The sequence below is a fragment of the Hemitrygon akajei genome, chromosome 3, assembly GCF_048418815.1.
Source record: "Hemitrygon akajei chromosome 3, sHemAka1.3, whole genome shotgun sequence".
In the NCBI taxonomy this organism is placed as follows: Eukaryota; Metazoa; Chordata; class Chondrichthyes; order Myliobatiformes; family Dasyatidae; genus Hemitrygon; species Hemitrygon akajei.
The window spans coordinates 65,936,419-66,200,775 of record NC_133126.1 but is presented as its reverse complement, the minus strand read 5'-3'; the positions used below and the strand labels follow the sequence as shown (position 1 = coordinate 66,200,775).

At 39.6% G+C, this 264,357-nt stretch overlaps 4 protein-coding genes and 1 long non-coding RNA gene across 16 annotated transcripts; 1 reads left to right on the top strand and 4 right to left on the bottom strand.

Moving 5' to 3' along the window:
- Positions 1-17,260: 17,260 nt before the first annotated feature.
- LOC140723363 (uncharacterized) lies at positions 17,261-29,786 on the bottom strand. Of its 2 annotated transcripts, XR_012097874.1 has the most exons (3): positions 29,729-29,782; positions 21,262-21,383; positions 17,261-17,393 (listed from the first exon to the last, which is right to left on the bottom strand). It is a non-coding gene; the product is annotated as an uncharacterized lncRNA (long non-coding RNA). The 2 variants fall into 2 exon arrangements; XR_012097873.1 differs by lacking the exon at positions 21,262-21,383 and having other exon boundaries at positions 29,729-29,786.
- Positions 29,787-38,247: 8,461 nt separating this feature from the next.
- heatr5a (HEAT repeat containing 5a) lies at positions 38,248-160,829 on the bottom strand. 8 transcript variants are annotated; one of them, XM_073040057.1, is made up of 38 exons: positions 160,526-160,824; positions 157,509-157,571; positions 147,514-147,725; positions 139,498-139,709; positions 133,443-133,551; positions 133,036-133,185; positions 130,605-130,776; positions 128,801-128,958; positions 128,110-128,359; positions 124,649-124,804; positions 122,491-122,741; positions 121,372-121,483; positions 120,258-120,410; positions 118,986-119,085; positions 113,515-113,624; positions 105,073-105,236; positions 95,166-95,341; positions 94,649-94,754; positions 89,689-89,879; positions 86,980-87,139; positions 82,824-83,013; positions 81,265-81,434; positions 80,002-80,028; positions 74,929-75,070; positions 74,135-74,314; positions 73,181-73,420; positions 72,850-73,031; positions 71,112-71,180; positions 65,711-65,890; positions 63,386-63,620; positions 59,701-59,949; positions 55,241-55,368; positions 54,285-54,432; positions 52,135-52,407; positions 46,705-46,929; positions 44,207-44,358; positions 42,285-42,498; positions 38,248-39,513 (listed from the first exon to the last, which is right to left on the bottom strand). In XM_073040057.1, the coding sequence occupies exons 3-38, from the start codon at positions 147,637-147,639 to the stop codon at positions 39,200-39,202; spliced, it is 6,174 nt and encodes a 2,057-aa protein (XP_072896158.1). In that variant the 5' UTR covers positions 147,640-147,725; positions 157,509-157,571; positions 160,526-160,824; the 3' UTR covers positions 38,248-39,199. The 8 variants fall into 8 exon arrangements, 7 of the variants coding, with proteins under 7 accessions (XP_072896158.1, XP_072896159.1, XP_072896156.1 ...); XM_073040058.1 differs by lacking the exon at positions 160,526-160,824 and adding an exon at positions 160,151-160,405; XM_073040055.1 differs by lacking the exon at positions 157,509-157,571.
- Positions 160,830-168,831: 8,002 nt separating this feature from the next.
- Positions 168,832-172,567, bottom strand: dtd2 (D-aminoacyl-tRNA deacylase 2). The gene is made up of 3 exons (XM_073040054.1): positions 172,425-172,567; positions 172,174-172,243; positions 168,832-171,018 (listed from the first exon to the last, which is right to left on the bottom strand). Exons 1-3 carry the CDS (start codon positions 172,512-172,514, stop codon positions 170,693-170,695), a joined length of 486 nt encoding a protein of 161 aa, XP_072896155.1. The 5' UTR covers positions 172,515-172,567; the 3' UTR covers positions 168,832-170,692.
- An 11,313-nt stretch (positions 172,568-183,880) lies between these two features.
- Positions 183,881-195,374, bottom strand: LOC140725073 (uncharacterized). The gene is made up of 2 exons (XM_073040053.1): positions 194,846-195,374; positions 183,881-188,542 (listed from the first exon to the last, which is right to left on the bottom strand). The coding sequence occupies exons 1-2, from the start codon at positions 195,372-195,374 to the stop codon at positions 188,196-188,198; spliced, it is 876 nt and encodes a 291-aa protein (XP_072896154.1). The 3' UTR covers positions 183,881-188,195.
- Positions 195,375-195,607: 233 nt separating this feature from the next.
- Positions 195,608-255,113, top strand: nubpl (nucleotide binding protein-like). 4 transcript variants are annotated; one of them, XM_073040050.1, is made up of 12 exons: positions 195,608-195,696; positions 200,201-200,366; positions 203,658-203,805; positions 204,569-204,603; positions 208,671-208,755; positions 226,510-226,549; positions 226,682-226,772; positions 228,049-228,142; positions 236,083-236,168; positions 243,095-243,215; positions 243,383-243,465; positions 254,097-255,113. In XM_073040050.1, exons 2-12 carry the CDS (start codon positions 200,283-200,285, stop codon positions 254,157-254,159), a joined length of 930 nt encoding a protein of 309 aa, XP_072896151.1. In that variant the 5' UTR covers positions 195,608-195,696; positions 200,201-200,282; the 3' UTR covers positions 254,160-255,113. The 4 variants fall into 4 exon arrangements, with proteins under 4 accessions (XP_072896151.1, XP_072896153.1, XP_072896150.1 ...); XM_073040049.1 differs by lacking the exon at positions 195,608-195,696 and adding an exon at positions 195,807-195,937; XM_073040052.1 differs by lacking the exon at positions 200,201-200,366 and having other exon boundaries at positions 195,616-195,696.
- The last annotated feature ends 9,244 nt before the right edge of the window (positions 255,114-264,357 follow it).

Sequence of the window (264,357 nt, the reverse complement as noted above, 5' to 3'; positions counted from 1 at the left end):
AAATGTGCCATCTTTAACTTTATGCCTTTTGTAAATCAGGTCATATTTTACTCACTTAGCTATTCACAGTAACAGAAATTTTGACCGGGGTGCCCAAACTTTTGCATGCCGCTGTAAGTAATGCTGTAATACCAAATACTGTGCATGTAAAGATATACTTTGATTTTCAAGGATGCATCAATACCAGAGAAATATCAAAAAAACAAAAATATGACAATCTTCACCCATACTACAGAAAATGTGGTGGGTTTTAATTGTTTATTGTTCAATCTGACAAATTTCTTACTAGAAATAACGAATGCTGCTTTCAGAACCAGGTTTCACCCAAACAAAGATGAGAAGGAATTTCTCCCTTCAGATCGTAAATATTTTGCATTTTGTACTCCAGATTACTATGGATCATGGATGAATGAAACAAATGTTTTCTTATAGTCAAAAGTTTGTATTAAAAATGGTGACAAAAACTCTAAAGGCAACTTGGCCTCTTCCAGCTACTGTTTTTGTAGCATTGTTGGAAAAGAAAAAAAATAATGGTCATCTGCAACTAAAACTGAGAGCTCCCTGTGAGTTTAAAATAACCGCATGGCAAGTTAGACCACTTCAAAGAATAGTTATGGCTATCACAGATAGGCCTCCATCTACAAAAAAAAAACAGAAAATATTTCATCTGTTACTTTCAATAGTCAGGAAAATGATGAGGTGATCCCTTCAATTTTCTGATCAAGCAGCACCTGCCCACCAATAAACTGCTTATTGAAGATCATTACAGCATCATTCAAAGTATTCAACATCAAATATTTAAAAAATCATGGTACAGTTAACACAGGAAGTTATGAGGAAGCTACTTTATGCAAAAAAGTGGTGGATACAGCCTTGTTCATACAGGAAAAGCCCTCCCTGCCATAGAGCAGAAAGTACTAACACAAGAAAGCATCATCCATCATCAAGGACCCCCACCATCCAAGCCATGGTCTGTTTGCTACTACCAACAGGCAGGAGGTACAGGGAGACCCATGCCACCAAGTTAAGGAACAGTTATCATTCAATAACCATCAGGCTTTTGAACTTCACTCACCTCTACACTGAACTGATTCCAGTGTCTATGGACTTACTTTCAAGTATTCTACAACTCATATTCTTGATATTATTTATTTACTTGTTTATTAATTATTATTGGGTTTTTTTGTATCCACACTGTTTCTCTTTTGGACATTGGTTGTTTGTCAGATTTTATTTGTGTGTAGTTTCTCATTGATTCTACTGAGAATGCCTGCAAGAAAATGAATCTCAGGGTAGTATATGTGACATATACTTACCTGGAGCTATGAACTAGACAGCCTTCCTAAAGAAAGAATTACAAATGCAAAATCCTTTTGAGGCTGGATGGTATGTTGCTCTATTCATCTGCTTGACCCTAATCCTTATTAAAAATTCCTTCCATTGTCCTTTGTCCATCATCCATGTGTACCTCCATGGATCATGAGAGTATTCTCACTTTTGAAATTGTTGCTTGAGATGTATAAATATCCATAGAAATTCCTTGTATCTATTTTGAATGCACATCTACTATGATAATAATCATTTTTCCCATAAACTGATATGTGATATCTATATATATTCTTGCCCATAGATTTTTGAAACACATCAGTGTTGACATTATTTCGGCATACTCTTCAATGACTGTATTGTGTTCAGTTTTGATCACCTACCTGCAGGAAAAATGTAAACAAGGTTGAAAGAGTCCAGAGAAAATTTACTAGGATATTGCCTGGGTCTGGAGGATTTGAGTTATATGGAAAGATTGAACAGGTTAGGACTGTATTCCTTAGAATGTAGAAGATTGAGAGGAGATAGAGGTATACAAAATCATGAGGGGTATATGTAGGGTTAATGCAAGCAGGCTTTGTCCACTGAGTTTGCTTGGGAACATGAAGGAAAATTTCTTCACTCATAGGGTGGTGAGAGTGTGGAACGAGCTGCCAGCACAAGTGGTGCACGTGAGCACGATTTCAGCATTTGGATGGTAGTGCTACAGTCCTGATGCATGGTGATGGGAGAAGGCCGTTTAAATGCTTTGGGCATGGACTAGATGGGCCAATGGGCCTGTTTCTGTGCTGTACTTCTCTATTGCGAGAGTGGGAAGGCAGGGAGATCTCCAGTGTCCCTGATGACTACAACTGTGAGAAGTGCATCCAGCTGCAGCTTCTAACAATCCATGTTAAAGAGTTGGAGCTGGAATTGGATAAACTCTGAAATCTTTGGGAAACTGAAAGGATGATAGATAGGACATATAGAGAAGTAGTTACATCTAAGGTACAGAATACAGGAAAGTGGGTCACAGTCAGGAAGGGGAAAGTGGTTAAGGAGCCAGTGCAAAGTACCCCTGTGGCCATCTCTCTCAACAACAGGTATGCCACTTTGGATACTGTGGGGTGGGGGGATGACTAGCAGAGGAAAGTCACAGAGGTCTGGTCTCTGGCACTGAGTCTGGTTCTTTGACCCAGAAGGGAAGGGGGAGAAGAAGTGTGCTGTGTTAATGGGGGATTCATTAGTTAAGGGAACAGAAAGGAGGTTCCCGGATGGCATTTGCCTCCTGGGTACCAGGGTCTAGGCCATCTCAGATTGAGTCCTCAAGTGGGAGGGTGAACAACGAGGGCAGGATGAGCAACGAGGTTCTGCATAGGGAGTTCTTGAAATTAGGTGTTAAGTTAAAGGGCAGGATCTCCACGGTTGGGATCTCAGGATTGCTACCTATGCTACATGCTAGTGAGGTCAGAAGTAGGAAGATTATGCAGTTTAATACATGGCCAAGGAGATGGTGTAAGACGGAGGGCATGATTTTTGGATCAATGGGCTCTCTTCCATTGAGGGTGGGACATGTACAGAAGGGCTAGATTTCATCTGAACTGGAAGGGGATTAATATTCTAGCAGAATAGTTTGTTAGTGCTGCAAGGTGGGGTTTAAACTAGAGTTGCAGGGGGATGGGAACCAGAGTCCCAGAATAGTTAGTGGAGAGGTTGTAGAGACAAATGTTGGTAAGACCTCATACAAAGTCAGGAATCAAAAGATTGAGCACAGTGCGACAAATGTCCTGAGTGTGTACATTTCAATGCAAGAAATATCATAGGAAAGACAGACAAGCTCAGGGCATGGATCAACACCTGGAGTTATGACATTGCAGCCATTATTGGTTGCAAGAGGAGCAGGACTGGTGGCTCAATATTCAGGGATTCTGTTGTTTTAGACATGATAGAGTGGGAGGGATTAAAAGAGGAGGGGTGGCATTACTAGTCAGTGAAAATGTCACTGCAGTGCTCCGTCGGGACGGGGTGGATAGCTCATCTACTGAGATGTTATTGGTGGAACTGAGGAAAAATAAAGGTGTGACCATATTGGTGGGGCTGTATTACAGACCACCCAACAGTCCTAGAGATTTAGAACAAATTTGTAAAGAGATGACAGACTGTCTGGGAATCCCATATCGTAAAAGGACTAGATGGGATAGAGTTTGTCAAATGTGTTCAGGAAAGTTCATCAGTACCTAGAAGTCCCATCAAGAGAGTGTGCAAAACTGGATCTGCTATCAGGGAATGAGACAGGGTAGGTGACAGAAGTTTGTGTAGGGAACACTTTGCATCCTGTGACTACAATGCCATTTGGTTCGAAGGAAATATGCAAAAAGATAGCTCTGGTCCGTGGGTTGAGGTTCTAAGTAAGGCCAATTTTGATGGTATCAGAAATAATCTGGTAAATGTGGATTGGGACAGGCTGTTTTCTGGCAGAGGTGTACTTGGTAAATGGAAGGCCTTCAAAAGCAAAATTTTGAGAGTACAATGCTTGTGTGTGCCTTTCAGAATAAAAAAAGGTAAAGATAACAAGTGTAGGGAACCTTGGTTTTCAAAAGATATTGAGGCCCTGGTTAAGAGAATAAAGGAGATGCAAGGCAGGTAGGAACAAATGAGGTGCTTATGGAATATAAGAAATGCAAGAGAACATTTAAGAAATCAGGAGGGCTAAAAGAAGGTATGAAGTTGCCCTAGCAGACAAGATGAAGGAGAATCCTAAGGGATTCTACAGGTATGTTAAGAGCAAACAGATTGCAAGGGACAAAATTCTCTTAATTTGAGATGCTCCTGGGATCTTTAATGCAATGGCTTTAGAATAACTGCCCTTCTGTGGTGGAACACCAGTTCTAGATCCCTAAAGATCTCTGGGTGTTAACTTGAAACCCTCTCTGATATGATAAAGTAATATGGTATGTCATCTATACATTCTCCTTCCTATCAGAGGAGATTTACATGAATATTGCCTGGATTGGAGAGTATGCCTTATGAGAACAGGGTTGAGTGAACTTGGCCTTTTCTCCTTGAAGTTACGGAGGATGAGAGGTGACCTGAAAGAGATGTATAAGATGATGAGAGGCATTGATCGTGTGGATAACCGGAGGCTTTTTCCCAGGGCTGAAATGGCTAACATGAGGGGACATAATTTTAAGATGCTTGGAAGTAGGTACAAAGGGAATGTCAGAGGTAAATTTTTCTCACAGAGAGTGGTGGATACATGGAATGCACTGTCAGTGACAGGTAGATGTGGATACAACAGGGTCTTTTAAGAGACTCATAGATAGCTACATGAAGCTTAGAAAAATAGAGGGCTATACAGCAGAGAAATTCTTGGCAGTTTCTGGAGTAGGTTACATGGTCGGCACAACATTGTGGGCCGAAGGGCCTGTAATGTGCTGTAGCTTTCTATGTTCTATGTACTTTTGCAAGAAGTTGATCACATAATGGGAGAAGTTTGTTGGTTCATGTCTGAAGTGTAAGTCATGTATTGCAGCCATGAAACAATCTCATCAGTGCCGATATTTCATAGTGGTTCACCAAATGGCAGTTGACTTAGCATGAATATATGCTGATTGGATGCCCATACATTCCTGAATGTGTTTGCACATGGACAATGTTAATTCCCATATATGCACTCCTCCAGCTGTCATCCAAGGTTGTTCTTGACGTCACACAAAGTATTCTGCAGAGGTTTGTGAATGATAAAAAATGCACATTTCTTGTCATAGAGGTGCTTGTAAAAATTGTCAGACTGTAAATAGAAGCTAAACCTTGTATATTTATATTTTGATCTGCTTTCAAAAATTACTTCAATGTAAAACCATTTCTTTATCTCAATACAATCAGACAAAATGAAATACCAGGTGATAATTCATCAGAAAACAAGAACAGCAGAAATTACTTCAACTCTTATTCATGAATTTCCACTTTGTCTCGTGAATCAACTATTCATGCAGAAGTCCTGACACTTTACTTAAAAAAGGGAGGAAACCACTTTAATAATTGAAGTCCCAAGTAGGCTTGTCACATATGATATTATTCTTCAGGGTGAGTCATAGCTTAAATTCTTCATAGTTACTGGTCGGTTACAGTTGATACAACAGTTTCCTTATGATCTTGATGCATTTGTTTGGACCAGATGCAACCAGTCTTATTTATCAACTATTTTGAACCATTTCATATACAGTGGATTCCAGTTAATTGGTCCTTCAGTTAATCAGGGCAGCCGCTTATTTGAAACTAAATAAAATGTAATGAAGAAAATAGCCAGGATTTCCTCCGTTTATTTAGGACACTGTACTGCTTAATTGGAATAGTAGAATGAAACAGAATCAGTTTTAATATACCAACGTGTTAGAAATATTTTGTTTTGCACAAAATATATTGCAATCCATACTAATAAACTACAATAAATTAATATAAAAATAAATTAATTAAGTTGTGCAAAAAGAGAGGAGGGAAATGAAAGTGTTCATAGGTTCGTTGTCCATTCAGAAATCAGAGGGCAGAGGGGAAGCTTTTCCTGAAATGTTGAGTGTGTGCCTTCAGGCTTCTGTACCTCTTCCTTGATGGTAGCAATGAGAGGATATGTCCTGGGTAATGGAGGTCCTTAGTGATGGATGCCACCTTTTGAAAATGTTCTGGCTGCTGGGGAGGGTAGTGCCTATGCTGGAGCAGACTGTGTGTACAATTTCGGTAGTGTTTTCTGATACTGTGCAGTGGCTCCTCCATACCAGAAGGTCAGAATTCAGAATCCAGAATCCAGTCAGAATTTTCTCCAGTTTAGCTATCCAGTTAGAAACACTTTTTGAACGGTTTCTAACTAGCATTAGTCACACATACTTGTGTGGCCGTTAGACGCTGCAGCGTGCTGACAGCAAACAGTTTTTAAATAGCTTCAGTTGCACGTGTTTGTGTTCAAAAGGCAGTGATTTTTGTCACTGATAGTTGGCAAGAAATGAGCAGCAAGACAATTTAGAATTGTTTTGCTCACTGCAGTTTCAAGCATTTAGGCTTAGAGATGCCAGAAACAGCCAGGTGTGAAAAATGAACAATTTCACTACTACAAAGAATTTGAAAGTATTGACAATCATCTTGAATGTTACAATGAAAATGCAGATTTGGAGGATGCAATCATTGAAAGCATTGTATGAAAGCAGTCCAATATCTGGTGTCTATGCTAATTTTGTTCATTTGCAGTCAATTAAAAGAACACAGCAGCATGTTCGTTGTCAATCTGACAATGACAGTAAAACTGTGTGAGAATTTTAAAAGTGGAAAACCTGTTGTACAGGGACAGTTGCACGCTTTAGACCTCAGAAGTCCGGATGCAGTGGTATGAGTAGTCGACACAAACTGGGGGATTCCTTGGTTACAGTGGATAACCATGACTTCAGTGCCTCATCATGCCCTCCCACTCTTCACGAAGCATTACAGAACTGCCTTCTCCACTGTTAGATCTCATTCACCCAAACCGCTAGAGCTGACTTCACATATCAGGACAGGCATGTCCCTATTTCACTGGGGTATAAGGCCTGCTGGCTACCTTCACCTGGTTCAGCCTGCCTGTTGAAATTATGTATCCTGGTGTGGCTGCTGTCACATCCAAACAGCTACTTGGAGCCACAGGTGAGAGCAGAATTTTCGGTGGGGACCAAAGTTGAGTGAGCTGCCCCAGAATGGACACAAAAAGCCCCCTGACCAAAGACGTTATCCCTCTGGTAGAAGCATCTTGCTATTTCATTATCTTCACAGATCCTCCTGATTCCTAGTTTTCTTCTTCCTATATCTTCTAAAACTGTCAAACACCCAATAACCATATAACAATTACAGCACGGAAATAGGCCATCTCGGCCCTTCTAGTCCATGCCGAATGCTTACTCTCACCTAGTCCCACTGACCTGCACTCAGCCCGCAACCCTCCATTCCTTTCCTGTCCATATACCTATCCAATTTTACTTTAAATGACAATATCGAACCTGCCTCTACCACTTCTACTGGAAGCTCATTCCACACAGCTATCACTCTGAGTAAAGAAATTCCCCCTCATGTTACCCCTAAACTTTTGCCCACAACTCTCAACTCATGTCCTCTTGTTTGAATCTCCCCTATTCTCAATGGAAAAAGCCTATCCACGTCAACTCTATCTATTACCCTCATAATTTTAAATACCTCTATCAAGTACCCCCTCAACTTTCTATGCTCCAAAGAATAAAGACTTAACTTGTTCAACCTGTAGTGTTCTCGCACAGGTGTAAAAACTCTGAACTAAACACCAAGTATAAACCGGAGTCAATGAGGTGCGGTCCCAGTAAGATTAACCGTTTACTGTTCACTCTTCCACATTAACGTATGGTGAAGACTGTTGATAAAACAATACAAAATATATACAGTATTTGTTTCCTTCTTGGCATCACATTTACATCATAAATACTTGCAAAAATAAAACTACAACAAATTATATTACATTAAAGTACAACATACAGTCAGAATCTACCTACGCCATCAACTGCTTTAAATACACTTCAACACAAACTATCCGCAACTCTTTAAATAACAAAGACCATAAACTTTATCAACCGTCATTACTTTTAACAGAATCAGCGTTAACATTTTTACGTCAACATATCGATTATCTTATGAACTTACGGCGTTGCTTCTATGATATTTCTAGTGCGTAGAAAGAAACTTTTCTCGCACTGATCCTGCACACACAAGCCCCCTCCTTCCCGTTTCTTCAAACCGGTATTTTCCCACAGGACGCAGCGAAACCGGGTGTGACGTCATCGCATGCCGCGATATATCACAGACAACGAATTTACTTTCAACAACCTTAACATTAACTAGAAAAAGATTACAAACGAATTACTAAAGCGAAAATATAATAAACTAAACGAATGCCTTAAGGGCAACACACAACCTTTCTCTGTAACTTAGGTGCTGAAACCCAGGTAATATTATAGTAAATCTTTCCTGTACTCTCTCTATTTTGTTGACATCTTTCCTGTAATTCAGTGACCAGAACTGTACACAATATTCCAAATTTGGCCTTAACAATGCCTTGTACAATTTTAACATTACATCCCAACTCCTATACTCAATGCTCTGATTTATAAAGGCCAGCATACCAAAAGCTTTCTTCACTACCCTATCCACATGAGATTCCACCTTCAGGGAACTAAGCACCATTATTCCTAGATCATTCTGTCCTACTGCATTCTTCAATGCCCTACCATTTACCATGTATGTCCTATTTTGATTATTCCTACCAAAATGTAGCACCTCACACTTATCAGCATTAAACACCATCTGCCATCTTTCAGCCCACTCTTCTAACTGGCCTAAATCTCTCTGCAAGCTTTGAAAACCTACTTCATTATCCACAATGCCACCTATCTTAGTATCATCTGCATACTTACTAATCCAATTTACCACCCCATCATTCAGATCATTAATGTATATAACAAACAACTTTGGACCCAGTACAGATCCCTGAGGCACACCACTAGTCACCGGCCTCCAACCTGACAAACAGTTATCCACCACTATTCTCCGGGATCTCCCATCCAGCCACTGTTGAATCCATTTTACTACTTTAATATTAATACCTAGCAATTGAACCTTCCTAACTAACCTTCCGTGTGGAAACTTCTCAAAGGCCTTACTGAAGTCCATATAGACAATATCCACTGCTTTACCCTTGTCAACTTTCCTAGTAATCTCTTCAAAAAATTCAACACTCAACCTGTCGAACGCCAACTTCTCGAAAGCAAGAGTCGCTTTTACATTCATGGGGATAAGTCTGGTAAATTCCTAGCCAATCAGCTGAGGCGTTCCAAAGCCAAACAACATATTACAAAGATCCGGAAGGAGAACAGAGACTTTACATTGGATCATTTAGAAATTAATGATGCATTTAAAAAATTTTATTCTCGGCTTTATTCCTCTGAATCTCTGAATGACAATATCTCTGTTGATCAATTTTTACAGAATCTGAATATCCCCTCACTCTCATCTGATTTCAAAGCCAAACTCAATGCGCCTATATCATCAGAAGAAATATCTTTTGCAATTTCTGCACTGTCCTCAGGAAAATCTCCTGGACCTGATGGGTTCCCTGTAGAATTTTATAAATCATTTTCTCCACTTCTTTCTCCTCAGTTACTTTCAGTATTATCTGACTCGTTTAATTACGGCAAATTGCCACCCTCTTTCAATGAGGCATCTATTATTCTTCTTTTTAAAAAGGGCAAAGACCCAACAGAGTGTTCCTCGTACAGGCCGATCTCTCTGCTCAATGTTGATGTAAAGATCTTAGCTAAAGTGTTGGCTCATAGATTAGAAACCATTATTCCCTCCATTATCTCTGGTGATCAAACAGGCTTTATTAAAAACCGTCTCCCTTTTTTTAACATTCGGCATCTATTTAATATTTTATACTCAGCTCCAACTGAGACTCCTGAATGTGTTATTTCCCTCGATGCGGAGAAAGCATTTGATCGTATAGAGTGGAACTACCTTTTTGCAGTCTTAGAAAAATTTGACCTCGGCCAAAGTTTCATCTCTTGGATCCAATTGCTGTACCTGTGTCCTACTGCTTCTGTTTTAACTAATTTTCAGAAATCCCAAGTATTTAATCTCAAACGTGGCACCCGTCAGGGATGCCCCTTGTCCCTTTCTCTTTGAATTGGCTATAGAACCTCTGGCGATAGCATTTCGAAACTGTCCTGAATTGACCGGGATTTGGAGAGGGGGTGTTGAGCATAAAGTTTCTCTCTATGCTGATGACTTATTACTCTTTCTCTCAAATCCGTCTACATCCTTACCTCTAATGTTTTCACTTCTTGACCAGTTTAGCCAGATCTCTGGCTATAAACTTAATTTACATAAGAGTGAACTTTTCCCAATTAATAAAGAAGCACAAGAACTAATATTTCGTGATCTCCCTTTTAAAGTAGTCCATAATCAATTTACTTATCTTGGAATTACAGTCACAAGGAAGTTTATAGATCTCTTTCGTGAAAACTTTGTCAACCTTTCATATGCTATAAAACAGAGTCTGGTACAATGGTCACTTCTATGTCTTTGGTAGGTTGTATTAATGTTGTTAAAATGTATGTTCTCCCCAAATTTTTATACTTATTTCAATCTATCCCAATTTTTATTCCTAAATCTTTTTTTGATTCCTTAGACTCTATTATTTTGTCATATCTGTGGCAGAATAAGCGCTCTAGAATTAACAAAATCCACCTCCAAAAAACTAAAAAAGAGGGTGGCATGGCTTTACCTAACTTTCGCTTATATTATTGGGCAGCTAATATACGTTGTGCTACCTTCTGGTCTTTCTTCCACAGCCAACCCGAGTGCCCTAACTGGGTGGCAATGAAGTTGAGCTCCACTAAAGAATTATCTATCTCTGCACTTCTTGGCTCTGCACTCCCTAGCAGTCTGCCCAGATCAATAGCTAATCCTCTTGTTAGACACATTTTGCGTATATGGGCTCAGTTTAGGAAATGCTATGGTTTCCAGGGGTTTTCCGTTTCTAGCCCTGTCGCACATAATCACCTTTTTTTACCTACTACGTATAATTCAGCATTCCATGTTTGGTACAGGAAGGGCATTAGACATTTTGAAGATAATTTCATTGATAATCGCTTCGCTTCTTTTCAGCAGCTCTCTGTTAAGTTCAACCTGCCTAACACTCACTTTTTCAGATATCTCCAAATCCGACACTTTATTGCTCCTTTAATTCCTAACTTTCCTGAAATGCCTGCAAAAAATGCTATGGACCTATTTCTTTCCATTAATCCACTAGGTAAAGGTTTAATATCAATTATCTGAGATAAACTAGCAGCCTTACGATGGGCCCCTGTGGATAAAATTAAAATGGCCTGGGAGCAGGATTTAAATATCTCCTTATCCGAGGAGAGCTGGGACTCAGTTCTCAAATCGGTTAACTCAACCTCCCTTTGTGCTCGCCATTGCCTTTTACAGTTTAAGATTGTTCATAGAGCCCATATGTCTAAATCTAAACTATCTCGATTCTACCCTGGCATTAGCCTGCTCTGTGATAAATGCAAGAGGGGTGTGGCCTCTCTCATCCTTATGTACTGGCTCTGTCCTAGCTTGGAGAAATTCTGGAAAGATGTCTTCACTACATTATCGGGTATTCTGAATCAGCACCTAGAACCAAACCCCTTAATTGCTCTGTTCGGTTTTTGGGGCAAGACAGATTTATGTCTGGGTCTGACCAAATGCCGAATACTATCCTTTGCCTCTCTCCTGGCTAGACGCTTGATCCTCCTTAGATGGAGAGATGTTGCCCCGCCCACTCATGCGCAATGGCTTAACGACGTTATGGCCTGCTTGGACCTCGAAAAAATTCATTATTCAGTTCTTAATTCGGATCTAAAGTTCCATAAGGTCTGGGGACCTTTTATCGAGTACTTTCATAACCTTCCTCTTGACTAGGGTTTTTTTTTCTTCTTTTCGGTCCCTTGCTTTCAGCTCCCTTTTTTTACTGGTAGTAGGCATTATTATCCTCTGTTGCTAAGTGTATTCACAGTCTGGGAGTTTGACTGTCCGGACTTATACTCTCTATATAGTGTTGTGGTCGGTCTGGAGTTGTTGTTTTTTTTCTTGTGTTGTGGGGCTTGGGGAGGACACTAAGCTTACTTGTCTTTAATTTAGGTGCTTTTTTGTTAAATTCTCTTCCTTTGTAGCATATTGATATTGTATGCTTAATTTTGCACTGTATTAATGCTCCTCATTGGGATTTGGGGTTTATAATTTGTAAAATGTTTTGAAAAACTAATAAAAAAATGTAAAAAAAAATTCAATAAGATTTGTCAAACATGACCTTCCACGCACAAATCCATGTTGACTGTTCCTAATCAGACCCTGTCTATCCAGATAATTATATATACCACCTCTAAGAATACTTTCCATTAACTTACCAACCACCGATGTCAAACTGACGGGCCTATAATTGCTAGGTTTACTCTTAGAACCCTTTTTAAACAATGGAACAACATGAGCAATATGCCAATCCTCCAGCACCATCCCCGTTTCTAATGACATCTGAAATATTTCTGTCAGAGCCCCTGCTATTTCTACACTAACTTCCCTCAAGGTCCTAGGGAACATCCTGTCAGGACCTGGAGATTTAACCACTTTTATATTCCTTAAAAGCACCAGTACTTCCTCTTTAATTGTCATAGTTTCCATAACTTCCCTACTTGTTTCCCTTACCTTACACAATTCAATATCCTTCTCCTTAGTGAATACCGAAGAAAAGAAATTGTTCAAAATCTCCCCCATCTCTTTTGGCTCCACACATAGCTGTCCACTCTGATTATCTAAGGGACCAATTTTATCCCTCACAATCTTTTGCTATTAATATAACTGTAGAAACCCTTTGGATTTATTTTCACCTTACTTGCCAAGGCAACCTCGTATCTTCTTCTAGCTTTTCTAATTTCTTTCTTAAGATCCTTTTTACATTCTTTATATTCCTTGAGTACCTCATTTACTCCATGCTGCCTATATTTATTGTAGATGTCTCTCTTTTTCCGAACCAAGTTTCCAATAACCCTTGAAAACCATGGTCTCTCAAACTGTTAACCTTTCCTTTCAGCCTAACTGGAACATAAAGATTCTGTACCCTCAAAATTTCACCTTTAAATGACCTCCATTTCTCTATTACATCCTTCCCCTAAAACAAATTGTCCCAATCCACTCCTTCCAAATCCTTTTGCATCTCCTTTCTCCAATCAAAAATCTCAACCCTGGGTCCAGTCCTATCCTTCTCCATAATTATATTGAAGCTAATGGCATTGTGATCACTGGACCCGAAGCGCTCCCCAACACATACCTCCGTCACGTGACCTATCTCATTCCCTAACAGGAGATCCAACACTGCCCCTTCTCTAGTTGGTACCTCTATGTATTGTTGCAAAAAAATTATCCTGCACACATTTTACAAACTCCAAACCTTCCAGCCCTTTTACAGTATGGGCTTCCCAGTCTATGTGTGGAAAATTAAAATCTCCCACAATTACAACCCTGTGCTTACTACAAGTATCTTCTATCTCCTTACAAATTTGCTCCACCAATTCTCGCTCCCAATTAGGTGGTCTATAATACACCCCTGTAAGTGTTACTACACTTTTCCCATTCCTCAATTCCACCCAAATAGCCTCCCTAGATGAGCCCTCTAATCTATCCTGCCAGAACGCCGCTGTAATATTTTCTCTGACAAGCAATGCAACACCTCCCCCTCTTGCCCCTTTGATTCTATCACACCTGAAGCAATAAAATCCAGGAATATTTAGTTGCCAATCACAGTGTACAGAAAAAAAAACAAATCATGCCAGTAACATCCAGAACTGAAGTTTGCAAAAGTGAATCCACATCCACTAAACCATTCATCACTGCAGCTGATTAAGGAGCCCATTAGTTGCAGCCCACAGTCTCAGTTCATTGCAGAAAAGAGTAAAAATTTGCAGAGTAGCCAGCTGAACTGGCTCGTCACTTGCCTTCAGCCCTGACACATAGACTTTTTCAATCTGGCCCAGTGCTTAAATCGTCCTAACCTTGGGCTGTTCTTTGCTCTCAGACCTAGACCCTACTGCTTTGATATACTCTTGGGCCCAACCATTGCTGCCTTGGTACACTTTCGGGCCAGGGTCCTGCCATCTCAATTCATCCCTCTGTTGAAATCGATCAAACTAAGGGCCATCCCTTGCTCTCGGGCCTGGGCCCTGCTGCCTTGACTCTGTGTTGCCTCCACTCACCTCACCTTGGTTCTGCTGCATTGAATAACCTCCAACTCTTTGCCAGCAATGGCCAAAAGTTGTCTCCTTCCCCACTCTTGGGCCCAGACCCTGCCGCCTCAATTTGACCTGAACACATCATGCCACAATCATCCTACATCTTCAAACGTGAGTTCACAGCACAAAAATACCAGGTCATATAGGCGGTTCAAAAACTCAACTCTGAAAGGGAAGTTACAGGCTATTGATCACAGTGATTGTATCGAAGAAAAAGTGTAATAAATACAGTAATTTATAATTTTGTTTGCTACCAGCAAGTAGTCACTGTGCTTCAGCAATATCATCTCAAACAGGACAAAACAGGTATTTCAGGTTTATGATCCTTCAGAGTCTGTACAAATTAGAAATCAAATCTATTTTAGTTTGTAGAGAAGGAAAGGAGTGGAGAGAACATTGGAAAAGTCTGTGATGGAGTCAATTCAAGAGAGACTGAATGAATTAACTGTGGCTGTGCACTGGTTTGTTAATTGTAGATTATTCACATTTAAGAAATCTATATAGGAGATGGATGAGTGCAGGAAAGAAAAATGCTGATGCTGAGTCACACAATACATTGTTTTTTTTAATTACATGATTACATGTGGCATTCTCCTTCAGGTGAATTTTTGCTGTCATGGCTCGAATTCTTCAAAGTTCATCATAAATCCCCTTGGGTACTTGCCAGGTACAGATAATGTAACGATCTTCTGATGCTCTTGAGCTCTCCTAATTAACTTACACCAGTGTCAGCCAGTTCGAGCTATCCTAAAACAATCACAACCAGGAGCTTTGCTTCATTTCTCATGAACTTCATATGTACCTTGATTGTTTTCTCGGTGTAGGTGTAAAAGATGGTGAATGATGAGTCAAGTTTCAGCCTACCATCTGGCCAATGACACTTTCATTCCTGTTCATAAAATTACCAATACTGCACTAGAGTAAATTTCCATGAAGACATTTTGTCATTCATAAAAATGTTCTAAACTGACATGATAACTATACAATCTATTCAACTTCACTAGCTCTTTGGACCTAGTTCACGTGTATGATGTCTTTTTGGTTGCCAGATTTTGCCATGTTTTCGCTGTAACTTTGTGCAAACTAGCAAACTATTCAGACATAACCTTTGAAACTGCAATTATGGTAAACAAGATTGCTCAACGTTGCCTGCTGCAACATCTACCTCTCAACTAATTTCTGTCCTTCATCCCGATAATACCATAGATCCAGACTGTAAATTGTTAGTACACTGATCTTTCTGGGTTTCAATACAAAACTTTTGCTTGTATGAGAGTAAGCTACATTGCCAGGACAACATAAAACACCAGCTTGAAAATCAGACTTGCAGCCTCCCTTGGGTACACACGTGGCCAATATATTAAAAACCTCTCCTCACTTGCACAATACTTGCAAAATTCAGCAAATAGCCTTCAATCCACAAGTTTCATGTGGATCTTGGTTCTAATTGCTTGTACCGATGAATTTGGGTGCTGTTCAACACATTTAACTCATTCTTCTAACGTTTGCAAGGAGCCCCAGAATAATATTTTCCTCTTTGTCTTGTCAGTTACAGATGAGAGCAATACTTCTCTGATGTTATTTACAGCAATGATGTTCCATCCTTTCCAAATATTCAAGCTAGATTTCAGTCTAACTCTTTAAATAGCCAAAAGTACCAAATGCAGTGATCCCGTCTTGATGACTTAAAACAACCAAAAGAAGCGCAAATTCAAGTTGCTCTCAGTAAACCATACTGCTCCATAAAATCTCACAAAAGGCATCGCCTATTCCTTAAGCCATCATAGTGAGTGTTTATTCACGGTTGCTACCAATAATCATAACATATAGTTCAAAACATTGAGCAGAATTGCTGTAAATTTAAAAGTTTCGCATGTGGAGCTCTGTTGAAAAGCTATATTTATTTTGTCTCCTTATCCACTGGAGACTGTTGCCAATAATCGAATTACAAAATGAAGTTTCCTAATGTAGGCCTTCAAGTGCCTTTGCAACACAGCCTAATCACATTGATCCAATTTGGATTTCAACAGAACCATGTGGTGGCTAACCACACTACAGTCCTCTGAACAAAAGAGCCATCCAAGAGGCATGGTCAAAATGTCAGTTTTTTGACAATAAGGTGACGTGACAGAATGTGGGATCAATGATCCCTAGCAAATAGCAATAAAGGAGAAGCTCTCCCCAGGCTGATTTAATACCATCCGCAAAGGAGGGTAGTTGGAATCCAACCAGTGTCATCCAGAAGTTCCTCAGCCTCTCTATTATCAGCTGCTTTATCCCTTCTACTAGTAAAATCAGAAGTGAGATTATTATCCACTGATTGCACAATGACCAGTTCCACTCACAGCTGCTCAAAATATAACAGACAAGGCCTGCATGCCATAACACCTGGATAGCTTTCAAACCAAAGATGTTAATGTTGTTAACAAACAAGTTGCAGTAAATTACCATTTTAAAGAGATTATCTAACCATCCACCTACATATAACAGCATATCCACTGCTAAATTCCACACCATCACCATCTTGAATATGAAGTGACCATTAACTCAAAACCCAACTGGACCAGCCACATAAATACTCTGACCACAAGGGCAAAGCAGAAGTGGGTATCCTGTTGACTCGATTCCTGACTTTCCACCACCCTACAAGGTGCAAGTTGGGAATGAGAAAAAATTGTTTCCAGTTGCACGAATGAATGCTTCTCCAACAATCAACCTTGACAATTAACATGAAATAACCACTTAACTGATTTGTCATCCTCTACAATAACAAAAAAGACTACAAAAAGTGGCTCAGCTCATCAGAGGAAAAGCCTTCTCCCACCATTGAGCACATCTTCAAGGAGCATCGCCACAAGAAGTCATCATCATCATCGAGGATCCCCACCATCCAGGCCAAACTCTCTTCGTGCTGCTACAATCAGGAAGGAGGCACAGGAGCCTTCAGTCTCACACTACCAGGTTCAGGAACAGTTAATATCTTTCAACCATCAAGCTCCTGAACCAGTGTGGACATCTTCACTTACCACAACACTGAACTGATCATTGAACACAACCTATGGACTCACTTTCAAGGACTCCACAACTCGTGTTCTCAGTATTATTTATTATTATTTGTTTCTATTTTGTATTTCCCGTTTGACTTTTGCATATTGTTGCTTGTCAGTCTGTGTGCAGTTATCATTGATTCCATTGTACTTCTTTGTTCTCTTGGAATGCCTGCAAGAAAATTAATCTCAGGGTAGTATCTGATGACATATACTGTACATTGTACTTTGATAATAAATTTACTTTGTATTTTAACTCATTCTGTCTGCCCTTTGTAAGACTGGCAGAGCACATAAGTGTGAATAATTAAACATCTTGCTCAGTCAACTAGGATGTCTTTTTTTTTTTTTTTACACACCCCAGATTATACCATTGAATAATTAACAGGTTATGCACACTGGAATGCAAGATGCTTGAACTGTTTGAAAGTGGCCAGGACTGTTTTATCCAAAACAATAATTACAACAGAATCAAATGTCAAGAGAAACAACAACATGCTGTTATTTATTGCTTGAGCCAAATTGATTGGTCCAATATGTAAAGGATATTTTCATTACCTTCAAAAAAAATTATGTACCCACATGCTTGAAGTCAAATAGTCATACTACAGCACAGAAACAGGCCCTTCAGACATCTAGTCCATGCCAAACTAATAATCCGCTTAGTCCCATTGACCTGCACCTAGACTGTAGCCCTCGTATTCCTCCCATCTATGTACCTAAATTTCTCTGAAATGTTGAAATTGAACCTATACCCAACACTTCCACTATCAGCTCGTTCCACATTTTCACCACCCTCTGAGTGAAGAAGTTCCCCCATGTTCCTCTTAAATATTTCACCTTTCACCCTTAACCCATGACCTCTAGTTCTAGTTTCACCCAACCTCAGTGGAAAAAGCCTGCTTGCATTTATCCTATTTCATCATCATTATATGCTGTGTGCTATGATATAGATGATCACGGTCTCATTACCATGATTATTCTTGGCAATTACCCTTTTTATGGCCCTCATAATTTTTTATACCTCAGTTAAATCTCACCCCTTTCTCCTACTCTCTAGGGAATAAAGTCCTAATCTATTCAATCTTTCCCTATAACTCAGGTCTTGGAGTCCTGGCAACATCCTTGTAAATTTCTCTGCACTCTTTCAATCTACTGCCATCTTTCCTGTAGGTGACCAGAACAGGATACAATATTTCAAATTACACCTCACCAACCTCTGCAATATTTGACATCCTTCCTCACTGCCCACTTCTTCCCCAGGCAGCCTTAGACCACCTGGACAATAGGAACACCCATTTCAGGATGCTGTTCATCGACTATAGCTCAGCACTTAACACCATCATTCCCACAATCCTGATTGAGAAGTTACAGGACCTGGGCCTCTGTAAGTCCCTCTGCAATTGGATCCTCGACTTTCTAACTGGAAGACCACAACCTGTGCGGATTGGTGATAACATCTCCTCCTCACTAACAATCAACACTGGGGTGTGTGCTTAGCCCATTGCTCTACTCTCTATATGCCCATGACTGTGTGGCTAGGCATAGCTCAAATACCATTGATAAATTTTATGATGATACAACTATTGTTGGTAGAATCTCAGATGGAGGTGAGAGGGCATACAGGAGTGAGATATGCCAACTGGGGGAGTGGTGTTGCAGCAACAACCTTGCACTTAATGTCAGTAAGATGAAAAAGGTGATTGTGGACTTCAGGAAGTGTAAGATGAAAGAACACATACCAGTCCACAGAGGGATCAGAAGAGAAGAGAGTGAGCAGTTTCAAGTACCTGGGTGTCAAGATCTCTGAGGACCTAACCTGGTCCCAACATATTGATGCAGATATAAAGAAGGCAAGACAGCGACTACACTTCATTAGGAGCTTGAAGAGATTCAGCATGTCAACAAATACATTCAAAAACTTCTATGGATGTTCCATAGAGACATGTCACATCGCTGTCTGGTATGGGGGGTGGGGGGGGGGGGGAGCTACTGCACAGGACCAAAAGAAGCTGCCCAGGGTTGTAAATTTAGTTAGCTCCATTTTGAGTACTAGCCTACAAAGTACCCAGGACATCTTCAAGGAGCAGCATCTCAGAAAGGCAGTGTCCATTATTAAGGACCTCCAGCACCCAGGGTATGCCCTTTCTGCACTGTTACCATCAGGTAGGAGATACAGAAGCCTGAAGGCACACAATCAGTGATTCAGAAACAGCTTCTTCCCCTCTGCCATCCGATTCCTAAAAGGACATTGAACCCATGAACACTACTCGTTTTTTAATATATATTATTGCTGATTTTTTTGCATGACTTTTAATCTATTCAATATACATATACTGTAATTGATTTACTTATTTTTTTCCTCTTCTTCTATATTATGTATTACATTGAACTGCTGCTGCTAAGTTTACAGACTTCGTGACACATGCCAATGATAATAAACCTGATTCTGGTTCTGATTCTTAGTGTCTGCAAATCTGCTGACCCAGTTTATTACATGATTATCCAGATAATTGATACAGATGAAAACAACAATGGACCCAGCCCCAGTCCCTGTGGCACTCCACTACTCACAGGCTTCCAGTCACAAAACATAGTCATAGTAGTCCTATCTGCTACCATCCTCTGGCTTCTCCCATGAAGCCAATGTCAAATCCAATTTAATACCTCATCTTGAAAACCAAGTGAGTGAACCTTCTTGACCAACCCACAATGTGAGACCTTGTCAAAGGTCTTGTTAAAAGTCCATGTAGACAACATTCACTGCCTTGCTTTCATCAACTTTCCTGCTAACTTCCTTGATGATACAAAAATTAGTGGAGTTGTGGATAGTGAAAAGTTTGTTAAAGGATATCCCAAGATGTAGATTAGCTGGAAATGTGGGTGGACAAGTGGAAGGTGGAGTTGAATCCTGACAAGTGTGACGTATTGCATTTTGGGATGTCAATTATAAGAGAAAAGGAAAAAGTTGATGACATTGTTGTAGAGAATGACCTTGGGACGAAGTCTCCAGCTCTTGAAACTGGCAACACAGGTAGATAAGGTGATAAACAAAACATACAGCATATTTGCTTTCATCAGTCGGGGTTCTGAGTCTAAAAGTCAGGAAAGTATTTTGCAGCTGTGTGAAGCATTGTTTAGGCCACATTTGGACTATTGTGTGCAGTTCCGCTTTTCACGTTATATGAAGGAGAGGGTACAGAAGAGGTTCAGCATAATGCTGCCTGGATTACAGAGTATTATCTCTAAGATAAGGTTGGTCAAACATGGTTAGTTTTCTCTGAAGCACTGAAGGTTTAGGGGAGAAGGCTTGTATGTAGATAGTATCACAACCACAGACTCTGCAGTGGCATTTGGGTGCCCTCACAGGTGGGCAGCTATCACGCTCATGAGTATGCATGTTCCAGCCAATCATTGTGGTTGATTTAATTCCCTTCCTTTCATTTCAGTCTTGTCAAGTCTTGATCAAAGCACAGTGATGTCTACGCTCGCTGCTGACCTTAGTTCTCATCCTCCGAAAGAAAACTACCCCTTAGATTGAAGCTGTAAAGGAGCAGAATTAATTTAGTATTAGTTTAACATGAGCTTTAGTTTGACAGTCTTAGTTTATGGCCGGATTGGCCCAGTATTTATTTTTCCCTTTTACTTTGCACAGTCCTTATTAAAATTCAGGGAACTGTTCAATTCACTTCTGTGTCACTCCCCCTGCACCTGGACATCACTGCACATCCCTGTCAGCAAGTCTCAACCACCAAATGAAGCCTGCAGAGAGACAGCAGCTGATCATGGCCCTGAGGTTCATTGGTCAGGTAGGGGAGAAGTTAGTCAATGGAGGCTGTATTGGCAGAGGTAGATCACACAGTGTGACAGAACTGAGTATCCCTCCACCAGACAGATACTCCAGTGAATCCAGTCACTGCAGGAATTTTGTTCTTCAACGCGAGCTGACTTTCCAAGCCCAGCTAGGTCAACTCGGTGATGGTGTGTGTAAACTGGCTTACATGGTGAATCTCTTAGACAGAACCGCCCCCCCCACTCACCCATTTCAATGCTCTATGAGAACAAAGTTCCCCTGCAGCCAGTCTTTCCAGCAATTTGTAGTCAAGTTCAAGAGAGTGTTTGATCTTCCAGTATGGGGTTAGGAGCCCACGAACTCCTGGACCTGTGCCAAGGGAAAGGGACAGTGAGGGACTACTTTGCAAGGTTTTGCATGCTTGCGGTTGAGACAGGGTGGAACGAGAGATCCTCATCACTGCTTTCCAGTGTGGGCTAAGTGCAAAAGATCACAGTGCACGGTGAGTAAGACGGCCTGCATGACCCAATAAATCTAGCTACGCGGATTGACAACTGGGCAACTGAGTGGTGCAGAGAAAGAATGCCCCATACTTCCTACTCTTTAGAACATCATCTATCTTCACCCCCTCCCTCGTCACCCAGTACACAAGCCACGGAGGAGCCTATGCAGGTGGAGCACATACACCTTCCTCTGGAGGAGTGAGATTGGTACAGGAGAACAGGTTCCTGCCCCTACTGTAGCACTCCAAGGCACTTCTGGCTATTGTGTCCCAAGTTCCTGGCAGAGGATATATATCTGCAGAAGGGGAATTCTGAAGAATCGATTTTCACTGCAATCATTGTCCCCAAATTGCATAATGCTTCCAGATACCTCGTTGCAGGTGTCTCAGACCCATGAGCTCCAGGCATTTATTGACTCTGGGGCATGGATATATATCTGGCTCAGCAATTGAGAGGAAATATCAATGGCAAGGCTTCGGGTGGTCAGTCTCTGGGCACTGGTAAGATCCATGCTTCCATTGAACCCCTCGAACTTGTGCTAGAAGGCAATCCCAGGGAACCGCTCTCCTCCTATCTTATTGGTTCACTCAAACTGCTGCCAGAGCTTGATCTTCTCTGGCTATCTCAACAACAACTCATGGATCAACTGGTCCCTAAAGATACTCCAAGAGTGGGGACTGGCATGCCTATCTATCTATCTAGGTGCATCTCAAGCCCCTGTCTGCAAATCCCCTCCTGTGTCAACTGTTAGTGTGGATATGTTCGGGTGTTCCAGCTGAATATGCTGACCTTGAGGTCTTTAGTAAGAAGGTGACTACCTCTCTACTTCCACACTGGCCATACAACTACGCTGTTGACATCTTACCCGGTACCAGTCCTCCTCATGGCTCGCTCTTTTCCTTCTTTGGTCCTGAAATGGTGGCCATGGAAAAATACAAAGAAGCAATGGCCTTAGGATTTATCTGTCCGTCAACCTTACCAGCTTCTTTTTGTGAACAAGAAGGATGGCAAGCTCCGTCCCTACATTGATCATCAGCTCCTCAACACCACCAAAGTGAAGAACCACTACCCTCTTTCCCCTGCTTGCCTCTGCAGTTGAACATCTCCAAGGAGCAACCATATTCTCCAAGGTACTGCAGATCTGCACAAGGTTTACAACTTGAGAGGAAGACAGCATTCAACACCTCCATCGGCCGCTATGAGTACCTCATGATTCCATTTGGTCTGGCCAACACTGATGGTTTTTCAGGTCTTGGCCAATGATGTGCTCCAGGATCTATTGAATCAGTTGGTTAATTTGTCAAATGTTGGCATTAGACCTGTACTCTCACAGCGCTCCTGTAGACAATTGACTGCACCCCTGCGCTTTTCTTTCCCATCACTTGACTCCTGCAGAGTGTAACTATGATGTTGAGAACTTCTGGCTGTCAAGGAAGCCCTGGAAACATGGCAACACTGACTGGAGGTGGCAGAGCACCCCTTTCTGGTAAGGACAGATCACAAGAACATCTTCTATATCCGTGACATCAAGAGACTCAACTCCCGTCAAGCCCATTGGGCTCTCTTCTTCACCTGGTCTAATTTCACCCTCACCTACCATCCTGGCAGCAAGAATACCAAGGCTGATACTCTCTCCCACCAGTTTGACATCTGAGGACAACGCCATGCCAGAGTACATCCTTCCTTGCTCGTGCACAGCTGCTGCCACTATGTGGAGAACAGAAAGAGGAGAAGGCTGCCCAACAGTCAGATCAAGCCCCCAAGTGTGGGGCCTCCCAAAAGGCTGATTGTCCTTGCCACTGTACAACCCAGTGTGTTGGAGTGGGGTCACTCTTCCTGTCTGGTTGGCCATCCAAGGATTTATAGAGATGATTTTGGTGGCCACGTATGTCTCAGGATGTCCACAACTTTGTCTCTGCCTGTCCCACTTGTGCCCAGAACAAGATGTCATATCAATGCACTGCTGGTCTGTTCTGCCCGCTGTCTGTGCCTCACTACCCCCGGTCCCACCTCTCAGTGGATTTCAGCACTGGCTGATGGAAACACTAGTGTTCTGGTTGTTGTAGAACAGTTCTTCAAAGTTTCCCACATCATTGCTGTCCCCAAGTTCCTGCCACCCTCTTGGTTCAGAATATGTTCAGGCTGCACGGCTTCCCTCAGGCCAAAGTATCTGATCAAGGACCACAGTTTACCTCTTGTTTTTGGAGGGCTCCTGTTCTCTTTTGGGAGCCACAGAAAATCTCTCATCAGGTTTTCACCCCCAATCTAACAGCCAGACTGAGAGGGTGAATCTGGAGCTGGAGACAACCCTGTGCTGCCTTGTCTCTTCCAGCTCCATGGCCTGGAGCTCTCAACTGGTTTGGGCAGAAGATGCCCACAATAACCTCCAGTCATCCTCTACTGGCATGTCTCCCTTTGGATGCCAAATGGGATTCTAGCCACAAAGGGGTTGACATGGGAGTTCCCACTGCTGAACTGTTGGTACAAGCTCATGTGGTGATGGGCCAGGGCTTCTCTATTTTGCCATCAGAAACAACATACCCAATGGGCAGATTGGCTCCACTGACAGGTGAGGCCTCTCAAGACAGAAACAAGTCAGGTTGGCACCTAGAGATCTTCTTTGAAAGTTGAGAGCTGCAAGTTGGCCCCACGCTACCTGGGACCATTTGTAATGGAGAAGACTACTAACCGGGTCTCCTATAGACTGCACCAAGTACCATAACTGTTAGCACAATATTACAGTTTGGGATGTCAAGAGTTCAATCCCAATGTCCTTTGGAACGAGTCTCTCAACGTCCTGAAGTGGGTGTTGTACAAACTTGCATGTGATAGGTGAGACCAGATGAAGGGGAATGCAGGTAGGTTGGGAATTGGGAAGATGTGAGAAAGTGGGAAGTGATAGGTAGAAGTAGTAAAGGGCTCAAGGAGGAATCTGAAAGGAGAAAGTGAAATAAAGGAAAGAGGTTGGGCAATGAGGATGGTGATGGGCTTGTCGTCCTCCCCTCACCTTCCTACTCAGGCTTCTGCACCCCTCCCCTCCAGTCCTGATAAAGAGCCTCGGCCCAAAACATTGCCGGTCCACTTCCTTCCATAAATGTTACTTAACCTGCTAAATTCCTTCAGCATTTTGTGTTGCTCTGATTAGTGGCTACCTTTCCAATGAATCATTAATCATGTGCCTTGGCATTTGTTACAGTACTCTCCCTTCTGTTGACCTTATTTGTACAGCTCTCGAATTGCCAGTTTTCCCTGCTGCCCTTTTTCAGTATAAACATTGACTTCAGAAAAGGGAAGTGGGAAGACAACACATCAGACTTCATTTTGGTGGGTCAGACGTGAAGTATCTCGTCTAACCTGTCCTGGGCCCAGCCCTTAGATGCAATAACAAAGGCGGCACACCGGTGTGTCTGCTTTTTTTTTTAAAAAGGTGGCGAAGGAGATTTGACATACCAAAATAAAAACTCCAACAGACAAATACACTATTCAAAGTATCCTGACTGGTTGTATCTTGGATGGTTCATCCACTCCAATGCACAAGAGGGTAAGAAGCCACAGAGAGTAGTGGACAAAACCTAGTCCATCATGAGCACAGCCCTCCCCATCATTGTTAGCATTTACAAGGGGCTCTGAACTATGGCCTCTTCTCACTGCTATCATTGAGCAGACTGAAGTTCTACACCACCAAGTTGAGGAGGAGCTACTTTCTTACAGCCATCAGGTTCTTGAACTGACCTACACAACTCTAAACCTACCTCAGCAATGAAACATCATGGACCACCTTCACTGCAGCTTTTTTTTTGCACTGGAGTGTTGTAGTTGAATGCAAGGATGATGCATAACCCTTAAGTCTGTTAAGGTATCGGGTACCTCCTCTTAACTTAAGCAGGTTCCAACGAGAATTTCACCTTCTCTTTGCTGAGTTTCCCACCAAAGTTGAACCTTCTGTGAATACCATTGGGTTCCAGGCAAAGATTAGCACTGTGGTATTGAATGGGCTCCCTTCTTTCCAAAAGTCCTTTTTAGTTATCTCTTACACATTTTATACTCTTGATGGGCCTCTCCCATCTCACTCTTGAGGGCTGGATCAGAGTTCACGAACCTCTGGAATCTGAGGAGCAAACAGTCTTCTGGAGAAACTCAATCCACTGAGATCATCCACACATTATTTATTAATCAGTTGATATTTGGGAAACTGAAATCTATTGCTGCAAGTAGTCTTATTACATATCCGTGCCTCTATCTCCCATTGTCTGTTAGGAGGTCTGTAATACACTCCAGCAAAGTGACCACACCTGATTTGTTCCTAATCTGTACCCTTACGGCCTCTTTTAAGACCATAAGACAGAGAAGCAGAATTAGGCCACTTGGCCCATTGAGTCTGCTCTGCCATTCAATCATGGCTGATCCTTTTTTCTCCTCCTCAGCCCCACTCCCCAACCTTCTCCCCATAACCTTTGATGCCGTGTTCAATCAAGAACCTATCAAGCTCTGCCTTAAATGCACTCAATGACCTGGTCTCCACAACTGCCAGTGGTAATAAATTCCACAAATTCACCACCCTCTGGTTAAGAAATTTCTCTGCATCTCTGTTTTAAATAGACATCCCTCTATCCTGAAGCTGTGCTCTCATGACCTAGACTCCCCCACCATAGAAAACATCCTTTCCACATCTACTCTGTATAGGCCTTCCAACATTAGAAAGGTTTCAATCAGATTCCCCCCTCATTCTTCTAAATTCCAGTGAGTACAGACCCAGAGTTGTTAAACGTTCCTTGTATGATAACCCTTTCCATTTCTGGAATCATCCTTAAGAACCTCCTCTGAACCCTCTCGAATGCCAGCACACCTTTTCTTAGATGAGGAGTCTAAAACTGTTCACAATACTCAAGGTGAGGCCTCACCAGTGCCTTATAAAGCCTCAAAATCATATCCATGCTCTTTTGTTCTAGGTCTCTTAAAATGAATACTAACATTGCATTTGCCTTCCTCACCACTGGCTCGACCTGCAAGTTATTCTTTAGGGTGTTCTGCACAAGGACTCCCAAGTCCCTTAGCATCTGACTTTTGGATTTTCTCTCTGTTTAGAAAATAGTCTGTACATTTATTTCTATGACTAAAGTGCATGACCATGGATGTTTCAACATTGTATTTCGTTTGCCACCATCTTGCCCATTCTCCTAATCTGTCTAAGTCCTTCTGCATCCTACATGTTTCCTCAACACTACCTGCCCCTCCACCAATCTTCATATCATCTGCCAACTAGGCAACAAAGCCATCTATTCCATCATATAAATCATTGATATATAACATAAAAAGTAGTGGTTCCAACACCGACCCAGCGGACCACTAGTCACTGACAGCAAACCAGAAAAGGACTCTTTTATTCCCACTCGCTGCCTCTTACCAGTCAGCCAATGCTCTAACCATGCCAGTAACTTTCCTGTAATACCATGGACTCAATTTGGTAAGCAGCCTCATGTGTGGCACCTTGTCAAAGGCCTTCTGAAAGTCCAAATACACAACATCCATTGCATCCCCTTTATCTATCATACATGTAATCTCCTCAAAGAATTCCAACAGGTTCATCAGCCAAGATTTTCCCTTAAGGAAACCATGCTGACTTTATTCTATCTTGTCCTGTGACACCAAGTGCTTCAACACCTCATCCTTAACAATTGACTCCAACATCTTCCCAACCATTGAGGTCAGGCTAACTGGTCTATAATTTCCTTTCTGCTACCTTCCTCCTTTCTTAAAGAGTGGAGTGACATTTACAATTTTCCAGTCCACCATGCCAGAGTCCTATAGTATTTTGAAAGATCATTGCTAATGCCTCTACAATCTCTACCACTACCTCTTTCAGAACCCGAGGGTGCAGTTCTTCTGGTCTAGGTGACTTATATACACTTAGGTCTTTCAGCTTTTTGAGTACCTTCTCCCTTGTAATAGTAACTGCACTCACTTCTCTTCCCGCACACCCTTCAACATCTGGCATACTGCTAGTATCTTCCACGGTGAAGACTGATGCAAAACACTCATTTAGTTCATTGCCATCTCCAAGGACCTTGTTATTATTTCTCCAGCCTCATTTTCTAGTGGTCCTGTACCCACTCTCATCCTTATTTTAAACATACTTTAAAAAGCTTTTACTATCCACTTTGATATTGTTTGCTAGCTTGCTTTTACATTTCATCTTTTCGCTCCTAATAATTCTTTTAATGGCTCTCTGTAGGATTTTAAAAGGTTCTCTGTCTTCCCACGAATTTTTGCTTTGTTGTATGCGCTCTCTTTTGCTTTTACATTAGCTTTGACTTCCCTTGTCAGCTGCAGTTGTACTATTTTGTCATTTGAGTACTTCTTCATTTTTGGAATACATCTTCCTCATTTTTCCCAGAAACTCACGCCTTTGCTGCTCTACTATCATCCCTGCCAGCATCTCCTTCCAGTTTACTTTGGCCAACTCCTCTCTCATAACACTGTAATTTTATTTACTCCACTGAAATACTGTTACATCAGACTTTACTTTCTCCCTATCAAATTTCAAGATGAACACAATCATATTGTGATCTCTGCTACCTAAGGATTCCTTTACCTTAAGCTCCCTAGTCACCTTCATTTCATTACATAACACCTAATCCAGCATAGCTGATTCCTTAGTAGGCTCAATGACAACCAGCCCTAAAAAGCTATCTCTTAGGCATTCAACAAACTCATTCTCTTGAGATCCATTACCAAGCTGAATTTACCAATCAACCTGCATGCTGAAATTTCCTGTGACTAAGATAACACTGCCCTTTTGACATGCCTTTTCTATTTCCTGTTGTAATCTGTGATCCACATCCCTGATGTTGGGAGGCCTGTATATAACTGCCATCAGGGTCGTTTTACCTTTGCAGTTCCTTAACTCAATCCACAAGGATTTAACATCTTCTGATCCTATGTCATATCTTTCTGCTGATTTGATGCCACTTTTTACCAGCAGAGCAATGCCACCCCCTGTCTACCTTTCTATCCCTCCGATACAATGTGTAACCTTGGATATTTAGCTCCCAACTACAACCATCCTTTAGCTACGATTCAATGATGGCCACAACATCATACCTGACAATCTGTAATAATGCAATAAGATCATCCATCTTACTTCTTATACTCCATGCATTGAGATATAACACTGAGTACAGATGTCCCCCCTCCCTTTACAAAGGTAGAGTGTAACTATGAAACCTTTCTTAAGCTGAAATGTTGTAAAGCAAAGAACCATTAATTTATATGGGAAAAATTTTCTTAAAAGCGAAAATCCTCTTTGTCATGTAAAAAAAAAGTTACTAATGTAGGTCTTTTGTGACAGCAAAGTGGTGTAAAGCGAACATTCGTAAAGTGGGGGACACCTGTACTGCATTTGCTACTCTCTTTGATTCTGCATCCTTAATGCACTGATACTCACCCTGCCGGCTACAATTTTGTCCTATCATCTGCCTGCCCTTCCTGACAGGCTGACTGCACACTATCTTTGCTTTTTTACCATCCATCCTATCTTGAGTCCTTTCACTCTGGTTTCCAGCCCCCTGCCAAATTAGCTTAAACCCTCTCTAACAGCTCTAACAAACCTGCCCACAAGAATACTGTATTGGTTCCCCTTGGGTTCAGGTGCAACCAGTCACTTTTAAACAGGTCATACCTCCCACAGAAGAGATCCCAATTACCCAAGAACCTGAAGGCCTGCCCCCTGCACCAGCTTCTCAGCCACACATTAATCTGCCAAATAATCCTGTTTCTACTCTCACTGGCACGTGACACAAAAAGCAATCCAGAAATTACTACCTGGGAGATCCTGCTTCTCAGCTTTCTACCTAGCTCCCTAAATTCTCTTTCTAGGACTTCTTTGCTTTTCCTTCCTATGCCATTGAAACCAATATGTACCAAGACATCGAGCTGCTCTCCCTCCCTCTCCAAAACGTTGTGGACGTGATCCGAGGCATCCCTGACCCTGGCATCTGGGAGGTAACATACCATCCGAGTGTCCTGTTCACAGAATTTCCTGTCTGTTCCCCTGACTATTGAGTCTCCTCTCACTACTACTCCCCTCTTTCCCTCCTGCACCAGAACTCGTCTTCTTTGAGGAGCCTTCTTGGAAATCCTCTTTCTAGACTTAAGTAATGCATCCCCTGTACTAACAGTTCAATGCTGCCTCCTCCCTTACATCCATCTTACCTGACAACTCTGTACCCTGGGATATTCAGTTGACAGTCCTGCTCAGCTTTCAACTAGGTCTCAGTAATGGCAACAATACTGTGGTTGCATATTAATTAAAGCTTTGAGATCATTTGCCACACCAGTTAAATTATTAAAATAGATGCAATTCAGTTCTATATTCTACTCATGTATGTTTACCCTCTTGCTCAAACTGGACTTACTTCTTCTCTTCTAGGTGACTGTACCTCTCCTCCTGAACAAATATTGAGCCTCACTCCTCTGCTAACTCAGTCTAGGCCTTCCCCAACAGCACTGTCAAACCTCCCCGCCAGGATGCAAGTAATATTACAAGCTCTGTCAAATAAAACAATCTCAGATCAGATCAGATTTACTTAGTTATCACGTCTGCATCAAACCTTACAGCAGAAATCAACACAACCTAAGGATGTGCTGGGGTTAGCTCACAAGCGATGCCACACATTCCGAAGCCAACAAACATGTCCCACAATGTTCCGCAGAACAATACAAGCAACAATAACACTAGTACAACAAAATAACAAAAGCAAAACAACAAAAGAGAAGCATTCTTTCCCACCCACCCACTCACACATACAGACTGCCCAGGATAGACCAACTCTGGGCCCTCTGACCAACAGTTCTTGGCTCCGTACTCTCTGACTCATTAGCATTGGACTGCTAAACATCCAGTCCCTGGACCAGACACACTGACCCGGGGCTTCGACATTTGATCTCTGGACTTGACCTCTGAGTATTGACTCCAGGACTTGCCAACCACGGGACCTTGACAATAGACAGTAGGTGCAGGAGTATTCTATTCGGCCCTTCTAGCCAGCACCGCCATTCACTGTGATCATGGCCGATCATACACAATCAGTACCCCGTTCCTGCCCTCTCCCCATATCCCTTGACCCCACTATCTATAAGAGCTCTATCTCTCTCTTGAATGCATCCAGAGACTTGGCCTCCACTGCCTTCTGGGGCAGAGCATTCCACATATCCACCACTCTCTGGGTGAAAAAGATTTTCCGCATCTCTGTTCTAAATGGCCTACCCCTTATTCTTAAACTGTGGCCTCTAGTTCTGGACTCACCCATCAGCGGGAACATGCTTCCTGCCTCCAGCGTGTCCAATCCCTTAATAATCTTATATGTTTCAATCAGATCCCCTCTAATCCTTCTAAATTCCAGTGTATACAAACCCAGTCGCTCCAATCTTTCAACATATGACAGTCCCGCCATTCCAGGAATTAACCTTGTGAACCTACGCTGCACTCCCTCAATAGCAAGAATGTCCTTCCTCAAATTTGGAGACCAAAACTGCACACAATACTCTAGGTGGGATCTCACCAGAGCCCTGTACAGCTGCAGAAGGACCTCTTTACTCCTATACTCAATTCCTCTTGTTATAAAGGCCAGCATGCCATTAGCTTTCTTCACTGCCTGCTGTACCTGCATGCTTGCTTTCATTGACTGATGTACAAGAACACCTAGATCTCGTTGTACTTCTCTTTTTCCTAACTTGACTCCATTTAGATAGTAATCTGCCTTCCTGTTCTTGCCACCAAAGTGGATAACCTCACATTTATCCACATTAAACTGCATCTGCCATACATTTGCCCACTCACCCAACCTGTCCAAGTCACCCTGCATTCTCATAACATCCTCCTGACATTTCACGCTGCCACCCAGCTTTGTGTCATCAGCAAATTTGCTAATGTTACTTTTAATCCCTTCATCTAAATCAGTGGTTTCCAACATGGGGCATACGCCCCACAGGGGGTAATTTGATTTTTAAGGGGGGCAATTCGAGAATGAGTTATTAACAGTGAATTTTTTCTAGTAAGTCTGTGTGAGTATGAGTGTGTGTGCGAGTTAATACATATGTGTATATACAGTATGCATACATAAAAATACTTGTACGTACATGTGTAATTGCATATGTACTGTATATATAGTGTATCACCATCATTACAACCATCAAATGGCTTTCATAATTAAATTAATGAATTGACTGATGTAGGAAGGAACGAATGAACAAGTCCAAACGCGTAAGAAACTCGTACGAGGTCGCGCCAATGCTGCTTTTTGCAGTAGCTTTCGGTTCTTGGTGGTGTGAAGGTGTGTACATTGCGTCATCTCTTTTAAACGATGTAGCTGTCTCTGTATGCTGTAGAAACGAATCGGCATTGTTTTATTTATTAATTATTATTATCATCCACATATGAGACAATCCACATATATTTCAATATTCTATTTTCTCGCTCTCTCTTTATTACCAGTGAATACTCTTTTATTATTATATTTATCATTATTATTATTTTAATATCACTTAATGTTCTTTTTTTTACAGTTTCTTAGTAATTTCTTCCTCAGAACTTTAACAGTCCTTTGGTTCTTTCATTTTTCTCTTTCATGAATGCCATGTTCTTTGGAAGCTTGTTTAAACCAAGTTAATGGTCTTTTAGGCTTCCTCCAGGTGAATAGGAGTTCACTTTTTGAATAATAAGAATTATATATCACCACAGGGAGCATCAGGATTTTAGAGGTGATTAGGTGGGGCATGGCCAAAAAAAGGTTGGGAACCACTGATCTAAATCATTAATGTATATTGTAAACAGCTGCGGACCCAGCACCGAACCTTGCGGTACTCCACTGGTCACAGTCTGTCATTCCGAAAGGGACCCGTTAATCACTACTCTTTGTTTCCTGTCGGCCAGCCAATTTTCAATCCATGTCAGTACTCTGCCCCCAATACCATGTGCCCTAATTTTGCCCACTAATCTCCCATGTGGGACTTTATCAAAAGCCTTCTGGAAGTCCAGGTACACTACATCCACTGGCTCTCCCTTGTCCATTTTCATAGCTACATCCTCAAAAAAACTCCAGAAGATTAGTCAAGCATGATTTTCCCTTCATAAATCCATGCTGACTCAGACTGATCCTTCTACTGCTATCCAAATGTGTCATAATTTCCTCTTTTATAATTGACTCCAGCATCTTTCCCATGACTGACGTCAGGCTAACCAGTCTATAATTCCATTTTCTCTCTCCCTCCTTTCTTGAAAAGTGGGACAATATTAGCCACCCTCCAATCAGCAGGAACTGTTCCTGAATCTATAGAAGATTGGAAAATGATTACCAATGCGTCCACGATTTCTAGAGCCACCTCTTTAAGTACCCTGGGATGCAGACCATCAGGTCCCGGGGACTTATCAGCCTTCAGACTCAACAGTCTATCCAACACCGTTTCTTGCCTAATATAAATTTCCTTCAGTTCATCCTTTACCCTAGTTCCTTTGGCCACTATTACATCTGGGAGATTGTTTGTGTCTTCCCTAGTGAAGACAGATCCAAAGTACCTGTTCAACTCATCTGCCATTTCCTTGTTCCCTACAATAAATTCACCCGTTTCTGTCTTCAATGGCCCAATTTTGGTCTTAACTTTTTTTTGCTATTCACATACCTAAAGAAGCTTTTACTATCCTCCTTTATATTCCTGGCCAGTTTACCTTCGTACCTCAGTTTTTCTTGGCGTATTGCCTTTTTTGTTATTTTCTGTTGCTCTTTAAAAGCTTCCCAGTCCTCCGGCTTCCCACTTATCTTTGCTATGTTATACTTCTTCTCTTTTATTTTTATACTGCCCTTTACTTCTCTCGTCAGCCACGGCCGCCCCTTACTCCCCTTAGGATCTTTCTTCCTCTTTGGAATGAACCGATCCTGTACCTTCTGCATTATTCCCAGAAATATCTGCCATTTTTGTTCCACTGTCTTCCCTGCTGGAGTATTGTTCCATTGAACTTTGGCCAGCTCCTCCCTCATAGCTCCATAGTTCCCTTTGTTCAACTGTAATACTGACACATCCAATTTTCCATTCTCCTTCTCAAATTGTAGGTTAAAACATATCATATTATGGTCACAACCTCCTAATGGTTCCTTTACCTCGAGGTCCCTGATCAAATCCGGTTCATCGCACAACACTAAATCTAGAATTGCCTTCTCCCTGGTAGGCTCCAGTACAAGCTGTTCTAAGAATCCATCTCGGAGGCACTCCACAAACTCCCTTTCTTGGGGTCCAGTACCATTCTGATTCTCCCAGTCTACCTGCATGTTGAAGTCCCCCATGACAATTATATCATTACCTTTGCGACATGCCAATTTTAACTCTTCATTCAACTTACACCCTACATCCAGACTGCTGTTTGGGGGCCTGTAGATAACTCCCATTAGGGTCTTTCTACCCTTAGAATTTCTCAGTTCTATCCATACTGACTCTACATCCCCAGATTCTATGTCCCCTTCGCAAGGGACTGAATATCATTCCTCACCAACAGAGCCACCCCACCCCCTCTGCCAGTCAGTCTGTCCTTTCAATAAGATGTATATCCTTGAATATTCATTTCCCAGGCCCTGCCCGCTTGAAGCCATGTCTCAGTTATTCCTACAACATCGTACTTGCCAATTTCCAACTGAGCCTCAAGCTCATCTACTTTATTCCTTATACTTCGTGCATTCATATATAATACTTTTAATTCAGTACTCCCCTCTCCTTTCATATCAATTCCTATTTCACTTGGCCATACTGTATGATCTCTTCTTGAGCTTTCTACTCCATTGATTCTGTTGTCCTTTTTAGCTTTTCTTATTTTCACTTTCCCTTTAACTCCATCCTTATATTTCCAGTTCATCCCCTCCCTCCCACTACTTAGTTTAAACACATCCATGTTGCAGTGGCAAACCTGTCTGCCAGAATGCTGGTCCCCCGCCTATTAAGGTGCAACCCGTCCTTTTTGTACAATTCATCCCTACCCCAAAACAGATCCCAGTCGTCCAAGAATGTAAATCATTGCTTCCTGCACCAGTTCCTGAACCACACATTCAGATCCATTATCTCCCTGTTCCTGCCCTCTCCAGTATGAGGAACTGGAAGCAAACCAGAGATAACCACCCCGGAAGTCCTGCTTTTCAGCCTACTTCCGAGTTCTCTGAAGTCCCACTGCAGAATGTCCTTCCTCTTCTTCCCGATGTCATTTGTGCCGACATGCTCTACCACTTCCGGCTGTTCACCTTCACCCTTGAGGATTCCCTGCAATTGGTCCGTGATGTCCTGGATCCTTGCACCAGGGAGGCAACACACCATCCTTAAATCTCGCCTGTTGCCGCAGAAACCCCCTTCCGTACCTCTTACTATGGAGTCCCCTACTACCACGGCTCTTCCTGATGTCTGACTCCTCGGCTCTGCTTCTGCACCAATTTTCGGCTCGCATACCTGTCCGCCTTTCAGACTGGCAGTATCTTCTGTCCTGACAGCTTCCAAGAAGTTGAACCTGTTTACGAGAGGTACATCCCCTGGGGTCTCCTGTACTTCAAGCATCCTTTCCTTCCTCATCGTCACCCCCTTTCTCTCTTCCGGTATCCTCGGTGTAACGACCTCACTGCAGGTCCTGTCCAGAAAACCCTCATTTTCGCAGATAAACCTGAGGTCATCCAGTTCTTTCTTCAGTGCTGCAACATGCTCCTTCAGAAGCTGAATCTGGACACACTTTCCACAGCTATAGCAGCCGGGGGCACCATCAGTGTCCCTGACCTCCCACATCATGCACATAGCACACTGAATCAGCTTAGCGGTCATGTCTTCACTCTCTGCAATTGTGCCTGGCGTAGTCTCCTCGCCGAAGACTCTCTTGAAGACCACTGGACACTCTGACCAACAGCTCCTGTCCCTGACCTTTAAGTACTCTTCATCCCCATCCCTAGATCCTAACCTGTCCCACAATTCCCTGATTTGCCCCAAAAACCATCCCTACAATCCTAAAAACAGAACCCAGCCTGAGCCACGACTCGATAGCTTAGCGCCATCTTGATAGTAAGTCACGAGCACCTGGAAAACCCCAATGCAGAACATTATTGGCTGATATTCAAAAAAAAGTGAGTGAGTACTGCCAAAAGTATCAGCATACACCTCTTGGGATCAAAGTACTTTCAAGGTTATTTGAGATGTTGTAATATGACTTTTCCAATCACTTTCATGTGTATGCTCCTTCTCGTATTAGGAAACTGCTCCTGTTCAGCCTTTTATATTTATGAAAAATACAGGAAAAAAGGTTCTTACTGTGCAGAAGTAATTACGCTTAAAATCCCTGTTTTTTCCAGGTCTGTCATTCAGCATTATTCTGACATACATCTTGTGCGTAAATACAAAATTAAAAATTAAAATTAAAATGTGGGGCTTTCATAACGGATCAACAATAGTGAAAATCTTAATCAAATTCACTTGGCACGATTGCAGTGCCTGAGAAACTAATTTTAAAAATACAAGAAAACAGGAGCAGGAATAGGTCGCTCAGCTCCTCACGTTTTCCCACCACCCGATTGGATCATGCTGAACCTATGATGAACTCCACTCCTCTTCGGTGCCAGGTCTCCATAATCCCAATTTCTCAATCTTTCAAATACTTCTCCATCTCCACCCTAAGTGTATTGAATGATCTATTCTCCACCACTACTGGGGTGGGGGTGGGGTCAGAGAATTTGGGAGGCTCACCACCTAGGAGAAGAAATTTATATGCATCTCAGTTTTTAAAGAGACCCCTTATTTTGCATATTTTAAATCTTGTTTGTGCCTCTTCCCCTATCATAACATGCACACTGCAAAAAACCTGAATGATCTCTTTGTTTCAATAGGGTCTTTCCTCATTCTTCTAAACTGTAAGGCATACTGACCGAATATATCATGCAGCTTCAGACAGTTGGCCATTCGATGCATGTATTAAATTTGGGAAAAAAACAGATACTGATTCCCACTTTATCATTATTTACCAACCCCTTCAGGGAATTACTTGCATGGAGTTCAGCAAGGTTGCAAACTGATTTGTTAAATAAAATGTAATAGCCTACTATTCATGGCTGGTTTCAGTCATGAAGGACACAATCGAGCAGCCTACCAGCCATGGAACTGCTGGGAGGTGTAGCTCAAAGGGCTGGAAAGGCCTCTTCCACGTTGTAACAATCAATAATCTACACAATTCAAATACTAATCATTAATAAACTGATGCCCATTTGGACCACAATTCAGAGCTTTCTTCAGTTCTTCTCTTCCATTTAGAACAAGGTTAAGCACCACCTAAATACACTCAAAACTCATTTGGGGAGTTTTCTTAAATTCAGTATTTTCTAATTGGACTATTCACAAGCCTAAAAAACATTTCAAATATTTGGAAGGCTCGCAGCAAAAATCTTTTTCTTTTAAACTTTGAAAGAAAAAAAATATTTTTCTTTTAAAGTGTTGAGCAGAAAAATCAATATTGCTTCTAAGGTCAGGAAACAAAAAAAAAGAGCTTAATTATCATCCTGCAAAGAATTCCCAAGGACTACATTTAGCCCGTGAAGTGGTTTATGACAAAGTAAAATAATAATGCAAAGGTTAAGAATCATAGACTTGATCTCTGGACTGTACTGTCTGCTGACAAACCTAGGACAACGCTGGGTATATAATTTGAATGTTCTCCTGGGACAGAAGGTGAAAAAATACACATTAGTCTTATGTTTAATTATTAGCTGGTAACATCTGCTGTAATTTCATGAAAACACCTGGTACAAGTGTTAAACTCACTTCTATGGATCCTGTGGGAAAACTGTCTGCTAAAATTTTGCTTCAGACAGAATGAGAGGCTACCAACACTCACAGAATTGCATATTATATTTTTAAATCTTCAAGCAGGAGGATGCAAACACAGAAACTGTCAGAGGAAATGAACAGACATGGAAGTCATTGACCATTTTCACTTGGGAATGCAGAGAGGGTCAGGAACTTTAAATTCCTTGGTGTTATCATTTAAGAGCACTCGTTCTAGGCCTAGCATGCAAGTGCAATTACAAAAAAAGCACAGCTGCGCCTCTACGTTCTTCAAAGTTTGAGAAGATTTGGCATGACATCTAATACATCTAAATGTGTAGTGGAGTGTATATTGACTAGTTGCATCACAGCCTGGTACACAAACACCAATGCCCTTGAATGGAAAATCCTACAAAAAAATAGGGGAATATGGCCCTATCCATCATAGGTAAAGACCTCACCACTGATCAGGTCATGCTTTCTTCTTGCTGATGCTATCAGGAAGGAGGTACAGGAGCCTCAGGTCTCACACTACCAGGTTCAGGAAGAGTTATTACCCCTCAACCATCAGGCTCTTGAACCAATGAAGTTAACTTCATTCAGCTTCACTTACCCATCACTGAACTGTTCCCACAACCTATGAACTCGCTTGCAAGGACTCTTCGTCTCATGTTCTTGATGTTTAATGCTTGCTTATTTCCTTTGTAGTTGCAATTTGTCTCGGTTGCTTGTCTGTTATGGTTCTTTGATTTACTGAGTACGCCCGCAGGAAAAATGAATCTCAGGGCTGTATATGGTGGCATATATGTACTTTAATAATAAATTTACTTTGAACTTTTGAACTTTGATTAAAAGGAAAAGTAACCTCGGTGGGAAGAAAAAGTTATGAAAGATAACAGACAATGTGAAGAAATTAGATTTATTTAAGTAAAAATACAAAAGTAGTAATAACGCATATGTTGCAATTCTATATAATTTACAGTTGTGTTATATACATAACCTGCAAGTCATCTATTAATACAGTACATTAGAACTTCAGAAAGCCCAAGCAAAATAAAAATAGCTATTAAACAGATTGGTTTCTGCAAGAATAGCCTGTGAAATTAGTCCATTGGTAGAAAGATTGTGACATTAGAAATACCACACACTTTACAGTGCAATATCATTTTTACTGGCAAAAATGAAAGCAACTGAGTGCCATCAACAGCCACACTCGTAGTTAGAGATTTATTAAAGCTGAGTTTTTTTAAATATAGTTGAGATTCTTCTTAGACAAAGCACTGGACAACTTAATAATCTTGTTTGTTTAAAATAATACCATTGTAGTGCAATTGTAGTTCATATAAGTTAGCTGGTTATAAATTTACATGTTATAAATTGCACTAATAACAGTGCCTATATAAGGTTATTCTATAAATTTCTGGCAACAGGAGAGCAGCCTTTTAATGACAAATGTGGTTGCATAAAATTCCCTTCAACATCACTTCTCTATCAAGTTGGAGATCAAGTCTAAGTTAACAGGTTATACCAAGTTGTTCGTTCATTTTCACAAATGCATGCACAACAGCAGTGTTAAGACTTCATTTGGGTGAATTAAGAATTAATGTGACAGCAGTAAATGTTAGAAATGTATAGATGCTTTCTAAAAAAATTAAATGCTTGTTTTTAAAAATGGGATGTTCAAGTTTTAAAATGTTAAGCTATACACACACTGCTCTAGAATATTTGTCCTCATTCAATATAAAACAGTTGTTAAATTATACCATTAGACTTCTTCAATATTAACATTAAGTTACCTTCACTTGGTCTACTTTGGTTGCTACTATCATGAGTAGTCTTCAAACTATTTCACAGCTCTTAGAAATTAGAAAAATCAGTCTTGAGTTGAATGCTGAGAGATTTTTTCCCAGAACATTTTGACTGTCCAGCTGCTTTCTTTGCTTTGATACTCTCTTGATTACCTTTAACAGCTCCTTCAAGTCTAGCTTTCATCGCTGGAGACATACCTACCAATTTTTGAAAAACAGCTGGATACTGCGGACCTAGTCGCATCAAGTTCTGGAGGGCAAACTCATGTAAACTCTTAACTGGGTTTGGTGCAGATGTTAAAGCATTTTCATCCAAAAGAAAGGATATCAGAATTGGTAGAAGCAATGCCACCAAATAAATGCCTAGGACACAAGGAACAACGGAAACAAATTAACAGTAAAAACGAGTTTGTACAAATAAAAGTAATCAAACTGTATCATAAGAGAATGGAATAGCCATTAAAAATAAGAAAGATAATTTGGTGCAGTAAGGCAGTTATTTAAACAACTCATTATAGATCTGAAAGAGTTAACGTATGAGCACCACAGTAGCAGACAGTTAGTGCAACATCGCTACAGCTCAGGGTGTCGGAGCTCGGAGTTCCATTCTAATGTCATCTGTACGAAGTTTATTCACCCTCCCCGTGAATGCGTGTTTTCTCCAGGTGCTCTTAATTCCTCCAACAGTCCAAAGATGTACCAGTTAGTAGACCAATAGGTCATTGTAAATTGCCCTGTGACTAGCCTAGGGTTAAATCGGGGGTAGCTGGACAGAATGGTTTGAAGGGCCAGAAGGGCCTATTCCGCCCTGTATCTCAATAAATATGTCCAAAATTAAGTGTAATTGTACCCAAAAGCTCTATTATTCTACCCTTTAAAGATAATGATGTTGATGGAATGGGAAGGGTTAGTGGCGAGTGTTGATGCTTTTTGTTTCTAACATTTTTCTATCATTCATTCTTTGGGTTCTTTCTCTGTTTCATGGATGTCTGCGAAGAATAAGGATTTCAGGTTGTAGTCTGTATACATTCTCTGACATTAAATTGAACCATTGATGGAGGCCTTGGTATTGTCCTCAGGACGTTTGAGCCAAGGAAGCAAACAAAAAAAACACCAGCTAACATCCTGATCTTCGATAATGCATAAAGGTTCTGGTGATGGGTCAGGCCAGGACAAAGCACAGTTTTGCCTACCAACCTGACACTTACTTTGGGCCTTAGGTTTATTAAATTATTCCCCTGGAAGATGCTACAAAGCCAGCAAAATCCCTGAACTATCGTAAATCATCAAAATACTTTCCCTACTGCCTTCCATTTACTTTACAAGAGAGGGGTAAATTACATAGAAACATAGAAATCTACAGCACATTACAGGCCTTTCGATCCACAATGCTATGCTAACCTACTCCAGAAACTGCCCAGAATTTCCCTACCGCATGGCCCTCTATTTTTCTAAGCTTCATGTACCTATCTAAGAGTCTCTTAAAAGACCCTATTGTATCTGCCTCAACCACCTTCACTGGCAGTGCATTCCATGCACCCACCACTCTCTGTGAGAAAAACTTACCTCTGACATCCCCCTTGTACCTACTTCCAAGCACTTTAAAACTATGCCCCCTCTTGTGTTACCCATTTCAGTCCTGGGAAGAAGCCTCTGACTATCCAAATGATCATTGATGCCTCTCATAATCTTATACACCTCTATCAGGTCACCTCTCATCCTCTGTCGCTTCAAGTAGAGAAGACCAAGTTCACTCAACCTGTTCTCATATGGCGCTCTCTCCAATCTAGGCAACATCATTGTAAATCTCCTCTGCACTCTCTCTATAGTATCCACATCCTTCCTCTAATGAGGTGACCAGAACTGAATACAGTACTCCAAGTGGGGTCTAACCTAGGTCTTATATAGCTGTAGCATTATCTCACAGCTCTTGAATTCAATCCCATGGTTGATGAAGGCCAACACACCATACGCCTTCAACCTAAGCAGCAGCTTTGTGTGTCCTATGGACTTGGACCCGAAGATCTTGCTGATCCTCCACACTGTCAAGAGCCTTAACATTAATATTATATTCTGTCTTCAAATTTGACCTACTGAAATGAACCACTTCACACTTATCTGGGCTGAACTCCATCTACCACTTCTCAGCCCAGTTCTGCATCCTTTCGGTGTCGTGCTGTAACCTGACACCCCTCCAGATTATCTACAACACCCCCAACTTTTGTGTCATCAGCAAACTTACTAACCCACCCTTCTACTTCTTTATTGAGATCATTTATAAAAATACCACAGAGGAGGGTTCCCAGAACGGATCCTTGCGGAACACCACTGGTCACTGACCTCCATGCAAAACACGAATCATCTACAACCACCCTTTGCCTTCTGTGGGCAAGCCAATTCTGGATCCACAAAGCAAGGTCTCCTTGGATCCCACGCCTCATTACTTTCTGAATGAGCCTCACATGGGGAACCTTAACAAATGCTTTACTGAAATCCATATACACTACATCCACTGTTCTGCCTTCATCAATGTGTTTTGTTACATCCTCAAATAATTCAGTCAAGCTCATAAAGCACGACCTGCCCTTGACGAAGCCATGCTAACTATCCCTAATCAGATTATGTCTCTCCAAATGCTCATAAATCCTGCCTCTCGGGATCTTCTCCAACAACTTGCTCACCAGTGAAGTAAGACTCAAATGTAATGTCAAGATGGCATTCTAGGTTTCCTCAAAGACAGGTTAAGAAAGTGTAACAGAGGACTCAAACATTCCCCACTTCAAAAGAATAATAATTAGCCACAGAAATTGTTTCTGTAACAAAATTTTTTGACCAGTCAGTGTTATTAGCACTGAGTGGAACCCCTGAACCTGGAGGACCAGTGGACCACTCTTAGTCTGTTCTCTACCCTTCGACCTGTTCAGCATGGGTGACCCTACACCTTGACTCTAGCTAACATAGCTCTAGGGGTCATTGAGGTACACAAGCCCCCAAGCCCTACAACAGGATTGTGGTCCTCTTGGAGGATCCACAGAAATAACGTCATCATAAAAGCAAGTTTCAGGTTTCTCATAAAAAACCAAAGATTTTCATGTGTTTATCAAAATCCAAAGATAAATACATTGGAAACTCACGGTTTTGTTCATCAGCTAAATTGACCAAAGCCTCCAGTGTCTTTACCCCTTCTAGCACGGCCTGCAACTCAGCACATGTGCTTGGTTTCTCTTTTTCCACCTTGCGCAACCCATCCACAACCAAAATGGTCAGAGAGTGGATGTAAGGTGTAGACACAGCTTTATTAGGATGCTGAAATACTGACTGCAGCAATCTGTAGCCATGTGTCCGTATCTGAATAGAAATAGAATACTTTCTTAGAAAGGAAGCAAAAATATGATAATGGAAAGTTTATTCAGATGTTCAAATTTTAAAATATTGCTAACAGGTATAATCATTAAAAGTTAACCGATAATAGAAGAATATCTCTGAGTGTCCTTGATCAATTTATGACATTCCTGGATCATGGGTTACATTTTAAAAAAGGTTGATAATAAAGATCACTGTGACAGTGAGCTGAAACAAAAATCAGATTCCCGCCTTCTAAAAGCTATCTACTGACCCCTGATGTTTGAACTTGTAAACATCAATTAAGTAAAGGTCAAAAAAGCAAATAACTGCAAAGGCTAGAAACTTGAAATACATGAAGGCCATAAACATCTAAACAGATACTCCCTCAATCCTTGCTCTCTGGTTTTAGCTTTTGGCTTCCTACCAGATATTCCTCTGATCATTTTCAACCCTCCCTACCCTCTCTGCAACTTGTAACCACTTGTTTTTTCAGCTTCCTGATCCCTAGGAAGGGTCCTTGATCCACAAAAGTATCTGTATGTTTTCCTTTCCACAGATGCTGCCAAAGCCACTGTGTGTTTCCTTTGTACATTTCTAGCATATGCAGTTTCTTGATTTTCTGTGTTTGACTTATTTTATGTTTGGCTCAACACAAAGCAGTCAGTTAACTCAGTCCTGAGCAGAAATGAACCTTTATTCTTCTTTATCTATATGCATTAATAAATCTTGTAATGCATAGATAAATTAACCATTACGTGTTTGATTAATTCAACTTGACAAATAATAATGATATTTGACAGAAAACATGAGGTCTAAAACAGGTTTAATTCAGGTTTTATTCACACAGGCTTGTAACCTGCTCTATATTATCTCTTAAGTTGCCCAGGTGAATGTGGAAGACTGATCTCTCTGGCTCAAAACAATTCCAGAGCAACAAGACCATGAATGACAATGGAGAAACGTGGGCAGATCAGAATAAGCCCTTTTCACAAAACTCTGCCTAAAATTCACATGTTCACATTAACATTAAAAATTAAAAATATTGAAATGATATAGTAACAAAATAAAGTTTTAATTAAGAAAGTCAAAAAAATCAGACAGAACAAATAATTCTGCAAAGAAAAATAATTATAAAAATGTTATCTTACCTTTCCGTGCAGTTCTACAATCCCAATCAAATGAATGGGTATGTAGAACTAGCACAGAGTAAGCCTGGACTTGAGGGGCATAACCAGCAGATCTGAGGAGATGCTGGTATCTTTCAGCACACGTGTGATAACAAACTCGGTATACCCAAATCATCATTTTGCACTATTCTGATGTATTCCAACCGCCTCCCCCAGACAAATGCTGGACCAAGAGAAGTAATGTAGCAGTCTTACAAACTCCTAAGCACTAGATCCAGCCTTACCAAATGTCAATGAACTACAATGCTCTGAAAAGTTGACTTGCCAATTTGCCAAGGGGAGCTCAGTAGCAGAGTGCAGTCAGTAAGTAGCTGATGGTACTTATCCACCCAGCTTGTGACTTGCATATTTTAAATGATTCACAAAATCTACAGATACTTGTGATCAGAAATTTCATCAGTATCAAGCCAAAATGCTGACAAGGTTTAGCAAAATCCAGGATTAGATAGATTTGATGCAATACTAGCTCAGAGCCATACCCTCTCAACTCTAGTGAACTGAAGTAAATGTGCTGCAATACTTACCACAGGATTTTTAGAACCAAGAATTATCTTAAACCGGTTAAAACATTCTTTTTCAAGACACTCCACACATGTGACCTCTTGATTTGCTGACATCAAGAAAATACTGATGGCAGTTAGCATGCTCACTTCATCCAAATCTGAGTGATTCAGCTCTACAAAAAACAAGAACACACACAAAACTTAAATAAGAAACCAAGCAGGTTAAATCCTTTTAGTTTATGTAAATTGTGGTTAAGGAGGCATGGAGCAGGGAATAGTGTGTACAGATATGGAAAGGTACTTTCAATCATCGGAACAACCAAGGCCTTTCACTGATGCATATACTATACAGATTATTCATGCTCACGAGAAAAGTATCAATCAAGTTCAGCAAACATATCCTGCCTCACATTGTGAATCGAAATAAATATTGTACATTGAAGTATATTGTCTAAACATAGTTCAAAAACTACCATCTGCGCATAAAACCCACACTATACTTCAATCAATACAGACAAATAGATCACAGTGCTCTCCAGGCCATTTTCCTTTTCTTCAACACAAAGATAACAACCAATTTTGCTGACTATATTCCCAGCCCCTCATTTTGCATTATGCTGATAATCTTAAAGTTCTTGATTTATTTTTTAATTCCTTTTTGATCTTATGCTTTCCTATATTTTCAGCAAACTAAGATGGTCTCTGAAAATCAATACAACTATACATGCTGGAAATCTAACATCAAACAGAAAATGATGGAAGTATTAAATTCAAACCTGATCTGTGGGAAGAGAAAGAGTTAGCGTTTCAGGTTGGAGACATTTAATGAGAACTGAGAAGGAGACAAAAATAGCACATTATGTTGCAGATTGAGTGGGGGAAGGAGAAAAGGGTAAAACAAGACTGACCATGGGGATAAGCTGGAAACAAAGTTACCTACTGAATGAGTGAATGGAAACAGTTAGAGGATGAGAATACAGATGCAAGGACACAGGAGCTGTGAAATGAGGAACAAGAAAACATGCTAAGACTAGACATTTCTCTACTCCCAGAGATGAACAAGGGAGAAAAAGAAAAACTAAAAAATACAAACTTGTTCAGCCAATATTAAAAACAATTACTTAAATTGCTCAATTCAATATAAAGTTAAAAAGGCTGCAATATGCCCGGACAGATTAGGTGTTACTCAAGCTTGCATTAGACCTCGTTATAACAACGCAGGAGATCACAGACCAGTAGTAAAGGAGCAAGTAATGGAGAGCCTAGGGTCGCCCATGCAGACAGAATGCAAATTAGTCACCAGATCTGCATTATATTTCTCCAAGATTCAGGATACTACATTACGAGCCACAAATGTGATTTGCCAGACTGGAAGTAGCACAAGTGAACCACTGTTTCTCCTGAAAAGATTGTTTAGCACTCTGGACAGTAGAAAAGAAAACACTGAAAGGACAAGTGCTGCATTACCTGCAGGTGCAAGGAAAAGTGCTGTAAGAAGACATGTGGTCGGTGAGAACAGAATGGTGGACCAGGGAGACACGAAGGGAATTGACCCTGCAAAATGCTGAGATATGCCTTAAATTTTTCCCTTTTCTTACGTGTCATAATAGGAAGAGTCAAAGATGCATCCTTGCTGGATCTTTCCATCTCAGTGGTAGGCTTGACTGTATTTCTAACTCTTTGGCTCTTTGACTCTATTCTATTTTCTCATGTCCATTGAAATTGATCCAAGTGAGGAGATATTCTGTGCAAGTGCCTCTGAAATATCTCCATGAAACAAGGCTCCCCTTCAACTACAGTTGACAGATTTCTTGACCACAACTCATCTGTTGCTTAACCTCTGTTCTCACTCGGGCAGAGCAAGAACAGAGATCATCTGGTGCACTCTTACTTCTCCATCAGAGCAAAAGCAATCTTGTGGCCAGGGGTAGATCACCTATGACATATTAATCGATGGGACAGTCTAGAGGGCCAAGTGGCTACTTCCCACTTCAATTTTCTGATGTTCTTGCTCTAGCAGAGTTGATCATAAGATCAACCAGATCTCTAGCCTGCAACTAGATAATTTCTCCTAACTCTGTGACTTCTACAGATTAAACAGCCATTTTCTTAAATAATCCAAACCAGCCTCCCTTCTTTCAACTATTAAGCTGTAAGTCATCTCATATTCTATTGCCATATTCTAAGTCTTAGCAAGACTTAAATGCTGTGCTCACTAACCTACTAACCTAATCTGTCCAGGCATATTGCAGCCCTATTGCAGCCCTCTGAACTTTATATTGAATTAAGCAACTTAAGTAACTATTTTTAACCTTGGGTAACCAAGGGATCAGTTTTTTAATTCTCACACTTGTTTTCAAAAACTGGTCCCCTCCCCTCACTCCAGTAACTTTACAAAATCTTTCTCTGAGCACCTTTGCTTTTCCAGTATTGGGCATGCCTTACTTTTCTCCATCCTTTGGATATTCTTAACTTTGAATACAGTCTCAACTCTACAGGAGAACCGGAATCTCTATTACCTGGATTCCAAAATTCCAGAATTGTTGCAAGAGCACTGCGGAGAAGCATGGTCCAAGCAGTATGGCTCTTCTCTGCCCTAGCCATGGGAGAGGAGACAATGGCCTTCAGTGCCTGCAGTGCTGCATTGACTGTTGAAGATATACAACCATCAAATCTCCTTACTGCAGTTTCCTTCAGGACTCCAGTGATTAGGTAAAGGACAGTAGGAAGAATAGAAACACTCCCTGGAAAACAAAGGAAGAATCAAATATTTCTAAGGAACTGAAAAGTTAGCATAAATAAACAAACAAGCAAAATGATAATGCTACTCTGCACTTTTGTTAACAATACTTCCTTAGTAATGTTTCCTTTTCTCTTTATTTAGGTTTGGCTCCAAGATTCAAACAATGATTACATACTGATTATCATGTCCATTATAACTCTTAATGGACAGAATAGACAGGTAACAAAAACTTGGTGTATAGTTAACACTATTTAACAATTTACATGCAGTATCACGAGAGGAATATCAGTATACAGCCAATTTACATCAGCCTACCTCACATTATTAAGTAGCTAAGAGCACTGGATACAGAAAAGACTTTGGGTTTGATAAAATTCAAAATAATTTTCTCACTAACATCAATTACCTCACGTTAAGCTACTTTGGTGCAACCATTATATGGGCATCTAATCAACAAAAATTAGACCATAAGACATATAGGCAGAGTTAGGTCATTCAACCCATCGAGTCTGCTCCTCCATTTGATAATGACCTCCAAACCTCATTCTCCTGCATCTTCCCTGTAATCTTTGATGCCCTTACTAATCAAGAACCTATCAGTCTCCACTTTTAATATAGCCAATGACTTGGCCTCCACAGCCATCTGTGGAAATCATTTCAACAGATTTGCTATGCTCTATCTAAAGAAATTCCTTATCTCTGTTCTGAAGGGACTATTCTGAGGCTGTGCCCTCAGGTCTTGCATCTTCCCAAGATCACAGACATCCTCTCCATGTCCACTCTATCCAGGCTGTTCAATATTCAGTAGGTTTCTACGAGACTCCTTCCCCACCCCCATCACAGCACAATTCTTCTAAAATCCAACAAGTAGAATCTCAGACCCATCAAGTCCTTCTCATTTGCTAACCCTTTCATTCCTGAGATGATTCTTCTCCTCTAGGCCCTCTCCAATTCCAGTACATCCTTCCATAGAGATGAGGATCGAAACCACTCACAATACTTCAAAAGTCCTATGAACAAAACCTTACATTACATCCTTACTTTTACGTTCTAATCCTCTCAAAATGAATGCTAATATTGAATTTGCCTTCCTTACTACCAACTCAATCTGCAAGTTAAACTTTAAGGAATTCTACAATAGGATTCGCAAATCCCTTGGTAGCGCTGATTTCTGAATTCACTCATTGTTTAGAAAATCATCTTCTCCTTTATTCCTTCTACCAAAGTGCATGACAACACTGTATTCCATCTGCCATTCCTTTCTGCAGGCTCCCGGCTTCCTCAACTCTACCTGCTCCTCCACATACTTTTGCAGCATCCACAAATCTGGCCACAAAGCTATCAATTCCATCATCCAGATCATTAACATATGACATGAAAAGTAGTGGACCCAACATTGATCCCTGCAGAACACCACTGGTCACCATCATCCATCCAGAAAAGGCCCACCTTATTCCCACTCCTTGACTTCTGTCTGCCAGTCAATCTTCCACCCAGATTAATCAGAAATTAAAACAATTTTAAAAGAAGACTTTTTTTGGAACCACTATCCTTGGACAACAACGTCCCCTACCAGTTGCACACTGCAGTTCTGTAATAAGAGTGATTAACCACAAAGACGATACATAATGCAGCTGCAGTGCAGCAAGTAAATATAAAAGCTCCTCTAACTTCTTAGATGATAAACATTGTGGGATTGAGCAGCTAAGCCATGGAATATTAGTTTTGCACTACCAATAACTTTGATTTAACAATAATTACCATGCAATAAAATATTATAAATATGGGATTCCCTGAAAAACTTTTTCCAACTGTAGTGAAACAATATATTACAATGAAAGCTTTTCTAGCACTGTTTGATGTTGCTTAGAATCAGTTCAAATAACAAACACAAGAAGATCAAGATCAGAAACACCACTAGATGTTTGAACTTGTGGCCAGGGATTTGCAGCCATTTACAAAATCAAAAGGACTTCTATGATTCCAAAAACTCAAGAGCTGAATTTACTTCTCTTAAACTCTGGAATGATTCATGTTTTAACCTCTTTTGCACCATCTCCAATTTCTTCTTCTAATGGGTGACCAGAACTGCACATAATATTATTAGTACACAATACTAGTCCTGTCTGACTGAAGTTTTATATATTAGTATAAGACACTGTCAAAGTTCTGCAGCACAAAGACATTCACCTCTCCACTAAACTGAAGGTTTACAATGCTGTTGTGGTCTCATCATTTCTATATGGCTGTGAAACCTGGACACTGTATTGTAGACATATCAAACAGCTTGAACAATTCCACAATAGCGCTCTGCGATCAATTATGCAAATCCGCTGGCAAGACCGTATCTCCAACCTGACAGTCCTGGACCGAGCCAATTCCACAAGCATTGAAGCCAAGGTTTTAAAGTCTCAGCTCAGATGGACCGGCCATGTGATCCGCATGGATGAGTCCAGAATGCCGCGTCAGTTGTTCTACGGAAAACTGGAGCAGGGCAACTGTGCCCAAGGTTGCCCAAGGAAGAGGTACAAGGACAACCTCAAGTCAAACCTTAAGTAGGCCAAACTCCAGCCCCGCAATCTTGAACACACTACTGCTGATCAGTCCAAGTGGCGCAATTTATGCTCCAAGGCAGCAAGCAACTTCCAAGCCAAATGGCGCATGCAGTGCCTCAAGGCGAGTCAAGAAAGACACAGGAAGGCGTCCGCTCCTGCCCCAACGGGCAGTGCTCCTTGCCCCATCTGCGACCGTATCTGCGCTTCGGACCAGCCTCAGAAGTCATATGCGTGCCCACAGACGTTGACTGCGCAACACATTCGTCTTCCTCGGACTTCAAGAGACCACTACTATAAGACACTGTATAATTCAGAGGAAATGAAAACAAAAAGAAACTCTTAGCTTTTGTTCCGATATAATTATTTGCTTCAGTATTTCTGCCTGGTTAGTCAGTTAGGAAGCTGGCCTTCCTTTCTCAGAAATTGCCTAACTGGGTTTTGGATACTGGCAAATGGAGATACGTACTGCAACATCTTTCATCTTTGTTGAAATTCATGTTATCTGATAACAAACCACTTTTCATGCATCTGTACAGGAAGTTAATGTGAAGTGAATAATTATGGAGATGGAAGGAACTGGAACGTGCTGAAAACATCCGTCTCCTATGAGAACATGGCAGAAATTTTGCCTCAAGACTGTTTTCCAATACTAAGCCCACACTACTTGATTCCAAAAGTCTAATGTATTCATTTTGAATACACTAAGAAGTTTCCATACCCTCCTGGTACAGAGTGCTAAAGAATGGCTTATCTCTACCATGAATGGCCGACTCCTTATTTTTAAATCATGATCCTTGCTTCTAATCCTCAAGAACACAACACTAGTGTGTTGACTTCACTAGTCCTCCTTCAAGCATGTCAGATATCCTTCAATCATAAGCAAACATGGTATTATTTAAAACAAACAGAGCAGCTAGGTTTGGGGGTATACCCCAGTGTGGAATGAGAACTGGCAAGCAGACAGCAAACAGTAGGAATGAACTAGTCATTTTTGGGTTGGGAGGCTGTGACTTGTGAGCTGCCACAGGAATGAGTGTTGACTCCCAGCTGTTCAGTATGTACTTGAAATATTTAGATGGGTGTATTAAGCTTAACACATTCTTATCTTCAAATGATACAAAATTGGATGTCAATGTGGTCTGTGAGAGGGATACTGAGGTTCTTCAGGAAGAAAAAAGATATGTAAAATGAATGGCAAAAGTATGACAGATGAAAGATAATGTAGAAAACTGTAAAATTATTAAATAAAAAGCATTTTAAACAGTGATAAATTGAAGGGTACTGATGTGCAAAGGGTCTGGTTTGCCTATGTCAGTGAAATACAAACATGTAGACACAGCCAGTCACAAGAAAGGCATATTGATCTTCACTACAAGGTGATAATGAGGATAAGAATAGAGGCATTTTGCTTCCATTATATAGAAACATGGTAAGACCACATCTGGAATACAAGTAGAGGCACTAGGCCTGTACACAAGGAAGGATATACTTGGGATTCAGTGAGTGTAGAGAAAGTTATCCAGATTGATTCCTAGATGGCATGTATGTCAATGTCAAACAGATAAGCATGTCATTCAAATGGATAAGCAAATTAGGCCTAAACTTTCAATAAGGTGATCTTGTTGAAACATACCAAATTCTTACAGGACTCGTCAGGTGAACTTTCCCTTTGAGTGTATGGAACTGGAATGATCATCACAAATTCAGTGCTTAATTCAGTGCTATTCAGAACAGAACTAAAAAGAATCACCTTAATCCAAAGTGTTTAGCAAGGTGGCTGTGGAGGTACATTTGTTGGGTACATTCAGGAAAGGGATTGATAGAATTCTAGATATTAAGTAAATCAGGGATATGGTGTTAATCCAGGGAAGTGATATCAAAATAAAACATTAGTCCCAATCTTATTCAATGACAAACCAGACACAAGAGGTCAAATTGCCTAATTCTGCTTCTATTAATAATTTTACCTTCAGTGCAAGTCCAGACCAATTAATCTCTCCTCATTTACAATCCATCCCATCCCAGAAATCAACCCAGTGAACATCTGTAGCACTCCTTCAATCACAAGCATATTGCCAGTTAGAGAGGGAATCCAGGTCTATACATAAAGTTCCAGGTACAGTTTTAACAGGGCCCAGAACATGCTGCAAAATATCTTCACTCATGTACCTAAAACAATGGGCTTATCAAGAGCATCCTCTTTTGGATTGCAGGGAGGGAGTAGAAATAGGCTATAAATGGTTGGGGGACCATGAAGATGGAGCTATATAATGACCACTTTTTTTACCAAGCGTATTTATCCTTAGACCACTCTGTCACACAGATCTTCCACACAATCAAAGACCATGCTGCTATTCTCTCCTCTCCTCCCTGCACATCACATCAGTTATCAGCTTCTTTATAAACTTCTAACTTTTTTCATATCTGATGCAAGGTGTGTGACCTGATATTTTAACTGTTCCTTTTCATACAAGTGCTGATTTACAGAACTTTGTTTTCATTTGTTGGAGGTGTTCATGGCATAAAATATACATTATAAAATATGCTTTCAACACTAATAATATAGACATTTTTAAAAAGCTTCAAAGAAACAAAATTACTGTAACTCAATGGCAGTTTTAAATTAATTTCCTGAAATATGCTTAACTTACCTGTAGGAGAGCAAACTGAAATGAGTTCGGAGAGAATTCGCAGGGCAGCGACTACTAATTTACTTCCGTCCTCAGACAACAACTGAGGTTTCCCGGAACTGCTTTTTGGAGAATCCACGAGCTTAGGGTTTAATTGGGGAAGTTGACGAACCAGGATGGAGAGTGTCAACTCCAGTGTTGCAAAGACTAGGGACTTTCCTGGTACCAGTCCACCTGTATCACTGCCCTCTCCAAATTCCGGAAGAGTCTCTTTCTCAGCAGCACCATCATCAACTGTAAAGAAAATTAGACAAGGTAAAATTCTCCCCAAAAATTGACACAGTCCTTCAGAAATTTTAACAAACAAGAAAAAGCAAAGCTTCTCCTGATTGCTGAATTGGCAGGTGGCAGTAATTGTTTATATTTACAACACCTTAGTTCTGTGGTCAGTGCCCAGCTAGGTCAAAAATAAGGATGAATTTGAGCTTCCATAGCAAAAACAGAAGCTGCTGGAGATCAGGTAGCATCAGAGGAGAGCTATAGCAAGTTAACACATGGATTGATGATTCCATCAGAATTTCAGGAATTCCGATGAGAAGTCATCAACTTTCAGTGTTAAAACTTTTTCTCGATCCAGATATGCTATGTGATCGGTTGTTTTCTATATATTTTAAAAAAATCTTATTTCATGCTTCTAGAAGTTTCAATATTTCACTTTATTGTTTTCATAAGCAACATTTATATGTGCAATCTGGGGAACAATGTGGGGAAAAGAAATCAATCTAGCTTGAAATGTCAGACTCCAGACAGAAGGATTGAGTTGTCCATTCTTCTTTCTCTGTCTGCTACAAGAGCTACAATCACAATGGGAATAACAAGTTACTAGTCCGTACTTGACTCACTACTTTCAGAAAGCAGAAGCAATCTGAGTGAATGTGGAAAAGAGGACCAACTTCTTCTGTCTGAACTACACCATTAAGAGGAGATTTGTACTTTGACCAATTTGGTACTCTCCAAACACAATAAAATTAAGTGCTTAAATAAAGTACATGCATAAGTAACTTTCCTCTTTTTCTCACCTAAACAGCTTTAAGTCAATGATAAGTAATCAAACAAGAATCATTTATCACTTAATGACATCAATGTAAGAATCATACAAGAAAACAATGCAGCTTCTTGTTGAAGAAGTTTCAATTTAAAGATAAATGAAGTTGTAATTTTCATAAACTATCACACAAAATTTGTGTGTGTGATAGTTTATGAAAGTTACAATTATTTATTCAAGAACTATTTATTATGACCTAATTCAAATACCATAGAAATGGGCAGATAAGATGCCCCTATTCTTGTATCCTTGATCCTACTATGCAACATATCACTAGAAAGTGTGCATCACTACCCTGTCATGACAATCCACAGTTATTTTCTGTTTTTGGAAACATAAAAGAATGCAGAAGCAGGAATCTGAAGCAAGTAATAAACTAAGGGAAGAACTCAGCAGGTCAAGCAGCACCTGTAGAGACAAAGGGATGGTCAACATTTCAGGTTGGAGCCCTGTATCTGGACTAAGAGTGTAGAGAAACGATAGCTAGTATATAAGGGAGGGATGTGATTGAGGCTGGTAACATATAATGGGCAAAGAGAACCAGATGGGGGAGAGTGAAGAGTCCAGGTGACAAGAGCAGGGGGAAGAAGAGATAGAAAAGTTGAACAAAGAGAGAGAGACCTTGGGAGGGCTGGTGAAAGTGGGAAAGGAACTCGGGGAGTGGGTTACATCTGCCCATCATCACTCCATCTATCAGCCTCTGTCTCAGTGCTCCCATCTCCCCCTCCCCACAGCTCCATCATCCTTCCTCCCCAATCTGGGTTCACTCCATATCTACCAGTCTCCGTCTCAACCCTCCCACTCACTGGCTATCTTCCCTCTAACCACTCAGTCTTGATACAGGGTCAAAACCTGAAATATTGATCATCCATTTGCCTCAGAAGATGCTGCTTGACCTGGTGACTTCTTCCAGAGTTTTTTTTATTTTCTTCTTTTGGTTTGTAGCAAATGACTTCTTTAATCATTTTTATGAATTCTAAGAAGTTATGCTTGAAGTTCAACACTACAGTACTCTAATAACTATCAATAATTACACAATTTTTCCACTAGTTCCATGAATACCCACCTTCTGCACTTCTCCTCTTCTCCTTTACATGCTCTTGGGCTGCTCTTATAATTTGTTCCACAACATCAACTGCAGCCAATTGGATTAATGGGGACTCACGTGTTACAATCAAACGATGCAAAACATTCAGTAATTCTACTCCAAGTTCCTACAACAAAGCATAAAAAAGAATCTCAAATTAAGAAATAGATGGCAACAGAAAAGTGCCATCTTCATTGTATTGGAAGGATGATTTAAATCAAAGCTTTCACATGTATTCAAACTGTAAACATATTGATGTGAAACAGCAAAATCTTTTGCTTCAGAATATTCTAAAAACATTACTAGGATCACGATACTTTTTCACACCAAGGCTTATTTTATACAAATAACAAGATAAGTGAAGTGAGCCAAGAATCGAATTTTCATTTCAAACAAACCCAATCACTCATCCCAAGAGAAGTATAAGTGCTGAAGTCTTTATTAGGAAATGTAAAATATTTACATTTTTAATCAATTTCAACTTTTCTAATCTCACAGGAATTAGAAAAAATAAGTTCAGAATGCTTAAGTCTACTAAGGTGAACCTTAACAAATGAGTTTCTCCTCTGCAGTTAAATTTTACGAAATAACACAGGCTTGTGCAAAATTCCACCCAGCTATCCCAGATTTATTTACATGAGCTGAAGAAAGATCCAAGCTTAGTTTGGAGATGAGAGGTAGAAATTTATAGTGGGCCAATAGTACTAACAACAGTAAACATATGCAATAGTTTGTCTTTCACTGCAGACCTTTTGTGACTCTTCTATCAGTTTTGAGAAATCAGATACAAATTAGATTATCTAAATGAATTGGAGCAATACCATATCAAATGGAAAAATAAAGTCAGTAATTCCCTATATAGTCAAGCTAAAAAAAACAGTTACAATGTTACAATGTGGTAACTGAAAACTTAGTAAAACATTATAATGCATTACCTGATCGCTTCCTATTTTACAACGTGGCCAAAGCACATCCAGTAAGGAATGTAATGCACGTAAGCAGGCTACGATGCTTTCCATTGGTGCATCTGGTCGCAGAGAACACAGAAACTCTACACTGATTCCTGTAATGGTAACAGAACAGTTTATTTTCTTTCATTCTGATCACATCTTAGCCTCCTTCCACCAACAGACATACCCAAATGAAGTTAATAAATGGCTCAACTTTGGTCAGAAAACAATTCCATGAAACCCTCCATTTTTTGGGATCAACCATGGAAGTTGTGTCCCAGTTGTCTATGATACATAAGCAGTACATATTAGAGAGCCAGCTGTTGCCCATGTAGCAGACTCCCCCTTTCTGTTCAGCTGATGAATCCAAAGGAACAGCTGAGGCGAATACAGTTTGGCACAAGTGGCATCGCAGAAGTTGCCAGTCTGCGTTGAACTCAAAGTAGGACTGCCTTAGGGTCTCTAGCTCCGGATTTTTCCTCAGTGTTTACTCCCCAAGTCTTCCCCATTAGTGGGTATAACTGCAAGGCAGCGGATACTTGAGATCAGAGTTTTCCTTCTCCTAGATGAGCTGCTAACCATTGCTGACGAGCCCCAAATGCCTAAAGCTACTGATTTACAAGGCACCAGTAACCTGCTTTGCCCCTTTTGTCAGTAGAAATGGTTCCACCAGGCTTAGTGCTAAGCCATCTCTTACTATCATTTTAGCAAATGCAAACATGGCTCTTACTCTCAACTAAAATCTGTAGCTCTTGTTGGAGGATAGATTCACTATCGCCTACCATAATAACAAAAATTTATTTGAAGAACCTGAACAACATTGGCAAGGGAAACACCTAACACCCTTCCCTTTTGAAGTAGTGAGGGTGAGCTGATTTCTTGGTATCTTCATGGATAAGATATCTCCACCTATTTGCTAGGTTGGCAAATCCAGATTTTGACCAACAATGAGCAATCAACCACGAACTTTACAGATCATCCATTTGGTAGCATTTCCACGCACAGATCACACACTGAGCCTCTAAATGGTAGAGATGTAAAGCAATTTATTCCACAGATTCAACAGCTAATATTTTTGAAAACAAGTAGATTTTGAAATTGGTGATTATTTATAATAATAAGTATTATTTTGTTGATGTCAGATTCAGGACCAAGGTTTTACTAAGTTTTCAGTTACCACATTATAACATTGTGATCGGGTTTTTTTAGCTTGACTATATAGGGAATTATTGACTTTATTTTTCCATTTGATATGGTATTGCTCCAATGCATTTAGAGAATTTAATTTGTATCTGATTTCTCAAAACTGATAGAAGAGTCACAAAAGGTCTTCTTTTCAAAGGGACTAATAACATTCTTTCAAAATAATATTTTTTATTACTATATGTTTGCCACTGTACCTTTATTCAACCTATATTTTTGAGTCAGTTCTCATCCCCAGTATTCACAATTACAAAAGCACAACTACAGTGCTTTTGCTGACAAGGCAAAAGATCTGCATTCTTAGACCAGAGCCACCCAAACTGTAACCTAACACAGAACAAGCCAATTCGAAACTGACCATGTCAATTTTCACTGGGCATCCCTTTACTTTGTATGGATTCCTCTCATACCTCCCCCCTCCACCCCCCTCCCCCCCCAGCCTCAACACACATAGCAGCTTTGAGTTATAGACTTCTTCCCCCCAGGATAAAAACAAAACTCATGTTTCTCCTGCCTCAGCAAGGACCTGGATCCACTTCAATCTGCCTATCGCCACAATAGGTCTTTGGCAGAACCAATCTAAATGGCTCTTCACATGGCCTTAGATCAGCTGGACAATGCAAACACCCATGTCAGGATGCTGTTCGTTGATTATAGCTCAGTGTTTAACAACATCATTCCCACAGTCCTGCTTGGTAAGCTACATAACCTCGGCCTCTGTAACTCCCTCTGCAATTGGATCCTCGACTTCCTAACCAGATTGGTGATAACTTTTCCTGGCTGATTGGTGCACCTCAGGGGGTGTGTGCTTAGCCCACTACTCTAGTCCCTCTATACCCATGAGTGTGTGGCAAAGTACCATCTATAAATTTGTTGATGATACAACCATTGTTGGTACAATCTCAGATGGCGATGATAGGGTGTACAGGAGCAAGATATGCCAGCTAGTTGAGTGATGTTGCAGCAACAACCTGGCACTCAACGTCAGTAAGATGAAAGAGTTGATTGTGGTCTTCAGGAAGGGCAAGATGAAGGAACACATACCAATCCTCATAGAGGAATCAGAAGTGGAGAGAGTGAGCAGCTTTAAGATCCTAGGTGTCAAGATCTCTGAGGATTTAACCTGGTCCCAAGATATCAATGTTGCTATAAAGAGGCAAGACAGTGGCTATATTTCATTAGAAGTTTGAAGAGATTTGTTTTGTCACCGAAAACTTCTATAGATGTACCATGGGGAGCATTCTAGAAGGCTGCATCACTATCTGGTATGGGGGCATGGCAGTAGGGGTGGTACGGGGGAAGCTACTGCACAGGACAGAAAGAAGCTACGGAAAGTGGTAAAATTAGTCAGCTCCATCTTGGGTATAAGCCACCATAGCATCCAAGACATCTTCAAGGAGTGGAGTCTCAGAAAGCCGAAGTCCATTATTAAGGAACCCTATCTGCCATGTCCTCTTCTCATTACTACCATCAGGAAAGAGGTACAGAAGCCTGAAGGCACACACTCAGTGCTATTTTTGCATTATTTATTTTAATTTAACTAATTAATATACATAAACATACTTTCTATATTATCATGAACTGCATTGTACTGCTGCTGCTAAGTTAACAGATTTCACAACACATATTGGTGATAATAAACCTGATTCTGATTATTTTCCTCGATCCTCAGATGTTACACTTCCCTTGCTAGTTTTCTCCCCCTCAAGCTTGGATCTACACATCTCTTATCTCTTTTCTAAAAGATCCCTCTGCTGCTTGCAATACTCCATTCTTAACATATTCCCTAAGTGTACATCCCCATGAAGACTCATCCACTCAGTGCACATTTTGCTGATCTTATATCCTCCATTCTGAAAATCATCCATGCCCCAACTTCCTCAATGATCAATGTTGGTTTATGATTTCCAATATTCCCAACTGAAATCTGTGCTTTATGGCTGGGTTGAGTTGTTCTCCGATTTTGGCAACTTACTTTCAAACATTTCGTCACCAATCAAGCTTTAGACAAGACCAATGTGTTCTACAAAATTCAGTGCAGGGACTTCAGCAAATATTACATTGGCAAAATTGGGAAAAAGCTACCAACAAGGATCCATGAACATCAACTGAATGTAAAGCATCATGACCAACTCTCCCTAGTTTCCACCCTTGAAGATTGAGGGGGGCACAAATTTTACCGATCATCAGTGAAAGCCATAGTTTGGCATGCAAGAGAATTCCCATAAGCATGCTCTGTGAACAATCCTGTAAACAAACACACAGACCTCCATCCTATTTATGAGCTGTTGTGGGCAAAACTACAAATTACAATGCATAAAGTTCACCACACAGCCAATCAGCAACAAGATTTCCTCCCCACTCCACAATTGAGTTTCCAAAATGATGTCCAATCAATTGACTGAAAAGTATATAAAGGCCAAGCATTCAGAGCACACACCACATTCAAGGGCACACTGACGATGCCTCCTCACATGGTGACGAAATGTTTGCAAGTAAATTGCCAACACTGGAGAGCAACTGAACCCAACCATCAACCACCTGAGTAAAACATCTTCCGAAAATTTTCCATCTGTGTTTTATTTATGAATTACTCTGTGGCCTCCTCCTTGTAGTTTTTGATTCCCACCTTTTTACTTCTATCCTCACTCTAAAAGAGTATTTATTCTTCCCTGAACCCATCTCATAGATACCATCCCAATTTCTCCTTGATTCCCTTTGACCAATTTTCTTTTACCTCTGGTATAACAATTTTAAAGCAAGAAAGCATACTATGTCATAGATATCTAAATACACAAACCCCTAAACAACCATTAAATGTTGCATTTTTACTGGATTTTTTCCATATTGTTTTGTGGAAATTTTGCCTAAAAGCTTCTCAAACATCAAGAACATAGAACATAGAATAGTGCAGCACATTACAGGCCCTTCGGCCCACAATGTTGTGCCGACCCTCAAGCCCTGCCTCCCATATAACCCCCCCCCACCTTAAATTCCTCTATATACCTGTCTAGTATGGATGGACTATATCAATGGACTGGAAATGGCAACTTATCTGCTGTAATATAATCCAGTATTTAAGTAACATACTTACCAAAATTCTATGCGCTGGAGTTCCATGAATGAAATTTATTTGCAATGGAGCTTTTTTCTCCTCAAAATATGTACATGCATATTTTATACGTAGAAGTCTATTAAGAAAGAGAAGTATCTCTAGTAAGAAAAGTAGCTGCTTTACTCACCTAAAATTAGATGGAATCTATCAGTGTTTACATCTTCTGGAGACTTCACTGCACTTGTCAAGTTGGATTCATTACCCAACATTGTTGGAGTTACAGGTCTAGACAGAGAAGCAGAGCCTTCATCTGGGTCAATCAGTACGAAGTCTGTGCTATTCAGCCACAATGCTGTGGCATGAAGGATAGGAGCCCATGAATTACAGTAATGAGGCCTTGCACTCTCAATGGTTTCTGAGGTATAGAAGGCACCACCTAGTCATAGAAGATGGAATAAATTAATGTTTGGTTAATATTTTGATGAGAGATTCTCAGCATTAGTAGGTTAAGTGGAAAATGAATAGAAGCGATATCTGATTAGATAAATTCCAATTCATTATTCAGACAAGAATTTCATAACTTAACAGAATTAGTGCTCCTAAATATAAAATTTAACTTTTGTGATGATTCAATCATTCTGTTCAACACAAAGCACCACTATCAGACTAGACGGATTACTGTATTGAGTGAGACAGAAGTTCATTGAGCTTCGGCTTCAGTAACACTGCACAAGCCAGACCGAAAATTAAACAATTAAACACTGATGCAACCAGTAAATGAACAAAATAAATTCCCAGAGCTAGTTCTGAATTTCACTTTTCAGTTTAGTGGATCTTAGTTGCTATCATATCTGTCTTTGTTTTTTTCTCTTTATTCCCAACTTCTTTATCAAACTACTTTCAAGTAAGCCAATCATACTGAGATAAAGCTTAAATGACAGAGAACACTTACATTGCAGTTAAATACAACTAATACTCATCATTCCAGAAAAATGTGACTTGTGTTCTGATACAAATGGTTAATTTTCTTCACATTGGATTGACCAAAATGTTCAAAGTCAGTTTATTATCAAAGTACATACACATCATCATTAACCACTATGATTCAGGCACACTCAGTAAATCCAAGAACCACAATAGAATCAATGAGAAACCGCACCCAACAGGGTGGACAAATAACCAAAGTGCAAAAAAAACCAACAATGCGCAAATACAAAAGAAAATAAATAAATAAACAAGCAAGCAACACACACAGAATGTTGGAGGAACTCAGCAGGTCAGGTGGCATCTATGGAAATGAATAAACAGCCATTGTTTCAGGCCGAATCCCCTCTTCAGGACTGGAAAGGAAGGGGGAAGATGCCTCAGTAAAAAGTTGGGGGGAGGGGGAAGGGGAAAGGGGCTAGCTCAATGGTGATAGATGAAGCCAGGTGGGTGGGAAAGGTCAAAAGCAGGAGAAGGAAGAATCCAACAGGAGAGGAGAGTGGACAATAGGAGAAAGGGAAGAAGTAATAGGCAGGTGAGAAGTGAAAGGTCCGAGTGGGGAGCAAAGTGGGGGGGGGGGGGGGGGTGGAGAATATTCCTGCACCGTCCACCACAAGTGCAACTTCCCGGTGGCCAAAAATTTTAATTCTGATGTGTCCATTCACAGCTTCCTCTTGTGCCAAGATGAGGGCACCCTCAGGGTGGAGAAGCAACAATTTATATTCCGTCTGGGTACTCTCCAGTCTGATGGCATGAATATCGATTTCTCCTTCTGGTGAACATACTTCCCCTCACCCTCCCCATCCCTTCCTCTTTTCCCCACTCTGATCTTTTACTTCTTCTCACCTGCCTAATACTACCCCCAGATTCCCTTTTCCTTCCCTTTCTCCTATTGTCCACTCTCCTATTGGATTCTTTCTTCTCTTGCCCTTGACGTTTCCCACTCACCTGGCATCACCTATCACCATCCAGCTAGCCTCTTTCCACTCCCCTCCCCCACCTTCCCCCTTCCTTTCCAGTCCTGATGAAGGGACTCGGTCTGAAACATCGGCTATCTACTCATTTCCACAGACGCTGCCTGACCTCCTGAGTTCCTCCAGCATTCTGTGTGTGCTGCTTTGGATTTCCAGCATCTGCAGACTCTCTTGTGCTCGTAACAAATAAACAATAAATATCGACGACATGAGATGAAAAGCTCTTGAAAGTGAATCTGTAGGTTGTGGGAACAGTTCAATGATGGAGCAAATGGAGTTATCCCCACTGGTTCATGAACATTGGTATTTCCATATCAGATGCAACCAGTCAATAAGCTCTCCACCACACATCTACAGAAGTTGGTCAAAGTTTTAGATGTCATGCCGAATCTTCCCAAACGTCCAAGGAAATTGAGGCAGTGCCGTGCACTCACAGTAAGCTTCATCACATATCTATTGGAAAACTCCATGTGCTTCTGTTTACCTCCTCTTCAAGATAGGGGGTAAATAACAATGGACTCTTAAAATTTCTATAAGCATATTGAATGCCCTCCCTTCTTTTGGAAACTTTCTGAAACCTCCACTACTCTTGTTCTGGCAAACCATAACAGTGTTGGCTTCTATTTAATGTCAATCATGATTCCTACTCTTAACAGAGAAGGATTTTCCAAAAGTCTTCTGTATAGGAATAAGTAAATAGAATTAAGGCAGACAAACCCAATTCAGGGTGCTCGAGTCAACTCTGATTAACAAACCTAGTAAATAAAAGAATCAGAAGAAGTTCTTTGGATTTTATATCTTAGTACAGAACATTTGTCCACTGGGCTAAAATTTAAAAATACTAAAGCTCCCTGCTGCAATAGAGGGAACACGTCTGTGATATTGAGAGCTCGAGGAAGGTTCTGAGATACGATTTCAGCAACTGTAAGCAGATCTTATGACTTGATGAAAATAGAAATATTAGATTGCCTGAATGCTTCTGAAGCAATCACAGCAAAGTGAGTTGTAATTCATGTCTCAGGACGACATTGGGAATCTTTGGATCAGGATTGGATTTCACCAGCTTGCACTTACAGTTAGGTAGAATGCATCTTTCAAAAGACTGATACCGACACCAAAGATTAACTGACAGTACTTTTAGGTGACAAGAAGATTTGATAAGGTAATCAACTGCAAGGGCAAGTCAAAGTAAGTTTAAATTGTGGCTAAAGGACATAGCAAAGAACTGAATAATTCTTAAATAACGTAATTGTAAATATTTAAAATAAGATTAGTACAGATAAAGTAAAAATAAAGAGGTGTTACAGAAGTATTTCACCAACGCATCAGTTTCTGGCGTTTTACAATAGCAAGACAAGGCATTTCAGCTGCACCTGGCTCACTTTACTCTTCATAATTAAATTGCCAGGTGGTTCAACAAAGCACTGAGAAAAGGACATGCACTTCTGTCAAGTGCTTTCTCGCAATTTTTTTTTGCAGTCAGTATCAAAATAACATTAGCATATCTCGCAAAACCCTTATTAATTTTAGCTTGGTATGGTGAAGAAAAACAACACAACTCTCACAAGACCAGCTTTGTATTAAAGACACTGAATTGTTCATAATATTCCATCTTAAAAACAGCAAAACCTCAAATAAAAAAAATCAAATGAAAAATCTGTTTTAAAGTTTTTCAACATTTTGTTGGAATACTTATGACAATTCCACTAATAAATTGAATGACTGAAACCCTATCTACTAAAACAGTAACTCCATGTTACACAAACAGTTAATAGTTTAAAAACCAAATCAGGAGAGTCTTGATTAAAATTGTGATTTGAATCATTAAATTCTAATTCAAAGCGGTTTTTCTTCAGGGACATTATCAACTGAATTTATACAATAAGCAAAAATTATGAATATCAACATTTTTACCTCCAGCTGGAAGCTGAATGGTGTATTCTGGAGACAAGGTGAGAAGGGCATAATCATGCAGTACAGCCAGCCAAAGTTTACTCAGTGTTCCCAATTCTGCCTGCACCAAACCAAGAAGACCATCCCCAGTAGAAACTGCATCCCGGGAGTCATCAGCTGCAGAGCTTTCAATCTTTAGGAATTGCTTTTGTCTTGGTGCACACATTTTTTGCCTTTCAACTGTGACAATGTAAACCTGGGAAGAAATATATGAATACTAAGTAGACCAACAGAAATAGGTTTGATGGGAAATAAATCTTCTTGAAAATGTAGTTAAAATGCTCTAAGTCTCAGATGTTTCATTACAGAATAAACTACTTTTAGAATGCTCAGTTCAAAGATATTCAAGGCTAAATTGTTTGCTTTTCAATCTTTAACAGAACAAAATTTCAAAAATAATGCCACTGTTTCTGACCATAACAAATGACATGAATCACTGCCTTAAAAAGAGATCCTGGTATGGAACTACAGCCAAACATAATAAATAGGTCTGATATATTATCACTCACTACTCTTTCCACACTATAGGTTAATTAATATAACTTGAAACAATTCATTCTTTGGTTTAGATCTCTATAGATCTGTCCAATTGAAGTCAATTCCTTTCCCACTGAGATTCTTCCCCACCAATATTTGCTTCTATTGAATTCATCATTCTCCCTTTGGATACCAATTTCCATTCAAGTCTATTCCTTGGCATATATATTTAGCACAAAATCTTTTCCACTAATCTTATGTGTAGTCGATTCACCCTATATCACACCAATACACTAATCAAAAATGCGATTTCAACAATATTTACATTGTTCTGAAGATAATTACTTTCAGATGCAAAATGGCCTCAAAGTATATTTGCCTATTATAACTTCATTCTCAACAGTACTATGATAGGGTTCATCATCCATCTTTATGATTGTTCATAATGTCCAAACAAAATTATATCCAACTCCTGAACATCTCCAAAAGTAATCAATACAAAGTCATGATTCCAGTGTCATTTTACTATGACTTACATTACTTTATAATCTACCTTTATTATTTATAGCAACTCATTATGCAAAACTGATGATTCATTCCCAACTAAATAATGGTTCACTGAAAATATCTGCCCAATTCCTAAGCGATTTCTACACCACTACCCAAATCAGTATAACACCATGACACTGAAATGATGTCTTTTCACTTCCTTGTCAATTCCATCATTTTATCTATCTTCCAAAGCTTATGGGTAACAAAATTAAAGATCCCCTATTTGATCTCCATCTTTAAAAACACGTTAACAACTGAAGCACCACTTGTGGAAATCAAATTGCACAAATTTCATTAGTTTAAACCACTGCTTAAGTATTAGCTTTCTTTTAATACATTTAAACGAAGTTCATCTGTCTTTGTAATGGAAATTTACATCAAATAGGCAGTATTAACCACATGCAACAATAACCAACCACAGCAGGACACCCCTCCTCCAGTTAGTTAGGTAAGCCTATCACCCCTATTGGACAGCAGCTCACCAGAGTCCTGTCCTGGGCCAGTCTTTCAAGTTGTCCCCAAGTGTACCCCATCTTCTTGGTGTCAGTTTCAAGATTGCAACCAGAACAGAACACATTTGGTAATATCTCTTTTTTTTTGGGCCGGGGTCTAAAAATGTATTGTATTGCACAAGGATTTCCACACCATGGAAAATAATATCATAATTGGGGTAGTTAAGTGTTTTAAAAAATTGATCACCAACTTGAGACTAACACCAAACACAAATTAATCAATTTTAATAACATTTAAAGACAGGACACCACAGAGTTGCAGATTTACAATTTAATGAAACATTAATTATGTTTTAAATGTTAAAGAATTTCAGATTCATTACTTTTTGAAATAGATTTTTAAAATGTTCTTCAATGCTTCTAATCTTAGAGACATTCAAACACGTTGTTTTGGATGATTCAGATCAACTAAGCAAAGTGTAACTTTCACAAGATAGCAAAGTGAATTTCCACTAATTTTATGACTGGATTTGTTTTGCAGCCTGCCCACACACCCCACTCAACTTCCTTCCCTTTCCACTCCTTTATTTTCCTTATGTGATGGAACTGACACCAGAAGAACCTCAATCAGGAAGGTTTAAAATGGCTTTTAGAATTGGTTCCCACCAGGGTATTCAGAGTTTTGGTGGCTCATCCTGACCAGTAAATGGGGGCTATTATCTACAATTTTTGGTAACAAACATAATTAATAGATTCTCAGGCTAAATTCAAGTGCTTATTTGAAATTGTAACAAGTCCCACATACTTCCGCCCATGCTTTCAGAACAGCTACATTCTCCATAGTTGAGGTACTTTCATTGTACAGCTGATTCTGTGTTTCTTTCCCAGCTTGCACTTTGGTCAAGGATGTTGCCAGTAGCTGATGAACTCTTCGAAGATCATTTAAATCACTCACAACTCCACTTCCAACCCAGGCACTGCAAACCTAATGGAGAATTGAAGAGAAGTCTTCAGTTCAAACAAACCGCCTGATTCCTTCAAATGCATTTAGAATATACATTGAATGCTGAGTTGTCAGTCAATCATGGGTTTAGAAGTTTACTTAACAGAAAAGAAGATCAGACCGCAACTTAATTCAAAACATCTTACATTTACAGGTACAACAGAAAAGAATTCCTATAAAGTACTGAAGAACTGAGGCTCTGCATGTCAGTTAGACAAAGTTGTAGTTAAAAACCATTACGATGATCAAAAACAAGAGATTATCACTCAGCTTTTATTCAGTTCTCAGGACCATATTTTCTACCAATCAAGTCATCAAATAAAGCATGTTAATGTGCTCAGTCCAACATTATTTTTATTTTTTTTCCTCTTTGCATGTGAATAAATATGTTTCGGATGGATTTCGATAAGGGTCTAGTTGGCCGTGGCTGATGGATCATCTAGGAAGGAAAACTCTGATCTCAAACCTCCACTACCTTGCAGTTATACCCACTCATGGGGAAGGTACCAGGAGTAAATCCCAAGAGAAAAATCTGGAGCTGGAGTCCCTAAGACAGTCTTATGTTGAGTTCATGCTGAGTGGCAACTCCTGCAACACTGCTGGCGCCAAACTATAATACTCTCTGACGTTCCTCTGGGTTGATCAGATGCATGGAGAGGGGGTGCTTGCTACATGGGCAACAACTCACTCTCCATTTTGTACTGCTCAAGCTTGCGTATCTAGTCAACTAAGACCCAACATCCATGGTCGACTCTGACTGATGGAGGCCTCCCAGAACTCTTGACTAGATAATAATTATTTCTCTAGGTAATATAGCATGTGTTTTGTTGGGACTATGCTCAATTTATCTGCATTGAGGCATTAAACAGTAAGGCTCTAAGGTCAGCAATTCAGCAGTGTTCTGGAGCTACTGCTTGATGACCTACAGCCTAAGAGGGAAAGTGAGCAAGAGATAGATAGGAGCTACAAGGAGTTAGTCACCCTGAGGCTGCAGGAGTCAGATAAGTGTGTGACTGTCAGGGAAAGGATGGGAAGAGCTGAGATAGTAGAGAGCAGCCCTGTAGACATCCCCCCTCAGTAAATGTTATCTCATTTTGGATGCTGTTGAGTAGGGTGACCTGGCAGAGAACGACCACAGCTGTCGGGTCTCTGGCACTGAGCCTGGTTCCGTGGTGCAGAAGGGAGAGAAGAGGATGAGGAATGCAGTAGACATAGGGGATTACATAGGGAGGGGAACAGGCAGGAGGTTCTGTCAGCATGATAGAGATACCTGCATGGTGTGTTGCCTCCCAGGTGCCTGTCTCGGATCAGGTGCAGCGTATTCTGAAGGGAGAGGGTGAACAACCAGAAGTCTTGGTACACGTTGGTACCAATGACATAGGTAGAAAAAGGGAGGAGGTCCTGAAGGGAGAATTCAGGGAGTTGGGTAGGAAGCTGAAAAGCAGGACCTCCAGGGTAGTAATCTCAGGATTGTTGCCTGTGCCACATGCTAACGAGCGCAAGAAGAGCATTATCAGGCATATTAATGCATGGCTGAGAGACTGGTGTAGGGGACAGGGGTTTGGGTTCCTGGATCAATGGTGCCTCTTCTGGGGGAGGTACGACCTGTACAGAAAGGATGGGTTACACATGAACCCAAAGGGGTCCAATATCCTAGAAGGCAGGTTCAATAGAGCTGTTCGGGAGGGTTTAAATTAATTTGCGGGGGGTGGGGGGTGGTGGGAACCAGCTGAGGAAGGGGAAAACAGAAATAAAGATAGCGTGCAGAAGAGATGATAGAAAGAACAGGCAGAAGATGAGGCATAATCACAGCCAGTGGGATCAGTTACAGGGCAATAGAAGCATGGTGCAATTAAAACAGAAAGCAACAAATACTGGACTGAAAATGGTATATTTGAATGTACACAGCATAAAAAATAAAATGGATGCTCTTGAAATTCAGCTACAGATTGTCAAGCATGATATTCTAAAACTTGGCTAAAGGATGGCTGCCACTGGAATATATGGTGTATTGGAAAGATAGGTTAGTAGGCAGAGGGGGTGGTGTGGCCCTGTGTACAAGAAATAATATTAAATCATTAGAAAGGGATGACATAGGATCGGAAGCTGTGGATTGAGTTAAGAAATGACAAGGGTAAAAGGACCCTAATGGCAGTTGTATACAGGCCTCCAAACAGCAGCCGGGATGTGGATTACAAATTACAGCAGGAGATAGAAAAGGCGTGTCAGAAGGGCAATGTCACGATAATTGTTAGGGATTTTAACATGACAGTGGATTGGGAAAACTAGGCCAGTACTGGACTTCAAGAGAGAGAATTTGTAGAATGCTTAGGGGATGGCATTTTAGAACAGCTTATTGTTGAGCCCACTAGGGGATTGGCTGTGCTGGATTGGGTGTTGTGCAATGATCCAGAGGTGATAAGAGATAAGGTTAAAGAACTCTTAGGGAACAGTGTTCACAATATGATGGAGTTCACTTTGAAATTTGAGAAGGAGGAACTAAATTCCAAAGTGTCGGAATTTTAGTGGAATAAAGGAAATTACAATGACACGAGAGGGGAACTGGCCAAGTTGACTGGAAAGAGACATAGCAGGAAGGACAGCAGAGTAGTAATGGCTGGAGTTTCTGCGAAAAATGAAGGAAATGCAAGACAGATATATTCCAAATAAGAAGACATTTTTGAATGGAAGGAGGACGCTACCGTGGCTGAAAAGTGAACTCAGAGCCAAAGTAAAAGCAAAAGACAGAGCATACAAGGAAGCCAAAGCTAGTGGGAAAACAGAGGATTCGGAAGCTTTTAAGAACTTGCAGAAGGAAACTAAGAAGGTCATTAAAAGGAAAAGATGAAATGTGAAAGGAAGCTGGTGACTCATATTAAAGAAGATACTAAAAGCTTTTTTAAGTATATAAGAGGTAAAATACAGTCAAGGGTAGATATAGGACCAATGCAAAATGATGCTGGAGATATTGTAATGAGAGATGCAAAGATGGCAGAGGAATTGAATGCGTATTTTGCATTAGTCTTCACAGTGGAAGACATCTGCAGTATACCAGACATTCAAGAGTGTCAGGGAAGTGAACTATGTGCAGTGAAAATTATGACCTAGAGGATGCTCAGGAAGCTTAATGGTCTGAGGGTGGATACATTTCCTGGACCTGACAGAGTGCACCCTTGGGTTCGGAAGGAAGCAGCTGGGGAGATCACAGAGGCTTTAACAATGATCTTTCAAGAATCCATAGATTCTGGCATTGTACCGGATGACTGGAAAATTGCAAATGGTACTCTACTATTTAAGAAGGGTGGGAGGCAGCAGAAAGGAAACTATAGATCCGTTAGCCTGACATCGGTGGTTGGGAAGTTGTTGGAATCGATTGTTAGGAACGAATGCCAACATTGCATTTGCCTTCTTCACCACCAACTCAACCTGGACTCACCAACTTTTAGGGTATCCTGCACAAGGACTCCCTAACACATGACGAGATAGGCCAAAGCCAGCATGGTTTCCTGAAAGGAAAATCCTGCCTGACTAACCTACTGAAATTTTTTGAGGAAATTACAAGAAGGGTAGACAAAGGAGATGCAGCAGATGTGTGTGTACTTGGATTTTTTGAAAGCCTTTGACAAGGTGCTGCACATGAGACTGCTTAGCAAGATAAGAGCCCATGGAATTACAGGGGAGTTACAAGCTTGAGTGGAGCATTGGCTAATCAGCAGAAAACAGAAAGTGGGAATAAAGGGATCCTATTCTGGCTGGCTGCCGGTTATCAGTGGATTTCCAGAGGGGTCGGTGTTGGGACCGCTGCTTTTTACAATGTAAGTCAATGATTTGGACTATGGGATTAATGGATTTGCAGCTAAATTTGCCAATGATACAAAGATAAGTGGAGGAGCGGGTTGTGTTGAGGAAACAGAGAGACTTAGATAGTTTAGGGGAATGGACAAAGAAGTGGCAAATGAAATACAATGCTGGGAAGTGCATGGTCATGCACTCTGGTGGAAGAAATAAACAGGCAGACTATTATTTAGATGGGGAGAGAATTCAAAATGCAGAGATGCAAAGGGACTAGGGAGTCCTTGTGCAGGATACCCCAAAAGTTGGTGAGTCCAGGTTAAGTTGATGGTGAAGAAGGCAAATGCAATGTTGGCATTCACTTCTAGAGATATAGAATATAACAGCAGAGATGTAATGTTGAGGCTCTATAAAGTAGTCAGGAGACCACACTTGGAGAATCGTGTGCAGTTTTGGGCTCCTTATTTTAGAAAGGATATACTGACATTGGAGAGGGTTCAGAGAAGATTCACAAGAATGATTCCAGGAATCACAGGGTTACCGTATGAGGAACGTCTAGCAGCTCTTGGAGTGTATTCCCTGGAGTTCAGGAGAATGAGGTGGAGATCTCATAGAAACATTCTGAATGTTAAAAGGCCTGAACAGATTAGATATGGCAAAGTTATTTCCCATGGTAGGGGAGTCCAGGACAAGAGGGCATGACTTCAGGATTGAAGGACATCTATTTAGAACAGAGATGTAGAGTAATTACTTTAGTCAGAGGGTGGTAAAACTGTTGAATTTGTTGCCACGGGTGCCTGTGGAGGCCAAGTCATTAGGTGCATCTAAGGCAGAGATAGATAGGTTCTTGATTAGCAAGGGCATCAAAGGGTATGGGGAGAAGGCAGGGGAGTGGGGATGACTGGAAGAATTGGATCAGTCAATGATTGATTGGCTGAGCAGACTCAATGGGCTGAATAGCCTACTTCTGCTCCTATATCTTATGGTCTTGTAGTGTTCTAATCCAAAGTGCAATGCAGCCAAATGAAAATTCTGCTTAGTATCAGAAAGCACAGAACAAATCTGGAAGAAGTTTAAATATATGCAGGTTTTAAAATTGAACTTTTGCGAGACACATCTCAAATTAAATTTGGATGCAATCCTTTTAAAAACAAATGAATAATTCATAGAAACAACAATTCATGCCCTGTTGAAATGCTTATCACAGCAAAAAGAAAATTATGCAGTACATAACAGTGGTTAAGATTACATGATGCACTAAGATCAAGTTTTCTCCAGCACTATATTAAGATTGTTGAAAGATCATTTGATACCACCATTACAAATCTCAACTGATGAAAACAGTCAAGCCATAGCACAGAGAATGAGAAGTAGTTTAAGAGTACTTAGAACAAATTAATGAGGCACATACTTGACATGCCTTGGCAGTAACATCAGGTGGGGTGTCAATGGAGAAAGCTGGTCTCAGTGCTGCTCCAACCTGAAAACCAAATCAGAATGGTTTAATAATGTTTCCTTCTCATAAGCAGTGATACAGTTCAGTAACATACAAATGATATTGCTTCACTATTCAAAAAAGGGTAAAAAAGAAATCACTACTACAGAGCTATGACATTCAAAGGATGAGTGCCACATGATGTTATTATGGTCTCATCTCCGGACTACCACAAAAACCTTTGATATGGTGCAAACATGGGGGTAGAATCATGCTTTCTTTCTAAGTTTGTAAAAATTGTCTTTTTTGTATAAAAATTAGTACAAATATCCTATCATGGTGTCTGATATGCCTCTGCTCCAAAATAAAACATTTTTCTACACAGGAAATAATTTGATAGTTCCCTCTGTGATGGAGAGCACTTGGTGAAGGCACTCCTTTTATATAAATATACATACATATACACACACACACAGCCTTGTCATTCTGCTGTCATTGTATTGAGTGTAGGCACTTCAATGTCTTCCCCCGTATGATACGCTCAGGTTGGCTTTATGGTAGCTCTCCCGCCATACAAGCAAAGAGTTCCATTTCTTTAGTAAAGTGGATGTATAAATGTGTATATTGTTTGTATACTGTACTTAAGGCAGATACTTCTGTACATTTTGTAATATGATTGTAACTATACTGTGGGGTACATCATATTCTAATTAATATGCCGTCTTAAGTTAATTTTGATGGTAATTAAAAGATGGTGTGTCCTAGTGCTGAATAAGAAGGAGCTCTTCACCCTCAGCTGAGGAGAGATAGGGGTTGGCAGGAGTTCACACTAGACAAGAATAGTACAGAGCTATTACGGATATATTTTTGTAATTATTAGCAATTTTCTTTTCACTATTTTTGCTGTTTTTTGTAAGTTTGATTTTTGATGCACCAAATAAACACCATTGGACTAAATTTCTAAGCAACTCCAAGCATTTTTTTGTTTGGTCATAACCCAAGTATCTAACAACCTCCACACCGTTATTATTGTTATTGAGTGAACACCGTGTCATCACAACATAGTATTTTTATCTTCAAGTTTGCTTTCCCCCTATATGCCCCCCATTCCTCATCAGCTTTGCTCCCATGTGTGTCAGATGCCAGTGACTACTTTGTACTACAGGAAGAAGCCAATCTTTAACAGTGAGAACCTGCAAGATCTTATGTGCACTTGTGCTGGTAGAAGTTGCTGTTGATCAGCTGTGGTGTCTACTTTTGTCCCAATAATAACTTAAGGACTTTGTATTGTCACAAACATGCTATTTTATTCCAGGATATTAAAAAAATCTCAAAATCACATTTGAATCAGGTGGAGATTGAAAGGGAGATCAAGGAGCTTTCCTTAAATAGAGCAGAAAAGGAACAAAGCAGACATGAGCTGGAAGAATATACTAAAATATGAGATTGAATGGCTGGCTGATTATAAACTTTTACAAGATGGTATAATTTTCAAGGACTTAAATACTTTCAAGTGCTACTGAAATGATGAAGAATCAGTTCTCAAACTGGAGCATAAGAATATTTAACCCATATTCCTCATTCTCCGTTGCTTTTTGCAAGATGCTGCTGCAGGCAAATTCATCAGTGATTACATTTAGAATAAATGTTGTTATCTGTTAAATAATACAGGGACACAAAAGTAGCAACTTAAACTGAAATCTTTGTCACTTACATTTGCTTGGTATTGTTCAAGGATTACATGACCAGGAAACTCTGGTTCAGGGATATTTGCAAACATCCTGATGATGACGAGTAACATCTCAAGACCAGATAAACGCAGTGCATTACTGTGATCAGTGGCAGCCATGAAAGCCATGCGAATTAAATCTGCGAGATGCATCACCAAGAAATCACCTGGAAAATATAAAAACTGTGTATACCTTATAAGATAATTTCCAGATGAAAGCCATCCAGTTCATACTAAAATCTGGTAAAACATCTCAGAGTAAACTTTTGCAACCACCACAAACGCTTAATCTTTCAGGTCCCTCAGAGCCACTTACTTTGAGGGTGCTTCAGTTTTTTCTCCTGAGCCAAAGTCATATCAAAATGAGCAGCATCTATCTTCTCATACTGGATAATAATTCGGCACACACATTCTGCTGCAAATACCCTGGTTGACCAGCGTGGTGCAATCATTGGTCGTAATTGGTCATCTTTATTGGAGGTGAATATTGTTTCATCATCAGCCCTTTCATCCTCGTCTTCCTGAGTAGTGTCTACTGGAGCAGTGGTGGTGAAATCTGGGGTGGAGGTGATTAGAATTTAGAAAGTTTGTAAGAGAGGTAATAACATGAATTAACAAATGAAAATAAATATTTCAGCAAATAAAATATAAAATTCACAATTTTTACATGTTGTCATTTGTAATGTTGTGCATAAACCTGGCTTACACATGGAGTTCTCAAATTTAAGACATGCCAGAGTTAGAAGTCTTGATTAAATTTTTACCCACAGGAGAGCAAACTTTGGAAGATTGCTCATGCTTTATCTACATCATCTTAACAATTTGGCAGCAAATCTGCATGGGAAAGGCATTGAGAGGTCCTCTCAAGTGTACAATCAAACAGCTGGATAGGCCCAATACAAACTTGATGCAAGCCCAAATATTTAGTTACATTTCTCCAGACTTGTTAAGACTATCACTGAAAATATAACAAATTTAAACACAGAACAAATACTGGAAATATTAAGTAAATCATCCTGATGTGGATAAAGTAACGAGTTTGTCTGGCCTGAAACCAGGTGTTTGGTAATAATACATGCATCCTAACCAATTCCTACAGGCACAGCTCTGCCCTGCCAAGCTTGGGTTGGGCATTCTGGCTTTAATGCACAGTGACATTAACTGAGCACAAGGGAAAACAAAATACACCTTTGAAGTCAAAGTAAAATAAACCAAACGTTCCATTTTTGATAGTAAACAGAAGTTTCACATACTTAAAAACTGAACTTACCAGCTGAGGCAGATAAAACATCTTTGCATAACTTTAACCAATGACTAAGCTTTTCAACTGCCATGGATGATAGAATGCAACTCAAAGTTTCACGAATATCTTGACAAAGTTGTTGGTCCGATTCTCTGTCCAGTAAACTAAAGAGGGCTCCTTCCAGGCCAATTTGACTGATATTAACATCTGAAAATAAATTTAGATTTTAGTTTTACAAGGTTAAAATGTGGACCTCGCTAGCACCTTATTTTTGTACGTGCCTTGCAAAAATATCAAAACATTTACAAGGCATACCAGATTCTTACCATTAATGTAACAATAAAATGGAATTTCATTTTCATGATAACCGAACAAAATACTAGAATCAATCCTGACGACTAGTCCTCGCCAAATTTTATAAACAACTGTTGCTGTCTAATAAACAATTTTCAACACAACCAAGACAGCATGTGCTATGACTGAAGTACCAGAGCACAGAAGAAATTTAGATAGTAAGTAAAATGGAAGAAAAGACTGATATACTATAATGACCTCAATGATACTTTACATTTCAAATTCTTGGCCTTATTATCAATTTCTTACGTTAACTACTCAAAACAATCATCTTGCTTTTTCAACAGAATGCAAACTTTACCAGTTTCAACACTCAATGTTGTTATCTCTGACTCTCCAAGTTAAGTACATTACACAAAAGATTTTGATTGATACAATTTTCTTAAAATGATAAAACATTAATTGAAAGTTAGTCATGTGTGCTTCTAAATGTGTAACATGTACTGATCCCCAATCAGATATCTTACCAAGTTTACAGTTTCCTTTATTGGATTCCTTAGCAAGAGTCATGGCATATTCAAGCACTTCAGCAGCTTCCTTCTGTGTAAGCTGGTGTAGGCATGCAATCACAGCCCGTCTCAACAACAGGTGTGAACTACAAAGGTTTACCTAAAAAAAGAAAAGATCCTTTGTGATATGAACTGTTCGACTTGGGCACAGATAAATGCATTTTCTCTCCTCTCACTCAAAAATAAAATGCAGCACAAAACTTAAACAATTTTTCCAGATTCATGATGATTAATATCACAAATATAACCACCTTTAACCTGCTATTCACACAAGTAATAACTAAGTCTATGATAATGGATCTATCACACTTAAAAATAATAAGCTGAGTTTATTCATTATTCAAACACACAAAAAATATTTTTCCTGTGTTAAACTTAACACACAAGTTTTACCACTATGATACCATTTTCAGTAAGACGGTGGTGTGCTCGGATGCAGCAGCTTCATATGATCAACCAAAGGTGGTATTGTCTTTCTTAAACAAATTGTTTATGATCACAAAACCAGGCTAGACATTTACTTAAAGTACTGCATGTCTATTCCATCAGCAAGTTGCTCTTTGGTGGAGAAACTGAAAGATCTGGGCTAGGTGTGGACCGTTACACTGACCGAGGCGTTGGTGCATGAAGGAGGGTGCAGTCCCCCTCCCCTGCAGTAATCACTCAGCAGAAGACAAGCTGCACTGTGTTCTGCTGCTGCAACATTCATGGACCATCTTTCCTTTGGGTGACTGTACTTCACTGCTCTCTTATATGTGCTATATGTGCCTTGTGCTGTATACTACTGCTGGCGCTGTATTTTGCACCATGGCCCTGGAGTAACACTGTTTCAGTTGACTGTATTTATGTATGGATGAATGACAATGACAATTAAATTTGGACTTGAACTTGATAATTTTGATTAAAATTCACAAAAAAAAAATCCTAGGTAAGGCAGGGCTCTTTCATAGCTTAAACTTGAAATTATTCAACTTGAAAATTTACTAATTTCAAAGCAGTTCTAAAAGTAGTTTTCTTCAGCTATCAGAAGAGATTCTGAGATAAATTAACACAGATAATTTATTTATTGGGTGAGTCCTTTGTACACATTCAATAAAGGAGTTAGATGGAGTTGTGCATGTTTAAAATTAGGCACTATAAGCGCATGTAAAACCTAATGCATTTTCACTCAGCCTATCTTGTTACATGGTTTCTACCCTCTCCTATGAGATTCTCCCTTCTCCAGCCCTCATCTCTTTCACCTAGCAACTTCCCTGTTCTTTACTTCACCTCTCTCCCACTCCCTCTCCCAGTTTCACCTATCACCAACCACCTTGCACTTCTTCTTGCCTCCCCCACCTTCTTGCTCTGACTTCAATTTTTGTTTCCAGTCCTGATGAAGGGTCTCAGCCCAAAACATCGACCATTTACTCTTTTCCATAGATGCTGCCTGGCCTGCTGAGCTCCTCCAGCATTCTGTGTGTTTTGCTACCTCGTTAATGCTACCTAACCATAAGCATCAATTCAGACAGCAAGCTTCTTTAATCACTCACTTTTATGTTGCTGAAGAGCTTTATAAACTCTACCACTTGCTCAAAACATGGACCAATGTATCATGCTTCTATTTTTTTGAGGATATTCACCCCAAACATACAAATGTCTGTACATGTACTGTATGTATGAATTTGAAAAAAAAAGTAGGATGTTTTAAAAAGAAATGCCAGACAATTGTGGAACTGCATCCCGGAAACAACTGAGAGTCTATCCTCAATAACAGACAGTGGCTAACTGCTTCACTCTGATTCTGCAGCCCTGGATCAGTTGGTGAGACGTTCCAAAGTACAACTCCATTTCTAGTGAATCGAATTGCTCTATAACACTGTTGAATTCTGTAGCATTGTTAAAGAGTGGCTAAGGACAGAAAATGAAAGCACCCCAAGATATCCTCTAACCTAAATAAACAAAATGAATAACATTTAATCTTTCCCAATCACTTCCTCATCAAATAGGTATGAGAATGAGCTGGAAGGACACCCTTCATTTTTGACTTCTGTAACTATAATATGGGATTTAGAGTTTAAATTTGGTAGAAGTTGATTTGCAAAATTAAGCTAAAGGATTAACAACTGGATGAAACAGAGCAAAACTTGGCCAAGAGAAAAGGCAGAAGTTTCTCAGGATTTTTCACCTAACAAGGACAAAGATGAAGAATCTCAAATATAAATAGATACCTGGTGGAGATGAACACCACCACTTCACCATGCTCAGTGTTCAATTGCTCACATCTATAGTTGCCAACTTCACTTTCCTGTGTTCACTAAAATTAGGCTAAAACACACTGAAACCTGGCAGAAACAAAATTAAGTCTAACCATTTGAATAAAGTAATAACAGGAAATGTAAATAGTTAGCATGTCAGGCAGCATAGATGAATTGAGAAACAATTATGTTTCAGGCCAATGGACAGTCATCAGAACTGGTAAAAGAAAACAAGTGTCAAGGTGGAGAGCCTGTTTGCATTGGGAGATGGCATGGTGCTGGAAGGTTTTACAAGGTTTGAATCAATTACTGTACTTATCATTGTTAAAGATTACTCTCATTTATCTGAGAATGCACAAAATGCCACCATCTGAGTGATCCACAAGTAATTCAGTCCTGCAACTAATTGTGAATGAGCATTGCCATGAAAGTACAAACCCCATTTTCAGAAAAGTTGGGATATTTTCCAAAATGCAATAAAAACAAAAATATGTGATATGTTAATTCACGTGAACCCTTATTTAACTGACAAAAGTACAAAGAAAAGATTTTCAATAGTTTTACTGACCAACTTAATTGTATTTTGCAAATATACACAAATTTAGAATTTGATGGCTGCAACACACTCAACAAAAGTTGGGACAGAGTTAAAATAAGATTGAAAAGTGCACAGAATATTCAAGTAACACCGGTTTGTAAGACTCCACATTAAACAGGCTAATTGGTAGCAGGTGAGGTATCATGACTGGGTATAAAGTATCGTCCAACAAAGGCTCAGTCTTTGCAAGCAAGGATGGGTTGTGGCTCACCCCTTTGTGCCAAAGTTCGTGAGAGAATTGTTAGTCAGTTCAAAAGGAACATTTCCCAACGCAAGATTGCAGAGAATTTAGGTCTTTCAACATCTACAGTACATAATATTGTGAAAAGATTCAGAGAATTCAGAGTCATCTCAGTGCGTAAAGGGCAAGGTCGGAAACCACTGTTGAATGCGCGTGATCTTCGAGCCCTCAGGCAGCACTGCCTAAGAAACTGTCATGCTACTATGACAATTATAGCCACCTGGGCTCGGGAGCACTTCGATAAACCATTGTCACTTAACACAGTCCGTCGCTGCATCCAGAAATGCAATTTGAAACTGTATTATGCAAGGGGGAAGCCATACATCAACTCTATGCAGAAACCCCGGCGAGTTCTCTGGGCCCGAGCTCATCTCAGATGGACCGAAAGACTGTGGAACCGTGTGCTGTGGTCAGATGAGTCCACATTTCAGCTAGTTTTCGGAAAAAACAGGCGTCGAGTTCTCCGTGCCAAAGATGAAAACGACCATCCTGATTGTTATCAGCGAAAGGTGCAAAAGCCAGCATCTGTGATGGTATGGGGGTGCATCAGTGCCCACGGCATAGGTAAGTTGCATGTATGTAAAGGTACCATTGACTCTGAGGCGTATATTAGGATTTTAGATAGACATATGTTGGCATCAAGGCGATGTCTCTTCCCGGAACGTCCATGCTTATTTCAGCAGGACAATGCCAGACCACATTCTGCACGGGCTACAACAGCATGGCTTTGTAGACACAGAGTGCGTGTGCTTGACTGGCCTGCTGCCAGTCCAGATCTATCTCCTATTGAAAATGTATGGCGCATCATGAAGAGGAGAATTAGACAACGGAGACAGCAGACTGTTGAGCAGCTGAAGTCTTATATCAAGCAAGAATGGACAAAATTTCCAATTGCAAATCTACTACAATTAGTATCCTCAGTTCCAAAACGATTAAAAAGTGTTATTAAAAGGAAAGGTGATGTAACACAATGGTAAATATGCCTCTGTCCCAACTTTTGTTGAGTGTGTTGCAGCCATCAAATTCTAAATTTATGTATATTTACAAAATACGATTAAGTTGGTCAGTAAAACTATTGAAAATCTTTTCTTTGTACTTTTGTCAGTTAAATAAAGGTTCACGTGAATTAACATATCACAGATTTTTGTTTTTATTGCATTTTGGAACTTTTCTGGAAATGGGGTTTGTAGTTCAAATGATATGCTAGAAATTAAAACTTTCATTTAAAACAACATTCAAGGTAATTTTGAGATTGTTGGTGATAACGTTGTAAAGTCTTACAACAGCCAGATTAAAATCAGACTTTGACAACTAATTATACATCCAAATTTAACTCTGTACTTACCTACATTTACAAAGAAATGCTGTTAACTAGCAAGCACAAAGAGGCAAATGCTAACAGAGGTAATTGAAGGTACGTTATCATCCATTACTTCTAGCCTGCCTAACTACTGTATTACCCACTGCAAGCCCAGCTATGAAAAGCAACAGTCTAAGTTTCATAGGAGCGTATCTAAACCAATGATAACAGTGTGAGGAAAACTTGCAAAAAGCTATCAAAACGTATTCTCTTTATCATCACAAATATAAGCTCTTGAGGAACTTTTTGCACAATCAAGCAAATAATATAAAAAAGCCAAACCATTTGCAGCATTAACCTGCAGTGGTTATTGCCACCATTCTGCAGTCTGCAGGTGCAAATAACTAGTCAAAAGGAAGTACATTAGAGAAGTCAAATATAGCAAGAGCCAAGGGTTTCAAATCAGTAAGGAGGTTATGTCACACAGTGCAGTTGTATTGGGTTCGCATGCCAGCCAAGTTATTGTTAGATTAATTAATAAAGGCAGAGCTTACAAAAAAATAAACATTATTAACAAATATTCAAACACATCAAATCAACTTGTGGGATTGGTGAAGGGACATGGCGAGTGGGTGGAATGAGGGAGGCAACCTACCCAAACAGAATTATCCAATAAGATTTCCTGCACAAAAGAAATGACATACCAGTCACAATGACACTCCGGTTATGTGACATTTGTTCAAAAAGAATGGAAACAGTGATACCAATCATTGTAACTCTAGCAATATATTAACACTGCACAAAGCATTCTCAACTCCAATTCACAAATTATGTCATGAACTGGAGCAGACACTGCATATTATCATGATGAAGAACATCTATGCAGAGGTAAATGAAGTTATGCTCAGAATTATTTGTAATTCTTGAAACTCAATCCATTTAAACTCAAACTAGTGTTTTCTTTAAATTCATTTTACAGAACATTAAATAAACACCCATCTCAAGAGAAACTGGTGATGAACCTCCTTCTTGAACTGCTGGTAATGTTAATTCCACAATGCTATTGGAACACAGTACCAATGAAGGAAGGGCAATACGCCTTCAAGTTAGGTTAATGTGCAAGGTCGAGGTGAATCTACATGTCTTGATGTTCCAATATACAAGAGATCATTGGTTTGTGAGGTTGGAGTGGTCTCAGCAAGCAACTGATGCAAGCTACTTTATTGCTACGTTATCGCTCACTTTGCTAATTGTCAAGGTAGTGAATGCTTTAAGGGGTGCAACAAATTCCAATGAAATAGGGACTGCACTTATGCTCATTCAGTTGTTATGGAATCATTATGTACACCTAGTGTACTTTTAAAATAAAAAAAATGAAGTGTCAATCATGCAGCTGTTATGTTAAAACATATAGTCTATGTATACTAGTTTCCCTTGGCCTGACAGCAGTGGTCAAGCAAGAAATATACTTTGCCATGGGAATTTAGATTGCAATTTAAACAAAATTTCTGCAGCTGCTGGTAATGGTGGATATTCAGTTTTGTTCTGAATATAATCATCATGGTGATGCAACCAGCATTATAGACTATTCTTGTCATAAAGATGAGACTTCCTACTTGGATTGCCCATGTGCACAATGGTAAAATGCAAAACTAACTATTAATATGCTTACAAAGTATTAGCACATTAAGGTTGAAATAAATACCAATGCTTATGACAGAATTTTATCAGGGGCCCTATATATTAAACTTGTCACACTAATTTTGTGCATTATTTTTTATTTACAAGGTCTTTAAACATAAATCATGAAAGCTCCGATCATGAAAGTAAGTTGACTTAGAGTTCGCACATTTTCAAAAACTGTAACTTGTAATCACCTAAATTCACATGCAAGTGCACATCAACATGGCTTACTTACACACAGACTGGGGACAAGACTGGAAAGATTGACGTAACGGGGTGCAAACATGTGCAACTGCTGGAGGCAGGAGATGGCTTGAGTCTGTACAAGACAATCAGGATTATCCTGCATCACTGCACAGCCAACTAGACAGGAAGTTCTTAACAAGGGGACAGACTGGCTGTTTCCTGCGAATTAAATACACATTCATTTTAAATTCAATCTACCCTTTTCTTCAGTAGTTAATGCAATAAAGAGCACTAAATATGGTAGCTTACAATGTAATTATTTTCAGTATTGACACAAGAAAAAGGAAACTAGTTCCAGCAAGTTACCAATGGGATGCATACAAGAAAATTGCTAACGCTTTGGAAAAAGTAAAATAGCATACTTATATAAAAATGACATTAATTCTTTTGTTAAAATAAACACATTATATGAACCCAAGACTAAAAAGAAGTTATTTTACTGATTTCAGAATATAAAACATAAGTTGCACCTTGAAATAATTTCTCGTAGCAGAGTCTCTAATGCTAAAAATAATCTTCCAGCAACAATGGCCCAGAAATGAACATAAAATTAATAAACAGCAGCAAAAGTTAAAGTGCAAAGAGGCAAAAGTATTGGGAGGGACTCCAATGCTCTTTCAACAGACAGCTGGCTCCACACCGAAAGAATTCTTCCCATATCGCACAGCTATCCCTGGTTTCACCACAGATTCTCTTATCTGCAAGTACTGCTTGATTCCTATGCCACCAAAAACTGTTCTTCTAACATCCAGATGAGGATGAGCAGCAACCCTCTTCATTTAAAAACTGACTTATTGTACATATCCATCAGAAGCTTCACCACTGACTCGAAACCTTACTTGGATACTGGCATAACCTCGGCACTTATTTTCCAAAGCCTCATGCTCCTTATATCCATTTCCTCCTTACAAATGAACCTTTTTGGCTAAACCTTGGACAATCTCTAAGCTTTGGAGAATCTTGGACTCTCTTTGTGACTTGGTGTCAGATTCTTTCAAATTCTGTGTTTGATAAACAACTTTGGAAGTTTCAATTAGAGTAGTTAGTAAAAGTATGGTATCGTTAATTAGCCAACAGATCAATATATTTGTGTTTTTTTTTACAGGACTTGAGGCAAAAGGCCTTTAAGGTTAAGTAGAACTTATCAACACTTTTGAAAGTGCCAACTTGTGGCTGTATACTATACATCACACTCATCTCAGCACCTCTCACACTTTTGCTAAATGCCTAATAAAAATCCATCATGACTATTTTTTTGTTCAAATCAACTTACCCTTGGCCTTTTTCTATGCAGTCTTCAAACCTGATCTCCAGTAGACACTACAATCTCAATCAATAGTCTAAATTAAACTAATATGTCCTAATTATCTACCAACATTATACTTCAACTAAAATACATCTCTTCATAGGCAAGAATACAAAAGAAAACATTTAATAAAAACACAAAACTAATATTCTAAATCATGCAAATCTTAAACATTTAACATCCAATGGGTTGTAATTTTCCAATATACTATAAGCAAGCTGATTACAATAGAAACACATTACCTTGCAATTCTGGCCCCAATGTGGTAATCAGTGCATTCAAACAGCGACCCAAACTTTGATGAACCTCAACATGTGCTGGAGGTACACTCAGCAGCAACAATGAGACAAGAGACAGACTTGATTGCACATGGGCATTATACATTGGGCCACTGGAATCGATTAACAATGATAAGGAGTGCAACGCCCAGGTCTACAAAAGAAGAGACAAGCATTTATAACTCTCTACATTGTTTCTTTGAATATTACTTTTTAACATAACAGCTGCATGATCAGTAATACTAATTTTGCTGATAAGCCTCCTTTATAAACCTATAGTTACATGGCCCCAAGAAAGCAAAGCAATGAATGGATGAATTTCTTGCATTTGACTGAGAAACCAATATTTATCTTCTCTAAAATATGTACCATCTTACCCTCCTATCTACTTCCCAGTCCATTTCAGCTAATTCTTGTCCTCATGCTATTGTAACTGTCTTAATTTAAGTTTCCCGATTCAGAAACAATTTCTTACCCTCAAACTTGAAATTCTATCATGCTATGATCACTCTTTCCAAATCTATGGCTTTTGAACATCATCATTGATAAATTTGTCTTGTGCCACAATATCAGATTGATTGATTTTTCAATACAATGGTCCAAGAAACAGTGAAAGAAAGGCACTGCTAGAAAATAGCTGAAGAGGCCCTTGTCCTCTCAACCTTCTCACCATTCAACATGATCAAGGCTGTTCTGGCCCTAGGCCTCACCTTTTTTGTGCCAGGTCCCCATAGCCTTCAGCACCTTGATCTTCTGAAAGTTTATCTACTTCGTCCTTATATACCCACAATGATCCAGCCTCCACAAAACTCTGGGGAAGAGACTCCCAAACATTTCGCACCTTCTCCAAGAAGATCCTCCTATGCACCTCAATCTTAAAAGGCTTTTCCTTGTAACTATGTCTCTTCATTCAAGATTCCTCCATATGTGGAAATACAGGAAGTGCCAGTTAATTGGACCATTGGTTAATTGGGGCAGCCACTTATTGGGAACAACTCATAAAGAACAAAACCTAATCGAGAAAATAGCTGGGATTCCCTTCATTTATTTGAGACACTATGCTGCTTAATTGGGGCAGGACACGGTTGCCGAACAATTTCTAACAAGCATCAGACACGCGCACTTGTGTGGCTGTTAGACACTACGCTATGTTTAGAGAGAACAGTTTTTAAATTGAGTCAGTTGTGCGTGCTAGTGCTCAGAAAGTAGTGATTTTTGACACTAAGTTGGGGCAATACACTGTAGTCTAACAGTTTCTAACCAGCGTCAAACACATGCACTTGTGTGCCTGTTAGACTCTACACTGTGCTGAGAGAGAACAATTTTTAAATTGTGTCAGTTGTGCTTTTGTTCAAAAATTGCAAAGAAATAGGCAGTAAGACAATTCAGAACTGTTTTGCTCACTGCAGTTTCAAGCAATCAGTCTTGGAGATGCTAGAAACGGCTGGGAGTGAAAATGAAAAAATATCACTACTTCAGCAAGTTAGGAACTACGAAGAATCTGAAGGCATTGACAATCATCTTGAAGGTTATAATGAAAATGATGATTTGGAGGATGCAATCAATAGATTTGCATGAAGTCAGTCCATTATCTACATGAGGTGTCTATGCTGGCTTACTTTACTCATTTACAGTCAATCAAAAGAATGTGGCATCATACGCTGAATTCCTCCATCGATAACTATTAGGAACCAATACACAGTTTTACAGTACTGTAGTAGCATTGACAGTGTTCTAATTTGTTCTGTATTTCACTTAAATACATAAATTGTACTTAGTTCCTCTTTTTTTATACCTCTATACCTTTTTAAATGTTTCCATGAAAATTTGACCAATTGGGCCAAAATGTACTCGTCCTGATGGGTTATAATGAGCTGGAATCCACTGAATTTCAGTATCTACAATGTCATGTCCCCTTATAATCTTACATGTTTCACTAAGGCACCTTTTATTCCTTTTAACACCAAGTATACATCAAATTTAACTTACGACAGGACAACCCACACCTTGGAATTATGCGTAAGAATCTCTTCTGATTACATCCAATACCAGTACATCTTTCTATTAACAAGGAAACCAGGTATAGCCTTGACGGCATCCTCTGCAATTGTAAACTGCAACTCCCCTTGTAATAAAGGCCAATACTGCACTTTCCTTCCTAACCACTTGATGCACCAGACTGCTTAACTTGCTTGTGATTAATAGAGGATCACTGAGATATCCATGTCCTTTGCACAGTTTTCAAAGTTACATTCTATACTCTCTTGCAAGCAATTAATGGAATTTAGAAATAACTGGTTCTTCTAGCACACGACTAGTAACATCCTTCTAGCCTGAAAAAGGCCTTCAGTAAAGCAGCTGCTGGGGAAAGGCCTTTTAATTATTTTCAGCAGTGACTTCTTACACATACTATTTCTCATCTCCATTAAAAAATGATCCAGCATCTGCGATTTCTGAGCCAATGTTATTCCTCTCCGCTGCTGTGATTTCACCCTTGATTAGCAGAGCTACCTCATTTCAAATTTTCTTTTGGCCATTCTTTCAAAATATCAAGCACTCCTAAATATTAAGTTCCCAGTATGGGTCACCTCACAAGCTTCCCCAATGGCCATATGCAGTGTCATTAGCTCATCAATCTCCTGTGAATGCAGCATATTTTCAGATAAAAGGTCTTGAATCCTATCCCCTTTATTACTGCAAGTTTTAGTTTGTGTACTACTATACTTGTGCACTCTTCTTCCACCACACCGGTTATCCTTACTGCCGTCATCAGCCTGCGATATTAGCATTTCTTCTTGCTTTACCTTCTGAGATACCCCTTCACCTAAAACTTATAATCCTGCTTGCTTTCTCCCCTTCTGTTTCTGCCCTCTGGTTCCCTTACCAAGCTGGTTTCAATCCTCCTCATCAGCACGAACTAACTCTCCCTGCAAAGATACTGATCCTGTGCTATTGAGCTGCAATCTAGCTGGTATGTAGAGTTCCCATCTCACCCAGAAAGTGGCCCAGTTCCTCAGGTATCTTGCTCTTTCTCCCTTTCTGTTAAAAGTAGCTTAAATAAAATACACTATTTTTTTTCATCTTGTTTATGGAGGGTGAGCAGCATAACCAGGTTTACTGGGATTAGACTAATACCTAATAGCATAATGGATTGCAATTACATCTCACTTAAATCATGCTAACTTTAACATTTAAGACCTTTTACTTTCAAAACTGCAATACCACGTACTGTGAAAGACTATTCACTGCCTCAAACATGGTAGCGCTACATCTCAACTAAATTTGCCAGTTTGGAATAAAACTTGGTAAGCATCTGAATAAAGCATCAATAAAGAAAGTTATGATTCTGGCAAGCACATATCAAGGAAAAATCTGTCCAGCATTCATGTGCAAGTAGAATCTAGCATCCTCCTTGCTGGATGTTATTTTGAATCCAATGTTAAAAATATCATTCAATTTCAAGCAGTTCAAAGTAAAAGTTAAAAATAAAGAAATAAATTTAAATTGGTTCATTGTGTGCTCCACACAACATGAAGAGGTAAAATCGATGTATTTGGACTTAAGTCAAATTGCCTAATGCAGGTATATTTGATGTGCACTATATTTGACACAATAGACAAATATGGTCACTTACTTCACGACTTGAAATCAACCAAACAAAAATATTTAACATTATTGGACACAATTTCACAAGATTGTGTGATGAAACAGTTTGGAATAATATTCCAATGTGTTTGCAACATTAATTAAATACACAGTAAACTTCCAACAATCTGAGCAACTTTTAACAACTTTACTGCTGAATGTTTATGGCAAATATTTGCATATTGTTACTCTTTCAAATTCTCAACTACAACAGTTCAGAAGAGACAATTTATAGCAACTTGAAACACATGTAAAATGCTGAATTGGCAAAATGATCTTCTACATTACAGAAGAATCTGTATATAAATAACTTGCAAATCTCTCAAGACATAGCAGGCAGTTCAGAATAGATTCACATAATTAGATGAATCACTGGTAAGACTTTAAATAAAGCACCAGTCAAATATTGGAGTCATAAAGAGGATTTATAAACATAATGTTCATGCTACTGATTCCATATGCCAAAAAAAATTACCTGAACTTCAGGGGAGGTATTATCTTGAGACAAAGTATGAAGGATACTGACACAGGCATTTAAATGTTGGTGTGAACCAATTCCTCCCAGGTACCTGTAAAGGGAACCAAGGGCCATGGAATGCCCTGTGCGAGAAATCACATCCCTTGCAGATTTCAACCTGAAGTTAAAATAAAAATAAAGATTTTTTTTGTCCACAAGACCCCCCCCAAAAAATTGCATTTGCTTTAACCTACAAGTTAACTGCCAACTAAAACAAGTACACAAAAAGCAGATCACATCCTGGTTATTAAGTCAGTAACTGGACTGAACAACAAACTGATAGAGTATAGGCCATCCATGTATTTTCATTAAGCAATTGCCTTCAAGATTCAAGATGGTTTAATGCCATTTCCTGTACAAAAGTGTAAAGGAGAATGAAATAATTGTTACTCCAGATCCATTGCAGTAGAAGAACAAAACACTGAGATAAAGAACACAATAATAAAAAAACACAATGAAAATAAATATATAAGATAGCTTATTTCATCAAGATAAATTGATGGATTTATGAATGATAGATTCTTAGCTTAAGCAGGTGCTTCAACTGAAGAGAAGATGGTTTAGTTAACTTTGTACTGTTAGACCTTTTATTGAAAATGTTTTTAAAAACCCTGATTTCTTAAGCATGTGGCCACATGGTGATTGAAGGAAATCATGCCAAACATTTATTGAGGATGTAACAAGCAGGATAAGTTAAGAGTTAGTGAACATAAAACAATTGCATTTTCACAGAAATCACAGAATAGTTACAGAAAGTAATTCTCATAATTGCAGTCCAATGAGGAGCAATCCAGTTCATCCCACTCCCCCATCCTTTCCTGGAAATCCCACAGCTCATTTTCCTGGAACCATTTCTATCAATTTTGAGTCCAGCCGGAATCTTAGTTTAAATTGCCATTGTTGAGTCCCATCATAAGTAACATCTCTATTTTAAAGTATTTTATTGTTCAATAACATTCTTTCTTGTCAAACTTTAAATTCACATTTACACATTTCAAATCAATTTCAATTCCATTGAAATTGGGGTCTTATGCTCAATGTCTAAATTATTGATATAATTTTCTATTACAGGACAAAACCTTATTTTACTATTATCACTGTTCCATGCATGTTTCCAGAATCACACAAAGAAATCCCATTTTCCTGATGAGCCAAGATCGTATTACTCAACAAATTTTTCCCTATGTTAGTTAAACATGATTTGTGTTTAACTAATCCAGGTTGGCTTTCTTTAATCAATCAAGAGTTGTCTAAGTGACTGCCAATTCTGACTGACAAATGTCATCCACCCAACCTCCAACCAAGGATAAACTGACTGTCTGAAAATCTTCTAGCCAGGAATATATTTGCCAAATCAATGAACTAGTTGAACAGAAAACAACATGGATAGAAGGATAAGTTTTATATTGGCAAATTAAAGGATCAATTCCGAAGCCTCAGTTATTTTAAATCTATCCAGATCACTTAGAAGAGGCTATGAGTATAGCATCCAAGTTTGCTGGAATACAAATCATAAATATGCAATAGGTTGAGAGGACAAAAGACATGCAAAGTGATAGGGACAAGAGAATGGCAAAAGAAGGAGGGCAGAAGGAATATACGAGGGAAATTTGCAATGTTATATACTTTGCTATTGAAAAAAGAAAAACAGTCAATTAAACATCAAGAAATTATGTGACAATATGGACATTTGCATTTATATTCATTCATAGAGTTATGGTGTCACAGATAAGGCCAACATTGATTATCTACCCCAAAAAGCCCTTACCTCAATATTGAGAAAGGAGAGAGTGATTTTGAATAACCACTTCATTGGGAATGATGAGAGAAATTTCTTCACTGATGGGGATAGTTCTGTTTAACAAGTGTCAATTATTTCAGCTTCAGGTATTGGTGCAGGACTCCCTCAGTGGTATCCGAGTCCCTCTATCTTTAGCTTCCACCCTCTATGGTTCAGTTAGGAGTTGGGATGTTTATTGATGACTGCATAATGTTCAATTACATTCACAACTTTTCAGTGAAGAGGACTCTCTTTCTCCCAAAAGGCCAATACAAAGACCTCCATGAGGCAATGAGGTGGTTGCATGTCATCACCACCACTGAGCTGATACTCAAATGGACAACCAACCTAAATATCGCAAAAACTGGCATCTTAAAGAAAGTTGATTTCCTTCCTGATTCAGGGTTATTCAGTAACGCACAGATGGTATTCAAATTCACATACATCTGTCACTAGAGAAATGACTGGGGTGGCAAGTTGTATACAACTTTCAATGGTCTTGGCAATGCAACCAACACAGAACAATTTACCCATGCTTTTGATTAACATTTTTTTTGGCTGAGTTAACTCTCACTTTTTAAATTTTCAGTACAAAGATGAAACTAAAAAAACTAATATTGAGATGGAAATGGTAAAATAATAGCATCAAATTACCTGACTGAAGTTTGATCACAAAATATAGAAAATTTGTCATGCCCAACACAAGTTTATTTTATAAATCCTCCACTGTTATCATTATCATCATTATGACTACCTTGGGGGGGCGGTGTCATCAATCATCCCAAATATAACTGAACAAGCACACAAAACATGATGATCAAAAGAGCAGGCCAGAGGCCAAATATCTTGCAACAAACCAGAAGATTAATTGACTTCAATTTACTCACTTTTCAAAGCTCATCTGCGACAATCTAGCAGTGAAGGCACTGTCGGCAACCACTTGTGCCAGTCTGGCCAGAGTCTCTGCTGCAGCACATCTTAAAAGAATATTTGAACTTTCCAAGGAACGCATTACCAGAGTCAGAGCAGGTCTCCTCACCTCTTCTGGGCCCAAGATTCCTTTCATACGTGCTAACCTCTGGAATATAAAATCAGAAAATAGCATATGGCATTTAAGCACATTTATAATTTCTTTTGTTGTCAACATTTGATTTGAACAATAAACAAGGATTTTACAACCAATGAATGTACCAACCACTTTAAAGTCAAACAAGTTCTCATGAACAGTTACTTTTGCAAGAATAGAAATAGCACAGCCTAATTGTGCACAAGGTCATACAGGTAGCCATGCAATTATGGCCACTTCTATTAAATTTGATGACTCATGTGTAATAGAGGCATGCAGTGATTGAGGAATACAGCAACGATACAGACCCTTTGGCACAGTGAGTCCAGAATGCCCACCAACTAGTCCCAATTTCCTGCATTCGGCCCATATCCCTCAGCCTTGCCCCTCCACGTACCTACCTAAGTGCTTCTTAAATGATACCACTGTACCTGACTCAACCACTTCATCTGGCAGCTTGTTCAACATACTTCCCTCTCACTGTGCGCAAACATTTTCCTCAAGGTCCCTTTTATATCATTCCCCTCTCACCCCAAATGTATGTTGCTGTTGTTCCTTTCCACACCTTGTGGCATATCAGGCGGCAACCTTGCAGTTTCTTTTGCATTTTTGTCTGTTGTTTTACAAGGTGAAGTTGCTAGCTCGATGCTCAACTCAGCACCGATGGAAAGTGTGCCAGATTTGAACCTGGGACCACTTGCCTTGAAGTCCGGTGCGGATGCCACTACACCACTGGCTGTACCCCAAATATATGCCCCTTGTTTCAACTCCCGTAAACTGGGGAAAAGACATCATCAGCTATATCTATTCCTCCCGATATTATAAAACACATGTAATGTCACCTCTCATTCTCCTAAATTCCAAGGTATAAAGGCCTGGCCTGGCCAACTTTACCCTTTAAATTAGGACTTCTGGTTCTAGTAACATACTTGTAAATCTTTTCTGCACTCTTCGCAGTTTAACCACATCTTTCCTATAATAGGAAGATTAAAACTACACACGGTACTGCAAGTTTGGCCTCATCAATGAGTTATGCAGCTATAATTCCTATACCCAATGCCCTGATTAATGAAGGTCAGCAAGCTAAATGCCCTTTTCTCCATCCTGCCCACTTAGGATGCCAACTTTCAACAAACTTGTACTCTTAAATCCTTCTGTTCTGTTAAATTTCCTAGTTGTTGATTATTCATTGTACAAGTCCCACGCTGATTCATCTTTCCAAAAATGAATCACCTCCTTCATATTTGTATTGAAATCTATCTGCCATTCCTTGAGCACTTCCCTAACTAATCAAGATCCCCTTGTAATCTACGATAACCTTATTCACTATCAATAACACTTCCTGAGTTGTATCATCTGCAAATTTACTGATCAAACATTGTGCATTCATATCTGAATCATTTATATTGTTACGCCTGTGCCCCCTCCTTTCTGAGAATCGCAAGATCGCTATTAATTCAGGTCAGGAGACCCAGGAAATGAGAGAGAGACGTTTGGAATGTCTTGGCCCCTCGGCGATACAAAGCTACGGGAAACGGCCATTGTCTCTTGGAGATGGAATGACCAAAAGTGGGCTGGTTGAGGGGAGGCATCCCTCCACCCTGATTGACATCTGAGACCCTGTGAGTCAGGATAAAAGAGGGTCTGGGGGAACAGCCCCTTCAGACGCACTAGAAGAAACGCTAGAAATCCTGTAACAGCGTAATAGCGAAAGCCGGTGGGAAGTCCATGTGCGTCCTTTTCCATTTGCCTCGGAATTGGTGGGCCTTGCCACGGAAGAATGGCTTTAGCTAACACAAAGGAGAAATCAGCCCCAACGACTCTCGAAGGATTGACATCATAAAAGGAATGGGCAAGTTTTAAACTCTCTCTCTTGACTCCAACCAAAGGCTGCAGCCTGCAGCTTGAATGAACTTGAGTGACTTTTATATTTCCATCGGACAATACATTATCCCCCAGACAACGATAGAGCTATTTCTTATTGATTATTATTATACCCGCGCTTTTAGATTTAGTACTGACGATGTATGTTATCTGTATGTTTGCATCGATGTTATTTTTGTGTATTTTTATCAATAAATACTGTTAAAAATAGTACCATCAGACTTCAACGGACCTCTCTATCTTTGCTGGTAAGTGACCCAGTTACGGGGTACGTAACAATATAAATTGCAAATAAAGGTCCCAACAACAAACCAAGCGGCACACCACGAGTCACCAGCCTCCATTCTGAGAAATAATCTTCAATTACCTCCATCTGCTTCCTACCTTAGAGCAATTTTGAATCCACAGAACTAGCTCTCCTTGACAAAAGCCTTACTAAAGTCCAGACAGATAACATCCATTGTCCTACCCTCATCAAGCCTTTTGATTATCTCTTCAAACAATTCAATGGTTTGTCAAGCATGACTACCCCTCCTGATTAGACCGTGTCCAAATGCCAGTTAGACCTTGTCCCTCAGGATTTCCTCCTGTAACTGCCCCACTACGAATGTCAAGCTGACTGACCTGCATTCCCTGGCTTGTTCTTATTGCTCTTCTTAAAGAAAAGAACAATATTAGTCATTTTCCAGTTTTTAGGAACTTCGGTGTCTAAAATTGATGCAAATATCTCTGCAGGGGCATCCACAATCTCCCATCTAGCCTCCCATAACGCCTGAGGGTGCACATGGTCAGGCCCTAAGGATTAATCCACCTTAATGCACTGTAAGGCTGTAAATGCCTTCTCACAAAACACTGGGGAGAAATATTTATTAAAATGCCACCTATCTGCTGTAGCTCAAGACATAGAATGCCCTGCTGATCTCTGAGTGGACCTACTCGTTCTCTATCCACATTTTCATTCTCAATATAGCTATAGAACCTCTTGGGACTTTCCTTCTCCCTAACTGTTATATCTAAATCATACACTGTTTTTACTCTCCTGATTTCCCTCTTTAGAATATTCTAGATCTTTTCTATAGTCATCAAGGGATTCACTCAATCCTGACCTGCTAAAACCAAAGTACACTTCCTTCTTGAACAGATCCTCAACTAAGGTCCCCTAATGCCTTTACCTTGCTGCTCCTGAACACTTGTGATCACATTCTGAAAAGCCTCCCAAATACTATCCATTCCTTTTCTTTCAAACAAGCTCACCTAATAAACTTCTGTGAGATCCTGACTAACTCCCCTAAAATAAGTCCTTTGCCAGTTTATGGTCCTAACCTGTGGACCTGACCTGTCTCTTTCGATCTTCATCTTAAAATTAATAGCATTATGGCCACTAAGGCAAAATTGCTTTCTGATGCAATTTCAGCTACTTGTGCCACCTTATTTCTTAAGAGAAGGTCCAGTAACGTACCCTCCCTCTACATTTTGACTTAGGAAACTTCCCTGGACACATTTTACAGATTCCGCCCCTGGATTCCAGATGACCCAGTCAACAGTGGGGAAACTAAAATCTTCTATTAATGCAATTCTATCAGCCCTACAACCATGAGAAATTTCTCTACACACCTGGTCCTCAAGTACCCAATGACTGTTGATTGGGGGGGGGGGGGGGTGGCTATAATGTAGCTAATCTAGAGTGACCCTGATCCTTGCCTTGCTGATATGACCCCACTGGACAAATCCCTCAAGAATGCAATCTCTAAGTATGCTGTTGTGTTCTCCCTTATCAAAAAACCACACCTACTCCTTGCTTACCTGTACCTCTAGTTGACATGGGCTGTTTACTTGTAGCATTTGTACTCTGGAATATTGAGTTGCCAGTTCTGTGTTTCTTACAGCCATGTTTCCATTATAGCTATGACATCTCAGTCCTCAGAGCCAACCTATGCTCTGAGTTTGTCTGTCTTGACTGTTACATCTCCAGCATTAAATTAAGTGCAGTTTAACTGAATATTGTTTTCCCTGTCATTACTATGCCCCGAGCTATCCTGATTAGTACACTTGCTCTTGCTGACTACTGCTTTATTCCACAAATTCTAAGTTCAAAGTAAATTTATTATCAAAGTACATATATGTCACCATATAAAACCCTGAGATATGTTTTCTTGTGGGCATACACACTAAGTCCAAGAAACACAATAGAATCAATGAAAGGCCACACCCAACAGGATGGACAAATATCCATGTCACTCATCCATCTGAAGCCTATACTTTAGGTATTCTTAAATATGAATTCTTAAATATTTTATAAGCATAGATCTGATAGAAAGGCCAGTACAATAGAGTATATAACTGAAAAACAATTGTAAATTGTAATCTCGAGAGAGTACCATTACTTGAAAGTGAATGCTTTATCTTAAGAGTTGTTTTCTGAAAGCAGTGACAATTGAGTTGACAGAGAAACCATAGACAAGAAATGAGAGGCTCATTTTGCAAACTCTAAAGCACAACATTCCTTCTAAATCAGTATCAACTGCACACTTTTATTTTGTCTCACTACGACAGAGCTATGGAACAAACACTTTTTCAACATCTCAGGTGAGTGCCAACATGTGTAACAGAGATTTAATACCTCATTTTACACAAATTCAAATAGAAGTGCATGTAACATTTAACAGCTTAATACTCTTTCTTAATTACATACCAAGAATAATAATCCTTTCTGAAGATAGAGCTTAGAGCTTGTTGCACATTGGTGGTTATATATTGGCAATGACCATAAAACAGAAGGAACATTTTTTCCCCATAGCTAGAATTTGATTCAGCCCAAATGTCCGTCCTTACACATTAGTCAACAATTCCAGCTGTTCTTTTACCTTAAGCAATTATTATTGAAACTGTCAATCTACCTTCAATCCACAGCAGAATGCAGCAAAAACATTTATCTGCACCGTTTGTTGCTTTGCTCCTTTAGCGTGCTTTACGGACTCTATAAATTGCTCCAGTATCTGTGCCCTTAAGGGAAAAGAAGTTGTCAAAGTTTTAATGCAATTACAGACTGTTATCTATGGATTACAGAAAAGATAAAACAAACCAAAATGCAAGTTTTAAAACAAATGCACAAATGAGAACATTGTGTTTACAATCTGCTTTTCTATTCTCTCAAAATCTGTACACTATTGACAAACACAATCCTGCAGTACTGCAAAAGGTTATAATATTCACCACAATGCATTTGCCATTAAATGCCAACAGATTCAAAGTTAAAAGAACAATGACTGACAACTCATTTGCAAACAGGTGTTCAGAAGCAGTGTTGTAAAGAAATACTAATACAAGCTAATGGCTTACCAGGACTATTGAGATTTGATTTGAGCCCAAACATGCAACACACAGAGCCAAGCCATAAAAGCTAGAAATCATCACCTGTGATTAATATCCAGGTAAGGGAATATCACTCCAAAAAGTTCTACTGCAGCTCTGACCACTGACAATACTGGAGGAAGAGGAGCTGGTATAAGTTCTCCATCTGCTAGTCTTTCATAGATCTTAAAAGGATCATGTTCAAGGCTTCCACCTCCCAAAACACCGCCCAGCTTTAACTGTTAAAGCAATAATAGACAATTTTAGTCAAATCTGAAGAACACAATATACATAACTAAATACATATGTAACTTAAGGATTTGTTTTGACTATTGACAGGATATTGAAAATTCACATCAATTTAAAATACAGCTTATATAGGACTACGGTGCACCAAAGTTGTTACTGTTACAGTTGTTGGATGATGAGTGATGATGAGTTAACGTACTGCAGCAAGATAGATCACTTTGAGTGGTGCTGCAAAAATAAACTCTCACTCAACTAAAGAGCTGATTGTAGATTTCAGGAAGGAGGAGGGTGAATACGCTTCAATATATAGTGGAGGAATCAACAGAGCTAAGAGTCAACACCTTTAAGTTCGTACACATCAACATAGCAGATTATGTGGCCTGGATGCAATCACAAAGAAAGTGCAACACCATTTTTACTTTCTAAGAAGATTAAGAAGGCTCGGCTATCAGCGAACACTAACAAGCTTCTGGAGATGTACAATGGAAAGTATTCTGAGTGACTGTATCATGGCCTGGTATGGCAATTTGAATGCTTGGAAATGCACAAAACTGCAGAAAGTAGTGGACCACTACCTAGTGGCACAGCACTACCCACCAATGGTAGTATTTACAGAAAGTGCTACCTCTAAAAGGCAATCTCTATCAAAGATCCCCCTATTTTAAGAATAAGGGGTAGGCCATTTAGAACAGAGATGCGGAAAAACTTTTTCACCCAGAGAGTGGTGGATATGTGGAATGCTCTACCCCAGAAGGCAGTGGAGGCCAAGTCTCTGGATGCATTCAAGAGAGAGTTAGATAGAGCTCTTATAGATAGCGGGGTCAAGTGATATGGGGAGAGGGCAGAAACAGGGTACTGATTGTGTATGATCAGCCATGATCACAGTGAATGGCGGTGCTGGCTAGAAGGGCCGAATGACCTACTCCTGCACCTACTGTCTATTATTGTCCATCCTGTCCATGCCATCTTTTCACAGCTAACACTGGGCAGAAGGTACAGAAGCCTGAAGCCCCACAACATAAGGTTCAAGAACAGCAACTTCCCTTTTGGTTCTTATAACCACATAAACATATAACAATTACAGCACGGAAACAGGCCATCTCAGCCCTTCTAATCCATGCCGAACGCTTACTCTCACCTAGTCCCACCGACCTGCACTCAGCCCATAACCCTCCATTCCTTTCCTGTCCAAATACGTATCCAATTTACATTAAATGACAATATCGAACCTGCCTCTACCACTTCTACTGGAAGCTCGTTCCACACAGCTACCACTCTCTGAGTAAAGAAATTCCCCCTCGTGTTACCCCTAAACTTTTGCCCCTTAACTCTCAACTCATGTCCTCTTGTTTGAATCTCCCCTACTCTCAATGGAACAAGCCTATCCACGTCAACTCTATCTATCAACCTCATAATTTTAAATACATCTATCAAGACCCCCCTCAACCTTCTATGCTCCAAAGAATAAAGACCTAACTTGTTCAACCTTTCTCTGTAACTTAGGTGTTGAAACCCAGGTAACATTTTAGTAAATCTCCTCTGTACTCCATTTTGTTAACATCTTTACTATAATTTGGTGACCAGAACTGTACACAATGCCTTGTACAATTTTAACATTACATCCCAACTCCTATACACAATGCTCTGATTTATAAAGGCCAGCATACCAAAAGCTTTCTTCACCACCCTATCCACATGAGATTCCATCTTCAGGGAACTAAGCACCATTATTCCTAAATCACTCTGTTCTATTGCATTCTTCAATGCCCTACCATTTACCATTTATGTCCTATTTTGAATATTCCTACCAAAATGTAGCACCTCACACTCATCAGCATTAAACACCATCTGCCATCTTTCACCCACTCTTCTAACTGGCGAAAATCTCTCTGCAAGCTTTGAAAATCTACTTCATTATCCACAACGCCACCTATCTTAGTATCATCTACATATTTACTAATCCAATTTACCACCCCAACATTCAGATAATTAATGTATATGATAAACAACATTGGACCCAGTACAGATCCCTGAGCCACACCACTAGTCACCGGCCTCCAACCTGACAAACAGTTATCCACCACTATTCTCTGGCATCTCCCATCCAGCCACTGTTGAATCCATTTTACTACTTCAACATTAACACCTAAAGATTGAACCTTCCTAACTAACCTTCCGTGTGGAACCTTCTCAAAGGCCTTACTGAAGTCCATTTAGACAACATCCACTGCTTTATCCTCGTCAACTTTCCTCATAACCTCTTCAAAACATTCAATAAGATTTGTCAAACATGACCTTCCACGCACAAATCCATATTAACTGTTCCTAATCAGACCCTGTCTATCCAGATAATTATACATACCATCTCTAAGAATACTTTCCATTAACTTACCCACTACTGACGTCAAACTGACAGGCCTATAATTGCTAGGTTTACTTTTAGAACCCTTTTTAAACAATGGAACAACATGAGCAATATGCCAACCCTCCGGCACCATCCCTGTTTCTAATGACATTTGAAATATTTCTGTCAGAGCCCCTGCTATTTCTACACTAACCTCCCTCAAGGTCCAAGGGAACATCCTGTCAGGACCTGGAGATTTATCCACTTTTATACTCCTTAAAAGCGCCAGCACTTCTTCCTCTTTAATCTTCATAGTTTCCATAACTTCCCTACTTGTTTCCCTTACCTTGCACAATCCAATATCCTTCTCCTTAGTGAATATCGAAGAAAAGAAATTGTTCAAAATCTCCCCCATCTCTTTTGGCTCCACACATAGCTGTCCACTCTGATTATCTAAGGGACCAATTTTATCCCTCACTATCCTTTTGCTATTAATAGAGCTGTAGAAGCCCTTTGGATTTACTTTCACCTTACTTGCCAAAGCAACCTTGTAACTTCTTTTAGCTTTTTTAATTTCTTTCATAAGATTCTTTTTACATTCTCTATATTCCCCAAGCACCCCATTTACTCCATGCTGCCTATATTTATTGTAGATCTCTCTCTTTTTCCAAACCAAGTTTCCAATAACCCTTGAAAACCATGGCTCTCTCAAACTTTTAACCTTTCCTTTCAACCTAACTGGAACATAAAGATTCTGTACCCTCAAAATTTCAACTTTAAATGACCACCACTTCTCTATCACATCCTTCCCATAAAACAAATTGTCCCAATCCACTCCTTCTAAATCCTTTCGCATCTCCTCAAAGTTAGCCTTTCTCCAATCAAAAATCTCAACCCTGGGTCCAGTCCTATCCTTCTCCATAATTATATTGAAACTAATAGCATTGTGATCACTGGACCCGAAGTGCTCCACAACACATACCTCCGTCACCTGACCTATCTCATTCCCTAACAGGAGATCCAACACTACCCCTTCTCTAGTTGGTAGCTCTATGTATTGCTGCAAACAACTATCCTGCACACATTTTACAAACTCCAAACCATCCAGCCCTTTTACAGTATGGGCTTCCCAGTCTATGTGTGGAAAATTAAAATCTCCCACAATCACAACCCTGTGCTTACTACAAATATCTGCTATCTCCTTACAAATTTGCTCCTCCAGTTCTCGCTCCCCATTAGGTGGTCTATAATACACCCCTATAAGTGTTACTACACCTTTTCCATTCCGCAATTCCACCCAAATAGCCTCCCTTGACGAGCCTTCTAATCTATCCTGCCAAAGCACTGCTGTAATATTTTCTCTGACAAGCAATACAACACCTCCACCTCTTGCCCCTCTGATTCTATCACACTTGAAGCAACGAGATCCAGGAATATTTAGTTGCCAATCACACTCCTTCTGCAACCATGTTTCACTAATAGCTACAACATCATATTTCCAGGAATCAATCCATGCTCTAAGCTCATCCACCTTTCTTACAAAGCTCCTAGCATTAAAATAAATGCATTTAAGAAATTCTCCACCTCTTCCTCTCTGTTTATCTCTTAACGGTGCAAACAACTTTACTATATTCATTTTCTTCCTTCTCCCATACATCTGTTCCTACACTCTAGTTCCCCTCCCCCCTTGTATCTAGTTTAAATCCACTGAAGCCTCTATAGCAAACCTACCTGCAAGAATATTTGTCCCCCTCCAGTTCAGATGTAAACAGTCCCGCCAGAACAGGTCCCACCTTCCCTGGAAAACAGCCCAATTATCTATAAACCTGAAGCCCTCCCTCCTGCACCATGTCTTCAGCCACGCGTTGATCTGCGCTATCTTACTATTTCTAAACCCACCTGCACGTGGCACTGGTAGCAATCCTGAGATTGCTATCCTGGAGGTCCTGTCCTTTAACTTGGCACCTTGCTTCCTAAACTCACCTTTCAGGACCTCCTCACTCTTCTTACCCACGTCATCGGTCCATACATGGACCATGACATCCGGCTGCTCACCCTCCCTCTTGAGAATACTGAGAACTCGATCTGAGATATCGCGGACCCTGACACCAGGGAGGCAACAGACCATCCGGGACTCTTGATCTCTTCCACAGAACCTCCTATCTGTTCCCCTAACTATCAAATCCCCTATCACTACTGCTCTCCTCTTTTCCCTCCTTCCCTTCTGAGCTGAGGGTCCAGTCTCGGTGCCAGAGATGCAACCACTGCAACTTGTCCCTGGTAGTTCGTCCCCACCAACAGTATCCAAAACGGTATACTTATTATTGGTGGGAACGGCCACAGGGGTGCTCTGCTCATTCTGTCTAATCCCCTTCCCTCTCCTGACAGTCACCCAGCTACCTGTCTCCTGATTCTTAAGGGTGACTATCTCCCTGTAACTCCTGTTTATTTCTGACTTCTGCCTCCCGAATGATCCGAAGTTCATCCAGCTCCAGTTCCCTGACACGGTTTGTCATGAGCTGCAGCTGGATGGACCTTTTGCAGGTGTAGTCATCAGGGACAATTGCACTCGCCCTGACTTCCCACATACTGCAAACGGAGCACTCAACTGCCCTAACTGCTGCCTCCATTACCTACTCCTAAATTAGATTAATTAAAGGAGCTTACCCGGCCTTACCTCACTTGGAGTGAAGCTAGTCCTCAGCCTCTGCTCACTTTTAAAATTCTCCCGCTGATCTCAGAGGCCAACTTTCACGCCCTTGCGCAGTCGTACCCCATTCAAACCTCGCCTCTGCCTGTTCTCGCCAAAGCCTGATTGAGCCAAAGCCATCCCACTCTGCCTCAGTCCACTCCGACAATGGCCACTGTATATGGCAGTCTTTTTTTTTTTAAAAACCTTTGGCACGCTACGTCATGCGCCTGCGCAGTCTAGCCTCTTTTCCCCGATCAGTTAAAACAAAAAGCTTTTCTCCGAGATGCCTTTACCTCTTCCCTCTCCGCCTCTTGCTTCGATTTAAAATACCATTGAAAACTTCCTCTCCTTTTTAAACCTTCGGCACGCTACGTCACGCGCCTGCGCAGTCAACCCTCTTTTCCCCGATCAGTTAAAAAAAACGGCTTCTCTCTGAGATGCCTTTACTTCTTCCTTCTCTGCCTCTTGTTTCGAATTCAAACCTTGAACCAACTAGCAAAGCCGTAATCACTACAGTTTACCAACACTTTGACCACTTTGCACTAAATTGGCATTTTTTGTTCTAATTGTGTTTCCTTATTTTAAAAAAAAGTGTATACAATTTATGATTAGTTCATAACTTTCTTATGAATGCTGCTTATATGATGCTATGTCTGGAATGCTGCTGCAAACAAACTTCTCATTGTACCTGTGCATACATGTACTTATACACATGAAAATAAGCTCAACTTATTTCTCAAAGGGCATTTCCATTCTACAGAATACTAAATGATTTCTGAATGAGTTTGAAACAAGATGAATACAAAAAAAAAAAGGAAATTAACTCATACTGGTGAAAAGTAGAAAGTAATATTTCAAAGCGATAATTGCTGGGAGGATTTTTGCTCTCAAATTTCAGTGGAAATTTCAAATCACAGGTACAATTACAAATTTCACAGACAAGTAGGGGAATAAGTCAAATGTTCAGTTACTACAAGGATGGTACCAAAAAAACAGGGTAAAATGGATGGCTTAATTGATAATATCCTCAAAATTGAAGAGCGAAACTGGGCACTTCAATAATTGTCAAAATGGAGTAAGGTTGCTTGAGGAGTGCTGGTATACAAATCATTAAAGCAATATAGGTACATGCGGTCATAAAATAAGAGATAACATGAAAGAAATGGCAAATGAGGTAAAGCGAGCCATCAGGAAAGATTCAAGAAATCCTTTCAGCATGTACAGAATTGTTACCTTTCAACAAAAAGAAAATTCCATTGCAGATCCCACTATTCTTAACTACATAACTTTAAAACAATCCTTAACATCATGAAAACCTAACTATCTTTGTAAAGACAGATGGTAGGTCAGAAAATTAGATACAGGCTTATGGAATATAGGAAAAAAGCAAAGAATAGGGAAATTAATAAGGAAAGATAAATCAAACTCTGAGGTCCAACCAACTCAAATTAAATCAATAGGTAGAAAGATTTTCAACTGATATTTTAAAAAGGAAAGGGAATTAAAGTGCTGGCTTGTCTGGTTGAAAATGAATGTGCAGAATTAATGAGAGAAAACAGTTTAATTAAACAGGTATTTCAGAATCAGAATCAGGTTTATTATCACCGGCATGTGATGTGAAATTTGTTAACTTAGCAGCAGCAGTTCAATGCAATACATAATCTAACAGAGAGAGAAAGAAATAATGAAGCATAATAATAAATAACAAGTAAATCAATTGTGTATATTGTATAGATTTTTAAAAGTGCAAAAACAGAAATACTATATATTTGAAAAAGTGAGGTAGTGTCCAAAGCTTCAATGTCCATTTAGGGATCGGATGGCAGAGGGGAAGAAGCTGTTCCTGAATCGCTGAGTGTGTGCCTTCAGGCCTCTGTACCTCCTACCTAATGGTAACAGTGAGAAAAGGGCATGTCCTGAGTGCTGGAGGTCCTTAATAACAGACACTGCCTTTCTGAGACACCACTCCCTAAAGATGTCCTGGGTTCTTTGTTGGCTAGTACCCAAGATGGAACTGACCAGATTTACAACCTTCTGCAGCTCTTTTTGGTCCTGTGCAGTAGCCCCTCCATACCAGACAGTGATGCAGCCTGTCAGAATGCTCTCCACAGTACAACTATATACCTAAGTTTTTGGGTGAATTTATTGACATGCCAAATCTCTTCGAAATCCTCAAAGTATAGCTGCTGTCTTGCCTTCTTTATGACTACATCGATATGTTGGGACCAGGTTAGATCCTCTGACACTGAGGAACTTGAAGCTGCTCACTCCCTCCACTTCTGATCCCTCTGTGAAGATTAATATGTGCTCCTTCGTCTTACCCTTCCTGAAGTTCACAATCAGCTCTTTCGTTTTAGTGACATTGAGTGCCAGGTTGTTGCTGCAGCACCATTCCATTAGTTGGCATATCTCACTCCTATACACCCTCTCGTCTCTATCTGAGATTCCACCAACATTAGGTGTATCGTCAGCAAATTTGTAGTTGGTATTTGAGCTACCTCTAGCCACACAGTCAACATGTATACAGAGAGTAGGGCCCTGGGCTAAGCACACACCCGAGGTGCACCAGTGTTGATCATCAAGGAGGAGTATATGTTATCACCAAACCACACAGACTGTGGTCTTCCAGTGAGGAAGTCGAGGAACCAATTGCAGAGGGAGGTACAGATTTTAAAAGGGTGTTCATTCTGGAGATACAAATAACAGCCCAGAAATAATTCTAAATCAGGAAATGGAAGGAAGGACAGAACTTCAGAAATTTATTAACATAAGAGAAGTGTTTACTCAGCAAAATCTTTGCAGCTGCAGGCTGACAAGCTACTGCTGGACTTCATTCAAGGATTTTAAAATTGGTGGTCAAGAAAATTATTAATGCATTGGTTTCAACATCCCAAAATGTTCTTGATTCGCGAAAGAAAATAGCAATCATATTCATACAAGAGGGAAAGAGAACACCTTGTTTAATGTCTTGTTATGTTACAGCAGATCACTCTGTAAAAAATCTTATCAGCATGGCTTGGTGAAAGGGTAATCATGGTTGACCAGTCAGTTGAATTCTTTGTAGGAGTAATGTGTAATGTAGATGAAAGGGAACACATAGATACACTATGCTTAAATTTTCAAAAGGCATTTAATAAGATGCCATAAAAGTTACTGCAGAAAATAGAAGCTCATCGTGACAGACTTAACATGTTGACATGATTAGAAAACTGGACGGCAAAATGTGATGAGAAGTACGTGAAAGGATCAGCAGTGGGACCTCAACTTTCAGCAATTCATTTACATGTCCTGAATGAAGCTACTGAAGGTATGATTCCCAAATATAACTTTACAAAAGATTGGTAGGAATACTAATTGTAAAGTGTTTGTAAGGGGACTACAAAGGGTTATAGATAGTTTGAGAAGGCAAATATCTGACAAATTATTAAAGTATGGTAAGATACAGAATTATCCATTTTAGCAGGAGATAAGACAGTACATTATCTAAACAGTGATATTGCAGAGCACTGACATGCATAATTCAAAAGGGGCAGTATGATACAAGTAATAAGATAAACTCTTAGAATGCTATTATTTATTACAAAGAAAATGGATAAAGAGATGTTTCAGTTAGACATGTTATGCAGAAGACATTTGTTGTACAATGTTGCCATTATTATGCAAGGAAAAGATGTACATATAAGCACTGAAAGTAGTTGAAAGAAGATTTACTAAATTAGTAGCTGAAATAGGTAGGTCACCTTAAGAAGAAAGAGAGAACAGATGGGTTCTGTGTTGAATGGAGTTTATAAGGTGAGCAGGGGTTTCAATAAAACAAAGAATCCTGAGGAGGTTTTTAAAAAGTGAACATAGACTCTCCAAAACATAGGAAGCCACTGTTTAAAAAAAGTCATCTATCTCAGACAGTTGGGCTAAATTCATTTTCTTTAAGGGTCAGAGATTCTTGCAGCTCTGCTTCCATACTCTTTATGGAAGGGAGTCTTTAAATATTTTTCAAGGTGAAATTGATGTCTATTTGTTAAGGGGGTGGAAAGTTACTGAAATTAAATGGCATCAGGATGTTGTGGCTACAATCAGATCAGCAACGATGTTATCAAGTGGTGGTGCAGGTTTGAGTGGTTCATTCCTGGACCTAATGACTATATATTCCATTAGTGCATGATTAGTAGCTAAGGGGTATAACGAGGCATTTACCAATAAATCAGATACAATTCAGATGAAACTTCATTCGACCAACAGTGCTGAGAATGTGGAATACAGACCTCAATCAAGAGCTGAAGTAAGCAACGGATAAAATAGATAGATCAGCATGAAAGAGGAAAGTCTGAAGGCCACGTCAAAGTTTGGATATATAGGGATGGGAAAAGGCTAACCTGGAAGCAAAAAAGCTGATTTCTGTGATCAAACTTAATTTGTCAGTTTTATATAACATGTGGTTCTCATTATTATGACAATCACATGGTATGAATTAGACTGCAGTTAATTAATCTGAGGAATATCATAACTTTATTAAGCAACCTACAATCTCACCTCTATTCAGCACTGTTTTTCCTCCTCACTTACCTGAATGCTATCAGGATAATTAAAATATTTGAGCTAACTTTTCCAAATACTCAATGAATATTAATAATGCAAGTATTTAAAACATAACTAATACTTTTCAATGTTTACATGTTCACAGATACCTGGTCCTCGATGAATCGATGATCAGTTTCCTGTAACCAGGCCCCAAGTAATAGTGCATCATCCTGGTGACAGAGGGATGGAAGCAAGAAAGTAGCAGCAAACATTTGATTATCAGCCAAAGTCAATTCAGCAATCAGCTCTTTCAGAATAGAATTAAAACTTCCTGTAAAAAGAAAGAAATCCTCTTAAGTCAGTTAATTCATTCAATTAGACCAGAAAACATAGGAGGAGAATTAGGCCATTCAGCCCACAGGGGTTTGCTCCCCCATTCCATCATGGCTGATTTATTATCCCTCTCAACTCCATTCTCCTGTCTTCCCCCCATACCCTTTGACATCCTAACCACCCAAGAATCCATCAACCTTCAAGTATACTCATTGACTTGGCCTCCACAGCCATTCATGGCAATGAATTCCACAGATTCACCACCTTCTTGAGAAATGCCTCCTCATATCTGTTATAAGTGGACACCCCCTATAGACTCGAGTCCTCGACTCTCCCACCATCAGAAGCATCTTCTCCACATCCACTGTATCTACGCCCTACAATATTTGATAGGTTTCAATGATACTTCTCCCCCCCTCCCCTTTCTTCTACACTGCAGGTAGTACAGGCCCAGAGCCATCAAACTCTCCTCAAACATTAGGCAAACACGAGGAAATCTGCAGATGCTGGAAATTCAAGCAATACACACAACATGCTGGTGGAACACAGCAGGCCAGGCAGCATCTATAGGGAGAAGCGCTGTTGACGTTTCGGGCCGAGACCCTTCGTCAGGACTAACTGAAAGGAAAGATAGTAAGAGATTTGAAAGTAGGAGGGGGAGGGGGAAGTGTGAAATGATAGGAGAAGACCGGAGGGGGTGGGGTGAAGCTGAGAGCTGGAAAGGTGATTGGCAAAAAGGATACAGAGCTAGAGAAGGGAAAGGATCATGGGACGGGAGGCCTAGGGAGAAAGGGGGAGGGGAGCACCAGAGAGAGATGGAGAACAGGCCGAGTGATGGGCAGAGAGAGAAAGAAAAAGAACTAAATATATCAGGGATGGGGTAAGAAGGGGAGGAGGGGCATTAACATCAGTTAGAGAAGTCAATGTTCATGCCATCAGGTTGGAGGCTACCCAGCCGGTCTATAAGGTGTTGTTCCTCCGGCCTGAGTATGGCTTCATCTTAACAGTAGAGGAGGCCATGGATAGACATATCAGAATGGGAATGGGACGTGGAATTAAAATGTGTGGCCACTGGGAGATCCTGCTTTCTCTGGTGGACCGAGCGTAGGTGTTCAGCGAAACGGTCTCCCAGTCTGCATCGGGTCTCACCAATATATAAAAGGCCACACCAGGACACCAGACACAGTATACCACACCAGCCGACTCACAGGTGAAGTGTCGCCTCACCTGGATGGACTGTCTGGGGCCCTGAATGGTGGTGAGGGAGAAAGTGTAAGGGCAGGTGTAGCACTGTTCCACTTGCAAGGATAAGTGCCAGGAGGGAGATCGGTAGGAAGGAATGGGAGGGATGAATGGATAAGGGAGTCACGTAGGGAGCGATCCCTGTGGAAAGCAGAGGGGGAGGGGGAAGGGAAGATGTGCTTGGTAGTGGGATCCCGTTGGATGTGGCGGAAGTTAGACCTGGAGGCTGGTGGGGTGGTAGATGAGGACAAGGGGGACCCTATCCCGAGTGGGATAGGGATCCCGATAGGGAGTGAGATGGAGAGAGGGCAGATGTGTGGGAAATGGGAGAGATGCGTTTGAGAGCAGAGTTGATGGTGGAAGAAGGGAAGCCCCTTTGTTTAAAAAAGGAAGACATCTCCTTCAACCTGAAATGAAAAACCTCATCCTGAGAGCAGATGTGGCAGAGATGGAGGAATTGTGAGAAGGGGATAGCCTTTTTGCAAGAGACAGGGTGGGAAGAGGAATAGTTCAGGTAGCTGTGAGAGTCTGTAGGCTTATAGTAGATATCAGTAGATAGGCCATCTCCAGAGATGGAGACAGAAAGATCAAGAAAGGGGAGGGAGGTGTCAGAAATAGACCAGGTAAATTTGAGGGCAGGGTGAAAGTTGGAGGCAAAGTTAATGAAGTACATACATACATCTCCTCATACATTAACCCTTTTATTCATGGAATCATTCTCGTGAACCTTCTCTGGACCCTCTCCAATGCCAGCACATCTTCCCTTAGATCATCTTCATCATCATCGTTAAGTGCCATGTTGGATGATGTAGGCGATCATAGTCTTTTGGCCATGATTGTTCTTGGCAAATTTCTCTATGAAGTGGTTTACCACTGCCTTCTTCCATCAGTGTCTTTACAAGATGGATGATCCCAGCCATTATTAATACTCTTCAGAGATTGTCTGCCTGACGTCAGTAGTCACATAACCCGGCCTTATGATAAGCACCAGCTGCTCATACGACCATCCATCACCTGCTCACTCCAGACACACCAGATTCCGTGACTAGACCCTAGGGCTTTGATACACAGGATGGACAAACTGCTGATTCGGAGAATGCAAAAGGGTCTGTGTTTCATGACTAACTTTTTGTAGTGCTCAGACACAGCAGCCTTGGTCTTGATGCACTCTCGTTCCCCAACCTGGAACACCTAATGATAAGGTGCTGACCTGCTTTGAATATGGTGTTACTTTTATGGAGGAAGTTTAGTGCCAGCAGACAAATAAGATTCAAAGGCTATGACAAGGTAGATTGTGAAGTTAAGTGTCTGTCTTTACTGGTGAAGAGGTCCTTGTAATAACCTTGTCAAAGTGGGATAGAAGCTGTCCTTGAACCTGGTGGTGAATGCTCTCAGCGTATATATCTTCTGTCTGATGGAAGGAGTATGGAGTGGGGAGAAGAGGATGACTGGAATCGGAAGGGTTTTTGATTATGTTGGCTGTTTTACTGGGGCAGCAGGAAGTGTACACAGAGTCAATGGAGGGGAGGCTCATTTTCATAACAGACTGGGCTGTGTTCAGAAATCTCAGCAATATGTTATGGACTTGGGCATTTCCAATAAGATGCCTTCCAAGTTGCACTTATAAACACTGGTGAGGACCATTAGGGACATGATAAATTTCCATAGCCTTCTGAAAAAGTTGATGTACTCATGCGCTTTCTTGGCCGTGGCGTCTCATGTGATTCAACCAAGTTAAGCTTTTGGTGATAGTTAAAATACTACTTGTTTAAGCTTTCTCAGATAACGATATTAGTCTGGATGCAGATTTTTTTGTTTGCACAAAAATATTTTGAAAGTAACCAATAATTGAGAGTTGCCATTATTACTAAAAGGTATTAAAATCATGAATTAAAAACTTGAAATAATATTGTACTTATTGTATCCTTGGACCATTCTAAAATGTTTTTGAAGTGTTCACCCCAATTGTAATGGAGAAAACCAGAAAGTTTTCACTGAAAGCAGTAAGATAATCTATTTTGAGGGTCAACAAATAATCATACCACTGAGGAAGCCTATTCCTATGAGAACAAAATAGCAGGTGTGAGAAATATAAAGTAAAAGTAGAAAATACTGTAAACACAAACCAGATCAGACAGTGAACACTTCAGGTTGAAGACTTTCCATAACTGGTAAAGAAAGAAAACAAACTAGGTATAAGCTGTAAAGGTGGTGAGCGGAGGTATGAAGAGGACAAAAAGGAATATCTGTGGTAGGGAGAGGCCATGGTTACCATGGAGATAAATTGTATAGGTCCTCCCAACTAAATGGATTTACAGGCAATTAAAAAGACCAATGAATTCAGATAACTTGACTCAAAAACATGCCCAGCTAGGGTAATGGAAAGAGAAAAAAAATTTCATCATTATCACACACAGAAGAAATGGTCAACGGTGACTCAACACAGATGCTCCATACAGCAGTCGCTCAATCTGCATTTGGTTTCTTCACTTGTAGGGGAGACCACACTGCAAATGCAGTACACTTGTTTTTTTCTGTCTATTGTACTACTGCCTGAGGTAGAAAGGAATGTTTATGTCACTGGATGGTGGGAAGGAAAGTGGTAAAAAAAATGCTATTTCTCCTCTTACTCACATGCCACTTTGACAAAACTGTCTATGGCCTCCAGCACCGTTATAATGAAGCACTAAGCAATCTTGACAAATAACAAACAAGAGAAAATCTGCAGATGCTGGAAATCCAAAGCACACACAAAATGCTGGAGGAACTCAGCATGTCAAGAATACTTATGGAAAAGAGTAAACAGTCAACGTTTTGGGCCAACACCCTTGTTCAGGACTGATGAACAACACCCAGTCATCTCTCTGGTCATTTTACAACCTTCTGTGATGATGGCTGAGCTTTTAACTCTCTATTAGACAGCCTACTGGACCTCTATTTGCAGCATCTTACATTTCTTGGTCTTGGTCTTCATCGTCACCTACGAACTGCCCCAGAATCTCATTTGACTGTTTATCATACAGAAGACCTAAATACTAAATATCAGTATTCACACAGTTTGTCTAGATTCAAGATTAGGACTCCAAATGTGGCCATAAGGTGATAAATTGATAATCATGAGAAGGGATCAGAATATGTCTAACTCTTCAGTTCTGAAATCAGTGCAAGAATAATTTGTGTTATTAAGATGTTTCTGGATTGAATTTATGACTTATTTTTCTTCAGCAGGTTGAAGTGGAAAAACTGACAGGAAATGAATCTTGGCTTACATAAAACAACTTGAAGAACTGCAAAATATTTAGCTGGAAAGCAACTGAGAGAATTTTCTGCTATCAGTACAAATTTATCAGTAGATTTTGTAAGAAAATTACAATTGAATCCATGATCAAAAAGAGTAGCAATGGCAAATAAGTTCCACCTGTGTCTAATTACTCAATTATTGAAACACAGGCAATATCTGAACATGTCAACAGACCTTGAAGATAGCAACAAAATCACAACAAATGCTCTCATTAGCAACCCATTAGTCTACAGATAGCATTGGTTTTGTTAACCTGCCATTCTATCATGTGTTTCTTGTCATAATTAGCTAATAATATTTCCTATCCAACAGACATTTGCAAATTTGGGGTAATTAAAACATTAAGCATGCAATTGACAAGATACCAGACACATTCAATAAATGTGCACCTTAAATTTATAAGTATTGTTCCAGTGCTTCTGGCACAATATGTTTAGAGAAACATAATTTCTTCGAGTCCAACACAATGTTTAGTGCATCAGCAGTTAGATTTAAAAAAACACAAAAGCAAATTATAAATACCCATTGCTGTTTCTGGATCATAAAAGGTACATGTAAATGTATTTAGGGGTTTGCAAAATGCGCAAAACAAATCAGACCCTGTAATGATCAACAGAGTGACACTACACGAATGTAGTCTCACATTTATAAATCTAATTATTCTCCAAAATAAGTGATCATCTTCTAACACAAAACATGATGTCCTGATTTCCACATCAACAATACTCCTGATAAGCTTTAGTTTTCCCAAAGCTGAGCTATAGGATGGCAGCAAAGAGGAAATTCATTATTTTAGCCAAAAAGTCACTGAAATAATTTTTTGTGCAGGTTTGAAAAATAATTAGCCACTACTGATTTCCTCTTTTACTGATATTCCATTTTGATGATTTAGTATTTGGCCTATCATCTCAAAAAATAATAAAATTTAGTAGCACTTTTCTAAATTCAGACTCGACTGTGCCTCGTCCCAATAGTCATCAAATAAATCTATGAGAATAATAATAAATCTGTTCAAATCTAGTAAGAAATGGAGTGCCAAACTACATTGATAGTCTCTTTTTGCAGAAAAAATTATTTTCAAACAATCAACAAGACACAGCTTAAATTCCTGCATTTAGTTTTGAGCTCCAAATGAACACATTTTTCTGGTGTCAGTAGTATGGAAAAATGTTGCAGATTCCTCTGATTTCTGTCCGTTTCTTAGCATTGGTTGATTAATCATTCAACTTTGTCACTAAAACATAAAACCCAAGAGCATGCATAAGTCTGTTATCACCTGGAAATTCCTCCACCTTTCAATGAGATCCTAAGTGATGGAATTTTGAACTCAACACCATTTCATGCTCTCTCTGCATGCATCTGTGTACTTTAGATGTCCATTATTCTTCGGCTTCAACAGATTCTCTGCAGCTTTCTCAGTGAGAGGATTCCAACTAAAAGAAATTTCTCCTTACCACCATCACTACAGCCACCTCCATTAAGACTCTGAGCTCCAAGGACTTCTGTCCACTTAGTATGTTCATACTTCTTTTCTTCTTGTGATAGTAATGTTTCGCCCTTTCTAATGTCCCTTGAATATACAATCCCTATAAAAAGTATTCAGCCTCTTGAAAGTTTTCATGTTTTATTGTTTTACAACATTGCATCTCAGTGAATTTAATTTGGCTTTTTTGATGCTGATCAACAGAAAAAGACTCATTTCTGTCAAAGTGAAAACAGATCTCTACAAAGTGATGTAAATTAACTACAAATATGAGACTCAGAATAATTGATTGTGTAAGTATTCACCCCCTTCAAGTCAGTATTTAGTAGATGCACCTTATCAACAATTACAGCCTTGAATTTATGTGGACAGGTCTTTATCAGCCTTGAGTCTGTGTGGATAGATCTCTATCAGCTTTGTACATCTAGGAACTGCAATATTTTCCCATTTTTACAAAACTGCTCAAGCTCTGTGTCAGATTGCACAGGGATTGTGAGTGAACAGCCTTTTTCAAACCCAGCCATAAATTCTCTATTGGATTGAGGTCTGGTCTCTGACTTAGTCACTCTAGGACATATATGTCAAACACAAGGCCCGCGGGCCAAATCCGGCCCGCGGTGGAATTATCTTTGGCCCGCGAGATAATATCTAATTACTATTAAAGCTGGCCTCAGTAATCGAAGCGCCTATGGCGTATGATATGGCTAATGCTGAGTTTATTCAGGTACCAGGTTTTCAGGGTTTTTAGTGTTTATTCGGCAGTCTTCTTCATAAGAAACGGAATTTGTAAAGTGAAACACTTTGTAGTTATAGCAGAGACTGAGACACATGAGAGCAAGCTGAAAAAACGGAGGCAACGAAAGCTGCGTTCGCACGCGTCCAACTGATCCGGCCCGCATGAAGCTACATTTTGCTCAATCCGGCCCGTGACCTAAAATGAGTTTGACACCCCTGCTCTAGGGCATTAACTTTGTCATTTTTAAACCATTCCGGTGTAACTTTGGCTTTATGCTTGGGGCCATTGTCTTGCTAGAAAAAAAAATCTTCTCCCAAGTCGCAGTTCTCTTGCAGATTGCATCAGGTTTCCTGCATTCATTTTAGCGTCTATCTTCACAAGCCTTCCACAGCCTGCTGCGGGGAAGCATACCCACAGCATGATGCAGCCACCACAATTCACAGTAAGGATGGTGTGTTTTTGATGATGTGCGGAGTTTGGCTTACGCTAAACATAGCCTTTAGTCTGATGGCCAAAAAGCTCAATTTTGATTTCATCAACCATAGAAGCTTCTTCCAGCTGACCTCAGAGTCTCCCACATGAGTTCTGGCAAAATCTAGCTGAGATTTCATGTGAGTTTTTTTCCCCCAACTGTGGCTTTCTCTTTGCTACTCTCCCATAAAGCTGCGACTGGTGAAGCACCTGGGCAACAGTTGTTGTATGTACAATCTCTGCCATCTCAACCACTGAAGCTTCTAACTCCTCCAGAGTTGTCATTGGTCTCTTGGTGGCCTCCCTCACTTGCACAGTCACTCAGTTTTTGAGGACCGCCTGCTCGAGGCAGATTTACAACAGTGCCATATTCTTTCCATTTTTTCATAATTGACTCTACTGTACTCCAAGGGATATTCAGTGACTTGGATATTTTTTCTTGTATCCATTTCCTGACATGCTTCTCATTAACCTTTTTGCGGGGGGTGTTTGGAATGTTCTTTTATCTTCATGGTGTAGTTTTTGCCAGGATACTGACTCACCAGCAGTTGGACCTTCCAGGTACAGTTGTATTTTTACTACAATCAATTGAAACACCTTGACTGCACAGAGGTTTTTATATAGCAAGGATACCTAACTAATTATGCGACTTCTAAAACCAGTTGGCTGCACCAGCGATTATTTGGTGTCATATTAAAGGGGGTGAATAGTTGTGCAATCAATAGTCTTGTAATTAATTTAGACCACTTTGTAGAAATCTGTTTTCACTTTGACACGAAAGAATCTTATTTCTGTTGATTAAATCCATTGTGATTCAATGTTGTAAGACAATAAAACATGCAAACTACCAAGGGGGGTGAATACTTCTTATAGGCACAGTACCTTCCTGCACTTTCTTATTATTAGGACATTATATTCACAGTGAAAAGAAATGAAGTAAAATTTCACAAAAAAAACTTTAAATAAAATTATTTTACTACAACTTTATCCCATTAAAAAACAGAAATGCACATCATCCACGACAGTATTTCTGTTGCACGTACCTTCATAGGTTTTAGGTGGCAACAAAGCCAAAATCTCATACAACCGTTGTCTAAATACCAATGACGCTGTTTTCAGTGGAGTTCCATAAGACTTGTTAAGTGAAGGCAACCTAAGAAAGAAAACGGTTTTAACAAGGAAGCAATGCACTGAGTTCTCTTGGGGCACTAGATGGAGTAAGCTGCATTTTGACTTTGCTCCGTTCATTTTTCAATTTTTTTACCACCCTTTCACTATCTATATTAAAGTGTTCATAACACTTTTATATGCCTGAACTTTGATTTTTAATCGCTGAAAATGAACACCAGAGGGCAAAAGGCAAGGAAGCTGGTAATGGAAGTGGAAGGAACAGAAGGAAAGAAGGTGATTCTAAACAACCTGAACAGTCTCCACTCACTTTGGAAGCTATGTCGAAGCTGGATGATAAGTTGAATAAAAAATTTTCTACTTTGGAAGTATTGTTAAAGGAGATCGAAAGTAGACTGGGAGCTCTTAAGCGGGAGAGTGAAAAACAGCAGCAAATTTCTGAACTCAATGAAGCTGGAAGACAGAGAGATCGCAAATTGGACGTGTTGGAAAAGAAATTAACTTCGACTATTCAAACACTGGAACAGTATAAACTCAAGATTATTGACCTGGAAAGTCGCAATCGTAGACAGAACCTGCGAATAATAGGACTCTGTGAAAATGTTGAGAGTGGTGACCTTACTAAATTCTTTTCTCAATTTTTAATGGACGTGTTCAGCTCTGAAGCTCTCTCTACTACCCCTATACTTGATTGCGCCCACCGGGCTTTAAGAGCAAAACCTCCAAAAGAGTTGAAGCCCCAAACTATTATACTCCAATTCCACTATGTGCAAACCAAGGAGTATTTAATTCGAATTGCCCGTCAGAACACGGAGACCTCAAGTTTCATCTGGTTGAAGACTACTGTCTGAGGTAATGCAAGAAAGATCATTTTTTAAACCGGTGATGTCCGAGATTTATCAAAGAAAGTTTCAACCAGCTCTGCTATATCCAGCTCGTTTAAGGGTTGTTCTGCCTGATATATCACGTAAATGGTTTAAATCCATGGAAGAAGCTCATCAATTCCTTGAGGATCAACATTCAATCCCAGCTGTCTAATAAGTTTACTGTTTTTTGGCCAGTCTTTGGGCTTTTGTGGGTGGTGGGGTGGGGCTATTTTTTGGTTAGTTTTTTTCATCTGGGCTGATCTGAAACTACAAATATATCTGAATTGTTGTAACTTCCGGTTCCCCTTCAAACCTTTTTCCCTCTTCCTGTTTCATGAGTTTCCTATGCAGTAAGGTTAACCCTTTACATACCATATGGTTTATTCAAATAAAATGGATAATATCATTAACTTTGTCTCATGGAATACCAATGGTTTGAACCATCTGATCAAATGGAAGAAGATTTTAAAAGTTTTTCATAGATTGAATGCTCAGATTATCTTTGCCCAGGAAACTCATGTGAGGAAGGAGGATAATCAGTGTTTTTTTTAGGTTTTGGAAAGAGCAACAATTTCACTCTAATTCAAAGGCTAAGGTGAAAGGTGTATCTATTTTTATAGATTCCTCAATTTCATTTGTTCAGTATGAAACAATCTCAGACCCGAATGGTAGATTTCTATTAATTACTGGTTTACTTTATAACCAAAAAAGTTATTGTTAATATCTATGCACCAACTGCCGACTATCCTGAATTCTTTAAACATCTATTTGCATCTTTTCTAAATTTAGATGAATATACGTTGATAATGGGCAGAGATTTTAACTGTTGCCTGAATCCCTCGATGGACAGATCTGTGTCCGATCAGGAACTTCCAAACAAATCTGCTATTCTTATTAATTATTTTTTAGGTGGCTCTGGAATTTTAGAAATTTGGAGGTTTTTACATCCTACCGATAAAGAGTTCTCATTCTTTTCTCATGTATATCATAATTACTCTAGAATTGACTACTTTTTTTAAAAATCAACTCTCGATTAGCTCCGTCTGTTACTGCCTGTGAGTACGATGCAATCGCCATTTCCAATCATGCGCCCTTGAAACTATCAAGTTAACTGATGTAACTTGTAGTGCTAGACAATGGCGGTTCAATTATACTCTACTTCAGGACTTAAACTTTGTTAACTTTATTAAAGAACAGATTGCCTTTTTCTTTTCAACTAACTTTACGGAAGAAATTTCTAGTGGGATATTATGGGATACTTTTAAAGTATACATCCGTGGGCAAATTAATTCATATTCTGTGGGATTGAAAAAATGAATTAATAATGAAATATGTACATTGGTTGATAAGATTAAAGAAATTGATAAAAAATATTCTGCTGCTCCTAATCTGGAGCTTTATAAAAAGAGAGTTGACCTTCAGATGCAACACAGTTTGTTATTAACATCCCCGAATGAAAATCAGTTACTTAAAACTAAGAGCCAATTTTAAATACATGGTGATAAATTGGGTAAATTACTGGCCAACCAATTAAAAGTTGCTTTGGCTAAACGTCAGATTATTAAAGTTCGTAAACGGGATGGTATTTTGACGGCTGACCATGACGAAATTAATAAATCTTTTCAAGAATTTTATACTTCTTTATACCAATCAGAATCTCCTGATGATTCTACCATACTGCCATCTACCATCCATTTCTTTAATTCCTAAAAAAGATAAAGACCCCACTGAATGTGAATCATATAGACCTATATCCTTGTTGAATGTGGATTCCAAAATCTTTTCCAAAATATTGGCAATTAGATTGGAAAATGTATTGCCACAAATTGTCTCTGACGACCAGACAGGATTTATTAAAAATCATTATTTGTATTTTAATGTTGGGGGGGTTAATGAATATTGTATATACTTCATCTAAAACTCCAGAATGTGTTATTTCGTTTGACATCAAGAAGGCATTTGATAGAGTTGAATGGAAATATTTATTTAACACGCTTGAGAAATTTAATTTTAGCCCAAAATTCATATCTTGGATTAAATTGATATATCATGCACCTTTGGCTTCTGTACTCTCCAATAATCAGAGATCCCCCTTTTTCAGGTTTTATCGAGGTATTAGACAGGGCTGTCCTTAAAGTCTCTTACTATTTGATATTGCCTTGGAGCCCTTGGCAATCGCTCTTCGTGATTCACCCAATATATTTGGCATTATTCGTGGGAATGGGACGCATAAGCTATCACTATATGCAGATGACCTGTTATTATATATCTCTAACCCAGAGAAATCCATCCCTGCAATAATACCACTACTTGCTCAGCTTAGTAGTTTTTCTGGTTATAAATTGAATTTTAATAAGAGTGAGCTTTTCCCATTAAATATACAAGTTCCAATCTATAGACAATCACCATTCAGCCTGGTTACTGATTACTTTACTTATTTGGGTGTTAAAATTACTAATAAGTGTAAGGATCTATTTCAAGTTAACTTTTTTGCCCTTAATTGATCATGTTAAACAACTGCTTACTAAATGGTCCCCATTGTCCTGATCATTGATTGGTAGAATTAATGCTATTAAGATGATTATTTTACCTAAATTTCTGTATCTATTTCAGCTGATACCAATTTTCATTTCTAAATCCTTTTTTGATATTATTGATTCTAAATTTCTTCATATATATGGCAGAATAAAAATCCTAGGTTCAGTAAGAAATATTTACAGAAATCAAAAAAGGATGGCAGTTTAGCAATGCTGAACTTAAGATTCTATTATTAGGCAATTAATATTCAATATTTAACATTCTAGACATAAGATCTGGATGAAATTCAATGATGGGTGAACCTCAATAACTAAACATACAATACGAAAATGGTTTCAATTTCATAAATTTTTTGGATTGAATAAATTTATCCGATCAAGTCCTATTATATCTAATTTTTTCTTCCAACCATCCAGAATTGATCAAGCTTTTCTTTTATGGAAAACGAAGGGAATAACATGTTTTTGGGACTTATTTATGATAACTGTCTCATGTCTTTTGAACAGTTGTCTAATAAATATAATTTGTCTAGATCACATTTTTTTGGATATTTACTGATTAGAAACTTTTTGAATATTATTTTATCTACTTTTCTGATATCACATCAAACTGAAATTACAGAAAAAAATGTAGGTTTAAACACCTATCAGAAGAGTTTAATAACAATTATTTATGATCTGATTATGAAAGTATGTTCAGGTACATCTGATAAAATTAAGAATGAATAGGAAAAGAGAACATCAGGTATCTTTATCTATAGAGAAATGAAAAATTCTCCAACTAGTTAACACTTCTTCAATGCATGCTAGACACGCTTTGATACAGTTTAAGGTGGTTCATAGGGCCCATATATCTAAGCATAAGTTAATTCATCTTTATTGCCATATAAATCCTGTCAGTGACAGATGTAATTCTGAGGTAGCTTCCTTGACACATATGTTCTGGTCTTGCCCTTTTTTGGATAGACATCGTTTATATTATTTCAGTAGTTTTGCATATTGATTTACAACCTCATCCTATTACTGCAATTTTTGGATTACCAGTGATGGACTCTAGTCAATTATCCCCTTCAGCTTGCCATTTGATTGCATTTGTTACATTAATAGCCAGAAGATCCATTTTATTTAAATGGAAAGATTCTAATTTCCCTACTACATTTCAATTGTTTTCCCAAACTATAACATGTTTAAACTCAGAAAAAATTAGCAGTGGCACTATTGACCTTTCGGTTAAATTTGAAGAAACTTGGAAGCCATTTATTCAACATTTTCATATGATGTAAGCTGACCTTTTCCGAATCCTTCTCAATAGCTTTTTGTTCGTGTATAGAGGATCAGAGTTAATGACAAATAATGATTTTAACCGATGAAACATAGCAGTCCACCTTTTGTTTTGTTTTTATTTTATTTTTTTTACGTTTAGGGGGAATTTTTTTCCCTCTGTAAAAAATTTTTTTTGAATCTTTTTCATGTTCAGTTACTAAGAGATTGGGAGGCTTAGATTACATATGTTACTCGGTGTCTGTTTCTGTATACGTTAACCGTTATTAATGTAATCCCCATCTCTGTATCATTATAATTGTTACATTTATCTACTCAAAACTTAATAAAAAAGATTGAGAAAGGAAGCAATTCGCTTGTATTTCTTCCAAAGTTAGTCTACATCAAGCACATTAAAGACTCATGTTACAGTTGTCTTTTTTTTTTTAACCTGTGTTGAAGCATGACGTTTTTTGAAGACCCACTATTAGTACTAAGCATCTCTTCTTCTAAAAAATGTCACAGGAAATTATAGTATGGAATAGGGAGGGGATTTTACTGCAGAAACTATTAATATTAAATTTATAATAGACCGTGATTCATAAAGAAGCATAACCTGTTTCAAAAGTTACCTCATTAAAAGTTAACTCATTAAATGCAACTGAATATTAAAACAATGAAAATATCTTAATAAATGGCTGCTTAGCAGCTAATATAACTTACTCTGTTGATAAAGCCACAGCGGACTTAAGTGGTGGTAGAAGTCTTTCAATTACATCATCAGAAAATAGATCTCCACAATGTAATGCAAAGCTTTTCATTGCTTAAAGAGACAACAAAAAAAAATCAGTACAAATCTAACTGTGAAATCTTGAAACAGCTATTTTTTAATTGCACTGCAAATTCACCCCCAAATACTTTTCCTAGATTTAGTGTCTTTAATACTTCTGCTTTTCACCTCAGGAAGCTTTATGGCTTGTTACTAAGACTCAGTAGGCCATGCAGCTTATTTTTTCCAAAATCATAAATCTGCTTTTCTACCGTGACACTTATCACTGTTCTGCTTAAACACACACTTTCCTGCATTCTTCTTACATACCAAATATTTCCCTGCTCACATTTTATGAATTTCTACTTTCTGATTATCCAAAATTAACTTAATCTATTTTGCCACAGTCAGGATTTATTAAATAATCTACATCATGTGTTTACTGGTTGCTGCAAGAAAAACCTAGAAACCATCTAGTTGCACAATTATGAGACAAATAAAAGGTTTGCAGGAAGACTGATGCAGCACACACCAGAATCAAGATGTGTAAAAACATGGTAAATAATTTTCTTAGCATCTGCATCTAAAACTTAACTAAAAACTATTAAACACTTCTGAGAAACATCGACTCTATTGGTAGTAAAAATGAGCCGCTACATCACAACCAAGCAATGTGATCAACTTATTTCAATTAGAATATTTGTTAACTCATACAGCAAAATAATTACTGTATTCAGGACTTACTGACTATATCTCAGAATTTGTTATGCACTCTGCATAACATGGTAAGTGCCAAAACAAAAGAAGTTTTTAAAATGGAAGTTAAATCAGTATATGGATTGCTGGGTCCTGATGAAGGGTCTCGACCCAAAACGTTGACTCTGTTCCTCTCCATAGAAGCTGTCCGACCTACTGAGTTCCTCCAGCATTATGTGGCCGTTGTTCTGGATTTCTGCATCTGCTGAATCACTTGTGGTTATGGATTGCAGGACATGTTTTGTTTTGTTTCAATGGCTTGGTTTCTCTACTTCAACTATAAACAATATCCTGGCATCTTTGTTCTGTACAATTTGAAAATGAAATGAGTTTGAGTTTTTAATTTTGTATTTTATTACACCTTAATTGGTATTCTCTCCTGAACCAAATGCAGTTTTCTCTTCTTCTGACAAAATGAGATTGAAAGAACATGGAAATTAACTTGGATCAATGACAGTTGCACGTCTTACCACTCAAAGCTCCTGCCCGTTCTTCCAATGTCACCTGCCACGTGAAGCAGTCCCCTCGATTTATCTCTGTTTCCAAGTCCTTTGGAGACTGTGGGAATACACTTTTCCAAAGCAAAAGAATTCTTGGGAGATGGTGGTGAATGACTGGTGGCCCTGAAATTAGAGATTGGATTGAAATTCTCTATCATATGCTTGCAAATTTCAAAGTAATATTGAGAAAATAATTAATAAATAATACTTCTGACACCATTTTAAAAACAAACTGATGCTAATATTTAATGCAGTGTTTTATATAATAAGATGACAGCAAGTTGAAATATATTAATTTTATACTTGCTTCATAACTCCAGTTAAAAGAAACATTTAAAAACTACCTCACAACTTCAGTCTTAAATAAATATCATATGCTGCTTCGGTTTTGTAGTAGACAGGCACAATCACAAATGTTTAGCAGGCATTTTTTCTCAAATGTGTGTAAAAACCCACAGTTCACAGTAGTTTAATCACTTGAAAAACTTTGATGTAGTGTTATACACAAGAGTGAAATTTGTAAAACAGTTTTTACAAATGGTCCCTTCAAATGGAGTTGAAATAAATGACACAAAACATTTTATTCATTTCAATTTATTGTCTTATTAGTATTGGCAGATTCATTTTTAATTTAAAGTACACTTCACAATATTATTCTTCATTTTTATATTCCTAGGTGCTATAAATTTCCATGTGATTCAAGAAATGCAGTTTAGAAATTGAGTAGATGACTGAGAGTACAAAAGGTTAATGCTATTATAACTGATGAGGGAGAATGCTGATTTTTCAAATATCAGCTTTAGTCTTACACACCTTGATATCTTGAAAATAATTACATTGTTTTCTCAATATCAAAATATCAATCACAAGTAAATAAAGAACTAAACTGCATTACTGTGGTGGCATAGTGTTAGCTAGCTTCTTTGAAAAGTAAACTTGAAACATCCAGTACCTTAGTCTTCCCCTTCAATTTTGCAAATTATTTTCAATGAAGACTGATCCAATTCTTTTGGAAAGCTGAGTGTCAATAACCCCTGTTCACCCTATATTTAACAATTCCTATTGATTTGATGGACAATCTTACCTAGTGTCATGAGTGCAGAAATGAGAAGCCAACCAGCCTGCGTCCGTTGCACTGAGAGGCGACTATTTTGAATTGCTGTACGTAAAATCTCCTCTGCTTGAGTCATAATCAACTTGAACAAAAATTTAAATATGCATAAGCAGGAATAAAACAAATTGTAAAAACAATGTGGCAATAGCAATAACACAAGACAAATATAGGAAAATGACTTTCACGGTTAAGGACTTGGTAATAAATAACAAGACTATCCTCTGGAAAACAAAGGAAAAGAAAAAGAGAGAGCTCCAGTGTGTTAAAAGTGACAACAAATCAACTTCGTATCACAGTTGCAAAGCTGAGGTTGCAGCATCCATTATTACAGACCACACAAGTATTATCAACCCACAGAAAAATAAGTAGTGTTGGTTGTTGTGACTGAACAAGTAAACCTCGTTTTATTTCAAAGGCTGAACTCCAGCTTGATGTCTCTTCATTTGCTCTGGAGATCAGAGATCCTCACTCCCAGAGCCTCTAATCATGTGCTATCTAATCTTGAAAGCCCAAAGAGTTCTAATAAACCCATCATTTCAGTCTGCTCGCATCCCTTGGAATTTCTATCTTGCCCCCAGGATTCTATTTAGTCTGTGACCACTTACATCCATGACAACACTGATAGTATCTACCACTTCACCAAGTTTTCAAGTTTCTTCAATGCAACCAGTTAATTTTCACTAAGGGCCTCTACACCTCCGACCCACATCATTTCCTTGAATGGATACCCAACCAGAAACTTACTGCAAACACTATCTGTTCTCAGCAGTCATCAATGCCATTATTTCAGTCAGAGACAACAGGCTTCAATAATACCACAAACTACAATTGCTCTGATTATCCCTACCCCTTCTCTGCAACTTAAAACCACGTTAAATTTCCAGGTTATTATTAATTTTAATGAAAGGTCAATACACTAACAATTTCCAACATTCTTAATTCTTATTTTGAGTTCAGTAAAAAGCGTTAAAATGCATATCTGAGTTTAAAAGGCAGCAACAATTAATCTTACTCAACAGCTCTATACTTGAGTTATTTAGCATTCTTCTGAACATTTTTTTTTGAAGAATATAATGACAAAGTCATTACCTTTCCTTTACCATGAGGAATACCCAATGGACAATGTTGCACAGCTCCTAGCAGTGCTGCTATTGCAAAACTGTAGCCAGTTACTGCCTCTGGGGATGATCGGAGAGCATTCAGACGTTCAATGCAACGATCCAGCAAAGGAGAAACCTTGAATGGCAGTGCTACTGCAAAACAGCGCAAGCACCAAGCTGCAGCTAGTCTTGCAGAAAGACTTGGATGAAGCAACACTGAAATGACTTTGTCTAACAGACCTGATAAAAGGAGAGATAACAAATCACAAATGTGAGTTCACACCTGCATTGACAAATATTACATTTTCTTCAACGTCAACTTCAGATTTCTATTGAAGCATTCAATGAGTATTTAAGCTGAGCTCCAGATGATTTATTAAACAGCTGAACATACCACTACAGCATGGCCATAAATGATGAAAATATAATTGAACATATCCTTTCACCAGAACTTAGACACAATTCTTTTCCCCGCCAACATCCTCATTCTATCTCAGTCCCATTCTCATTTCCAATTGGTCCTTGGATAATTCCAGAGTTTTTACCTCTAGCATTTACTGGAAAATCACTGCTGAATGCACCCTGAATTCTGGGTGAAGAAAGAACTTCCTAATAAGAGCTATTTACCATTTTCTATCCTCATCTATATGTCCTGTGGTAACCAACAACTTAAGTTTTGTAATCCATGAGAGGATCAATCCTGTCATATACATCCTGAATAACTGATTAAACTGAGGAGGAGAAGCTGGAGAGGAGAGGATATGATGCATTTGCTCGACCTTTAGTTTTCTCCTATCATTCTCTGCACCTCAACAACTTATATTACCTCAAAATTTTCTCACTTCTAATGAAAAGAACATGGAATCAAAATACTAACAATCCCTGATCTTGAATTTACTCAGCATTTTGATTTATTTTATAAATGCTGGATTGGTGATGTGAATCACAGGAGCAAATACAGTCTAGACATAATTATATTTAAAATCATTTTCCAAACAATATTTGCATACTTCAAGGCACTAATTATTCATGTTAATAACTTGTTTCATCAGCAGACTATCAATTGCATTTAATCCAAATTGGCAATTGCTCTTTGTCTTAGGAATGTACACAAAAGCTTTGCTATTCATATAATGAGTGCTTTATATTTTTAGTTTTTAATGCAGGACAGAGTTTCAAAGAATCCATCATATCTAAAATTACAAATTCATAGGTCTCTTTGGTCAGAAGTATTGTGCTGTAAATAGAGACATTTCACAAACATCAACATTCAAGTGAAAATGTTGGAGTAAAATACAAGTTTTGTTGGAAAATAAGCATGCACATTATTTCTGATTCTCATAAGAACAGCTGGTAATGGCAACATTTTGGAAAAAGAAACAACTGAAACAATTACTAAAAATTTAAAAACTTACGTTAGTACTATAATTAGCACAAAAGTAAACAGCTGGCAATAAAGCAAAGTTGACTAATTTAAGATGAAATCCATAAAAATCTGTTGAACCTTTGTAGACAAATATACCCACAACAAAACAATGTCTGTGGTGCCGCTGATACGGCAGATTTTCTAAATTACTGTATATTAATATTACCATCTACTTTTCATTTTCTTGTTTATTTTTACATGTTGTGCAGAGGTACAATAATTTTTCAATTAATCCAGTGAATTTGAAAGCTTGACAACATGCTTATGAGTTGAAGGGAGTCCTGGAAACAGCCATGTGAACCAAATGCCAAACCACTGGATTGTAACGGAATCTTGCTGTAATTCAGCTAATTTGCCAGTCGGCAAGAGCAGGAAGAAAAATAAATTTCTAGAGAGCATCAATGGCAATTGAATCTAACATCCGGATTACCTCAAGAAAAACAATTTAGTTAGCCAATTCAAAGAACAATAGAGTAGAAAGAGAATCAACCATTCCAACTGCCTGTTGGATGTACTTTATAAGTGGCGTGATTGTTCCACAATGTTTATGTAACTAACAGTATTTCCACAGTTTTTCACCACATACAATTTGACTGTTGTATCCATATACACTGTACAAAAAAATCTGGTCATGAAAATGAATGGAATCTGAACTTTTTAATCTGTCAATGAGATCTGTTAACAAACAGTAACAGCCATTGAGGTTCATACCAGACTTTACCTGTGGTAGAATCCTGAAGCAGTGGAGCACCAGTAGAACCAAGGGCTTGTACTAGACTCCCCAACTCTTGAAGGGCACACACAAGCACATGCTGACTGGCAGATATATCCATTGTACCCACTTTCATCTCCACATTACTGTCACTCATTACAGCATCTAGTAATTAAAATGAGCCTCAATTGAATTATTGCAGATATAACATCAAACAAAAAAGTCAGTGGTGCATTCAGAATTTTATAAATGGCAACATTCCTGCACTAGTTAATTAAATAAACCCAAGAGCTCAAGCAAACCAGAGCACCTAAGCTTTAAATCCCTGTAATGGGCAATGGAATTAATTGATGCCAAATCTGAGACAGTGTCTCATCTTTCAGTCCTCCCAGAGGCATAATGGAACAGCATATGCCATCAAAATTATATTCTCATCTATAACTCCTCACTGAGCAACAAACTAAAGCAAGGGACTCAAAGAGAAGAAATCACTCAAATCTCAAGAGATAAAGAAAAACACGGATATTGAAATGCCTGAACTCAAGAATATTGTGAGATAAATTAATTCAGAGTTGGCATACCAACAAAATGTATTAGTTCAAATATGAAGTGGCAGATGGAGTTCAACCCAGATACATGTGAGGTGGTTCATTTTGTGATGACAGCATATAGTATTAATGATAAGACTCTTGGCAGTGTGGAGGATCACAGGATCATGAGGTCTGAGTCCATAGGACTCTCAAAGCTGCTGCGCAGGTTGACTCTGTGGTTAAAAAAGCATACGGTGCATTCGCCTTCATCAATCATGGGATTGAGTTTAGGAGCTGAGAGGTAATGTTGCAGCTGTATAGGACTCTGGTCAGACCTCACTTGGAGTACTGTGCTCAGTTCTGGTCGCCTCACTACAGGAAGGATGTGGAAACCATAGAAAGGGTGCAGAGGATATTTACAAGAATGCTGCCTGGATTGGGGAACATGCCTTATGAGAATAGGTTGAGTGAACTCGGCCTTTTTTTCTTGGAGCGACGGAAGATAAGAGGTGACCTGATAGACATGTATAAGATGATGAGCGGCATTGAACATGTGGACCCAGGGCTGAAATGGCTAGCATGAGAGGACACAGTTTTAAGGTGCTTGGAAGTAGGTACAGAGGAGATGTCAGGGGTAAGTTTTTTTTAAATATAAACGCAGAGTGGTGAGTGAGTGGAATGTGCTGCTGGTGGAGGCCAATACGATAGGGTCTTTTAAGAGACTCCTGGACAGATACATGAAGCTCAGAAAAAACGGAAGGATATTGGTAACCACAGGTAATTTCTCAATACCATAGGTATTGTCCTGTAGGTTTCTCTATGTTTTATGAAGATCAGAACCTAATCCAAACCATTTCTGCACTGCATTGTGACAAGATATATTCAAAATGGAAAGGCTCAGGATGTCAATAGTTTATGCACAATCTACTGCTTTCTTTCAAGGTCTTTTTTTTATTTATTCATTTTCCAAAATGGAAGCATAACTGGCCATCCCTCTATTTATTACCTATCCCTAGGTGCCATTGAGAAGTGATGGAGGGCCAATATCTTGAGCCACTACAGTCCTTTTAGTGAAGGTCTCAATTCAGAAGAAATAAGTTAGGGAGCTCCAGTGTTTAGACCCAGTGAGCAATATGGTGGTGATGGTGTCACATCCCTACCACACTTTCTCTTCCTGGTGGTAGAAGTCACGGACTTTGGAGTGACATCAGAGGGGACCAAGAAAAAAAAAGTCTATTTTGCAGAGACACATACTTTAAATATGGTGCAATGATGGTGGAAGCAACAAATGTTTAAAGTAATGGTTAGCACATCATTCAAACAAGCTTTGTCCTCAGTAGTGAGAATTTGGATGTTGTTGGAAATGCATTCATCCAGGAAAGTGCAGTGAATCCCTTTACATTCCTTACTTAATATGGCATAAAGGAGCAGAGTCACCATTTGCAGGGCAAATTTTCGTGGGTGTTCCCCACCTCTCATCAGCTCTTTGCAGATAAATCCCAATGTGGCAACTGCATCGGAATGGTTTATGATTCAGCACAATCTCAAGAACAACTGTGGCATGTGGCACAATTGGAATGAGCTTGGTCCCATAGGCTTTGCTGTATCCCATACTCTCAACAGTTTCTTAATATCATAGGTGTCATTTAGAATTGACCAAAGACTGGTTTCTATGATGGAGAACATGAGGAGCAGAAGCTGTAATTTACCATCCACTGTGGTTCAGTTTTGTCTTCAGCACCTCCAAGCTGGATCCTGCCTCGCTAAGGTGCTCGAGGCTCCCCTACGACATTGCAGCTTAATTGGTCAAAGCCATTCTTCCTTATATGTGTCGGGACAGCAGAGTTTTGACATCTGATGTCTGTATGGTAGCAAAGCTCCGTGCATTGCATGCCATTTTGCTGCTTAGCACAGACACAGTCACATTCTGTAGTTCCTCCAGGATAGGATCTAAGTTTTCGGAGTGCCTAGCGACATAGCCTTCTGCATTTTCACTGAAACCAAATCTATCCCCTGACTTGATTGTAACAGTCAAGTGAAAGCATACTAAGTCATGAGGTCAAAGATTACGGTGAGAGGCATTTGAACTCCTGCTGATACTTTACTGCACCTTGTGACGCCCAGCAGCAAAGCTGACAGTAATAAAACCCTGTCTCAGAAAGTTTTCTGTACCCTAGATATTTCAAAGTGACAAATGTGCACTTTGATAATTTATTTACTTTGAACTTTGAGCATTGATACTTCAGCTAAGGTAAACTAACTGATATCATCAAGTGGTGGTTTAATTTGCCACATTTAATCTGACATCATGAAACTCATGAAATCTGGGACCAGTGTTGAGACCTAGTCTGGCAACTGGTTGGCATCCTTCTGTCTTAAGGAACAATGGGTGAAGAAAATGATCACAAGCCTGTGGAAGATATGGAGATCGTGAGATGCCCACTCGTCAAGCTCCACCTCTTGGCCTCACCAGTGTAGTCCAAAGGAAAGCTTATGAAGCAATATATTTGGCACCTGCTTGGCTGCAGGAGTTGCCAAAAGGATGTTCAATGACATCCAGCCGCCTCAGGGGCTCCACTCTGGATTTGTTGTCTGGGTTTACTCCCGTAAACTTTGTCTCTCCCAAGGCTGCCCAAAAGGCAGTGGGGTTATTTACCTATAGCTGGGGATCTGTTTCATGAGCACCAGGACGTGTCCACACACCGGTAGGCCTGCATACTACATGTACGGGGGCCAGACCTCCTCTCCATCCTCTGTAGTCCAGCCTGAGTCCAAAATGAGTTCAGCTTCCATGTGTCTGGCAACTATAGACATGCAATTTACTACTAAATATACCACATATAAACAAAGAAACAACACTAACGGGGTTCAAGCATCATTCATTGCTCATGTAACAGCCAAAGTCACTCTAAACGTACATGAAAAAGACATACTTCATACCTACAGCTTTCTTCTGTTTACCCACAGCATAACAGATCTCCTTTGCTGCGGCAATCTGAGCTTTCTCTCCAAGTAGACTTCCCACTGTGGCCCGAAGGATGAATGAAACACAACGACGACAGCAAATGGCATCAATTTGAGTCTGGTTAGCTTTTGGATGGGAGACTAACTCCAAAATATGACCAAGTAGGGAAGCAAAGTTAGCTTCCAACCACTGACCACCGAGTGTTGAAACAAATGTAACGTAAGCCTATAAAAGAGGGATTTGTGAATTTTCTATAGACTTATTTCAATACCAAACAAAATTTTAAAGTAACATTATTTAATCATTTTATTCTATCACTACCATATCTGTGATCTTCAAATCATTAAGAACACTAAAATGTGTAAATTACAGCTCAGATTACAATCAACTCATTAATACAGTGCAGCATTTCATTCTAATGCAATTAATAGGAGTAATCCATTTTAGATAGTTGGTGCTCAGGTTAGAGTTTGACTGTGATCCAGCAGCAAAAGGGAACAAAAATAGCACAGGCTTAAGGCATTGAAAGAAGAGAAACAAATATTCACAAGTATTCTTAGATTTTTCATGTATCCTTTACCACTTTGTTTGTTTATTTGGTAAATAAAACTGTACTCAAACATGCAACTAATGATTTCTCAAAAAAAGGCAAAAATCAAATCTAACCTGAGTTACTCCAACCCTAACATCCCGGTTCAAGGAGTTGCATCCTTTCAGCATTTCTCCACTGACACGCAAGAACCCACTGCCACCTCGCAGGAAGCCAGAAGCTAACAAGTCCATTGCTTCTTCCAATGAGGTTTTACGAATCACTTGTCTTGCACCTGGAAAGAAACATGGACATTTATTAAAAAGCTTTTCTTTCCTTGATACATTTTCCAGATTATCAACTAACCTTAACAAGCAATACTGAAATGAGAGCTCAATGACTTGACTTCCTCCACAAATATGGTCTATGTTGTGATACCAGAATTAAACTTCAATTTATGTAAAGCCAGTAAAACTGGGATTACTAACTTGTTTTGAATATCAGGCTTGAGCCCAGAGAGTCTTGACTTTAATTCTCAAAGTCTTGTAATCAGCAGTGAATGAAATTAAGTGGCATTGTGAAAATCATGTCTATGATGGATAGCTAGGTAATAGAAAGTAGCAGCAGAGAGCTCACCAGATTAAAAAAAGACTTGAATTTCATTTTACAAGGTACACAATTAAAGAAAATCTCTGAAACTTCAAGCTACTGAAACAAAGTAAGAAGCACTAATTTGCAAAGACCAGTGCTTAACCTTAAAGGTGACTTGGACACAAACTATAAAGGAAAAGGAAGTTTTATCAAGGGGAAAGAGATGTAATGGTCTTTTTGAGGAGTAATTTCAGTGTGGTACACTTTTTCGAAAACACTGTAGCCAGAAGGTGAGATGAACAAGTGGGAATAATAATCACTAGACCTCATGTTTATCTAAGTTCAGAAAGAATGGGAGAATTAGACAAGGTTTCAGAAATGGAGATCACCAGCCAAACAAAGGGCGGTATTGATCATTTTAAACTTGAGGCTTAGGGGGCTAGAAGGCAATGTAAAACCCAAGGACAAAAGCAATCGTGAGTGGGACTTCGCAGTGGACAGAACAGAAACAAGATCTAGATGCACTGAAGATTATCAGCCAGGACAATTTTGAAATAGTTAAATTTAGCGCAGGTGAAAGATGGAAAGCTACAATTACCCTGACAAACAGTCTTTAGGTGGCTCAAAACAGATTTTCTTATTTCCTTGCAATATAGAATGCAAGTCAGCCAACCAAATCTATGCCAGCTCACAAAACAACCACATATCTCCATTAATTTCTCCCCACATTCCCACCAAACCTATCATCCACATATAGGCTTGGGTAATTTATAGCTAACAACTAACCAATTATTTTTGAAGTCTTTGGGAAGCAGGAGGAAACAGGACTTCCTAGAAGAAACCGACTACAATCACAGGAAGAAGGCGTAAACACCAAGCAGACAGTACTCAAGGTCAGTACTGAACCAGAGCTGCTGGAATATGTCACTGTGCCATCCAGTACATTACAACAGAGTCCAGACTACATCACGTAAAGAATAGCCACACAGATTAGGAGAGGTTACCAACTACAAAACTTCACACATTACTGTGTTAAATAACTAATTAAAAAAAAAAATCACATCTTGTATGGAAGAGATGCACAATATGTGGCAAGCTGAACAGATTGATTCACTAACATTGTAAAGTTCTTTAGCTGTTCTTTTCAAAGTTTAGAAAAACACGCTCCCATTTTTACCAAAATCACTGTTAGTACAAGTTCAAGAATCATCAATTTTATCAGATATATCAAATTAGAAATGAAGCAGATTTTAGTTGTTAGTTTGGTGTTAAGAATAGTAATTCAGAATCAAAACAGATTTAAATAAATTAGTAAAATAACATTCATATGCCCAAAGGGGTAGAACCTACCTGGACGCTCTTTAGGCACTACAGCTGCTGCCAGAATTGTTCCCAGCAATTTTGATACAGAGACACGGACATCATAATTAGAACCTTCAAAGGCTTTGAAACAAAGTGTAGCAACATTCTCTAATTCTGAGGTCCACATAAATAGAGCTTCTTTCTGAAGTTCCAAAAGGCACTGAAATACAAAAATACTGTCAGTATCTATTGGAACAATTATGGTAAAACGTCAATGAGAACATGTAAAAAAATATATCTGGAATAAACATATTCTATCAGCAAATCCTTTTGATAAAGAGCATGTTTACACTTCAAACCAAATAATTAGCATTCTGTACAAATTTAGAAATGAATTGCTGATCAAGAACTACCTTTTAGAAATGAAGCAATCATCATACAAGTTCAGTTGAAATGGTGTTGCTCAGAAAATCATCAACTCAAGCAAAAATGTTCATGAAGAGTAGGAACAAAGCAATAAAGAGACAGAATTCAATACAGGTAAGTGTGAAGTGATGGATTTTGGAAAGCCAATCAAGCGTGGGACTTGTACAATGAACAGTAGCGCACTAAGGGGTAAAGAAAAATAATCAAATACACTAGTTTGTGAGAAGCACGGACTGACATTGGAAACCACAAAACTGCCAAATCAACAAAAATCATCTAGCTCACTATAATATCCACAGTATAACTATGGAAATTTGCTAGTCTTTGGTAACACACGAAATCTCCTGATGAAACACAGCTCTCTCCATAATTGATTTAATTATGTTGGGCCTAGGATAAATGGAGAGACAAGGTAGAGCACAACTGTAAGTGTCAGCTCTAGACATTGCCTGACTCCAAATACTGTTGGGTTGACTAATTTCAAAGTAAATTTATTACCAAAGTACCTATATGCCACCATATAAAACCCTGAGATTCATTTTCTTGTTTACATACTCAGAAAATCCAGTAACTATAATAGAACTGCACCAACATGGCAGACAACCAGTGTGCAACAGGCAACAAAATGTGCAAATACAGAAGAAAAAAATGGAAATAAATAAACAGATAAACAGACAAGCAAGCAATAAATAACAAGAACGATGATATGAAGATTCCCTGAAAGCGAGTCCATAGGTTGTGGGAACAGATTAGTGATGAGAAAAGTGAGGTTGAGTGAAGCTATCCCCTTCAGTTCAAGAACCTGATGGTTTAGTGGTAATAACTGTTCTTGAACCTAGTGGTGAGTTCTGAGGCTTTCTTGCTGATGCAGCAGCAAAAAGAGAGCATGTCCTGGATGGTAGGGGTTTCTGACAATGAACGCTGTTTGCCCGCAATAATGCTCCCTGTACATGAGCTTAATGGTGGGGAGAGCTTTACCCATAACGGACTGGGCTGTATCCACTACTTTTTGTAGGATTTTCCATTTAAGGGCATTGGTGTTTCCATACCAGGCTGTGATGCAGCCAATCAATATACTCTCCACCATACATCATGCCAAGCCTTTTCAAACTTCTGAGGAAGTAGAGGCACTTCCATGCTTTCTTCATAATTGCACTTAAGTGCTGGGCCCAAAACAGGTCCTCTGAAATGATAACACCAAAGAATTTCAGGCAGTCAGGGCAAGAGGAAGAGAGGCAGATTTGAGGCCTGTCCGCTTAAAGCGAGAGCAAGGTTTGATCGATCCAAGTGCCAGGCTGATTTGGAAAGGTTGAGTACAGGCTGAAGCATAGCAACTAAGTCCAGGCCCAGAGTGTATCGATGTGACAGGGCTTGGGTCCTAGTGCAAGGAATGACCCGATGTTTGGATAATTGAAACATTGGACCAGATTGATTGAAAAGGCATGATGTCAGGACAAGAGTGTTGGGCCAGTTGTGCACGTTACTCCACAACATTAACTCGGCTCTATGCTGAACTGTGGCCAGGCTGTGGTCCGCTCCAGCTGCTCTGGGCTCCGTGACATTTACTTGGCTCTGCTCTGAACTAAGGCTGAGGCTCTGGCCTGCTCCAGTTGCTCTGGGCTCCCATGTTTATGGACTCACTTTTGTTCCAAATGCTATTTGCTTGCTTATATTGTTTGCATGATTTGTTTTTTCCCTCTCTGCACACTGGGTGTTAGACGACTTTTTTTTTAAAAAGTGGGTTATTTTGGGTTTTCTTGTTTTGTGGCTGCCTGTATGGAGACAAACTTCAAGGCTGTTTTATGTATACATACTTCGATAATAAATGTACTCTGCATTTCCTCAGGCTTCCCTTACAGCGTAGTTTAATTCCTGGATTTCATGCATCTTGGATAAAACACAGAAATATACAACCAACGTTCTAAATAGAGAAATAGATAGTGTGAAGAAATCTCTTGAACAAACTTCCAGAGTTTTAACCAACTGTGCAGAGCACTTCATTTAATAGCATACTGTATGTCTGAAAGTGAATGAGCTCAAAACACATACATACCTTTGCTGCAGCACAACGGACAGCCATTGATCGATCTGTCAAACATGAGCGAGCAGCTTTATAGATATCTCTGTGACATGGCACAGCAGCAACTCCTTGTCCCAGCAGCACCTTCTGTAAACTCAGCATAATCTCATAGCGCCCTTGAGACTAGATCACAAATCATGCCAGATGTTAAAGATCATACAGTGTCAAAGCTAACAAAAACAGTAAGCTTCCTCAACTTAATGGAGGCTCAGCATTCTTGGAACTCTGAGCAAATTAGTCAATATTAGAAAGTCAAAATTATACATCAAGGATTGTCAATTCATCAAAAGAAATAAAATTTCCCAAATGCAAAATTATACTGACTGTGAACATGACTCTATCAGCTGTTTTATAAGAGATTTTGATATGAAGTATCCTACCTCAGCACTTTTCATAGCTTTCAACAAGTTTCCCACAGTGTTTGTGTGTGTATTCCCCAACATTCGTCCCAGCTGTTCATACAGGGCTCCCAAACAAGCAACAGCAGCTCTGCAAAACAAGAACAAACCATTGGAACAAATGCATCAACTGAAACAGGAATACTATATTAAAAATTACAGTATTTGAGAGAAAATTGTTAGTCTGTCACATCTGCTGAAAATTAGTCTTTTAACAAATATTATTTCTACAAAATAAGAAAATTCAAAAGGTAAATTACTTGGACAATCTGAATCAGCAAAACACCTTAGGAGAAGGGAAAGTTGATGAGTAACTTACATTATTAGATGCAAAGCCACAATAAATCATTGAATATTATGCAGAAGATCAAGTACCGTAGGCCTGTGATTAATGGTGCACCACCAGTTTCAGTGCTGGGGCTTCTGCTGTTCAGCATTTATATATGTAAAGGATTTGGATGAGAATGTATGAAGTATGGTTCGTGAGTTTGCTGATAATAATAAATTTAGCATTGTTGATAAAGAAGCTTATCAAAAATTACCGGAGGATCTTCATCAGCAAGTTAAATGGACTGAGGAATGTGAGATAACATTCAATTCAGTTAATTGTAAGGTGTTGCATTTTGTAAAGTCAAACCACAATTTTCACTATGAATAGTCAGGCCCCGCAGAATGTTGTAGTACAGAGGGACCTTGAAATATAAGAAGATAGTATCCTTGACCTCACAATCTACTTCATTTGTGACCTTGCACCTTATTGTCTACTTGTACTACAATCTCTTTACTTCAGCATTCAATTTTGTACTCTGTTATTGTTTTACCTTGTACTACCTCAATACACTGTTGTATGGAGATACAGATCACTTCAGTACAAGTTTTTCACTGTTCCTCAGTACATGTGACAACAATAAACCAATTTACTAATTTAGATCACCAGAAGCGGCATCACAAGTAGACAGTGTGATGAAAAAGGCATTTAGCTTGCTGTCCTTTATCAGCCAGGGCAATGACTATAGGAGCTGTAACATTATGTTGCATTTGTACAAGATGTTGGTGAGGCTGTACCTGTAGTATTGTGTACAGTTTTGGTTACGGTAGGAAAGATATCATGAAGTGGGAATGAGTGTAAGGAAGCTCAACAAGAATGCTGCTAAGACTCGAGGGCCTGAGTTATAGATGTTCGGCTAGCAAAGAGTGTATTCTGTAACACTTAATTCTCCAATGTTATTCCTTTTGACTTGTAATACCTTGATAGATAGATAAGATTTACTTTATTGATCCCAAAAAGGAAATCACAGAGTCACAATTGTATTACAAGTGCACAGATGTACAAATATTATAAGTAAGAAGAATAAAAAATGTTACCTTAAAAATAAGATGTACAAGATTTACAAGTCAAAGATGACAAGATTTACAAGATTTCCAAGTTCACATTGATAAGATGGTAGTGCAAGAGTTACTGTAATATTATACAGTAATGGTGCACATTCACACAGGTCCAGATAAGAAGCAATAATAGTATTGCACAGGGTGTCTGTAATAGCAATAGCAGGGTGTGGTAAACAGAGCTTAAACAGAGCTCTGGTAAACAGAGATTAATAAAAGTCTACCGGGGGTGGGGGTCATCACTTCCCAGGCTGTTGACTCATTATACAGCCTAACGGCTGAGAGTAAGGATGACTTCATACACCGCTCTTTGGAGCAGCGCAGTTGTCTTAGCCTATTACTGAAAAAGCCCTTCTGTTCAGCCAAGGTGGCATGCAGAGGGTGAGAAACATTGTCCAGAATTGTCAGGATTTTCCAAAGAGTCCTTTGTTCTACCACAGCTTCCAGTATGTCCAGTTTGACTCCTATAAACAGAGCCAGCCTTTCTAATTAGTTTATTAAGCCACCTGTGTTGATGCCATTGCCCCAGCACACCACCACACAGAAGACCGTACTGGCGACAACAAGCTAGTAGAATATATCAAGGAGAGGCCTGCATACTACAAAGGACCTCAGTATCTTTAGGAAGTAGAGACAACTCTGGCTCTTGTTGTACACAGTCTCTGTGTCGGTGTTCCACTCAAGCCTGTCATCCAGGTGCACACCCCAGGTAGTTGTAGGCCCTCACCACATCCATGTCTTCACCACCAATAGTAACAGGGAGTAATGCAGGTTTGGTGTTCCTAAAGTCCATCACCATCTCCTTTGTCTTACTGACATTGAGCTGCAGCAGATGATTCAGCTTGCACCATATGACAAAGATCTCCTCTCGGGCCCAGGATTCATCCTCCCGTTCTCCTTTTATACACCCAGCTATTGCTGAGTCATCAGCGAATTGCTGCAGATGACATGACTCAGTGTTGTAAAGTCTGAGGTATACAGGTTAAACAGTAAGGAAGCCAATACAGCCCACTGTGGGGCCCCAGTGCTGCTTACAGCCATGCTTGACACACAGCTCTGAAGCCGCACAAACTGTTGTCTGCCCGTCAGGCAGTCCACTATCCAGGACGCAACTGAAGTGCCATCCTCTATTGAACAGAGCTTTTCCTCCAGCAATGAGGGCTGTGTGGTATTGAAAACACATGATCCTCACTGTGCTGTCCTGCTTATCCAAATGGGAGTAGGCTCTGTTCAGCAGGTAGATGACAGTATCATCAACTCCAATGTGCTCCTGGTTAGCAAACTGCAGGGGATCGAGGGCTGATCTGACCAGGGGTCAGAGGTGAGCCAGGACCAACCCCTCTCGGGTCTTCATGTATGAGCTAGGGCCATTGGACTTTTGGTCAGGCCTTCTTGAGTACTGGGACGACACATGATGTTTTCCACACAATTTGGGGCCCTTTCCAGGCTAAGACTGAGATTGAAAATGCACTGGAGAACTCCACACAACCACTCAGCACACTCCTAATGTATTAATGTGATGAAAATCTGCAGCTGCTGGAAATCAACACACTCAAAATGCTGGAGACATTCAGTAGGCCAGGCAGCATCTAGAAAAAGAGTACAGTTGACATTTCAGGCTGAAACCCTTCGGCAGGGCAGTTGACTGTATTCTTTTCCATAGATGCTGCCTGGCCTGCCAAGTTCCTCCAGCATTTTGTCTGTATTGATGAAATAATCAGTATGGATAGCATGCAAAACAAAATTATTCACTATACCTCAGTACACATGATGATAATAAATTAATTTCCTTTTTTCCTTGGAGTGCAGGAGACCGTTGGTGACATTATAGAGGCAAAGATAGAGTGAATGCATGCAGTCTTCTGCCCAAGAGTAGGGAAGTCCAAACCTAGGGCACAGGTTTAAGGTGAAAGGAGAAGGATTTCAAAGGGATCCAAGGTGCAATTTCTTCACATGGAGAATGGTGCCAACATGGAACAAACTGACTGAATAGTTGAGACGAGTACAATAACAACATTTAAATAATACTTTGAAAAGCAAGTTTAGAGGGATAGAGGCAAACGAGTAGATGAGCTTCTTCATCAGCATGGACAACTGGGCTGACTACTCAATGAAATTGTTCAACTGACCTACCAAATAGAACTGTGCATGAAAATGTCATGATACAACCCATAATATAGGGTCTGAAATACAAATACTAGCAAGAACCATTTTTTCATATTCAGCATATATGCAGAGTACCCCTATTTCAATAAAAAAGTAATAAGCTAGTAACCTACCCTCTTTCTAGGCTACGTTTTACTTAAGTTTTGCTTTGATTATGCACTACACAAAAATACTGCTGTCTCACAATGTTTAAAGTTTTATATACCAAAGTCTTCACTGCAGAATCAGATTTATCACTTACATAATACATGGAATTTGTTTTGCAGCAGTACAGTGCAAAGACAAAATTACTACAAATAATAAAATAAATAGTGCAAAAATAGTAAGGTAGTGTTTATGGATCAATCAGAAATCTGATGGCAGAGGTGTGTCCATGATGGAGTTTATAACCCTCCATAACTTCTTGAGATCCTGTGTACTGGAGGCTCCATACCAGGCCATGTTGCAACTAGTGAGGATGCTCTCCACTGAACATCTATAGAAATTTGCAAGGGTCTTTAGTGACACCCCAAATCTCCACATGTACATAATGAAATACAGGCACATGTGTCTTCTTTGTGATTCCATTTGTTCTTTCCTGTCAAGTTTAGTCAGTGCTACAAAATACCCCGCCCAACTCCTCACTGCTCCAACTCTTCCTTACTACCTTCTCTTAACAACCTCAATATCACAAATGAAACTGAAAGTTCTGGAAAAATTCAGCATGTCAGCCAGCCATAGTGAATTTAAAAACTGATTTACCACTTCAACTTCTCCATCTTGCATCCAAACTGCTGAGTGATCATTGATCTACAATGTTAACTCTGTTGGTATTTGTGCAGACATTGTCCAAACTACTTCATATTTTTAGTGATTTTAGATTTTTCAGGATCTGCAGTACATTTCATCATCTCCAATTATAATTTTTAAGTGAGCCTCCCTCTGAATGGCAGGTAGACTTTTTTTTAAAACTAAATTTTATAGAAATTTATAAAAACTCATGAAGAGTTTTGATAAGGTGAATGGTCACCATCATTTCCCAGTACAGGCCTGTCTAAAATGAGAGGCACAGGTTTAAAGTGAGAGGAGAAAATTTTAAGGAGACCTGAGGGATAAGTTTTTCCAACAGAGGGTGATATGTATAGGGAACTAGCTACCAGATGAAGCTGGAGAGGTGGATACATTAACAACATTCAAAAGAGATTTGGACAAGTTCATGGATAGGACTGGTTTACAGGGATATGGACCAAATGCAGGAAATCAGTTCAAGCTCAGGTATGTACAATGTCTGGAATGGACAATTTTGCCCAAAGCACTGACTTCTGTGCTATGTAACTCAATGAAAAGGCAGCAAGCATGACTATAGTCCTTAAGGATGAGGAAATGAAAAATTATATGGGCAACACTCCAAGCCATTCACAGAAAATCCACAAGTGTTCCTTTTACAAATGCATGCAAAACTTACAACACCCAAATATTCAAAATGTTTCATTTCTTTTTCAGCAGGTCAGATATCTAACTGGAGATTTTGACCTAACCTCTGAGGTGGTATGTCAGATGTCAATTTAATATATGCAAACCACAAGTAAAATTTAAATTTAAATTCAGGAGAGAAGTATTTGCATCTCATATGTGCTGGGAATGGTTATCTAGCACTTTTCAATAACATGCAGCTCGGAATGCTTCTGTTCAGATCTAAACATTGGTGAATTGAGACCTGAGGTCAAAAACTTCTCTGTGCAATACAATATCATCTCCATAACCATTGAAGTCCACTTTCGGGTTTTCACAATGGCAAATGGTGGTTGCTTTCAGGCCAACTTAATGGCCTCTTATATCTGCCTCTTATAGATCACCAAGTTTGCTACTGGAAATGTGCTTTACTTAGAATTGGGAGGTTTGCATTAGACAGGAAAGAGTGCATGGTACAGTAAACTTTGTCAATCCACCATTCTGGGACTTTGATGGTGCCAGATGGCAGAGATTGCAACCACCAAAATCCAGTAAGCCAAAACACCTAACCATCAGAACTGCTGAAAATTCCAACAGTAGAACTAGATTTTACTGTATTGGGTAAAGTCGAGCTGACAGATAGAACAGACCAGGAAACTTATAAAGAATCTACTTTTGTGGACACACACAACTGCTGTGCAATCAATATGTAGGAAGTTTATCTGTAACCAAGACCTTCCACCATCACAGAAACATATGCTTACACCAGAGAGAATGTCTGAGCAAAGGATCTCCTCTCAATGGATTCTATCTATATCATATGCATTAAAACATCTAGATAAAGGATGTGAAATTTCAGGGGAAAATATATAGAAAACAGTCTCAGATTCGGTATCCTGTCACCAGAATATAGTACATTCACCAATTCACTTAACACAAAATTAGTGGTTTTTCCATTTCAGTCACTGTCATTTAAATTATGTTATTACAATGTTACTCACAACTGTGAAATCACCATAATCTTCATGCTATCTACACAAAAAAAATTACTTACAGTCTAGTAGGCAAGTAGCTTGGCGAGTCATCCTTACTCCTGATTATCTCATTGCATTTGTCAATAGTTTGGTACACAGAAAAGGTATCACCAATACTATATAACAAGGCCAGGTTCTTTGCAATCAGTTTGCGAGCAGGTGGTCCCGGTGAGCTCTCCAACAAGGCTGTCAGTTGTTCCACCAATGTCTTTTGCTTCTCTTTGATATCAGTCTGAAAAGAAAGGGTTCCCAGGGAAAAAACTGCTACATGAAAACAACCATTTATATTTTCCCTCAGCAGGCCTCTTAAAATTTTAGCGTGTTTCTCCAAATTAATTTATGCAACATTTATGAATGCAACATTGTTGCACAACCATGCCAAACTGCAATTCTGCATTTACAAAAAAATTGGCAAATAGCAATGGCCATCTAGCGACGGAGCCAGAATCCAATCAGAATCCAGAGTTTTCAGTGCCCACAAAATATCTAGAAAATCATTTCCCAACTACTTGGATAGAGACTCAAATATAATTTTGTTTCTTTTTGCAAAACACAACAGATCTAATGTGCTCAAATTCTGACTTTAGACCATCTCAATTAAGTGTTCGATTCTGAGAAAGATAATGCAATTCTTCAACTGCAACACAATCAGAAACACTGTGGTGTCTTGGTGCTTGAGAGTAAACAAAAATAGCAACTAATCGTGAATAGCCAACTGAAGCCAAAAGCTTCAATTGCAGGCTTTTCTCCGAAGAGAGCACATTGCCTTCCACAAAACAGACAAGCTATTTAATAATCCAGAAGCTTGGAAGATCATCTTGAAGTATGTCACCAGGGAATTTGAAATCAGTTAAAAAAAAATTTTCAATAAAGTGATGTTACCCCCCCTTATGTCAACCATAAAACTACTAGATCATCATCAATTCTCATTTGATTCACTGATCTTTGATCTGCTTGGAAACCTGCTGATCTTGCGGATGCTGGTCTGTCTGTCCTTCCAGACCCACTGCAATGAAATTTATGTTTAATTGTCCTCCAGTGACTGAACAACAAGGATGAAGAATAAATACTAATACGCCCAATACCACCAGCACCACATGAAAGAATGCAGAAAACTTTTAGAAGATCTCTGCCAATCCTTTAAACACTTCCTGATTAAAAACACTCCTATGGGAGATCGAATTACAATATCATATCAGTGGAAAGGTATTCAAAACATCATATGTGAACTATGGTTTCTTATGTTGAGAAAGGGAAGCTCTGTGAAATCATTGATGGCACAACATGTAATTCCATTACCTTTTCATTTCAACTTCAATTTAAATCATATATTGAAATGGTAGGAAAACATAATTGAATGTAACATTTCTAAACCCCTTCGCATCTCCACTTCAACATTTTACCACCATTTTGAATATATTCTTTAATTAGAATTCTCATAGGTACTAGCACTGCATGGAATCAAACTTCCACCAATGTCGTAAGGCTCACTGGCTTGTCAGTCCCCGACTTGTCCATGCAATCATTCTTAAATAAAGGACCAACATCAATCATCTTCTAGTACATTACCTGACATTAATGAAGAAACAGAAATCTCTGCCAGGGCCCCAGTAATCTCCTTTTCTTCCCACAATGTACTAGAATACCTCTGGTAAGACCCAGGAATCGATCTATTTTGATTCAGTTCAAGAATGCCAACACCTCATTTGTCAAGTTGATATGCTTCAAGATACCGTTGTTCTCTTTCCTGAACTCACTAACTTACATGTTCTTTTCCTGAATGATTACCACACTGATCTTTAAAGGTAAAGTGTGATCCTAAGTTAGTATTCACCAGGAAGAAGGGTAGCGAAGCTGAAGTGTTATGGGAGGGGTGTGATGATATTCCAGAGCATATGTACATCACTGTGCCCAAGACTTAAACAATATAATATACTGGTTGAAATAGGAAGGTGGTTGGGAAACAGAACTAAGAGTATTTAGCTTTGTGTTAGCTCAGCAGGATTAAGTATTATTTGGTAACTGGAAAGACATAATATAGAGTACTGTGCAAATGTCTTAGCCAGCCTAGATATATACAGAATATGTGCCGAAGGATTTTGTAAGGCACTGTAGATCAGGAATGTGTAAGTGCTCGTCCTATTGGCATTGGAGCTCATTGAAGATTATTATGCCTTCACTCGTGAGGTCCCAGAAGCTGAGAGGTTGCGTCTTTGTTCAAAAAGGGCAGTCACCATAATCCTGGAGATGACAGGTTGGTGAGCCTTAAATCAGTAACTGTTCAAGAAAATTCTCATGGGTGGGATTTAAGTTCACTTGCAAAGACAAGGACTGATTAGAAGTCAGCATGATTTTGTGCAGATCATCTCTCACAAATCTAACCGCGTATTTTGAAAAGGTAAACAAGAAAATTAATGACTGCAGGACCGCAGCCTTTGTCTATATGGATGTTGACAAGACTGCAATTGGTAGGCTAGTCCAGAAGGTTAAGGCACAAGGGATCTGAGGTGTGTTAATGAACTGGATCTAAAGTTGGCTGCGTGAAAGGAGGCAAAGGGCTGTGGTGGATGGATGCTTCTCAAAATGGCAATCAATAACAAGTGGTGTACTACAGGGATCAATGCTGGAAACTGTTGTTTGTAATGTAGGAGTAAGTTTGCAGACAACCCAATAATTGATAAGGATTGTACATGACAGCAAAAAAGTAGATTGTTTGGGAAGTTAAATTCTGAAAGGATATACAATAATAGAAGGATATATAAATAGATCTCCATTGGGACCAAGTCTATAGCTTTCTGAAAGCGAAGGCACAGGTGGACAGGGGAGTGAGAAAAGGCATTTGGTATGTTCGCCTTTATCGGCAAATGCACTGAAAACCCAAGCTGAGACATTATGTTGCAGTTGTACAAAGGAATCTGAGAAGTGATCTTGGAAAGGTTTATAGGGCATAGATAGGGTAGATAAGCATAGTCTTTTTCCAAATAGAAGATATCGGTTTAAGGTGACAGAGGAAATATTTAAAAGAAATCTGAGCGATAAGATTTTCATACAGAGCTGACTGGTGTATAGAACACACTGCCAGATGAGGTGGTACAATCAAGGTGTTGAAAAAGCACCTTTGCTCCATAAAAGACAGGCTTTCCTATCGACCGCCCATTTTAATGCCATGTCCCATTCTAGCATGTCAGTCCATGGCCTCTTCTACCATCATGATGAGCTGCACTGAAGTTGGAGGAGCAGCATCTCAAATTCCATCTAGTAGCTTCCAACCTGATGGCATAAACATCAATTACTCTAACTTCTGATAATTTGTCCTCTTCTTTTCTTCTATTCCCCATTCTGGCCCCCTTCTTACCCATTCTCTTTTCCTCACTTGCCTATCATCTCCCTCTGGTGTCCTACCTCCTTCCCTTTCTCCCATAATCCAATCTCCTCTTTGAACAGATTCCTTCTTTTTCAGCCCATTACCTTTTCCACCTATCACATCAACTCCCCTCATCTAGCTTTCCCTATCACTTTCCATCTTTTACTCTTCCCACCCCCCACCACCAACATCTTCTTATTTTGGCTTCCTTCCAGTGCAGATGAAGGCGTTGGCCCAAAACATTGACAATTCATTCCTCTTCATAAATGCTGCCTAACCTGCCGAGTTCCTCCAGCATGTTGTGCTTGTTCCTCTGGATTTCCAGCAACTACAGAATCTCTTGTTGATGAAGGGAGAGGTAAAATTAGGTAAAGGGATAGGTAAATAGGGGGATGGATTGGGGGACAATGATTAGCTTATAATCAATTGTATTATAGGTACCACATGTTGCTGGACAGCCAAAAAGGGAACCTTACCCAGCAACAGGTGACGTACCAGACATTGCTCCCTATTAGTGTTAGACATAGGTACTGTTACGCCTGTTTTTTTTCTCCTTTTTGAGAATCGCAAGATCGCTATTAATTCAGGTCAGGAGACCCAGGAAATGAGAGAGACACGTTTGGAATGTCTTGGCCCCTCTGCGATACAGAGCTACGGGAAACGGCCATTGTCTCTTGGAGACAGAATTGTGTATTGAGTACGGTGCTATTTATTTGAAGCCCTCAGGGAATGACCAAACGTGGGCTGGTTGAGGGAAGGCATCCCTCCACCCTGACTGACATCTGAGACCCTGTGAGTCAGGATAAAAGAGGGTCTGGGGGAACAGCCCCTTCAGACGCACCAGGAGAAACGCTAGAAATTCCATGACAGCGTTTAAATGCGACAGCCGGTGGAGGGCCCACGTGTGTCCTTTCCCGTTGCCCCGGGATTGAGGACCTACCATGGAAGGCAGCTTAGCTAAGGAAGAGATCACCATCAACGCCATTTCGAAGGATCGACATCATAAAACGGAAAAACGGGCAAGTTCTAAACCTCCGTCTCTCTCTCCAACCAAAAGCTGCAGCTTGAATGAACTTGAGTGACTTTTATATTTCCATCGGACAATACATTATCCCCTAGACAATGACAGAGTTATTTCTTATTGATTATTATTATACCCGCGATTTTAGATTTAGTACTGATGACGTATATTATCTGTATGGTTGCATTGATATTATTTTTGTGTATTTTTATCAATAAATACTGTCAAAAATAGTACCATCAGACTTCAACGGACCTCTCTATCTTTGCTGGTAAGTGACCCAGTTACGGGGTACGTAACAGTCCAAATAAGAAATTATCTGGTCACACAAAGATTTTTGAGGTATAACATAACTAAATAGGGGAAGGATGGTGTAGGGGGAGGTATCAACATGAGGAACTGAGGTTGTATCCATGCTATCCTTGGCAGAAATAATTATAACTAACCAATAATGATTTTACATCTATTTGCATCTTAGCATCTGATCGAAACTATTCTAAAACTGTATTAACTCGTGTAATTATAATATTTCCTGTAATGATCAATGTTATACATTGTGCAGAATTGTAAGTCAGGGTGGAATGCTCAGAATATCTCCTTGATCAGTCTGTAATTTCCCTATAGCATGCTATGAATAAAAAGTGAAGCTTGACGAAGTATCGCTGGTTTTATTGAATTCATGATATCTTGCATTATTGCATCGGGTCGATCCGGCTTTGACAATTTGGCAAGCCAGCCAGGAGTCCAGGGCGAGGTATTCCTGAGAGACGGCGTTAGTTTATGAGGTATCAGGGTAACAGAGGGCCCGACGAGGTATTGTGAGTATTAAAGTTTATGAGGTATCGAGGTAACAGAGGGCCCGACGAGATATTGTGAGTATTTAAGGTTGTGAGGTCTTGTGAGAATTAAAGTCTGTGCGTGCTGAAGAATTGGGCAGCGGATCATTAACGGTGATCTATTACATTTTTCTTTGGGTGCGTCGCGGAGAATTGGGCAGTGGGTCAGTGGCAGTTACCTATTACATTTGAAGCTGGTAAGCACCTTAATTGGCGGGGGGGGGGGGGCCAGGGTGCGTAGCGCGGTAAATTGACTAGCATGGGACAGAACGGAAGTTTGGCCAAACGCAGGAGAAGTGGCTCTCTCCTGCAGTCTATCCAGATGTTGTAAATACGCTCTGGGGTATGCTTATGATAACTTGCCTGTCTCAAATCTGCCTTAGACCGGTTGTTAAGGGGGGAAATCCCCCACGTGAAGGTCAGGACCCTGAAGTGGATGCAGAGAGACATGGCACAAGATTACCGGGGAATAGGGGTTGTAGGTTATATAATGGTAAAGCCACACTCTGAATTATCAGCATCCAGCCTTAGATTGGTTGTTAAGAGGGGATATCCCACATGCTAAGGACAGGACCCTGAAGTGGATGTGAGAAAAGGAGGTGGCTGACCCACTCGATTAGGAAGCATGGGGCAAGCATTAGATAAGTCCTGGAATAACATGCCAATATTTTAAAAATGCAGAGATGACCCTGAAAGAGAAAATGATTACTGAAGGTTATTGGCATGCCTAAATAAGAAATGGGAAGTGAAATTTAGCCTTTGGGTGGAACTTGGGACTTAGATAAATGTCTGAAGGCAGAAGAAGTAATTTGGAAACGTAGTGCCGGAAAAAAATGGAAGGTTTTAATGTCCAATTGGAGAAAAACAGCCGAAGAATTAAATAATAGTTCTAAGCAAAGCAGTTGGGAGCATAATGCACGTTGAAGAGGGATTAGTGTATGTGATAATGAAGGAAATTTGAAATCGTGGGAGACACTAAAAGGACTGTGTGAGGATTATGATACAAATAAGGGAAAACAGAATAGGGAGAAGAAAGATAGGCGGGTTAAGGATAAGCAACAAAGTAAAGGTGAAGCCGGCAAAGGTAAAACTGAGGTACCTCTTGACCTGTCTGGACTGCCCATGCTTTTTGATGACAGAGGAGGAGGAAGCCTGGCGACCCCAGCCCACTACACCGCCACCCCCGTATGCTCCACCTAAGCGGTCACCCCAGGGTAATCCCAACTCACCCCCACCAAGCCCAGTGCCACCCACACGAGGGGACAGTTGAGGCAGCGGAAGGGTAATAACCAGCCAAGGACCAGGAAACCACGACATAGGCGGAATTTTCTGGTAGGAGGCGGTTGACGGCATCACCCATCTCATAGAATCCTTCTGTAAGCAGGGCATTACAGAATGCCCTGTACCCTTGCAATACTCCTATCTTGCCAGTTACAAAACCGGGAAGGCCAGAGTGGCGGTTAGTACAGGACCTCCGTAAGATTAATGAAATTGTGCAGCCAATACATCTGGTAGTCCCTAATCCTGCTACAATTTTAAGCAATATTCCATTGAACTCCCAGGTCTTTACCATAGTAGATCTGCAGCATGCAGTTTTTGCGATCCCCGGCTCCTGAGTCGCAATACCTTTTTGCATGTACCTTTCAAGATCAGCAGTACACTTGGACTAGGTTACCCCAAGGGTTCGTGCACTCTCTCACCATTTTCTTGCAGAATTTGCATCGGCAGCTTAGTGATTTACAATTTCGCGGGGGCTCTACAGTAATTCAGCACATAGACGACCTCCTACTGGCAAGCCCGTCAGAAACAGCAAATGAGCAGGACACCAATACACTCCTGAATGCCCTGTACTCATGGGGTTATGTACTCCCGCCCCAAAAGGTACAGAGAGTCCAATGGCAAATGACATTTCTGGGAACTCTTTTGAGTGCAACCGAAAGCAACTCACTCCTGAAAGGGTAACCCTGATTCTTGCGGCCCCCCCCCCCCCACCCACTACACTGAAAGCCATGTGTGCTTTCCTTGGTCTGGAATTGGGATTGGGAGCGTCACAAACTTGGACCCTGGTGGAAAGGACCATTCCAGATACTACTGCAGATGCCGACGGCAGTTAAAGTACAAGGCCAGGTACGTTGGATACAACCTCAGTTCCTCACGTCGACACCTCCCCCTATGCCATCCTTCCCCTACTTAGTTATGTTATACCTCAAAATGCTTTGTGTGACCAGATAATTCCTTATTTGGACCTATGACTAACACTATTAGCGAACAATGTCTGGTATGTCACCTGTTGCTGGGTAAGGTTCCTTTTTTGGCTGTCCAGCAACATAATACAATTGATCATAAGCCAATCGTTGTACCCCAATCCATCCCCTTATTTACCTATCCCTTAACCTAATTTTACCTCTCCCTTCATCATTGCGTTGTTGAAACAGCTACGGGGATAGTAGAGATTTGTTAGGCACATTGCTGGGCTTAAATTATTTTAACACAGACTTTTCCAGATTCACTCACTCTTTAATAGCCCCATTTTCCCCAAGACACCTTATTTGTACCTATCCAGAATTCCTAGTGCAATAATCAACATTCCACTTTTAACCAACTTCTATAAAAACAGATTACAGCAAAATCTTAGCACCCTTCAGATCAGAGGTTGCAAATTGGTTCCTATGTTTTGGAATATTCTCATGATCTCAAAGTTTTTAGGTAACCAAAATTTTCTCTTTCAGATAAAACAGTTCTACCAAAATATTCAGAAAGTGACATTACATAAACAAGGACATGTTCACAACTTTAAGAATATTTCATGGTTTACCTTATTGGCAGCCACCAGAAGTTTCTGTAAGAATTGAAGCCATTCAAAAATGAACTCTGGTTTCTTTGATTCGCTGAGTTTACTATAGAACTCCTCATTTAATAGCAGGCCATGCGCTTGCTCCATAGTTCTGCCCAACTATTCTTCAAATGCTCACTGAAATTTTATAAAGTGCAGAAGGAGAATCAAAAACATCAGCATTCTTTCAATTGCTGCAACACAAACACAAGAAAACAATTCATTAACCATCTGGGACTACCATATTTTCTGGTTCAACAATGAATCAATAAGAAGACACTTCGACAGATAAAGTTGGTTAATTAATCTTGAAATGAAAAGTAACAAAAGCATGCAACAACAAAGTTATATTGAATAGGGACTACATCTCTGAGATTGAACAAAGCTTGAATGAGTTTTTGTATAGGAGAAACAAATTCAAATTTCAGCAATTTCCCCAATGTTCAAATGGGAGGAACATTTTTGTACCAGTTTATCATATAACAGCATTTCTCAATGCCAAAGTTGAACTACTGTGCTATTTTAAAACCAAATAGTAAAAGCCAGTCATTAGCATAGAAACAGGCCCACACCGACATGTCAGGTATCAACTATCCATCAGGACTAGCATCATTTTCCAACACTCAGCTGTAGCCTTCCATGCCACTTTTAAAGCATTCATAAATACTTCTTAAATGTTGTTACAGTACTTGCTTCCACCTCAGCCGCGAAGCGCAGAATCAAATATCACTGGATGATTGTACGTTCTAGTATCAATTGTTTGGTGACAATAAAAGTAAAGTAAAGCTACTGTGTTCCAGATTTCAACTAGTAGAAAAATATCCTTCCCCAAATCCTACTCCCTAAATCTACTACTGCGCCTCCTTGTTATGGCACATCTGCTCGAAGGTAAAAGTTTCTCACTATGCAAACTATCTTTACCCCTGCAATATTATATAGTTCTAAAGTTCCTCACTCAGCCTTCTCCATTCTGGTGTCAACAAAACAAACCCAGCTACGCAGTCTCATTTTATAACTGAAATCTCCCATCCTGGGTAACATCCCAGGTGAATCTCCTCTGTTCTCTTTCTTATGCAATCACATCCTTCCTTTTGTGTAGTGACCAGAACCGAATACAGTATTCCAGCAGAAGCCTAAATCATGTTGTACATGGTTTAATCATCATCTCCTTGCTCAAAGGCATCCCATGTGTCACCTTAACCACCTGTCCTACTGCAATGAAATACATTGTGGTCTTAAATAAAATTACAACTTCAAATAACACAAAGTATAATCGTTAACAAAATAATTTCATCTCAGAGATTCACAGTTAATTGAGGAACATTTGCAAGTCAGAGTCTGAGATCAATTGTTCAATGGATTACAAGACTGAATCCTGCATTAAACTATTGATTTTTCTCTCCGCTTTCCCTCTGGACTATTATTGTTAATACTGTTTAAAATACCATTATACAAACATTCATTAAATATATTAATCCATTTTTTTTCTTGGTGGGAATGTTTCTCTATCAAATCCAAACGACCCTCTTAAGACTGGGGTAAAAGTACACATTAATAATTAGGCTGCAAAAAATTTCCTTAGCAACACAAGAAGTCAAAATGCCATTAAAAATGGATGTTATTCATTCATTTAACCTTATTTCAGGAATGTAGTTCAAAAATCAACAACCCACAGATCTATAAGTTTCTTTGTTCAAGAGGCCCATGCTAAATTGTTTCTTGAATATAAGAAGAGTACAGCACAGGACTAGGCCATTCTGCCCATAATGTTGTGCCAAATTACTAAACAGCAAAGTAAAAATGATCCAACACTAATCCCTCCTACCTACACTATGTCTATATCCCTCCATGTGCCTATTCAAGCACCTCTTAAAAGCCTCTGATGTATTTGCCTCTACCACCATACCAGGTAGCGCATTCCAGGCATCCACCACTCGAGTAAAAAAAAAACTTACCCCTCACATCCTCCTTGAACATTGCCTCTCACCTTCAACACATACCCTCTGGTATTAGATGTTTCAGCCCTGGGAAACAGATACTCTCTGTCCACTTTATCTATGCCTCTCATAATCTTGTAAACCTCTATCAGATCTCCTCTCAGCCTCTGGTGTTCCAGAGAACACAATCCAAGTTTATCCAGTTAATAGAACATGCCTCTAAACCAGGGAGCACCTGATGGACCTCTTCTGCATGCTCTTCAAAGCCTCAACACACTCTTCCTATAATGGGACAACCAGAACTGTATGCAGTACTCCAGATGTGGCCTAACCAGAATTTTATAAAGTTGTAACATAACCTCCTGACCAAAACTAAAACCTGAACGCACCACAAATTTGTTTGGAACCTATTCAAATTGTGCCAAGAAATTTAGTTGTGGCAACAAAAATCTAACAGAGTGTATTCCAGCTAATTGGGACACATTGGGATCAGTATATTTTGGCCCAATTAGCCAAAGTTTCATGGACATGAAAAAGGACCTAGTACCTTCTTGGCATATATGACATACCTAGGCATCATCCCTGAAGAAGATGACAGAGTTTGTCATCATAACATTGGTTATAATCAATACCTGTACATAAATACATAACAAATTATGTATTTCCATATGTGCCCTCAAATGGGTTTTGTTTGGCAGAAGACAAGCCATGATGTGGATGACTGCAGAAATTTTGATGGCTCTCAATGGACTAAGGCCCCAAGCTGTGGGGTTACTTGCTTTTAAGGCTCTGGGGAGAGGTGTCCAAGCCATACCTGAGGCAGCACAGCACAGTTATGGTCAACTGAAGATTTTAATTACTGAGGGGTCTGGTCTACATATGTGTATATTTGTGTGGTTGTGTTTTTAATTAATATTCTACATGTGCCTGTATATGCAAAGACTGGGTCTCTAAGCTACAGTATCACCTAGCGAGTGTTGGGGCCAGTTGAGTGATGATATCGGAGGGCTGGGGTCCTGGACTATACATATTCTGCTTCACTGGACCTTACTGATATTCTATTTGGGTTTGTTGACTCATATGTGTGAGGACTGGGCATTGAGCCATTGGTTTGCAGGGTGGGGTGAGGGTTGGGTCGGGGGGGTGGTGTGTCAGGACTATTATTCTGTGAATGTGTTCTTGTGTGTGACTGTTGGTAAAGTGTTTAAGCACCTTGACCCCGTAGTAACGCTGCCTCATTTGGCTGCATTCATAAGTATTCATGCCTGGTTGGATGACAATTAAAACTTCAATTGAATTGAATTGAATTAAAACAGGACAAATTAGAACACTACCAATAACACTACAGTACTATAAAACCATATTAGTTTTTAATAGTTATCGACAGAAGAATTCATCCACTGTACACAATGAACAAAATCAGCACAGACACCTCATCCAGATAATGGACTGCCTTCGTACAATGCTAACAACAACTGCATCCTCCAAATATTCATTTTCGTTGTAACATTCAAGATCATTGTTGATACCTTCAAATTCCTTGTAGTTCTTACCTTGTTGAAGTAGTGAAATCATTTTATTTTCACTCCCGGCCATTTCTGGTATCTTCAAGCTTGAATGCTTGAAATCACAGTGAGCGAAACTGTTCTGAGCTGTCTTGCTGCCTATTTCTTGCCAACTATTAGTGTCAAAAATCATTGCTTTTTGAAAACACACATAACTGACACTATTTAAAAACTGTTCTCTTTAAGCTCACTGTAGCATCTGATGGCCACACAAGTGCACATAACTGATGCTAACTGGAATCTGTTTGACAACAGTCTCGTGCCCCAAATAAGCAGCATGGCATCCCAAATAAACAAAGGGAATCCCAGTTATTTTCTTCATTATAAGCAGCTGCGCTGATTAACCAATGGCCAAATTAACCGAAATCCACTGCATTTCAGTTATAAGGATAACAATGTCCTATAAAAGCATTGCAATTTCATTAACACTAAATTGTTCTAAATATAAATATAACCCAGGATATTTATATTTATATAAAATTAAAAGAATTTTTGCAAACAACAACTCAGGATTTACCCACAAATTCATTCATCAGCTTAAAATGACAAATTACCTGAAAACTGTTAAGATTCTATTGTTTGAAACCAGGCAACTTCAGAAACATAGAAAAACTACAGTACAATAAAGGCCCTTTGACCCACAATGATGTGCCAAACATGTACTTCCTTTAGAAATTACCTAGGGCTACCCATAGCCCTCTATTTTTCTAAGCTCCATGTACCTATCCAGGAGTCTCTTAAAAGACCCTAGCGTATCCGCCTCCACCACCGTTGCTGGCAGCCCATTCCACGTACTCACCACTCTCTGTACAGAAAACTTACCCCTGACATCTCCTCTGTACCTTCTTCCAAGCACCTTAAAACTGTGCTCTCTTATGTTAGCCATTTCAGCCCTGGGAAAAAGCCTCTGACTATCCACATGATCAATGCCTCTTACCTTATACACCTTTCTTACAAATATATTGAATCCTCCAGTAAATAACCTAAATATTGCTCAATATAGTAAACTACAAGAAGCACAGAGTAAGCATTTCATTGTTTAGATATACCCCAGAATGAATGTTTTCAGTACTGACTGATATGTCTGTTAACTGCATGCAGAAATTTAACTGGTGCTGTCAGAGGATTTACTCCCATGAAACAATGAGTTCATACACAGTCATTTACAATTTACTGCACAATGGCACGGTGGCAATTAGTGCTGTTGTTTTACAGCACCAGTGATCACTAATTAAAGTTCAATTCCCACCACTGCCTGTAAAGAATATGTACACCCACCCTTTGACCATGTGGGCTTCCTCCCCCGTTCCAACAGCATACCGTTAGGCTTCTTGAGTTTCCAGAAGCATGGCGTCACTTGTGGGCTGCTCCAACTCAATCTTTGGACTGTGTTGGTTGTTGTGGCAAAACAATGCATTTCACAGCATGCTTCAGTATTTCAATGCACATGTGACTAATAAAGCTAATTTCCAATCTCTCTTTAAAATGACCACAGAAACTGATGTCATGCTTTCAACCTTAACCACATCTCCTTTAAAGGCTCACACTTGTATCATTACTTGCTATAAACAGTCTGCATATTAAAACAAGTCCATGTTATTCAAATTGTAAACCCTGACTCATGTCACTATACCATAAATATTTTCCCTCAATGAAGAATGTGATGATTATATAAAGACAAAAAGAATTAAGAAAATTTTATATTTGCTGAAGGATTGTATTTCAGTTAAGTTTGTTTGTCTATTTGCAGCAGAGGAGCAGAAGGGAGGAGCCAGCAGCTTTTTTCAAAAGTTAATTTTCAGTTTGTTCAGCTCTTCTTTTTTCAGGTACAAAATGGGAGCAGACTCTTGTGGAATGGCCATGGTTGAGAGCAAGAGCTGGAGGCTTCATTCAGTGGGAGGAGGGTGAGCAGGTAGGTGCAGATAAAGTTTTCCATAGAAGTATTGTTCCTATTATAGCAGTTAAGTCAACTTTTATTGTCATTTTGACCATAACTGCTGGTACAGTGCATAGTAAAAATGAGACAATGTTTTTTCAGGACCATGGTGTTATATGACACAGTACAAAAAACTAGACTGAACTATGTAATAAAAAAACAACACAGAGAAAGCTACACTAGACTGCAGACCTACACTGGACTGCATAAAGTGCACAAAAACAGTGCAGGCATTACAATAAATAATAAACAGGACAGTAGGGCAAGGTGTCAGTCCAGGCTTCGGGTATTGAGGAGTCTGATAGCTTGGGGGAAGAAACTGTTACATAGTCTGGTTGTGAGAGCCCAAATGCTTCGGAGCCTTTTCCCAGACAACAGGAGGGAGAAGAGATTGTATGAGGGGTGCATGGGGTCCTTCATAATGCTGTTTCCTTTGCAGATGCAGCGTGTAGTGTAAATGTCTGTGATGGCAGGAAGAGAGACCCCGACAATCTTCTCAGCTGACCTCACTATCCACTGCAAGGTCTTGCGATCCAAGATGGTGCAATTTCCGAACCAGGCAGTGATGCAATTGCTCAGGATGCTCTCAATACAACCCCTGTAGAATGTGATGAGGATGGGGGGTGGGAGATGAACTTTCCTCAGCCTTCGCAAAAAGTAGAGACGCTGCTGGGCTTTCTTTGCTATGGAGCTGGTGTTGAAGGACCAGGTGAGATTCTCCGTCAGGTGAACACCACGAAATTTGGTGTTGTTTACGATCTCTACCAAGGAGCCATTGATGTTCAGCAGGGAGTGGTCACTCCGTGCCCTCCTGAAGTCAACAACCATCTCTTTTGTTTTGTTCACATTAAGAGACAGGTTGTTGGCTCTGCACCAGTCCGTTAGCCGCTGCACCTCCTCTCTGTAAGTGGACTCGTCATTCTTGCTGATGAGACCCACCACGGTTATGTCATCGGTGAACTTGATGATATGGTTCGAGCTGTGTGTTGCAGCACAGTCGTGGGTCAGCAGAGTGAACAGCAGTGGTTGTCAGTTTGGGCAGTGGTACATTTCCTTGCAGGATGTGGGAGATTGGGGAGACTGCTGGTGTTCCTGATGACTTCATCTGTAGGAATTGCACCCACATGCAGCTCCTGACTGATTGTATGAAGGAAATGGAGCTGAATGCACTTAAGATCATCTAGGATGCTGACAGCAAGCATTACAGAGTTTTAGTGAGGTGGTCACAGGCTACAGATAGTTGGGTGGCCACCAGGAGTGACAAAAGGAAGAGACAAACAGTGCAGGATCCCTCTGTGACCATTCCTCCGAGCAACAGGTACACCCCTATGGATACCGCTAGGGGTTTGAGGGAGGAGGAAATGAACAGCAACATCAGAAAACAGCAACAAATGAAAGGCACAGCAACATCAGAAAACAGCAACAAATGAAAGGCACAGCAACATCAGTCACACTGTGGCCAGTTCTGAGGCTCAGCAGAGAACGGAAAGACAGAGAAATAGTCACAGGAGACTCAGTAGTTAGGAGTTCATATAGGAGATTCTCAGGTGCCTCCCAGGTGCCAGATTCAAGGAATCCTCATTGTGGCTGCAGAACATTTTGAAAGTGGATGGTGAGCAGCCAGAGGCCATGGTGCACATTGGCATTAATGATATAAGTACAGTGACTCATGAAAAGAGGCTGTAATGCAGGATCTCAAAGGCAGTCATCTTTGGATTATTCCTAATGGCCTGGCAAGAATAGACAGATAGAACAAATGGACGTGTGGCTGAGGAACTGATACAGGGTTTCATGTACTTTTATCAATGGAACCTCTTCTGGGGCAGCAGCAACCTTACAAGAATCAATTGCACGTGAACCAGAACTAGGTGAACCAATATCCTGGCTGGTGCTACTCAGGGAATTTAAAATAGTTAGGTGAGAGATGGGAACCCGAGCAACTGCTCAGAAAGTGGAGTGAATGAGAAGATAGATGACCTGACCAGCAAAAACAAATAAGGTCAAGGAAAGAGACACAATGGGAAGGATGGATTGAAGTGTGTGTATCAAGGGTAGGGGATAGATCAGCATATGGAACTAGGATGTTGTGAAAGCTTTGTTGAAATTGAAATGTGAATGGGTGCTGAATGCTCTAGGGTTTTGATGTTTTAGAAAAGACAGAAGAGGCAGTAAAGGAGCATGGGCAGATATTGCACTATTACTCAGTCAGTATCACAGCTGCACTCAGAGGGAACATCAAGGAGTGCTCACCCACTGAGACCATATGGATAGAACTCAAAAATAAGAAAGGTGCAGTCACATCACTATAAAACCCACCAATACCCATCGAGATTTTGAGGAACAGATATGCAGGCAGTTGGGAAAGGTCTAAAAGCAAAGGGCTGTTGTAGTGGGTGATTTTAACTTCTCTCATACAGATTGGATCTCCTTAGACGGAGCAGAATTTGTTAGATGCATCCAGGAGGGTTTTTTAAAAAAAATACAATATGTAGATAGCCCAGCAAGAGGAGTAGCCACACTGGACCTGGTGTTGGGTAATGATTCTGTCCAGGTGACTGGCCTTTCAGAGGGAGAACAGTTGAGGAACAGTGATTACAACTCTTTATGATTTAAGATACTGATAGATAAGAATAAGAAAGGACCTTACAGAATAGTTCTAAACTGGAATAGGTTAAATTATGTATTAGGCAGGAAATAGGGAGAGTTAATTAGGAACAGGTGTTTTTGGACAACACATTTGACATGTGGAGACTGAAGACCAGCTGATCAGAGTACAGGGCAGATATGTTACAATAGAAAAGGACAAGGATGGCAAGGGTAGGAAATCTTGGATGTGCAGCACGATGGTGAATTTCGTCAAGAAGGAAAAGGAAGCATATGTAATGTTTAGGAAGGTAAAGTCTAACAGAGTTCTTGAGGATTATAAAGAACCCAGAAAAGAATCCGGGGGGGGAGGGGGAATTAGGAAAGCCAGGAGGGGTCCATGAAAAGTTTGTTGCAAGTAGGATTAAAGAGAATCCCAAGGCATTCCCCATATACACCAGAAGCAAGAGAACTAAGGAGCAGATAGGAACACTTAAAGATAAAAGAGCAAGCATTAGAAGACAAAGGATGTCAGTGAGATCCTAAGAGAGTACTTTGCATCAGTGTTTACAAAGGGAAAGGGCACGGAGGATAGAGACGTCACTGTGGAGTGTGCTAATATACAAGGACATTTCAAAATTAAGAAGGATGAATTGCTGAGTCTCTTAAAGAACATTAAGGTAGGTAAGTCTCGACTTGAGAGAGGCAAGACATGACCAACATCTTTGTGTCCTCTCTAGCCACAGGTGAAGTCCCAGAGGAGCTAATATTATTCCACATTCAAGAGAAGTGTAATCTTGGAAATTATAGACTGGAAGGTATCACATCAGTGGCAGGTAAATTACCGGAGGAGAATTCGCAAGGATAGTATTTACGAGTGGCTGGAAATTCACAGCTGTGGATGGTGTCTACATGGATTTTGCTAAGGCATTTGACAAGGTCCCTCGGGAGGCTCATTCAGAAGATTGAGATGCATGGGATCCATGCAGAATTGGCCATTTGTATTGCAAAGATATAGACAAGACTGAGAGCAGTGGTTGATGGGATGAAAATGTAGATGGGTGGGTTTGCAGATGCTATGAACATTGATAGTGTTGTGAATAGTGCAGACAACTGACAATGGATATAGCAGGACACAGGTCAGTTGCAGATGTGGGCAAAGACGTAAATAGAGTACAACAGGGCTAAATGTGATGTGTTGCACATTGGAAGGTCAAATGGATACGGACAGTACATTGTTAATGGCAAGACCCTCAATAGTGACATGCAAGGTGATCTTAGGGTCCAAATCCATAGCTCTTTGATAGTGAAAGGGTGCTAAAAGAAGGCATATGGCATGCTTGCCTTTATCAGTCGAGGGATTGAGTTAAGATTGGGAAGTTACGTACCAGCATTACAAAACTTTAGTTAGGCTACATCTGGAGTACTGCACTCATTTCTGGTCATCCCACTATTGGAAGGACATGGAGGCTTTGGTGAGGGTGCAGAAGAGGTATATCAGAATGCTGCCTGGTTAAGAGGGCACATAGTACAAGGAGAGGTTGGACAAAGTTGGGCTGTCCTCTGGAGTGACAGAGGCTGACAGCTCTCTAAGAATGTGAGAAGTATAGATAAAGTATACAGCCAGTATCTTTTTCCCCAAGGGTTGAACTATTTAATAGAAGGGGGCACAGCATTTTATTCAGTGAGTAGTGGATGCCTAGAATGCACTGCCATGGTGGTAATGGAGACAAATACATTAGGTATGTTCAACAGCTCTTAGATACACATGAATATTCAGGATATGGAAGGTATGGACATTGTGTAGGCAGAAGGAATTAGTTTAGTTGGCCATGTGATTACTAATATAGTTAGAATGGCATAACAATGTAGAATGTACTGTACTGCTCTGTATGCTATGATTAAACATATTCAAAATATTACACCATTAAGAAAATCAGTATAAAGTGAGCTCACAGTATCACTCCACAGTATTCACTCCACAGTATCATTTCCAGAGGTACATGCTCAGTGATGCAGCTGAGGAGAAAAAAAAAGGTTAAGAGATGAAAGAACAACCACAGTGAATAATAACTGTCCTAACATATTGGACCATTCACTTGATTCTGATTAATTTATTATCACATGTACATTGAAATCTACAGTAAAATACATTAACAACCAACAATGTTGGCAGACATGAGGAAATCTGCAGATGCTGGAAACTCAAGCAACACACACAGAATGCTGGTGGAACGCAGCAGGCCAGGCAGCATCTATAGGGAGAAGCACTGTTTACATTTCGGGCCGAGACCCTTCATCAGGACTTTGTCGGCAGACTTTGCAGCACCAACAAAGCATACCCACAATGTTCAGCAGAACAACAGAAGCAACAGCAAAACTAACCCCTTTCCTCACTCCCATCCATTCACACAGATAGTCCCCCACCGCAGGACAGGTCTCCTCTGAGCTTCCTGCAGAATCACAGACTAAAGGCCTCCAATTTCCTCAGTGAATTCGTAAACTCACAAACCTAGGGCTTCAGACACTGGGCCTCAAATTCCAGATTTTGGATCGACCCTTGGGCTTCGATCTACCAACCCCAGGACTTGCCAATGATGGGACCCCAAACTCTAGGCCTTAAACTCCACACTTGTTCCATAAATCCCACTATGACTCCAGCTCAAAATTGTTTCCATAATTTAAATATGATTGATATGAAGATTAATTCTTTCAAATTTCACATTTTTCCATTATTTACTATATGCTAATAAATGACATGTTTTATCATTCTCATGTAAAGGCTTTATGCCACTGATGAAAATCTGCTGAAACATTCTTGAATATATTGCTATGTAATGCTCCTTTGTATTTTAATTAAGATACTGAAGTTGTAGCGTCACAATGAGAATGCAGAAAAAGTGCTTATTGAATAATGATACAAGTATTGGTTTCATTGAAATAGATAGTTTAGCTGTCAGGATGGTGTTTACACGTATACTCGTATGCTATAGGTGCTTATTTCAATAGGATTAAGGACAAGTCAAATTCTGTGGAAAGCAGTTCTTTTTCTTCAGCCATAATAAGAATGTTTTCTCCAAACTAATTAATCTTCCTGATGGGACAATCACATATTGTAATTGTAACAGCTTGCCTCTAGATTGCAGGTCAATTTATTTTTCAAAACATGGCTCAATAAGTTTGTATTTTGCAGTTGCAGCACTACACAACTGGAATGATTAATTATTTATGATAAACCAAGGTATAATGTCGTATCAAAAACAGTCTGTGTCAGGATCTGCCAACTCTATTGGTAATACACAAAAGAAACACATCTCCTCAAATGAGATTTCTACCACTTACAGCTTGTACAAATACACTGCTGACATCTGGTGGCCAAAAATCATTTTTACATATTCACTGAACGTGGAAGGAATATTTGCAATTGACCAGTACCATAAGTAATTAATACCTTGCACAAAGATAAGTGAATGCTGACCAAAGGTGTTTTGGAAAAGGCTTTGCACAAAGGTTATTCATGTTCTTGGCAAAAATTAACTTACAGGCTTTACATAAATTTCACGCAACATTTTATACTATTGCTTTAAACTTCAAATCTGAACAAACATCCTCACCAAATGTAATGACAGTGTATGACACATGACAAAATAAAATTACAATGAAGTATCTGAAAACATTATCAGAAAAAAATCATCCAAAGTACATTGTTTGTAATGAACTTGAGATAAATCTCAAAATGGTGCACTGGAGGCTATGGTTCAGTTTGCTGCAGGCTAGTTTTAAAAAAATTAAAAACCAGTAAGTGTCAATTGGAAAGGAAACTCTCACCGACAAAAAAAAAATCAAAATGATAATGAATTGCATTTCTCACAAATAAGTATTTCATTGAAAGTAGAAATTATAAAAATTGAAAGTAAAACAGTTAAAGTTGAATTCTAAAGGGATTGTTCTAATGGCTCCTTATGCTTTGAATAGATCAGAATATGACTGGATTATTTCTGCTCAAAGAAACCTACTGTTATTGAAGTTTTAGCCTTTACTTGTAAAACCAAGTTGAATATATTAACATTGAAAGGACGTTCCAAATAAATTAAACTAAGCAATTCCCGTGGAAATTTTGGATGTCACAAATCAAGTCCAAAAGCAAATCCCACCGAAATTCATATAGCTCTTTATTGATATAGAAATATTAAAACCGACTAACATTTTTTACTTAAATTGGCGACTGCTTCAATTCACACTTAAAAGGGCCTCAACTATGGATCGCCATTTATGTTGAAATATAACAGTTACAGATATTCAGAACCTGAAAATATCCAGCTGTTTATCTAACCTTCTCCTTTCTCCCTGTCAATAAATACTCCCCCGCTCAAACTACCACACCCAAAATGTAACATTCAGCTCCAAATCCGCAAAGTATCACAAATTGTACATGAAAAGTCAGGTTCTTGAATTTAAAATCTAACTGAATCCACACATATCACTTCCACCATAAATATGCAATACTTTCTATCTCCTTGTGGGGAAAAAGTATTGGATGGAATACTTTTTGCTGCATTGCTGTAAAATATCCAAGTTACAATGTTTCTCAGACTAACCTTTAGCTGAAGGCAACACCCTACAACCCCCATGGTAACAATTGATGGAGACATTCACCACATCTCCGGGCTTGCCGATCAGATCCACTTCAGAGCCTCACGCGAAGCAGCCCCATTGAAAGCGAAGGGAAAGCCTTCGCCTCCTCGTTCGGACCCTCCCTCCCGAACGATTTAATCAGCGAGTTCCCAGACACAGAAGTTCAGCACCTTTGCCTTTGGGCACAACTTCAGGCGCTGGCTGGGTGATGACCCCGTGTGAGGGGTCACCCCGAAAACCGAGGAGGGAGGTTGTTGGGAGTAAGGAGCCGAGCGCTCCTTCCCGTCGAAGTGCAAACATCAGGCCCCGGGCCCGCCTCCGGTTCGGCACTCACTCACCGTCATAGGGACTCCTTCCTCCCCGTCCACTGATCTGCACGACTAAAAGCTCGCAGCACGGAGCGGCTGCCTCTCCCCCGGCTACAGGTGCCGTGACCAAGCGACGGCGTGGCGCCGAGGAACAGGCCGAGCCAGCGAGCCCAAGTCCGAGTGTGCGAGTGATCGACGGAGGGGCCAGGCCAGCGAGCTAACTCCGAGCAACCGAGCAGCTCCAGAGCTCACGACTGCGCGTCAGTCAGTACACCCTGAGCTTCGATCGGAGAACCTCGTCCTGCCTTTCCACGGGGGTCTCTCAGTGATGAACATTACACGGGTTGAAATGCAAGGGAGGTTTCGATAGTGCCAGTCATTTGCAATGTTGAACTTCTACTGCTCTGTAGAATATGCGATAACATTGGATACCTTATATTCTGTCCCTCTTCCAAGTCGTTAATATAACAGAGCGCCAAGTCCTGAACTCTAGGACACTCCACTAGGTGCAATCCAAGCCTAAAGAAGAACAATGTGCTCCGATTTTGATTTCTATGTGAAAATCAGCTTTCAATTCATGCCACCACACAATTATGAGTTCTAGCACCTTGTCAAAAATGCTTTGCACGAGAAACTTCCCTCGATAAGATATGTTGGAACATTGAACAACTCCAACAACACTAAACAACTCCAGCAAATTTGTCAACATGATTTACCTTTCATACAACAATATTGACATGGTTTGATTATATTTAAAAATTATCAGCAATGTGGTCTTCCTAGACTCTAGTATTTTACCAAAATGAACTTAAACCGTTTCCTACTTTTTGACCCCCCCCCCCAATAAATTCCCTTTTATTACATTTTTCCAGTCTCATTTTCTGGGGATCCCAAAATTACATTTGCTACCCCCCACCTTTAAAAAAAAATGCACAGAAATGCTTGCTGTTTGGTTTGAAACTAGAAATCTTTTGCTCATCATCAATTACCTTTTTAAAAAATCTTTCACTGCTCGTTCTTGAAACATTCCCAGCTCTTGCCTTTTCTGTTCAAGTAATCAGTCCCTGAAACAAACTATACAACTCTTAATAACTACCTCAGTATAACAACATTGTGATCACGTTGTTCTACACTTTATTCTGATTGTATTTTCTTATATAGTTTTGTATGATTTATGTCATTAATTTATGCCTTTCCTATTGATGCCAAACTTGCTGTGTGCCTATGATGCTGCTACTACAGGTTTTTCATTGCACCCATGCATATGACAAATTTGTCTTGAAGTTTGTGGGTTTTAATTTTCAACTTAACATTATTTTGATCTCATTTGTTAACAGCAGATAGATCATCGTTCTTATAGAATCCCTCAAGGTAGGTTCAGTAACGTATTGCTCTGAGAGACTATACCTGACACAATTGCACACATACTCTTCTGTGGTACCCTTTACACTTTAATTGGTTCTAACAATATGCAGAGTAAAATCACCCATTCTAATTGCATTTCTCCTCATTTTGCCTTTAATATCTCCCCACTTAGGTTTTGACTTTTGAGAAGCAACACTCTGTGGGACCACAGACGATTCCCCCTCATATTTCCATTCGATTGTATTCTACAATATTATACATATTACTATTCACCACTACAATGATGTCTTCCTTAATCAGCAATGCCAACCCTCCTCCTTTCCATGTTTGCCTACTCATTTTGGACACTTGAATAATCTGAAATACAGAATTCCTAGTCCTTGTCATTCTGTAATCAAATCTCTGTACAAGATCATACTCATGTCAGTATCAATTTGTGCTATCAACTTATCTTCCTTACAAATGCTACATCAACAGAAGAGAAGCCCTTGAAATATTCTTCAGTTGGAAGTGGTGGAGCTTCAGCAAAGGATTTAACCTTTCAACTTCACTTACTTTTACTCATTAAAAGATTCTGCTATGCGGACTGAATGCATCCTCAGAGTAACACTGAATCGAGGACTGGTGGATTTATTTCTGTTTGTCGAATGTCCTTTACCCAAATCCCAGAGTCTCCCTCCCCCACTTATTATTTCTACTTTTTTAAAATGTTACTCAATACAGGCTGGCACTAAAACCTGTTGTGGTCTGATAAAGCCATCAAGGAGCTTTTAATAAAATGTTCACATTGATACTGTAAATTATGACCATAAATCTTGCTTTTTAAAGAGTCCATATCCACATGCATATGACAAACTTAACTTTAATTTTGTATGTTCTAATTTTATATAAATATAAAATGCTGACATTTCCTGAAAAATCAAAGCCTGGTGAAGGAAAAGGATTTTTTACATATATATAAAGAATTTTGCCATAATATCCCTGGCCAGACAGAAGATTTCCTCTGTTTACTTAATTCTATTCATTTCTAAATTGGATAGCATTACACTGGAGGCATTTTCTCCACTCTGCACACCAACAGAAGTGCATTTGTAGTAAAACTGGGAAACATATACAAGGGCAACTTGCCTCCTGGACAGAAATGATTATTACATCTAAATGCACAAGAAATATCACTAGTCCAGAATCAATGTACTGTAGTGAAAAACCTGCATCAATGTCACATTTCAGAACCGCTCTGTCATTCTGAATAGTGTCATTCATCTTCAGTTTCACAAATGACCATTAAGTATTCTGTGTTGCGAGACACACATGAAGCTGGTGTCAATTCATTTTGGTTTACTTTTGTCAGCTCTTCCACTCATACCAGCTAGTGAGGTATGATTTACCCAAGCAAAGTCCTCATATATTTTAGCTAAACAGAAACTTTTATGAATAAATTAACAATTTGTCAAAAAGAAAATTATTTCTCTTCCCATGTTATATCAACAGGGGAGTACATTCCTTCATGTCACCAGACAACAGTTTGAAGCTAGAACTTATGTTGATTTATTCCCTTCTAAGTGAGAATACCAAGACCATTGTAAGCAACCAAACAGCAGGAAAAGCTCTTTCCAAATCCATTTTGATAGAACAGTACAGCACAGGAACAGGCCATTCAGCCCACAATGTTGTGCTGAACCAGCTAAAAGGCAAGTCAAAAATGCCCAAACACGAATCCCTCCTGTAAACCATGTCCATATCCTTCCATCTTTCTTACATCCATGTGCCCATCCTAATATCTCTTAAAAGCCTCTAATGTATTTGCCTTCACCACCATACTAGGTAGCGCATTCCAGGCATCCATTACTCTTCACATCTCCCTTGAGCCATCACCTTCAAAGCATGCCCTCTGGTATTAGACATTTCAATCCTTGAAAACAGATACTATCTGTCCACTCCATCTATGCTTCGCATAATCTTATAAATTTCTATCAGATCTCTCCACAGCCTCCAGTGTTCCAGAAAAAACAACTCAAGTTTATCCAGCCTCTCATGATAGCACATGCCCTCTAAACCAGGCAGTATCCTGGTAAACCTCTTCTGCACCCTCTCCAAAGCCTCAACATCCTTCCTAAAGGGGCGACCAGAACTGTACACAATACTCCAGATGTGGGCTAACGAGAGTTATATAAAGTTGCAGCATAATCTCTTGACCTTTGAACTCAATGCCTTAACTAATAAAAGCAAGTATTCCATAAGCCTTCTTAACCACCTTATTGACCTGTGTAGCCATGTTCAAGGAGCTATGAACTTGGATCCCAAGATCTCTCTGCTCAGCAAGACTGTTAAGGATCTTGCCCTTAACAGTGTACTGTCTCCTTGCATTTTCCCTACTAAAGTGCAACATTTCACATTTATCTGAGTTAAACTCCATCTGCCATTTCTCTGCCCATATCTGCAATGTATCTATATTGTGCTGTATTCTTCGCCAGTCTTCTACATTAGCCGCAACTCCACCAATCTTGGGATCATGTGCAAACTTACTAACCTACCCATCTACAATTTCATCTAAGTCATTTATATACATTACAAACAGCAGAGGTCCCAACAGATCCCTGTGGTACACCACAAAGTACAGACCTCCAGCTCAAATGTTGTTTCAACCACTACCCTTTGACTTCCCTGCGCAAGCCAATCTGAATCCAAACAGCCAATTTGCTGTGGACCCCATACATCTTTATCTTCTGGATCAGCCTCCCATGAGAGACTTTATCAAACACCTTACTAAAATCCATGTAGACAACATTCATTGCCCTACCCTCATCAATCTATCGCCTTGTCAAAAAGGTTGGTAAGACACGACCTGCCCCACACAAAGCCATGCTGGCTGTCTCTAACTAGGTTAACTAAAAATGCTTAAATCTTATCCCTAAGGACATGTAGATACTGGTCAAGGGCCCAGTAGTCTCTTGCTTCCTTCAATAACCTGGGGCAAATCCCATCAGGCTCTGGGGACTTATCCACCTTAATACTCATTAGGAGGCCCAACACTTCCTCCTCCTGTTTAAATTTTTTTTTTATTGAGTTTTCAAATGATTACAGAAAGAAGAAAGAAAAAAATTTTATCAACCCTTCCCCCCTCCCCTCTAACATATCCCTATAGAAGGAAAGAAAAAGAAAGAGAAGAAGAAAGAAAGAAAGAATGCCTGGATATCGTAAGATTCCCACATGCTCCACGGAGTTCATAATAATTTTAGTATATATATTTCTTGCTTTCCCCAAATAACCAATTATTTTATCTTCGGAGCACCTATATATTTAATCCTGTCTTTTGTAAATAAGGGCGCCAAATTTTCAGAAATGTTTCATATTTATCTCTTAAATTATAAGTAATTTTTTCAAGTGGAATACAGCTGGAAATTTCGTTCTTCCAACGATCTATACTTAAGTATGAATCCGATCACTTCCTCCTCCTTGACCTCTAAATGCCCTAACATATTTATACACAGCACTGATCTCCTGGTCCTCCATATGCTTTTCCATGGTAAATACTGAAGCAAAGTACTCAGTAAATGCCTCATTCACATTCTCCGTATCCAAGCAAATGTTCCCCCCTTTATCCTTGAGTGATCCTACCCTCTCCCTAGTTATCTTCCTGCTCTTGATGAATGTATACAGTAGAATGCCTTGCAATTCACCTTAATCCCAAGAACTTTTCATGGCCCGTCCAGGCTTTCCCAATTCCCTCTTCAATTCTTTTCTGGATTCCTCATGTGCTTCATTTGATCCTGACTTCCAAAGCTTTAGATATCTTTCCTTTTTCTTCTTGACTAAATTCATCTCCTCTCTAGACATCCGAGGTTTGCTTATCATTCCATCTCCGTCCTTCCTTCTAACAAGAACCTACCTTTCCTGTACTCTGTGCAATTGATCTTTAAACACTCTCCACATGTACAATGTAGACTTACAAGAGAAAAGGTGTTGCTAATTAACACTTAATAGTTTCTGCCAAATGCCTTTGTAATTTGTCCTAATCTAATTTAAGTCTCTCCCACAAGGACCATACCTATCCACATATATAGCTAACCCGAAAGTTAAGGAGTTGCGGTCTCTGTTCCCTATCTGTTCATCCACTGAAAGGTCAGTCACCTGGCTAGGCTCATTACCCAACAGCAGGTCCAGTACAGCCCCTCCTCTCATTGGACCGTCCACATATTGATTTAAGAAACCTTCCTGGATACACGTAACAAATTCAGCCCCATCTAAACTCTTTGCACTAAGGTGGTCCCAGTTTATATTAGGGAAGTTGAAATTCCCCATGACAACAACCCTATTATTTTTACATATTTCCTTATCTGCTTACATATTGGTTCCACAATGTCCCGGTGACTGTTTGGGGGTTTGTAGTACAATCCCATCTGTGTGATTGCACCCTTCCTATTCCTGAGTTCTACCCAAATGGACTCAGTGTCTGACCCCTCTGTTTTCTCTCCCTGGAGCGCAGCTGTGATATTGTTCCTGGTTAGTAGTGCAACTGCTATCCCCACTATCTTTTTTACAACTTCCTGCCCCTCTCTCAACCAGGTTTCAGTAATGGCTACAACATCATAGTTCCATCACCCTTATCCATAATACTCCTGGCATTAAAATATACACACTTCAAACCATCTGACCCAACATACCTGTTATTTCTATTTTGCCTTTCAATACTTACCTACCTTCTGGTTCGATCCTTCCCTTACTGACCTGGGGCTCCAGTTTTCAGCCTCCTGCAAAACTAGTTTAAACTCTCCTGATAGCATTAGCAAACTTCCCACCCAGGAAATTGGTTCCCCTCCAGTTCAGGTGCAACCTGTCCCTCTTGTACAGGTCACCCCTTCCCCAGAAGAGGCTCCAATGATCTAAGAACTTGAAACCCTGTCCCCTGCCCATCTCATCAGACCCTCATTCATCTGTGTTATCACCCCATTCCTACTTGCATTAGCTCGTGGCACAGGGAGTAATCCAGATAAAGACTTGTATTTATAGAATGTATTACAAAGAAATGGGATCTTATGAGCTATGTTACAACCTATATTGCATCTACAAAATAGTCTTCAGTAACTATGACAGCTAATTTGGGTGCACTGTATGATCCCATGAACAGTAATATTATAACTGTTGCAAAGGTGATTGAGGTATAAATATTGGCAAGCACCTGCAGAATCTGTCCTTGCCCAGCAGAGGCATTATCCAACACACTCACTGTTGATAAGTGTGTAGATAGGTATTCACAAAAATTCCAGAATAGGTTGAAAAGTGGAAATCAAGAGAAAGGGCTCCTGTAATCATTGAATGAGACTTATAAAAATGCTGCAGAGAATTGTGACCTGGATGACTGAGAAGGTGAAGGAGAATCGCAATGGCTTCTCCAGATATATTAAGAGCAAAAGCATAGCGAGGGACAAAATTGGTCCACTTGAGAACAGCACGGTCATCTATATACAGACACGAAACAAATGGAGATCTTAAATGGACTTTTTGCATCTGTATTTACTCAGGAGATGGACACAGAGTCCATAGAACTGAGGCAAAATAGCAGTGAGGTCATGACTGGTGGGCCTGATGTCAGTAGTGGGTATATTATTGTACGTATTCTAAGGGACTGAATATATAAGTATTTGGATAGCAGGGCCTTATTAAGGATAGTCAACATGGTTTTGTGTGAGGTAGATTACGTCTAACTGATCTTAGTTTTTTTGGGGAGGTTATCAGGAAAGCTGATGAAGGAAAGGCAGTGGATGTGCAGTAAACTTTAGCAAGGCTGTTGACTAAGTACCACATAGGAGGCTGGTCAAGAAGTTGCTGTTGCTTGGCATTCAGCATAGAAAATTGGATTCGACATTGGCTTTATAGAAGCCAGAGACAGACTGCACATGGTTGCCTTTCTGATTGAAGGCCTGTGGCTAGTGGTGTGCCACAGCAATCAATGCTCGGCCTGTTGTTGATTATCACCTACATCAACAATCTGGACGATAATGTGGTAAACTGGATCAGCAACTTTGCAGATAACACCAAGATCGGGGGCATAATCAGCAGCAAGAAAGGCTAACAAAGCTTGCAGCAGTATCTGAAACAGCTGGTAAAATGGCAGATGGAACTTCATGCAGATAAGTGTGAGGTATTGCACTTTGGGAAGACAAACCAGAGCAAGACTTGCAAAGGGAATGGCAGGGCACTGAGGAATGTGGTAGAACAGAGGGATTTCAGAACACAGATCCATAATTTGATGGAAGTGGTGTCATCGGTAGAAAGCATTGAAAAGAAAACTTTTGGCACATTGGCCTTTATAATATATTGAGTACAGGAGTTTGAATGTTATTTTTAAGTTGAAGACATTTGTGTGGCCAGATCTGAAGTATGTGCAGTTCTGGTCACCTACCTACTGGAAAGATATTAGTAAGATTAAAAAGTAAAGATAACTTTTCAAGGGTGTTGCCAGTCCATGAGTTATAGGAAAAGTTGACTAGGTTAAGACTTTATTCTCTTGAGCATAAGGGAATAAGAGATTTTATAGTGGTACATAAAATTCTGAGGGGTATAGATGGGGTTAATGCAAGCAGACTTTTTCCAATGAGGGTGGGTGAGACTAAAACTAGGCCATACGTTATGAGTGAAAGGTGAAATATTAAAGGAAACTTCTTCATTCAGATGATGAAGCATGCATGGCAAGAGTTGCCACCAGAAGTGGTGGATGTAAGTTCAATTTCAACACTTTGTATAAGTACATGGATGAGAGGATTAAGGAGGACTACGGTCCAGGCACAGGTCAATGGAACTAGGCAAAATAAGTTTGGCATGCACTGGCTGTAATGAATTGTCTGTTTCTGTGTCATAGTGCTCTACGATTCCAGGTTGTTTCAGATTCCTTTGTGTATCACTTAAGTATAGACAGAACATATCAATCTGATCATCTCTGTCAGCATAAAAATCACTTGGACTGCATAAAGGACTAATTGTACACAAAAAATCTCATGTTACTTTATTTCAAATAGGGGTTTTAAGTATTGCTCCCAAAACCCCATTAGATACAGTACATTTTTCATTATATTCACATCAAAACTGAATCATTTATTTATACTGTAGATATCAATTCTATATACATTTTTCATTATTAGTTTACAATTTTTAATTTCATACAAACTTTTACTGACCATAGTATCCATTGAATTCATCTAAATGATTTCAAATTATAAAGTCAACCGAACAGTTAGGTCATCAGTCTGAAATTTTAACCATTTCTCTCAACAGATATTGCTTAGCAAGCTGGGTATTTCCAGCAATTTCTGTAAAAACACAAAGCAAATTAGAGCTGTACTTCTATGCAAGACAGTCTTTGTGTAGCTAAGCTAGCAAGTGTCACATGTAAAGAACAGCCCATTGGAATGTTAGAAGTTGCTTGAATTCAAGCATATTTGAACACAAAATGATGCAGGCTTTGAAGTCATGCTCACAGCCTTCAAGGATCCGAAGTCAGCACACCTAGTGTACAGTAATAAAGATATGGGTAAAAATTTAATTGCCTTTTTTCTCAGAACATATAGGCTTTGGGACAGCTATGGGAGCAGAACAAGAAATATTGGTACAGATGTCATCAAAAAGAAAATAGAAATTACTAGCTTCTCCTTGAAATAAACGGCTCTTGTGGGAAGATGAAAAGAATCACAGCCTTTCTTTCAAGACACGTCTTTAAAGATCTTTAATGGTTAGCTTTATTTGTCACATGTACATCAAAACATACAGGGAAATGCATTGTTTTTCATCAATGACCAACGCAGTTCGAGAATGAGCTGAGGGCAGGCAGCGAGTGTCGCCATTCTTGCAGCGCCAATATAGCATTCCCGCAAGCTACATGTCTTCAGAATGTGGGAGGAAGCCGGAACACCCACAGGAAACCCATATGGTCACAGGGAGAAACATGGTATCTACTCTATTCATAAAACTTTAGCTGGGGTTTAAAATCTCACCTGAATGGTGGATTCTTGAACTGTGGGGCAGAAAAGATGCCAGACCATGTACAATTTCCAATAAATGCTCCAGATGAATCTGAGGCAAAGATGCCTCAATCTAAAGCTAAATATGAGTATGAAAAAGTCTTCAGTTGATACCATGCTGTAAATTTGTGGGTATTATAAAGGGTATTGTATTTACAGCTTCCATAAATGCAATTTTTTCTTTTTAGTTAATCACACTCTGTCACCTTGACTTGCTGATTATTTTCTACTTCATAATACAATCTTACTTGCAACTGAATGTTCAAGTTCTGTGATCTAGTAAACATTTTGGCTAACATGTAAGTTGCACATTCACAAATTTGAGATGATCAGGATTATATTTAAACCAGAAAAATAGTTATTCCAAACAGACTAAGTGCCAGGGCTGATAATCATAAATAGGAGTTTCCAGAAAAACAGAGCAAAATATGCTTCCAGGAGTCTCTGCTACAATGAAGAAACAAATACTTTATCGTATTTACCACTTGAAATTGTGTAGAAAATAATGTATTTATCATCTTTCCCATGCCCATCATCATCGACCAAAGGAAACTCGTCATGTGTGAGTGCAATTGGATCTTCCAGTTAGCATTTCAATCATCTTTCACAAATTGCCAAAGGAAAATTCAACATAACAAGTCTAAACGTCAACCAAGACTGTCATTAACAACATCCTGTTTACCAGTCCACATTTCTAATGGTAATCAAAAGTCTCATTGCATAGCTGCTCTTGAAAAGAAAATGTGCTGTTGAGATAAAATTGGACATCAAAAATGGAGCATTTTAAATAATGATATTTAGTTGGCAATGAATATATTTAAAATTCAATCAGGTGTGTATATGGGCCATTGGTGTCTATTTGCAATACTTGTCTATTTCCATATGTTCCATGCTTGACCACAACTCCAGATTCAGCACATTTACTGTTTGAGGCCAATTCTTTTTCACAGAGAGCTACAAAGTGTGCATAAAGCTCTTTGCCTTCCTCTTTTCCAATATTGTCATGATATTGCATGGCCCGTCCCTTCACTTTACCACCCAAGGTAGCCTGGGGTATGATAAGAACACTCGCAGGTAGATCCAACACGGACAAATGGTTGCCTTCATTATCCTCACAGAGTTTCACATTCAACAGTGTTTTAACTGCAATAGGAAAAAAAATGGACGTCAAATCTAAGAACATTCGGTCATGTTTCATATTCCAAATAAACTGCCTAACAGTAATACATGTTATGAAAACCACATGAACAAAATCAAAACCCAATTAATGCCTACTGTTATTAAAAAAAAAAGGATCTAGTGCTTTCCTGGCATACATGATGAATAAACTCTTATCGGGCTTTCAGCTGGGTACAGGTATGAATTATAATTGATGTTTCAATGACAAAGTGTCATCTTCATAAAGATAGCAGAGTTTGTCATCGTAACGTTGGTTATAATTAACACCTGTACCTGGCTGGAATCCCAAGAAGAGTTTAATCCTACTGTTTTTTGTTCCAATGAAATTGATTTGGGAAAAAATGTTTACTTTTTGCTATTGAAGCCCTGTCCCAACAATAACAACTTACAGAATTTTACACTTACAGTCATTTGACTTAAGTATACTGCATTCATGTTGCGTGCAATGACTTAACTATTTACACTTGCCTATGGGATATGCTGGTTAGTTGTTTGGTGACAATGACCTGGTAGATAGTGGGGTACATGGGCTGATGTCACTTCTAATTTAAAAGTAGCTACACTTTTGATGTTGGTATTTTGAGATTGACATTGATATCACTCAAACTAAATTAATTCCCCTCACCCCCTACATAATCAGGAGTATCACATCAGAGAAATAATAATAGGTAACACAAAAGTGCTCCAAACTGAAAGATAGAAAAACATTCAAGCACTCCATGCATTAAAATAAATTAAGCGATCTGATTCGTATTAAATCACTTTGTATTTTTTTTACAATTTAATTTCCTTGCAAGCTAGATATATGGATTAACGTGTAAATTTACTTGCACGTTTCCCATGCCTTGCACCCAAACATAAGTGATGTCTGCAACTACCTATACAAACTATGCAACTTCATTTTGAATCCTGAGATCTTGTTCTCCAGTTTTACTTCTGCTTTAGAAATCTCATCCTTCCTGACCCCCCCCCCCCTTTTTAGCTTAATGTCAATCAAGTAACTGAATATAGCCTTGGGGTGCTTTCCTACAGATGTCTGAAATTGTGAAAAATGGTTGTATTCGAGTTCCAATGACTTCACGGAGTGATAACAACTGCAATATGTAAACATATACTTACTCATTTTGGGAATCAGCTCTAAGCTAGCACCTTTAAAAAAGCAAATGTAGATCAATGTCCCTCTTTGTATCTGTAAAATATAGAAATAACTATAAGAACATAATAAACATCCTTCTTCGCAAATTATATTCATTGTATGCGACAACATCCGAGATAGAGAGGAGGGAGGCTAATTGGAAACAGCGCCTCAGTTCCCACCCTTCCCCACCCGGTAGTGCTTGCCGAACGGAACCAGGATCGCCGCTCAGGACCTGAACGTATTCAGCGGCTGCATCGTTTCCTGCCGGCTTCACCAGCAGCCGAGCCGACAGACACTGCTGCAACACCACACGAGCCGCCATGGCACGCAAAGGAACCGGGCACAACTTCCGCCGGAAACTAGCGATCAGAAACAAGCTCTGACGAGATGTTGGATTTTTTACAGGGCTTGGCAGCGCATTTTAAAAATTAAATTACGTGCCAAGTACCGTGGGAGGTTTTCTTACATCGACATATTTACACAGGAAGCAAAATCAAGAAATCCCCCGGCTAAAATGGGGAATCTAAGCAGTAAAGCTATCCATATGGTTGGTGAAAATGATAGTTCCGTTTCTTCAAAGACCGTTGGTTCATTATTAGAGTTTTACAAACTCTTTTTGGAACTTACAGGGTATATCAATTTACCTACGATGGGAAAATTCAGTTGGGAATATTAGGAAAGAACTCTCATTTACAAATCCACGATGGTTCTTTCTGGGTGGAGGCAGTGTGCGGTGCCATTGTCCTTAACGCATTTGCACTTCAGCGTCAGATATTAAGTCAGTCATTTCTCAGTTTCCCTACTTTCTTGGAAAACAAGTGCGCAATTTTACAATCTAGTCCGGAAGTTTAGCATTTAAAGTAACTGTGTTGTTCAGAATTCAAGATAGTTTAATGTAATTTCCAGTACACGAGTGTAAAACAGAACAAAATAATTGTTACTCCTGATCAAATGCAGCACAAAAATAATAAGATAAAGAACACACAATAATGTAAACACAATAAATATAAACATTAAGACAACTTATATTCATAGGTTGTTTTATGAACATAAGGTGACTGACAGGAAATGATAAAGTAGAGGTGTTGGGGTTTGGTGGGGTGGGTTAGTGGGTGGAGGTGTTAAATAGCCTTGGAGAAAGTCTGGCAGACTGGTGTGGATGCTACACACCCTCATCCCTAATGGGAGTAGGACAAACAGTCTAAGAGTACAGTGGGTAGGATCCTTTGTGCTATTGCTGGCCTTTTTCCTGCATGATTCTGTACAGAGTGCCTATAACATGTATTCACTCCACTTGGAAGTTTTCATGTTTTTTTTGTTTTACAACATTGAATCACAGTGGATTTAATTTGGCTTTTTTTTTTGGCACTGAATAACAGTAAAAGACTCTTCCGTGTCAAAGTGCAAAAAAACTCTAGAAAGTGATCTAAATTAATTACAAATATAAAACACAAAATAATTGATTGAATAAGTATTCACCTCCCTTCAAGACAGTAGATGCACCTTTGGCAGCAATTACAGCCTTCAGTCTGTGTGGATAGGTCTCTACAGCTTTGCACATCTGTACACTGCAATTTTTCCCCATTCTTCTTTATAAAACTGCTCAAGATCTGCCAGATTGCATGGGAATTGTGAGTGACCAGCCCTTTAAGTCCAGCCACAAATTCTCAATTGACTTGGCTACTCTGGGACATTAACTGTGTTGTTTTTAAATCATTCCTGTCTGGCTTTGCCTTGGCATCATTGTCTTGCTGGCAACCACATTTTCTCCCAAGTTGCAGTTCTCTTGCAGACTGCATCAGGTTTTCCTCCAGGATTTCCCTGTATTTTGCTGCATACATTTTACCCTCTATCTTCACAAGCCTTCCAGGGCCTGCTGCAGTGGAGCATCCACAGAGCATGATGTGCGGTGATTTACTGACTGCAATTTTGCTCATTCATCTGCCTGTCCTTCCTCAGTCTCACTACACACTGCATCTAGTTGTCTACCAACTACCCCATCCTCAGCCCTATCACTCTGGTTGCCACCCCCTGCCAAATTAGTTTAACTCTCCCCCACAACTGTAGCAAACCTGCCCGCAATGATAATGGTCCCCCTTGAGTTCAGGTGTAACCCATCCTTTTTGTACAGGTGATAATTTCCTCAGAAGAGATCCCAATGATCCAGAAATCTGAAACCCTGCCCCCTGCACCAATTCTTCAGCCATGCATTCATTTGCCAAATTACCCTATTCTTACCCTCACTAACAGCAATCCAGAGATTACTACCCTGGAGATTTCACTTTCCTGCCTCACTGCCTATATTCTCTCTTCTGGACCTCCATTTTTCACCTTCTGCCTTTAGAATACTGTGTACCCAATCAGAGGCATCCCTGACGTGGCACCTGGGAGGCACATACCATCCAGGTGTCTCTTTCATGTCCACAGAATCAGCTTTCTGCTCCTTTAATTATGGAATGCCCTATCAGTACTGCACACCTCTTCTCCCCCAACCCCCAAGCCAAACAGAGACCTGATTGCTGTGGCTTCCACCTGGTAGGCCCTCCCCACAGTATCCAAAGTGGTATACTTAACGAGTGGAACAGCCACAAGGGTACTCTGGACTAACTGCCTATTCATTTCTCCTCTCTTGTCAGTCACCTTGGTATCTGTCTCCTGTAGCTCCTATCTATTACCTCCCCATTTTCCTGTATAAGGCAAAGAACATCCATCTGCAGCTCCAGTTCCTTAACACAGTCTCTTCAGGAGCTGCAACTCAGTGCACTTAATGCAGATATAGCTATCAGGAGGATTGGAGGTCTCCCAGAGTTCCCATATCTCAACACAAGGAACATTCCACATACTCAGCACACTAGCTAACCAAGAGAAAATATACTAGAAATTTACTTACTTAGAACCTCCACTTGTGCTTGCCCACACCTGCTCTTGCTTAAGCCCATTGAGCCAGAGCCTGGACACTCTGACATTGACCACTCACAAAGGGGCTACTCCACTTACACCTCCCTTCTTTTTATTGGCCCTGTGCTCATTGCAGCCTGTTGAAAAGAGCTAAAAGTATCAGAGCTCTTTTTTAACCTCTTATATATAATGATCTGGATGACAGAATCATTGGCTTTGTGGCTAAATTTGCAAATGATACAATAATAAGTGGTGGGCAGGCAGTGCTGAGGAAGCAGAAATACTAGGACAGATTAGAAGAATGGGTAAAGAAGTGGCTGATGGAATACAGTATAAGGTAGGATAATGTATAGTAATGCACTTTGGTACAAGGAGTAAAGTTGTAGACTTTTTTTAAAGTGGAGAGTAAATTCATCTCTTTAGAACAGAAATAAGGAGGAATTTGTTTTAGCCAGAGGGTGGTGAATCTGTGGAATTCATTGCCACAGACAACAGAGGCCAAGTCATTGAGTATATTTAAAGTGTAAGTTGATACCTTCTTGATTAGTAAGGGTGTCAAAGGTTACAGGTAGAACGCATGAGAATGGGGTCGAGTGGGATAATAAATCAGCCATGATCAAATGGCCTAATTCTGCTCCTATGCCTTATGACCTAAAAGGGAAAGGAATCGGGTGATAATTATACAAAATGCTGGCTTAAAAAGTTACGGCCACTTAGCAGATATACAATATGGAAAAAGTCAATGTGTATTTAACAGAACATAATTTAAGAGAATAAATTAATCATTAGTTTTGTATTTAAGTTTGTGATTGAATTTGAAGAATCAAAAATTGATCAAGGTACAGTATTTCTACTGTATTGAAGAACTGTGGGAATTATTTTTTAAATTGAAAGTGGGGGCTTGAGGAATTAAAATAAGATTGAAGTATTCCTTCCATTAGAAAATCGGCATTATGAAGCTTTTTTTAAAACTTTAAAATAGATGCAAATGGTTTGGTGGGATATCACCACCCACAGAAATTATTTGGCACTGAATTCTACAAAGCCAATTCATGCAATTACATTCAAAGGAAAAAAATAATAAATAAGGTTGCGGGACAATCGAGAGTAGAGCCTTGTGATTAACTGCAGCATTCAGATTATGTAGTATGTAAAATTTTATGGTTATGGAATACCTTGCCATAATATATGGAAAAAATATGGCAAGCAGACTGTATATTAGCTTTCAAACAGATAAATATCTGTAAAATAAAGGAAGATTACCGGTAAGTTAAGTAGTGAGTCAGCACAGTAGCAGTGGCTGAAATGATTTTTTTGTGGTGTATCACTTAATGTTTCTCTCTTTACCCTCCATCCCATTATTTGTTTCAAATACTTATCTGTTTCACGTAACCTTCGCCCAAAATGAAGTTGACTTGCTTAGAGCCTTTTGGGAATGGCTGATGCTCTCCTCTCAGAAGTGTTGTCATCAGCACTGGTTTGTGCCTGAATAGACTACAGAAGCATTTTACTTCTTGGAGACAATTTTCACTCTGAGCAAGAATCACCTGTAAAGAATGGTCTCAGTAGCCTTCGAACCAATTTTGACCTGAAGAATATAGTTGTTAGGTTAGATGATTTTTTTTTTAAAGTGATTTTTTTCTTGTTGTCTTCTTATTAAATCACTTGGGAGTTAAGATAACATCTTTTTCTCTGGTGTTCTGGGTTCTACAATGATTAATAAGGCCAAAATTGACTTGTTATGGCCAAAGGAGTGCAGTAGTTTGATAGTAGGCTAGTTATTCTGTCATTTACACAGTCAGAGGTTCTGAATACCATCCCAAATGTCCCCTTTTCACTTTGAAGGATCCTGCTTCAGAGATTCTGAGTCATTGGGGTTGAAGCATGTCTTCATGGAAACTTTAAGTGCAGCGTAGAGTTGTTTTCTCCATCTACTTCAAGATTCAAGTTCATTCAAGATTGAAGTTTATTTGCATTGAAACACATCTTGAAATGTGTTATTTGCATGAATAACCAACACACTCAAAGGTGTGCTGGGGCATCCCATAAGTGTTGCCAGCATTCCAGTGCTAACACAGAATGCCACGATGATCAGCAAGAGCAACACAAAGGGACAACAAAACAGAACAAGCAGCAAAACCAGCCATTTCCTCCCTCCCATCCAAGTACATACACACACAATCCTCTAACCCCAAGTTGGTCTGTATTCTTCAACCTCAAATGGTCCTGGATTCTGAAGTGGACATGCAAATATTTGGACTTTCGACTACCCCAGAGCAATCACAGAGACTGGCAGATCTGGGGCTCTGGCCAACTTGGTAGTCTCTTCCCATTGATAGAATTCAGAATAGAATATCTGTTCCAGGAGTCTGCTGCTAAATGTAAACAAAAAATGTGGTCTGCCCAAAACTGCAAACTTTGTGCAACCAGCTCCTCAAAGTTGGGGATGGTGGCCTAGGAGATGGCAGTGATTTTGGTTCAATAACTAACTGGCACTGACAGCATTGGTGGTATTTTTAATTTGGCCCGTGATGCTTGCTTAAGAGGCTTCATCAATTAAATTCCATAAAAGGAAGGATAATCAACAATGTCTTCAGCTACAGAACCAGCAATTTTCAACTTTTTTCATTTCTTCATCAGGTAGAAGTAGAGTGTGGAATTCTGTACTCAAGGGGATGTGAAGGTTTAGTTATTTTTTACTTATTCAGCAATAACAGGGTGAAATAGACCCTTCCAGCCCTTCGAGCCATGTTGCCCCAGTGACCCTGCTTAACCATCACCTGATCACAGGACAATTTACAATGACCAATTAGCCTATTCAGTAAGTATATTCTACACAGAAATATTTAGTGAAGGGATATGGGGAGATTAGTGCGATTAAGTAGTACTGAAGTAAAAGATTTTAAAAATCTTACTAAATGGATGAGGGACTAAAAGCTTATGTTTCTCATGATCTTACATCCTCCAATCCAAACAGAAAGAGGTCATTGCTTTACCACTTAGTATTTGTGCCAATGGTAATTAGTTTGCTATTGGCACATGTACCAATACAGTGAAAAGCTTTAATTTGCACCCCTTCCAGACAGATCATTCCATTCTCATTTGTTAAGATAAGAACTGCTACGTTCCTGAATTTGTAAATTTGGATGCATTGGTAAGGTGCCAAATTTTAAAATGTATTTTGCAAAAAAAAACAGCTAGAGAAATACAGCAGGTCAAGCAGCATATGTGGAGGCAGAGGGATGGCTGATGTTTCAGTATGAGATCATTCAAAAGGAGCGTAAAGGGAAATAACCAATATAAAAGTCTGAGAGGGAGGAGTGAAGCAGGGGCTAGCAGGCAATATGTAGAACCAACTAAGGAGGGAGATGATGGGCAGATGGAGCACATTTGGAAAGGAGGTAATTATGGATAGTAAACTCATGCAGGTGAATGGAAGGATTATTTCTTTTACAAATCATGGAAGCAATGCTTTTCATTAAAATACCTGACAAAACAATTTTCACCCTCAGAGCTATGGTTGAAAGTTCCCACCTGCTTCAAAAGGGCAACAATTATATCGTGCCCAAGAGCAGTGTAGTAGTGTGAGCTGCCTTAACAACTATTGTCCAGTAGCACTCACATCAATGGTGATGAAATACTTTGGGAAGTTGTTCATGGCTAGAATCAATTCCTGCCTCACCAAGGAGCTGGACCCACTACAATTTGCCTATCAAATGCCATCTATAAATTTGATGATGGTACAGCCATTATTCGTAGAATCTCAGATGGAAATGAAGTGACAGGAACAAGATATATCGGTAAGTGGTGCCACAGCAAGAACCTTGCACTCAGTATCAGTAAGACCAAAGAGCTGATTGTGGACTTCAGGAAAGGTAAAACGAGGGAACACAAACCTATCCTCACAGGAATCAGAAGTGGAGACGTGAGAAATTTCAAGTTCCTGAGTGAATATATCGTGGAGGATATAATCTGGTCCCAACCAGGCAAAACAGTGGCTGTATTTCATTAGGAGCTTGAGACTTGGTTAGACACATAAAACACTTGCAGATTTATACAGATGTTCTGTGGAGAGCATTCGGACAGGCTTCATCAGAGTCTGGCATGGTGGGGGGTGGGGCTACCGCACAGGATTGAAAGCTACAGGAAGTTGTAAACTTTAATCAGCTCCATTGTGGGTAGAGGCCTCCATCATATCTAAGACACCTTCAAGGAGCAGTGCCTCAGAAAGATGCCATCTATTATTAAGGACCCCCCCCCCCAAATTACTCAGGACATGCCCTTTTCTCATTGTTACCACCAGGAAGGAGGTACTGAAGCCTGAAGGCACACACAATATTCTGATTGAATGAACAGGCAATTCAAAAAGATCATTTGTTTAGAATATTTTTGTATTATTGTACACACCCAATTGAGGATACAGAAAATGAAAATCCTCCATAAAATATCCTAACCCAGAGAGAAAATCCTTCTGTTGCATGAACTAAGTTTGGTGTTGAAGGCATTGAGCAACACAGAAATGAACTGGTTCTAAGGTAATTTTAGAAATGCAAACATAGGAATTGAATGGTTTAGTAATTATGACAAATTAATTAGAGAAAGATAGCAAAGGGCAAAGCACAATTTATAAAAATCAACTTGAATAGATGAATGTTATTAACCAACACAAGGGGTCAATTTTATGAGTAAAATGTTGCATTATATTTAATCTCCATTGCATTTCTTGTATTTGAATTATATTCTCCCTTACATTCTGGTCAGCATTATGTTCAACATTGATCAGAATTTTCCATCAAATGACTATTTACAATGAAATAGAAACCGATGCACATTACATCTCTAGCTCAGCATAAATTATCGATCATACTCTCGTCTGTGGGCAACTTGCTTTTTATTAGGCACACAAGGTAATTTTTTTTGAAGCTATTGATCCAAAGTATTGATGTCAGATAATTTAAATGAAGCAATTGAACAAAACTTGAAGAAAAAAATAAAGCAAGTATAAATGAAAGATGGAATAAGTACTGTTTAGTGGAACACTTCAGTTCGACACATTATGTCCTGTGTTTTATCAATGACTGAGACTAACTCACTTTGCCAGGTAATTAAGCAGGTTTTGTAAACCTGTGCCAATTTTCTACAAATCTTTCAATCTTGTAGATGTAGGATATTGGAATCAGGCCACCTCCCAATCCCAGTCAAGGTTTAAAAAGAGCTCGGGCCCCTTTCAGAACCTTTTGGTGCACTTCAATCATCTTAAGCAATTGTTTGTTGGTGAGGCAGCACGAATTTTGAAAAGAGCTCAGGGCCTTTCAGACCTTTTTGGCAGGCTTCGATCATAACAAGTGAGGTGTAAGCACAACAGCCATTATGTGAGTGAGCCAGTGTCAAGCTAGAACTTAAGCTTGAGAAGTTAGAGGTATAACAGTGTAGGCAGGATGGTAGTTAAGGCAGTGGAATGCTCCTCCTGTGAGATGTGGGATTGCAGGGGTACCCAGTCTGTCTCCCTGCTGACTGCATCTGCAGAATGTGCATTCAACTTCAGCTCTTGACTGATAAAGTCAAGGAATTGGAGCTAGATCTGGCTATACTCAGTATCATGCAGGAGGCCGAAAACCTCAGATGAGATTTTACTGAAGTGCTCACACAGAGTGCAGCCTTCAGATAGCAGATGGGTAACCACCACAAGTAATGATAGTATACAGTCAGTGCAAGGCTCACTTGTGGCCATTCCCCTCAGCAACATGTAAACCCCTTTGGATACTGTGGGGGGGGGGGGGGGGATTGATCCATCAGGACAAAGTAGCAGCAGCCAGGCCAGTGACACTGTGGCCAGCTCTGAGGCTCAGCAGAAAAGGAATAGTGATAGGAGACTCAATTTCTGTGGCTGCAAAAGAGACACCAGGATCGTGTGTTGCCTCTCAGCTGCTAGGGTCCTAGATGTCTCAGAGCCTGCAGAAGATTCTCAACAGGGAGGGTGAATAGTCAGAAATTTGCGGTGCACATTGGCACTATTGACAGGTAGAAATGGGGAAAGGAAGTCCTACAAGGTGAGCATAGTGAGTCAGGGAAGAAACTGAGGAGAAGGACCTCCAAGTTAGTCATCTCTGGTTTATTCCCAGTACTATGTGCTAGTCAGGGGATGAATAAGACGATAGTACAGATGAGCCAGTGGCTGAGAAAATGGTGCAGGGGGCAGGGATCTATTCAGAAGATATGACAGGTACAAAAAGACAGGTTACACCTGAACCCAAGGGGACCAATATTCTCACAGGCAAGTTTGCTATAACTGTTGGAGAAGGTTTGGCGGGGTTGGGAACCGGACTGATAGGGCTGAAGATGGGGCAGATGCTATACAAGTCAAAGCAGTGTGTAGAGATAATAGGGCAAAATTGCAAGCAGTGGGATGAACTGAAATGAAATATGGTTTCAAAAATCAAAAAGGGTGATGGGTGACTGAAGTTGTTATATTTGAATGCATGCAGTATATGGAATAAGGTAGATGATCTTGTAGGGTAGTGTTTGCCAGGTATGGCATTGTAGGCATCAATGAGTTGTGGCTGAAAGAATATCATGGTTGGGAGCTTAACATCCAAGTATACACAATATATTAAAAGTACAGGCAGGTAGGCGGGGTGGGGGGTTAGGTGGCTCTATTGCTAAAAAATTAAATCAAATCATTCGAAAGAGGTGCCATAGAATGGAAAGATGTAGAATCCTTGTGGATAGAGTTAAGAAACTGTAAGGGTAAAAAGCCCCTGATGAAAGTTATACACAGACTTCTGATCCAAATTACAGCAGGATATACAAACCCCATTTCCAGAAAAGTTGGGATATTTTCCAAAATGCAATAAAAACAAAAATCTGTGATATGCTAATTCACGTGAACCTTTATTTAACTGACAAAAGTACAAAGAAAAGATTTTCAATAGTTTTACTGACCAACTTAATTATATTTTGTAAATATACACAAATTTAGAATTTGATGGCTGCAACACACTCAACAAAAGTTGGGTCAGAGGCATGTTTACCATTGTGTTACATCACCTTTCCTTTTAATAACACTTTTTAATCATTTTGGAATTGAGGATACTAATTGTAGTAGATTTGCAATTGGAAACTTTGCCCATTCTTGCTTGATATAAGACTTCAGCTGCTCAACAGTCCGTGGTCTCCGTTGTCTGATTCTCCTCTTCATGATGCGCTATACATTTTCAATAGGAGATAGATCTGGACTGGCAGCAGGCCAGTCAAGCACACGCACTCTGTGTCGACAAAGCCACGCTGTTGTAGCCCGTGCAGAATGTGGTCTGGCATCGTCCTGCTGAAATAAGCATGGACATCCCAGGAAGAGACGTCACCTTGATGGCAACATGTGTCTCTCTAAAATCCTGATATACGCCTCAGAGTCAATGGTACTTTCACATACATGCAACTCACTCATGCCGTGGGCACTGATGCACCCCCATACCATCACAGATGCTGGCTTTTGCACCTTTCGCTGATAACAACCAGGATGGTCGTTTTCATCTTTGGCACGGAGAACTCGACGCCCATTTTTTCCGAAAACTAGCTGAAATGTGGACTCATCTGACCACAGCACACGGTTCCACAGTCTTTCGGTCCATCTGAGATGAGCTCGGGCCCAGAGAACCCGGCGTTACTGCATAGAGTTGATGTATGGCTTCCCCCTTGCGTAATACAGATTCAAGTTGCATTTCTGGATGCAGTGACGGACTGTGTTAAGTGACAATGGTTTTCCAAAGTACTCCCGAGCCCAGGTGGCTATAATCGTCACAGTAGCATGACAGTTTCTTAGGCAGTGCCGCCTGAGGGCTTGAAGATCACACGCATTCAACAGTGGTTTCCGACCTTGCCCTTTACGCACTGAGCTGTCTCTGGATTCTCTGAATCTTTTCACAATATTATGTACTGTAGATGTTGAAAGACCTAAATTCTCTGCAATCTTGCGTTGGGAAATATTCCTTTTGAACTGACTAACAATTCTCTCACGAATTTTGGCACAAAGGGGTAAGCCATGACCCATCCTTGCTTGCAAAGACTGAGCCTTTGATGGACGCTACTTTTATACCCAGTCATGATACCTCACCTGCTACCAATTAGTCTGCTTAATGTGGAGTCTTCCAAACCAGTGTTACTTGAATATTCTGTGCACTTTTCAATCTTATTTTAACTCTATCCCAAACTTTTGTTGAGTGTGTTGCAGCCATCAAATTCTAAATTTGTGCATATTTACAAAATACAATTAAGTTGGTCAGTAAAACTATTGAAAATCTTTTCTTTGTACTTTTGTCAGTTAAATAAAAGTTCATGTGAATTAACATATCACAGATTTTTGTTTTTATTGCATTTTGGAAAATATCCCAACTTTTCTGGAAATGGGGTTTGTAGAAAAGGCATGCAAAAAGGGCACCGTTACAATAGTCATAGGGATTTCAATATGTGGGTAGATTGGTGCTGGAACTTGAGAGGAAATTTGTAGAATGCCTACAGAGCAGCTTATGGTTGAGCCTACTAGGGGAAAGGCCATTCTGGATTAGGTTATGTATAATGAACTGGATTTGGGATCTTAAGGTAAAGGAAACCTTAGGAGGAAGTGATCATAATATGATCAAATTCACCCTGCAATTTGAGAGGAAGAAGATAAAGTCAGAGGTAACAGTATTACAGAGGAGTAGAGGGAATTGTAGAGGCATGATAGAGGAGGACTGTAAGTGGACAACAACAGGGATGACAGCAGAACAGGAAAGGCTGGAGTTTCTGGGAGCAATTCCTAAGGCATGGGATAGACGATTCTCAAAGATGTAGTAAAGACAGGATGAGGCAAACATGGCTGACAAGGCAAGTCAAAGACAACATAAAAGCAAAAGAGGGCATATAATATAGCAAAAATTAGTGGGAAGTTAGAGGAATGGGAAGCTTTTAAAAACCAATAGAAAGCAACAAATAAAGTCAGAGATAAATAATGAAATATGAAGGTAAGCTAGCTGATATCAAAGATAGATAAAGTTTTTTCAGATATACTGTATGAAGAATAAAGAGAGGCAAGAGTGTATATTCAACAGTTGGAAAATGATGTAGTGGTAGTATTGGAGGACAAAGAAACGGCAGACAAACTTAGTAAGTATTTTGCATCATTTTTCACTGTGGAAGACAAAAGCAGCATGTCAGAAATCTGAGTGTGCCAGGGTTAGAAGTGAGAGTAGTTGCTATTATTAACGAGAAGGTGCTTGGTAAGCTGAAAGGTCTATAGTTACCCTGAGTTTTGAAAGCAGCAGCTAAATTGATTGTGGAGGCATTAGTAATAATCTTTCACAAATCACTAGATTCTCAAATGGTTCCAGAGGACTGGGAAATTACAAATGTCACTTCACATATTAAGAAGGGAGGGAAGCAGAAGAAAGGAAATTGTAGGCCAGCTAACCCAACTTAAATGGTTGAGAAGATATTGGAGTCCATTATTAAAGATGAGGTTTCAGGATACTTGGAGGCACATGATAAAATAAGCTGAAGTCAGCATTGTTTCCTTTAGGGGAAACCCTGCCAGACAAATCTGTTGGAATTCTTTGATGAAATAACAGGCAGGATAGACAAAGGAGAGTCAATGGTTGTAGTTTAATTGGATTTTCAGAAGCCCTTTAACAAGGTGCCACACACAAGGCTGCTTAACAGGATAAGAACCCATGGTATTATAATAGATACTAGCATGGATAGAAGATTGGCTGACTGGCAAGAGGCAAAGAGTGGGAATAAAGGGAGCCTTTTATAATTGGCTGCCAGTGATAAGCGGAGTTCTGCAAGGGACCACTCCTTTTCACATTCTATGCCAATGATTTGGGTGACAGAATTGATGGCTTTGTGCCCAAGTTTGCAGGTGATATGAAGATAGGTGGAGGTGCTGATAATGTTGAGGAGACAGGGAGTCTGCAGAAGGAATTAGATTAGGAGAATGTGCAAAGAATAGTGTTGGGGAGTGTATGGTCGTGTGCTTCAGTCAAAGGAATAAAGGTGTAAACCATTTTCCAAATGGGGAAAAAAAATTCAAAAATCAGAGATACAAAGGGACTTGGGAGTCCTCGTGCAGAATTCCCAAAAAGCTAACTTGCACATTGACTTGGTGGTAAGTTAAGGCAAATGCAATGTTAGCATTCATTTTGAGAGGACTAGAATATTAAAAAAGGATGTGATGCTGAAGCTTTATAAGGTATTGATCAGACAGCACATAGAATATTTTGAGGAGCTTTGGGCCTTTTCTCCAAGAAAAGATGTGCTGGTATTGCAGAAGAGGTTCATAAGAATGATTCCAGGAATGAAAGGAATCACATATGAGGTCAACCTGATGGCCTTGGGCCTGTACTTAATGGAGTTTAGAACAATGAGGGGAAGTTCTCATTGAAACCAATTGAATATTTAAAGGCCGAGATAGAGTGGATGTGGAGAGGAGTTTTCCTATGCTGGGGGAAGTCTAAGACCAGAGGGCACAGCTTCAGAACAGAGGATGTCTATTTAGAACAGAAATGAGTAAGAATTTTTTGCAAGAGGGTGGTGAATCTGTGGAATTCATTGCCACAGATGGCTGTAAATGGCAAGTCATTGAGTATAGTTAAAGCGGAGCTTGGTAAGTTCTTAGTTAGTCAGGGTGTCAAAGATTCCGGGGAGAAAGCAGGAGAATGGGGTTGAGGAATATTAAATCAGCCATAATGGAATGGCAGAGCAGACACGATGGGCCAAAGTGGCCTAATTCTGTTCCTATATTTTATGGTCTCACAATGTGGCAAGTATTTTCTGTGCTCCACAGTGAAAATAAACAAGTCAGAATAAATTATGCACAAGGAAGAAAGATAGAAGTAAAGAAACACCATCACAAAGGAACATTACTAGTCATAATTAACAGAAAATTTTGACATTTGCAGTTTGAGTCTGATTTTTTTCTGGAATAAAAATACTTTACAAGGCATTCTTTGTCTCTAAAAAATCTTTTTCTTCCATTTTTTTAAACCAGCAAGTGAACCTTTGACTTTTTTTCATGGTGTCTACATTCTGAATACTGACAGAGTTCACACTGTGAAACCAAATCTCCATATTAATATTTTATTTTACTTAAGTAACAGTTAATTCTACAATATAAAATTATAAAAATACTTGAAGGTGAAAGAGAATGGATTCTTTTCCCATTGGAAATAGATCTATTTACAATTCATGGATAAATCATCCAATTCAGTTGTTTAAAACACAAATGCACTTTATACCCCAACCTATTCAAAAAAACGCCCCCCCTTCCAAATTATAACTGGCTAGCAGTGAAAATTCATACTCCAGATCCCCTCCATTAATCTTCATCTTAAGTGGACACAACAGTAGCTGCAAGTTTCCACTAAAAATTAAAATTCTTCAGTGGCAGTTAATCCTCCATTTCTATGGCTAAACAGATCTTTCTTCAGTTTACATTTTCTGTAATTTAACAGTTCTTCCAGGTTAAAAAAGGAGACCAACTAAAAGTACCAAATATGAAATTCAGTAACTAAAAAGTGATGTCACACAACTTTAAATTGAACTTCTATTAACATATGCTTTTTAGTACCTACCAGTATTAAATATTAATATGTGTCTGCCAAGATAAAGCACACAATGACAACTAAGGATCAGTACGCAAGCAGAAACACTGTCATTTCAACCAACACCAATAACCAATTAACTTACCATTTTTCAGCATCCTTATCTAGTTACATTCATTGCAAGTTAAAAAATAATTAACTAACTGACCTTTGTTGACAACTAAAGATTAACTGAGCCATTTTACAATGATAACTGTATGCAAAGTCACCATTTGCCAATCACATTTAAAGGCTCATAGGATTCCAATTATGAATAAATTAATTTGGAAAGAACAGCTTAGCTGCAAAATTCAAAACAAAAGTGACAAACAAAGTTGTTGAAAGGAAATGCATGTATGTCCAGTGTACATTCCAAGCAATTGTATTCACTTATTTGGGTAAACGGTTTAAAGATTTTACCCAAAATTCTTGGGAGTTATTAACTCCTTGCCAAGAGCAACATTAGCTTGATTTAATTTCATCATGGTCAATGTGGAAATAAATACATCACAAATCAAATACACATTGAAAGCAAATACCACATTGTTAGTAGTACTCAGTTTCCTACATCACCTAAAAAAATTGACTTCAATGCTTAAAAATTTAAAAAGCACTTTAAAAAAAATAGAAACAAATACTTATTGTCCTGTTGGGAACAGAAGATTGACTTTTTCATTGAGATAACAATAGTAAACACTGTAGTTGAGCACCTGCCACAGCACAGAAAAGGGAAAAGGTCTCCTTAAAGCCATATAAGCCTTACTGGAATGTCAACAAATCAGACAATATTTGAATAAATGAGGAAAAAAACACGCACTCACTTGCAGTTCATGCTATTAGGACTAAGTTCTAACAAGGAACAATATATCTCTCAATATGGAGTACTGCCCTTAATAGAGCATTGTAAGATTTCCATTTACTGGAGCATTGCTAACTGCACATGTGGTGAAATAATCATTACTCAAAACCAACTGAATGAAAGATCTGTAATGCGACAGCAAATCTAGTAGTGCTTTGGAATAAAAGGGAACAAAATGAAAGCAGGATAGTGGATGATGCAAAATATTTTTCTACATACAGTTTGAAAGATCACATTGCGTCGATTTGATGTTCATTGTGTTGCCATCACTTAGAACAATAGTTAAAAAATACTTAAATAGTGTACCTATTTAAGTCCTATGCAAACCTTAACATGAAAAGTGATGACTTTGCCTGCTACAATTATTTTCTCTTGACTTTATATTGGTTGAAATGTGAATTCAATCCTTGCACTGAATTTAAACCCCTTAAAAGAATGGTTCAGAATTGAGCTATCGCTCTCAATAACTTTTCCAAAGAAATTGATTTGTTATTTAACATGCAAACTCTGAAGAATTAAAAAATATTGTTGTTTTGAACCTGTATTCAGTCACATTGGAAAACATACTGTATACAAAATAAAAATATGCAATAAAGACACAACTTTGTTTAAAAAAAAGTTGAAGGGGAGCCTAAAATACTTTCCTTTCAGTTATTTCACTTTCAGTAGCTGTAGATGTGGAAGGAAAGTCAGCCATATTATGGCCCATCATCTGTCCTAGCATGAATAGAACACGAGCTTCATGCTCTCTATCACTTTGCCTCATCCTCTCCTCCATTTCCATGCGGAGCTGTTCAAGACGAGCAAACCGTTCCTCTGATGCCTCCATGTAACGGAGAAATTTTTCATCTGCAGCTTCACTGTAGCGAATGAACTTCTCCATCATCCCATCCATTATGTCCTCCAGTGAATGCTTCTTGGCTTTCTTCGGCTGAGGTGCAAAGGGTAGAGATGAATGCATACGCCGAACACGGGGAGCTGAAAACAAAAGCACAACATATTTGAAACATGCCTCACCTAAGCAGAAGAATGATGGTAAACTGAAAAATAATTAGATCAAAGGAAACCACAAATTTCCAGTCATAATAGTAGTGGTGGACACATTCACCAAATATTATGTGGTTCTTATCCATAGCTCCATTGGTGTGAACTATCAAAACAATATTTTAATAATGCAGTCAAAATTAAGTCTTGTCAGTTTATTTATATTTTTGACTTTACATTACTAAGCAGTTCTCACAAGCTTTGATTATCAGATAAACAAAAATAATTCAAGGTCTCTGATATCAAGAAGCAGGTCCTAAAGGTATGCTATTCAAAGGCTATTCACTGCTCCACCTCACCACATGGCTGTACAGACCTAACCTTCAGGTTAATCTTCCCTGAAGGCAAGTGGGCTTGTGCAAACAACACACGGGAAAATGCCCAATTAAACACGAGCTAGCCTATTGGCAAGAAGACATATTCGTTCTTTAATTACTGTCATGAACCAGCAAGTTCCAATCTTTCTCTTCATTAACCAACTCAACTCGATCATTACTTAAAAGTCAGCTTAGAACGAAGATGAGTGCGGCACAGGAACGGGTCCTTCTCACTTTCAGAACAAATATCCAGGAAATCACACAGTTGTATCCAGCCTCAGTCCACCTGCCATGGAATCATTCATCCATAACCCCTAGTCTTGAAAATTCCAATGCGGTGACATGCTAGTCTCCCACAGTATACCCTTTCACTCATTTTCAAACTCTGCCGTGTTTTACCACTTTCCAACTCTGATATCATTCACTTAATAATTTCAAGATGTCTTTTTCTGGACTTTTCATTATACCTGAATTTAACTGCTCCAACATTCATGCAATGCTTATATCCTTCAAAATGCTCTACAAATCCTACTCCTTTAACCAATATTTTTACCCTAAATTCCATTGTAGCTAGTGACAATAAGATCAACATGTGAGCATTTACTCTGGAAGTAGATCCCACTTCAAATAAGCTTCTCTACTCCTTCCTTACTTAACACTCCACACTTAATTTTCTCTCCATCGTGACATTTAGTTTGTTTCTGTTTCTGTCTGGGATTTGTGTCGGGTGAATGGAGGTCCTCCTTTGTTGCACCAAACACCCAAGTTTGCAGGTTAGTGGAATAAAATCTGATCACTGTCACATGCTGTTTTCACTGGGAACGCAGGTTGGAGGATCAAGAGACATTCAGTTCTTAATTCAGTTGTTAGTTCAGCAAAGAAGCTCTTTATTGATGGTGAAGCCTACTTCATGAATGTAGCAATTCCTTCTGGCTTACTCCTAATTCCATTCCTCACTGAATTCTCAGAGCTAATTATTTATTGTCTAACAGAGCAGCCAAACCCCTTAAATTAAGAAAATAACACTGCCAACTAGAAATGCCTGACAAGAAATAAATGAATGTGGTGATTAATTAACTAAAGGACAAAGCCTCAGAAACAAAAGATGTTCTAACAAAAGTTATAAAACTTACTGTACAGTCACAACAACATCATCTACATCTGCATCTGGGAAGAGATGAAAATTCCAGGGGAACACAGATGTTACAATGACAACCACTCTCAAGAGAGGAGTCTAACTGTGATGACCAATGGCAGGAGACCTGTTTAATAATCTATTGGATTCTGTGCTTCCAGAGGTACACCAAAACATGACTTTTGCTGCACAACAACTTTGAGAAATATAGGAAACAGTGCCAATGACTGTGACCTTTCTGACCCTCACTAAAACCTTCCAATACAGTAAATAGAGGTCTATGAAGCACCCTTAAATTTGGCTCCCCACAGAAATTTATCTCCAACTTTTCTTCATGGTGGTATAAATGTCTTGATCTCAACCAATAATGCTAAAACAGGTCCAATCTCAGCATCACCACACTATTCTGTCACCCCCCCAAAACAAATGTTTTTCCTCTGTAATGTTATATGTTATCATCAACATGCTTTCAGCTGGAATGTAACTATTATTTAAACTGTGTCACTCCTCAGTCACCCCAACATCAGTCCTGTAGTTGCAGCTTGGGTCTATGCATACTGGAAGATTAATCCCCAAGACATTATTGACTAGTTCAATGAAGCCAAGAGGTTGACCATACATCAATATTCATGATACAAACATACTCTACCACATTGCCAACACTATACAACAGCACCACCTTCCAGAACAATAAAAGCCAATGACAAACAATGAAAACTGTGGTAGCATCTCTCAATGAAGTCAAACATCAATGATGAAACTCACCATGACTTCCATTGTCCACAATAATTTCAGCTAACAAAAATCAATTCTGAAGATCAAGACCTCAAAATCAACACAAAACTATGGTCTACCAACCGCAATCTCTATCCTCCTATGTTTGACATACAGCACCTCAAAGCATTGAAAGACTTAACCAACACTGCCTTCACTAAATCCTCCAAATGAGCAAGCATGATCAGTATTCTTCCTCAGAGCAACATCTACAACACTGAGAACTCAGTCTGTTCTGTTGGGTAGGGCACATTGTCAGCACGGCCAATACCAGATTCCAAAAACAAATATTCTACTATGGGCTGTCAAAGAGATTATTAGACACACAAAGTAAAAGATTTAAAAATATTCCCAACGTTCTTAGTCAAATGCAAAATCTGAACAAATTCCTGAGAATCCTGACACACAACTGCGAGAGGCGGAGTATTCAGGATATCAGTTAGAACCTCAGCCAACACAATGGGAGCCTGTCAAAAACAGCAGGAGCAGCACTCTGGCTCACCAAAGACCACCCTGTCCATTCGTGGCAGAATCTCAAGGTCTTAAGTTGCCATAAATAACTGGAATGGAAGTAAATCATTTTTAATCCTCAGGGACCACCTAAGAATAAAAGTATTAATCATGCTCAAACTTTTGAATGGAATATCAAAAAAGGAGGCAGCAAGCTCACTGCAGTTATACCAGTTCTGAAAATACTTTTACATGATTTATGGGAGCTGCACTCAATAGGTAAACAAAGAGTTACCCCCATTGCATTCTTGACTTGTGGCTTGCAGATGTTGAAAAGGCTTACCTGTCTTTATTTTTGTGATGAATTGCTAGTGGTACACTGAGTAATCATCACTGAACATCCTTACTTTTTATTAGATTTCTTAAGAAGCTCTTAACATCTTTGTAGATTATTTCTACAAAGATGTTAAGAGCAGTCACTTAGCTCAATGTACTTTTTTCTTATGTTATAATAGCAATAACAACTTATCATGCAAATTGGTCACTTTATTGCAATTTTACACATTTACTATATACCCCATGAATACAATAACTGCAGACATCATCAGGGACGCCCACCACACTGGACATGCTCTCTTCTTACTGCTACCATCAGAAAGGTGGTACAGGATCCTCAAGATTTACACCACCAGGTTCAGGAACAGTTCAGAATCATCAGATCTTGAATTAAAGGGGATAGCTTCACTTGCCCCATCATTGAAATGTAACCACAACTTATGGACTCACTTTTAAGGACTCTTCATCTCATTTTGTCTTTCCTTCCTTCCTTCCTCCCTCCCTCCCTTCCTTCTTTTTTTTTTGTATTTGCAGTTTGTTGTATTTTGCACACTGGTTGAATGCCCACATTGGTGCAATCTTCCATTGACTTTATTATGGTTATCATTTTATTATAGATTTATTGAGTACGCTGATAAGAAAATGAATCTCAGGTTGTATATGGTGACATATGTACTTGGATAATAAATTTATTTGAACTTTATATTCACTTACCTCCAGCAGATATAGGTGTGATACATCAGAAATAAAATTTATCAGAATTACATCACTAACATCAGTTCACGAGTTGATCCGGCACTGTAAAATTACAGTGGTAATCTTCACAAAATATACTATGGTAGTATGATGAAAAGACTAAAATGTTCTGAGTTATGTAATCTAGTTGTCCTTGCTGAACAAATTAACTTTGAATGATTTTTTTTGATTCTTGTGTTGTTGGCAGCTTTATGCAGTGGAATGATCAAGAACAGGAGTTACCAGCTAAGATGACCAGAGCTTCCAACAATTAAAACTGCATAGGCCCCTCAGTTGCTTCAAATAGTTGAGGGGAAGAAAATAAAACAGGTTTCTTAAAAAAAAGGAACCCAGTTATGTAACATGGGTATATAATGCCTGCAAATTTGCACAAGGTATCTGCGTGTACACAATATATAGACTGGTATTGGAATCATAGGATAATGGGAAAATAACTTTTTGACATTCTACCAGCTTTTTCTTTAGAAGCAGGTGTTAGAAATCTGATATAAAAAAGAAAATGCTGGAAACACTCAACCACTTCTGAGATGAGATTCTGGCAGAGTTTCAGACCATTTTCCTTTCCACAGATGCTGCCTGGCTTGATGAGTGTTTCTAGTTTTTTCTGTTTTCATACCTTACAGTCACATATCATTAGAAAATTCAAACCATTAATACAAATACAGAAGGTTCACAAAGCAAACTGCTTTCATACAGGGATGAGCATTCAGTAAACTGAGTATCAATCCCACAGCTCCAATAGTGACCCCAATGCAGCATCATAATACTTTTTTCTAATGATTGTAAGGAGTTTTGCCAACACTAGTCAGAATTCTATTCTGCACTTCTATAACTGAATAACTTTACTAAAAATTCTGTTTACGTTTCAACAAACTGGTTAAACAATGATTTCAAGGAAGATTCCAACTTATTTACCTCAGATTATCCTTTCAGCTACCTTCTTAACGGGCTCATACTCAGAATGTAATTATTTCTCATACCTCAGATCCCTGATCCACTAGGAACAGGCTTTTCTCTACTCTGGAGTGCTTGAATGCCTCCACTGGCAAGTCATTGGCTGGGATGTGTTTTGATGGCTGCAGCAAATGTTTCACACAGAACTCTTCAAATAATGAAGCATATCTGTATGCAATGAAATATGTTCAATATTCAGTTTGGGTTGATTAGTAGCAGGAACACTTAAACTACCAAGATACCAGGCAAGGGCTATTCCTAACAAAAGAATAAAGCCAACCACAGACCTTGTTATTCAGCAACATCACTAACATTACAACTTCATCATTATTCCGTACAGAGCATTGATGAGAAACTTGGACTACCGCTTAAATAATACTGTACACCCACAAAAACACAGCCTGGCTCACCAAAATCTTTCCAACATGAACAAAATCCAAGACAAAAGCTTGTATCATGATACTCTTCATTACGAGTTAAAACTCCAGAAAATGTAAAATATCATCCAAGTAAAAAATAAAATCCCAGTAAATGGCACCCGTTCCAAAAATATCCGTACACTCCGGCGCCAATACGTACAATCAACCCAAAAGGTGCAAGGTAATTATTCTGGATTATGTTTGTAAACACTGCCCAACCACGTTATCTCTGACCAAAAAAAAACGCACGGAAAATAAGCACCAGAGTTCTCCAACAAATCATAAATATTTAGTTTAGAAAGTTATTTGTTCATAGCCAATAATTCAGGAATGGAAAATTCTCTTACCTAACAAGTTTGTGGAAGAGGCTGCAGAGGTTCCCCGCCCCATCAAGAACAAGAGGAAAACAAATCTTGCCTGCACACGTGAATAATATGCCAGAATTCAACACACTAGATAGGGGGACTCCTTTACTATAAGAGACCTTTATTTTTTTAAAAAAAACATGGAAAATAGCCCATAATTTGAAATTTTATCTTGATTGGAGCGGTTTCTGAGAAGTGCTTAACATTTGGTTGGACTCAACATAAGTGATTACTTAAACTAACCGTTATTTACTCCTGAAAAACAATTCATAGTTAAATATGCCGCACAATCATGGCTTGGCCTGCACACGAGAAAGTCTACGAAGAATGAAAACGAACGTATAACCAATGAATTAGAACACACACAGACAAAAGAACCCGTCAAAAGTATTGGGGCCAAGAATTACGGGCAATCAAGTTGTATTTGTAAACTTTACTTTATGAGTCGAGAGTTCATAAATTTTAAAAATTGAGAAATTGGGGATTGCAGCGTAGTTACGTACAAAAAAAAACAAGCTCAAGTAAATTTAGTGATTTAGATAAAAGCATGTGTTGGGGGATCAAGTTTATTACAACCTCTATTATCGTTAGAACAGTTTTCCTCTGCTTTCTGAATTACTGAACTGTAACTTATTCGACAGGTAACGATGAGGACATTTCTACTTCCACACACTGCACCAGTTTTAAACTAATATTTGTTATTTCTAAAAGGAAGAGGAAATTAGACTTACTACAGAAAGCGCTGGTAGAGGGCTGAGGCTCAAATTGCCGGTTGCTGGTCTCTCCCATCGAATGATCGGGCTCCTCCGAGGAACAATGGCCATTGTGGCATTCCACTCTTTGACTTATATCAGAATGCGGACTATTTTGCTCCTCTTTAATATCCTGCGACTCGCCGGGTGTCGCGATCGCGTCAATGACCACGGGCCGTTCATTGGCAACCCGGGTGCCAAGCACCGCGTCCAGCTGTTCGTAGAAACGGCAAATCTTCCTGCCACTGGCGCTGCAGCCCCGCCTGATGCTGTCCTTGGCCAGTGTGTATTTCCTCTTCAGCCCCTTGATGCGGATGCGACATTGCTCCGGGGTGCGGATGTAACCCTGGTCCAGCAACTGCGACGAGATGAACTTAAAAACATGGCTGTTCCTGAGCTGCTCGTCCAGCGCCGTCTGTACATTCTCCTCGCTCCAGACGGCGATCAGCGCCAGGGTCTCAGCGTCCGACCACAGGGCACCGCGCTCCGACCGCACTTCTGACATCATTGGAAACCAATCGCCCGGCGCCCGGACACCTCCTGCACGGCAGCACAAGCACGGCAGCCAACCGACCGCTCCGGCGCGGGCGCGGGCCCGGTCCCCATTAACAAAAGAGCCAGGAGGAGCACAACCAACTTTCTCCCATCCCTCCCCCGGATAAAGGTTCAGAGCAACGGTTCACACCAAAGGCCCCTTCAAATTTGCCCCCTCTGAGAACCATGGGTAGATGCTGGCGTCATCCCGACTTCCGGCCGTTGTCAAGCACCTGAGCGAACGGTGGGGTTAGATGGTTTACGGGCCGCGCTCCTAACGTTGTGGGGACGAATAGGTGACTGGTCCGTGCGGTTAAAACGTGACGCCGGCGTTTATACTACTCTTCCGTTATCCACAGCGAGATACTGAGGCGGCCGGGGCAGCTTCTGTTGTTCGGACGGTCGCCCGGTGGTGACGCAGGGGGGAGCGGCGGATGTGCGCGAGGGACAGGCGGTTGGATGGCGCAGCTGTGCGGAGCCGGGTGGCGTCACCTCGGGCCAAGCGTGGCCATGGCAGCCTGGGCGGCGCGCTTCTGGGTGGGTGTCTCCGTCTCGCCGATCCGCTGCATGTCAATGGAAAACCCTAGCAACTTTGCTTTGAGTCGCCTGTGTTACGTGACGGCCCCGACTCCGTTTACGATATTAATTGATTGGGTGGGCCTCCCTCAATGGGTGCTTGTGTTGGACTGTTGGTTGTGGATTTTAATTGGTGTGGTTCTGTGTAGTCGGTTTCAGATCGTAAGAGCCTGTCCGATCATTAGCTTGCTCGATAAGCTCCAGTAACTTCTATTACTTCGTCCAGCCACTTCCTCTTTGCCTTCATTTTTGACGATGTTCACACCATTGCATCACGAATCCTATTTCTATTACACCTTGCCAGAGCCCGAATGGCTTCAACATTCACTGCCAGCCTGCATCACGTCTTCAAAATGTTGCAGTTTATATTGGCACGCCATGATCTCGGGATCTAGTTGGCTCAATGTTGGTTCCCGTCATTGTCCGATTCATGCTAAGCCTTGAACTTCATTGAATGCCAGCTGTCTGAGGCTCTGTTCAGATTATTGCATGAATTTAGACGAATGAGTTGGTCCAAAACAATTTGGTAGTCAGATGCTCATCTTTGGGCATACAGCTTATTCCACTGGAGTCACCAGTGAGCTCTGTAGAGTAGCATTGATGAAGTTATCGACTACAAACAGCAACCCCAATGCATTAAATGGAAATGCAAATCCTGTGGGAAAAGTTTTCCTTATTCTGCTCTGGTTTCAGTATTTCTATGTGTTTTGTTTTAACATATGAAATCCAAGCACTCAGCCTTTAAACCCATTCTGCAGTTCAAGAAGAACAGATATGATCAGATTTTATCTTCAACTGTACCTTCCAACCTACCCATAGTACTGTTTCACCTGGACACAAAGTACACTGCAGATGCTGGGGTCAAAGTGGGTGGCAACCAGGAGATCCTGTCTGTTGTGGCGGACAGAGCGGGGGTGCTCGATGAGGCGGTCCCCCAATCTGTCGGGTCTCGCCGATGTGGAGGAGGCCCGAAACGTTGACTGCTCGTTTCCACGGACCTGATGAAGGGTCTCGGCCTGAAACGTTGGCTGCTCATTTCCATGGATGTTGCCCGACCTGCTGAGTTCCTCCAGCTTGTTGTACACATTGTTTCACCTCCTCTCCCATCACACACATTTATCAGTAATTTATCTAACTCTGTGTTACAAATATTCAAGTTTACTTTTCCATTCTTTGATGAAGAAAGTTCAAAAGAGTCATAGCCCTCCGAAGGAAAAATTGTTACCTCATCTTTGTCATGATTGAGTGACCAATTGTAGTTCTAAATTCTACCAAAAGCAAAATCATCCTCCCTGTATCCAATCTGTTAAGACCTCTTCATGGTCTTATCTGCTTTAATCCAGTCACATCTACTAAATAGCCCAAGCCCAGATGTCTAACCTTTTCTCATGAGACAACTGAACAATTCTATTTTATAACTATTAAAACTAGGTTTAAATATTGACTATAGAACCATTTTAACCAAATGTTCAAAAGTCTAAGACTGTCCATGCATTCTAGGGACAGAGCCTTAGGATATGGCTGCTAAGACCTGTCTGTGGGACTAGACTCAATCTTTATAATATGATGTTACGCACACAAAATGCTGGAAGAACTCAGCAGGCCAGGCAACATCTGTGGAAAAAACTACAGCTGCTATTTCAGACTGAAACCCTTCGGCAGGACTGTGTGTGTTGCTCGGATTTCCAGCATCTACAGATTTTCTCTTGTTTATAATGCGATGTTGGTCAGGTATATGGACAAAAAACTGATCAAGCAAAAGTCTTGCCATCTTCAGCATCATATTTCAAATTACTTGCATTTCTTTAGCTTTCTTTCTCATTCATGATTTATTATTATAAATTGTGCACAGTTAATTCACTTTGTGTATCATTACTTGAGGATTACGATGCAGTGAGATATTTTAAGTACGCTAAGGTCATGGTCATAGTTGATCACAGTGCCTCTTAAATTGTGATAGATTATTCTGAATGTCCTGTAAAAAGAGATTGTAGAACGTAGGTGCCTGCCAGAATTTTGACAAATAATCCTTCATCATGAGAAATCATAATTTACATTTATGATCTAGTTAGTCTTACTGAATTCCATTAACTGTATTTTGTAATTCTCCTAATTAAAGTATATCTGATATGTCAATATGTTTTTAAAAAAGTAATAGACTAGATAAAGCTAATTTGAATTTGAGTCCTGACGAAGGGTCTCGACCCGAAACGTTGACTGCTTCTTTCAACAGATGCTGCCTGACCTGCTGAGTTCATCCAGCTTTTTTGTAAGTCTTGAATTTCTTATAGTCTTGCACAGGAAAAGTTACATTATGGAAACTATGGCGAAGTCAGACAAATATTTGTGTCTTCTTGAAAGAAATCACATCAACTTCTTTATTGGGCAAATCTACAGTGAACAAGAAACTGGAAGATATCAGCATTTCTTTTTAAATGGGCATTGAAAGGAATTATTTGGACTAGAAGCTGATAATTCCTTAGGACATGTATGCAAGCGTTTCAATAGAGTATATTGTCATCGTTTTCCAAAATTTCATGCATCATAAAACTTGCCTCTGATTAGAAGAGAAAAAAATAGTAACTTAAGAAATGGGGGAAGAGAGAATAGCACTGCAAATCAGTTAACCGGATGGTCCTCTTACAATTAAGCAGTGTCTTAATTGTGGAGCATCAGTATAAATATTTGTTCTTTCCATTCAGTTGAATGGTTGAATGTATTGTAAGCTCACAGTATATGACTCTGGCTAATCCGACCAATTGAGTCACCGAAGACAGTAACTTATCAGGTTTGTGGACAAATAAGCTGAAGCAGGCTGGGAGGTGTGGGGGAGAGCGTGAGGCCATATGGCCTTCTCTTGCTCCTTATATTGTAGAGTGAACAAAGAACTGACTGTGGACTTCAGGAAGGGTAAGACGAGGGAAAACAAATCAAGCCTCAAAGGGATCAGAAGTGGAGGGAGTGAACAATTTCAAGTTTCTTTCTCTGAGGACCTAACCTAGTGGCAACATATTGATACATCTATAAAGAAGGCAAGACGGTGGCTATATTTCATTAGGAGTTCAAAAAGATTTGGTTTGTCAAAACTTCTACAAAGCATTCTGAATAGCTACTTCACTGTCTGGTATGGGGGTGGGGTGGGTGCTGTGGCTCCGTCATTTAGAAAATTTATGAAGTCGACTGAAATATTGAAAAGTTCAGTCAGTCAAGAATGGAGAGATGAAAATTATGAGGAGCAAAGAAGAAATTGACTTAAATTGTATTAAATTATTAGATTTCAACAAAACAGGGGCACAGCTATGGTCAGCATTACTGGACTGTACCTTGCACCAGACTTTCCAACAGGATTTGAATCAGCAAATTGCATCTGGTGCTTTGTGAGGTTTGCTGGGTGGGGCTTGTACATGAATTTGCCATGCAAATCTTTTAGCTGAAGCTGTACGAAATACCTTGCATGAAGTAAAGCAATCATGCAGTACTACCGAGCATCTGGTTGCTGAACAGATGGCTGAACTACAGCATCAAATAGTGCATTGCAATGATTAGAAAATGAAGCTGTAGAATCAGGTTTTAATTGCTCACTGGTCAATGGATTAGTGTTGGACATTTAGGCATTTGCAATATGATGAACCTTGATGAATGAGCCACACAGTGAAAATTGACATTTCTGATCTGGGTATACAGTTAAGTACAATGTGTAGGGTGCTGGCAGGGAACTACCTTTTACTAATTCAAGTAGTGTATAAAAAGAGTGAGTACGCAAGTGTAAGGAATGTGTGGGTGCAACTTGTTTGTGCTTTGAACAACGCTTTTTTTGAGGAATTTGATTTTGCTCAGATTAAACAATTAGCTGCAAACTTATGAACAAACTACAGATACATTTTTTAATACTTGGTAATGTTTAATATTTTAGTCATTCCCCTTTAAACAAGAATTTCCTCTAATACTATTAATTATTTTGGAAGGCATAATAGCAATTGCACGATAATCAGAATCGGGTTTAATATCACTGGCATATGTCGTGAAATTTTTTGTATTGCGGTAGCAATACATAATAAAAGAAACTATAAATTAAAATAAAAATATATTTTTAAATATTAACTTAAGTAAGTAGTACAAAAAGAGAGAAAAATATGGAGATAATGTACATGGGTTTGTTGTCCATTCAGAAATCTGATGGCGGTAGGGAAGAAGCTATTTCTAAAGTGTTGCGTGTGTCTTCAGGCTCCTGTACCACCACCTCGCAATGAGAAGAGGACACATCTTGAATGATGGGGAACCATAATGATGGTGGCCAGTGCCCATAATGGAGTTGGCTGAGTTTGTCATTTTCGGCAGCTTTTTCCGATCCTGTGCTGTGACCTCTCTGTGCCAGATGGTGATGCAACCGGTGAGAATACTCTCCATTCGACATCTGTAGAAATCTGTGTGTTTTTGGTGTTAGACCAAGTTTCCTCAACCTCCTGATGAAATATAGCCACGGTCATGCCTTCTTTGTAAGATGGTGCTACTTACTGGTTTGGATGACAACTTGCCGGTGGCCGATGAAACAAAAAAAGCAACTAAATACCTTGTTGTTCACACTTTTTCCAGTTAATGATCACTGCAGACAGTGGCCTGTGGCTTTCCTGTCAGAGTTGAGCGGAATTGCCTGTATGATCTAGTATTTTTGTGGTGTGACTGGTGTCTTGCTGGGGCAGAAAAGATGCAGTATGTCTGGGCTGGAGCGGAATTGGAGGCAATTCAATGCAGCAGAGCTGAGGCATGGAAAGGCCCAAGGTTTGTTCGATAGGACCTGAGCCAATTTAGGAAGTTTGGGTACTGGCCTCATCAAGGCAACTGAGCCCAAGCCTGAGGGCGAGGAATGACCTGAGGTTTGAATGATTTAAGCACCTGGGCAGACTGAAACATTTGAGGTCAGAGGCAAGAGATGGGGTGGTTTGACTCACTGCTTTGTGGGGTTCACTTGACACTGCTGGACCAAGGCTGAATCGGCATCTGTGGACTTCTGAATTGGCTTCAGTGATGCCCGGCATTGTGAACTTCAGTTCTGAATGCTTTTTGCTTACTTTATTGTTTGCATGATTTGGGTTTTTTTTGCTCTCTGCACATTGGGTATTCAAAGGTCTTCCTTTGTTTTTAATGAGTTCTGTAGGGGTCCTTTGTTTCATGGCTGCCTGTAAGAGTATAAATCTCAAAGTTCTATAAAGTATACATATTTTCATATTAATGTACTTTGAACTGAATTGCATCAATATGCTGGGTCCAGGATAGATCTTCAGAGATGTTGACACCCAGGAACTTGAAACTGATTACTCTTTCTACTGCTGATCAATGAGGACTGGTGTACATTCCCTCAACTTCCCCTTCCTGAAGTCTACAATCAATTTCTTGGTGTTACTGATGTTGAGTGCAAGGTTTGTTGCTGTGACACCACCCAACTGACTGGTCTATCTCACTCTGTGCCTCCTTGTCATCATCTGAAATTCTGCCAACAATAGTTGTGTCACTGGCAAATTTATAGATGGTATTTGAGCTGTTCCTAGCCACACAATTGAGTGTAATGAGAGTATAGCAGTAGGCTAAGCACAAATCCTTGAGTTGGTCATCAGCGAGGAGGAGATGTTATTTCTGATCTGCTCTGACTGTGATCTCTTAATGCGGAAGTCAGGGATCCATTTGCAAAGGGAGGTACAGAAGCCTAGGTTTTGGAGCTTGTTGAGTTGTACTAAAGGCATGATGGTTTTAAGGGTTAAGCTGTAAGTAACGAACAGCAGCCTGGTTTAGCTATTTTTCAAGTGCTCGAAGGCTGAGTGGAGAGCCAGTGAGATTGCATTTGCTGTACACCTACTGTAGCGATAGGCAAATTGCAGCAGATCCAGATTCTTACTGAGGCAGGAGTTGATTCCGGCCATGACCAACCTCTCAAAGCACTTTATCACAGTAGATGTGAGTGTAACAGGGCGATAGTTGTTGAGGCAACTCACCCTGCTCTTCTTTGGCACTGGTATGATTGTTGCCCTTTTAAAGCATGTGGTAACTGCTGACTGCGGCAGTGAGAGATTGAAGATGTCCTTAAACAGTCCTCTCAGATGGTTGGCACAGGGTTTCAGTGCCTTATCAGGTACACCACTGAGGACTGATGCCTTGCATCAAGGTTCACCCTCTCGAAAGATGTTCTGATGTTGGCCTCTGAGACGGACATCACAGGGTCACCAGTTGCTGCAAGCATTAGCGCAGTTGTAGTGTTATTGGCCCTTTCAAATACTGTACTCAGGATTGCTATGCATTCCAGATTATTATAGTTTCTACATGAAACAAGTCTAGGTAAAGGAGGTCAGGAAAATTTGGAACAATCTGCCATTTCAGGTAAGTAACATCCACTGCCACAATGAGGCCACTCTCCGGTTGGAGGAGCAAGACCTTATATTATGTCTGGGTATGCTCCAAGCTGATGGCATGAACATCAATTTCTCTAACTTGTAATTTTTCCTTCTCTGCTTTCCTCTTCTTCCATCCCCCATTCTGGCTCCCTCCTTACTTCTCCTCACTTGCTTATCATCTTCCCCTGGTGCCCTCCTCCTTCCCATTGTCCACTCTCCCCTCCTATCAGATTCTTCATCTTTGTCTGATCACCTTTTCCACCTATCACCTCCCACCAGTTCTCACATCATCTTCCTTTCCCCCAGCCACCTGGCTTAACCTGTCACCTTCTTCCCTTTCCCCACCATCTTATTCAAGCTTCTCTCTTCCTTTCCAGTCCTGGTGAAGGGACTTGCCCTGAAATGTCAACTGTTGATTCATTTTCATCACTGGTACCTGACCTGATGAGTTCCTCCAGCATTTTGTGTTTTTACCCTGGGTTTTCATCTGTGAAATCTCTTGTATTTGATATTTCATCAGAGCTTGCAAAGTTCTAATCATGAATGTATATTTCTCCACAAATCCTGACTAATGTCTCCTCTAATTTGTAGTGACCAATGTGAGCAAAAATCTTGTGTGCAATTTTTTTGCCTGGTGACATTTGTGCACTGAATTTTGTATATAGAGGTATTCATTTTAACAGTAAGCAAAATACTGTCGTGAAGAACTGTCACTCCAGTACTTCCCACTTGCAAATTCTCCAGCAACTTTTACATCGCAGCAATACATGCAGGTGACTCCAGTTTCTGTATTGTACGTTCGTGACCTCATGAGTTTTCGGTGTAGCAGTTTCTACTGTTTCATTAAGCCATTCCGCTTTAAATGAACTAGCAATTCTTTTGTACTTCATGTCCCTTTGCTTCTTTGGAATTTGAAATAATGAATCAATAATTTCTTCAATAAAAAACAGTATAAATAAGCCAGTTCTAAAGTCTGCAGACAGATCATCGCAAACTCCACGTTGTAAACACCATCCACATCAGAAACAGAAAAGGAAATGTGATTGTATACAATCGTGAAACATACTTAACATGCTAACGAGATAGAGAGTGACAACCTTTGGTGTGCAGATTAAATTCCTTTGTGTGCTAGTAGCAAAAGATGTGTGCGCGTGCACACGATCACACCTTAAAGGGAACAAGATGCTGAGTAACCTATTGAGTATTTCCAGCATTGTTTTTGCTGTTATTTTTCCAAGTTCACTGGTAGTGTGCTTTTGTTTTTACTTTCACTTACTTGTGTGTATTATTGTTTTAAGTCTTCAGGATCCAGTACAGAATCAGTACAGGAGAGGCAAAAACGACTGATGGCTCGGGGACTCCCAAAGCAAAAAGCAATTCCTGGAGTGAAACATGTTATTGTTGTAGCTTCTGGTAAAGGAGGTGTTGGAAAATCAACTACTGCAGGTATATAGTTTTCTAAATGTTAACTGCTTCATTTTACAATATAAGGCTTCCAAAATTTTTTGGGGAATGGCATTCTTTTTGCTGTGGATCTAGTCTTGAAAAATTTGGGAATGATAGTAAACAATTCTGTATTTGAATCATAAAATAAAAATGAATTATTGCCTTGTGTTTATTCTTAAAGCTATGCCAATGTAACATCCCATGGAGTTAGAAATAAAACAACAAAACTCAAAAATTCATATCAGTTAATTTTACAAATAGTTTTACAAAAGTACCTGAAGCACTTCAGTAAATGTCAACAGTTTAAAGCTGTTAGTATAAATGAAGTCAGTGTTTCCATTGGTTTGATGAACAGATCTTTTAATACAGCTCAAAATCTGCCACCATTCCAAAGGTCAGCAAATTGAACGCAAGCAGAACTATGCTTTCATTATTCCAGATATAAAGGGTTTTGTTGTATTATAATAGAAATACATTGAATTGCGGCACAGTCCTTGTTAGACTACTTCTTTACAAACACATCCACGTGGATGCTCCGTTTCTCTGTAATCACTTGCAAAAGGGGAAACGTAATATAGTAAAGAGACTTCTGAGATCTATCGCCTTGAAATTTTTCTTTTCCTCTTAAATGGAAATGAATTGTGGAGATGCGGAGAATACTTATTATTTGCCAACTGGAAATTCTCAAGCTGCTCAGTTGGTTTTGAAATTCTGATATACAAGTATGGTATAAAATACTAATAAAAATTTATCTAAATTTCAGTGAATTTGGCTTTGGGATTAGCAACCTTCGAATCGGTAGGTATATTTCCTTTTGGAATGTATAATTTATTTTGAGGCATTGTGTAAGATGAAATATTTGTGTAAAATTGCTCGTATTGTAAATAAATTTTAAAGCAATTTCTATTTGTGCAGTCCTTAATGGGAAAATGAGGTTAGCAATAACACTAATGTATTCAGTATTAATAATTTGTCACAGCAAAAAATTATTTGCAGGACTGATAACACCTGTCATTTTCAAATATTATGCAGAACTTGAGAAGATGGTGAACCATGATTAGTCTGTTTACAGAGAACAGTAAAGATTGACTTTTAACTAAGGATAGCTTTTCCCTGATGTAGTTATAGACATCTCCCTGAAGCACTAAGAAATATTAACCACAGTGAAGTTAAATATGAGGTCATGTCCACTCTTCCATTCTCAAAAAGTATCAAGATCTTTCATCATGTATCAGTTTTAGAGTTCAGCATATCCCTCTCTCCTTTCTCACCAGATTATCTGTAAATCAGGTGTTTTTTCCCCTCTATACATCTGGTCAAGGGCTAATGACCATATTTATGAATAATTTAAATCTGAGGCATAAAACAAATGTACATTGCCTATTTAAAAAGTATTCAACCCCCCCCCCCCCAGACATTTTCACTTCATGTTTTATTGTTTTACAACATTGAATCACAGTGGATTTAATTTGGATTTTTTGACACTGATCAACAGAAAAGTACTCTTTCGTGTCAAAGTGAAAACAGATCTCTACGAAGTAAACTAAATTAATTGGAGATATAAAACACAAAATAATTGATTGCATAAGTATTCACTCCCTTCAAGTCAGTATTTAGTAGATGCACCTTTTGCAGCAATTACAGCCTTGAGTCTGTGTGGATAGGTCTCTATCAGCTTTGCACATCTTGATACTGCTATTTTTCCCCATTCTTTACAAAACTGCTCAAGTTCTATCAGATTGCATGGGGACCATGAGTGAACAGCTCTTTTCAAGTCCAGCCACAGATTCTCAATTGGATAGAGGTCTGGACTCTGACTTCGTCACCCCAGGACATTAACTTTGTTGTTTTAAGCCATTCCTGTGTAGGTTTGGCTTTATGCTTGGGGCCATTGTCTTGCTGGAAAACAGTGGCTTTCTCTTTGCCACTTTTCCATAAAGCTGTGACTGGTGGAGCATCCAGGCAACAGTTGTTGTACGTGCAGTTTCACCCATCTCGGCCACTGAATCTTGTAACTCCTCCAGAGCTGTCATGGGTCTCTTGGTGGCCTCCCTCACTAGTGCCCTTGTTGCATGGTCACTTAGTTTTTGAGGACTGCCTGCTCTAGACAGATTTACAGCTGTGCGATATTTTCTCTGTTTCTTGTTGATTGACTTAACTGTACTCTAATGGATATTCAGTGACTTGGGAATTTTCTTGTATCCATCTTCTGACTTATGCTTTTCAATAACCTTTTCGTGGAGTTACTTGAAGTACTCTGGGGTTTTTTTGCCAGGATACTGACTCATCAGCAGTTGGAGTATTTTCACCACAATCAGTTGAAATATCTTGACTGCACACAGGCCTCCAAAACCAGATTTTTATTTAACCTCTTATGTGACTTCTAAAATCAATTGTCTGGACCAGTGATGATTTGGTCTATCTTATTGGTGGGGAGGGGGGGGGTGAATATTTACACAATCAGTTATTTTGTGTTTTATGTTTGCAATTGATTTAGATCACTCTGAGATCTGTTTTTGCTTTGACATGAAAGAGTCTTGTTCTGTTGATCAGTGTCAAGAAAGCCAAATTAAATCCACTGTGATTCAATGTTATAAAACAATAAAACATGAAAACTTCCAAGGGGGTGAATACTTTTTAGAGGCACTGTATATTGATATGTAAGAGCACATCCTTGAAGTATCTGGTAATTGTGGTTGATTACTGTGGGAGGGAGATTGAAACTGTGAACATGCAGTGATTTTTATTTTTGGTGCATATTGTGCACACTGTGTTCCCCATCACACTTTCTCACAACCTCCTTTTAACCCTCCAACTCAACCCCCTGCTCTCTACAATTATAATCTTCCCCAGGGTGAAGTTATTTCCCACCCAATGGTCACTCTCCCCTGTTGCAGCAATAATGTCACCAGAATAATCTAACTTGCAAAGAACATTGCCAGCTACAAGCAGGTGATGGAAGTGCCAAGGTGGCAACAGTTCAGTGACATTGAGTATGAATGTTTTAGAGCAGAATTAACCCATCTCCATCCTCCAGTAAACACTGTGACCCACCATACCCTAAGCCTGTAGTTTAAAGAACCATTATTTTAAAGAATGATTACACGTTTATTTGCTTAATTAGTCTTAATTATTACAAATCTCTTACACAAATTTAATTCTATGCGTGGTCTCTCATTTCTTTATATTGACAGATTTTTATTTTGATATGACTTAGATTTTTTAACTTGTCTCTTTTGGTCTGCCAGTCCCAGTTTTCTTCCTCTTTTTTTTGTCTTCATGATTTTTCTGTTAAATAGCATATCTAATATGTACCTTCTGCTTTACATTGTTTTGCCACATTAAGAATTCTTCAAAAGTGGTTGTGGAGTGGTCATTTGTCCTATTCACGAGGCTCCTAGATTCCTGCAGAAGGGATTATATTATTTTGACTGATTACCTCACATCATGATGTAAACATCTGCTTGTGTCACCACTTTGCTATTGACAGCAGAATCCAAACCAGTATTGGCTAATTATGAAAGCAGAATTTTTGCATCTGAAAAGAATGAATAATATTTTGTGTTGTAATATTTAATGAAGATGATGCTTAAGCTGATAAATACATAAATGCTTTTGTAATAATTCTACAGAGCTCTAGTTTTCTAGAAGATTATTTAATCAGATTTTGTGATTCTGAACACTCACTGCATGAAAAGCTGCAGTTTAATTAACATTTGGCCTAATTAATCTGCGAGGAAATGTTGACAATAATTTTTGAAATGTTTCACAGCAAAACCATCTTGCTATATGTTTAATGGTTTATGTTAAAACATAGAATTTTATTTTTTTGCTTTTTACAATGTTTTTCTGACATGCTGGACATGCTTTGGACATTCTGACATGCTTTGCACAAGGTGCAAGTGGTACTACAGTGTATTTGAACAGAGGTTTTTTTTATATCAGTAGATTTTGCTAAAAATTTGAAGATAATATTATGTTTGCATTACTATTGCGCATTTAGCCAAACAAGTCCATTTACTATTCTTCCTTTTATTTATGGCATTGCATGCTACATCCTGTGCTCTTTTGGATTTTCATAAGGTCTTCTACAGTATAACGCTTCATTGAAATTAATGCTTAATAAAGTCAATGTTGAGCTTTGTTATTGTATGCACCAGGTTTATACAGGTGCAATGAAAAACATTTACAGTAGCATCACAGACACATTTACAATAAAACAAAAATTAAACATAAATTATACATAATTTTTACAAAAAAAGAAAACAATTAGAAGATATTAGCGCTAAGTGGTCATAATGTTGCTAAACCGTAGTGATTAGGATCTGTTTTCACTGCTACAGCCTTATCAATTTCTTTTTGGAAAGGACAAGAATAATAAGTGATCTAAGTATGGGAATTTGCATGAGATGAGAAAAAACAAAAAAAGAACAAATTGGAAACCCTACAAAGAGAAGCATTCAGAAATAATAAATACTGATAAAAAGATACAAAGGTTACAATATGAACATGATGCCATGAGAATCAAGCATATTGTTGATAGAACTGTTTTATTGCATGATGTGTTGTACAGACCTGGGTAGGTCTGTAGGCTAGTGTAGTTTTTGTGTTGGTTTACGTAGTTCAGTGTAGTTTTTGTATTGTTCATGTAGCACCATGGTCCTGAAAAACGTCTCATTTTTACTGTGCACTGTACCAGCAGTTGTGGTCAAAATGACAATAAAATGTGACTTGACTTTACTATTGAGGAATCAACCATTTTGTTGTAAAACTGCTCTTGGTTGCATTGGCAATAACACTGAATATATTAAAGAATGTAAACCTGAATTATTACAGCAATTTAGTATCTTTTTTTTATCTTTAAGCATGTGGGATTGCTAGATGCAGATGTGCATGGTCCATCTATTCCACGTATGATGAATCTGAAAGGAAATCCGGCTTTAACAGACAGTAAGTTTCATAAATGTTCATTTAAAAATTCTACACGTAATGTGAAATTCTGTATTGTACCATAAGATCAGTAAACAATATTGTTAAAATGTATTATGATCATTTAGTATATTCAAATGCTATGCTTATATTTGAATTCCCTTTTGTGTCTGTTTAAATTTTGTATTTAATCTTTGAAAGGATTTGTGTTAAGAAAACTTAAGTAATGAAGGAAAAGAAGAATTAATTTGGTTTATTATATTGTCTAAATAAGGGTATTCCTAAGGGTAATATAACCCTGAATAGACATAATTTTTAATACTTTTTGGAATGCACAATGCTGAATTTGTTTGGACATGACTGAAATATTTAAGTAAGTGGTAATATTTGGCTAGGAACCGAGGCATGTATCATGGCAGTTCTTCAAAACTGGAATAGCTAGCTAATAGGAGTTTGGCAAGGAGAGGGGTAAAATTGTTCAGTTTTATCTGCATAATTTGATTAAGGAGACATTCTTAATGCTTTGGAATTGCTTTATTTTCCTTTAAATTTTGTAACAATTTTCTGGTTGTTTAGATGCTTTGAGAAACAGATTTCTGTTACTAAGATAGCATTGTGTTGACTTTCACTCTAATCAGTTTCACAATCAAAATATCATTGAGGAAATGTCAATTTTGAAGACAGCTGTGGAGAATATGTTGCTAAATATATTTAAGGAGGAGGAATATATTTCTGGGCACAAGATGTCAAAAGCATTGTGTTTATAGGATTATCCTTGATTGTATTGAAAGGGATAAATTGCATGTTCCTGCTTAGTTTCTTTGCTCCTTTGTAATAGTCAACATGGCTTTGTGAAGGGAAGATCGTGCCTCACGAGCCTGATTGGGTTTTTTGAAGAGGTAACAAAAGAAATTGAGGGTAGGGCAGTAGATGTGGTCTACATGGACTCAGCAAGACATTTGACAAGGTCCCTCACGAGAGACTCGTCCAGAAAGTCATGAGGCATGGGATAAGTGGAACTTTGGTTGTTTGGATAAAAAATTGGCTTAAAGGAAGAAAGCAGAGGGTAGTTGTGGAAGGAAAGTATTCTGCCTGGAGGTTGGTGACTAGTGGAGTGCCGCAGGGATCTGTCCTGGGACCCCTGCTATTTGTGATTTTTATAAGTGACCTGGATGTAGAGGTGGAAGGATGGGTGAGTAAGTTTGCGGATGACACGAAGATTGGAGGAGTTGTGGATGGAGCTGTAGGTGGTCGAAGGTTACAAGAGGATATAGACAGGCTGCAGAGTTGGGCAGAAAAATGGCAGATGGAATTCAATCAGGACAAGTGTGAGGTGATGCATTTTGGAAGGACAAACCAGAAGACTGAGTACAGGATTAATGGTCAGTTACTTAAGAGTGTGGATGAACAAAGGGATCTTGGGGTTCAAATCCATACGTCCCTCAAGGTCGCTGCTGCACAAGTTGATAGGGTAGTTAAGAAGGCCTATGGGTTGCTAGGTTTCATTAACAGGGGGATTGAGTTCAAGAGTAGAGAGGTCATGTTGCAACTCTACAAATCTCTGGTGAGACCGCACTTAGAGTATTGTGTTCAATTCTGGTCACCTCATTATAGGAAGGATGTGGAAGCTATGGAGAGGGTGCAGAGGAGATTTACCAGGATGTTGCCTGGATTGGAAAACAAGTCTTATGAGGCAAGGTTAGCAGAGCTGGGACTTTTCTCTTTGGAGCGTAGAAGAATGAGAGGGGACTTGATAGAGGTCTACAAGATTATGAGAGGCATAGATAGGGTGGATAGTCAGTACCTGTTTCCCAGGGCACCAATAGCAAACACCAGAGAGCACATGTATAAAATTAAGGGAGGAAAGTTTAGGAGAGACATCAGGGGTAAGTTGTTATTGTTGTTTTTTTTTTGTTTGTTTTTTTTTTACACAGAGGGTTGTGAGTGCCTGGAATGACTTGCTAGGGATGGTGATGGAGGCTAAAACATTAGGGGTATTTAAGAGCCTGTTGGACAGGTACATGGATGAAAGAAAAATGGAGGGTTATGGGGTAGTGTGGGTTTAGTACTTTAAGGATTATATGGGTCGGCACAACATGGAGGGCTGAAGGGCCTGTACTGTGCCGTAGTGTTCTATGGTTCTAGGGATTATGCCAAAGTAAGGATGCAGTCCCTCAAACTAGAGAAGCACTAGTCTGATACACCTATGATCAATGAACCAGACCTATCAATCAACTCCCCATATTCTCATACTGCTGTTGTTTATTGCATCCTATCCCATCAATGTTCAAGAAGTTCAAAATACATCTATCATCAAAGAATGTGTACCATATTCTGAGTTTGAATCTGGCCTTGCACACTTTCCATTTGTGCTGGGTTGAGCGTTGAGCTGGCAACTGGACCTCATTTTAAAAAAACAGTAAAATGCCACAGAAACAGCACAAATGCTACCTGATGTGCCACAAGGCACGAAAAGGAAAAGGAACATTGTATACCATATACAACCTTGGAATTTGTCTCCTTGCTGACAGCCACTAACAAAGAAATGTAATAGAGTCCATTTTAAAAAAACAAAGACTGTCAAACACCTAATGTGCGCAGAAAAAAAGAACAAATCGTGCAAACAATTAAAAAGTAAACAAATAACACACTGAATGTAAACCGCAGAGTCCTTGAGAGTGAGACCACAGGCACTGAGCCAGTTCAGTGCTGAAGCTGGTTCAGGAGCCTGATTAGGCCAAAGTGATTAGGCGAATACTGATGGTTGCAGGCCATACCTGCAGAGCCAGTTCCAAGGCAAGTAAAGCCTTATCGAGTAGTGACCATTTTGTCCCACTGCCTCAATGCTTGATCTTTATAATCTGGCTTGGCACTTAAAACAGCTAAACCTAGGTTCATTTTACGCTGTCTGGCCTAGGCCCCGCTGCTTCGATCTGGCTTGGTCCACTCCAGCAGTGGCTGTTGCAGTTGTGCCTACATTTTTGAGAGTTCAGTTCGCTGAATCCTTCAGGATACCACAAAAACACCAGGTCGTACAGACGGTTCAAAAGTACAACTTCCAAAGGGAAATTACAGGGTGCATATTGCAGTAATAGTAGTCCAGAAAAAGTGTAATTAATAGAATAATTAGTTTTGCTTGTTGCCTGCAAAGCATCACCATGTCTTGCCAGCACTGTCTTCTTTGATTTGTGTCCAGTGACAGACATGGCATCACAGTGGTAAGGTGGAAGAGCTTTGGACATTTTAAACAATGAAGTTAATACTAGGCTATCCTAAGACATTCAGTCAATTGCATACAAAGGCAGCTTTGGAATGTCTCTTTCACTGATGATAGCCTGCCATTATGCTAATGACAAGAATGAAAAGTTCAAACAGCTTTTAGCTTCAGGTGTCACATGATAGACCATAATATTTGATTGAGGACCCTGGTGCAAGTATGAAAGCCTTCAACCAATTTAATCTACATGCAATCCTATAAAGCACTGAGCACATTTGATGTTGTTACATCTTTGGGCTCAACTGAATTCCCAAAACCTCAAGAAGCTGTGACTCTGGCACATTATTCCAACAGAGCTGCAGTGGCATCTGTTCAGCCATGCAGTAAACTATCAAGCTCACTGTTGCTCAAAAAAAAACACAGCTGCAATGGCATCTGTTCAACCATGCAGTAAACTATCAAGCTCATTGCTGCCCAAAACAATGAGAGCAATTCCAATTTGCCAGTTTACTAATAGACTGTCACCCATCACCAAAAAAATTGAAGATAACAATTTATTTATGCCACTCCACGACCATTCTGTTTCTGACCTCAAAAGGCTGGTTGTAGAGTCAGAAAAGTAAAGGACAGAATCGGACCATTCAGCCTGTCTAGTCCTTGCTGAGCCATTTAAACTACCTATTCCCATCAATCTGCACCAGGACCATAACCATCCATACCCCTACCATCCATGTACCTACCTATCCTATTGGAAAATTTATGGTCATGCGCTTTGGTAGAAGGAATAAATGTGCAGACTATTTTCTGACAGAGAGAAAATCCAAAAATCTGAGAAGCAAAGGGACTTGGGAGTCTTTGTGCAGAATGCCCTAAAGGTTAACTTGCAGGTGGAGTCAGTGGTGATGAAGGCAAATGCAATGTTAGCATTCATTTCAAGAGGTCTTGAATATAAGAGCAGGGATGCGATGCTGAGGCTTTATAAGGCACTGGCGAGGCCTCACCTTAAGTATTGCGAACAGGTCTGGGCTCCTCATCTAAGAAAAGATGTGCTGACATTGGAGAGGTTTCAGAGGAGGTTCACAAGGATGATTCCAGGAATGAAGAGATGAGTATACGAGGACCATATGATAACTTTGGGTTTGTACTCACTGGAATTTAGAAGGATGGCGGGAATCTCATTGAAACCTTTCGAATGTTGAAAGGCCTAGACAAAGTAAATGTGGAAAGGATGTTTCCCATGGTGGAAGTGTCTAGGACAAGAGGGCACAGCCTCAGGATAGAGGATATTCATTTAAAACAAAGATGTGGAGAAATTTATTTAGCCGGAGGGTGATGAATTTGTGGAATTTATTACCACAGGCTGTGGTGGAGGCCAGGTCATTGGGTGTATTTAAGGCAGAGCTTGATAAGTTCGTGTTTGGACATGGCCATCAAAGGTTACGGGGAGAAGGCCAGGGAGTGAGGCTGAGGAAGGGAATGAAAGGATCAGCCATGACTGAATGGCGGAGCAGACTCAATGGGCCAAATGGCCAAATTTTACTCCTCGGTCTTATGGTCTTATCCAGACTTCTCTTATATGTTGCAATTTCATGACCCTCTGAGTGAAGGAGTTTCTTCTCATGTTCCCTTTAAACTTTTCACCTTTCACCCTTAACTCATGACCTCCAATTGTAGTACCACCCAACCCCAGTGGAAAAAACCTGCTTGCATTTACTCTATCTATACCCCTCAAAATTTTGTATACCTCTACCAAATCTCCTGCTGATCTTCTACGTTCCAAGGGATAAAGTCTTAACCTATCCAATCTTTCCAATCATCTCGGGTCCTCCAGACCCAGCAACATCCTGGTAAATTTTCTCAGTACGCTTTCAACCTTTTTTTTTACATCTTTTCTGTACAAGTACTCCAAATTATATCTCACCAATGTATTATACAACTTTTTAGAAATGATCAATGATCTGAATTCCAGAGATAACATTGGTGTAAGAATTGGCCATTGACATCAAGTTTGTAGGTAACTGAATGAAATCCAGGAGTCCTTGTGTCATAAATCTGAAGTACATGGAAAGCAATGGGCAGGGAGGGAGCAGTGGGAGGAGAACTACATGTGTGCATCATCACTGACCAGAATTTTAATTTGTTTATGTATAACACAAGACTAGGTCAAAACATGAATTAATTACCTGTGGTAAAGTACTTATCTACTGATGTCATTAACCCTTTACCTGCAAGTAATTCCAGGAGTGTGATGGGCACATTTCACTTGAAGTCACACATCTCCCCAAATTAAACAGGAGAACATTCTTTCCTTGGCCAAAATCTTTCATCTATCACTATCTTTGTATTTTCACAATACGAAAATGGCTTGTCATTATCTTTTGAGGATAACTAGGCAAGGCCATACAGTGGCATACAAAAGTTTGGGCACCCCTGGTCAAAATTTCTGTTACAGTGAATAACTAAGTGAGTAAAAGATGACCTGATTTCCAAAAGGCATAAAGTTAAAGATGACACATTTCTTTAATATTTTAAGCAAGATGAATTTTTTATATCCATCTTTTACAGTTCCAAAATAACAAAAAGGGAAAAGGGCCCAAAGCAAAAGTTTGGGCACCCTGCATGGTCAGTACTTAGTAGCACCCTCTTTGGCAAGTATCACAGCTTGTAAACGCTTTCTGTAGCCAGCTGAGAGTCTTTACAATTCTTGTTTGGGGGATTTTCACCCATTCTTCCTTGCAAAAGGCTTCTAGTTCTGTGAGATTCTTGGGCTGTCTTGCATGCACTGCTCTTCTGAGTTCTATCCACAGATCTTCGATGACGTTTAGGTCGGGGGACTGGAAGGGCCATGGCAAAATCCAGAGCTTGCTCCTCTTGAGGTAGTCTGTTGTAGATTTTGAGGTGTTTAGGAACATTATCCTGTTGTAGAAGCCATCCTCTTTTCTCTTCAGCTTTTTTTAAAAAACAGACAGTGTGATGTTTGCTTCTAGAATTTGCTGGTATTTAATTGAATTCATTCTTCCCTCTACCAGTGAAATGTTCCCCATCCCACTGGCTGCAACACAAGCCCAAAGCATGATCGATCCACCCCTATGCTTAACAGTTGCAGACATGTTCTTTTCATGAAATTCTGCACCCTTTTTTCTCCAAACATACCTTTACTCACTGCGGCCAAAAAGTTCTATTTTAACTTCAACAGTCCACAGGACTTGTTTCCAAAATGCATCAGGCTTGGTTAGATGTTCCTTTGTAAACTTCTGACACTGTATTTTGTGGTGAGGACGCAGGAAAGGTTTTCTTCTGATGACTTTTCCTTGAAGATCATATTTGTGCAGGTGTCGTTGCACAGTAGAACAGTGCACCACCACTCCAGAGTCTGCTAAATCTTCCTGAAGGTCTTTTGCCGTCAAACGGGGGTTTTGATTTGCCTTTCTAGCAATCCTACAAGCAGTTCTCTCGGAAAGTTTTCTTGGTCTTCCAGACCTCAACTTGACCTCCGCTGTTCCTGTTAACTGACATTTCTTAATTACATTACGAACTGAGGCTACCTGAAAACACTTTGCTATCTTCTTGTAGCCTTCTCCTGCTTTGTGGGCATCATTTATTTTAATTTTCAGGGTGCTAGGCAGCTGCTTGGAGGAGCATATGGCTACTGATTGTTGGGACAAGGTTTGAGAAGTCAGGGTATTTATAAAGCTTTGAAATTTGCATCACCTGGCCTTTCCTAATGATGATTGTGAACAAGCAATAGCCCTAACAAGCTAATTAAGGTCTGAGACCTTGGTAAAAGTTATCTGAGAGCTCAAATTTCTTGGGGTGCCCAAACTTTTGCATGGCGCTCCTTTCCTTTTTGTCACTCTAAAAGTGTACAAAACAAAAATAATACACTAATCTTGCTTAAAATGTTGAAAAGAATGTTTTATCTTTAACTTTATGACTTTTGGAGATCAATTCATGTTCTACTCACTTAACTATTCACAGTAACAGAAATTTTTACCAGGGGTGCCTAAACATTTGCATGCCACCGTATGCCTGCAATGCTCATGTCAGTTAGATAAATGACTTCCTTAAACACCTGTAGTTGCTATATATTTGGTTTCAAGTATAAAATATTTAATTATCTTGTATTATAGCCCTGAGGGGAATGTTGTTGTTTGTATAGTTTTTAGTTCCTATAATTTTACTCATTGCCATTTCTTGTGTTACGTATTCAGGCAACAATAACTATATGTGAGTTAGGCAAGGGTTTTTATAACAAATAACACGTTTATTAAACACTGAAAACAAACCCCCCAAAAGTAAACAAACACTAACGTAACCGGAAATCAGCTGCTGTGCGGCAGCTTAAACAGTTCTTAAAGCGATGCAGCAAAAACAGTTCTTAAAGCGATGTTGCCAAAAGTTCAAAATGCTCAGTCCATTTAAAAGGAGAGACTTTTTAAGGCGATTTAAATTCTCTTCCACGTTGTTTTCCTTTGATCCCCGGCGTCGAACTCTTCCCACGAAGAAATTTTATGAAACGTAACGGTTTAAAGGCACTGACCTTTCCTTCCACACTGTCCTCAATCTCCTGCTATCCCGCAGAGATTAACACGAAAACAGTCAACGAAATCCTTCCGAATGAGGATCACACAAGGTCGAACCCATTCCACCGTCGAAATTCGATTCTCCTCAATCTTTAACTCCCGAACTTTTATCTTCACTCTCCACAGTAAAGAAACTGCTGGCAATGACCTTTTAAACTTTAGGCATTAGATAAAACTTCATTTTTCAACTAAACTGCGTCATCACATTAAATCACGCAGTGGCATGAAGTCAGCTTGGCAAATCCAGCCACGAACTTCCCCTCCCCACAGGGTGGGGTCCTCCTCTTATACCCTGTAAAAAAAAACAAAAAAAAACCAAACAAAAAACTGTCACATGACCTCTACTGGCGGGAAAATGACGTCACTCCACCATCACAAGACCATTACCTCAAGTCCAGTATAGCTTCAACCCCAGTCACGTGACAAAGGTACCACTGTCACGTGTCACGAGTACGTAACACTTGAAAGTCAATGTCTCTTTAACTACCATACCAAATTTTGTATTTGAATTCTATAGATTAATGCATTGAACTCAAATAAAAGATTTGGAAAGATGATCCCAGATGTGTATAGTGCTGAGAATATCTTTTTCTCTATATTTAAAGGTAGTCTGAAAGCAACTTTATGCTTTGTTTATGATTTGAGTTAGAGTATCTTGACTACAAGGTGAGGGAGAAGTATTTTCCTCCACCTACACGTCAGGATGCTGTTCATCGACTGTAGCTCAGCATTTGATACCATCATTCCCACAATCCTGATTTGAGAAGTTGCAGAACCTGGGCCTCTGTACTTCCCTCTGCAAATGGATCCTCGACTTCCTAACTGGAAGACCACAATCTGTGCAGATTGGTATAACATCTCCTCCTCGCTGACGATCAACACTGGTGCACTTCAGGGGTGTGTGCTTCGCCCACTGCTCTACTCTCTATATACACATGACTGTGTGGCTAGGCATAGCTAAAATACCATCTATAAATTTGCTGACGATACACCATAGTTGGTAGAATCTTAGGTGGTGACAAGAGGGCATACAGGAGTGAGACATGCCAACTAGTGGAATGATGTTGCAGCAACACCCTGGCACTCAACGTCAGTAAGATGAAAGAGCTGATTGTGGACTTCAGGAAGGGTAAGATGAAGGAACACATGCAAATCCTCATAGTGGGATCAGAAGTGGAGAGAGTGATCAACTTCAAGTTCCTGGATGTCAAGATCTCTGAGGATCTAATCTGGTCCCAACATATCAATGTAGTTATAAAGGAGGCAATACAGCGGCTATACTTTGAAGAGATTTGGCATGTCAACAAATATACTCAAAAACTTCTATAGTTGTACCGTGGAGAGCCTTCTGACAGGCTATATCACTGTCTGGTATGGAGGGGCTACTGCACAGCACCGAAAGAAGCTGCAGAAGGTTGTAAATCTAGTCAGCTCCATCTTGGGCAGTAGCCTACAAAGCACCCAGGACATCTTCAGGGAGTGGTGTCTCAGAAAGTCAGCGTCCATTATTAAGGACCTCCAGCACCCAGGGCATGCCCTTTTCTCACTGTTACCATCAAGAAGGAGGTACAGAAGCCTGAAGACACATGGTCAGCGATTCAGAAAAAGTTTCTTCCCCTCTGCCATCCGATTCCTAAATGGACATTAAATCTTTGGACACTACCTCACCTTTTTTTCATATACAGTATTTCTGTTTTTGCACGTTTTTGGAAATCTATTCAATATACAGTGGCATGCAAATGTGTGGGCACCCCTGGTCAAAATTTCTGTTGCTATGAATAGTTAATGAGTAGAAGATGAACTGATCTCCGAAAGTCATGAAGTTAAAGATGAAACATTCTTTTCAACATTTTAAGCAAGATTAGTCATTATTTTTGTTTTGTACAATTTTAGATTGAAAAAAGGGAAGGAGCACCATGCAAAAGTTTGGGCACCTCAAGAGGTTTGAGCTCTCAGATGACTTTTACCAAGGTCTCAGACCTAATTAGCTTGTTAGCTATGGCTTGCTTACAGTCATTGTTAGGAAAGGCCAGATGATGCAAATTTCAAAGCTTTATAAATACCTTGACTCCTCAAACCTTGTCCCAACAATCAGCAGCCATGGGCTCCTCTAAGCAGCTGCCTAGCACTCTGAAAGTTAAAATAAGTGATGCCCACAAATCAGGAGAAGGCTATAAGAAGATAGCAAAGCATTTTCAGGTGGCCTTTTCCTCAGTTCATGATGTAATTAAGAAATGGTAGTTGACAGGAACAGTGGAGGTCTGGAAGACCAAGAAAACTTACTGAGAGAACTGCTCATGGGATTGCTAGGAAGGCAAATCAAAACCCCTGTTTGACTGCAAAAGACCTTCAGGAAGATTTAGCAGACTCTGGAGTGGTGGTGCACTATTCTACTGTGCAGCGACACCTGCACAAATATGACCTTGATGGAAGAGTCATCAGAAGAAAACCTTTCCTTTGTCCTCACCACAAAATTCAGCGTCAGAAGTTTGCAAAGGAACATCTAAACAAACCTGGTGCATTTTGGAAACAAGTCCTGTGGACTAATGAAGTTAAAATAGAACTTATTGGCCGCAGTGAGCAAGGAATGTTTGAAGAAAAAGGGGTGCAGAACTTCATGAAAAGAACACCTCTCCCAACTGTTAAGCACGGGGGTGGATCGATCATTTGGGCTTGTGTTGCAACCAGTGGCATGGGGAACATTTCACTGGTAGAGAGATGAATGAATTCATTTAAATACCAGCAAATTCTGGAAACAAACATCACACCATCTGTTTTTAAAAAAAAGCTGAAGATGAAAAGAGGATGACTTCTACAACAGGATTATGATCCTAAACACACCTCAAAATCCACAATGGACTACCTCAAGAGGTGCAAGCTGGAGTTAGCGGGAGACGCTCATGGAGTGAGTACTGTTTTAGATTCGCTCCATAACCTTTACTTTTTTTAACCTTTGATCACCCTTATCCAACTTATTTTTACCTACACCAAAAGATTCTTGCTATTTTCTTGGGCTTATCGTTAAGAGTTTATTGTGAATTTTTGAAGATATGCAAACAGAAATAGCTCTTAGATCTAAAGGACGAGAACCGGGGCGCAACCCGAACGGTAATGGAAAGAAGCAAGCTCATCCGCAACGTACTGAGTTAACTTATGAACTGTTTATGGAGGTTTTGGATAAAAAATTTGATGAACTACAACAAGTTTTTAAACAAGATTTAAAGGCCTTTCAAGATTATATGGTTAAGACGGATTCAGTAATTAACCAGCAGTAAGTTCTTATTGCATCTCTGCAAGAAGAAGCTCGGAAACGAGATTTGACAATTGAAAAATTGCAACAGGATTTAATTTTGACCATTAAACTGGTGGAAACACTTAAAGCCAAGAGTGTCGACTTTGAGAATCGGTCCAGAAGACAGAACCTACGTATACTTGGTTTCCCAGACGGCGTAGAAAAAGACGATCCTTCGAAATATTTTGCTCAACTTTTAAAAGATGCATTCCCGTCGGTTTTCCCAGAGAATCCCCCGTTACTTGATCGAGCACATAGAATTTGGCGTCGTTCATCGAGTGCTCCAGCTAAACCCTCGGTTATAATTGTCCGGTTTCACTATGTACACGACAAAGAACAACTTATTCGTGTGGCTCGGCGGGCTGGAATGATTAAATTTCAAGAGTACCACTTCCGTTTGGTTGAAGATTTTAGTCCTGAAGTTATGAAGAAAAGGCTTCTTTTTAAACCTCTGACGTCTGAATGTTATGAGAAAAATCTAAAACCTGCGCTCTTATACCCGGCGAAGCTTAGAATCTCTCCGTCGAATGCTCCACGCCAGGTTTTCCTTTCTACATCTGAAGCGAGAAAGTATCTGGAAGAGAACTTCCCTACAGCCATAGACACTAATCTCTGATAAATGAGTGATTCTGATCGTGTAAGATGGTTTTCGATTCCTCAAACCAGAGTTAGTCTCTGGTTATTGGTGTAGGTTTATCCTATACTTTATATTTAAGTTAAAGTGTGTTTTCGTTATATTAATCGCTCTGTTTTATACACTTTAACCATTATACTATATTTTTGACTATTATTTTTGTTCCCTCGAAGGTATATTTTTAACCTTTCGAAGGGAAATTCTTTTTTATTAAGATGGTGGTTTTTTGGAAAAATATTCTTGGTTTTGTTTAAGATGGCATTATTTTTTCTTTTCTCGTCTTCTTCCTATAATGCATCGCTTATCATAGTTTAAATATTTCTTGATCTGTTTGGGTTATAACCCGATTTATAAGCTTTTAGTGATTATATTCTTTTTTTTTAACAACTAAGTATATTAAGAAGCGTGGTTTTTAGTTTAGTGATTATCATTTTAAAGTTGGGGTGTTTTTTTTTAATATATATCCTTTATATAAGGAGTGGTCTTCCGCTGATATGGGGGTAGAATTAGTCTCATTTTTTCCTTTTTCTAGCCATATTTTGGCTTTTTTTCTTTTTCTTGTGGGGGTGGGGGATGGTCTGTTTTCTAATTTTATTTTTCTTTAACCAGTTTGTTTTAGTTTTTTCATTTGGGCTGTTTCTGAACTACAAATATGTCTACGATGTCATCACTTCCGGGTCCGCTCTTTATTTTTGTTCCTCTTCCGGGTGCATGAGTTTATAATTTGGTTAACCCTTTCTATACCAAAGGGTTGACTTTAGAAGCATGGCTCAGACCATTAATTTTGTGTCTTGGAATACTAATGGTTTAAACCATCCGATTAAACGAAAGAAGATTTTCAAAGTATTCCAAAGACTTAATGCTCATATCATTTTTGTACAAGAAACTCATGTGAGGAAGGAGGACAAATATCGCTTTTTTAGGTCTTGGCGGGGTCAACAGTATCATTCGAATTCGAATGCCAAAGTTAAGGGAGTTTCAATTTTTATTGACTCCTCTATTGCATTTGTTCAACACGATATCCTTTCGGATCCGAATGGTAGATTTTTGTTAATTACGGGTTTACTTTGTAATAAAAAGGTTGCTATGATTAATGTTTATGCTCCAAATGTGGATTGTCCTGATTTTTTAAAGTCCTTATTTACTTCTTTACCTAATCTAAATGAATATAAGTTAATAATGGGTGGTGACTTTAATTGTTGTTTAAATCCTTTGACGGACAAATCTATATCTATTCAGACTTTACCCAATAAGTCGGCCACTTGTATTAACTCCTTTTTGATTGATAATGGAATTTTTGATATTTGGAGATTTCGGCATCCTAACGACAAAGAGTTTTCTTTTTTGTCACATGTTTATCATTCCTATTCGAGAATTGATTATTTTTTTATTGACTCTTGTTTTATTCCTTCGGTAATTGGTTGTAATTATGATATTATAGCTATCTCTGACCATGCTCCATTAAAATTTTCTATTAAATTTATGGATACAGCTTCTAATGTTAGACAATGGCGATTTGACTCTACCTTATTGCAAGATCCGGACTTTATTAAATTTATAAAGGAGCAGATTGATTTCTTCTTTTCAACTAATTCCACGGATGATATTTCTTGTGGAACACTTTGGGACACTTTTAAAGCGTATATACGTGGACAGATTATCTCTTACTCTGTTGGTCTGAGAAAACGCATTAAGAAGGAAACTCTTTTATTGGTTGATAAAATTAAAGAGATTGACAAGAAATATTCGATCACTCCTAGTAAGGAGCTTTACAAACAAAGGGTTGAACTTCAAATGGAACATAGTTTATTACTTACATCTCCGATTGAAAATCAATTAATGAAAACCAGATCTGATTTTTATATACATAGTGATAAATCGGGTAAACTGTTAGCTAGTCAGTTGAAGAATGTTTTGGTTAAACGTCAAATCACTAAGATTCGTCAGCAGAATGGGGATTTGACAGTTAACCATGATGAGATAAATAAGTCATTTCAAGACTTTTATACCTCCCTGTATCAATCTGAATTCCCTCAGGATCATAATACCATGTGTGATTTTCTTGGGAAATTGAATTTTCCAAAATTATCATCAGATGATCTCTCAATATTAGATACTCCGATTACGGATGCAGAAATTAAAGGGGTTATTTCCTCAATGAATTCTGGGAAAGCACCAGGTCCAGATGGGTATACAGTAGAATTTTTAAAATGTTTTTCCGCTACTCTTTCTCCTTGGTTATGCAGGGTTTTTGAAGAAGCAATTAGATTGGGGAATTTGCCACAATCTTTTTATAGAGCTTCCATTTCTTTAATACTGAAGAAAGATAAAGACCCGACTGACTGTGTGTCCTATAGACCAATATCTTTATTGAATGTGGACTCCAAGATCTTTTCCAAATTACTGGCTTCCAGGCTGGAGAAGGTATTACCCCAAATTATTTCGGAAGATCAAACCGGTTTTATTAAAAATCGCTATTCTTTTTCAATGTTAGGAGATTACTAAATATTGTTTATACTCCTTCACATAGCACTTCAGAATGTGTTATTTCATTAGATGAGGAGAAAGCATTTGATAGAGTTGAATGGCCTTACTTATTTTATGTGTTGGAGAAGTTTAATTTCTTGGATTTCTTGGACATTCATTTCTTGGATTAAACTGATTTATCACACTCCAGTAGCCTCGGTGTTTACTAATAATCAAAGATCTCCCATTTTTCGTTTATTTCGGGGCACTAGACAAGGTTGTCCTCTTAGCCCATTACTATTTAACATTGCTTTAGAACCTTTGGCAATTGCTATCAGAGAATCACAGGATAGTTCGGGTATTAATCGTGGGACAGATATTCATAAGGTATCTTTATATGCAGATGATTTATTATTATTCATTTCTAACCCTGAGAAATCTATTCCAGCAGTTCTATCATTGTTGGCTCAATTTAGTGAGTTTTCTGGGTATAAGTTAAATCTTAATAAGAGTGAATTGTTTCCTTTGAATAGACAGGTCCCAAGTTATGGAAATTTACCTTTTAAATTAGTTAATGACTCTTTTATTTACTTAGGGATTAAAATCACAAAAAACCTAGGTTTAATTTTTTACCCTTAATTGATCAGATTAAAGGCTTGTTTACTAAGTGGTCACCATTATCTTTATCTCTGATAGGTAGAATTAATGCTATTAAGATGGTTATTTTACCTAAGTCTTTATATATTTTTCAAGTGGTACCAATTTTTATTCCGAAATCTTTTTTTACTAATGTTGATTCAAAAATTTCCTCATATATATATATGGCAGAATAAAAATCCCAGGTTAGGTAAAATATACTTACAGAAGACAAAGAAGGAAGGTGGGTTGACATTACCTAATTTCAGATTTTATTATTGGGCAGTTAATATTAGATATTTGTTATGTTGGTTGAAAGACTGGGATGGTTCTTTTGGCCCTCATTGGGTGAGTTTGGAAATTAAATCGCTACCAGGTTATGCTCTGGGTTCTATTTTAGGGACTTCTCTCCCTTTTGCTCTTTCTAAATTGCCGAAACGAATTGACAACCCGATAGTTAAATATACCTTACGTATATGGTTTCAATTTCGGAAATTTTTCGGGTTGACTCAATTCGTTTTAAATATTCCTATTGTATCTAATTGTTTTTTCCACCCTTCAATTATAGATCAAGCTTTTTTGGCTTGGAAAACTAAGGGTTTACTAAGATTTTCTGATTTATTTTCGGACAATTGTTTTATGTCTTTTGAGCAATTATCTAATAAATATAATTTGCCTAGATTTCATTTTTTTAGATATTTACAGGTTAGGCATTTTTTAAGTACGGTACTTCCTACGTTTCCAAATTTTGTCTCTTCAGATATTTTGGAGAGTTTGTTCGAATTAAACCCTTTTCAAAAAGGGCTTATATCAAAACTTTATAATATAATTATGAAGATACGTTCAGAGCCCCTTTATAAGACAAAAAATGATTGGGAAAGAGAGCTTAATCTTATTATTCCTATTGAGAATTGGGATAGAATTCTTCAATTAGTTAATACATCATCTATATGTGCCAAACATTCATTAATACAATTTAAGGTCGTACATAGGGCCCATATGTCCAAGGATAAATTAACTCATTTTTATTCTTATATAAACCCTATTTGTGATAGATGTCAATTTGAAATCGCGTCTTTAACTCATATGTTTTGGTCATGTCCGCTTTTGAAAAAATATTGGAAAGATATTTTTGATATTATCTCTGCGGTATTGAACATCGATTTACAACCCCATCCTATTACTGCAATTTTTGGTTTACCAATGATGGACTCACTTCATTTATCTTCTTCTGCCTGTCGAATGATTGCATTTCTCACTTTGATGGTTAGAAGATCTATTTTGTTGAATTGGAAGGAAATTAATCCTCCCACTGTATTTCATTGGCTTTCTCAAACTATGTTATGTTTAAATTTAGAAAAAATTAGAAGTGGTGTATTCGATACTTCTATTAAATTTGAAGAGATATGGAGACCATTTATTCAATATTTTCATATGATGTTATATGACCCTGTTCCAAGCTTATTGGATTTTCCAGCTTTAATCTTATTTATGTTGAGAGGATCGGAGTTGACGCCACTGATGATTATGTATTCTTGTGAGATATTATAAACAGCCCTTTTTTTCCTTTTTAGTTTTTCTTTTTTTTTCTTTCTTTTTTTTGCTTTTTTCTTCTTCATTAGTTATTAGATTAGTAGTTTAGTCAATTTTGCAAACTTTTTTTTTCTTTTTTCTGTTTTTTTATATCATATATTATGAAATACCTAGATTTACCTTGTTCATACATATACTGTATGGACAATGTTTTGGGAAAACTCATTTATACTGTAATCATTGCTTATGTATTCTTTCATGTGTAATGGGAATTTGTATGTTTGTAATCCCTTTATTAATATATCAATTGTATTTTGTTCATAATATTATTAATAATAATAAAGAGATTGAAAAAGAGGAGCAAGCTCTAGGTTTTGCCATGGCCCTCCCAGTCCCCCGACCTAAACGTCATCGAAGATCTGTGGATAGAACTCAGAAGAGCAGTGCATTCAAGACAGCCCAAGAATCTCACAGAACTAGAAGCCTTTTGCAAGGAAGAATGGGTGAAAATCCCCCAAACAAGAATTGTAAAGACTCTCAGCTGGCTACAGAAAGCATTTACAAGCTGTGATACTTGCCAAAGAGGGTGCTACTAAGTACTGACCATGCAGGGTGCCCAAACTTTTGCTTTGGGCCCTTTTCCTTTATTGTTATTTTGAAACTGTAAAAGATGGAAATAAAAAAGTCATCTTGCTTAAAATATTAAAGAAATGTGTCATCTTTAATTTTATGCCTTTTGGAAAGCAGATCATCTTTTACTCAGCTATTCACAGTAACAGAAATTTTGACCAGGGGTGCCCAAATTTTTGCATGCCACTGTATGTAATTGATTTACTTGTTTATTTATTATTAATTATTTTAATTTTCTTTTTCTTATTATTTTTTCTCTGCTAGATTATGTATTGCAATGAACTGCTGCTGCTAAGTTAACAAATTTCATGTCAAATGCCGGTGATAATAAACCTGATTCGGATTCAGTTCAGAGATTACCACTACTACCAGTTATAGTTGTGAACTTGGATTGCCTCATGAAGTTTATCTGTTTATTGAGTCAGAGGTATTGGTGCTTGTTACCTACCTTTATAAATCTACTTCTATCTTTGAAGATAATAACCTTCATTGCTGGTCATTGTAATTGCACTATGACAAGACATTTGAAAAGAAAAGAAGCATTCAGAAGAACATCTTGATGAGAGCCCTTTTTAAATCAACAATGATATCTCTGTGACTTTCCTAATGTATTGTAAAAGCTTTTAAAAATGCCTGTCCCCACCCTTTCTGTGCTGGTGAATAAGTTGTCTCTTTGTAGCATAAGACTTGAATATGTTGTTTGCATTTAGTAGATGGGATTATGTGGTCATAGACATAGTTTAGAATAAACAATCTATTTATCATACCTTTTCCCTTTTAAAAGGCAACTTGATGATACCCTTGGTGAACTATGGAATTAACTGGTAAGCAATTTTCATTCAATGATATTCCATCTTCTTTGTATTAATGAATTAATTAGTAGTCTTTAATAAAATATGCTTTTTGTCAGTGCTTTTAAGTACATGCTGAATTTGTGCTTATTTTTGCCTCGGTAGCATGTCAATGGGTTTTCTGGTGGAGGAAACAGCACCAATTGTTTGGCGAGGTCTAATGGTGATGTCAGCAATAGAAAAGCTGTTGAGACAAGTGAGGAACAATCTTTTCTGATGTATTTTGATAAATACCTAAAATAATCTCTGCAGAAATCATATGAATCACCAGGCATCTTTTAAATTGCTACCACATAAACGTAATTCCTATTCAGGCATCAATCTTCCATGATAGCTGTTCTTTTATGTTTATTGAAATGTCTGTTTATCTTGGATTTTTCTAAGCATCAGAGTTGGTCAAAATCCAAAATCAGGAGTTCATGATGTGCAAAAAAACTGAGTTCTTACTAATTGGTAAAGTGGCTTGGTGTTATGTCAACAGTGCAAGACCTTTCATTTGATGATATGTTTTCAAATGTACTCATAAGTTGTTAATGTTGGTATACAGGTTTCCCCTGCTATCTGAAAGTAGAGCGTTCCCATGAAACCTTTCGTAAGCCGAAATGGTGTAAAGTGAAGAAGCAATTGCCATTAATTTGTATGGGAAAAAATTTTGGGTGTTCCCAGACCCAAAATATAACCTACCAAATCATACCAAATAACACATAAAACCTAAAAGAACACTAACATATAGTAAAAGCAGGGATGATATGATAAATACACAACCTATATAAAGTAGAAATAATGTATGTACAGTGTAGTTTCAGTTACCAGAATTGGGAAGACAGTGAGCTCACTGGAAGGTTCACGCATTTTTCTATCATACAGTTCTTTGTAAGCACTCAAAACATCCTGCAAATCTGCCCTAAACCTACGTGCCCATTTAAAATTAAAGTCATACTTTTCTGCAATCATTGCAGCACTGTCAATCGTAGTGAAAACCTCATGCAGTTCAAAGCTATAGCGGCTTGATGCTGAGTGTAGTTCCCAGAGAAGGGGTGTGCGCTGCCTCTATAACAGCTCGCTGCAAAACAAGCGCTGAATGCTATTTTCACTTTTCGCCTTTTTTCATAAAAGCGAAAATCCTCTTCAGATTTCTTTCGGTTAGCAAAAACGGGTACTAATGTAGGTCTTTCGTAAAAGCGAAGTGGTGTAAAGCGAACTTTTGAAAAGCGGGGGATACCTGTATGTATGATTTATTTCTTAAGTTACTGATCTTGCTATCAGTGTCTTTAAACAAAAATAATTTTGTGAATTTCTCCTTATTTTCAATTTGTGTTTTTTAGTTTGGCTTGGAGAATGAACTTTCTAATTTAGCGTCAAGTACTTTTGCAGATAGGCTATTAATTTAATTTACAATTTGTAGATCATTTATTTGTTGGGTGATTAAAAATTTTCAAAGTTCCTTGTTATAGATATCTTCTGTTCTGTAGGTTGACTGGGGTCAATTGGATTACCTTGTTATAGATATGCCACCTGGCACAGGAGATGTGCAGCTTTCCATCTCTCAAAACATACCTATTTCAGGTAGGTATAAGTAATTTCTTTATAGTGCAAAACTATCATTGTTATATCATGGAGTAAGTTGTACTTGTGACTGGGATTTGGTTGTTCTGCAAAACATTATAAGCCACACAATGGAACACTGACAAAATATTTAAAATACCAATTCCAGAAAACTGTTTTGGCTTGGCTGTCTGGTTTTGTATGATCAGATTTCTTTTACTTGGTTTCTATATTGCAGAGTAATTTTATATGTAAATTAAAATGTTCATGAAGTAAATTATTTTGATGTAACAGAAACAAGGCCGCAGATGTTTTTATCTCAATAATTTGGGTCTCAATAATTTAATATTTTTTCCAATTGTAAATCAAAGTAATTATTCCTTTCAACACACACAAAGTGCTGGATTTCGGATCTCCCCCTCCCCCTCCCACTTTCAAATCTCTTACTATCTCTTCTTTCAGTTAGTCCTGACAAAGGGTCTCGGCCCGAAACGTCGACTGTACTACTTCCTATGGAGGCTGCCTGGCCTGCTGCATTCCACCAGCATTTTGTGTGTGTTGTTTGAATTTCCAGCATCTGCAGATTTCCTTGTGTTTGCGTTAATGATTCCTTTCTCAATGCCACTTTCTAAAATTTGTATTAAAATTAAAGCCAATTAAATGTGGTACTTTCCTGTATTTTGTACCATACATCTGGTTTGGAGGCATTGCAACAAGGAAGAGGAAAAGTAGGAGACTTAACAATCTGGTCTCCACACACCACCATGTCTTTATTGGCTTGCAACATTCATCTGTTACCAATTAGATATAGGGCACTATAAAACATATCACAGAATGTCTTTGCTAGCAGGTATACTTTATTAATCATGATTAGTTCAGTCAACTTGAAAATTCATAAATATTTTAAAACAATTACTTAACTCTTTCGTTCTGCAACTCTTTACTTTCACAATTTTCAAATTCATTGCTTGTATTAAAATATTACCCACTCTTGATCAACTTGACATTGTTTTGATCTTGGTGAGTTATTTTCTAGTAGTTTCAGTCGTTAGCCTTAAGTAACTGCTGCTGGTCATCTCTTAAGGCACCTTTTTATTTCCTATTTCTTTACATACTCTACCTTCCAAACATGCCAAGTTTTTTTCGTTGCTATTTACACAAATCCTTAGTTCAAATCCTTATTCATCTGTAAATTTTTTATTTAAATTCAAATTCCTTGTAGTTCCATTTGACAATTCCTTCAACCATTTGGTTTCTCTATTTTCAGAATGTTTCTTTGAGCTTTTGTAACTTAACAAACCATCCTTTCCATGAGATATCAGTTCCCAAAACATTCAAATTTACTTGTTTCATCCCCTAAGTTTTAGTGAGATGGTTTATATTAGGATAGTTCCCATGGCTGTAAGACTTTTTTAGTTATGTTCTCAATTGTCTGAACGGCTGGAGTCCTGTCGCACTCACCTCAATAATAAGTAAATGCTTTGAGAGGCTAGTCAAGGACTACATCTGCAGCATGCTACCAACCAAACTGGACCCTCTACAATTCGCCTACCGACACAAACCGATCAATAGGTGACACAATAGTCACAGCTCTACATACCATCCTTACAGACCTGGAGAAGAAGGCTGTCTATGTGAGAATGCTGTTCTTGGACTACAGTTCAGCATTCCCTCCAGGCTCGACAAGAAGCTCAGAGATCTTGGCCTTCACTCTGCCTTGTGTAGCTGGATCCTGGACTTTCAGTCAGATCACTGGCAGGTGATAAGAGTGGGTTCCCTCACCACTGCCCTTCTGACCCTCAACACAGGTGCCCCTCAGGGCCTTTACTCTTTGTATACCCATGACTGTGTCGCCACCCACAGCTCCAATCTGCTAATTAAATTTGCTGACAATACTCCATCGATTGGCCTGATCTCAAATAATAATGAGGCAATTTACAGAGAAGAAGTCATCACCCTGGCACAGTGGTGTCAAGAAAGCAACCTCCCCCTCAATGTTGCAAAAACAAAGGAGCTGGTTGTGGTTTACAGGAGGAATGGAGACAAGCTAACCCCTATTGACATCAATGGATTTCGGGTTGAGAGGGTGAACAGCTTTAAGTTCCTCAGGATACAAATCACCGAAGATTTCACGTGGTCTATGCATACCGGCTGTGTGGTGAAAAAAGCACAGCAGTGCCTCTTTACCTCAGATGGTTGAAGAGGTTTGGCATGGGCCCCCAAATCCTAAGAACTTTCTACAGGGACACAATTGAGAGCATCCTGACTGGCTGCATCACTGCCTGGTATGGGAACTGTACCTCCCTTAATTGCAGGACTCTGCAGGGAGTGGTGTGGACAGCCCAGCACATCTGTAGATGTGAACTTCCAACTATTCAGGACATTTACAAAGACAAGTGTGTAAAAAGGGCCAGAAGGAATATTGGGAGCCCAAGACACCCCAACCACAAACTGTTCCAGCTGCTACCATCCAGGAAACTGTACCACAGCATGAAAGCCAGGACCAATGGGCTCTGGGACAGCTTCTTCCACCAGGCCATCAGACTGATTAATTCATGCTGATGGAATTGTATTTCTATGTTATATTGACTGTCCTATTGTACATGCTATTTATTACAAATTACTTAAAAAATGCACATTGTTCTTTTAGATGGGGACGTAATGTAAAGATTTTTACTCCTTGTGTATGTGAAGGATGTAAGTAATAAAGTCAATTCAATTGGTACTGACAATGTGTTATTGCATCACCCTCCTTCACTGTGCTGCTTTGTTCTGTGATTTCCAACGCCTCAGCCTGACCTGGCATCGATCTGGCTACTATACAAAGATCTGCTTTGTCATCACATCTCTTTTTCAGTCAATTGATAAGCAAATTTAAAACAAGAAAGAAGCTACTGGAAATTTTTAATGTTCAACCAACATTTCTGGACTGTGAAACAATTGATGTTTCGGGTCGATACTCTTAAATCTTTCATCTTATCTAGGAAAAGTTAGAAATCAATATTGCAGGAAAATGGACCAGTGCATAAAATAAAGGAAATTGACACCAAGATCGATTGTCCTAAATTACGATGACATTGGCAGAGAAAGGTTAGTAACCCAAAATTCAGGAGGAAAAAGTACTTCACCTTCCATCTGGACAAGTTGTAATCCTCAGGCCAAATTCCAAAATTTCAGAGAACCAGTCTTTTTGGTTTCATCAGTATTGGGCAGTCCTGATGAAGGCTTATCAACCCATAATTTTAAGACATCTTTTTACCCTCCACAGTGCTGCTTGTACTTTCAGCATTCACTTTATTTCCAGTTTCTTGCAGCTGCAAGGTGTTGTACTTCACAGTTTCAGCATTATTGCGTTACAACATAAGATATAAGAAACGGGAGAAGGAGTAGGCCATCAAGCCTACTCTGCCATTCAATAAGATGGCTGATCTGGCTGTTGGCTCAGCTCTACCTACCTAAATTCTCCTGCTATGCAAAAATCTATCTGTGTCTTAAATGTTTTTAATAAGGTAGTCTCTACTGCTTCCCTGGGCAGAGAATTCCACAGATTCACTATTCTCGAAGAAAAGCAGTTTCTCCTCATCTCTGTGCTAAATCTATTCCTCTGTATCTTGAGGCTATGTTCCCTAATTCTAGTTTTCTAGCAGAAAGAACTTTCCTGACTCATCCCTATCTGTCCCTTTCATAATTTCATATGGTCTTTTAAGATCCCCTCTCATTCTTCTGAATTCCAATAGACATAGTCCCAAGTGACTCGGTCTCTCTTCATAAGCTAAACCCCACATCTCAGGAATCAACCTGGTGAACCTCTTCTGCCCGGTCTCCAAAGCCAGTATATTTTCCCTCGGGTAAGGAGACCAGAAGTGCAGACAGTACTCCATGTGTGGCCCCACCCTGTACAGTTGCCACGTGAGCTTCCTGCTCTTAAATTGAATCCCTCTAGTAATGAAGGCCAATGTTCCTTTTGCCTTCTTAATAACCGAGAAGAACATGGTAACCTTCCTCAGTGACTATTGTCCAGTAGCACTTGTATCCACTGTGATAAAGTGCTTGAGAGGTTGGTCATGAAGCATAGCAACCCCACCTGAGTGACCTGGATTCACTCCAGTTTTTGTTTATTGTCACAAGTTAATAGCAGATGCCATTTCATTGGTTCTGGAATTCCTGGACAATGAAGATGCATACATCAGGATGCTATTCATTGGCTACAGCTCAGTGTACAATACTATCATTCCCTCAAAACTCATCACAAAGCTCCAAGACCTGGATATCGATACCTCTTTGTGTAAGTAGATCCTTGATTTCCTCACTTGCAGACCCCAGTCAGTACAGATTGGCAATAACATGTCCTCCACAATCGCCATCAGTACAGGTGCGCAAAAAGGCTGTGTGCTCAGTCTCCTGCTCTACTTGTGTAATACTTAAGACTGTGAGGTTAATTACAACTCCAACGCCATAATAAAGATTGCTGATGACACCACTGTTGGCCAAGTCAAAGGTGATGACAGATTGGTATTTGGATGAATATTGAAAATCTGGTTGAGTGGTGCCACAACAACTTCTCTCTCAACATCAGCAAAATCAAAGAGATAATTATTGGCTAGTAGGAACCAGTCTTTATTAGGGGATTGGAGGTGAAGAGGGTCAGTTGCTTTAAATTCCTTGGTATTAATGTATCAGAGGATCTGTCCAGGGACCATCATGTAAGTTCTATCATTAAAGAAAGCACGACAGTTCCTCTACTGAGAAGTTTGCTTAGATTCTGCATGTTACCAAAAGCTCTGACAAACTTTTCTAGCTGCACAGTGGAGAGTCTCCTAACTGGTTACATGGCCTTGTATGGAAACACCAATGACCAGGAATGGAAATGACTACAGAAAGCGGTGGACACCCCAGTCCATCACAGGCAAAGGCCTCTCCATAACTGAGTATATTTACATGAGCACTGCCACAAGAAACCAGCATCCATCATCCAAGACCCCCACTATCCCGGGCATAATCTCTTCTCGCTACTACCATTGGGCAGGAGGTACAGAAGCCTGAAGTTCCATACTACCAGGTTCAGGAATGGTTATTACCCTTTTACCACAAGGCTCCTAAACCACTGGATATTTTCACCCACCACAACTTTGAACTGATTTTATGACCTCATACTCATCTTCATGTTCTCCTTATTCTTATGTTCTCAGTATTTTTTGAATTTTTATAGTTCCGAATGTTTTGCACGTTGTTTGTTTGTAAGTCTTTGTTTATGTATGGATTTTCATAGTTTCCGTTTTACCTTTTTATTTTTCATGTAAGTGCCTGCAAAAAATTGAATCTCAAGGTAGTATATGGTAACGTGTATATGTACTTTGATAATGTTGTTGAGTGGCTTGCCGAACTGGCTTGTTAGCTTACAGACATTTCATTACTCAGCTAGGCAACATCATCAGTGCGACTTTGAATGAAATGTTGGTAATCTACATTGTTCATCTTTTATGTGTCCCGTTATTAGTCCGCGTGCGTGTGTGTGTGTGTATATGCCATTTCTATTGATTATCGATTATGTAATCTGTGATTGGTTCGTTAAAATCTGGTTAGGTGATAATTGTTACCTGGGCTATGTTAGTCGACCGTTATGTTGTTGTGTGTATATATGTATGTATACACACACACACGTGCTAATCGCAGGACACATAAAAGACGAACAATGTTGATCACCAACATTTCATTCGAAGTTGCATTGACAGTGTTGTCTAGCTAGGTAACAAAACGTCTGCAAGTTAACAAGCCAACTCGCTGAGCTACTCAACAACAACAACAACATCCCCAACCTGAGCTACAAATCTTTTCCAACATCTTAAATGTACTTTGATTATAAATTTATTTGAACTTTCAACCTAATGCACCTGTGAATCAATCTTTTGCGATTCACGTACAATCACTCCCAAGTTCCCCTGCACAACAGTGTGGTACAATCTTTCACAATTTAAAAAACAATCTGATCTTCTATTTTTTCCTTCCAAAATGGCTGCTCTCACGTTTACCAGTGTTGTGCTCCATATGCCAGACCCTTGACCACTCACTTAACCTGTCTATATCTCTCTGCATCCTCTGCACAGTTTGCTTTTCCACTCAGTTCACTGTTATCAGCAAACTGAGAACACCTCACTTGGTCCTCTCTTCCAAAGCATTAACGTAGATCATGAGTATTTTCAGGCCCTGCTCTGACCCCTGTGGCACTCCACTCACAGCTGTTTGATTTCTAACATTTCCATATTCCAATGGAAGCTTTTCAACATAAAACATCAGCTCCTTTTCTTTTTCCATATATGCTAGCCTGGCCTCGTGTATTTTTAGCTTTTTCTTATTTTTACTATTCAATAAATACTGCTTGAAATATGAATTATCATTATCATTACCTTGACAAAAAAATGAAGTAAAATATTTAGAACCGCAAACAGCCTGCTAGAAAAACTCAGTGAGTCAAATGGCATCAGGGAGTAGGAATGGTGGGGAGGAGAGGGAGGAATTGTTGATGCTTTAGGTCAAAACCTTACCTTGAGAAACCACTGGCTTCCTCCAGCAGATTTTATTGCTACAGGTTCAAAAATCTTCAGGCAATTTCAAAGTACTCAGCTGTAGCTTTACGTAGCTGGAGTGGGTAGAAAAGAAGCATTTTTTAAACCATGACATTGCTAAAAATGCCCATACTCGAGACTTCATAATTGAGAATTCATTTTATGCAGTTTCTGAAATGCTTCATTTATAATGCCTTGTATAAGAATTAGCCCTCAACCCTTTGTTCACATAAATGGGTATTACAACTAGGGATTTTTAACTGAGATTTTAATTTGTGAATTGCATGCTCCTTGGATAAATTGTAAAGCATGAAAAAATAAAAATTCAAAACCTGAAATGTCTGCAGCTCAAAAGTATTCACTATCCTTTGCTGAGAACTTCAGTTGAACCACATCTTGTAGCTATTACAACCAATTGTCTTTTTAGTTAAGTCTGCATTAGCTTTGCACAATGTGATGGAGCAAAATTTGCCCATTCCACCTTGCACAGTTGCTCAAAATTGCTTAGATTTACGCCAGTTTAGTGCACAGTTTAGTGTTGAGACCGAAAAGTTCCACTTTAGTCTTATCCAGCCACAGGACTTTCTTCCACATCTTTACAATATCTTCTAAGTGACACTGGAAAATCTTGATGGGCAAGGGTATGTTTCTTTTAGCAGTATGTGTGGCGTAAATCTTACACTGCACATCAGCCGGGAAAACCATCCCAACTATAAAGTATGGTGCTGGAAATCTGGTCAGGATTGATGAGAAAATGAATGCTGCTAAATGCGGAGAAATCCGGGATAAAAGCCTGCCAGCCTCTCGTAGAAAGCTTAATCTGGGGAGATAGTTTGTCTTTCAGCAGGACAATGACACACTGCCAGAGCAACCATGGTGCTGCTTCAAATGAATAAAATTTGATGTCCACGAGTGGCCAGTAAGAGCCCTGACCTTAGCACGTTCGAACATCTCTGGCAAGACCTCAAGATTGCTGTCCACTGCCACTGCCCAACTAACCTGGCACAGCTTGAGCAATTTTAGAAGGAGGAATGGGCAAATTTTGCTCCTTCACATTGTGCAAAGCTAATAGTCTTTTCCAAAAAGACTACTGGCTGTAATAGCTACGAGGTGGTTCAACTAAGTACTGAGGAAAGGGGGATGAATACTTTTGAACTGCAGACATTTCAGTTTTTGAATTTTTAATTTTTCATGCTTCACTATTTTACCTTTTTTTTTGGACTCTGCTGTGAAAAAGGGAGCATGTGATCTACAAGTAAAATGTCAGTTAAATTGATCAAAATCCCTGGTTGTAATGCTCATTTATGTGAATATATGGTTGGGGGCAGAATTCTTCTACAAGGCACTGTAGCTTCAGAAAGATGGCACTCTAATGGAATTTACTGTACTTGCCTTTAGGAGCTGTTATTGTTTCTACTCCCCAGGACATTGCTTTGTTGGATGCACAGCGAGCAGCAAAGATGTTTCAAAAAGTTAGTGTTCCTGTAAGTACAATCTATGGAAAATATGTCTTAAGTTCATGATTAAAACTGTATTGGGAATAAATTATTTTATTCATATTGTTGCATGATATTTAATTTCTGTAGCAGCTAAAAATTAGAATTTTTGAAGTTGGATTATGAAGCACTTTCTACCTTCTAATTGCAAAAAAATTTGTTTGCAGAGAAAGTATTTAGAAATGGGATTCTCTGATATGAATAATTTTTCAGATGGAACCCATGGATTTTTTTCATTTTGCTATCAAGTTAATTGTAAGAAAGGAGTAGTAAAATAAAGGAAAAACCAGCATATGTGTAGAGAAAATGGCTGCAGAGACTTGATGGACTAGATCTTTCACTGGATAAGGCAATTGGTATTGTTATGAACCCCATAACTGGGTCACTTACCAGCAAAGATAGAGAGGTCCGCTGAAGTCTGATGGTACTATTTTTAAACGTTTTTATTTATAAAGAGGCACAAAAGTAAGGTTAATACAAACATTCAGATAATATATGTCATCAATACTCAATCTAAAGCGCGGGTATAGTAATAATCAACAATAAGAAGTAGCTCTATCGTTTGTCTAGGGGTAAAACGATTGTCCGATGGAAATATAAAAGTCTCGCCAGTTCATGAAGGCTTTTAGCCGTTTTATGGACCGCTGGGTGTTCACGGGTTGGAGAGAGAAAATAAACTTGCCAGCCTTTTGGACTCAAATCGTTGAGTCGGGAACGTGAGTTCCCCGTTGTCAGTTCGGAATCCTTTTCGGGGTTATCAGCCACGCGTTTCCCAAGCTAGGGGAACCAAATCACACGTGGCTCCCGAATAGCTTCCCGTCCTTACGGGAGCGATGAGTGATGGTGTCTCCGTCCAGTGCGTCGCTGGGGTACTGCCTCCTGCAGTCTCCTTTTTATCATGACTGGCAGATTTGTAAATGTCAATCAAGGTAGGATGATACAATCCCCAACCCACATTGCCCGAGGGTGTCCGTGTCCCTGATAGCTGGCACGTACTATAGAGTTGCAATTCACACAGGTGTCTCTAAGAACAATGGTCAAATCCGTTGCATTGTCTCTCATTTCCTGGGTCCAAGACCTGAATTAATAGCGATCTTGTGATTCTCCGGAAGGAGGGGGTTGGTCCCGCACCCTTCGGCCCCTCAGAGCTGTGGTACATTCATAACAGTATGAAATTGAATAAGACAAATTCTGTTATAGTTTCTCTTTCTACCAATTTTCTATATTTCCTCTCTTAGAGGAAACATTAACTACTGAATGTTGCACAATTCCATAGCAGCTTAGAAACTGTAAAGGACTTTTTCTAAGCAACCAATCCTGATATACAGTATACTGTAAGCTAAGACACAAAGAATGAGGACACAGCTAGTTGGAACATTGTAACCCATCTTAATCTTGTCACTCCAGATGTAGTAATTATTTGATAACGATCTGTAGTTACAACTTAATGTCTGACTTTATGCAACCGATGTCTGAGAGAAACTTAATTTACTTATGACCTTGAATTGTTACTCCTGTAAACTTTTTGTACTGGAACTAATTCTGGATTGGCAATGTAATGCCATGAGTAATCCACTACTGTAAATGTTATGACATTTTAGTCATTATTGGAGATTGCAACATACAGCTCAAGTGTATTTTTCTGTGCTATTGTGTCACTAATAGTAGAAAGAAGAAAAGCAGCTTTAAAATTTTATCCAAGGTTGTAATTTGAAACTAACAGTGGATTATGTGGAAAGCACCTGCTGCGTTCTTCAAATTTGTATAGGGGTTCCAACCGTTTTGAGGCATACAGCAAGGTAACTGGCCCTTCAGTCTACCTAGTTAGTACTAACTTCTTACAGTTCCCTCCAGATTCTGCCACTCACATACATGTTTACAGCGACCAATTAACCTATCAATCTGTACTTTTTTGGATGTGGCCGAAAACTCACATGGTCACTGGGAGAAAGTGCAAAGTACAGACAGGCAGCATCTGAGGTTGGGTCTGAAACTCTGTTCAGTAATGCTGTGCTACTCCACTGTACTGCCCATATGACTATAAACCTATTCAACAAAACCACAGTTGTATCTATTTAAATAAGATAGTTACATTAATAGATACAAAATTGAGAAATCCAACTAAAATGAAATGAAACAAACTAGGATGACAATATCTTTAACTGTTTAAACTATAGAATTGATCAGTTCATGAATGGTATTCCTGTTTATTATTCCAGTTAGAGCTGCATCATGGTAAGCTTGCTTCGGGCTCTGAATCACACCAATAAGATGTAATATAGAAGCTGCATATGATTCAATATGCACAGAATGCTGGAGGAACTCAGCAGGCCAGGCAGCATCTATAGAAAAGAGTACAGTACACATTTCGGGCCGAGACCCTTCAGCAGGACTGGAGAAAAAAAGACGAGGAGTAGAGTTAAAAGTTGGGGGGAGGGGAGGGGCAGACACAAGGTGATAGGAGAAACTGGGAGGTTAAGGGGTGAAGTAAAGAGCTGCGAAGTTGATAGGTGACAGAGATACAGGGCTGGAGAAGGGGGAATCTAATAGCAGAAGACAGAAGGCTATGGAAGAAAGAAAAGTGGGGAGGAGTACCAGAGGGAGGTGATGGGCAGGCAAGGAGATGAGATGAGAGAGGAAAAAGAGGATGGAGAATGGTGAAGGAGAGGGGTGCGGGGGGCGTCATTACTGGAAGTTTGAGAAATCGATGTTCATGCCATCAGGTTGAAGGCTACCCAGACGGAATATAAGGTGTCGTTCCACCAACCAGAGTATGCCATCATCAGGACAGTAAAGGAAGCCATGGATAGACATATGGGAATGGGAAGTGGAATTAAAATGGTGGCCACTGGGAGATCCTTCTTTTTCTGGCGGATGGCACATAGGTGCTCAGCAAAGCGGTCTCCCAATCTACATCTGGTGTCACTGATGTACAGGAGGCCACACCTGGAACACCGGACATGGTATATGACCCCAACAGATTCACAGGTGAAGTGTCGCCTCACCTGGAAGGACTGTTCGGGGCCCTGAATGGTGGTGAGGGAGGAGGGGTATCATTCCCTCATTAGCATTCAGACCCATACCTGCCCTCCCCTCCCTTCCCCCTACCTTTTAACTCTACTCCTCATCTTTTTTTGTCCAGTCCTGCTGAAGGGTCTCAGCCCGAAATGTTGACTGTACTCTTTTCCATGGATGCTGCCTGGCCTGCTGAGTTCCATATAAACATATAACAATTACAGCACAGAAACAGGCCATCTTGGCCCTTCTAGTCCATGCTGAACACTTACTCTCACCTAGTCCCACCTACCTGCAGTCAGCCCATAATCCTCCATTCCTTTCCTGTCCAAATACCTACCCAATTTTTTTTTTTAAATGACAAAATCGAACCTGCCTCTACCACTTCTACTGGAAGCTTGTTCCACACAGCTACCACTCTCTGAGTAAAGAAGTTCCCCCTCGTGTTACCCCTAAACTTTTCCTCCTTAACTCTCAACTCATGTCCTCTTGTTTGAATCTCCCCTACTCTTAATGGAAAAAGCCTATCCATGTCAACTCTATCAATCCCTCTCATAATTTTAAATACTTCTATCAAGTCCCCCCTTAACCTTCTATGCTCCAAAGAATAAAGACCTAACTTGTTCAACCTTTCTCTGTAACTTAAGTGCTGAAACCTAGGTAACATTTTAGTAAATCTCCTCTGTACTCTCTCCAGTTTGTTGACATATTTCCTATAATTCGGTGACCAGAACTGTAAACCAGGAACTGGAGTTCCTCCAGCATTTTGTGTGTGTTGCTTGGATGTCCAGCATCTGCAGATTTTCTCTTGTTTATAATTCAACATGAATTTGACTGGATGAGTATGTGATCTTCCTGCCTTCAAAACTTTGCACTAAATATTATTTTTATTTCATTTGCTTCCAGAATATTGGTGCTGTAGGATGTGGATTTGTTACCTCTTTTGGGCATAGATGCTCATTCAAATTTCACATTTTATAAAATCAGAATCAGAATCAGACTTTAATCGCCAAGTACCTATGCACATACAAGGAATTTACTTCCGGCAGATGTTGTCTCTCTGCTCATAACAATAATAATAATGATAAATATAAATGAAAATATAGATTATACATACAGGTACTATTAATAAAAAATACAGTACTATTATTTTCTAGTGATTAGTAGAGTGCCACAGGGACTCAGTGCAGTGTTGAGTCCATTGTTGTTTGTCATTTACATCAGTGATCTGGGTGATAATGTGTTTAACTGGATCAGCAAATTTGTGGATGATCAATGTATAAGAAGTTGTATAAGGCATGGTGAGGCCTAATTTGGAATATTCATATTGGTGCAGTTTTGGTGAGTTATATTCAGGAAAGAAAAAAAAAGGTTCAAAGAGTACAGAGAAAATGTACAAGTAATTTTCTGGGTCTGGAGATCCTGAGTTACAAGGAAAGAGTGAATAGGTTAGGACTTTATTCTTTGGAATGTAGAAGACAGAGGAGATTTGATAGAGATGTATAAAATTATGAAAGGTATAGATAGGGTAAATGCCAGCAGGCCTTTTCCACTGAGGTTGGGTGGGACTAAAACCAGTGTTCATGTGTTAAGGGTGAAAGATTAAAATTTTAAGGGGAACTTGAGGGGAAGCTTCTTCATTCAGAAGATCATGAGAGTGTGGAATGAGCTGCCAGCGCACGTGCACAGAAGCTTGATTTCAACTTTTAAGAGAAGTTTGGATAGGTCCGTGGATGGTAGGAGTATGGAGGCTATGTTCCCAGTGCAGATCAATGGGAGTAGGCAGTTTAAATAGTTTGGCATGGATCAGATGAGCCAAAGGGCCTGTTTCTGTGCTGTTTCTATGACCCTATAACTAAAAATGCTACATTGTGACAGTGAAGTTAAAAGGCCTTATTTTAAATATGGTCAAAATTTGTTTAGAAGTTGAGAAAATATTAAGAAAGAAATCCAAACTTTGATTTACTTTGAGACTTTCACAACCAAAGGATTTGGAGCCAATAAGTCTTCAACAGAAGTAGGGACAAGAATTCTAACCAAGAATTTTAACCAAGTAGGGACAAGAAATGCACATAAGCATTTAGAGCTCACAAAATTAAGTGCTCCTTGTACAACGTATAGCAAGGTTCAGATTACTGAATATTTTGAAGGATAGATGTTTTGAAGTTTGCGATGTTGACAGGAAGGGCTTACAGCATTGTTGTCTCAAGTCTAGTGATGTAATATTGTAGAATTGTTAGTATGCCTTCAGCAGGATATTGGATCCAAAACTATTCAGTTTAAGAGAATGCCAAAATTTTGCATTCTGGGTCCCAAGGTAACTGGTTGACAAGGATGTCTGGATCATAGATAGAGTTGACTTCTTCTGGGTTAGAGTTGAAACATAGTTGAGTTTAGTTCTCCTGATTTTCAGAGTAAATTGCGGGAACATTACCTTCATGTAAAAGAATGGCCAGTATTCGGAACGATTATGAAGAGACCAAATTGGGATACTGGCTATGTATGAATAAAGAATTTCTGTTGATTCCTTGTATCTCTAGATGATCAGGAAACAGCATATAATTGATAAATCTTTATAGAACAAACTTGAAGGGAATTGGAGTTACCAGTGAAATATGAAAATAAGATTGCTGGTGATGCTTTAACCACAGTTGGATGGGGGAGGGGTGCAGTAGAGTTATAATTCAAGGTTATTCTCAGAAGTTAAATAAGAACTTGATGGAGAAGGATAGCATTTTGTCTCTTCAAAGTCTCAGTGGATTTAAAAAATAGATCAAAAATAGGCAACGTACCTTAGTTATGAAAGACATCCCCAGGAATGAAGTTTGCAATTTTGACTAGGGTATTGACGAGGACAGAAGCAGGATTGCACATGAGTAAGGAATTTTAACCAAGTGAATGAAAGAACTGCGAAACAGCAATACTTCACAAGTTATGAAAAGATTGGGCAACAGCTGGTGAATCTGGATGGATTGATGTTGAGTTTTGTGATGATGTAGGTTGGGGTGAAAAGAGAATGCCAATCCCTAAAGAAGAAAGCATTAATTAAATCTGTTAGAATAGAGGTGAAAAGAGGCACTGTATGACTAAGAAATTAAAATGTTAGGCAGTGAATTTAGAGGACATTTGACCTTTGAGTAGATGCTTCAAAATTGGATGATTAAGGTATGAGTGGGAAGGTCTCTGAGAGAAACTAACGAAGTAATGGCAGCTGTTGCATATGGAGACTCAACCTGGAGACCAAAACATATATGAATTCATAGCAGTTGAGGTCAAAAGAGTGGGCGGATTTGGCAAACAGAATATTAAGAAAGTAGGGTTGGTATTGAAGTGACACAAATTTATTTCAACATGGAATCCTAACCACAGACACAGAGGCCCTTCATCCCATGAATCCATAATGAATTTGAACCCTAAACAATTGTCTTCGTTTATCAAAGAGAATTCTTGTTTCAGAATTAAGTAAATCCACTTTTAGAGCCAGGATTATTTTTTGGACAATTGTGTCCAATTAATTTTATTTTTAAAATGTTTTTGATGTTCCCTTGTGCAAAGTCGGAGGAAATATTTTTCTAGAGAAAGATAGTAAATTGGCTTGTAATTAAAGTTATACAATACATTATGGTCACAAATCTACATAAAGCAACAAGCATGTGCTAAATGTAAATGGAAAGTTACTGCAGTCTTGAATCATCAATTATGTATCAATAGTGAACCTGCTGAGGTATAAACAAATTCTCCACTATCAACAATAATCACTGAAGTGTACTGTGGCTGCAAATGATCAATTGATCAAGTTTAGCTTTGTGTGTATCCAATACCATACCCTTTTCATAAATAAATATATGTATATTAGAACTTCAACATCTCTAAAACTTAGCACCTCTTTCTTTTAACAGGTTCTTGGTATTGTTCAAAACATGAGTGTTTTCCAGTGTCCGAAGTGCAAACATGAGACTCACATATTTGGGGCTGAAGGAGCAAAAGAGCTGGCAGCAAAGCTTCAATTAGATGTCCTAGGTACAAAATTAACATACCTTTCATATTAAGTTGATTGAGGTGCAATGTGAATCTAAAAGCTGTTATGATCTTGCAACAGATTTCTAACCATACAAGATAACGTTATTTTGTCTTAAGAATTATGTTACATCATGTCTAGAAAATAAAACTGATTTATCTCTTTTTAGGTGATATTCCACTACATATAAATATAAGAGAAATGTCAGATAAAGGCCAACCTATTGTTGTATCTCATCCAGACAGTCCAGAGGTATGGTGCATTTTAATTAGAACTTTTTAATATTTTATTTCCTCCAATTAATCAATGCCAACAAAATCTCAATACTTAATATAGTACTATAATGTTTTTAGTATTGCATATCTCATTTAAACTTCAGAGAAAATTAGCAAATTATTTTGTATTTTGTGCTGAGAAGTTTAATGCTGAGAAATGCAGTGATACACTGTGACAGGAAGAATGAGAAAACAAAATGTAAACTAGAAGACAATTCTAAAAACATTTCCAGAACAAAAACCTGGGGTCAGTTTGCACAGTTAATTTGAAAGGGATTGAGAATTTTGAAAAGGGGTTAAAAACCATATGGCATACTGGTATTTAACAAATAGAGGCTCAGATTTCAAGAGTGAGAAAGTCTTGATGAACCTATATAAGACACGAGTTCAAGTAAAACTGGAGTATTGCATCCAGTTCTGGGTTCCACAGTTTATGGAAGATGGTAAAGGCAGAAAGGATTTACTAAAATTATGCTGGAGATGATGGGCTTTATTTATGAATAGAGACTGGAAAATCTGAGATTGAACTGAAGCAGTTATAAGGGGTTCTGAAAAGTAAAAACTAAATGGAGATAAACTGTTTCTGTTGGTGGAATGATTGAGAACCAGAGGTTGGGGAATGAACGTGGTTGACTGTGGTGGGGGGGGGGGGGGGTGTCTATGGAACATGTTGCTGAAAGAAATAGGTTGGATTGCTCTTATATGGAGCCAAATGGCCTTCTGGACTGTGATCAAATCAAGAAACATGGAATGTTAAAAGCTTCTATAGCCATAATTTCTGTGCCAAGTTCATCTCTATCAGTGAGACTACATAAAGTGATCTCTATCTAGCTCTGGAGTGCGCAAGGTGCTGGGTCTGTCAGGTTTGACTATACAGTAATAGCATGCTTGAAATAGAAATGTCAAATATTGATTGTCATCATCAAGATACATTCATCTCTAGACTTCCATAACAAAACAATGAGTAATACTCGAAGCCTAAGGAACACCATTGGTACAATGTACAGAGGTTTGTGACTTCTGATTAAAGGCATATGCTGCTTTGATGATGACAAATAATACATTGATTAACAATGCAGGACTCTTACAAAGACAGGTGTGAAGAAAGGGCCCGAAGGATCATTGGGGATCCGAGTCACACCAACCACAATCTATTCTAGCTGCTTCCATCTGGGAAACAGTACCACAGCATAAAAGCCAGGACCAACAGACTTCGGGACAGCTTCTTCCACCAGGCTATCAGACTGATTAACTCACGCTGATTTGAGTGTAAACAAGGTTAATTTTCTTAGATTAAGACATTTGAAAGATTGTAGGTTTAGTTTGATGACCTGTTCATTATTTCACAAACCATTTGCTTTTTTATTTATTCACTTATGGAATGTGGGCATCGCCAACCAAGCCAGCATTTATTGCCCATCCCTAATTGCCCTTGAGAAGGTGGTGATGAGCTGCCGCCTTGAACCGCTGCAGTCCAAGGTGTAGGTACACCCACTTTCCAGAGCTGGGTAAATACTCATGGCTCTGGAAAGTGGTCAAGTTGTGCAGCAACATTTTATTTCTGAACTACAATAATGTGCAAAAGTTGTCTGTGTGTGTGCGCGTGTGCGTATGTATACATAGTACTGTATTACTGTATTTGTCAATGTGAAGCAGAGAGCAAGTTTGTAAATCTAGCGGGAACAAACACTGTTGGGAATGATGAGGGTGGAATGCCACTGGAGGGTGGTGGCACAGATGCAGATAAAGAGTGCCAGGGGTGGGGTGGTGGCACAGATGCAGATAAAGAGTGCCAGGGGTGGGGGGGTGGCACAGATGCAGATAAAGAGTGCCAGGGGTGGGGGTGGTGGCACAGATGGCAGATAAAGAGTGCCAGGGGTAGGGCTGGCACAGATGGCAGATAAAGAGTGCCAGGGGTGGGTGGCACAGATGGCAGATAAAGAGTGCCAGGGGTGGGGGTGGTGGCACAGATGGCAGATAAAGAGTGCCAGGGGTAGGGCTGGCACAGATGGCAGATAAAGAGTGCCAGGGGTGGGGTGGCACAGATGCAGATAAAGAGTGCCAGGGGTGGACGGTGGCACAGATGGCAGATAGAGTGCCAGGGGTGGGGGTGGCACAGATGACAGATAAAGAGTGCCAGGGGTGGGGGTGGCACAGATGACAGATAAAGAGTGCCAGGGGTGGGGGTGGTGGCACAGATGGCAGATAGAGTGCCGGGGTGGGGGTGGCACAGATGGCAGATAAAGAGTCCTGGGGTGGGGGTGGCACAGATGGCAGATAGAGTGCCGGGGTGGGGGTGGCACAGATGGCAGATAGAGTGCCAGGGGTGGGGGGTGGCACAGATGCAGATAAAGAGTGCCAGGGGTGGGGGTGGTGGCACAGATGGCAGATAAAGTGCCAGGGGTGGGGATGGCATAGATGCAGATAAAGAGTGCCAGGGGTGGGGGTGGTGGCACAGATGCAGATAAAGAGTCCCGGGGTGTGGGTGGCACAGTTGGCAGATAAAGAGTCCCAGGGGTGGAGGTGGTGGCACAGATGCAGATAAAGAGTCCCAGGGGTGGGGGTGGTGGCACAGATGGCAGATAAAGTGCCAGGGGTGGGGATGGCACAGATGGCAGATAAAGTGCCAGGGGTGGGGATGGCACAGATGCAGATAAAGAGTCCCAGGGGTGGGGGTGGCACAGATGGCAGATAGAGTGCCGGGGTGGGGGGGGTGGCACAGATGCAGATAAAGAGTGCCAGGGGTGGGGGTGGCACAGATGCAGATAAAGAGTGCCAGGGGTTTGGGTGGTGGCACAGATGGCAGATAAAGAGTGCCAGGGGTGGGGTGGTGGCACAGATGGCAGATAAAGAGTGCCAGGGGTTTGGGTGGTGGCACAGATGGCAGATAGAGTGCCGGGGTGGGGGGGTGGCACAGATGCAGATAAAGAGTGCCAGGGGTGGGGGTGGCACAGATGCAGATAAAGAGTGCCAGGGGTTTGGGTGGTGGCACAGATGGCAGATAAAGAGTGCCAGGGGTGGGGTGGTGGCACAGATGCAGATAAAGAGTGCCAGGGGTGGGGGTGGCACAGATGCAGATAAAGAGTGCCAGGGGTTTGGGTGGTGGCACAGATGGCAGATAAAGAGTGCCAGGGGTGGGGTGGTGGCACAGATGGCAGATAAAGAGTGCCAGGGGTTTGGGTGGTGGCACAGATGGCAGATAGAGTGCCGGGGTGGGGGGTGGCACAGATGCAGATAAAGAGTGCCAGGGGTGGGGGTGGCACAGATGCAGATAAAGAGTGCCAGGGGTTTGGGTGGTGGCACAGATGGCAGATAAAGAGTGCCAGGGGTGGGGTGGTGGCACAGATGGCAGATAAAGAGTGCCAGGGGTTTGGGTGGTGGCACAGATGGCAGATAAAGAGTGCCAAGGGTGGGGTGGTGGCACAGATGGCAGATAAAGAGTGCCAGGGGTGAGGATGGCACAGATGCAGATAAAGAGTGCCAGGAGTGGGGGTGGTGGCACAGATGCAGATAAAGAGTCCCGGGGTGTGGGTGGCACAGTTGGCAGATAGAGTGCCAGGGGTGGTGGGAGTGGTGGCACAGATGCAGATAAAGAGTCCTGGGGTGGGGGTGGCACAGATGGCAGATAGAGTGCCGGGGTGGGGGTGGCACATATGGCAGATAGAGTGCCAGGGGTGGTGGGAGTGGTGGCACAGATGCAGATAGGTCCAGCCCTGAGACACCAGGCAAGGTCATTTGAGTCCAAACAATTGGTTGATTGATCATTACAAAATGTTTCTCAGGTTCTTCCCTTCTCCCTTCCCCTTTTTCCAACCATGATTCCCCTCTCCCTGTCCCTTTCCCACTCTCAGTCCACGAAAAAACCCCACATCAGAATCAGGATTATCATCACTCATGTATGCCATGTTTTCTTTTGTGGCAGCAATACATAACATTACTATTAAAATATCCTAGCTATATAAATGTGTCTAAGACTTTTGCATTGTACTGTTTGCTATCCTAGGGGTGTGTGAGCATTGATTGCTGAAGCACTCTGGTGATTGTCTTTCACAGTTCAGTCAAAATTCACCAATCTTTACTTCACACTTGCCCCTCCCAGTTTCACCTATCTTCTTTTGTTTCTTCCTCCCTTTCCCCCATCTTTTGCATCTACTCCTCATCTTTTTTTCCCCCAGTCCTGCTGAAGGGTCTCAACCCAAAATATCGACTGTACTCTTTACATAGTTGCTGCCTGGCCCGCTGATTTCTTCCAGCATTTTGTGTGTGTTCATTGAATTGACTTTATTTCTTACATCCTTCACATACATGAGTAAAAATCTTTACATTACGTCTCCGTCTAAATGTGCAGTCATAGTAATTTATAAGAAATAGAACAGTCAATGTAGCATAGAAATACACTCAAATCAGTCTGATTTAATCAGTCTGATGGCCTGGTGGAAGAAGCTGTCCTGGAGTCTGTTGGTCCTGGCTTTTATGCTGCTGTACCATTTCCTGGGTGGTAGAAACTGGAATAGATTGTGGATGGGATGACTTGGGTCCCAATGATTTTTCGGGCCCTTTTTTCACATATTTCTTTGTAAATGGCCTGAATAATGGGAAGTTCACAACTGCAGATGCGCTGGGCTGTCCGCACCACTCTCTGCAGAATCGTGCAATTAAGGGAAGTACAGTTCCCATACCAGGCAATGATGCAGCCAGCCAGGATGCTCTCAATTGTGCTCCTGTGGAAAGTTCTTAAGATTTGGGGGCCCATACCAAACTTTCTCAACTGTTTAAGGTGAAAGAGGCGCTGTTGTGCCTTTTTCACCACACAGCTGGTGTGTACAGACCACGTGAGGTTGTCGGTGATGTAGATGCCGAGGAACCTAAAGCTGTTCACCCTCTCAACCTCAGATCCATTGATGTCAATAGGGGTTAGCCTGTCTGCATTCCTCCTGTAATCCACAACCAGCTCCTTTGTTTTTGTGACATTGAGGGAGAGGTTGTTTTCTTGACACCACTGTGTCAGAGAGACAACTTCTTCCCTGTAGGCCACCTCGTTATTGTTTGAGATTTAGTGTCTTTGGCAAATTTAATTAGCAGATTGGAGCTGTGGATGGCGACAGAGTCATGGGTATACAGGGAGTAAAGGACAGGATTTAGTACACAGCTCTGAGGGGCTCCTGTGTTGAGAGACAGAGGGATGGAGGTGAGAAAGCCCACCCTTAACACCTGCCTGCGATCTGACTGGAAGTCCAGGATCCAACTACACAACGCAGAGTCAAGGCTGAGGTCTCTGAGCTTCGTGTTTAGTCTGGAGGGAATTATGGTGTTGAATTCTGAACTCTAGTCCAAGAACAGCATTCTCACATAAGCATCCTTCTTCTCCAGGTATATATGGATGGTACGTAGAGCAGTCGCTATTGTGTTGTCTTGTCGATCAGTTGTGTCAGTAGGCAAATTGTAGGGGGTCCAGTTTGGGTGGCAGCATGCTGCAGATGTAGTCCTTGATCAGCCTCTCAAAACGTTTAAAAACGCAAACACGAGAAAATCTGCAGATGCTGCAAATTCAAGCAACACACACAAAATGCTGGTGGAACACAGCAGGCCAGGCAGCATCTATAGGGAGAAGTACAGTTGACGTTTCGGGTCGGGACCCTTCGTCAGGACTAAGAGAAAAAAGAGATAGTAAGAGATTTGAAAGTGGGAGGGGGAGGGGGAGAACCGAAATGATAGGAGAAGACAGGAGGTGGAGGGATGAAGCTAAGAGCTGGAAAGCTGATTTACAAAAGGGATACAAGGCTAAAGAAGGGGGAAGTATCATAGGACAGAAGGCCTTGGAAGAAAGAAAGGGGGAGAGGAGCACCAGAGGAAAATGGAGAACAGGCAAGAAGTTATTGTGAGAGGGAAAGAGAGGGAAAAAATTATTAAAAATTAAAAATTAGGGATGGGGTAAGAAAGGGAGGAGGGGCATTAATAGAAGTTAGAGAAATCAATGTTCATGCCATCAGGTTGGAGGCTACCCAGACGGAATATAAGGTGTTGTTCCTCCAACCTGAGTGTGGCTTCATCTTGACAGTAGAGGAGGCCATGGATAGACATATCAGAATGGGAATGAGATGTGGAATTAAAAAGGTCCTACTCTAGATCCACAAACCTGCCTGTCTAGGTAGACCCATTGTCTCAGCTTGCTCCTACCCCATTGAACTCATTTCTGCATACCTTGACACTGTTTTATCCCCCCTTGTTCAGTCTCTTCCCACCTATGTTCAGGACACTTCTCACGCTTTGAATTTTTTCAATGATTTTAAGTTCCCTGGCCCCCACTGCCTTATTTTCACCATGGACATTCAGTCCATATATACCTCCATCCCCCACCAGGAAGGTCTCAAAGCTCTCCGCTTTTTTTGGATTCCAGACCTAACCAATTCCCCTCTACCACCACTCTCCTCCGTCTAGCAGAATTAGTTCTTACTCTCAATAATTTCTCCTTTGGCTCCTCCCACTTCCTCCAAACCAAAGGTGCAGCCATGGGCACCCACATGGGTCCCAATTATGCCTGCCTTTTTGTTGGCTTTGTGGAACAGTCCATGTTCCAAGCCTATACTGGTATCCGTTCCCCTCTTTTCCTTCACTACATCGATGACTGCATTGGCGCTGCCTCCTGCACACATGCTGAGCTTGTTGACTTCATTAACTTTGCCTCCAACTTTCACCCTGCCCTCAAATTTACCTGGTCTATTTCTAACAGCTCCCTCCCCTTTCCTGATCTTTCTGTCTCCATCTCTGGAGACGGCTTATCTACTGATATCTACTATAAGCCTACAAACTCTGACAGCTACCTGGACTGTTCCTCTTCCCACCCTGTCTGTTGCAAAAATGCTATCCCCTTCTCACAATTCCTCCGTCTCCGCTGCATCTGCTCCCAGGATGAGGCTTTTCATTCCAGAATGAAAGAGATGTCTTCCTTTTTTAAACAAAGGGGCTTCCCTTCTTCCACCATCAACTCTGCTCTCAAACGCATCTCTCCCATTTCTCACACATCTGCCCTCACCCCATCCGCCCGCCACCCCACTCGGGATAGGGTCCCCCTTGTCCTCACCTACCAGCCCACCAGCTCCGGATCCAACATATAATTCTCCGTAACTTCCGCCACCTCCAATGGGATCCCACTACCAAGCACATCTTTCCTTCCCCCCTCTTTCTGCTTTCCACAGGGATTGCTCCCTACACGACTCCCCTATCCATTCATCCCCCCCATCCCTTCCCACGGATCTCCCTTCTGGCACCTATCCTTGCAAGCGGAACAAATGCTACACCTGCCCTTACACTTCCTCCCTCACCACCATTCAGGGCCCCATACAGTCCTTCCAGGTGAGGCAACACTTCACCTGTGAGTCGGCTGGTGTGGTATACTGCGTCCAGTGCTCCCGGTGTGGCCTTTTATATATTGGTGAGACCCGATGCAGACTGGGAGACCATTTCGCTGAACACCTACGCTCTGTCCGCCAGAGAAAGCAGGATCTCCCAGTGGCCACACATTTTAATTCCACGTCCCATTCCCATTCTGATATGTCTATCCATGGCCTCCACTACTGTCAAGATGAAGCCACACTCAGGTTGGAGGAACAACACCTTATATACCGGCTGGGTAGCCTCCAACCTGATGGCATGAACATTGACTTCTCTAACTTCCGTTAATGCCCCTCCTCCCCTTCTAACCCCATCCCTGATGTTTTTAGTTTTTTTTTTCCCCCTCCCTTTTTTCTCTCTCTGCCCATCACTTTGCCTGTTCTCCGTCTCCCTCTGGTGCTCCCCTCCCCCTTTCTTTCTTCCTAGGCCTCCCGTCCCATGATCCTTTCCCTTCTCTAGCTCTGTATCCCTTTTGCCAGTCACCTTTCTGGCTCTCAGCTTCAACCCAACCCCTCCCGTCATCTCCTATCGTTTTGCATTTTCCCCTCCCCTTCCTACTTTCAAATCTCTTACTATCTTTCCTTTCAGTTAGTCCTGACGAAGGGAGTTAGCCCAAAACGTCAACAGTGCTTCTCCCTATAGATACTGCCTGGCCTGCTGCGTTCCACCAGCATTTTGTGTGTGTTGTGTGGAATTAAAATGTGTGGCCACTGGGGGATCCTGCTTTCTCTGGCGGACAGAGCGTAGGTGTTCAGCAAAATGGTCTCCTAGTCTGCGTCGGATCTCACCAATATATAGAAGACCACACCAGGAGCACCGGACACAGTATACCACACCAGCCGACTCACAGGTGAAGTGTCGCCTCACCTGGAATGACTGTCTAGGGCCCTGAACGGTGGTGAGGGAGGAAGTGTAAGGGTAGGTGTAGCACTTGTTCCACTTACAAGGATAAGTGCCAGGAAGGAGATCGGTGGGAAGAGATGGGGGGGAGGGGTGGGTTTACAAAACAATTGCTTATTATTGAGGTGAGTGTGACAGGATACCAGTTGTTCAGGCATTTTACCTTGGTCTTTTTTGGTACAGGGACAGTCGTGGATAATTTGAAGCAGTAGGGAGAGATTAAAAATGTTGTGCTGCGCACATCTTGAGTACACGCCCTGAGATGCTATCTGGTCCCGCAGCCTTGTGACTCATCGGAAACATCTGCGTACCTCAGCCTCAGAGATGACCAGGTTGCAGGTTGTAATGGTGGCTTTCCTTGGAGGCTCAGAGTTAATGACATTGAACTAAATATAAAAGCGATTGAGCTCATCTGGGAGAGAGGCCGCGATGTTGGCAGCACCACTGCGTTTGGCTTTGAAGTCTGCAGTGGTATGCAATCCTCACCACAAGTCAGATGTGCTATTGGTTGTGAATCTTGACTCAGTCTTGTCCCTGCATTCATTAGAAGAATGTGCTGTTTACATGAGACTCTGACTCGTTAATAGCTGATTGTCCTCTGAGCTTGTCCACACTAAAGACTGGAGTATCATTGATAATCAGTGTGTTTTTTCACTTCTTTTGTGGTAAATACGCATTTTTTACACTGACTTCTAAATGAATCTTTCAATCTAATTTGGACCCAGTAAGGCTGTTTAGCTGGTTAATGCACTGCATTTGCTACCTGAAGAACAGTATGTTCTTGACTGGAAGATGTTTGGAAGTTATGATTGGCCTCTGCAGTTGAATTGGTCATGGTTGTGAGAAGCCATTCAGTGAGGCATAACTTCTTGGTGGAGTACAATCTGAGCAACAGAGTACTGTCACTTTGGTTCCTTGGCCATTGAACCACATGGTGTGTGCTCTTCTCATGGCACGGTTATGGAGAATGCAACAAATAAAGAATTCAGCCTTCTCCTAGGTGTAGACACTGTAATCTTATCTTAATGACCCTAGTTCATGACATAATTACAACAGTGCTCAGAGAAATTGGGAGCAAAGGAAGGAAGAAATGTTGTAAACAACTTTGTGAGCTTTATAAATTGTGTAAACTGACAATTTCTGCGATTGCATAAAAACATATATATTTGCCTATTCAGCATACAATGTTGAACAGTGCAAAATGATTTCAGGGGCTTATTGTTTGCATTTTGAATTAAGCTTTTCTTAGTGTAGATGTTCTAAAGTTCTTTTGTCCAACCATGAACAAAGTTGAACTTAGAACTGTTTATCTGCTGAGCTTGCAAGTAGAATATCCTTGAATTACAAAAAGGATAAATGTTCTAAAAGCTGGATGAACTCAGCAGGTCGGACAGCATCCATTGAAAGAAGCAGTCAGCGTTTCAGGTCGAGACCCTTCGTCAGCTTTTTTGTACGTCTTGATTTAACCACAGCATCTGAAGTGTACTTTGTGTGGATAAATGTTCTCCTTCCACACATTTTGGGAAAATTCTCTTTATTTTCATTTCAGAAAGTTACATAAGTAGTGGATAGTTATAATAGAGATACAGTATTAATCAAAGATGTTATCTTGGAGAGGATTAAAAGTTAAATTCAGAAAATGCTAAATCTTTGACTGCCAGGGCAAATGTTAAAAACAGTATTTATCTAATGGCCAAACAGTTATGAAAGAACTGTTTAAACGTGTGATTTTAAGAATAATTTGAACGAAAACCAAAAAAACATGCTGCTTGAAATTAGAATTATCAGTACTTTAAGGCGAGAGTATATAGGGTTAATTTTTTTGTTGTTGGAGATGTCTCAAGGACCCAATCCTAAGACCATTGAATCTCTGTTTAAAGTAAGTTTATGGTGACTGATGACCAGTGATTTAACTATAACATTTTCATTATTCTTTGCCCTCCTATTAATAACTAATAAAATATAGCTTGTCAATTGGTGAATCAATGGTGCTGAATTTTCTATGGGGAATTGCATTTTGAGATGTGTTCAGAATTGCATTCTTTTTAATTGATGAGCTTGACAAATGATTGCCACAAGGAGTTACTTTTCAGAATATTTTCTTTGTGGCAGAAATGCATATCTGTAGTTTACCTAGCATGGTAGACTTAGCAGCTACTCTGCCCAATCTGCTGATAATAGTTTATTCACTTAACCATAGGCAAATTTTGAAGAATGTGTAGCTGTATGTACCTTTCAATTTTGCACTTAAGAAATAACCATCAGTACTGAATACCTAAATAAATCAAATAATTTTGTCTGATTTTTCTGTTACAGGCCAGTGCCTATCTGAAGCTTAGCGCTGAGGTGGTGAAAAGACTGCCAACACCTCTTACATGATCAGTGAGATGTTGCAGGCTGCAACACAATGTGTTTGAAATTGCTTTTTGTCTCAATTAGGCAAGTTAAATTCCTGCTGTGAAGACAGCTGCTGGACCAGATTTTAGCAGGTTAATGAAAACTGGAACACATGATGCCAACAGAAAATCTTGTGACGTTATAATGAATGTACTTGGAGCTATTAGGTTTCTTATCAAAATCGAGATTTAATTGTTGGTTCTAATGTGAAGTCACACCTTTTACTGACTACAGTCAAATGTGTATATTGTGTTATCTTAATAAATATAACATGTATTGAGAGTGCTATTTTTCAAAGAAACTCTGCAAGGAATTAATTAAATATTGCAATTTGTTTTCCCTTTTACCGATAGTTAACAAGAGTTAGATGACTTAAGTTCACTTCACTTGCTTAACTAAATCGTGTCCTTTTGTTGGTCTATACAACTTAATATGTTGATATCGTTGACTGCACAAACATTATCTAATAGTTATGTCCTAATAATTATTTCTGAAGACTTTTGATGAGAAGTTTTAAATTCACATTTCAGAATTAAGGGTGCATTTTCTGACTTGGAATACAAATCATTGAATAATGGGTATTATTTTAAATTTCCCCCTTTATATTTCTACCTTTGTTACTTTGTCTCTTTATAATTGATACCATTTTTGTTTTTTTGTTAATAAAGCATGTAATCTGTGGTTTTGTGAATTGCTGCAGAATGCACAATAAACTGGATGTTAAGCCAATTTAAATAACTTTTGAGTTCTAGGCACCATATTTTTTAGCAAAACTTAACATTTTGACAAAATAAAATGTATGATGAAATTGTATGTTACAGTATACTACCTTGAGATTCACTTGCTTATGACATTTACAGGAAAATAAATTCAATAGAACTTTATCAAAATTTATACATAAATGAAATTGTGCAAATAAAAAAAGCTGTAAAGTGAGTCTGTAGCTTGTGAAATCAGTTCAGTGTTGTGGGGAGTAAAGTTGTGAAGACTGGTTCAGGAATGTGATGGTTCTAGGGGAAGAATTGTTCCTGAAGCTGGTGGTATAGGATCTAAGGCTCCTGTACCTCCTGCTTGATTGTAGTAGTGAGAAAAGAATACGGCTTGGATGATGGGGTCCTTGATGATAGATGCTGCTTTCTTGTGGCAGCGCTTTGGAAGTTTGCTCATTGTTAGGAATGTTTTCCTTATAATAGATTGGGCCATATCTTCCACTTTCTGTTGTTCTTTTTGTTCCTGGTCATTGGTGTTTCTAATCCAGGCCATGATGCAACCTGTTAGAATACTCTCCACTGTGCATCTATAGAGGTTTGTCAAAGTTTTCCGAAGTGGGAATATTATTTTCTTTCTCTGTACACTAATATGTTAAAGAAAAGAACAGAATCAGAGTCATGTGTTTTTGTTAGATGAGTTTTTGCACATTGAGTATGATAATTCACAATACAATCTTCACGGATCATCCTAATTTGAATTAAACCTGCTAGATAAAGATAGTTATCCGTCTCCAAGCTTACTTCTTTGACAAGGACTCTCCTACCCCCACCGATGACCCCTTCTCCCATCTTCAACCCTCCTCCTCTTCATGGACACCCTGCTCTGGTCTTTTGCCTGCTCTGGATCTCTTTATTGCTAATTGCCGACGGGACATCTACCGTCTTGACTTCACCACACCCTGTTGCAATTCCAACCTCACTCCTTCCGAACACTCTGCTCTCCACTCCCTCTGCACCAATCCCAACCTCACTATAAAATCTGCTGATAAGGGGGGAGCTGTTGTTGTCTGGCGTACTGACCCCTACCTGGCCGAGGCACAGCGACAACTCTCTGATACCTCCTCTTATTTACCCCTTGATCATGACCCCACTAAGGAGCACCAGGCCACTGTCTCCTATACCATCACCAACCTTATCAGCTCTGGGGATCTCCCATCCACTGCCACCAACCTCATAGTTCTCACACCCCGCACTTCCCGTTTCTACCTCCTACCCAAGATCCACAAACCTGCTTGTCCAGGTAGACCTATTGTCTCAGCTTGCTCCTGCCCCACTGAACTCATTTCTGCATACCTTGACACTGTCTTATCCCCCTTATTCAATCTCTTCCCACCTATGTTTGTGACACTTCTCATGCTTTGAATTTTTTCAATGATTTTAAGTTCCCTGGCCCCCTCTGTCTTATTTTCACCATGGACGTCCAGTCCCTATATACCTCCATCCCCCACCGAGATGGTCTTGAAGCTCTTCGCTTTTTTTTGGATTCCAGACCTAACCAATTCCCCTCTACCACCACTGTCCTCCGTCTAGCAGAATTAATTCTTACTCTCAATAATTTCTCCTTTGGCTCCTCCCACTTTCTCCAAACCAAGGGTGTAGTCATGGGCACCTGTATGGGTTCCAGTTATGCCTGCCTTTTTGTTGGCTTTGTGGAACAGTCCATGTTCCAAGTCTATACTGGTATCCATCCCCCTCTTTTCCTTCGCTACATCGACGACTGCATTGGCGCTGCCTCTTGCACGCAGGTTGAGCTCGTCGACTTCATTAACTTTGCCTCCAACTTTCACCCTGCCCTCAAATTTACCTGGTCCATTTCCGACATCTCCCTCCCCTTTCTTGATCTTTCTGTCTCCATCTCTGGAGACGGCCTATCTACTGATATCTACTATAAGCCTACTGACTCTCACAGCTACCTGGACAAAAGGGCTTCCCTTTGTCCACCATTAACTCTGCTCTCAAACGCATCTCTCCCATTTCCTGCACATCTGCCCTCACCCCATCCACCCACCACCCCACTCGGGATAGGGTTCCCCTTGTCCTTACCTACCACCCCACCAGCCTCCAGGTCCAACGTATAACTTCTCCGTAACTTCCACCACCTCCAACAGGATCCCACTACCAAACACATTTTTCCCTCTCCCCCCCCCTTCTGCTTTTTGCAGGGATCACTCCCTACGCGACTCCCTTGTCCACTCGTCCCCCCCATCCCTTCCCACTGATCTCCCTCCTGGCACTTATCCTTGTAAACGGAACAAGTGCTACACCTGCCCTTACACTTCCTCCCTCACCACCATTCAGGGCCCCAGACAGTCCTTCCAGGTGAGGCGACACTTCACCTGTGAGTCGGCTGGTGTGGTATACTGCGTCCAGTGCTCCCGGTGTGGCCTTTTATATATTGGTGAGATCCGACACAGACTGGAAGACTGTTTTGTGGAACACCTACACTCAGTCCGCCAGAAAAAACAGGATCTCCCAGTGGCCACACATTTTAATTCCACGTCCCATTCCCATTCTGATATGTCTATCCATGGCCGCCTCTATTGTCAAAATGAATCCAAACTCAGGTTGGAGGAACAACACCTTATAGACCAGCTGGGTAGCCTCCAACCTGATGGCATGAACATTGACTTCTCTAACTTCTGTTAATGCCCCTCCTCCCCTTCTTACCCCATCCCTGACATATTTAGTTGTTTGCCTGTTCTCCATCTCCCTCTGGTGCTACCCATCCTCCTTTCTTTCTCCTGAGGCCTCCCGTCTCATGATCCTTTCCCTTCTCCAGCTCTGTATCACTTTCGCCAATCACCTTTCCAGCTCTTAGCTTCATTCCACCACCTCTGGTCTTCTCCTATCATTTCGCATTTCCCCCTCCCCCCACTACTTTCAAATCTCTTACTATCTTTCCTTTCAGTTAGTCCTGACGAAGGGTCTCGGCCCGAAACGTCGACAGCACTTCTCCCTATAGATGCTGCCTGGCCTGCTGTGTTCCACCAGCATTTTGTGTGTGTTGTTTGAATTTCCAGCATCTGCAGATTTCCTCGTGTTTGCAGATAAAGATAGTTGCTTACTTTTATTTTTGAAACTCTGTCAGTTCTATATTTCTTTTGGCATCCTTTTGTCTTCTGGTTATTTTGGCACATGATCTGTTCTTTTAAAAACCTTCTGCTGTTAATGTTGAAGTGTCTGACTCCGTGACATTTGTGAAAGGTCACAAGGTTTTCCAAAACTCTCAATAGGTTGTCTTTCTGTATTCATTAAATTGGTTTATTTCCTTTGTTTTTCTGTTCAAAAGGCAATCCATTCAATGGAAACAACCAGTGAAATATACTGTATCCTTTCAAAATAAGGTTTGGTTCCTCTTCAAGGCTGCCTTGGAGCAGATCGATACCCAAACAAAATTAAATAGCCAGTTTATTTTAAGAATACTTGTCTATCTTTTGTTCCATAGTTTAATGAAGTGTAATATAAAAACTATACAGGAAATATTTTCAGCACTCAGATAATAGATACTGGCTGGCAATTAAAAAAATAACTTATTCATTATTCCTTGTGGTAAATTAAGGCAAACTATTGTTAGTAAGCATGAAATTATAAACATTTCTTAATCAGCTCCCATTGCTGGCTGGCTGTTTTTAGGAACAAAACTAGAAAGTACTGGTAGCACTTAACAGTCCAAGTGAGATCGGTGGAAGGAGAAACAGAGTTAATGTTTAAGATTGAAGGCCCTTCATTGGAACAGGAGAAGTGAGAAAATGACTTGTGCAGGGAGAGGGAGGAAAGAATGAGAAGAACAGAGGGAATGTATGTGATGGATGAGATAAGGATAACCCAAGATATAAATGACAATTCTTCTATGGATCAGTCTGCATGAATGCTTTGGAATTAATTTCAGCCCTTCTCTATTAGTATGTTCTAAGGATATCATATTCATTACGTATAATTTCTGTTCCAAATTATACTTTTTTTAAATGATACATGTCCAATTGTATGTTTAACTAGAGCAGTGTACCATCTAGTCTGTGATATCCTTCAGCTGGGGGATAATTATTATTGAAGCAGAAAATGCTGGAAGTGTTCAATGAAGTTAGACTCACATTTTGGACTCTGTTTTCCTTCCAATTAATTTTATGTTTCGGAGTTACATAACAGTGGTGATGATTTTTTAAAATGAACCCAAGATGATGACCTTCCTGCTGAAGCACAGTGAGACGTTTAAGTTCTTGTTTTTTAAAAAAAAACACATCAATTTGGCTTTGAAAAAGGAGATGGTTGAACTTTTTTTTTAAAAAAGGCAGAAAACAGACAAATTTGTGGGTTCATACTGTGAGTACCAGGTGATAATAATTATGAATAAAAATAAAGCAGAAATGGCCAGCTACATCAGAAAGAGATGCACTTGATTGCTCATTGATTACTGGGTCATGTATACTAATTCTGCTTCTATGTCTTATGGTCTAATTGAGCAGTATTTTGAAGCAAATGAAATAACCAAGGAGAAGTGAGTGCCAGCTTGGCTGAGTGCATTGTGTTTAAAGGCATACAGTTTGCTTGGAAGTTTTACTGCTCCAATTAATCCAGCTGAAATGAGCTTTTCTAATATTAAAAGTAATGCAGGAACATTTAGATCTAAAGTGATTGTTGATTGCAGAATGCTTTAGGTTTCATAAGTGGAATCACAAGGAAGAGGAGTCCATTTCAGTGTACATGGCTGAATTGAAGAAGTTGAGCATTGTTGGTTCAGTGATGAGCTTAATGATCATTGAGAGATCATTTAGTTTGTGGAATCTTACAAGAAAGCATTCAACCATATTCATGCAGCTACAAAGAAGGCACAACAGTTGCTATTTTTCATTTTGAGTTTGATGAGTTTTGGTATGTCACCAAAAGATCCTCACAAACTTCCACAGATGTACTGTGGAGATTATTTTAACTGGCTGTATCACTGTCTGGTTTGGGGGACAGGGGGTGGAGAGGTCGGCATCCACCATAAGGGACCCCTATCACCCTGGATGTACACTGTTCTCATTGCTACCATCAGGAAGGAGGCACAGGAGAATAAAGACACACACTTGATAATTCAGGAACAACTTCTTCCCCTCTGCCATTGATATCTGAATGGACATTGAACCCATAAACACTACCTCACTTTTTTTTTGCACTACTTATTTCATTTCTACATATTTACTGTAATTCAGTTTTTTCTCTCATGTATTGTACTGCTGCCAAAAAGACAACAAATTTCACAACATATGCTGGTGATATTAAACCTGATTCTGTTTCTGATTTAAAAAATAGCTCCTAACTGAAGCATAACTGACATTTAAAACAGCAGTTGAAATAACTGTTTCAATGGAAACAACAGACAGAGACACAATTGAGTTTCAGTCAGAAATGAAAGTGAGCATGAACAAAATTGCAGGGTCTGAATAGAAACCAACCTGGCCAAACAAATTGTGTTACTACTATGGCAGGGACTGGCATACACCAGAACAACGCAGGTTTAAAGGTGACACTGGCAGAAAATGTAACAAAGTAGGACACATACAAAGAGCATGTTGGGCAGACAAGAATAAATTACACAGGGCAGAGAAGATGAAAAGCCAAGTTGCAATTTCAAAAAGAGTGCTAATCTGCATGAAGTTGATAAAAAAAAAATCTGATACTGATAAATGTGACTCAGGACTGGTTAGCTTTAAGATTTACAATGTGAAAATAAACAATAGATAAACAATATGGCTTACAGCAGAAGTGAATGGCAAATTAAAATGAAATTGGACACTGGCTCAGTTGTTTCAGTCATTCCACAAAATACATTTGAACAGCATTTTAAAGATGCTGAACTGAAATCTGTAGATACCCAACTAAGAATTTATACTGGAGAAAAGATAATTCTTGTGGAAATAACATAACAGTGAAATACAGCAACCAAAATACCTCATTAAGCTTGTATGTGGTAAAAGCAAGAGGGCCAGCATTGTTAGGACATGATCAGCTGAGACAACTACAAATTGATTGGCGATTGATTCAGAATTTGCATGCCATATCCCCTGCAATCGAGTCAACTGAAAATGAATTAAGAAAGGTAATGGATGCTGCCACAACTGTCTCCATGCTGTACACCATTAACTATTGCCCAATTGAGGGCAAATAGGTGTTACTGCCTCTGTGCCTCTGGTTGGAAAACAGAGGACTCATGAAAATGATGAAAGCAATGGTCCAACTACAACAGATCTTATAGACAAGGTATCTGAGAAAGCTTCTGATATGTTAATTAGGCAGTTACTTGTGAAATGTGGCTTGGTTTTAAGCTGGAAGAGAGTTCAAGGAGCTTCAGGAAAGTTGCATCCATTATAGTTATTGCATGAATTTCAAGTGGGAATCAAAAAACTGTTCATAAGAGAAGATACAAAGACCAAAACCCAGCTGGATGAATGAAAAACCAAAAAGAAAGGAGTCAATGGATATACAAAAACAGGATTCATCAGATGATGTTGAGGATGTGGAAACCAAGAGGAGACATCAAATTGTAAAGGGACTAATAAAAGGGTTAATAGAGTACTCCAGGGAACTAAATGGACCTTCACAAAATCAAGATGAACATCCTAGAAAGAAAAAAAGGTAGAAGAAAGAGAAAGCAATGAAAGAGAGAAGGAACATAAGAAAGAAAAATAATAGGAACAAGAGCAAAATCATGATACGGATCATAAGTGAAACAAGGATTGAAATAGATCATGAGAGAAAAGCTGAAAAAAGGAGAAGAAAGGTGACCAGAGCTGTCAGAACCATTTCCTGCAGTCACAGGAGTTAACTCCTACAATGACCACAGAGAAGGTCCCAAAGGATGAAATTGTTTTCACAGCCACAAATCGTCAGACATCATAAATGGCAAATATCATTACACCACCACGTGATACATGTGCGCCTCACTTAAAGTAAAAGCAAAGTTAGACTCTCATCCTTCCAATTAGTTTTATGTTTTAGGGTTATAAAATGTAACTATTTGAATGTCCTAATGTGGGAATGTGGAATTCTTTGCCAGGGACAGCTCTGAAGGCCAAGTCTTTATGTATATTTAACGCAGAGGTTGATAGATTCTTGATTGGTTAGGGCATGAAGGGTTACGGGAAGAAGGCAGGAGACTGGGGCTGAGAGGAAAATTGGATCAGCCATGATGAAATACTGGAGCACACTCAATTCAATGGGCCAAATAGCCTAATTCTGTTCTATATCTTATGGTCTTATTTTCATAGTGTGTCACAACTCAGTAGGAAGCATTGCAGGAAAGACTTCTCTTAAAGTGGCACTTACCATGAATATTCTATCTCTTTTACTTCCTTGAACAATAAGATCTCTTGTCCAAGGAACAAGTTATTGTGAAATTATAGGGTTTCTAAGATGAAGACTTTAAAAAAAATCTTTCTAGATAAAAATAAAGAAAAATTTCTCAGGTGGAGAGATGTTGCCCCACCCACTCATGCTCAATGGCTTAATGATATTATGTCCTGTTTAGACCTTGAAAAGATTCATTATTCACTTCTCAATTCGGACATAAAGTTTCATAAGGTGTGGGGACCTTTTCTTGAATACTTCCATAAGTCCTCTTTAGATTAAGTTTATTCTTTTTCTCTGTACCATAACCCCTTACTTTCAGCTTTCTCTTTCTGTAAGTTTTACAGTTTTTTTGATGGGAATTACATTACAGTTTTGGTAGTAGTCATTATATTTTATATATATATATACAGCTCTGTGGGGATGAATGCTCTGATTAACTTTTCTTTTACATATTGTAATGGTTGGCCTGGAGTTTTGTAGTGGGAGGGTGGGGAGGATACTAACTTTATATGATTTTATTTTGGGTGCTTTTTCCTTTTTGTTATGAATTATATATTAGATACATTTGTTTTGCACTGTATTAATCTTCATTTTGTTGATGGTTTTTTTGTAGTTGTACTGTAGAAACATAAAAAAATTAATTTAAAAAAAATAAAGAAAAACTATTCTAAGAAATGTAAGCTTGAACTTTAAATTCTGGGGAAAAGTGAATAATTTGTACTGGTAATTGCATCAGCTTTTTCTTAGGCAATCTCATGGGCTTAAGGAGAATATGTTTCCATTCCAGTAATTTTTTTTTTTGGTTCCAAGAACTCTTCCACAACTGAGTCAGAAGTTATCTCACAAGACTGGCAGTTGGGTAATTTGTGAAGTGATGAATTTTTAAGCAGAGGTGTGGACTGTTGATTCTCAAAACCATTCCAAAAGTTCCTCCTTCATTTCTGTGGTCATGACCCAGGGATCACCAGGATAAAGTGATTGCTTGGAAGAGTGGGGTCAGATGTTCAAGCAAAATGGCCTGCCAAATGAAGTTGATATGTACTTAAATCCTCTTTGCTGGGGATGTTGGCTTGTGAAGAATACTAATGCTGGTTCACTTATCCTCCTGGTTATCCTGGTGTAATTGTTTTTCCATTTGAATGGTTTTGGTGAATTGATTCTCCAGCAGGAGAAATGCCAACTGTGATTCTTGGTCTCATTAACACAAAGTCAGTGGAGCCATGGCAAACCTTTGAATAAAATAGAGGTTGACTTAAATCCTTTTAAACATTTAAGTATGTTTCAACCACCTACCATCCTTCATCGCCAAAATTATGTTTGCACCTCTATTTGCTCAGATGATAAAGTGGTTTTCAATGTTCCCTTCAAGTTCTCATGCCTTAGAGTGGAATGATAGATGCTACTCCATTAAAGTTATTCATGGAATTAAATTGTACAAAGGAGAAGTTTTTCAACCTCCTCAACCAATTCCACATATGCTCTTCTTCAACATTTTCACCTGATGGTCCAATTGGACTTTCAGTGAGAAAGTTGAAGTACATTTTATTAGCACTGGAATAAACTAATTAAATTTACAGTTAGAAGTTCAAAAACAACTATGCTTTAAACATACATTGCAGTTTTTAAAATTGCAGAAATCCTTTGTTTTTACCATCTAAGTTTTTAGAGTTTTATTTCCATTTTTATGAAATCTAATTCTGTTTATTTGCTATTGTCATAGCCATTTAAGGATTGATTAGTGTTCTTGACAAAAACCTATTTGTTAGCCTGTTTCTTTGTAGCCTTGAGTAATAAATCTAAAATAGGGACTAAAGCTAATAAATTGAGTATTTACAAGCAGAAGAAAATCTGCAGATGCTGGAACTCCAAGCAACACCCAAAATGCTGGAGGAACTCAGCAGGCCAGGCAGCATCAATGGAAAAGAATAAACAGTCGACATTTTAGGCTGAGACTCTTCATCAGGACTGGACAAAAAAAGATGGGAAGTTCAAGCAAGAAGATCGAGGGGAATGGAAAAGGAAGTGCAAGGTGGTAGATGACAGGTGAAACTGGGAGGGGGAGGGGTGAAGTAAAGGACTGG

Bases quoted from the DNA above. Each gene is read 5' to 3' on its own strand.
- heatr5a (XM_073040057.1), bottom strand. From the start codon at position 147,639: ATGGAGCAAGCGCATGGCCTGCTATTAAATGAGGAGTTCTATAGTAAA. The intron at 73,032-73,180 runs GTAAGTGGCTCT...TATATTTTCCAG, and splicing joins AAAACTGAAGCACCCTCAAA to GTGATTTCTTGGTGATGCAT. The intron at 54,433-55,240 runs GTAATGCATTAT...GCTTTGTTGTAG, and splicing joins GTAAAATAGGAAGCGATCAG to GAACTTGGAGTAGAATTACT.
- dtd2 (XM_073040054.1), bottom strand. From the start codon at position 172,514: ATGGCGGCTCGTGTGGTGTTGCAGCAGTGTCTGTCGGCTCGGCTGCTG. The intron at 172,244-172,424 runs GTCCTGAGCGGC...TATATTTTACAG, and splicing joins CAGCCGCTGAATACGTTCAG to ATACAAAGAGGGACATTGAT. The intron at 171,019-172,173 runs GTAAGTATATGT...TTCCTATTGCAG, and splicing joins AGAGCTGATTCCCAAAATGA to TTAAAACACTGTTGAATGTG.
- LOC140725073 (XM_073040053.1), bottom strand. From the start codon at position 195,374: ATGATGTCAGAAGTGCGGTCGGAGCGCGGTGCCCTGTGGTCGGACGCT. The intron at 188,543-194,845 runs GTAAGTCTAATT...TTTTGTTTTCAG, and splicing joins CTCTACCAGCGCTTTCTGTA to CTCCCCGTGTTCGGCGTATG.
- nubpl (XM_073040050.1), top strand. From the start codon at position 200,283: ATGGAGTTGGCTGAGTTTGTCATTTTCGGCAGCTTTTTCCGATCCTGT. The intron at 203,806-204,568 runs GTATATAGTTTT...TCTAAATTTCAG, and splicing joins TGGAAAATCAACTACTGCAG to TGAATTTGGCTTTGGGATTA. The intron at 228,143-236,082 runs GTAGGTATAAGT...ACTTGCCTTTAG, and splicing joins TCAAAACATACCTATTTCAG to GAGCTGTTATTGTTTCTACT.